At 49.0% G+C, this 286,663-nt stretch overlaps 1 protein-coding gene across 12 annotated transcripts; it reads left to right on the top strand.

Annotated features, from left to right (window-relative positions):
* Positions 1 to 44,847: 44,847 nt before the first annotated feature.
* ATXN7L1 (ataxin 7 like 1) lies at positions 44,848 to 283,614 on the top strand. Of its 12 annotated transcripts, none has more exons than XM_046020549.1 (13): positions 44,848 to 45,039; positions 45,553 to 45,621; positions 127,230 to 127,334; positions 227,343 to 227,565; positions 250,190 to 250,473; positions 253,701 to 253,783; positions 254,697 to 254,953; positions 266,449 to 266,641; positions 270,203 to 270,324; positions 271,732 to 272,037; positions 274,565 to 275,504; positions 278,352 to 278,426; positions 280,007 to 283,614. In XM_046020549.1, the coding sequence occupies exons 1-13, from the start codon at positions 44,859 to 44,861 to the stop codon at positions 280,043 to 280,045; spliced, it is 2,877 nt and encodes a 958-aa protein (XP_045876505.1). In that variant the 5' UTR covers positions 44,848 to 44,858; the 3' UTR covers positions 280,046 to 283,614. The 12 variants fall into 12 exon arrangements, with proteins under 12 accessions (XP_045876505.1, XP_045876504.1, XP_045876510.1 ...); XM_046020548.1 differs by having other exon boundaries at positions 280,004 to 283,614; XM_046020554.1 differs by lacking the exon at positions 271,732 to 272,037.
* The last annotated feature ends 3,049 nt before the right edge of the window (positions 283,615 to 286,663 follow it).

Here is a 286,663-nt window from a genome sequence, read left to right as displayed (position 1 = left end):
GGCAAATGGTCTGCCAGCCATTCCAGTGAGCGTTGGAATCGGTGGGTGGAATTCCTGAGCCCCTCATGGCAACTATCACATCTTCTCTCCACAAAGGTGAAGCGATGCCTTCTGGAAGCCAAGCAGGGGCTACGCCTTAGCAAAATAAGGGCTCATCAGCTGAGCTCCATCTCCCAGAGTCGTAGCCGTGGTCTACCGAGAGAACAGGGACAGCCTAGGAGGCTCAAGGGTGCTCTCATCCGAGCCAAGGCTAAGCATGAATGTCAATTCTGTTAGTTATTTTGTGTGTGAGAACTGAAACGTGTGTAGTCCTCAGCAGCCGGGATCCTGACTTTGCTGCCAGTGACAAAGATGACTATCAGGCTCCCACTGGTGTTACGGGGGTACAGATCCCCCCGCTACCCCCACAAAGAGTTCCTCACAACCAAGTTTTGCCATCTATCTTCTTTGGTCATCTCTGTGAAAAAAAAATAACACCAGGGAGCTAAGGCTATGAAATGGGTAGAAGGTTTCAACACCCCAGTCATGCATGGCTGCTGCCTAATTCACCAGGCCAGGTCTTGGCAGTCGTGTTCTCTACCGGATTACATTCTCAGAGGCCTTATACCCCAGATAAGTGAAGGGCGGAAACAGACTCATAGCCTCTGGGCTCAGCCTAATCACTAAGCAAGCTTTCTGTGCTCACCAAGCGATGATTTTCTTATAATTTGGCTTCATACAGAATTGTTACAAGCTAAGAATGCACTAATTAGTGAACATGAATATTCTATCTTCTTAATGGTTATATTTTTCAAAATAAATTATTTAATAATCTTCCACTGTATACAAAATGAATTCGTTTCCTACTGCCACTATTAATAATTACCACGAATGTAGCAAGCTCGACAACACAAAGTTACCATCTTAGGGTTCTGGAGATCAGAAGTCTAAAATCAAGGTGGGCAGGGCTGTATTTTTGCTAGTGGCTCTGGGAGAGGGTCTATTTCCTTGCCTTTTCCCACTGCCAAAGGCCACCCACCTACATTCCTTCACCCATGTCCCTGCCTCTGTCTTCAACGGCAACAATGCTATAATTCTCCAATTCATCTTGTGTTGGTCTCATTTCTTTACTGACTGCAACTCAGAAAGGTTCTCTGCTTTTGCTCTTCAAGATTCATGTGATGACATAGAGCCCACCTGGATAATCCAGGAAAATCTCGCCATCTCAAAATCCTTAACTTGATCACACCTGCAAAGTCTGCTTTTTCATGGAAAGTAACATATTCCCAGGTTCTGGGGATTAGAACGTGGTTATCTTCGGGGGCCACTGTGCTGCCTACCACAAAAACAAAGAGTAATCTTAATGACATTCATGCTTTCAGTGCCTCTCATAATCCCTGCGTTTGTGAATTAGAGTCCACGAGACTGGTATCCCTTATCTCAATTTTCTAAGGGGAGGACCACCCTTCATTTATTAGACTTACTAACATTACAGAACAAATTATTTGTCAAAGAGTATTTGTTGGAAGCCACAGTATGGGGGAGGCCTATGGGGGAGGGCCAAGTAGTGCGTGATCTTTTAGGGAAAAGATTTCAATATCTATTAATTTCTCACCCCTTATCTAAAAAGCCCTGATATGCCTCTGGATTTACAGGTTAAATACAAAACTATAGAAGCACTTTTTTTTAACTGGTGGAAGTCAAATTTCTGGATCGTATCAATTTCAAGTATGGCGTCCAGATAGAGCAACACCATCCCCTAGACACCTACCCCACTCAGCTCCAAGACAATCTGGGTTTATATTTTGAGGACCTCCCACAAAAAACAGCTACCAAAAATTTATAACTTTGAGGCATTACCCACTGGATCTTTAAAGACCTGAGGAAGTTATTTACCTCTGTTCTGACTCAGCAACCTTTCCTGGGGGAGGGAGAACCTCTTCTCTATCTCCTCTCCTTTCCTGGTCTAAAATTCACCAGCCTGGTGACCTTGCAGGAGCACAACTTCCTACAAATTCTTCTCCTTCAAAGAGATCTAGACCAGTGTTGTCCCACAGAACTTTCTCCAACAATGAAAATGTTCTGTAATCAGCACTGATCAATATAGTAGCCTATAGCTACATGTGGCTACAGATCATTTAAAAGGTAGCTAGTGGGACTGAGCAACTGAATTTTTATTTTATTTTATTTATTTATTTGATAGAGAAATCACAAGTAGGCAGAGATGCAGGCAGAGAGGAGGGGAGAAGCAGGCTCCCCGCTGAGCAGAGAGCCCGATGTGGGGCTCGATCCCAGGACCCCGGGATCATGACCTGAGCCAAAGCATAACCCACTGAGCCACCCAGGTGCCCCGAGCAACTGAATTTTTAATTTTGGAGCCTGCATATTAGCATTTCAATGTTATATCATTGTGGCTACTGGCTTCCATACTGGACAGGGCAGATCTAGACCATCTGGGGAAAAGGAGCACTTGGCCATCAAGGTCATATTTTTGATCCTGTAGATCCCACCTGGAGGGGTAGGAATCAGGAATCCATATCGTGTGTGGACCACGGCAAACCCAAGCATTTCTAGAGTCTAAGATGCTGACAACAAGCATCAAACCCACTGTTTCAACATCAACACACAGAGCACCCTGCGTATCCAGAACCATAGGTTTACTGTTCTGACCCAGAGGACTGACTACCTGGCCAGTTCAAGGAAGCAGGCTCAATGCACAAGAATACCCTGAAATTTGCCACAACTCAGCCTTGCTGTCTTTGCATTTTTCCACTGAGGCAACCATAGGGTACACTTTCTCTCTCTCTTTTTTTTTTATTTTATTTAATGAGTTGAGAGAGAGCGAACATGCGTGCCCATGAGAGGGGGGAGGAGCAGAGGGAGAAGCAGACTCCCCGCTGAGCATAGGCTCTATCGCAGGACCCTGGGATCATGACCTGAGCCGAAGGCAGACACTTAACCGACTGAGCCACCAGGACGCCCCCAAAATACACTTTCCAACACCCAGACACTGTGGCCGCGTCTTCCTTCTCAGTTGGCACCACCATTATATTTTATAAATTGGACCTTCTAGCGGTTCTAGAAGGAGATGCCGACAGAAAATCGACACATTCAAAGAGTGTTCTTGGGTCAACTCTTCATTTAGTTCCTGCCACATTCCTCGTAATTTAACCCAGTAACCAGGTTGTGGGAGTAACTGGTGTTTCCCTAAGCTCCCCAAGGCCAAGCCTTTCACTGCTATTCACCATATTGGTTAATGCATCTGCTAACACAGCTTATTTTCTATCAGGCCTACAAGAAACCCACGGTGGCTACGACTGCCCAGATGCGTATTGCAAACGCGTTTCGTTTTCATGAATCCTCCCAAGTGGGTTGCTTCCATATTGTAGACTCAGTTTATACCCCAATTTTTGCAAGGCAGAAATTAAAGATGGTTTTTTCTCTATGCTCTACTACACCATCACCAAGCTATCACTTCTCCTCACTGTTAAATTTCCCCTCTAATACCCATTTGTTCTGCTACATTTACTCCAGTTTCTGCCAACCCCCAGATCTCTTAAAGCCATCATGATAAAAATAACTACCAGTGCAAATGTCCCATTGACAGGTCAGTTTAAACATAATCTTACACCAGATCAGGTCTGTCTACGAGATTAGGTTGAACAAGCTGTCTCCCTGGAGAAATTCTCCATGTTAGGAACCTAGTACAGATACCCACCCAAATGCCCCAATTCTGCCTTTTCTGCTACGTACGCCAAACTCTAAGATGATGAATGACTTTTCTCTAGTCTTATTTCCCACTGCCTGGGTCATTTACTCTGGGGAACTGGGGCCATAGATCCCCCTTAGCCCTCAAATCCATCCTCTTCATCATCCCCTCCTCTTGGCGACTAAGCCTGATTCTATGTCATGACCATAGCAACTGGATGCCTCCTCTCCTGATAAAGGATATGAAAGGATTCTAAAAACGTTTCAGTTCCTGGTGAGCTAGGAGATGTGACCTGGTATCATACCTCCTACATACATAACCTCTAAAAAACAATCCCCTCTGTCACCAGTAAGTATCAAGACCCAATAGACTGCACTTGGATAGGGGCACATAATGTCTCAAGATAGAGACCATTTAAAGGGGTGGTCTTCAAAGGGGGCTGTTCTTTCATTAGTATTGAATGAAATATTTTTTGTTTACCTCGATGTGCCAAGCTCTGTGCCAAGCACTAGGGATTCCAAGATATTTTCTGGCCTTCAAGAAGTTCACACTCCAGAGGAGAGGCAAGCAAATAAATCAGTTATTACAATACAGGGCAAGTATATCCTGTGAAAGAAATGAGATAAGGGCACTTAGAGAGGGTCACGTTCTTTACAAAGGGGAGAGGGAGGAGGTGGTAGGCAGGGGAGACTCCGGAGTGGACCAGCAATTAGGTGGGTGGGGGTTAGGCTGGGACAGGTATTTTTGGCAGCAGGAACAGTATGTCCAGTAGCATAAAAGGGAGCATCTATGAAATGACCACGCAGAACGCAGTCCCCCAGAGCCTGAGGCAGGCAAAATAAGGTGGGAGGGAGTGGGAAGAGAGGCATCCCTAAGGAGGAGCTGCCATTTCATGCTGAAGGGCTTGATTTTATCCTGGAAGTCATAGGAAAACCACTGAAGGCTTTTGAAACAGGGAGAGGTATGATGAAGTGTGTGTTTCAGAATAAGGGCTGAATCCATGGTGTGGAGACTGGGAAGCCAAATCTGGAGGCAAGAGGACCAAAGAGGCATCTGGGTAGTGATTCAAGAGTGAGATGACAGGGGCGCCTGGTTGGCTCAGTCAGTAGAGCACTTGACTCTTCACCTTGAGGTCAAGAATTCCAGCCCCACGTTTGGCGTAGAGATTACTTAAACAAACAAACAAAAAACAGAGTGAGATGACAGTGGCCAGGGTGAGGACAGAGTGCTGGAGAGAAACAGGCAGTTTGGGGAAATATTAGAGGTAGAAAGAATAGGGCTTGGGGCGCCTGGGTGGCTCAGTGGGTTAAGCCTTTGCCTTCAGCTCAGGTCAGGTGCCTGGATCGAGCCCTGCGTCGGGCTCTCTGCTCAGCAGGGAGCCTGCTTCCCCCCCGCCCCCCGCCTGCTTCTCTGCCTACTTGTGATCTCTGTCGGTCAAATAAATGAATAAAGTCTTAAAAAAAAAAAAAAGAATAGGGTTTGATGATTAAACTGACCAATGGGAAGCTGAGGGAGCAGGGGCACTCTAGGAGAACCCCGAATTTCTGGGTTGGACAGTTGGGTAGTTGGTGTCATTTGCTGAGACAGAGAATGAAGTTGTCCCATTACAAGACCTAAGGAGTCAAGTCATTCCCCCAAGATCCATCCACACTCTTTTTTTTTTAATATTTTTTATTTATTTATTTGACACAGAGAGAGATCACAAGTAGGCAGAGAGAGAGTGCGGGGGCAAGCAGGCTCCCCGCTGAGCAGAGAGCCTGATGCAGGGCTTGATCCCAGGACCCTGGGATCATGACCTGAGCCGAAGGCAGAGGTTTTAACCCACTGAGCCACCCAGGCACCCCCACTACCCTCACTCTTAATTCATGTCAGCCTCACTCCCCTGACTCTTGGGTTCTCTAGGTTTCTTAGTTGCAATTAAACATCAACCTCCGGTCGTCCCCTGCTCCGCTGTTTTGTTTCCTGAAGGAACATCTGCTCTTGTCCCATTCTTGATCTGTCCTGGTCCTTTGATGCATCTGTAGGTGGACCCTTGACTTCACCCCACTGAGTGGTAGTCAAGTCTCCCCTCTAATTAACCAGCCCAACTTATGCATGTAACCAGCCACCCACTTTGTCTCTGAAACTGCCTTCATTCATCACCCTGTTGGCCTTGGCCCTGCCTGCCATTCCAGGCTCCATGGAACCTGGCCCCTTTCAGAGCCACTCAGAGCCCAGCAAAAAAGTGAGTTGATATCAACCCACAGCAAAAACTCTCGGCCAGACTGTAGAAGATATTGTGTAAACCTGAAAGGGGAAAGGTGATGACAACTAGGAACTCACATAGGGTTTGCTAGAACAGAATTAAATACTTCCCTTTTTAGACAGGCTTACTAGGTTAATTAACAGGAAAATGCTGCGGACAGAAAGGCATTCGACCAAATTTCCCTTGTCCTGATAGACAAGACTGAATGGTCAATTAGGGGTCTTCACCTTTGCTTGGATAACTGTAGCCTGGGAATGTGAATTAATTGATTAATTAAATGATTGATTAATTCCCCTGCATGTGCTCAAAGACTCTGCTCTTGGTCTTACCTTCAATAAAGCCTTTATCAGCGATTTGGACACAAAGAAACATTATAGTCATTAAAATATGAGCATGACATTGAGCTCGTTAGTTTAATGGGCTATCACCTTGGGAAGCTGCATGATCTGTATCCGTTGGGACGATAGGTCATCACACCCAAGAAGAAAGATACTGGAGATGGACATGAAGTCTCTCTTTGAAGAAAAAGAACTCTGTTCGCAAGGATCGACAACAGTTTATGAAAACAAACAAAAAACTAAGGGTTTTCTTGCCACCAAGGGCAAAATGAGCAAAGACCTTGTTCCTCCCCATTCCTTCTCGTTTCTCCAAGCCCACAAGGCAGTCAGAGGTCAGAGCAAAGGAGGCCGGTTCCCCCTCTGTTCTGAATGGAATATCCAGCTTTGCCAAGTGTGACAGTGTCTCCCTGCTGGGAGGAGTAGGGTGGGGGGCCGGGGGCTCTGATACACTTCAGTTTAATACTCACTTAGCATCTATTTGCATTTTAAACCAAGGAAAAGAAAAGTTGGGAGCATGACATGTTAGTTAAGAGTGCAGAATCTGGGGGCGCCTGGCCGGCTCAGTTGGTTAAGCATTAAGCGTCTGCCTTCGGCTCAGGTCATGATCTCAGTGTCCTGGGATCGAGCCCTGTGTCAGGCTTCCCACTCAGCAGGGAGTCTGCTCCTCCCTCTCTCTCTGCCCTTCCCCCCAGCCCCCACCCTCACTCGTATTCTCGCTCTCTCTCTCTCTGTCTCTCTCTCTCCCTCTCAGATGGACAAATAAAATCTTTAAAAAAAGAGAGAGAGAGTGCAGGATCTGGAGTCAGACAAATGCTTCGAATTTCAGTTCAGCTACTTATTAGTTTGTAGGAACCAGGCGGGTGGGTCACTTAACCTGACTGGCCCTCAGTCACCTCTTAACCCTGGAAAGATACTTCCTCCATCAAGTGCTCATGAGAGATCATCTGGAAAACCTACCTAAACTCACTTTAGCCATATTCAAGGCAGAACAACCAGGACTAAGAGCCCAGGACTGAGAACAGAGGTCTTGAGAAGGAAGACAGCAGCTGTCTTTGAGTGCTAGGGGGAAAAATAGGAGAAACGTTTTTCTGTGTTGCTCTAAAAGCTACCGTTGAGAACAACGGGTAGAAATACTTGTGGCAGAAATGCCTTTCAATTCGCCGTAAGGAAGAGCTGGTTCAGCACAGACCTTGTGGGAAAAGCCGCGAGGGTGCCAGGGCTGAAGGTCACGCACAACCACCTGCCAGAGAAGATGGTCAGGGGAGGCTGGCCCAAGGCATTAGGCTGGGTCAGTGGTTCTGAACCCAGGCTGATCATCAGAGGCACAAAGAGCTTTCCCACACGCAGCTTTCCTGTCCCCATTCAGTCCCGATGCATCTGGACAAGTCAGGGGGCCACAATATGTATTTTAGTAAAGTTTGCCAAGAGACTGATGAAAAGCCGGGCCTGGATACCTCTAGGTTATGACCTCTCTATTGCCTTGAGTTTAAGAATCTGCGACATGATATACGCTAAGTCGGGCAGCCGGGTCGCTCGGTCGGTTAAACGTCTGTCTTTGACTCAGGGTCATGATTCCAGTGTCCTGGGATCCAGTCCCCCGTCGGGTTCCCCACTCAGCAGGGCATCTGCTTCTCTGCCCCTCCCCTGGCTCGTGCTCTCTTTCCCTCTCTCTGTCTAATAAATAAATGAAACCTTTAAAAAAAGGATATATGCTGACTTGAATTTTGAAGAGGGAAGCTAGTGTAAATGAGGGCCAGAGTGTCTCTGTAGGGATGGAAAATGGGGATAAGGGGGTTACCCCATTCCTGCAACAACCCAAGTGAGGCCAGGATCCCCCGGGGCCCTGTTGCCCTCTGACAAGGGACATGTCAAGTTCCTACAAATCACCAGCAAGCATTTTCTTTGGAAACCATCATCCCAAACCATCCCTCCCTGGCAGAATCATAGGACATATCCCATTCTGAGCAGTGAGCTAGGTCTTAGACAAAACTGAAGGGAAAGGGAGATGTGAAGATGCCGGAGCTAATGACGGGAGCAGAGGACAAGTGCAGCCTTTGGTGCTTTTTAATTGGAAGGAGATGTGATTTCGGGCAACGAGACATTCAAGAAACATCATTAACTGTTTGTTGCTGTCACCGATGAGAAGAAGGTAGACAGGGAATGGACTTTTTAAAATTAGCCATCGTTAAAAAGTAAGGAGGGGGCACCTGGGCGGCTCAGTTGGTTAAGTGTCTGACTCTTGGTTTCCACTCAGGTCATGGTGTCAGGGTCATTGGATCGAGCCCCATAATGTGCTCTGTGCTCTGTGGCGGCGGGGTGGGGGTCTGCTTGGGATTCTCTCTCCCTCTGCCCCGCCCCCTGCCTGCACATGCGCTCACCTCTCTCTCTCTCAAATAAAGAAATATTAAAAAGTAAGGAGGAGCTCCTAGGCCTGGGGGGCAGGGGTGTGTGGCTCATAGTATTAAATACTAGTCAGTTACTGTCATTACAAATCATCTGAACTCAGTAAGCACCTCTCTGTTGCAATACTGAGATACTGGCTTATTGTCAGAGCCGCGTTTTCTGACTTCAGGCAAAGGAGGACACTGAAGAACTCAAGAATGCACATGGACCCAAACATTGTGTGCGTGGCTGCACGCGCTGGTTTCCTGCATATTTTCACTACTATTTTTGAAGTTTACATGGACCCTGTTGCAATCAGTAGAATACATTCATAATCACTTATAAACATTACTGAACTCACAGCAGTTTTCCGTCTCTGAGATCTGTCCTAATCGATGGGACCAAATACAAGTACGTCTGGGTATGCACCAACCTTCTCCTGCTTGCAGGAGTCAAAACTGACTTCCGCAGCTTAGGAGAGGCCTGTATGTGTTCATTTCCTTCCCATATACCCTGCAAAGAGCTTTCCCTGGCTTCGCGTGGAGCTGGCTCTTCGGGTGTTGGGAGGCACAGAGAGGGGTTGGAGGAAGAGCACGGAGGTAGCTGCCTTCCTTTTGTGGTGGGGAGGTCTGCTTCTTACCAATAAAAATCTTCATACAGTTTTCCACCAAACAGCTCTCTGAGGCTACCAAAGTAAGTGAAATAAGTGCAATTTACTTTATTTTTTAAAAGACTGCTGGGGCACCTGGGTGGCTCAGTCATTAAGCATTTGCCTTTGGCTTGAGTCATGATCCCAGGGTCCTGGGCTCAAGACCCGCATCGGCCTCCCTGCTTGGCAAGAAGCGTGCTTCACCCTCTCCCACTCCCCCTGCTTGTGTTCCTGCTCTCGCTATCTCTCTGTGTTAAACAAAGATATAAAATCTTAATAAAAATAAAAATAAAAAAGCCTGCTATTGGGAAACCAAAGAATTATCAGGAAGAGGATTGCCCGAATCCTTCATTGCTTCAAAAAGTAATCATTGATTTTTTATGATGTGCAAGGTTTATAAACTGCCCTCCAGGAGTTTTACAAGAGTGGGGATGGAGAAGACAGGTTTTGGGCATGCATGCCCAAAAGTCAGACCCAGGAACTTAGTAGCTTCTATTAAATCAGATTATAGTTTTTCTAATGATGAAATTTGGTGCCGGCACATTGCTGAAAATGGGGCAACCTCCCCCCAACCCCATGCTGGCAGCCTAAATTGTTAAGAGTCCTTTACCAAAGCAATTTAGTGGTACATTCAAAAGCCTTAAAATGTTCAGGCGCCTTCATCCAAACATTTATGGGAATTTTATTTTGAGTAAAAAAACCAAAGGAAGTGGCAGTTATATGCAGAAATAATTTCATTGCACACAATTTCTCATATCGAAACTTTAGAAGCAATCAAAAGGCTTTAACAATAGAGGAATGTAAAAGTAAATCATAGTAAGTCTACTCAACAAAATACTGTGTGGCCTATAAAATGTCAATATTAAAGAACTATAGAAACATGACAAATGCAGAAGTACTGAGTGAAAAAAAAACACAATGGAAGAGCGTATCAATGCCATAATTATAGTGGAATAAAAATATGTTACCTATATTACCTACGAATAAGGGCTGAAGAGAAATATGAAAAAAATCCAAATGATTTTATTTATTGTTAGGAATTTCTGCGTGAATTTATCTGCTTTTATCCTAGAGTGTGTTTACCTCATGATAAAGCTCAGTACACAAAAGAAAGTACAAACGTGAGCACGGGAAGGATCTCATCCTCCGCTTGCATGTTAGAGATCCTCAAGGCCGTTACCACGAATTCTCAGTCTAAGCATGTCCCTCTCCTCAGGCGGAGGGAGAGATCAAACCCACGGTACAGGACACTGCGGTGCTGGGGTTCTCATAAAAACAAGGCATGGTGGCTCCCTTCCGGTCTAGAAGGAAATACAAAGCAGAGTCTGAGACCTGTTATAACCAGGAAACCGGCTGCACAAAAACCCTCTGGAGTGTGTTCTTTCCAAAGGAGAAAAGAGGGGCTGGCCTGGGTGGCTCAGCTGGTTAAGCATTTATCTTCAGCTCAGGTCATGGGATCGAGCCCCACGTTGGGTTCCCTGCTCAGTGGGGAGCCTTCTCCTCCCTCTCCCTCTGCCTGCTATTCCTTCTGCTTGTGCCCTGTCTCTCTCTGACAAATAAATAAGCAAAATCTTTTAAAAAATAAAATAAAGGAGAAAAGAGACTCCTGCCTTCCATAGGCAAAAATAAATCTCAGAGAGGCGATCTGGTTGGTCCAAGGTCACACAGCAAATTGCCAGTGGGGCTGATTTTCCAAACTGAGTCCAAAGCCGGCTTGCTCTTCTCTCCAGAGCAGGAGAAGACGGGGTGCATCTAGGATGTAGCCCAAGTCAGTGCGCCCATGGGCCGTCAGCCCACTTGGCCCTTGAGATTTTTGGCCAGTGTTCTCAGTCCTGCTTTTGCATTACAATGGTCTGGGGGTGAATTTTAACATTTTTGGTGCCTGGACCTCCCCTGCAGAGATTCTGCTCTAACTGGTCTTACTCGGATCTGAATAAGACAAGGGTGGGCTATCACAAGTCCCCAGCTCATTCTTCACAGCACACAGGCTGAGAACCACTGGTTTAGGCCCTTTGCACTTCCAGACTTTAACCTGGAAGCCTTGCCACTGGCCCCACGATCTGAATCAAAAGAACGCTCTGTTCACTCTTTGTACTTTTTATTGTCATAAAATACAAATGACATAAAAGTGACCATGTGCCTCATTTTAAGTGTTCGGTTGCTTTAGGTGCATTCACAGTGTTGTCCAAACATCACGTCTGCCTAGTTCCAGAACGTTTGCATCATCCCAAATGGAAGCCCAGTAAAAAGTGGCACCCCATTCCCTCCTACCTCCTGGTAACCGCCTATTTGCGTTCCGTCTCTACGAATTTTCTTCTTCTGGGCATCTCCTACCGATGGAACCATGCACAGTGTGTCCCAGCAACTGGCTGCTTCCTCTCCGCCTGTCATCGCGGTTCCTGCATGTCAGCCTGTGTCGGTCCCTCGCTCCTCTTCCTGGCGGAATAGTACTCCGCTGTAGGGATCTACCGCCCTCTGCTTATCCCTTCCCTGGTTGATGGATATCTGGGTGGTGTCCATCTTTGGGCTTCCGTTCACTTTTCTCCCCAGCTCTGAAGTCCCTTAGGGCCCAGGAGACCTGGAGAGGAAGCGCTTTCTGAGTCAAGGCTCTGAAGTAGGCGTGTCGTTTTCCAAGTGTGATCTCCCAACCAGCAGCTCTTAGGAACTGGAAATAGAAATGCAAAATCACTGTCCCTGTCCTAGACCGACTGAATCAGAGTCTCTGGGGGCAGGTGGTTATAAAGCTCAATGTTTTAACACGTCTCGCAGGTGACTCAGACACAGGCTGAGGTTTGAGAGCCAGTTACTGACTCCGGCTGCGGTTCCAACTCGAGGCGTGTGGGCTGCCTTCTCTCAGGTCAGACTGCCCCACGCTGTGCACGAGGCACCTTCAAAGCTGCACGGTCCAGCCCTGGGCAGCCTCCTTGGGCTGCGGTCATAACACCCCATCTGTCGGGATCCCAGTTGCCAGGGGCACCGAGTTCCGCTGGCGCATGGGACAAGGTCGACACGACTCCCTTGTGTTATCACAGCTCTCGGTAATAAACAAACACATGTTGTGAGAAAATCGACGTAATGAGAGAGCTGCGTCCTAGCAGTTTACATTGTTGAGTGTCTCCTACACGGGGAACCGCAGTCAACATGCTAGAACCAGCTTCTCTGGTAGAGAAGCTACCAGAAAGCAGTTGGCAGGGGCTCCACAGTCTTAGGCTCTCTGCTTCTCTTTCCCACCTGGGAGGACCCCTGCTCTTCCCGCCAGCCCGCACTGCTGCTCACCTGTCCCTCCCCCAAGGCCAGGAGCTGTGGCAGCTCCGCACCTTGGATCAGGCTGTTTCTCCCGCCTGTGATGCACTCCCCTTGGCTCCCCACTCCCCGACCCCATCTGTCTCTTGTCATTCAGCCCCACTTTCTCCTTCTCCCCTGAGAGCCAAGGCAGGTCATGCCTGACAGCCATCCATCTTTTCCCCCTGGTTTCCGGTGCTACCATCCCTTACTGAGTCATATCATATGGCCACCTTCTGTTTGGGGTCATTTAAGTGTCTGCCTTCAGCTCAGGTCGTGATCCTTTGGTCCTGGGATCAAGTACCGCATAGGGCTCCCTGCTCAGCGGGGAGCCTGCTTCTCTCTCTGCCTGCCACTCCCCCCTGCTTGTGCTCTCTCACTCCCTCTCTCTCTGACAGATAAATTAAATCTTTTAAAAATGAAAAAGATATTAAAAAATACATACCCTTTTTATTTTTTTTATTATGTTCAGTTAGCCAGCATACAGTACATCATTCGTTTTTGAGGTAGTGTTCAACGATTCATTAGTTGCATGTGCTCATCACACCACGTGCCCTCCTTAATACCCATCACCCAGTTCCCTGGTCCCCCCACCCCCACTCCTTTCTGGAACCCTCAGTTTGTTTCTTGGAGTCCAGCGTCTCTCATGGTTTGTCTCCCTCACTGATTGCTTCCCATCCAGTCTTCCCTCCCTCCCCCTGCGCCCTCTTCTTCATGTTCCACATATGAGTGAAACCGTATGATTATTGTCTTTCCCTGCTTCATTTATTTCACTTAGCACAATCCCATCTCCAGTTCCATCCATGTTGATGCAAATGCTATTCGTTCTTTCTGATGGCTGAGTAATAGTCCATTGTGTATATGAACCACATCTTCTTTATCCATTCGCCCGTTGAAGGGCAGCTCAGCTCCTTCCACAGTTTGGCTATTGTGGACATTGCCTCTATGAACGTTGCGGTGCACGTGCCCCTTCTTTTCACTACATCTGTATCTTTGGGGTAAACACCTAGTACTGCAATTCCTGGGCCATAGGGTAGCTCGATTTTTAACCAGACAACCTTATTAGAGCAGCTTTAAGTTCTTAGCAAACCTGAGAAGACGGTACAGAGATTTCTCCTGCACATGTTGTCCCCCTCACAAACACCCCTGCCTCCGTTATTAGCACCCCCCACCAGAGTGGTACGTTTGTTGGGGACCTCCAGTGACACACAGTATCACACAGGGCACACCCCTCACATTAGAGTTCACTCTTGTTGTACATTTTATGGATTTGGACAAGGGTATGACGCCATGGGTCCACATCACAACATCCCAGAGAAGAGACTCACTGACCCTCAAAATCCCGCGTTCCTCCAGGTCATTTCTGCCTCCCCACGACCCCCGGCAAGCCCAGATCCTTCTACTGCCTCTGCAGTCTTGCCTTTTCCAGAATGTCACAGAGTTGGAATCCTACAGTACCTAGCCTTTTCAGATTGCCTTCTTTCACTTGGGAGTATGCATTGAAGATCAATCCATGTCTTTTCACGGCTTGCAAACTCCTTCCAGATCATTTGTATTATGCTATTGTTTTTTGTCTTTACTTTGTAAGAATTTAATTCCCAGGGCACCTGGGTGGCTCAGTGGGTTAAACCTCTGCCTTCAGCTCAGGTCATGATCCCAGGGTCCTGGGATCAAGTCCCACATCAGGCTCTCTGCTCGTCAGGGAGCCTACATCCTCCTCTGTCTCTCTCTCTCTCTGCCTGTCTCTCTGCCTACTTGTGATCTCTGTCTATCAAGTAAATAAATAATATCTTTAAAAAAAAGAATTTAATTCCCAAAGATTCTGTAAGTTCTGATGTGTCAGATCTAGTAGGGAGAAACGTTATGTAAAACCTTGACTGTGGGGGCGCCTGGGTGGCTTAGTCGGTTACGCATCTGCCTTCTGCTCAGGTCATGATCTCAGGGTCACAGGATTGAGTCCTGCTTCGGGCTCCCTGCTCAGCGGGGAGCCTGCTTCTCCTTCTCATTCTCTCTCTGTGCTCTTCCTCTTTCTATATCTCTCTGTCTCTCAAATAAAAAAAAATTTTTTTAAAAGAAAGCAACATGCTATATGAACTTTGATGAGACTTTATGGGTGAGAAAATCAAGCTCTGGGCATGGCTGGGAATTAAGGGGGAAAGTGCAGAATGAGCTAAACTCTGTTCTGTAAGGACGTAACTGGAATTTGGGGGTTGGAGGAACTAGTCAGCTGGGCAGACAGGACTTCCTGAGGAAGAGCAACCCCGTGAAGATAATGCCAAGCCAGGGCCTTAAGGGAACATGGTCAGTAATCCCGATAAGGGACAGGACATCTGGCTTTCTGCTTTTGCCTCTCTCCTCTGCTGTGCCCCGTTTCCTCTGCTTAGACCAAGCACAAAGCCTGAGGCACAAAGGAAAAGGGAACTGGGGCTTTGTATTGCAGAGGGTGACATGAGCAGGGAGAAAGCAGTCACCCCCTGGGCCTGATGAGCCCCCGTGAGCTGAGCAGGAGACCACGAGTCATCAGAGACAGCCTCTGGAAATCCAAAGGAGAGCCTGGATCGCACAGAAGGCGAGATGGGACTCTGCCAGTTACTCTGGATCACAAGCAGAGGATGAGTCCAGAAGGCTGGGCCGCTGAGAATCGGGCTTTGTTTTACAATTGGGATTATACAACGTCTACCGTGCAGAAGCAGCACAATGCTATCTTTGGCCTTTCTGGATCATTCTGCTGTGATGGTGGTTGAGATGGGGATGCTTTAGGTGTGTTTCCCGCCAGACAGTTTAGGAAGTCAATATCTTAGGCCAAAATCACAATTAAAGGAAGGTGCATTGAGTATCTTATGGGGGCTATATACTCATTTTTTTCAAACAGCCAAAATGAACTTCAGTGCCTTGACAATTTTTCAGACTAAAACTATTGCAGGCATGACACACAGAGAATTTTAGGTCCTTCATCATCCATATGTCCGCGCCTTCAAGTGGACAGAATATCCTTTTTTTTCCTTTTAGATTTATTTATTTTAGAAAGAGAGGGAGAGAACATGTGCATGGGGGGAGGGGAAGAGGGAGAGAAGCAGACTCCCCGCTGAGCGCACCGCCGCCCCCCCAGATCACGACCTGAGCCGAAACCAAGAGACTCTCAACTGACAGAGCGCCTCTGAAAATCACTTTCTAAGGTGAATCTTGGACCTATTCCTCTGTTTGCTCTCCCCTTTCCTGAACCAAGTTCATGAGCACCTTCAGTTCAAGCCCTTGGATAATCTGTTGGTTCTGTCCCATCTTGACTCACAGAGAAACCACACCATACCACCCTAACTGAACCCACAGGATGTCTGCTCCTCAGGAACGTCTCAAGATGCAGACAGTCTCTTGAACGCACTGCAGCCCAGGATCTGTCAAAGCCTCAGCTGACAAGGACCATGACAAGGCTGTTGAGTCCAACCAGTTTTCCAGATCGAGAAAGGCAGTGGCACGGGCCCTGGAGTTTGCCTGCCTTGGTGTGAAGCCTGGCTAGAGATCATGAGCTCTGTGACCCTGGGGAGCGTGCTTAACTTTTTTTCCTGGGCCTCGGTTTACTCATCTGCAAAATAGAACTATCGAAGCACCAATCTCACATGATTGCGGTGAAACCTGAGTGAGGCTCAGCGCCCTCACTGGCCCCTCGTAGTGCTCAGTAGAATTAGTGATTACTGGCCCTGGACAGGCCACTACAGCCCAGGACTCTATCATGTTGGCTCTCGGTGGAATGCTTTCTGTTGGATTATGCTGTGGCTTGTTGCCATTGGTCTCTGTTAAGGGACAGTCAGTAGCACTTGCTACGGCATTTATTCTAAAGAAGTTGTTGAGGAAGATGGGATCCGGAGGGAGACAAACCATAAGAAACTCTTAATTTCACAAAACAAACTGAGGGCTGCTTGGGGGGTGTGGGGGGTTAGGGATAGTGTGGCTGGGTGATGGACATTGGGGAGGGCATGTGTTATGGTGAGTGCTGTGAAATGTGTAAGCCTGATGATTCACAGACGTGTATTCCTGGGGTACATAATACACTATGTGTTAATAAAAAAAAAAGTTGTTGAGGACACTGTTTATAATGTTGCAGTGTCCTCCTTCTAAGGGCTCTAGAGATCTTTCTTTCCACCTTAGTCTGGGATGTTGCCTCTCCTGAGTGCTCTTTTCATGAATGATTTAACAGTCAGGTTTCTGGCCTCATGGGGGCCCTGAGAAAGCAAGTACCGTTTTGCAGTAGGTGTCTTTGCATGGGCCCCATGGCTGGCTTGTTTGTGACCCTGCCCCTTGTCCTCCTTATACAGTGTCTTTCTCGGCCTGGGAACAGTAATTCTTCATCACCATCCACAGTATAACCCGCTGAGCCACGGAGCACCTTCTGTAGGTCAGGCCAGGGCTGGGAGCTGTCCTGGATGTTTGCCCAGATCCACCAGGGAGCCGTGATCGCCAGTCTCAGATAAAGAAACGCCAGGGCAGGAGGACGGTGGGATCCATCCAGGTCCCCGAGGAAGGGAAGGGGAGCGCTGGGATTCTGGCCACACAGCCCAAACTGAGGTTCTTTCCTAGAAGGTGAGGCATTTCCGTGTGCTGTCACAAGCCCTTGAGGGAACGAGTCGTGGGATAAATAAATGAATCACATTTTAAACTATGCCTTCTCTCGCTCGTTCCCTGATTGAACTGGTGGGACAAGGAGTGTGGTGTCTGATGCTCCCAGGTCCCCTGAGGGTCTCAGGACACCCTGACTAACAGCTCTGGTGGAAATGAAGATCAGGAAGCAGCAACGGCACAGGTGAATGTGGCCCCTGGGGCCCGGGACACGGTTTATTGATCACAAGGGGCCTCCGAGGCAGTACCGGGCCGGGTGGGGTTTGCGGCCTCGGCCTGGTCACTGCCCGCTCCAGCCTTGTGACGTCTTCAGCTTATTTCTCCCGTGAAGTGTGGGATCGAGAGACTTTTCCCACATGTCCCTGGAGGCAGCAGCCGTGACATAGCAGATAAGACCCAGGCTCTGGAGTCCCTGGTCTTCTCACGGTGCCTCAGTCTCCTTATCCATAAGATGGTAGGCTAAGGATACGGAAACCTCCCCAAGGGGAGGTAGTGCATTTGATGGGTTAAGAACACAGAGCCCAGCAGTCTTCGAATCCAGGCTCTGGCAGGAGCTGAATGACCCTGAGCGAGTTTTTTTAACCTTTCCGAGCCTGGGTCTTCCTCTATAGAATATGCATGCTGGTAGCTACTCGTTGGAAATAACATAAATTAACATACGATCGAATGATTTCAACTACGCTTGGCACACAGTAAGCACCATAGTAACCATCAGCTCTTCCCATTGCTATTATGACGCCGGTGAAGTGCTTGGAGTGGCCAGCAACAGCCGCTCGCTCTCCCCCATCCCGGATTATGGGGACGGAGCAGCGATTATGGGGACGGAGCAGCGAGCAGCACTCCAGGAAATTTCGGTCTCCTCCAGTGTGGGCAAGGGCAGGAACGCGTGAGCGACTCTGCCTGGGAAACTTGAGTGTGAATCCCTCCTAAGCCCTCTGGCCTTGCCGAAACCAGGAGGGAAGGTTGGAAGGAGAGAAGAGCGTGAGGACGAATCAGTTTAGGTGCACTTGGCTGAGGCTTTCTCAAGGCAGAGAGAGCCTCTACCTTTGAATTTGCAATCTAAATAAACCCACCAGCTTAACTCTTTGGCAAGTCACAAATGAGCTCCAGGCCTGAAGAACGTGTTTCGTATGGAAATCTACACGAACAAATAGAACACATTCTTCTTCCTTTTCCAAATAACCCAGCCTGGGAACAAGAAGTCAACATCTGGCTAAGCAGGGGTGAGGCTTCGACCCAGGTGGGGGCCATTCTAGGCTTCCCACCACCTGCTCCTCATAGCTCCCGGTCTCCTCTCTGTACTCCCAAGTCATTTTCTGTTATTGTCATACCTCCCGGCACAGAAAGCTGCCTGGGCAAATTAGAGATGAGGTCAGAAACAGACACAGGGCTGTTACTGAGAAGAATTCCTAAGGAGAGAAAAGCGTCTACAGAAATAGAAGCTGGAGGAGAGCAAAAAGAGAGTTTTAAGGTTCCAGGTAAAGAAACACAAGCGCGCGAGAGAAAAACATAGAATAGAATCCAAGAATCAGGACGTATTATTATGTTTATTACTGAACCTGTTTTAAATGCTCACTGTGCACCAAGCCTATATGCATTCTCTCATTTGATTTTGAAGATGGATGCTATGACCCTCATCACTTTATAGATGGGGAAACTGAGGTTTAGAGAGGTTTGGAGATTTGCCTGCTCATGACTGTCCTTTGTGAGTCAGGAAAGACTGGAGAAGAGTCACAGAATATTCATAAAAAGGAATCTAAAATTCACGGCTTTTATCAAGAGGCTAGAAATCCTAGTATTTTTTAGCGGAGTAAAAAGGCTGGGGCAGGTTCGGGGGGAGGAAAAATTGTAGGGACGTTCATTGCCCCCTTTCCCTTTTCTTAATTTTTTAAAATTTAATTTAATTTAATTTTTTTTTCTGTGTTGCAAAATTCAGTGTTTATCTTAATGGATTCTTGAGGGTCCCAGGGCCCTGGCTGGGGGAGCTTGCCACACCCCCAGTTCCAGGAGGGGGCGCTAATGTGCTCAAGCCTGTCAGCACTGACCATCTCCCACACTCACTCCCCTTCAGTGAGTGGTGTGGGGGTAGATGTAAGACCCACTCTGAGCCAGTGAGATATGAGGTGTGTTTATTGGGGTCTCCTGAGAAAAATAAATCTTCTCCCTTTTATGGACGCCCCCTCCCCCATGTGACTGTGATCCAGCCAGTGAAATAAAGCAAAAGTGTTGTTTCGTGGTACTTCCAATGAGTCAGTCTCCTTACAAGTGAGGGTGCAAGACTTTCTCATGTTCCCTCCTCTTGCCTAGAATTCAGAGATAATGGTGAGAGTTCCAGCAGTCACTTTGGACCTTGAGGTGACCTTGAGAAAGGGAGGAGGAACTTCAAGTTAGACATCTGGGCCCATGACATGATGGAGCCATACTTCCAACCTTGGATTGCCTGCCTCTGAAGTTCTCTTCCATGGGGGAGAAATATGCATCTATCTTGTTATAACCACTGTAAGAGGGGTTTTTCCATCACACAGAGCAAACTCAATGCTGATAGATGGACCCAGACATCTGCTGACAAACATCTTGTAGCTATAAAGGAAGGCAGACTTGGAATAAAGCTGATAGGATGGCAGCAGAGCAGAAACAAAAGAAACCAGCTCTTTCAATAGATCGTGGAGCTGCTGGATCAAGCATGTCCTGAATCTGACATTTATCATGGGATTTTGCAGTTACGTGAACAAACACAATTGCTTTATTGTTAAAGCTTATTTAAATTGAGGGTTTTGCCGCTTGCAACAAAAAGCATCTTAATAGCTATATACTTACCAATACTCTTAAGGAGGTAATATATTAGTAATTCATTTCCGAAGGAAACTGTACAAACAGAAGTGTACTTAAAGTGCTTTGGGGTGCCTGGGTGGCTCAGTGAGTTAAGCATCCGCCTTCGGCTCAAGTCATGATCTCAGGGTCCTGGAATCAAACCCCACATTGGGCTCTCTGCTCAGTGGGGAGCCTGCTTCTCTCTCTCTCTCTCTCTGCCTGCCTCTCTGCCTACTTGTGATCTCTCTCGTTGTGTCAAATAAATAAATAAAATCTTTAAAAATAAAAATAAAGTGCCTCTGGCCTTTCCTTACGGCGGACTCATTAAACACATGGAATAAGGCCTGGATGATTTTTTAAAATCACCTAACACTCAGTGAACCCCTGCTATGAGCCAGGTATTTGATGTAAATTAGTCTTCATCCCTGCGATGGTACTGAATGGAAGAAATTATTATTCTGGTTTTGCAAATGGTAGAAATCAAGGCCCAAGGTCATGTAACTAATAAGGACACAGCTGAGACTGGGAGCCAGGCCTGCGGAGATCCCACACCCACAAACCTTGCTCCAGCCTGAGCCCTGGCCACAGACCGCACGTCCTCATTAACGTTCTGCAGTTCCTGTGTTTTAATCTTTGCCTTCGGGAACCTCGAAGCTTAGGCAATATTGGAGAGGACTTGTACCAGACCACGAAGAGGGGCCTGCAGCTGGGTGAGCCGGCATATCTTCCTGCTCCAGATACAACCGTCCCCTCTCTTTCTTGCCTTGCCCACTCTCAGTCTCTGGCTTTCTCCGAGGAATGGCACATGTGAATTTGGGACTGGACCAGTGGTGAAGAGCATCTGTCCTGAATATTGGATCCAGCTCGTGGTTCTGCCTTAACAAATGACTCTGTCTCCCTAGCGTTTGTTCCTCTCTCTGCTAAATGATTGAGTCTCCTTTTCGTTTACGATTTAAATTTGAACTTTACGCTCCAAGATGGCGCTGGCACCAGTGAATTAGTGCTGATCCAGTACGTCTAGACTGAGCCCTCCCAACATCAGTCCACACTGGGGTTTCGGGCCCCGTTTTGTTCTGTTGGTTTGTCTGTCTGTGCCTGACTACAGTGAAGAGTTTTGTGTAATATTGATTGAAGTGAGAGTGTGTGTGTTCATTTGCTGACGTTATGTAATTAGTTGAAGCAAACGCCGATTCCACATGGGAAGTCATGCGAGGTGTATTATCTGTGACTCTATACTCTGCAGAAATGATCCCCTTCGGTTAAATATTTTCAAATAATTCAAATTTTATAAAAAGACCAGACAAATAGAATACCATTTCTTCCCCTGGGCCCAATGGCCATGTTTCTTCCTTGGACAAGTCACTGTGCAACATCAGTGAGATAATACCTTCAAAGCAGTACGTGAATATATAAATATCAGTCACTGACATTTCTTAGAATGCTAATAACATTTTGCCTGCCCAGACAAGTCCGAGTCTCAAGCTTTTCTATACATAAGCCACCACAGTATAATTTATCATGGATCTCTCAGCACATTAAATAATATCTAATCAAGTTTCCCAAATATACTTCTTCTCTGGAGTGTTTCTCACGTAAGAGCTTCACTAGTAGCCAATAAAAGAAGCAATGGGGTTCCTTCTGTATCCAGGAAATGGGTACTTCCCAATAAGCAACTTAAAAGCATGAAATTCTATCTTAAATATATCTTTTATGTTCATACAATATTTAGCAGGTCGCTATTAAAATAGTGTACATTGAAGAGCACGAGCAGACAAGCCACGGACTGGGAGAAAATACTTGCGAAAGACACATCTGATAAAAGACTGTTAGCCAACATATACAAAGAACTCCTAAAAGTCAACAATAAGAAATCATACAACACGATTTTTCAAATGGGCCAAAGATAGGGAGAGACCTCTTCCCAAAGAAGTTCTACAGATGGCAAGTTAGCTCATGAAAAGATTTTCAACAGCTGTCATGAGAGGACTGCAAATTAAAACAACAATGAGAAACTACTACATACCTTTTAGAATCACCAAAATCCGGAACATGACATCACCAGATCCTGGCAAGGATGCTGAACAGCAACTCTCATTCATTGCTGATGGGAAAGCAAAATGGTAGAGCCACGCTGGAAAACAGCACGGCACTTTCTTACAAAATGAAATACATTCTCTCCATATAGCCAACAATCATGCTCCTTGTTTCCCCAAACGAATTAAAAACTCATTTCTACAGAAACCTGCATATGGATGACTATAGCAGCTTTATTCACAACTGCCAAAACTTGGAGGCAACCAAAATGTCCTTTAGTAGGTGAATGGATATATAATAAACTGTAGTACAGCCCGACAATGGAGGGTTATTCAGCGCTAAAAAGAAATGAGTTATAAGATACAAAAGGATACGGAGGAACCTGAAATGCATATTACTACGTGAAAGAAGGTCCATCGGAAAAGGCTACGTACCATAGGGTGCCAACTCTGTGCCATCAGGGAAAAGGCAAAAGCACAGAAACGGTAAAAAGATTTGTGGTCGCCAGGGGTTGGGGAGAGGGAGGGATTTAAATAGGAGGAGCGCAGGGGATTTTTAAGCAAATGAAATTATTCTGAATGGTGGATACGTTTCATTATATCTTCATCCAAACCCAGAGAAGGCACAACACCAGGAGTGAGCCATAACATAAACTATGGACTTCGGGTTCATGGATTTTAACAAATGCGCTGCTCTGGTCCGGGATGTTGGCAGTGGGTGGGACAGGCTGTGCATGCGTGGGCGCCGGGGGTGGGGGTGGCTGGGAACTCTGTACTTTCTACGAACCTAAAACCACTTTAGAAAATAAAGCCGGTTTCACCGGTAACGGCAAAGGCTCAACACAAGCCACCTCCTGCTAGAGATGCCACCGTACGTCCCCATTATCCTGGAGGGGGGCAGCGCAGTCTGAAAAGCAGAAAGTCATGTGTTTCCACTGGACACAGTCACAGTCATAGAAATTGGCGGAAAAAGTTTCTGTAACCCTGGAAACAAAGCCGACGTATCATTTCGGTTCTAAAGGGCCAATTCTAAACAGCCCTAATGCTCTCCAACGCCCCTCCTAATGCCACACACGCCCCCTCACACAACACGTGAGGATAGTAGGTGGGGCGGCAGGAGAGCCCAGAGGAAAAGGACCAGCACCTGGGGTCTGGAATTAAAGCAATAAGTGTGGGAGAGTGTTGAATGCAAACTCTTTGGCTTCTAAAGCTAAGAAAGCTACTTCGTTGCCGGTCAAAAAGCCTCTTTACAACTGTTGTCAGCTAAAAGACTAGAAGAAAACAACCCCAGAGGGAAAATCATTTTCCCCGAGCCTCAGCAGTTCTGAGGAAGTTCATGAACACCCACATGAAAGTGTGCTCCAATATCAGGGTATGCACTGAACTTTGGAGGTTCCTCTATTTTACATGAAAATAAGCGTAGAGCGCAGCCCCCTATGGGAAGATCTACCAAGATCCAAACTTAGAATTCCGGCTTCTTTGAAAGGACCTTGAAAGTCATTTAGTCCAACCTGCCATCCAATGCAGGAACCTCTTCTGAAACATATTTGCTGCCTCTGCTTGGAGAGAGAGAATGTGTGGGGCCCTAAAACTCCCCATTTCGCTGTTAGGACATTTTCGGCTTCTGGGTACCGAAACCCGCCCCCCACCCAATGTAACTTCCAAACACTGAGCTATGCCTTCCTTGCAGAACCAGAGAGTAAGAAGGACCCTTCATCCTGGCCCCAGCCCTCAGCGGCTGCATGACCTACAGCAGGGCCCTGAATTGTTGAAATGTTAGCCCGTGTCTGGCATCTGATGAACACCCCATAATTATTAGCTGTTACTATAATTCGCTATTAGACACAATCACCCTTCCCATAACCATGGAATGGGGATTCCATTATTCGGCGTGCAAGGAGCAGAGGCATTCTCAGATTCCTTTAAATCAGGGGCAGTCAACCTTCCTGCGGAATACCAGGTTTGGGGGCCACACACTTGAAGGGTTTAAACGGCACCCACAGTTACCCTGGGGTCACCTGAATCAGTCCTCTTTGGGTGTGACCGATGGACTCTCAGCAGGTCAAGTTCTCGCATGTCCTCGTTTCTTTGGCACCAGCTTGCCGCCAGGGCTGCCTTTGACTCCCGACCTCTGACCAGCCAGGAGGCTGGCCTCTGGGTGTAGGCCACGTCCCATGGTCCTCAGTTCAGCAATCTCACTTTCTGGAATTGCATAGCAACAGAGATACTTTAAAAAAAAAAAAAAAGTTTAACCGCTTGCCAAAATTCGGCAGCACACTTTGGTAGAGTCTGAGGCAGTGCAGTAAACCACCGCACATCCAGTGAGAAGGGCTGAATGAAGCAATGAGATTTATCAGGAGGCCACCCTGGGAACCAGAGGGGTCCAGAATCTCCACCTCAAAGCCAGGCCTCATGGAGACGCGTGCTCAGTCCAGGAGCTGGAAGGTTGCTTAGGATACAGCGCAGCTCTAACAACTGGGTTATAACAGTAAATAAAATTGCCATCTGTTGAGCTCTTAATATGGGCCAGGCACTGTGCCAAGCATTTTACAAGTGTTATCTTTTCTTTTTTTTAAACCTGTTTAAATTGTGAAATAAAATACTCAGATTAAAGTGTTCAAAACAAATGTACAGCATAATGAACAATCACAAAGCAAACACTAGGATAACGACCTCCTCGGTCAAGAAACAAAAGACCTTCAAACACTGCAGGACCCCCCTCCCAAACCCGGCCCCAAGTATCTCTGTCTATCCCAGAACCCTCCGCTTCCCAGAAGCAACCAGCCTTCCAACTTTTGTGATCATCGCTCCCTTGCTTTTCTTGATAGCTTGCTCAATAATATATGCTACACAATATAATCTCCATTATAGAGTTTAGTGTTCCCAATTTATAAATTTTAAAGTAAAATCATATAGTACACATTATTTCTTTGGTTCAACATTGTGTTTGTAAAATTCCTTCATGTTGTTCCCCCTAGCATAGCTCATTCATTTTTTGGTGCTGTATAGTATTCCACCATGTGACTATTTCACAATCTATCTATTCAGTGAATGGTTGATGGATCTTTGTGTTGTTTGTAGCATGAGGTGATGGACAAAGTTATAGACAAACTTGTATATGAGACGTTCTTCCTAGAGGTGCACGTCCAAGAATAGAATTACTGGGTTGCGTAATACGTCAGCCTTCGGGTTCCTAGATAGTGCTGAAGCGTTTTCCAAAATGCTTATACTCATCTACATTCCCACCAGTAGCATTGAGATTTCTGGTTCTCCACATGCTCTTCAACGGCACTTGGTATTAACAGATTTTTCAAATTTCGCCAATCTGATGGACACGTGTAGTATTTCATTATAGTTTTAATGGTAGTTTTCTTTTTAAACTTTAAATGCATTGACTCCTACTTCATGCATTCATCTTGATCTTGTAACTTGTGCTCAACGCTGTGTTTATAGGATTCGTCTGTGCTGTTGCATGTGGAACCTCACTGGATTTCCCTCATTAAGGAGGTTAATTGTATTTCCATGTATTTTTGAGCCATGCTCTATCCCCTTTCAGTAACCGCTTGTTCAAGTCTTTTGCTCGTTTGTCCATGGGGTTGGCTGTTTTTTCCTTATTGATTTGTAGATTTCTCCCTGTTCGATTCTAGATACTGGTTTTCTAGTGGTCTCCTGGGCTGCAAATACCAGCTTTCACTCTCTCATGTGCCTTTTAATCCTCTTGAGCTGAACAAAAAGATATTGTGGCATCTCTCTCATGGTTGAGGGGACAAAACAGAGCCTTTGAGAAGGTCACTGCCTTGTTTGGGGTCCTCCCGTCAATCAGCCTCACAGCTGGGCAAGCAAGACTGTCTGTTCCCCGGCCACAGGCAGGTGGGACTGCCAGTCCTCCCCGTGCTCTGTGATCCTTCTACCCCTCTGCCTCTGCTCCTCTCTTCGTCCCTTCTTCCTTCCTGTTGACTCCCACTTTCTGCCCTCCCCTCGTGTGACCTTTCCCATGTCCCTACTTCCAGGTGTTGCCACTCCCCAAAGGACAGCGTCAGCTCCACCTGGCACCATCCCCGTCACGGGCAGTCTTCGCACCAGATCACATCACAGCCGGGGCTCCAGCACTCTCCCAGCCCCTCTGTGGCCAGCGTGGCAGAATCTCAGGGTCAGCCAGTCGGGTGGAGCCGTGGGCATACGAGAAACTCTGCAGAGAGACGGCTCTGCAAAGCCGCTGTCTCCTCCTGATTTTCACTTTTCCGGCTAATTCTCACCTCCTCCTTTCGCAGCATCCCAGTAACAGCTCCCAGTCAGTCTGTCCAACACTCCTGGGCGTCTTCCAGGATGCCACACTCGCCACCCAAGCCCAGCCAAGCCTCAGTTCCCATCAATTCCTACCAAGCCCTGTTTGGTCTCAGTCCCTCCAAAGTCTAGTCACTCTCTCTAAGGTACATCTGTTGGGCCTCCACCCGAGTCCGGGTTCTACCCTGGGGCAGACTACCACCACCTCCTACCTGGAAGCCAAAAGGTACCTCGTGTTCTCTTAGCTTCCAGGCTCTCCTCTTCCTCATCTGTTCTCCACACAGCAGCCAGAGGAATCTGTTCCAAATGCCAGCCCGATCATGTCAGATTGTTCAAAAACTTTCCACTGGCTTCCGTTTCTCTTGGCATAAAATCTAAAACCCATAAGATGAACCTCAAGGCCCTGCAGAGTTTAGCCTTTGCCTCTTCTTCACTCTCCCCCTTGCTCCCTGCTCTTTGCTGCCCTGAGAACCCTTCCGATGCCACGGATAGGCCAGGCCTGCTCTCACCACAGGGCCTTTGTACTTGCGGTGTGAACTGCCCAGCGTGCTGCGGTCACCTGTCACCACACCCCGCCTGGTTAATTTCAGGCCTCAGCAGTTGTGGCTTCTCTGACATACACAGGTGAGCTGCACATGCCTGCATATCCTTTATCTCAGTTGGAGGCCAAACATGGTTCATGCAAACAATATAGGATTGTCTTCCGCCTGTCAGAGAAAAAAGATTATGATTATTGATAAAATCCTGTGTTGAGGTTGCAAGAAAACATGCACTCCGATGTGCACTGTCATTCAGGTACCACCTGAATGGTAAAGTACGGCCACAACTGTCATTTGAAAGTTTCAGACCCTATGCCCTCATGTTCCCACTTCCAAGGATTCATCTTTTAGGAAGAAATACTCCCACCAGTTCATTAGGAAGGTTTTACAGAACAAGTTTGGGGGTAACATGTTTGTAATAGTGAAAAGTGGAAACAGTACACATACCAATAAGACACTAAACTGTGGTACATTCATGAAATGCAGTATGACTCAGCCATTTAAAAAACAGGGTAGATCTTCTGTATTCATGTGGATCAAGCTAAAAAAAAATTTAAAAGACTGCGGCTCCATTTTTAAATTTTAAAAATTTAAAAATGCATTTTATTTCATTTTTTTTGTAAATAAAAGACAGCTAGATTTTTAAAAGTTGGAGAAAATGCACAAACCTCTTGACGGTGGCTATTTCTGGGGAAGCAAGATGAATTAATCAGGGATTTTCTCTTTTCTGTGTTGCATAGTTCTGTGATGTTTGATTTTGCCCTTTTATTACCACAGCTTATAATCGGAAAAAAAAATTTAATGCAGAAAGAAAGATAGGAATTGATGGGAACTGAGGCTTGGCTGGGCTTGGGTGGGGAGTGTGGCATCCTGGAAGATATCCAGGCGTGTTGGACAGACTGACTGGGAGCTGTTATTGGGATGATGTGGAAGGAGCAGGTGAGGATTAGCCAGAAAAGTGAAGATCGGGAGGAGACAGTGGATTTGCAGTTACATAATTAAATCTAGAGTGTCTCTCTTCTCCCTAGAAGCTCTCTGAGGTCAGCAAATGCTTTATCCTATTCAGTGTTTTTTCCCCCCAGCCCAGCCAGTGCCAGGTACAAAGGTGTCCACCGAACATTTATTCATTGCATGAATGAATGAATGAATGAATGAATGAACTGTTTCTGTGACCCTGTAAAATGTGGTGCCCACTCAGTACTCCAGAAACAGCCCCGTGGCTGCCTCCTCTCTTGAGCTGTCCCCCATGCCATAAAAAGCCGTAAAGGAGTTTCACCATCAGGTTGCTTGCTGATACTGAGTTTCAGGGCCTTCACACAAGTACTGATTTAGGCAAGTAATTTCATATTTTGTCCCTGTCAAATTTTATCTTTAGAGTTTTATTCACACCTGCCATGATATTTTAAAAGCCAGTCCCTGACATCTAACTAAATATAAGTCCTACCAGCTCATGTGACCCACACTTGATTTATATGACTCGTATGTTTACTTCTAATTTAGTCACAAACAAAGAAAACTGCACAGGACAGGGCCTTCAACAGAACCCTGCAGGCCTCTGTGAGACGTGGCTCTCCACGCTGACACGGAGGGATCTGGTCTTTCTGGGCACAATTTAGCTCAAGCACATTAAGCTCATACCTACCTCAGGGCATTTGCACTTACAACTCTCGGCAATTAGAAAGCTTCGTCCAGATGGTAACCCCTTCTTGATATTCAGGGCTCAGCTCTGAGATTCTCTCATCAGAAAGGCCCTCCTACTGCCCAATCTAAAATATTTCCCTCCCCAATTCCACATCACCTTGTTTTGTTTTCTTAAAACATTTACCTCTTTTGTATAAAACATTTCTCATTTACCTCTTTACTACCTGCTCCCTCCCTCCACCCTGGTGTCAGTGGGGACATGGTCAGCCTTATTCTCTCTCTCCTATGCCTGGTACAACTGTACTCACTCGATACATATTTGCCGAGGGAATGAATAAACGGACTTGGTCAGATGCCTGTGACTCCACCTGCCTGAAAACTCTCCTCTAGACCCTTGTCCCCATTTTATATGCGAGGATGTTTTATTAGTTTCTTGGGGCTGTGTAACAAATTATGACACGTTTGGGAGCTTAAAACAACCACAATTTATTCTCTCATAATTCCAGAGGCCAGAAGTCCAAAATCAAGGTGTCAAAGGGCTGCGCTCCCTCCGGAGGCTCGAGGAGACAGTCTTGCCTCTTGTAGCTTTGGGTGGCCGCTGCTGTTCCCTGGCTTGGGGTGGCATCACCCCGATCTTCAAGGCCAGCACCTTCAAATTTTTATCTGTTCCATCTTTGCATCATCTTCTCCCCTTTTTGTGTCCTTGTAAATCTCCCTCTGCCTCCTTCTTAAAAGGATACAGGGGATGGCGTTTCGGGCACAGCTGGATAAGCCGGGATAATCTCTCCAACCCAAGACGCTTCACTCAGTCACATCTGTAAGACTTGACCACATGCTCCCATAGGTGGTACGCGTGTTGGTCTTGGGGATTAGCGCCTCGTATCTTAGGGGGCCACCATTCAGCCCCCCTGCAGGTGTCATTAGTGACTCTGAGAAATGCCTTTGCAAAATGGGGACCCATTATGTATCCAGGATTTCTCTCTCCCACTCCTCTGGTGGTGCCTGCCAGAGGAAGGCTCAGTGTTTCCTCAATGAAAAAACATATGGAGGTTGTTCTGCTCCACCACGCCCCACCCCAGCCCGCAAAAGGAGGGGGAAAAAAAAAAAGAAATGGGCCTATAGTTCCTTTAGTATAGCTGGGTTCCCCAATTCCCAGATTCATGAAGAGCCAGAATGGGTTTGGAAACTGTAGCATCTTTTCATAAGTGAGCTCCCTCTGACATGCTGCCAATACCCATCGGGAGGATATATGATTAGTGAATGGGTAACAAGCCTAAAATTATTTACAAGTGAGCCTTGCCCACTAAAGAGGGTTTGGGCTGAGCTCACATTTGGTTTCTCTCCCTCTCCAGCACTGCGAGGAGGATTATGTTGCGGCCAAATTAGTTCTTTGGCTCTGGAGATATTGAATAAGAGAATATGGAGAGACCAAAGGGCACTGATGAGGCCGAAAGGAAATGGGTGTGTCTTTCCCAAACTGAGGGGACCCCTGATGGACTTCATCTAAAAGCCTCTGGGGAAGGGGCTACTCAGATCCATAATAGGGTCCTTCCATAGTAAAAACTATTTTCAAGGCCCTGGTCTGGCTCCCAGAGTAGCACCACACACCCCATTCCCTGTGGGCAGGAGCAGGTTAGTCTACAGTAATTGCATGTATTATGGTTTTTTAAGAGTTTATTTACTTGACAGAGCATGCACAAGCAGGGGGGCAAAAGGAAGAGGGAGAGGGAGCAGCAGACTCCCGGTTGAGCAGGGAACCCGATGTGGGGCTCTATCCCAGGACCCTAGGATCATGACCCGAGCTGAAGCCAGACACCTAATAACTGAGCACCCAGGTACCCTGCATGTATTATGTTTTAATAACTCCTTAGCAAAACCGGACAGCAAAGACCTGCTGGTGTACGGCCTTGGTCCCCATGCCCACACTCCCGCCATGATAGGGTTCTCTAGAGAAAGTGTCAGTTGGTGGGGTCTGGTATCCTGAGGTTGCCTCTGGGCTGGTCCCTGCAGTCTCCATGGCTAAACAGCAGGGGAAACGCTCTGACAGCTGAGATCAGAGACAGTCACCCTATGTCATTATCACGGTGATGGTGATCATCGATGTCACACTCAGCCCTCAATGGAGCTCAAGTCCTCCCCTCCATAACCCTGCAGGAGGACTCTGGGCGAAGGGGAAGTGGGGTTGAGGACAATCAAAGGGACTTCTCTGGGGTATGTAAGTGGAAGAGGATTCTCTTCTCTCCCAGCTCCCTAGAATAAACCCCGAGAGGGCCAAGCGGGCAAGGGCGAGGGCCATGAGAGAGCAGGATGCACAGGTCTAACTTGAAAAATGAAGAAGGAATTGAGGCTCACATGGGGTTCAGCCCAGCACCCCAGCAGAGAAGCCCAGAGACAAGCTCACCCCAAAAGTCCCAGCTAGAACAAGATGTGCATTTGCTGGAATGCCCTCCCCATCATCGATAAGTAACACTGCCATGAAGCCCAGGGGCATTGTTCCATGGAAAGCTGCTTGCTTTGGGGGAGCTATGGCGGGCCATGGCTTTTCTTTGAATAGTAACTAGAACTTGAGGTTGATGCCACAGCTGTCTTGAGATCACACCAGTGCGATTATAAAGCATATCAATGGGGCAGTGATGATTCACTCCACAAAGAATCTAAACAAACTGGTCCTTTCTAATTCCCATCACAGCTTTTCATGAAGGGAGCCATACATGTTTTGTGGTTGAGGAAAAGAATGCCTATCACCAGTTCCTACTTGCAGTAACTTATCTGTGAGTTTGTGAAGTGACTGAACTCTATCCGGGGGACAGCCTGAACTGGAGAAATGGAAACAGAATTGCAGCTCATCTAATACAACGGCTGTACTGGTAAATTTGAAACAAGGAACTCAGGGGGTTTGAGAGCACCAGATCAGATTATGAAAATTTCACTGGTTAATTCCTGAAAACTTGGTCCTTTAAAAAAGTATGTAACTCCACAAAGGAGAAGACTGATAGGTGTAACTGTATAAAAATCTTCTGAATCCATACACACACACATGCACACACAAACCCGCCAGAAATAAAATGAAGAGACAAATAATACATCAGGAAAAAAATCTTACAATTTGTAACACAAAGGTTTAATTTATTTAATATATAAAGAACTTTCATAATTCAATAAGAGAAAGGTGTACACTCTAATAGAAAAATAAGTGTATTAAAAAATAAATTTAAAAAAATCAATAATCAGAGACACAACTGAAATAAATAAGAGATGAAATTCTTTCCTGTTGGGCTGAAAGATGAAAAAAGAAAGATACACCACAGATGAGGTAGGGAGTGGGAATTTTCACACATGCTGGCCAAGTTTGACATATTCAAAATTTTAAATGCATAGCCCCTTTGACTTACCATCAGTTTCATTTATAAGAAAGCATCCGAAATAACCATGAATGTGAGAAAAGATTTAACTATAGAAAACACTTCTTATAACATTGGTAATAAAATATATAAAAGAAACAACCTAACTGCCCCCAATTGAAGAATTAAATATATTACAGTTTAAGAACAGGCATTCACTAGAATACAACACAGTCCTTAAAAGTGGTTATTTAAAGGGAGCGCCTGGCTGGTGCAATCGGTTAAGCCTCTTGGCTTCCGCTCAGATCATCATCTCACGGTTGTAAAACTGAACCCCACGTTGGGCTCTGTGCTCAGTACAGAGTCTGCTTAAGGTTCTCTCTTCCTCTCCCTCTGCCACTCCCACTCAGCCCTCTCTCTCTCTTAAATAAATCTTTTTTTAAAAGTGATTATTTTAGGGGCACCTGGGTGGCTCAGTGGGTTATAGCCTCTGCCTTTGGCTCAGGTCATGATCCCAGGGTCCTGGGATAGAGCCCCGCATCGGGCTCTCTGCTCTGCGGGGAGCCTGCTTCTTCCTCTCTCTCTGCCTGCCTCTCTGCTTACTTGTGATCTCTGTCTGTCAAATAAATAAATAAAATCTTTTTTTAAAAAAGTGATTATTTTTAAAGGGTGATTTTATCTATGTTGACTACATTATTATAAAGTTCTAAATATACAATTTGATGTGGTATCCATATCTATATATGTATATATGGAATGCTATTCCAAGTAAAGTCATTTAGTTTGGAGATTGGGCTCTAAAAATATATAAATATATGATAGATAAGTATAGATATAGTTAAATAGATAGAGTATTACTTTAATATTCTACCAAATATTAACATTGATTTCTAGGTTTGTGTTAAGTCATTTATGCTGCTTGTTTTTCTTCTGAATGCTTTGTAAAAATTCCTTTATATGCAAGGAGAAAAATACAACCATTTCAAAAAGACAGAATGCACATGGGGGCAAATATCCTTGAGGCGGAGGCATCCCTTCTGGTCACTGAGGATTCTCAGAGCAAGCAAAAGAAGTCTACAATGAATCACTTTGAATTAGGGCAGCCATATAATGTATCACCAAAACCAGGACACTTTTGAGACTGAAATGACAAGCTATTAATAATTTTGCATAATCCGGGACTCCCCAGGCAAACTCAGCCATGTGGTCATCTTATTTCGGATGAAAATCTGTTTAACTTGCCTTTGATAATGACCCAGGGTTGGAGTATTAGAGTAAACCACGAACACAGAGATCCCTTTTATCAGCGCCGTCTGTTGCCATTTCTGAACACGCCGGCCAGATGGCTAAAGAATCTTGAAAAGTTCAAGTTTCTCACCGGATGAGCTCCTGTCCACAGAGCCCTCGTTTTAGATATTCATTCTTTTTTTTTTTTTAAAGATTTTATTTATTTCACAGACAGAGATCACAAGTCAGCCAGAGATCACAGGTAGGCAGAGAGGCAGGCAGAGAGAGGAGGAAGCAGGCTCCCTGCCGAGCAGAGAGCCCGATGTGAGACTTGATCCCAGGACCCTGGTATCATGACCTGAGCCGAAGGTACAGGCTTTAACCCGCTGAGCCACCCAGGCACCCCTAGAGATTCATTCTTGACAAAAAGTATTTCTCCAAGAAGTCTGCCACTTGCCTAAGAACACAGTATTATACTCAAGTTATCTCACTGTAGATTTTAATCTTGGAAACGTTGTGTAACACTTTCAAACCCTTCCTGTTTCCAAATCCCCTTGTGACTTGCCTATTTTCCACTAAGGGCTTTGTTGTAGGGAATTATTGTCTATGTGACCTGAGGCTCTCACTGAAGAAGGCCCCTGTCCCCTACGCATGCCCATCTTTCCCAGCTCAGATTTCCCCTCTGCCCCAAGCCCTCCTGTTCTCCAGTCACTGACTACACACACATCTCCCCCCACCCCTGGTGAAAGCAGCTACTCAGTCTGTGCCATCTGGCATGGGCCCAGGCCAGGCCAGTCTGTCAGCCTCTCTCATTCCAATTATGAAACAAGGGCTGCAATTCCTTTACATACCCCACCTCCACCCAAACTCGACTATTTACTAGGTATTAGAAAACATCTTTTTTTTTTTTTTTGGCTTAGCCAGAGTCTGTGAATGCCTAGGTTTTGCATAGAAAAATTAAAGCCTTCTCAACTGAGGCAACCGGTGAGGCCTTTCCTCCCTAAAAGCACCATGAAATGGCACACACTGAAGATTCAGAACAAAGTCAAGAACAGAGAGTGGAGTCTGTGTGTTACAGAGATGGTTACGTAGCTGCAACGGGCAAAAGCTATTCCCACCTTACAGTATTTTACTTGGCTTTGATGCTCCCTGTAGGGGGCCTACATGGAGCTCGTCAGCTGCTCAATGCTGCAACATTTGCCCCCATCCTCCTAAGGGTCCAGTACCTGCCATCTCTTGGTGTTGATTACACCCTAGGAGCCATTGATTGACGTTGGTAAATCAATCGTGGGTCAATCCATAATTGAAATGACACTCTTTGCACTTCCTGCTGCCAAATTTATAAACTGATATACATGTCAATGTCTCCTCCTTCAAACCAAGCTTAGGATGACTTAAACCATAACAGAACAAGCACATTTAGATAGCAAGATTGTTCTATTTATTCCATCACGCAAAGCACTCTATTTCCCACACAGCTCCCAGCTGAACTGCTAACATACAGAGAGTCATCAATAACCCACTTCTTTGCTGCTAGTCCATCTAGCGCTTTCACAAGCATTAGGGAGAGGTGTACTTTCCTGAAGAAACTTCTGTTAGAAAATTGCTTCGTAGTCCTGATTTTGTTAGAACAAGCCACTTTTGTGCCATCTGCCTAGAATATTGTCACAATAAATCTATGTCTGTCCTGAGAATGGTGCTCCCTTAAAAGTGGCACCATTGTGCAGTGCACAACCTGTGCAATGGCCGAGGCCAGGTGTTTGATAACTTTAGAATATAAGAAACCAGAGGGAGGGCACCGTGCTTTACTTCCACTCTGTGCCTCACTTTTATCATCCTTAAGTTGGGAATAATAAGAGCTATCTGACATGGGTGTCTTAGCACTGATCAACTTTCCCAATAGAGTAGGTAAGCCATGGTCTGTAAGGGATTCAAAAGAGAAAGAGGCGACCACGTTACTTGATTATTGCATAAGAACTATATCCATTTCCTTTGATTCTACCAATCCATCCAATAATATAATTTGGCTTTCATACACTGAAAGGGCAAAGACCTCGGGTTTAACTTGTAGCAACGGACGAAGGATCTCACAGCCCTGCCGCATTCTTACTGGTTTCTGTGTGAGGAAGGAAGCCCATTACGGCAAAGAAGTTGCTGGGGCTTAGGTGTTCATTCTCTGGAAATGAAAAAAAGAGAACACTAGCAATTAGTCGTCCTACATCAGGGTTTCTGGATCTTATCGCTAGGATTTGGGGCTGGATAAATCTTCCCGTTCATCTAATGGCAGGATTTTTACCAGGATCCCCAGCTTGTACCTGCTAGATGCCAGTAGTACACCCCCGCCCATCAGGACAACCGCGGATATCTCCAGCCTTTGCCAGATATCCTTGGAGTGAGGAGGGGTGGTGGCTAAATCATCCCTGGTTGAGAAACACTGGCCTATATGGAAATGTCACTTTTTAGCCCTAGTATCATTCTTGGGTTGTAGTCATCTTTGAGTCGGCAGGCCTCCAGACAGAGACCTGGGCTGTACTCTAAGTTCCGCAGCGACTGTTTGATGAACTTAAGGATACCAGGCTTCTATTTCCTGTCATATAAACATCACCCAAACTCTGGCCTCTCCTTTTCAGGATTTCCTCCTTTTGAGGATATCGGATTGGGGCTAGAAGAAAGGTGTTAGGAACTGCTAGGGGCTGTCCCCTGCTCGCTCTGGGCCTGGCCACCTCCTGCGGTGTGGGGACAGCCATCTTCTCTCGAATAATGGTGTTGCTCCCACACAGGGCTGGCAGGAAGGAAAGCTAGCAACTTGCAACCTTGCATCTATGGTGATCACATAACCTTACATCTATGGCGCTATGATGCAATTTCCCGCAACGCCCCTACCTAAGATCAGGCCATTTAAAACTTTGAGGGAAGCAAAAGAAAAGACAACACAGAAAGCCTTATGACTGGATACTGGGTTCGAATGATTCCCGACTCTTAGCCAGGTCGTCCCAGAAGGGGTCTGCTACTAGACATTACCAGGCCCGGCAACTGGCCCACTGGAGGCTCTTCTTACCTACCTGCTCTCTACACCGGGGAGAGCTCAGCCCTCTTCCCAGGTCTGCACCCTCCCTCTCCTTCAGCCTCTAGGAGGCTGCTCATGGCTCCTTCTTCTCACCCTGAATGACTGACAGATGGGAATATCCCCATAAAGTCTCAGCCACTAACCACAGGGGTTGGCCTTTTCAGATAGTTGGAAGGATAATCTCTCAATAATTCATTTTCCTAAGGCTGAGATATTTGGTAAATCATCTTGGGAGAGGCTTTCCCCAAGAGTCCAAGCTGGCTGTGGCCATTAGGCCCAAACTTTACAGTAACCATGAAATAGGCATGAGGTCAGGTTTCCAAAGACCTTCCTCACATGGCCTAGTCTCTGCTATGACATGTCCCCATGACAGCTGTTGAACAATGACACCTATAACACGTTTCTCAGGAATAAAAAATACTTCCCAAGAAATAGAGTACTGTGGTCTGAATCACTGTGTCCCAACCAAATTCATATGGTTGAAATCCTGCTCCTGAAGGTAATGGTGTCAGGAGGTAGGGCCTTTGGGGTCGGGTGGGGGGGAGTGGGTTGTAAAGGTGGACCCTTTATCAAAGAGACTCTAGAAAGCTAGCTCGCCCCTTCTACACTGTGGGGACATGGTAAAAAAAGTGCTGTCTATGAACCAAGAAACCCTCACTGAACACTGCATTTTCCAATGCCACGGTCCCGGACTTCCAGCCTCCAAAACTGTGAGCAAGACATTTTTGCTGTTTTTAAGCCCTTCAGTCCGTGGTAATTTGTTACAGCAACCCAAACAGACCAAGGCAGAGGATTCTCAGTCCATAGTGGAAAAGAAGCATTTTTTTCCCCAATACACCAGCAAAACATATTCTAAAACAAGAGCAATTAAACTGTGGACTGGTATGGAAAAGACAGGCCACACCATGGAACAGAAAAGAGAGCTCAGAAACAGACCCATGTATTTGGGAAGTGAGTGTATGAAGGATCTCTGTGGAAAGAAAGGCTAAGCTCTTCAGTATACACTTGGGGAAACTGGTAACTGGGAAAAGATAAAAAATTAAGGTTTTACTTCACATCGTTAACCAAAAATATCTAAGAGCTTAATGTAAAAAGAAAAACCTGTAAAGCATAAAGAAAAAATTGTAAGAAAATATTTTGTGACCTTGGGAAGGTCTTCTTAAGCAAGACACAAAAGACAAAAAGCCTCAGGGAAAAAATCTAATACACCCAACTACAAGCAAATGAAAAAAAAAATGTGTATAGAAAATACGTCACACACAAGGTTAAAAGAAGACAAGCATCAAGCTGGAAAGTTACATTATTTTCAGACAAAAGCTGTCAATCTAGAATGTATAGAGAATTCCTAAGAGTCAATAAAAATCTGAAAACGCCAATAAGAAATCATCAAAAGTTACTAACAGCAATTTACAGAGTGAAAATATAATGGACATAAGAACAAATGCTCAAAAATATTCCAGAAATGAGGGAAGCACAAATTAAACAAGATATGTTTTTACCCTAACACTGGCGAAATTAAAATGTTTGAAAACTTTGGGTAGGAATTAGAGCACGAGACAATGGGACCGTCCTATACTGCTAGTGGGAGCATGAATCAATCAGCTATTTCAGAAGACAATTTGGCAGACCTACGAAAATTTAAAATGCACATACCCAGCAGTTCTACTTTTAGGAAGAAATACTCCCTCATGTGCCCAGGAAGCAGATCTAAAAATAAAGATGCTGACCACTCTGTTTTTTGTAAAACCAGAAACCTCAATGTCTATCATGAGGAAAACAGACTCCAGAACATCTTATGGAATAGTATGCAGCAGTTTAAAAGGAGGTATTTCTACCTATAATGACATGCAGTCATTGTGTGTGACAAAAGAAAATTGCTACAGAAAAATATTCACAAAACAGTCTGTTGCACCTGTCGATCTTGTTTTATAAGCTCATGCGAGTCTTCTTTCTCAGCCAGGGACAAACCCCATCTCTACAAAATGATGCCGTTTGTGTTCAAAAGAAAATAGGAGCACACATGTGGCAATACAATCTATGCTGGTAATGATAAATATAGACAACAGTTAGATGTCTAGAGAATGGTTTGGAAAACCACCTTCAGATTTGGGGGATATGGAAGTGATCTGGGAGCAGCGACATGTCCACATTGGAAGGAAATACTCAAAAGGAATTTTCTCCTTATCATTACTGTTTCACTATCTCATGGGAACACAACCATATGTAACCTTTAGAATATAATATTGACAATAAATAGTATTTGGAGGGAGGAAGTAATATGCAGAGACCCCACTCGGCTTTTTATTAGGACAACTATTGACAGGGCCGTGCAAAAGCAGTTTTGCCTCCAGGCGCATGGGATTTGGGCAGAACAGAAAAGTCTTGTAGGGCCTTCCCCAGAACAAAGGGGTATGCACGCAGCCTGAAGTCCATATCAAATGAAGTTTCAGGCAGAAGACTTCTAACAGAAGTCTCCGCCAGTGGAAGTGGGACAGCAGGCCCATACAAAGGAATAGGAGCGTTGGTTTCCTTTCTAAATAGAAGGATGTCAGAAGCAACCACAGGAGCCCTTCCAGCATCAGAGGATCAGCCTGTTTCAGACTGGCCGCTGTTGTCTACACAATGCATTGCAGCTAAAGTAATAATCATAGCAAACATTTACAGTGCTCCACAGTGTGCCAGGCCCTCGGCTGGGGGCTCCATAGCCAGGATCTCACTTCATCCTCACAACCATCTGAAGAGAAGAGCCTTGGTACCTATTTAACAGATTGTAAAACTGAGGTTGGGCGGGATGAAGAAGGGTTCTCAAGCAAATGACTGAAGAGCAATTCTCATTTACCACCTGCCGATCTCAAGCCCGTGCTCACCCTGCTCCGCCTCTCCAGCTATATGAACCGGTGAGTTTGGAGGGGTGGGAGGTCGGGGGGCTGAACTTTGCTCCAATTAATAAGTGCACATGAGTCTTACGTTTATCTCTATTTACATTTAGATGAAGGGCCAAAAGTGATTTCTCTGGGGGTGCCAGGGTGGCTCAGTGGGTTAAGCCTCTGCCTTTGACTCAGGTCATGATCTCAGGGTCCTGGAATCGAGCCCCACATCGGGCTCTCTGCTCAGCGGGGAGCCTGCTTCCCACCTCCCACCCTGCCCCCCGCCTAACTCTCTGTGTACTTGTGATCTCTGTCAAATAAATAAAATCTTTTAAAAAAAAAAATAAAAATTTTTAAAAAAGTGATTTCTATGATGATGCCAAAGAGATGCTTTCTTTTCTCCTGTCTGACTCCTGAGGAAGAGCAAGGGATGCTTGGGAGCAGAGGCCTCCTCAGCCTGCAGCAGCTGAGGGGTTCCAGGAAGCCCTGAGACATCAGAGCCCCAGATGAGTCTGCCAGGGCTGTCCAGGCAGCTGTCCCTCAATGCCACGCATTCCCATTTTGGACCTTTCTGCCAGAGTCAGAATGCAAATTGTATGTTTTTGTAGTTCTGTTTGTCACTAAAGTCCCTGTTATTTAGACCAGACACATGGCTAGGGCATTATATGGAAACCAATAACCCAAAGCCTGGAATTCCTATTTTCTTCCCTACTCCCGTTGCTACTGGGGGTCTTTTCTCCCCATCCCCTTTGATCCGGCGACATGTGAGGGGCAGGGAAGAGGCAGGCAACCTTGTCTAACAAGGCAACAGAGACAGCACACCTGCTCTCCAGCTGTGGTGAGCTCTCATAAAAGGTAACAACGTATGTAACAAATTTCCCCCCCAATTACAATGCTCAGAGAGAGTGGGTTTGGGAAATAAATTTAGAGAGAAGAGTGGCAGATGGGATAGATGGATTCAATTAAGACAAAGAACATCAAACAATTCCAGGGATGCCTCATTCTAATGGAATGTCATTTTCTCCTCATCCCCTCCAGGGAGCTCCCCCCAACAGTCTAGGTAGGAAGTAAGGTGCACGCACAGTGAGCACCTCGACCCCAGCAGGGGCTTAATATCCTCAAATGAGAGAGCTGATATTACCTCTTCTCTTCTTTTCAATAATGAGGTAAAACAGCGCATGAATCAGACTAAGTGAATGCAGGCTGTGTATCAGACGCACCGCTCTCCCGAACCAGGTGGTACTCAAATTACACAGGTATTTTCCAAGGCCATCTCTGTGGAACGGATTTCTTTATTTGGTCTATGTTAGCATCTCCATTTTAATTAAATCAACCACTGTTACTTTTCTAAGAAAGATAACAAAACAATAAAAATATTTATACCCCTTTTATCTTCCCAAACATTAATCACGAAGGGAAAAAGGTGTTCTACCTTTGCTAGATAGTTTTGTCACATAGACATGATACTAATATGCCTTCGATGACTGTTTTGTGGGTCAGTTTGTACCTATTAAGAATGCATAAGATTCTTGTTGCCACTATCGATATTTGTAACTCTTTATTACCAGAAGGAATTCAAGTTTGCCATGAATTTGACATATGTATAGTTGCTATGTAAGTACACATGTGTATATAACACTATATATGCACCGTGTTGACCCAAATACTATTCCTGACTGACCTCAGTTTTCATCCAAAGTCAAGTCTAAAAGTCTAGTGGTCTGATGAGCAATGCTTCCTTCCTTCTCAGGCTCCCAGTGGTATAATTTAATTGACAGCCATGTTCTCCAGTTACTAAGTCATAGGTAGGTTAGAGTTTCACCAAGTTGGTATTATGATCTCTAGAGTCGCTGGAGACACTGGGCAAAGTTGAGAGTGGAAACCGCAAATTATACTCCAGAAGTCTAACTGCGGTAATACACACGCATTCTGATTATCAGTCAAACGGGTAATGTAGCCAACGTCAGTTCTGTAGAGATGTTAAACCCCTTGTAGGTTCCAGCCCCTACTTTACTATGTTACAAACCCAAATGCTCCCAGTCAGAAGGGAATAATATTTAGGCTGTCATGCCAGCTTCAGGGTGCTGTGTAGAAATAATCTCGACTTGAGAGACTTGGCTGGGGGTGTAAACTCATATTAAAATACTGGACCAAAAAAAAAAATTAAAATAAAAGAAAAGTAAAAAAATAAAATAAAATACTAGACCACTACCTTGCTTCTCTGAGACTGAGGTGACCTGACTCCTCCAGATAAGCCACCTTTGGTTTTTTGGGTGGTTCAAAACGGCCCCTGAGAGAAGAGAATTTTCTAGAAACTCCCAGCCACTGCTCAAGTCCCTTTGTCACTTTACTCTCCACACACCTCAAGGATGGCAGGGTTGTAAGGGCACCAATGCAATAGCATCGTGATCAGTAAGGACTTGTTTCCAAGAGTTACATCATGACCTTGTCATTGGTGAATTCTTTCCATAGACTACTGATTGAGTTTAAAAAGCAAAAACCTGGAGTACCCAGAGATAAAGGTAAACTACAAAACTCAGCATGTAGGAGATACTAGAGTAAACCAGTCCCACCAAGCTGGCAAGGATAATAGACAACTCATAGGAAGCTCAAATGAGGACCAAGGAATTTTGCCTTTGTTATCTCATCATTTTATATGCAAAGCATTCTGTATTAGTTATGCATTCTTATGCAACAAGTTATCCCCAAATTTAACAACTTAAAACAGCAAACACTAATTATCTCATATTTAGGGGCGTCAGGAATCCAGGCATGACTTAACTGGGTGTCTCTGCCCCAGGGTCTCTCACATGCATGGGCTAGGGCTGTCGTCTCATCTCAAGGCTTGGCTGGAGAAAAATATGCTTCCAAACTCACTCACGTGACTATTGACAAGATTCAGCATCTCATGGGCTGTTGGACCAAGGGCTCAGTTCCTCACTGATTGTTGGCCAGAGGCCTCCCCCTGTTCCTTGCCCCCTGTGCCTCTCCATAGGGTGGCTCACTAGATGGCAGGGGGCTTCTAGGAAGAGCAAGAGTGAACAAGATAGAAGCCATAGTCTTTTTGTAACCTAACCTCAGATGTGACATCCCATTTGCTTTGCTATATTCTGTTTGTTAGTGGCAAGTCCCTAGGTCCAGCCCACCCTGAAGGGGAGGGGATCACCTAAGTGTGTGAATACCAGGATGTGGGAATCACTGGCATCATCTTAGAGGCTGCCTACCACATCTTCCCTTGTACGCGCAATAAAGAAATAAACACACACACACACAAGTGGAAGGAAAACAAGAAAGCAGTTGGGGAAGGGAAGATGTTCTGGGATTTAAATACCTAGGCATCTGAGCTCTATCTCTCCCCAAATCCAGTCATACCCTTCGATGAGGGGCTCTCTTCACAATCTTTGATACCTGCCTTCTCCTCTACCTGCACAGGACCACCAAAGTTCATTTGGCCTTCATTTCTTCACACCACGAATACTGCAGCACTACTCCTAACCTGCGTCCATATCCAAGAAGTCCTGGGCACCACGACCTTTCTAAATCACACTTTCTACTCACCCTTATGCACCAGAAAGCCCCTTTAGGGGCTCCCCATTGTCAAACAAAACCCAGACTCTTTAGGTGGCCATTCAGTGCCTTCCATAATTTGACCCAGGCGTAACTTTACTTCCAAACCCCCAATAATAAGTCATCATCCCAGGTAAACCACATTCACCCCCCCAAACACACCATGCTTGTGCTCAGTTTAAAACCTCCACTAGTACCATCGATCCCCTTCCCTTGGCAAAACCAGTCTTCACCTTACCATGATAAATCCTCCCCAATCTCTGAGGTGCAGAGCAAATCCTATCTTCTCTGTGACACATTCTTCTGGTCATTCCAAACTAGAATTTGGTTCCTCTTATGAACAGGCGCAGCTCTGTGAGACCATACCGTTCACTGCCCTGGCCAGTCACTGGGCACTTCTCTTGTTTTTCCAAGGAGTTGATAAGTTTTACACTTTCCTTCTTCCACAGAAACCACTAGACTGCATCTATACAAGGGGCTAGGTCTCATTTGTCTTCCTCTGTGGAAGGCACTTGTCCATGACAGGCAATATTTGTTGGATGGATGGATGGATATTTGGAAGGAAATGTCAAGCACAGGGTCTAGCATATCCTAAGAGGTCAAAAAGTAACACATCTTTGTTAATACCCACCAATTCTTAAAATAAGAATTCTCCCTGGCATCTCAGCCACTTCGTGGTTCTTTTGTAGAAACCCTTCCAAAGACAGCAGAGGCAAATCAAACTGATGAAACACAAGCCCATTCCCACAAATACCACAACCAAAGACCAATCCATAGCTCCTCCTTCATTGCCCATCCTAAACCTGGCTTTGAGGTACAGCCTGCCAAGTGCAGGGACATTAGATAGACCGCATAGCCAGGACAGAACTCAGTACGGAAAAACCTCAAATCAGTGTGTTTCAGCCACAGGGCAGAAACAAAAGTGGTAAGAACTAAAAGGGTACAGGAGAAAATGAAAGATCGATAGTAGGGGAGTGTCCATATATTCTAGGTAATTCCTAGTAAACGAAAGGATTCAAGAGAGAGAAAACAATACCAGAAGACCTTTTAAGGCCTTTGTTGCTTACCCCTAGGGAGAGGAGGAGAAATCTCAATTAAAGCATCAAACACCCCAAAATTCAGAGGAAATCTAACGCTTCCTTTCTAACTGGCTAGAGCAGTTACGCCTACAGTGTATGCTCCTAGGAGTCCGGTTCCTGGCCCTACGTCGCAGGCGCTAGTCCCGGCCACCGTCGAATCACGGTAGGGAGCGCTGGAAACTGCTCCAGGGGCTTGGCCCGGTAAGCCGCGTCTTCCGTGCGGCGAGGCGGGCTCTCCCGCTACGGCGATCCCGGAGCAAGGTCTGCGCAGTGGTTCGCGGAGAGCCCGAGACACGCATCGCGCGGAGCATCTGGGGGAACCGCGGCCCTGAGTTTTGGGCTTTGCAATGTCCCGCAGCCTGACTGAGCTGGATAGGCAACCGGCCTTGCCTCAAACTCACCTGCGTTTTAGAACCACTTCCACCTACCCACGGGTCTCAGCTCCCAAAGGCATCCGCGGAATCCTCCACGGTCCCAAGGTCCACCGTGACAGGAAAGAGAAAGGGACAAGGGAGTGGTGGCTGGGAGGAGAGGTCATCACCGGGGTCCCTCCCTGGCTTGGGATGCTCGGAGGGGGAAAACCCTGCCCGGCTTCCCCTCACTGGGCCGCGGCGGTGGGGGTGGGTCTCCGTGGGGGGCGCCTCACCGTGGACGACGGGGAGCCGGCGAGGGAAGGACACGCTGGAAAAAAACTTTCCGTCGTCTGGCGGCCACTCTGCGGGGAAGACCTCCCCGCCTCTGGCCCCGGGTCGTGCCTCTCCCCGGCCAGCCCACCCGCCGCCTCTGCCCCGCAGGCCCCGCAGGCCCCGGCCCTTCGGACGCGGGCTCCGGCAGCCGGGCGCACCAAGCGGCGGAGGCGGCGCTGCAGCAGCACCTCCACGCCCGCGCTAGCCGCAGCCTCCCGGCCCCGGCACGCGGCGCTGGTGGGGCGCGCGGCCCCTCCCAAGGCGCGCCGGCCCCTCCCCCGGCGCGCGGCCCCTCCCCCGGCGCGCAGGCGGGCCGGCGCGCGGCGAGCTGCGGGCGCCTCTCTGCTGCCTCTGGCGGCCGCGCACCGCCCAGCGAGCCCAGCCGGCTCCGGGCGCCGAGCGCCGGCTCCGGCTCCTCCTCCTCTCTCTCCCTCTCCCCTCCTCCGCCGCCTCCCCGCGCCCTCCTCCCGTCCCTCCCTCCCTCCCCCTTTCAGAGCACTCAATGTCGGAACGTTCCGAAGATGACGTCGGAGCGTTCTCGAATCCCGTGTCTCTCGGCTGCTGCTGCCGAAGGAACAGGGAAAAAGCAACAAGAAGGAAGAGCAATGGCGACACTGGATCGCAAAGTGCCCAGTCCGGAGGCGTTTCTGGGCAAACCCTGGTCCTCCTGGATCGACGCCGCCAAATTACACTGCTCCGACAGTAAGAACCCCACCGCCTCCTCCTCCTTTTATTATCCTGTAACCTTTCCATTCACCTAGAGCCACTGGGAAAAAGTGTGTGTGTGAGAGAGAGAGTGGCCCCCGGTGTCCTCCATGCTTCTCCCTCTCTCTCTAAATAAATACACACAGAGACAGATCATCAATGCACAGAGAGAGGCCCTGCTGCCAGGACTGTCTGTCTGTCTGTGCCCGGCTCCCCGTGGCAGCCCGCGGGGTGGGCTTTCACAGCCCCACGGTGTATCTGTTTAAAAGGCTACTCTGTTGCTGCTTGCATAGTTTTTTTGGTACCTATCTGGGCCAGGTAGATGGCAATCCGGACTTGGGAGAAAATGTTGCATTGTCAATTTTTGAAAGATTTTCATGTTCAGTATTTATATCGATCTGTTTGCAAATAAACACTCTCCCTCCCCCCCCCTTGACTTTGGCTTTTCCCCCCCTTTTTGATCTTTTTTTCCCCCTCATTTTCTTTTCTCCTTTTCTTTTTCATCTGCAGATGTAGATTTAGAAGAGGCTGGAAAAGAGGGTGGAAAAAACAGGGAGGTTATGAGGCTTAATAAAGAAGGTAAGTGGAGCTACTGGCATTTTAGTGTTAGCATGTGTGGTAGAATCTTCGCAGGATTTCGACTATAATGTGAATTGTTCTGCTGGGTACAGAGTGACTAAGGCTTGTCAAAAATCGAGCACGCCCAGGTGACTACTGCTTCATGTTAACTTCTTTCAAAGTATAAATACAACTGGGGTGGGGGGAAGGGGGGTGACTGTGGAAGGCAGAAGTTTACAGCACTTAAGCTGCAGTCCCCCGTTTGGACCCTCTGATGCGTATCTGCCATTCACCTTTGGAGCATCATTGCCAAATGGTGGGTGGGGGAGGCGGTGGGGTTCAAAATCTCTGAAATGAGGTGCAGGGCTCTCTTCACCAGCATCCCAGCCTTCCTTGTGGGCGAATACACAACAGCTTAATGAGCCCCACATGGTCGGTCATTCCAGCAGCTACTTCTCCACTCTCCACTGAAAACCATTGTACATGGCAGACCTTCGCAGCAAGTTATGTTCGGCCCACTTTGCGTTTGGTCACAGATGGCTGTGTGGCGGGCAGGGCTAGGGGTTTATGTGTGTGCAGCCCCCAGCCGGTTGCACATCTCTGTTTCCCCAGCCTGGAAATACAGCCCCCGAAAGGGGACACAGTGAGGAGATAGGTCATCCCAGACAGAGGCAGGGGAGGGAAGCCACAGCCTGCTGGAACTGGGCGTCAAACACACATGGTCATCATAAATAAATCATATCCTGGTTGCGTTTGCAGGCCTGCCGTATGTAACTCTGGCCTCTGGGCTTCACGTGGAAGCAACTCCAGAGGCCACTTTCTGTTGAACAAATGGATGGGTTCATTTGAATTGCGATTTACTCACTGGTGTCTTGTAAACATGGCTGGCTGAAATTGGGGTGGGAGGAAGGCATGAGGGGGCAGAAAAGGTTGGTGGGAAGTGTTGAAGGAGTTCAGCCATCACTAGGCCGTGGGAGCATTGCTCATCTAGAACGAATGGAAGAAAGGCCAGTCAGACTCCCAAGAATGGTCTCCCTCCTAAACCAGGATGTCACCCTGGAAGGCAGTTAAAACCTACTTGGAAACGTTTTGTGGATCAGTACCTGAGATGGTCAGGTTTCTGGGCCCAGGGATTTCCTGACCATCCAGCCAGAGGAGAATCTGTGCCTTAGAAAAAAAAGCATGGAGGTTAAAATATTCGAGGACAGTTCTCTAGCATAGTGTTCCTGCTAATTAATCACTTCGGGAACGAAACCTTATTCTAAAGATGTTTGCTTCTAAATATCTTAGTGTGATCCCTGCCATGTGTCTCCAGGATGCATGAGGGAACGATGTCAAGTGGAAATCTTACAAGTGGCAGCTTATTGGCGCTAAACATCCGTGTGTGTTGGCAATGGAACATATCTCTGGAAATTGGTTTTCTTTACAAACTCTTGAGATCTTTAAGAGCTCATGGGACCCCATTGTCAGATCACCGGCCATGAAAAGGTTTCCACAGAGGAAGATGAGGTTGTGAAAACCTTTAAATAAGTTGAGTAAAGGTCATGGTGTGTCACTGATTGGCACCTTTCAGGCCTGGGCAGCAGATTCTGACCATACCCGCCCAAAACTCGTATTCTGCCCCCTCCTCCCTGCATCTGTCTCAAAAGCCTGTTGTTCACAGATTCTCTTCGCCTCTTGGGAAACAGATTCTTTTAAGGAAAAATGAAAAGCTCTCCTTTCCTCAGAAGTCACAAGTGGTACATCCTGCTTATTACAGCCTTTGTCCTGTAAAGGTACAAAGATTTAGCTCCTAATTATATGAGTTTGCATTAAGGACGCCCACTGTTCGGTGTAACGTGCGATTGCTGAACTCACCAAATAGCCACGCATGGGCTGAAATCTCTTTGTTCGTGGGCCTGGTGGAGCAAGCTTGGCTTAGCAGTGCCCGAAGGTCTCCCTGGTGTGTGCATACTGTTGTCTGCAGAGGTGGAGTTTACAGTAGTCAGTATCTCTCACGACCCATCCCCACCCCCACCATCATGGTGAGGAATCAAAGGGTCCCTCTGGGACTCTGTATTGGTATGTTTGGTTGCCGGGATCTCCAGAAACACTGGTTGCATTAGTCTCGCCATGGGCCTTCTTGTTGGAGTCACCACATGGGTGACCTCCAGATGGATATGGGTTTGTGGATGGGTCCCCAGGACGCAAAGTGACCTAGGTGTGATCGTTGTTTACCCATGTGTGGGAAGCGCACGGATTGGCCGTGATGCTGTTGGGAGGGAGCAGGTCTTGAGAAGAAGTGTGGGCTTTGATGGCAGCGAATGGGTGAGGAACGCCAAGTGAGAAATCAAGGGCTGTGATCCATAGTTGAATATACTTTAAATTGTGGTGAAAGAACTATATCATGAAATTTACCATTTTAACCATTTTAAATAGTATCATTCAGTGGTGCTAGGTGCATTTACAGTGTTGTACAGCCATCATCTCTGTACATTTCCTGAACTTTTTCATCATCCCAGCCGGGAACCTTGCAGCCTTTATACAATAACTCCCCATTGCCCCTCCTCTCAGCCCAGGAGACCTCTGTGCTACCTTCTGCCTCTAGGAAGATGCCTATTTTAAATTCTCTCTCTCCCTCCCCCACTCCTCTTTTTCTCTCCTCCCCCTTCTCTTTCTCTCTCTCCCTGAAATGCAGTATTTTTCTCTTTGTGTCTGGCTCATTTCAGTTAGCATGGCATTTTCATCGTTTATCCACACTGTACCAGGTGTCAGAATTTTTTTTCCTTTTTATGGCTAAATAATATTCCATGGTGTATATAGACCCCAGTTTACTTGGGCAGTCATCTGGTGATGGGCATTTGGCTTGTTTCTGCCTTTCAGCTATAATGAATAACGCTGCTGTGACTGTTGTTGTGATATGGGATATTTCATAGACGCAGCTCAGGGAGGAAAGTTAGGCTGGAAATGTGAAAGAAGAAACATTTTGCCTTCTGCCTGTATTTGGCCACAGCGTCATAAGACCCAGGAAAGACTTGCCGGTGTTTGGGATAGCCTGGTTATTGGAATATGCTTCCTTCTTCCTTTCACCTTTTGTGGCTTTGGTTCTCCACCTGTATCAGTAGGAAACATTAACCGGATGCTTCAGAATTTCTGTAGTGAATTCTTCACATTCATGTTGTTATTTCATCCAAAGTTTGCAAAAATCACAGACAAGAGGAATTTGGCAAAACACCCTTAAACCTTGCCAGCTTGTCACCTGGGTTCAGAAGGTGTTGCAAACTGCGTGCTTGGATGTGGTAACCAGGGGTTATACTGAGGGCAGCCTGGAGTGCCCACAGAGCAGGAGAGAGGGCTCTGGGGCAGCTTCCTGAAGTACCCCTGTATGACCTTGGAAACATCGGTTCCCTTCTCCAGGCCTGTCCTCTCACTTGTAAAGTAAGGGAGTGGGATGACACGTCCCCCAGGGTCCCTTTGAGATGGCTGACCCTGACTCTACAGAATGTACTTCTGTTTGAGATCCAGTCATACCATTCCAGGCTGTTTTTAAAGAAACAACAGCCCTCGCCTTAAAAATATCTCAGCTAACTACTACACACTGGGTCTGTTTTCTCATTTTATAATCTCTTGGTGGCAAACATTACCGCATCTCCTACACAAGCAAATAGTTTGTGAAGCGTGTGTGGCCTTTAGGCGTCTGAGAACACTGAGGGTCTGAGTTTCAAAACCCAGGCTCATGTGTCCTCTCGAAGTAGAGAGTAAGCAGACCTCAGTCAGCCTGGACCATTGAGGCACTGACATTCCTTCAGGGGGAGAAGGGTCCCAGAAACCTTGTTAGTCTAATCTAAGATGTGAAATTCATCCATGATAGAAAATTCCAAGGAAGGCCATTCATCTAGCTAACCTTTTAAAACAATTTTCTCCCTCTAGCTTCATAGATTTATCTGAAGACTTTTTTTCCCTCCAGCTAATTGGGAAAAAGCTCTGTGATTTAGAAGGATAGTCTTTGTTTCTCATTGGCTCACCTGAACTTTTTTTTTTTTTTAAGAATTTATTTATTTATTTGACAGAGAGAGAGAGATCACAAGTAGGCAGAGCAGCGGCAGGCAGGCAGAGAGGAGGAAGCAGGCTCCCCGCTGAGCAGAGAGCCCGATGTGGGGCTCGATCCCAGGACCCTGAGATCATGACCCAGGCCGAAGACAGAGGCTTAACCAGCTTTGCCACCCAGGTGCCCCTGAACTTTTTTTAAGGATGTCAGTTCATAAAGTGGGAACAGTGTGTAAATGGCTCATGAGTGCCTAGATCTGTATAAAATGGAGGTGCTGACAGGGTTGTGAGGACTGACTGAGATGTAGAAAAGGACCCAGCAAACAGAAAGCACATAATTTTGGCTCTATTCTTTTTTTTAAACTGTTATTATGATTATCATTTATTAATGAAACCAGTTCTAGAACACTTTATTATTATACTTAACTAGGACTTTCAACTACCCGGTGACGAATGGAAGAGAGATCCTGTATCAGAAATTTCATTTTTAGAGTAAACCGTGTTATTGTAATTTTAAAAAGCTAGCGATTTTTTTAGAAACCGATTTCTATGACATCCATGTGTTTTCTGGAGTGCAGTTAATATGTAGTCATTGATAACTTTTATCAGGAGTTAGAAAATATACTTAGGCAGTTTCGGGCCTATGGCTAAGGAGGGTTTACAGAGATCTTTCGGAGACTGGGGAGATATAAAGAATAATTCAAAAAATTGATCGATAAGTTGTTTTATTTCGTCACTGTGACAAGGAAGCCTGCCAGAGATCCTTGTTTGGGTCTTTTGGAAGTTGATGCTGTTTTCTATGGGCATTTGTCTGGTTTTAATGTTCCCAGATGTTCTGATTTGATGGAGGTAAACTTGTGGAATGCATCTGATTTGGAAACTGCTGGGCCAGTAAGGTCTCGCCGTGACTGTAAGAGTTTGCTGCTCTCCCCTGAGGTGCCGGCGGAGTCGGGCTGGAACGGAGGAGGAAGCCCGGAACGTGGGAACGTGTTCAGCTCCGGATTTAGGAGGCTTGCCGTTGTGGCGGGATGGGAGCAAATTGGAGGCAAAGGTGGCAACCGACTGGGGAAGAGTGAGGTGTTCTTAGAAGCCAAGCCAAGGAAGCCTGCGACTAGTGGTGGGGATTTATGGGAATCCGCAGGCACCTTCCTTTTGTCATTACACAGACAACTCCGTATCTGTGCTAATAGGAGATGGGAAGACACCAAGTCCACAGATTACACAGATAAACCTCATTTTTGCATTAATTTCTCCTTCTTTGCCTATGAACCCTACTTGTCTCCCCTTTGGCTAACAAGCAGCAACATTTGTTCACTTTGACATTTCATGATCGTCTGTCTCGTCTCGCCCAGCGTTTGGGATGAAAGGACAGGAGAGACAGAGTGGTCTCCAGGTGGCAGGGAGGCAGGCTGGAAAGGAGGAGAAAGGCCTGGAGAATGAATAAGCTTTGTAGTTGCCTCCAACTGATGGGGCAGGGAGGGGGATACCAGGACCAAGACTGCAAAGCAGAGAGAGAGAGAGCGTGAGCATGCGTGTTTTCAAAGCCATCTAGTTTGGAAAACATAAAGCTTCTAAAATGAGTGACTCTTTATCCATACAAGCATTTCCATGTGCCCGGGTCTTCATGTGGAGAAAATGTGGCTCTGGCTCCTTCCAAAACAGGAAGCGAGGGTGGGCACAGTTTGAAACGCTGTATGTGAATTTGGCTTCGAAGCACGGTTCGCTGTGCTGGGCTCTCATCATATGTCATTCTACTGAGCCATTTTTTTTTTTTTTAATCTCTAGAAGATGTCCACTTTTATACAGATCCACCCATTCAAATGCTTCTTATTTTCTTTAATAATGGTCACAGGTTACAAAATCCAAGAGGGTGTGCCATGGAAAGGAAGTCTCCCCTACCCCACCCCATCCCCCATTCCCCGTGGCTTCCAGTAGATTCCTACATGGTTTTTCCTTCTTGCACCGCCCCTGGCCGCTCCCCCGGTGTGGATGATGGCATCCCCTGGAGGTATTGCTTGGTCACCCGCCGTAACCACTCATCTTGCAGAGTGGTCCGTGCCCTTCCACAAGGAGCTGCCACTTTCGCCTTTTGGTGCCTGTGTGGTAGGATGATCACTAAAGCCTCTGAGTGTCTTGCTGAGTTTTAAATACCCGCTCCTGCGTTCTTGGCCTTGGCCGTACGTTGGAGACTGAGCGAGCTCTCCCAGCGCGCCAGCCCTGGGCTGGGCCCGGGGAGACAGCCATGAAATAGCACAGCCTCTGCCTCGTGGCGCTGCCACAAAGTTGTGGGGACTGCGGTGTGCGCTCTGAAAGGGAACATTGGGGTGCCGTTGAGTGGCAAGTTGGAGGGACCTCACTTACGTTAGGGGCTCAGCGAAGGCCTCCCTCTGAGAACAGTTTATGTGTGCCAAAATCTGGAGGACAAATGGAAGTCTCCATGTGCAGGGCTGGCCAGGACAGAGTTAAAGGAAGCAACATGTGCAAAGGCCCAACACGTGAGAGAATATAGAATGTTCTAGAAACAAAGAAGTCTGTCTCTAGAGGGATGACAGCAGAGCAGAGAGTTCTAACAAAGTTTCCCAACAGTGGCACTCCTTCTTTGTGGTGGGGGACCATCCTGGGCATTGCAGGCTGCTTAGTGGCATGCCTGGCCTCTACCAATAGAGTCCAGTGGCTCCCGTCCCCAAGACATCTCAGACATTGCCAAAGTTCCACTGGGGCATGGTAAAAATCACCCAGATAGAGAATCACTGGTGTAGGGGATGCTGAAAAAGAAGACAAAGGAAAGTAGACTTAGGATTTTCACAGACATATTCTGCTCCTGCCTGCCTCTGTCTTAGGCCCACATCCCGGGGGAGGAGGGTCAACCCCAGTGAACACCTGGCAGTTGTCTCTGCAGCCGTGACTATCCCTGGGCCCTGAGTTGCATTTAGGAGGAGCTAAAGAGAGCAGACTCGCTCCCTCCAGGAGCTCCCCTCTTAAGGTTTCCAGGATGGCTTCTCCAAACCTTCAGTTCCATTCTGTCATAAACGGTGACAGTGGTGAGATTCAGGGTCTAATTCTGGGTGGCCCAGCCCTCCCTCGCTGTGGGTAGAGGAGACCCCAAGGCGCCGATTCCGATAATGGTGAAGCATTAAGGATCTCGGAGTATGTTTAAAGTCAGGCTGGAAATACAACTGGCTTTCTGTGCAGTTTGATTACCCACGGGATTTGTCTGAAATAGGGATGCACATGACAGAGAGCAAAGCAGCTAGCTTCAGGATTCCCATGTTCAAGATGAAGAGATAGGGTGGGCAGAGGAGGTCTCATTCCTGAGGACTTCTGACCTGGGTGTCAGGTGGTCTGTGGCATTACTTAGAACTGAAAGGCCATGTTCACTGCAGCCCATGGTTCTCAGGGATTGGCCGGCTCTGCTTCCAAAGTGATTTAGAAGAGTGAGGCCAATTCCGTTCCTGCTCGCTCTTCTGTGTATGTTGTGTTTCTGTCCTTTGGACTAACCTGTCCTTTGCAACACTTCATTTCAGTAATGACATCCTTCAGAAGTAGACCTAAGGTGGTAGCAGACACAGTAAGACCCTGCCCTAGTCAAATCCCCTTTTACCCACGGACCCCGTGGGCTGAGGTAGCCCGGTCCTTACACCTGCACACCAGGATCATTTAGTGACCACAGTAGGAATGATGTCCTCACGATGGTGACTTCCTGACCTCACTTTCCTCACAAGAACAGCTAACAACTATTTGTGGATGAGACACCACAGGGAAAATCTGAGAACGTGGCAGGTGGGGGGGGGGCGGGCTGAGGCACCCCCTGCACCACAGAGAGCAAGACAGACAGCATGGGAGGGTAGGAGGAGCACTGCTCACTGCCCACAGTGGCCTTCCCCGGGCTGGCGCAGCACCACACAGAGAGGGCCTTGTGCCCGGGCTCCTTTCAGGACAAGAGGGCCCTGGGTGGGGAAAACATCCTGCTCTTGGGAGTGCCCTCTCTGGTCTCACCTCACAGGGGGAGTCTGTGGGGCTTGACTCCTGGGAGTCCAATTGTGAATGTAATAATCCAATATAGCCGTAATGGAGAGGAAGACGGTTAGCCAGTGGGTTGGCCTTTTTCCATATTGTGCAGACCGAATGTCAAAGACTGACATCGTCTCTCTCTCCTGAAACTCCTGATGCAATGTTGTGTCGATGACATGCTCCAGCCAATGCTGTTTGGCTGGCATCCTCTCATTCTCTCCTGTGGCAGAGCTCAGACTGTCCACTTCAGCCAAATGGACCTGGCTTGAGACCCTGAGGCACTTGAGCTAATGAGGGGAGGCTAGGAAATCCCTTCCTGCAAGTGGGCTGAGCCCGAGGAGCCTTAGCATTCAGGGGCTGGACTTGGCTCACCCAGTTGCCTCTAAGCAAAGCTGGAGTCCCACTATGAGGAACGCTTTTGTTTTTAGGCAGATGTTTTATCCTCGTACCTGTGGTTCATAACACAATCCCACTTGCCGTTTAAAGGATCAGGTACTTAAAGAAAAAAGGAAGCCCCGTAAGTACTCCCGAGAGCAGGGCAAAGTGGTACTAGGTCACCAGAGTGGGGAAGATGAAAGTGACTCCGTGATGGAAGGAGTGGTCGGTGTATCTACTCCGTGGAGCTAGATGGGGTTCTCTGGCGGGAGTGGGGGACTGCACCTGCACACCTGGTGTGGGGACACAGGGCACCCAAACCCATGCCACAAACCAGGGTCTAAAGATGGTTGAGACACATTCCCAGCTTGGTCCTATCAGACTAAAGTAGAATCTGGCTCCTTCTAAGAGTACATTGGGCATGGGGTGTCTGGGGGGCTCAGTCGTTAAGTGTCTGCCTTCAACTCAGGTCATGACCCAGTTGGGATCGAGTCCCCGCTTGGTCTCCCTGCTCAGCGGGAAGCCTGCTTCTCCCTCTCCCTCTGCCCTTCCCCCCGCATACGTGCACGTGTGCTCTCTCTCTCTCAAATAAATAAAATCTTTAAAAAAAAAAAAAAAAGAGTATATTGGGCACAGAGGGACTGAGATTGTATGTTGCACTTACAGAGGCTCCGAAAGTAGTTAAATTCACAGAGACAGAGTGCTGGCTGCCAGGGGCAGGGAGAGGGTGAGGAAAGGGAGACTCAGTGTTTCATGGGCACAGAGTTCCAGTTGGGAGAGATGACTAAGTTCTGGAGAAGGATGATGGCGACAGCTACAAGCCCATTTGAACATACTTCATGCCGCCGAACGACACGCTTAAAAATGGTTCAAGTGGTAGATTTTATGTCCTGTGTATTTTAGCATAGGAGTGCATTGGCGCTGCAGACCCAGAAGTTTTAGGGAGGGTTCTTTAAATCTCACCTGTGCTCCTTCCTAGCTGGGGAGTGGGACACTTCTCTGAGCTTCAATTTTCTCCTTTTCAGAATGGGGATAAGTTCTTGGGGTTGTTGTGAAAACAAATGAGATACTCTGTGGCATACAGCAGGTGCTCAATAATGTAAGCTGTCATCACGATCGTTGCTTTTACCAGGCATGTGGGTCCTCTCCTTGGCCTTGGTGGAACTGCCACTTGCATGGGCCAGGCGGCGTCCTTACTGCTCCAGGGGTGTGCCTAGGGTTTACTGGGGTTTACAGGGGTTTACTGGGGTTCTTTGAGGATGCCAGGAATCAAGTCACAAGGAGTTGGACTGGTGTCCCTGTGCTATTAGTTTCTACGAGTGATTACCAGTTTTGGATTTTTGGAGTGTGGTCGTTCTGGGGACCGTGCATTGAAATCTCTAGGTCCTGAGCAACCCAGCCTGTGGTGTACTGAATCAGGAGCACCAGGAGTGGATTTTAAACAGGCTCTTGGGGGGGCTTTGCTGTTCACCCAACTTTCTGAATCGCTCTTTATGGGCTCTGCCCACCTTGAGAATCCCTTGCGAAGGGATTTTGAAGAACAAAAACACAGGACCACTCCCAGAGATTGTGACTCCACAGGGCTGGTTTAAGGGGTTCTAGGTCACTGCATACATATCTTTAAAAAATAACAGTCCTAGCTGCATTTATTGGGCATTGACCGGGAGCCAGACACAGAGCTAAGTGTGCATTGTTTCACTTAACCCTTATGACCACCTATGAGGCAATTCCTATTATCAGCCCCATTTTAAAAATTGGAAACTGAGGCTCAGAGAGGCTAAGTGACTTACCCAAGGTGATATAGCTGGGAAGTAGTAGAGCTGGGATTTGAACCCAGAGACAAGCTGACTCCAGAGGCTATATCCTTAAGCCCTGGGTCCCAGTATTGCCCCAGGAGCAGATTACGGACAGAGGTGAGGCAGGCGGGACCCCCAGGACCCATATTTGAGGAGGTACATCCTTAACTGTCACTCCCTGGGCGCCTCCCTGGCCTCACCCCAGGACCAGCCCTGTGACAGAGGGTGTGTCCTTAAGCAAAATGGTTGCAGTTTCCTTACCCCCTCATGGGGGGAAGCCTGCAGAGAGGGCCCCACCCCCGCCCTCGCCCCCAATGACCCCCTTTCCCACCTCAGAGCCCTCCCCTGCCATCCTGGGGCCTCTGTGGTCGGAGTCCTGGCCTCAGGGAAATCTCGGGAGCTGACTCAAACTGTTCCTTTTTGGGAGAAGGTGTTAGCAATGCTGGTTGCCAAGCAACTCCAGGGGCATCTATCTACAGTGATGATTTCTCTCTTTTCTCCCCCCTTTTGAACATCTTCTAGGCCGCTTTTCAGGTTCTCTGTTGTTAGCGTTTCCATGAAGGGTGCACTCCTTCCGATGATGAAACGAAGATAGCTTTTCAATACCCGCCACCTTAGAGGTGTCCTTTTGATGGGTGACGCGCCCGCTAAGTGGGTGTGAAAGACCTTTGCTTCCTCAGCCACATTGACACCCTTCTTGTCACAGGCTCCAAGGGGACTGGAGCAGCTGAGAAAGGCACAGAATGCCTCTCCCACAGGAGGCCAGGGCCAGGGCCATGGGGTGACATCTGGTTCTGGGACTTGGGTTTGCCTACTCTCCGTTAACCTGGGCACTTGGGCTTTTGTGCATGGCGACCTGGCTGGTCCCAAAGAAGCTGGCGTTTCTCCCTGCTTCTCTCTGTTTCTGTCTCTCTCACTCACCCTCAGTGGTTTCACAGACAAGAGCTCTTGACATGTGTTCCTCTTCAGTATTGTCCCCACTCCTGCTTGGTCACCTCCTCAGTGTGGGGTTTCAGGTGGCCTTTGACAGACCCCAGACCCCTTAGTCTGCCGGCAGGTGACCTGACCCCTCTGGCAGGGGCCGGGAGCGTGTGGGTTGGAGTACCTTCCACATGCAACAGAATCTGCCCCAGGCTGGCTTGGAAGAAAGACAAACACGGGGAAGTGAAACCAGTCACATGTGGGTAAGGTTGACTCCACTTGGCCCACCCACCTGTGACAGACAGCCCTGGGAGCCCTGTCCCCAAACTCCAGGCTTCTTCTGTTCCTTGCATTGCATCCTTGACCTTGACCATGCTGGCCTTCCTTGCCATCCTCTGAGAAGCAGGGCGAGGTTGGAAGAGAACACGGAACTCACGTGAGCCCTGCTACCTTCAGAGGCTCAGGCCAAACACCGAACTGCAGACGACAGTGGAAAATAGAGATACCTTCAGTGTCATGCAAGCGCAGTAGATAATAATCCAGCCTTCAATGGAATGATTAGAGATTTCATTAAATAGTAGACGTTCTTGGAGCGTTTTAGAAATCATACTTTCTTTTCCAGAGTCTCGGGGACACCCACTTTTATGCGTCTTCTGCCAGCTCCTGTGTCCTGTCCGCTCCTCCCTCCGGAGTTCTGTGTCGGCGAACCCGGCTCCCAGCTCACACCGCAGACATTCCCTGTGTGTGGTGACTCTGGCGTGTGCGCTTCCAGTCCTGGCCCCTTCCCTGCGGAGTGCCCAGCTCATGCCTCCGGTGCGCTGCATTGGACAGCCCCCCACAGGGGTCCCGACCGCACCCCTAGTTGCCACTAGGCAGGTGCAGGGCCTTCTCTGTATCTTCCCTTCTCTGCTATCTTTAGAAAGACCCCCCTCCCCACCTCCCCACCCTCCCTCTCTCCTCTCTAGAGGGAGTCTCCGAGCCTCCCCATTTCTTTCCGCACTCTCCCCACCCCCACCCCCAGGCTAGTCTGCCTGGTAGCCTACCTAGATTTTTTATAATAGCTGCTTAATTGGTCTCCCTGACTCCATCTTCCTGCATATCACTTCAAAATTCATCTCCTGAAAAGTCACATTGTATCAGGTTGTTCCTCAAATGAAAACCTCTCATCACTTGCCCAGCAACCAAAGCTGACGCTGTATTCCAGGTCCTGCCTGCCTCACCCCTCCAAATGCCATAGGTGGTCTGCCCCTCGCCGCCTCAGACAAGCCCTGCTCCTTCCTGGTCCCAGTCTCTGCCTCGGTGGGGTCCTCTGCTTCTAGAACCTTCCCCGCAAGTGAATGCTTCTCGTTCTGCAGGGCCCCAGGCCACATCCTCTCTCTGAGGAAGCCTCCCCCAGCCTCTCAGGCTGCACAGCTCAGACCCCTGCGGGCTGTACCCACCATGTACTTCAGCATTAGAGTCTTCAGCTTCATTGCCTTTCCTCTGTCTACCAAACCATTCCACTATTGACCTATGGAGGAGGAGGGACTGTACTTTCCCTTTTTCCTTCCTCAGGTATTTTCAACCAGCAGAGCGCTTCGTTTCAGCTACGCGTCCAGTTTGTTTTTCAAGTCCCCGTCTTAATGTACCTGTATTTTAACTTTTCTTCCTTCCCTCTTTTTTTTATTTTTTAAACTGTGGTTACATACAAATAACAAAGAATTTAAACATCTTACTTTTGAAGGCATTCAGTAGTGTTAAGTACATTCATGCTGTGCAGCCCATCTCCAGAACTCTCATCATCTTAGAAAACTGAAACTCTACATCCTTTAAACAATTCCACACTTACGTCTTCCTTTTTAAACGCCGTCTGGAGATGACTTATAAGTTTCCTTGATTTATCGCCTGGTATTTTCAAAGTTGTTGAGATTCTAAGCATTGGCAGGACTCCTGAAGTTTCTGTTTTGGTGGATATTTGGAGCAAGAATGCAAAAAGGCCCAACTCAACTCAGGGGTCCCCTGTGGGTCCCTCTGCCAACTGTGAAAGTTCAGTGGAAAAGTGCTGTAATTTGGGCCCCTGCACAGCCTAAAGTTTCCCACTTCAGATCTGATGTAACCCCCACCCGGCATCCTCCTTTCTGTGCCCCTCCATCTTATACTGATACTGAAATTTTCACATGTACGAAAAAGCCAAAACGATAGTACTGTCGTCCTTCATCTAAGCTCCACTTAGAGTGAAAAATTAATGCACATTTCTTCTGTGCTTTCCTATAAAGATAGAAATTTGGTAGCATTTGGAAATAAGTTGTAGACAGATGACACTTCACCTCGAAATATTTATCATCTTGACACATCTTGGTTGCGTAACCTTGGGCCACTATGCACTTAAGTTCTCAGAGCCTCATCTTATTATAAATATGTATGTGTGCTTTTGCTGAACATTTGGAAGTATGTCTCAGACAGCGTGGCACTTCACCTGTAAATACTGCATCCTGCGTCCCCTACATCAAAGGCATTCTACATCATCGTAACACCAGCATCACATTTAGAAAACTAATGTTAATTCCCAGTAGCATCTAATATCCAGTTCATGTTCATCCTTTCCCTGTTATCCTCCCAAAAACCTTTATAGCTACTCCCTTCTCAGCTGCTTTTTTTCTTTTTTAATGTATATAGCCAGATTCTATCAAGGTTCACGCATCACATTCGGCTGTTATGTCTCTTTAATCCGTTTTAATCTAGAATAGTGCCCCCCATATGTGTGTGTATATCTGTATGGATGTTTATGTATATATTTTTGTGTATCATCTATAAAACATTGCCATTTAAAATGCTTCACATTCTGCTCATGGTGTCATGTATCTTGTTTTTCTAGGCCTTGTTTTTCCCTCATAGTTGAAGTTTTAGAGCTAAAGTCCCCAAGTTAGGTTCTGCATTTTGGCAAGAATTCTGAGTGATTCTGAGTGCCTCATTAAGCATCTCGCCATGTCAGGGCACCCCATTATTAGGTATTGGTCACTCGGTAAGCCAGTGCCCACCTCTCTCCATGGCAAGCCGTTTTCCTTCTGCAGTCGGCATGTTGTTCTGTGGGTGCTGCTTTGGCACCAAGTGAATGCCCAGTTCCCCGATAAGAAATTCCATGGAATTGGCTTGGCATCCTTCGATAATCCTTGCTTGGATCACTTACTTCTTGTTGGGGGGGGGGTTGTAGAACGATCATTTTCAAATTCTGTCATTTTATCTACATTTATTGGCTGACATTCATCTGTAAAGAGGACCTGTTTCTCATCAGCAGGGGTGAAATTTTCAATTCCCCCTAAAAAGGCAAAATACAGTCTTTCCCTCTAATTACCAATTTCCTGGGTAAGGAATTGAACCCCCGTGATTTAAGGCAAAGAAGAGCAAGGCCAAGGACTGGGCACACCAGCATTACAGTAGGATGTGTATGTAGTGAGAAAACCCATAATCAATAGGAAATCTAGAGAGGGTGAGCTTTGTAGTGCAAACCTCAGAAGTCAAGTGTGACCCCATCTTGGTTGGTAGAGCATGAGTTTACAAACTTTGAGCAATATAACCCACACACTCAAGTGACCCTCTTCTCCTTTAATTTGGAGCCCAGCATTTAACCTGGGTCTGGCAACCTGCTCCAGTTAAATTGTACACCAGGATGAGGGATGAGCTATGAAGTTAGTGTAGTGCGTCGCAGACCACTGATTCACTAGGAAGTGACCAAATGCCCAGGCACTGGACTGGGCTCTGCACAGGACGTAATGGTGGAAAAGCCCTGGGCCCTGCCTCCCAGAAGCTCAGGAACCTGCCATGCAGGGGGCTGGAAACACTGACCCCCTAAAGGGTGAGTGCAGTGGCCTGAGTGCCCAGGGACTCCAGGAAGGAAAATTCCAGTTTACTGTCTGCACAACCTTTGACCTGCAGGGGCTCTTTGGTTTGTGGTTCTATCTGGACCCTGGTGAAGGCATGCCATAGGAGGCAAGTTAATGTTTGAAGGATGAATGAATGAATGACTGGATGCTTCCTCAGGGATAGGATTTGGACATTGGGCACTGTGTGGGGACAGACCGGCACAAGGAGAGCCCTGGTGAGGGCTGTGAGTTCTCCAGAAAGTCACTTTTAGGAAAAGGAGTCATGGAGAGCCCTGGGCCTGCCCTCGGCACCAAGGAGAGATAGCTCATCATCTACTCCACTTGTATACTTCCTCCATATCCAACACAGTTCAGTTTCTTAGGATGTAGTATTTTCAGGAAGCATGCTCCTTTTTGGTTTGGTCAGGTTTGTGTGTTTTGCTTTTTCCACTCAGTGTGCTGGGGGAGGTTGTTCTCTCTTTCTCTCTCTCTCTCTCTCTCACACACACACACACACTCCCCTTAGTTCTTGCTGCCTGGTTCATCTGTCAGTTCTTCCCATCACAATCCGTGTTCTGCTATTAAATGTTTTACAACTTGCCCTCTGAATAAATGGGCATGGATACATATGTGTAGGATACATTTTACTCATGAGAGGCTGCTTCGCATACAGTTACAAATAATAGTTGATATTCTCTTTTGTAAATTTCATATAGTCCGTTGATTCTAACAGAATGCTTTTGTTGATTTTTGCCAAACTCTGGGATCCGGCCAACCTGAAATCGAACTTGACAAACAAGTATAGCTCCGACATAAGTATGTTGGTTGATATTTTCAAGTAAATCAGCGGGTAAGATGAAAGTGAAAGAACAAAGACGTGTGTTGGAACTTCACTCGATCGTTGGTGACGAGAGTGACTTCCTTGCTGAATTGGAGAATAGTTTTCAAGTACTGAGAGAACATGTCCTCATTTTTTGGTGCTATTCACAATACAGCTATAGACATGGTATACTTTTGAATAATTTTCTCCATCACTTTCTCAAATTTAATCACCAAAATAATAATAATAATAATAATGCCTAATTTGTAGCATTTGGTAATTTCCATGGTGTAAATTCCCATCACCATATTATAAGCTAACATGCTATCACTGAAATCAGAGCTGGGAAGAGATACGCATCCAAACGCTGTGATATGGGATTTCCACCACACAGATACAACAGGTGTAAATAACTTTAAGAGCATCAGTTCAGAACCTATGGCCCATCACTGAAATTGAGCCTGCCACCTGTTTTTGTAAATAAAGTTTTATTGGAATGCAGCCACGCTCATTCATTTACATATTTTTCTGGTCCCGTTTGCCTTTAATGGCAGAGTGGAGTGGCTGAGACAAAACACTGAAAACCTAAAATATCCCTGGCGCCTTCTAAAAAAAAGTCAGCCCGTGCCGAAAAGCATAGATAATAGTAAAAGGCAGCAAAATAAATAGGAACTGGTCAACTTTGAGTATTCTTTTTAAGATATATAACACATTTAACTGTAAGTTCATATAATTTTTAGTAATTTAACAGTGGGCTCTTGCACGCACCATGCCGGACCCAGCTCACCACTGCAGTGCGTTGAGGGCCTCTGTTTTTAGTGCCAAAAAGTGAGACTGTCACTAATAGGAAGAAGCAGCTGACAATGCCAGATTGGAGGGGGAGCCATAGCGAGAGGATCTGAACTACTTGAAATTGTGGTCTAATTGAACCTAGAAATCAGAAGAAAGCATTTTTGAGGTTAGTTTTCATACAATTTTTTTCCTTCCCTGTTAGGGTCTGGGTTTGTTTTGGTTTTTCAAATGAGTTTCCTTCTGAGCTGATTTAAAAACTCAGTGCAGCACGCGTTCCTTACCAAATTTTGTGAGCATCTGTCTCGGGCCCGTGGAGCCCCCTGACAGCCACCCGGCAGCTTCCAGAACCCCCACAGATGTTCTGTGTCCCGAGAAGGGCCGACTTCCTGTTGCCGGCCGGGAGCGCGAGGAGAGGTGGTCCCACCAGTTGCGTGGCGCTGGGGTTTTCCTTGCTGCCATTTCCTGCCAGTTGCCTCTGAATGGATTACAGATGGTCAGAGAAAGACTTCTTGGCACAGCGCGAGCACCAGTCTCCAGTGCTTTGTGGGAAGGATTTATAACAGGATGGCAGTTCAGGCCTACCCAGAACGGGCCTGGCGGCCGAGGCCTTCCTGAAAAAACCAGCTGCCGGTGGGGATGGGGCCTGTGGGTGGAGGGGACCAGCAGGAGGGACGGCGTGTCTCCCTTTATGTCGCACGGGTCGTCCAGCGGGGTCTCAAATGGCTGCGTGTCCAAGGGTGTTAGGCTCCTGTGGAGATGGGAGCACCTGGGAGTCAGGTTCTGAGGTCATGAAAATAGAATAGATCCTCCTATCTTTTCAAAGTGAGGTAAAGGCAGGTGGGCCGTTTCCTTTTTTTTTTTAAGCCACCATAAAAGCAGATTTCATTGTTAAACTTTTTAAAAATATAGATACTATTTACTACTGTAACCGGTTCGGCCGCACCGAGCACAAGCACCGCGCTGTGCGTCTGTCACCACTGGCCATCTCCGGAAGTTTCTCATCAGCCCAAACAGGAACTCGGCACCCGGGAAGCAATAGCTCCTCATCCCTCCCTCCCCTCAGCCCTGGTAACCTCTACTCTGCCTCCATGAATTTTTCTAATCCAGGGACCTCAGACAAATGGAAGCATGCAGCATTCGTCCTTTTGTGACTGGCTTATTTCCTGTAGCGTAATGGGCTTCAAGTTCTTCCTTATTGTGGCGTGTATCAGAATTTCCTTCCTTTTCACGGATGGGTAATATTCCATGGTGTGTGTCTACTGCATTTTGTTTATGCATTTTTCCCACGGATGGACACTTGGGCTGTGTGTCCCTTTCGGTTGTGAATCGTGCTGCTGTGGACCCGGCTATGGGATGGAGTCAGATGGAGGAATCAGTTTGTCCGGGATGACTCGTCAGCCCTTCCAACGTTACTCAGTTCAGGTGCGTGTCTCTGTCAAAGCTGCCAGGAATAGGTGCGCAAGAAGGCCCCTTCCAGGTGCCAGCCCGGGGCCCAAGGTGTGTGTGTCCTCCTGGTTGCATCCACCCAGAGCAGGCACCTTTTCCTAGTCGGCACAGGGACGCTTTGCTACCCAGAGGAGCCCGAGACTGAAAATTGACAGGCCGGAGTTCACGCAGTGCTTTTGTGTCTGGGGCAAGGGGAGGCCTTGCTGCGCTGAGGCTGGGGCAGAGGGCTGGATTACCTGCATGAGGATTCCTGGGTCTCCCGCTGCCAGAAATCCAGGCCACCATGGGCAGTTACAGGGGCAAGGTCTGCTGCACGTCCTCTGTGAGAGAGAGTAGGGCCATACGCTCCCAGTGCACAGAGCCAGCAAAATTCATCAGAAGGAGGAGGGGTACGGGGCCATGTCCGAGTGCACTTGGGTTCTGTCATGAAATACTCCAGACTGGTTGGCTTGTAAACAACAAACTTGTTTCCCACAGTTCTGGAGGCCAGAAGTCCAAGATCAGGGCACCAGCATGGTCGGACTCTGGTGAGAATCCTTCCTGGGTCACAGACTTCTCATCATGTCCCCACATGGCAGAAGGGGTGAGGGAGCTTTGGTGGGGGGGGGGGTCCTCTTTTTTATATGAGAGCCCTAATCCCATCCATTCCTGAGGGCTCGTGGCTCATGACGGGATCAGCTCTCCTAGGCCCCACCTGCTAACACCATCCCACCGGGTGTTAGGATTAAACATGCGTCAGGGAGACGCAGACTTTCAGACCAGAGCGGGCAGGCCTCTGGGAATGGGGTGTGGGTGGCATGAGGCTAGAGACCAGGCTGGAAGGGTCCGGGCCTGGTACAAGATGGTGGTGGAACTTCACAGAGGACGAGGGAAGATGAATGGTACAGAGACCTCAGGAGGGAGAAACAGGGAAAGTACCTCACAGAAAGTGTCATAAAGTGAATGGCTGCATTCTTTCTGACCAAAGATGGTGGCAGGAGGAGGAGAAAAAAGTGGTGGCATTTTTCCTTCATAAAATTATTATTCATTTTATACTTTAAAAAAAAATTTTTTTGAGAGATTTTATTTACTTATTTATTTGAAAGAGAGAAAGTGAGAGACAGAGCATGAGCAGAGGGGGAGGGGCAGAGGAAGAGGGAGAAGCAGGCTCCCTGCTGAGCAGGGAGCCCAATGCTAGACTGGATCCTAGGACCTTGGGATCATGTCATGAGCCGAAGGCAGACGCTCAACTGACCGAGCCACCCAGGCATGCCCTCCTTAATGAAATTATATAGCACCACCCGAACAGAGCCCTCGGCCTGGCATAGGAGGGACACAGAGCAGTGATGCTGCGCTTGTGATGTATAAAACCCTCCAATTGTGTGAAGACTCTTGGAGGGCCTGATTTGTGTGTGCACACTTTTTCTGAGCAGCGGTTTTATGGCTTTCCTGAGATCTTCAAAGGTACGGCCCTCCTTCCCCCTTTCAAAAAAAGAGGTGCTTAAGGAAATTTACAGCTCCTGGGGGAGACACACGTGTGCCCAGGTATAAGCATGGTGCAAGCTGCATAGACGGGGGATCCAAGCCAGCAGGGAGGTGTGGGCCTTGGCTTAAGGATGGATTTTGGAGTTAGGGTTTCATGACACTTTGAAATCTCCTTTGAGGAAGAGTTCTGCCTGGGCTGGGGTAGAGAGCTGGGGAGGAGCTTTGGCAGTGGAGTCACGTTAAAAAGCTAGCTCTGGGGGCGCCTGGATGGCTCAGTGGGTTAAGCTGCTGCCTTCGGCTCAGGTCATGATCTCGGGGTCCTGGGATCGAGTCCCGCGTCGGGCTCTCTGCTCAGCAGGGAGCCTGCTTCCCTCTCTCTCTCTCTCTGCCTGCCTCTCTATCTACTTGTGATCTCTGTCTGTCAAATAAATAAATAAAATCTTTAAAAAAAAAAAAAAAAGCTAGCTCTGCTGACATGGTTGTAGTCAGGCTTTCCCTGAAGATACGGAACTCTAGAGACGGGTAACGCGGTATAAGCCGCCCGAATAGCATGTCTCTGTCTGGTTGCCTGTAGTGGAGCCTGTTGGTGGAGATGGAAGAACACGGGCTTTGCAGTCATCTGACCTTAACCTGATGTCTAGGCCCTGCCGCCTGCAGGCTGTGTGACTCCGGGCACGCGGCCTCACTGCTCTGGGCCTCTGCTTGCTCATTCCAACCACAGTGCCGGTCACAAGAAGGGCATCTCCTCACGAGGAGATGGCAGCCGTTACTGCCCCCCCAGAGGGCATGGGTCTGAGAAGTCCAGGTTAACCGCTGTGTGTGCATAAATTACAGGAGGAGCACAAAACAGGCCAGAATTTGAGAGCAAAGGGCAGGAAGTGTTGTGGGAAGGTGAGTCTGGAAGTTCCAGGGGAAGAATGGGTTTAGAAGGAAGGGGGCCACAGGCCAGAGTAAAATCTGAAGTGAGGTGTTCTGGGGGCGGAGACCGGCCTTCTGCCTCCTTCGGCACCAACTCTCATTCTCTGAGCTCCCACTTGATCTGGGCTCCCAGTGAGGGCATGTCCAGGGCCTGCGGAGCCAGGAGGAGAGGCCAGGGAGCTCGCCCCCCCCTGCAGGCAAACGAGGGTTGCTTTTAAAACAAACCCCAAGGGCCCTGGACCCCTGTTCTGTGAACAGAGAGGGGACTGAGATGTTTGAGAGCTGACGTCTGTGCCGGTTCCGTGCCTGGCTGTCAGGGTCAGAGCTCAGCTTCTTTCCGTCCTGGGAGTCACATCACGCTGCCCAGCTTCATTTTTCCCGTCTGTAAAAGAGCCTCGTCGGGTTGTTGGGAAGAGGAAGTGAAGGGGACCTAACGGCACTTAGCACAAGGCCCAGCCCATCATAGATGCTCGCTAGTTCTTTCCTTTCAATGCTGCGGAGTGTCCCCGGAAGGGGCGCCCAAGGAGCGTCGTTCACAATGAGACACGGTGCCTTGGCCAGGGCGGTGTTCTAGATACTGCTGGACTTAACAGCTCAAAAGGAAACCTCAGCTAGAGATGGCCCATAAATGGGGGGACCCCCAGCAGGGAGCCGGCATCTTCCAGTTCTTTGCCAGCGTTTCTAGGGGAAATGATGATTTTTTTTTTAATCATTGTATTTCATAGGGGGAAAAATCCTGCCAATTAAACTATAGCCACTATTGATTCTAAGAATCCATTTGGATTTCAAAGATGTTACAGTGTGGGGAGAGGGCAGGGGAATACAGCTTAGAATTAAGGAAATACAGTGGGGCAAAAATAGAGTCTCAAGCAAAATTTACATGAATTTTTAAGATTAAAGCATGAAGGTTTAAGAAACACTGAAAGCTCTGTGACATTCGTGTGAGTTAGCCTCCACCTTCAGGGTGACTCTGTTTCAAGGATTGTGCAGGGAGGAGGAGCGCCCAGGTTTGACCTCCCTGTGAGTTTAGTTGGGACGCGGGGGGTGGGGAGGTCAAGGAAGTGACCCCAGAGTGTAGTAGGCTCCGAGTCATCTTAGGGCCTGAACATCCTTAGGCAGATGTCACTTGAGTTAACTTCGCTTAGGAGGAAAATCCACACACGGCACTTTGAGGAGAAGGGTCATAAAACCAAGCAAACGAGCCCACACCTGGGAAAGGGTAGAAACCACAGATCGCTGCCCCCCAGTGAGAAAAGGCTGCTTGCTGGGACCCACAGAGCAGCACACCTCCCAGTGGGCTCCTAGTGCTGGTGTTTTGATATCTCGGTGGACATTTGGGGGGACACCCAGCTTTGCCCTCTTGCCCTTAAAAAACTTATGGCAACTCTCGGGCGGCACAGAGGGGTCTGATTGAGCTTCCTTCTCCCTGCGGGGCCCTTCTGCTCCCACCTGCATATGGCCATGTCTAGGTGTCTAGGGACTCTCGGTGTGGCCCAGGGAGCTTCCGGCACCTTGAAGCAGAAGGACTTCTCCCAGCCCTGTCGAGACTGAACAGATGACTCATAATGATGGTGCCAGCCAACTTCTGTGGAGCATGTGTCCTGGGAGTGCTGGGTCCTAGGGGTGCTGGGTCGGAGTGCTGGGTCCTAGGGGTGGTCGGGGAGGCAGGTGTTACCTTGAAAGGCTTGCAGATGGCGGGAGGGAGGTGCTGAGAGACTTTGTGATTGCTCTGGGGTGATAGTGCGGGGGAGGGGGAGGACCCAGACAGGAGCAGAGAGCAGTGCCCCGGCCCTGGGAGATGGCACTCGGCTGGAGGAAGAAGGGACTTGGAGGTGGGAGAGTGGACATTCAGCGAGTTGACGGAGCATGCCGAGTGGGCCTTCCGGGAGGCTTTGGGCCTCCATTAGTCAAGTTATTTTTAAAAAATACTTTTTCATTAATACATAGGTGATGCATGATCGCTGTGGAAAATACATATCAACAAAAGACAAAAAGAAAAGTTAGCCTCATCCTGTCATGTAGAATTAACCTATGCTGGCTCTGGTTATTTCTAGGTAACAATTTACAAAAATTAGATAGTCTTGTGTTGTTTGGATTGTGGTGAGCATCTTTTCAAGTTATCAGCCAGTCCATTGCGTATGTGTTCCATAATTTATTTAACCAGTTCCCTGTCACTGGCTGTATCAGTTGTTTGCAGTGTTTCATTACTAAAAGTATTACAATTTATAAATGATATCCTAGGGGCACCTGGGTGGCTCAGTCAGTTAAGCGTCCGACTCTTGATTTGGTTCATGTCATGATCTCAGGGTGGTGAGATTGGGCTCCACATTGGGTGCCACACTCAGTGGGAAGTCTACTTGGGATTCTCTCTCTTCTCTCTCTTCCTCTCCCTCTGCTTCTCCCCGCCCCCAACCCATCCCACCCCTGCACAAGCACGCTTAATTCTGTCTCGCTCTCTTTCAAGATAAATAAGTAAGAGAATGAATGAATATCCTTGTAGATAAATTTTTGTACATGTTCATGATTATTCCCATAGGTATATTTTTTGAAGAGGACTGCTGAGTCCAGGAGTACGATATTTTTGAGGCTTTTGATGTCATTGTTAAATTGTCCTTTAGAATTATTGTACCCGTTAATACCCCTGTTAGGAGTATATGAGAATGTTTCCTGAACTTTGGCCAATATCTCACTGAAGATTTTCAAATATTTGGTGATTTAATAAGTTTAAATGTTTCCTTCCTTTAATTAGCCCTCTCCTGATTACTAGTGAGGGTGACCATTTTGTATGTGTTTATTACCCACTTGTGTATATTTTGTGTGAGTTGCTTTTTTTCATAGTTTTTGCTTAGTTTCCTAATCTTTTTCTCACTGATTTGCAAAAGCTCTCTATATATTGAAGCTAATTTACCATTGTATTTATATGGGGATCACGTGATTTTTAGAAAATCTTGTAGTTCAAAAACTCTGACTCTTTGATCTAGCCTGAAGGATGAAAGTAGCTAAGAAAATAGAAATTCCGGATAATTTCCAAGCTGTGTGGTAGGTGTTCCTGAACGCTGGCAAGGACCACATAATATTACTTATGCTGACAAGACAGGACTAAGAGTAAGAGCTACCATTTACTGAACACTTGTTATTTACCAGGCACTTTACATGTATTAGCCTTTTAATCCTATGACCCTGTAAAGAGCTGAGAAAAGTGGGGCAGAGAAGAATGAAGCATCTCACCTGAGCTCGCACAGCTAGTAAGTCGCAGAGTCAGGATTTGAACTTGGATCTGCCCATCTCTACTATCCACGTGCTCTCCACTCTACCAAGCTGACTCTCACTCTCAGCGTTAATCATAGTCTTACAAGTCAGATTTTCATCAGCAATCTCCACAGAGAAAGTAGCAAGTTGGAGAACACGGGATAACTGATCTCCAAAGATGCCCTTGCAGTGAACACGCCTCCCAATATAGTTCCCTCCCTGAGACCCTTGGCCAAACCCATGATTCACATGTGTGGATGTGCATGTTTTATAGTGGCTTTATTGAAATTTAATTCCTATGCCATAAAATCCACTCCTTTAAAGTATATCATTCTATGTTCTTGGCATATTCACAAAATTGTGCAAACAACACAACTATCTAATTCCAGAATGTTTTAATAACCCCCAAAAGAAACTTCATATCCATTAGCAGTCACTCACCGTTCCCTCCTCCCCCAGTCCTTGGCAGCCACTATCTCCCATTCTACCCATTACATATAAACGAAATCATACAATATGTGGCCTCTCGTGTCTGGCCCCCTTCACTTAGCATAATGTTTTTAAGGTTCATTCATGTAGCATGAATCAGGACTTCATTCCTTTTATGGCAGAATAGTATTCCATTGTATGAATGTACCACATTCTGTTTATCCATTCATCAGTTGACATTTGGGTTGTTTCCACCTTTGGGCGGTTGTGATTGCACTGTTATGAATATTTGTGTACAAGTTTTTGAGTGGATGGAATTTTTTCCAGCTCTTTTGTGTATATATCTAGGAGTGGAATTGCTGAATTATAATGGTATCTCTATGCTTAATTTTTTGAGGAACTGCCAAACTATTTTCCAAAGCAGCTGCATCATTGTATCTTCCCACCAGCAGTGTCTGAGGCTTCCAATTTCTCCTCATCGTTGCCAACACTTGTTATTGTCCATCTTTTTGATTATAGCCACCCTAGTGGGTGTGAAACTATCGCATTGTGGTTTTCATTTGCATTTCCCTGATGACTAATAATTTTGAACATCTTTTAATGTGGCACATGTGTTTATTGGCACGTATGACCATCTTTTTTGGAGAAATGTTTTGAAAATTCTTTGCCTGGTTTTTAATTAGGTTTATTTTTTTTTATTATGTTGTGAGAGTTCTTTATATATTCTGGATATAAGACCCTTATCAGAGGTAGGATTTGCAAATATTTTTTCCCATTCCATGAGTTGTCTTTTTGCTTTCTTAATGGTATCCTTTGAAGCACAGTAGCTTTCAGTTTTTATCATGTCCTGTTTATCAGTAATTTCTCTTGTTGCTTGTGCTTTTGGTGTCATATCTAAGGAACCACAGTCTTATCTCAGGTCACAGAGATTTACTTCTGTGTTTTCTTCGAAGAATTTTATAGTTTTAGCTCCTACGTTGTGATCCCTGATCTATTCTGAGGTGTTTTTGTATATGGTGTGAAGTAGGGGCCCAAATTCATTCTTTTTTTTATGTGGTTATCCAGTTGTCCTGGCACAGTTTGTTGAAAAGACTGTTCTTTGTCCCTTTGAACTATCTCGGAACTTCTATTGAAAATCAGTAGACTAGGGGCGCCAGGGTGGCTCAGTCGGTTAAGCACCTGCCTTTGGCTCATCCTGAGATCAAGTCCCATGGCAGGCTCCCTGCTCAGCGGGAAGTCTGCTTCTCCCTCTGACCCTCCCTGCCCCCCCGCTCATGCTTCCTCACTCTCTCTCAAATAAATAAATAAAATCTTTTTTAAAAAAAGAAAGAAAATCAATGGACCATAAATATAAGGGCTTATTTCTGGGCTGTCAGTTCTATCTCGTTGAAATGTATGTCTCTCCTTACGCCACTAGCACACTGTCTTGATTACTGTAGCTTCATAGTATTTTTTTTCTAAGATTTTATTTATGTATTTGAGAGAGAGACAGCAAGAGATAGAGCATGAGCAAGGGAGAGGGAGAAGCAGACTCTCCCCTGAGCAGGGAGCCCAACTCAGGGCTCCACCCTAGGACCCTGGGATCATGACCTGAGCCAAAAGCGGCAGATCCTTAACCGGCTGAGCCACCCAGACGCCTCTGTAGCTTCACAGTATGTTTTGAAACCAAGAAATAGGAATTCTCCAACTGTGCTCTTTTTAAAGATTGTTTCTGCTTGAAACAATATGGGCCCCTTGAATTTCCATATTAACTTTAGGATCAGCTTGTCAATTTCTGCAAAAAAAAAAAAAAAAAAGAAAGAAAAGAAAAGCTAGAATTATTAGAGATTGTGTTGAATCTGTGTGTCAGTTTAGGGAGGATAGCCATCTTTACAATGTTACGTAGTCCTGTACATGAACATGAGATGTCTTTCCACTTATCTAAATAATTTCTGAATCACCATTAACTGTGTTGTTTGTGGTTTTCAGTGTCCAAGTTTTGTCCCTCTTTGGCTAAATTTATTCATATTTTATTTTTTCAGTGCTATTAAAAATGGAATTGTTTTCTTAATTTCATTTTCAGGTTGTATACAGGGCTATTATCCTGCAACTTGCTAAACTTGCTTGTTACATCTAATTGTGTGTGTGTGTGTGTGTGTGTGTGTGTGTGTTCTTTAGGATTTTCTATAGGTAAATGCAAATGGAGGTAGTTTTACTTTTCCCTTCCCAATCTGAATGCCTTTTATTCCTTTCCTTTCCTTTCCGTTTTACCTTTCCTCTCCTCTCCCTTTCCCTTCCCTCCTCTCCCCTCTTCTCTGCTCCTAATTGCCCTGGCCAGAGCCTCTGGTACAATATAGGTTAGAAGTGGCATGGCAAGACGTCATGTCTTGTTCTCATCTTCAGAGGAAGGCATACCATTAAGTATGATACTGGGTTGTGGGCTTTTCATAAATACCTCTTAACAAGTTGAGGAAGTTCCCTTTTATTCCTAGTTTGTTGAGAGTTTCTGTCATGAAAGTGTGTTGCGTCTTGCCAGATACCTTTGCCGCATCCTTTGAGGTGATCATGTGGTTTTATCTTGTATTCTATGGATAGGGTGTATTGCATGGATTAACGTTCATATGTTGAACCACCCATGTATTCCTGGGATAGATTCCTCTTGTTCAAGGTATATAATCCTTTTTATATGTTGCAGAATTGAGTTTGCAGGTATTTTGTGGAGGATTTTTACATGTAATTCGTAAGGGATCCGATCAGTAATTTTCTTATGATACCTTTGTCTGATAGGGTAATAATGGCCTCATAGAGTCAGAAAGGGTTCCCTTTGACTCACTCCTAACCAATAGAATATGACAGATGTCACTGTGTGACATATGAGGCTAGGACATAGGAGCCTTGTGACCTCTGTCTGCATTTGGGGGAACATCCACTGTTGGGTTACTCCCTTTTGGAGCCCAGCTGCCATGCTGTAAGAAGCCCAAGCCCCGGCGGGGTGGAGGGCACCCCAGTGGACTTCCGGCTCCGGCAGCATCAAACACCGGTCACGGGAAAGAGCCGCCTCGGGCACACAGCCCAGCAGATCTTCATGTGACTCTTGCTTCCATTGACATCTCATCCAAAGAGAAAACCGCCCAACTGAGTCTAGTCAATCTGCAGACCCATGAGACACAATAACAAATTGTGGTTTTTAAGCCACAGATTTGGGGGGTAGTTTATGGCATGATGATAGATCAAGAATCCATTACCTCAGCCTGCCTCTCAGCCGTACCTTTCTGTAAGAATTATGGGGGCACACAGTGGTATTTTCCCTCTCCCCAGTTTCTGAGAAGGCTCTGAAAAGTGACAAAACAGCCAGAAGGCAGCAACGAAAAGAAGAGGCAGCATGGGGCCCAGGACACCCATATTTGGGGTAATCATTCTTCGCCGTGGTAGCCAGTGGCCTGTTTTGAGAAAAGGCACTTGTCCGGTCGTACTTGGCCCCTGCTTTTGGCAGAGTAGCTCCAAATTCACAGTGCTCACGCACTGGTCAACCTGGGGCCATTTTGCTGCCCTGATACCAGGAGGGTTTTGCTTCAGTGAGTGCCTAGCCCTGGCATGGCTGGCATTTCAGGCCATCTGCTCCCTTCGCGTTCAAGATGGATCGGTCATGTGGCATTTACCCTTAGCTCCCACCGTTCTTCTCAGGTCTGCAGTTGGTTCACCAAGTGAGCATCTCCAAGCCTCTTGCTGATCCCACCTTCAAGCGCTTGGACAGGGTTGGGCTGCTATCCTAAAGGCAGAGGCAGCCAAGAAGGCCCACAAAAACAGATGTGCCCTAATAACCAGCAAGAGGAATGGGGCAGGGTGGGCCCTGGGTGGATATGAAAGCTTTTGTAGGCCTGCGCAGCTTCTCAAATCCCAGCCTACCGCAACAGGCTGCCATTTGCTTGCTACACACAGGAACTGACCAACTCACCTGTCTGTTGGGTGTTATGTTGGCCACTGCCGTCTGTAAGTGGGTCAGTTCTGTGCACGTATACCAAGCGACACTTCTTCATCTCAGAAAAGGGGCCCAAGACCTCTTTTATCTCCATTTGCATAATATCAAGAACATAAAGATGTATTACACATGAAAAAATGTTCAACATCACTCATCACTAAGGAAATGCAAATCAAAACTGCAATGAGAGATTGCTTCACATCTACTAAGATGGTTATTATATATATATATATATATATATATATATATATGGAAATATATATATAGAGAGAAAGTGGTTTGACAGTGCCTCAGCAGTTAGACGTAAACTTACTGTATGACCCAGCTCTTCCACTCCTAGGTATATACCCAAGTTCTCACAAAAACCTGTACACCAGTATTCATACAAGCACTGCTCTTATAACACAAATGTCCATCAACTGATGAATGGAGAGGCAGAATGTGGTATATCCATCCAGTGGAATACTATTCAACCATAAAAAGGAATGAAGTACTGATACATGTTATAACATGGACGGTTCTTGAAAACATGCACAGAGAAAGAAACCAGACCCAAAGGACCCCCTATTTATGGCTCCATTTATATGAAATATCCAGAACAGCCAGAAAGAAAGTAAATAACGGTTGCCCTGGGCTAAGGAAGGAGGGGAATTGGGAAGTACAGGGTTTTCCTTTGGGGGTGGTGAATATTCTGGAATTAGATAATGGTAATGGTTGCATAATATTGTGAATATACTAAAAACCACCAAACCGTACACTTTAAAGTGGCTAAATATAAATTTGATGTTATATAAATTTTAGCTTAACAAAAATTTTCAGAAAAAGATGTGTTCTACTTTTAATGGTCCTTTCTGGGGAATGAAGATGTACCTTGTTTTCCCTGGAAGGATGGGTGTTTTCCCTGGGAAGACCCTTTCCCAGGAAGGATGAGGAACTTGCCAGGGAATAGGTGCTTCCCAGAGGAGCTTGACACGGCACCAAGAGCGTGGGCCTAGGAGCAAGGAATTCTAGTTCTGCCTCACATGCCAGCCAGACAACCCCAGGCAAGTTCCCCAGCCCATCAGCACTGTGTTGAAGTCATCTCCGAATGGGAGATCTTCCTTTCAGAAACACTTATAAAGTGCTAATTATGTGCTCATCCTTAGTCTTAGTCCCACGTGTCAGCCGGAGAGACTGAGGCATAAGAAAGTAGAGTACTTGTCCAAGGTCAGCCAGGCAGGGAATGGCAGAGCAGGGTTCTAACCCAGGCCTGCTGTCTGCAGATTTCATGCCTCCAAGTTGTCCCCACAAGAGTCCGTACCTCACCTACCTCCCGTGCGGTCGTAGGGATCAAACGCAATTATACACCGCAAAACCCTCTTCCAAACGTGAACATCGTGCCACGCACACAAGGTCTGGGGTTACTCCTGCCTTCCATATTAGCAATTAGATTTACAGGAAGAACACCTGAGGCTCATGTGCCCCAGGGACCCATCCTGGTCCCACCCTGAATGTATTCCTTGTGGACCTCACGAAAGAAATTAGGATTATCATCTTAAATCCATGTTTCTTTTGGTCGCAGAAAAATGTCCCAGAAAGGTTTCTGGGAAAACTCCCAAGATTGCCTTATGCTATGGGGCCAGGACTTGGGGGTGCAGGCAGACCAGATAGATCCTGGAATTCCTCATGCTGGCTGGGGCAGGTAAACCTAGAAGGGTGACCTCACCTCCAATAAGTCATTTGCAGTTTGTATTTGGCAAGGGGCCCAGTCATAAGATCAGGCAGTGTGAATACCCCCATTTCTTATTGGGGCTTCTGGTCTGGAAGCCCACAGGGATGCAGGGGAGGACGTGAAGGCTCCCTGGCCGCCCAGCATTTGATGGTTGGGTGGGCGAGAGGTTTGGAAGCCGTCAGGGGGTGGGGGGAATGCATGATCTGGAGAAGATATAAAAGGTAGCTGTAGAAGCCAGAATGTTGCTTGGATTCTGGCAGGGGTGAATCCAGGGATCGGGAAATTTCAGTAAACGTGACCCAGAGAGCTGGTGCTTTGGCAGGCTGGATCGAGACATGAAATGCACCAGGCTTTTTAACCTAGCAGCGCACAGGCGGGCCCCAGGCAGGCCTCTCTCCCCTCCTGCCTGCAGCCCCAAAGCATTTCTGCTCCGGGTCCTCCTCCTCTCCCCTACAGGGGCAGACTTTGTACCGGGCCCTCATCCTATAGAACCTTCACAGCAGCCTGCTAACTGACCTTTCTCCTGCTTACTGCCTCTCTAATCCGGTCTTACCGTCTCCAGAGGGGTTTTTCCAAAACTCACATCTGATTGTTACTCTGCTTCTTAAATCACGTAAGAGGCCCCCTGGGCTCTAGTGAGTGGCACTGGGCACATGGCCTGTCACACATCCAGCCCTGGCTCCCTTCCCCTGTTACTCCTCTCTTTCTCACTTCTGACTCAGGCCACCTGGCGACTTCCTACGCATCCACGAAGACCCAGTTCAAGGGAAGTTTCCCTGACCCCGTCCCACCCTGGGCCCTGTGCACAGTTAACTGAGTCCTTACCTGGTTCCTGGCATGTCTCAGGTGCCTCTGTTATAGCATCTGTCATATCTTATTATTGTTTCTTACATCACTTTTTTTTTTCCGGTGGGCTCATGGTCCTTTAAGACAGGACCCATGTCTCATACCTACCTCTTTTTTCCCCACGCCCAGCACACCATAGGTGCTTTATAGGTGTATTTTCCTATCAGTGTTCATGGCCTATCCGAGTTTGAGGCAGACTCTAGACTCACCAGCGTTCTCTGTCCTGCATGCAGGGCTGGACCTAAGACTACCGGTCCTCATGGACTACTGAAGCTCTTCCCTGTCTCCTGGGTGCCTTGAGCTGCAGGAAAAGGGAAGGAAGACTCATCTCACTCTGCCCCTCACACAAACTAACGAACAGCTGCTGTCCAGACGGCCCAGATGGACTGTCCAATATAGGCCAAGTGGCCAAAACAGACTCATACGTGCTAATCAGGTACCATCTGGAACCCAGTCCAAATGGGGAAGCTGCCAGCAGTTAACACCCAAGTGTCCGACAGACTGAGAATGAGGTGCAGTAGAGTAGTGCTGGGCTGAGGCGCGGAAATCCCCACCTCGGGTCCGGAGCACTCAGGCCAGGAAGAGATGCCAAACCCTCCGGCAGTCGCCTTCCAGGTTCAAGTTTTGATACTCATTGTAGGTGCACAAAACCCACAAGCTTTTTTTTTCCCTTCCCCTGCATGCAGCAGCAACAGCTTCCTAAAACGTCTCTCAGCTGCACAACTGCCCATAACCGCGTGCCATTTGGCCTTTCTAAAAGGCAACACCTCTGCACTCGAATCTAGAACACCCACAGCCAAGTGTGTCACGTGTTGTTGGCTTATTTGGTTGGTGGCTGGGCATGGGTGCCTCCCTCGAGGGCTGGATTCCCCAGAGTTGAGTGGGCAATTCTGAGAGTTCTTCAGCGACGCAGTCTGAACCGAAGGACACGTATCTGAGCAGCAGTCACCCTCCATGGGGGAATGGATTCCTTTGCTTTTCTGCTGGAGCGAGGGAAGTTCCTGAGAGACTCTCGAGTGCACAGGAAGCAGAGGTGAGCCACAGCCAAACCTCCAGATGAGGCAGGTGGGTGGAGAAGGGCTCGCTCCTAGACCCAGCTGGCTCGGTTCCCAGGTACCCAACACTTGGGGTCATTTCTGCATGGCCTGGGGCTCTCGCCCTGCTGCCGGACTCGGACAGTCAGGAGAAGACAGTGAGCCATTCAGGGGGAAATGAAGGTTGCCCCTCAGAGCCCCTTTCCCTTGTCTCTGCAGGTTGCACAGGGGGCTGACCCAGGAGGGAACAGAGATCACTTTTCTTACCTGGTCTCCCAGCTCCTGCTCCTGGTGGGGATCTCACAGAATCCAACAAATCTCTGCACGGAGGGGGGAGACACCCCTTGTATCAAAAGGCTGAAATCCTGGGGGGTGTGGCCTGCGCCGCAGCTGTTTCCCTCCTGATTTCCAAGGATAATGTCAAGTGCCTCGAGTGTGTGAAATTCTGGCTGAAAGTGAATGATTGAAATGCTTTTTCCATTAAGCCAGCTCCCTTCTGCTATAGGTGTTTTCCTAACAACCCTTATGCAAATAGCTGTGAAAAGTAGGAAGTGGTAAAATATCGAGAGTATCTTCGGCTCCTGGCTCCTGGCCGTGTTCTCAGCCGAATCCTTCTGATTTTCCACCGCAAAAGAAAGAAAGAAAAGCCGACAGACCACTAGCCCTTGGTGTGGCACCGGGCGACACAGCCAGGAGGCCTGTGCCGGTTTCTTGTCTGCAGCTTCTGCAGCTTGGAGGGCAGGATTGTGTTAGAACACTGAGCCATTATGGGTCTCTAGGATCACATATCGTGCGTTATTGTCTACGCAGCCAATGTAAGTTATTGATTTGCAAATGGGCAGCATTCCTTTCCAACTCCCGTGAAGGAGGTTGGAGGGGAGCTATTTTCCAAGAGAGAAGACTTGGTTCATTCTTTGCAAAAACATTTCCTGTGCAGCCCGACTCCTGCTTTTAGGACCTGAGCCATAAAGAGTGAATGCACAGGTTCATTCATGAGGGAGGCGAACACTTTGCAGGCGGCCCCAAAGGCCCAGCGCACCTGTGGAGGCTGCGAGCTTGGCATCAGGCTCGCCATGCAAGCAGAGAAGGGTCGCTCGTGACCTGTGCCGGGTGGCAAAGCCACCTTCTGCAGGGACCTAGTAAAGCAGATCCACGGGGAGCGCCTGCTTGCTTCTGTGGCTCCTTTGTCAACCGTTCACCCCGTTCAGCTTTTCCCTCACCCTGTGGAGATTCTGCACCCCTCTTCGGTTGGTGCCGGTGAGGAGGGGTGAGGCAGTATCATGGCTCCATGCACCCCTCCCAGAACAGCCAGGTAGCATCTGAGGGACCTTGTGTATTTCATGGCTTCCAAGATGCGAGGTGTTGACTCCTCCAGCGTTGAAATGCGTCTTTAAAATCAACACTGTTATCGTGGTTGAACTGGTCTGTCGGTTCTTCTCTTGCTTAGCCATCTGTAAGATGAGGGTAGATTCTTCTAAAATCTGAAGAAATAGGGAGAACCAGAAAACCAGTCCATTGGTCTGACCACGGCTTCAAGAGAACCTCAAATCAGAGAGATTCTTCGAGGATCTGCTCAGAGCCAAGTCCTGTCCGCACGGGCTCCCCATCCCAACAGTTTTGGGGCCCACACGCCACCTGGCCATGGTTGCCGTCTGTCCCTCGTAATTCACTTTTCCTTCACTTCATCTCCGGAAGCCTCACCCGGTGCCGTACACAGACCACCTCATTGTCCTACCCCTTAAATGTCCTACCCTGGCATCCTGTTTCTCCCTCATTGCCCTCTCCTGGGCTTTTAACACGTTCATCTCATTCCTTTTGGTTTTTCTTTGTTCTTTTCTTTCTTTCTTTTTTTTTTTTAGGTACATTGACATACATTATATTAGTTTCAGGTGTGCAACATAATTATACAGTGTTGGTCTATATTGTGAAATGATTGCCACAATAAATCTAGTTTTCAGCCACCACCACACACTTAACAGAATTTACCTTTTTTTTTTTTTAAGATTTTATTTATTTGAGAGTGAGAGCAAGTGTGAGAGGGGAGAAGGTCAGAGGGAGAAGCAGACTCTCCATGGAAGTGGAGCCTGACGCGGGACTCAATCCCCGGACTCCAGGATCATGACCTGAGCCTAAAGCAGTCACCCAACCAACTGAGCCACCCAGGCGCCCAGAATTTCCTTAACTTTTAAAATCTACTCTCTTAGCAACTTTCTTTTTTTTTTTTTTTAAGATTTTATTTATTTATCTGACAGACTAGAGATCACAAGTAGGCAGAGAGGCAGGCAGAGAGAGAGGAGGAAGCAGGCTCCCTGCCAAGCAGAGAGCCCGATGCGGGGCTCGATCCCAGGACCCTGGGATCATGACCCGAGCCGAAGGCAGAGGCTTTAACCCACTGAGCCACCCAGGTGCCCCTCTTAGCAACTTTCAAATATACAATATAGTATTATTAACTTTAGTCACCAATGCTGTACATTATAGTCCTACGATTGATTTATTTTATAACTAGAAGAATATACCTTTTGACTCTCTTCCCCCATTTTGCCCCACCTCCCCTCCCCTCCCCACGCCACCCCCCAATAGCTACCAATTTGTTCTCCGTATCTATGAGCTTTGGTTTTTTGGCTCATGTCCTTGTTTTGTTTTTAGATGCCACATGTAAGTGAGATCACACAGTATTTATCTTTCTCTGTCTGACTTACTTCACTTACATAGTGCCCTCAAGATCCATCCATGTTATTGGACGGGGTGTTTATGGCAGGGTAACACTCGTGTGTGTGAGTGTATGTGTGTGTGTGTGTGTGTGTGTGTACCACATTTTCTTCATCCATTCATCCATCAATGGGCACTTAGTTATTTCCATATTTGGACATTGTAAATAATGATGTAGTAAACATGGGAAGCATACATCTTTTTTTTTTTAAAGATTTTATTTATTTCTTTGACACAGAGAGAGAGATCACAAGCAGGCAGAGATGGGGGGTGGGAAGCAGGCTCCCTGCTGAGCAGAGAGCCCGATGTAGGGCTCGATCCCAGGACCCTGAGATCATGACCAAAGCCGAAGGCAGAGGCTTAACCCACTGAGCCACCCAGGCACCCAGCATACATCTTTTTGAACTAGTGTTTTTGTCTTCTTCAGATAATACCCATAAGTGGAATTACTGAATCATATGGTCATTCTGTTTTGAACTTTGTGAGGAACTGCCATACTGTTTTCCACAGTGGCTGCACCAGTTTGCATCCCCCCCCAGCAGTGCACAAGCGTTCTCTTTTCTCCACATCCTCATCAACACTTACTGCTTGTCTTTTTGGTTTGAGCCATTCTGACAAGAGTGAGGTGGTATCTCTTGGTGGTTTGATTTGCATTTCCCTGAGAGTGTATGATGTTGAGCATCTTTTCATCAGTCTGTTGGCTATCATGTGTCTTCTTTGGAGAAATTCAGATCCTGTAGCCATTTTTAATTGGATTATTTGAAGGGTTTTGCTGTTGAGTTGTAGGATTCTTTATATATTTTGGTTATTAACACCATATTAGATATATGATTTGTAAATATTTTCTGCCATTCAGTGGGTTGCCTTTTTATTTTGTTAATGGTTTCCTTTGCTCTGCAGAAGCTCGTTAGTTTGATGGAGTCCCACTTGCTTATTTTGGCCTTTGCTTTTGGTGTCAAATGCAAAAAGTCATCACCAGGACCAAAGTCAAGGAGCTTGTGCCTGTGTTTTCTTCTAGAAGTTTCACGGTTTCAAGTCTTATATTCAAGCCTCTCATCTATTTTGAATTAATTTTTGCGTATGGTGTCAGATTGTGTCTGCTGTCATACTTTTGCACGTAGCTGTCCTGTTTCCCCAACACCATTTATTGAAAAGACTCTGCTTTCGCCATTGTATGTTTTTGGTTCCTTTGCCATAAATTAATTGACCCTGTATGCATTTATTTCTGGGCTCTCTGTTTTGTTTCCTTGATCTGTGTGTCTGTTTTTATGCCGGTACCATACCGTTTTGATGACTCTAGCTTCATGATATCATTTGATCATCTCATTTCTTAGATCGTTTTTGGTCCTTGGATCACTTTGGTTGTTAGGGCGACCCTGCGGCTTTTGTGCGACTCGGGGCCTTACAGTCTCAAGCTGCGATAAGACGTTCAGCTAAATAGATATGGCCTCTTCCTCCCGATAGAAATGTACGTTATTTACTTGCAGTCATTTGCCCCTGTTACTTGTCACTGTCATCTGCAAACTAATGGTCCAGGGGCTGTGCTGGAGTGATGGGGCCTGCCCAAATCCTGAACCATCGGAAGCTCCTCATCTCCATGGCTGTTCTGAGGCTCAAGAATGGATATCTGTCTGCTACCTCCAAGGTCTGTGCAGTTGAGGCATTTCTCTCAGGTAGGAGAGAGTTCAGGTTTCCAGTGGTTTCCTTTCTGATCCTGCATCACACTCTCCTCCTCCTCGAGCCCCCAGGCCTGGGGCACTGCCCTCCTTTGAATTTCCTCAGGGGATGTAGGAGGACCTGCTCCTTCTTCCTTCAGCCCCTCTCACCAGGGATAAGTCAGATCATTTCGCCTCAGAAGGAGCCTGTTCTCACACATTCACTGAAGACCCCTCACCCCTCACTTTCATCCCTCCACCCGTTACCTCAGCAAAATTCTGACTATTTCTTTCTCTGCTACTCTTCCCTCTTTAAAAAAAAAAAAAAAAAAAGACATGAGAAATAAGGGTGCCACTAGCCAGACTTCCCTAGAAAGATTTTTTTTTTTTTTTAAAAAGTGACAGCCTCTGTCACCAGTCCTGTGGAAGTCCCTTCAGGATCTCCACCGTCTGGGTTTTACGGTGCTCTATGACAGTCAGATCTATTTTGGTTTCAGGAAAGGTCAGAGAAGCTCTTCCCAGCCAAAAGAGAAATTGCTTCCATTTTATAGGGAAATGTATTCCAAGTCCCAAACAAGAACTTACAAATGAACTTTGGGAGCAAAACCAGTTTGTAAGATGAAAACTACTTCTCCAGAGCCTTTTAAAGCTGAAATCCTTGTACAGTAAAGTCTAAACTGAGATACTGAGATCCAAACAGTGGTCTCGGAGAGTCGTCCCCACCAACGCTGTCCCCTCTTCCTCTGGGAACTAACTTTTTTTTTCTCTAACTATAAAACTAAATTGTAAAATTATTTAAAAAAACAACCACCCGTAGTCCAGAGAGGCATGGAGTAAAGAAGGCAAACCCCTTTCACCTGCACAGACCTGAGGTAGCCGCCCTGCCTCCATTCTGCATTTTGCTTTCTGCTTCCCTTGGCGTCCATCCTAATCATCTTCCCACCAGAATTCATATGGCCTGACCTCATTCTGCTTAAAGGCTGCAGGAATGTTCCATTGTTTGAGCGAACCATTTCTTCAGCGAGTCCCAGAGACCACCTTTCTCCCCAGCAAGAGCTAGTTCCCAGTAGCCCAGTGGGTCTTGGGGGGACCTGGGCCCTTGCCGCCCTTGCCCATGACCTATAGGTCATGAAGGGGCACCCTAAAATTTCCCATAAAGAAAAGTGCCTCTCCCTTTTTTCCTCCAAGATACAGCAGGATTGGTTCTGGTCATATGGTCTCTGCACATAATACAAGATACTTTTCTGAGCCCCTGCACCGTGCATGGCCAGAGGCAGAGGAAAACAGTTCCTCTCCTTTAAGAAATCTGCAGACTCACCAGATAATGAGCAAATGCCCAGCAGTGGCCACTTTCAGGAAGGGAATTGGCAGTATGTGGGTATCTGGATTCCCAAACGTGATGACATTTGACCCCAGTGATTGGACTTCTAGGAGTGTAAACTGAGTAAATAAACATCCTTGTGCACACTCTATTGTTGATAAAAGCGAAAAATTGTGGCCTGTGTGTCCAAAGACCAGTTAAATTAGTTGTGGTACATCCATTCAGTGGCATAGTGTGCCGCCATTTGAAACCGCATTTTCAAATATAGTAATGACATGCAAGAATACAACAAAACATTCAATGAACCATGTGGGATACAAAATTATAGGCAGTATGCCCATAAATTATTTTTTCCAATATTTTATTATAAAAATTTTCAAACGTACAGTATACTTGAAGAAATTTTGCAGTGAACTAACTACCAATAGTTCTACAATTAACATCTTACTGTATTTATTTTATATATATATATATATATATATATATATATATATATATGAATGATATGTGTCCATCCACCTGTCTTCCTTCTGTCCCTCCAATAAGCCATCTTGGTTTTTTTTATGCATTTCAAGTTGCAGACATCAGTAAATACTAAAAGAATCCCATAACTATTTCAGCATGTGAATCATTAATTAGTATTGAATGTTTGTACTTTTTTTATTTGAAGGAACATTTATATACAGTGAAATATACAAACCTTATACAATCTCTTAGTTTTAGCAAATCCATTCATATAAAATTCAAATCCCTATCAAGATGTGGAACTTTGCCACCTGCAACTAATGTGTCATTGTGTGTAAACCCTACTCAAATCTATGTGGAGAGAGAGCATTACAAATTATGTTTATTATTTTTCTTATTAGGCATACACTCTTATTTGTATATATGTTTATATCTAGGGTATGTATCTATATGGATATATGATGTTCTTCACTATCTTATATTTTCCAGTGGTATACAATGAATACATCTGTTCATTCTTTTAGTCATCAGGGACTCATTGATCATGTGGTATGTGTCAGGCTATACCCTAAATACAGGGGACTCAGGGGTTTTGGATTTTTGTGAGTTGTTTTTAAGATTTTTAAGTAATCTCTGCACCCAGTATGGGACTCGAACTCATAACCTCAAGATCAAGAGTCTCATGCTCTATCAACTGAACCAGCCAAGTGTCCCTGGAGGATTCCGTGGTTAATAAAACTATAGAATTCCCTGTCTTTATGGAACTTGTAGTCTGCTAGGTGAAAGAGTCAGTAAACCAAAGATAATGCAGCAAGAAAATAGGGAGTAAACAATGGACTGTGAGTGGCACAGGGGGCCTCTCTCAGGAGATGGTATTTGACCAGAGAACCGAATGATGTGAGGAGAAAACCAACTGAGTGTCAGAGAGTCTGGTGTGGAGGGATTGGCAGGTGCAAAGGTCCTGGGGCAGGAAGGGAGGGCAGCTGCCATGGCTGGAGGAAACCGAGTAAGGCAGAATATGATAGCAGGTAAGGTCAGAGTGGGAGGAAGGAGCAAACCACATGGGGCTTTGTAGGTTACACAAAGAGTTAGGATTTCATTCCGGTGTTGAGAGAAGTCATTAGAGTGTTTTAATCAGGGGAGTGACTTGATCTGATTTTTGTTTCTAAAAGCTCTGTCTGTTCTGTGGAGCACTGGCTCTAGTGGAGTAAACCATGAAGGAGGGAAGCCAGGAAGCGGGGCTTGCAGTGAGGGTGGCCGTGAGTGTGACTAGCAGTGGGCACATCCAGGACAGCCTGTGAAGATGGAGCTGACCCTACTTTATGAGAGATTAAAGGTGGGATGGGACTGGGGAGGGGGGCAGGTGTCAAGATGGATTCTTAGATTCTAGGTCCAAGCAACTGGGGTGAACGATCGTGGTCTAACTGAGGCAGGTGAAGAGAAGTGGAGAAGTCAGGAGTTCTGTTTTGGACATGTCGAGCACAAATTGCAAGCTTCATCTTGCAGACCCTTCAGTGGAGAAGTCAAGCAGGCAGGGGCTGGGGGAGCATGCCTTTTTCCCAGCAGTGTTTTTATCAAAATGGGGGGTTGGAGGTGCAGGTCCTGTGTGATGCCCTTGGGGGCAGATGGGTTTCCGGAATTCAGCATTATTCAGGTTTTTGAAAGATAATCAGTTAACATTCCCAGTGAGGTCTGGGCATCACCCCAAAATAAAGCACACAGGTATTTCTTCAGCAAATTGTACCACTTCACACTTCAGGAGATGAATAAAGACTAGATGTAGCCTCACATCACGCAGGACCCAGTGTTATCAGGAAATAAGTTTTGGCACCAAAGTTATATTAAAAACTTGATTTTATGGGGTGCCTGGGTAGCTCAGTGGGTTAAAGCCTCTGCCTTCGGCTCAGGTCATGATCCCAAGGTCCTGGGATCGAGCTCCGCATCGGGCTCTCTGCTCAGCGAGGAGCCTGCTTCCCTTCCTCTCTCTCTGCCTGCCTCTCTGCCTACTTGTGATCGCTATCTGTCAAATAAATAAATAAAATCTTAAAAAAAAAACAAAACTTGATTTTAGAGCTTTTGGATTTCAGAACTGCGGGAAAGGTACAGTGAGCCAGTATTTCAAGTTGTGTATTTGGACGAGACAACCCAAGAGTGGGGTGAACAGAGGGGAGAGAGGTCAGGTTGGAGGCCAGGCAGTGAGGAAAGAGAAGAAGCCAGAGGGTGGGGCCTCGTGGCGTTTCCAGAAGAAATGACCTCCCCTGTCAAACACTCCTACAGAGAGGGGGAGCGTGAGTGAGCAGCGGTGAGGGCATGTGACACGTCCAAGGTCATGAGCGACTTTGACAGGAGAGAGGAGCAGCAGGAGTGAATTTCAACGTGGAGTGGGCAGAGAGGGAGCGTGGTGGCTGCCATGTCCGCGGACGGCCAGAGGGTGCATCTTTGGAAGTCCGTCATTCATTTGCCCGTCCACTCATTCACTCACTCATCAGCAGATATTTGTGGAGTACCGCCAGGCCCAGACACAGCTCTCACATTAGTGAACGCGACAGGCCCCTGCCCTGTGCAGAAGGGAGAAGACAGTAAGTAAGACAACCCAGGTGGTGAGACATAAAGTAACACAGGTTTAAACTGCGCAGGTCAGCTTAGATAGATGTGTTTTCTTCAAAAAATATAGTACAATCCTATAAATGTATTTCCTCTTCCTTAGGATTTTCTCTCTCTCTCTCTCTTTTTTTTCCCAATTTTATTTATTTGAGAGCGAGAATGTGAACACAAGCAGAGGGGAGCAGTAGGCAAAGGCAGAAGGAGAAGCAGGCTCCCTGCTCAGCAGGGAGCCCGATGTGGAGCTCCATCCCAGGACCATGGGATCTCGACCTGAGCTGAAGGCAGATGCTTAACTGACTGAGCCCCTCAGGCGCCCCGCATAAGATTTTCTTAATAATCTTTTCTTTTCTCTGACTCACACGATCTAAGAATGTAGTATCTAATACACGCAGCATATAAAGTAAGTGTCAGTCAGCTGTTTACGTTATCAGTAAGGCTCCCAGCTGGTCAACAGTAGGCTCTTCGTCGTTGGGTTTGGGGGAGGCAGAAGATACATGCGGGTTTTCTACTGCACGGGGTGCCCCCCACGCCTGCACTGCTTGAGAGTCCGCTGTCCAAGAACCAGACAGGGCAGTGCGGCCCAGACCGCCACTCTAGGGAGACCGCTAGGGAGGACTAAAGCTCACCTTTGACCTGAGACCCAAGTGATGAGAAGAGGGAAGGGAAATGCAGAGCAGGCAGTGTGCTGAGTGGAGTGAGCTCCTCATTCGGAAGGCCTTTGTCCAAGACTCGGGCGGGGGGGCTGCCTAGGGCCAGGTGGAGGGGCTCAGGAGGCCCTGGAGGAGGAGCAGGCGGGGCCTGGGCAGAGAACCCCCCGCTTGGGAGGGGTGGATGGGCTGGTAGGCCCAGGCTGTGGGTTTCATCTTCCAGCACATGGGCCTGGAGCGGAGGGCGGTGGGATCAGAGATCTGCTGGAAGATGACTCTGGCATGTGCTGAAAATGCTAGAAAGTTGGTCCTGGAGGCAGGGAGCCAGTTCAGAGATGGTTGCTGGGGGCGGGGGTGGGTGATACCCAATTTGTGTTGTCAGTAAAAACTCTTCTTTGGTTAACAAGTCTGTGCACCAGCATTGCAGACTTTTATTTTTCTCAAAATCATACATGTGCACAATTTTCAAAGATCAAACCATACTGTAAGTCTTGTAAGAAAAATCATCAGTCCCCTCCTTTTCCTCCATTTCCACTCCCAGATGCAGATATTCCAAAACACTTTTCATATTATTTTGTGATAGTTACTTCTATAATTTAAAATAACTGGCTTTGGGGCATCTGGGTGGCTCAGTCGGTTAAGCATCCAACTCTTGGTTTCTGCTCAGGTCATGATCTCAGGGTCCTGGGATCAAGCTCCCCCACCCCGCACTGGGCGCCAAGCTCAGCAGGGAGTCTGCTTGAGTGAGATTCTCTCCTTTTGCCCTCCGTCCTCCCCCTCCTCATCCTGTGCCTGTTCATGTGTGCTCACTCTCTGTCTCCCTCTCTCTCTCAAATAAATAAAATCTTCAGGGACACCTGGGTGACTCAGTCAGTTAAACGTCTGCCTTCAGCTCAGGTTATGATCCCAGGATCCTGGGATCAAGTCCCGCATTGGTCTCCTTGCTTAGCGGGGAGTCTGCTTCTCCCTCTCCCTCTTCCTGCTGCTCCCCTGCTTGTTCTCTCTCTCTCTGACAAATAAAATCTTTCAAAATAAATAAATAAAATCTTTAAAGAAACAAATTAAAACAAAATAAAATAACTGGCTTTTTCTGCCATTTCTCGACTTTTTAGAAGTTTTAATTAGGGGCACCTGAGTGGTTCAGTTGGTTAAGTGACTACCTTTGGTTCGGGTCATGATCCCAGGGTCCTGGGATCGAGCCCCACCTCAGGTTCCCCCTTCTCAATGGGAAGCCTGCTTCTCGCTCTCCCTCTGCCTGCGATTCCCCCTGCTTGTGTGCTCTCTCTCTCTCCCTCTCTGTCAAATGAATGAATAAAATCTAAAAGAAAAAAAAAAGTTTTAAATTATGTAGTAACATCCTGCCCTGAGAAATGAAAGTTCACTTCCTTGATAATCCCTCCACACACACTTCTCTTGCATCCATCCCACCAAGATAGTTGCATGGCAGTTTTTCACTAAGTAGGTACTGGGGGCCCGTAATCCTTATGCCCGTGTAGGTATCACAGCTGAGGCTGCTAGTGTACTATGATGACACGTCCTCGCTTACACAGCTCTGATTTCCGCCACCTTTTGCCGCAGTGATGCAGAGGGTGTGAGGGTATGAGGTTATGGGAACTTTCCGGCGAGCTCCCTGTGGTTAGCTCCCCAACCCCTCAACTCCCGGTCCTCCCATCCTCCGCCTCCCTGGGTCCTTGGGGCTCAAATCAGCCTGGGCCTACCCCCAGCTGGGGTTTGCAAAGCCCTTTGCTGTTTGTCCAACTGCTCCCCAGGAGCATCCAAAATTTTGTGGACCTCCGAGATCTCCCCTCTTCTCCTATCTTATTCCTGTTGTTCATGTAGTTCATGCTTTTCAGACTTGAGATTTGCTGTTGTTGTTGTGGGACTTCAGAAGACAGTCGAGGTAACCGTGGTGACCCATCTGCCCCATTTAGCCACAAGTCTCCCAGAGCATTTTTCATGCTTTCCGGCCCACAGCGTTTTCCTGACGGATGTCGGCACATGTTCCCTACTTAATGATTTTCGCCAGCTGTTGCCCACCTCAGCCCACAGGGTTGGAACTCTGGGAGTTCGGAAGTGCCCGTCACCACAGCTCGTGACTTCTAGGCTTTTCACGTCCCTCCTGGTTTTTCCAGAGCAGTCTGGGAGACCTCCTGAGTGGGCCTGATGTGCCTTCATACTCTGATGCTGCGACTACGGGGCCTTCACATTTATTTGGCGGTTTTGAAGCAGAACCCTTCCTGCAACCAAGGTGGCGAAAGGGGCAGAGTGATGAGCAGGCAGGCTGGAGCATGGCCTCCAACCAACTGTGTGACAGTGCACAACTCTCTCTCCCTCTCGGGGCCTCAGTCGCTTCATCTAGGACGTGAGAAAAGTGGATAGAAAACCTCGTTTCTTACCCAAACCTTGCTTAGAGCCCTCTGTAAAAAAATAAAAAATAAAACACACACACACACAGAACTGTTCTGGTGGAAGGAGGAGTGACAGATGGCCCTGGGGTGATCTTTAATATACTTCTGAGGCACCTCAGGGCTCCTAGGAACCTGGATTGAGAAGCCCTGTACTTGAAGATGTCTCTGAAGTCTCAGTAGGACAGCCCTGTGAATCTTCACAGTGTTCACCACCCTGTAGTCAGTCTGTGATAAAATGCTGTTTGCAAGCAGGGTTGCTCAGGACATGCAGCCCCCCACTGTCTCCAGGGCCCCCGGACTTACGGGGCCCAGCACTCACTGTCCTCATCTCCCTCCCTTGCCCCTTTCAAAGGTGAGAAATGTTGGTTCTTGCTTCTTTTAGAAGGGGTGGATTTGTTGATTTATGGGTTAAGAGCCCTGGGATGGGAATCCTCCCAACACGGGCTCTGTAAGAATACAGGAATTTGTTTTCCCACATTGTTTGCTTTTGATTTACTGTTTTGATGTAGGGCTGCTTTATGACTCAGATGTTATCTTCCGCAGCCAAATCACGTGTTAGGTATGTATAACATTTCCCACACAGCGATGTCTTATCCTCTTCCCCAGTCACCACGGGCTGCACCCCACACCCCCGTGCCAGGGTGAGGGAAAGAAGGTAAAAAAACAAAAAAACCAAAAAAAACCTCTTGTAGTCACAAACCAAGGCATGATGTGGGCATGTGGCTGTGGCTTGCAAAGTCATTGTCTTTGCTACGGATGGCGATGTTTACAGAACAGGACCCTTTCCCCCCATGTTATCTGTCTTGAGACAGATAACATGGAGTCCCAGCTCCGGTTGAGGGGTGGGATGGGGAGGGCTGAAGCCCCCCCCAGCCAATCCCACTGGCCCCAGCCCCCGTTGTGGGGACAGACCCTGGCGTCATTTCTGCTTCCACTGCCTGAACCAAGTGACGTCACCTCGCAGAGCCTCCTGATCTGTGAAGTGGGGTTGCAGCTGCTAGCTTTGAGCGGGCCGTTTGGAGGGGCCTCAGCGACACAGACCCTTCTCCTGGCCTCCTCCTCAGACCCCTGAGCTCCTTTCCGGGGGAGCTTCGCGTGGGAATGTTTTTGAAAATCTTGCTGTACCCCAACCTCGGCAGTTTGTAATAACTCGGTTTTCTTTTTAATCCCGTCTTTCCAGAGAAGGTCCTTGTAAGGCCCTTGTAACATCAGCTGTTAAGTGCTTGTGATTTTGCTCGGAAGGTAAACAGCATTCTGTCTCTGGCCCATTCTGAAAGGAAGTTTTCATGTTTTCCCCTCTAGCGGAAATAGCTTTACTCTGGGAAGTGCATTTTGATCATTTAGCACTAAAGTCTGCAATTTTGGTCAACGCTGAAGGTGGGGAAGCCAGCAGTGGTGTGGACCTTCTCAGGGAATGTGCGTTTGTGGGGGTTTGTTGCTGTTTGCTCAACGCACAACATTATCGTAAAATTGCACGGTCATGTCTCCCCTCTCCTACGTGTTGGCCTCTAGGAGCCTTGTCTCTGTGTGGGCAGTGGCTGTGTTTTCAACTCTGCTGTTGGAGGGCTCAGCCCGTCAAAGGTATTGATGCCTTCTCCAAGCTGGAAATTGGAAGCTATGTATTTGCTCATCTTTCCTTGTGAAAAAGCAAAGAAGTCGCTTATCTAGTATTTAAATTCTCTTTTCATTGACTCTGTCAAAGGCCTTATCCCGTGAAGACATAATCTGGAAAGTATCTTCATAGAAAATAGCTCTCATTGTATAAGCTGTGAATGTCTTTGCCAGGAGAGCTCGTGTGTTCTTCCTGTAGATATCAGTGCTGTTCACAACCTTTCATGGTCCTCGTGAGGGTTATAGCTTCTAAACCCTGTGTTTTCCCTCCCTTTTTTTTTTTTTTTTTAAGATTTATTTATTGGTGGGGGCGGGTGAGGGGAAGGGCAAAGGGAGAGGGAGAGAGAGTCCACACTGAACTCGGAGCCTGATGCAGGGCTTGATCTCTTGATGCAGGCCCTGACATCATGACCAGAGCTGAAATCCAGGGCCAGATGCTGAACCGACTATACCACCCAGGCGCCCCTGTGTTCTCCTCTTACCAAGTCCTTCTTCCGTTTGGGCTCTGCTTTTCATAAATTGTGAACTGTGTGAGCTGGGCCTCAGCGTCCTCCTCTGTGAAATGGGAATAATCATGGTCCCTCCCTCGAAAGGCCATGGACCGGGTAAACGGTGGTAGTGCGCATGAAGTGCCCAGCATGGTATCCGGTGTAGAGCCTATGTCCAATACGCAGCTCTTCTTGCCCCTCACGTTCATAGTCATCGGTCTCACGTGGGACCCAGACTGGTTTACCTGGCTACCCCTGGGACTTTCGGGATCCCTCCTCATCTTAGCCTTCCCGTGGAATTCAGAGCAGGCCCAGCCCTCTGCAAGGTGCTGTGCGCCCTGGGGTCTTTCTGGTTCATGGTCCGCTGTATGTTACTGCAAGCCTTGGCCTTCTAACAAGCCACCCCACCCTTGTTCTCAGGGACAGGAAGCACAGACGTCTCCTGGCTGTCTTACCTGGCAGCAGAGTTCCGCCAGGGTGTGAATGCCGGGTTCCTCACCTGCTCGGATGGTGAAAATGTAATTTGTGCCTCCCCCAGGCCCAATCCCAAATTGTAAGCTGTGCACAAGGAAGCCATGGGGCAGGGGAGTTAAGAAACTAGGTGTGAGGCTGGACTGACCGGGGTCACCTCCTGACCGCACCACGGATAGCTGTGTGATTTTTGGACAAGTTCCATAATTTTTATACCTCAGTTTCCCCATCTGTCAAACAGGGATAAGAGTACTGCTTTAGTATTAGGGTCTGCATCTCTGAAACCCAGATACTCTGAAAGTCCCCCCCACCCCCGAGTTTGCAGTACAGTTGTCTGGCATCAAAATCTGACCAGAGCTGGCATGTGGCTATTTATTATCCTCTTTATTTAGCCAAATTAGTATGATTAGTCCTGTATTTCTCTGCAGAAATATCAATGCTTTTGATTATAGGATGCAGCAGGTACAAGCCATGAGGCAATCATTTATTTTAGGACAAGCAAAAACTTACACATGAGAGGAAGTGTAAATGCCAGTGTCTAAAACTGATCAGCGAGAATGTCGTCAATACACATGTTTTGGGGAAAAAGAGGAGGTCAGTATTCCTTGGCCCTGCTGTAAACATTACAGGTGGTCCCCACTCTCCAGACCCTCACTCTCCATCCACTGGAAGGCAATATATTCGGATACCTCTTGGGAGAGCTCTTCCTCACTATCTGAACTCACGCTGCTTATATCCGGAACCCAGAAACCACATAAGTATGGATCACGAGGTGCCCCTCACTTTCTGAACTTGATATCTGACTCAGGGACTCAATAGATTTAGATACTCGACGCTGACATCAGCTTCCTGTCACCACAGTCCCTTCCCTGGGAGCCACGACATAGCCCTGGAGAGTGGGCTCGGGGTACGAGGGCCAAGCCCTCCTTTCCTGTTCAAAGATGCAGGTGATCTCTGGAGTCGATACATGAAGAAATACTCAATACTCTCGTGAGCACATTTCCTGTAGATACAGAGTAAGACAAGAAGAAACGGTTAGAAGAGTGGAGTGGTTGCTTCCAGCGAGACTGGTTAGAGACAGGGCAAGGCACTGGTATTTGGGGCTTCAACTGTATATGTATTACTTTGAAAAGAAACAAAAAATTCTTAAGAAGCACAAGCAGCTTGGAGGTTCTGGAGAACTTTCAGTTATTAGCGTGGGGAGGCCTTTTCCTGAGGGTATCCTTTTTGTTTTGTTTTGTTTTGTTTTGTTTTGTTTTGTTTAGGAGACTAATCCTCCCCTTTCCTGCCAGGTCTAATTGCAGATGGAGGAGGGGACCAAGAGCAGCGTGTCTTTTAGTGTGGACTCCTTCACTCCATCCCACAGCTTTTAGCAATGCCTGTCACTCTGTCCCTCCACCAGGCCTCCTGTCTCCTAGTCTGGGGATTCTTCCAGTTCATTTCCCTAGAAAATAAACCTTCAGACTTTCAAATAGCACCCCCCATCCGATTGCCCTTGTCATCTGCCGTGTGTCCAGCTCCCAAGCCTGCCCAGGTTGTATCCCAGAACATAGGCTCACCTTGCATCCATATCCCTTTCTGTAGACGTATTGGTCACTGTTTCCTCTCATCTGTCCAATCCGGGATCACCCCTCTTCTGCCTTCCAGAAATATCGTTTCTTTATTGATCTCTCCCATTTCCATTCATTTTGCATTTTACCCCCATTTTCTTGACTGTCATGTTGGGGGTGTCTTTGTTGAGCTAGGAAAAGAGAGTGAAGGATAGTCTATCCACCATTCATCCCGTCGGTCAGGAGACCATGATCGTGTTCCCACTGGGTTGTAGGCATTGCTGGGGGTAGAGAGTGAACAGATCTTTCTTAAAACCCCCCACGTCCTGTGCACGGGACGCTCCATGCCCTTCAGTGCCACAAAATGGCAGCCATGTGACAAACTCTAAGAAGCAGTTTGGGCTTGTTATGGTTCAAGAGCCAATGTGCCCCAGGCCAGTTACCCCTTTGCTGCCTGTAAGTGGGGACATATGATGCTGAAACTGGGGTGCCTCTGCCGTGTGCGCTGGAATCAACCCTGTTTGCGCGTCCCTGGAATCCTCTTACAAGGAAAGACGATTGGCCGCAGCCCTCGACTCTGTAGGAGAAAACACCTTCTATGAGTCTTTATAAAACCAAGGTCCTATGGCTTTGCCAGGCCGAGGTGCAACCTGAAAACGACACATCATTAAAATTTCCAGACCGAAGTCAGCAGAAGCAGTTTGTGGAAGAGAAAGGAGCAGAACAATCTGTTAATGGTCGGTAGTAGGAAGACTCCTCCTTAGAGAAGAGCTCCCCGAGCTCTTTCCACTGTACACCTGTATCGGTTAAAGTATCGGGAGCTGGTCCCCCAGCCCACGTATATTTAGTACACTGTTCTGTAATTGCAGTTACAATTCGTAACATATTGGGAGTATTATGAAACAGATCCAAGATTTAAAATGTTAAAAGGATGAGCTAAAAATAACCAGAATAACTAAAACTGCGCTAAAAAAAAAAAGTATTAACAAAGAAGAAGAAGAAAAAGTAACTAGAATCCAAAGTTTTAATATGTTTCGGCTCTCTGATGGATCGTGTTGGCCATCCAGCCCTCACTAAGAATCAGTCACCGGGAGAAGGGGAATGAGGACTTGGTCATAGATCGCACTGTAACCTGGCGTGGAGGGATGTCAGGCAAGCCACTGGGTTCTGGACCTCAGTTTCCCCATCTCTGAAGTCATAATAGAAATACAGCAGTTTCCTTGCCTTCCTCATAGGATGGTGGTGACAGCGACTGGGCTGACATTTCGGAGGGTATTTTATAGACCGTAGAGGACTCATTACACAGACCCAGTCATGTGACCAGCCAGCCACCGCCTGTCCCCGGCGAGCTGTCCTTTTTCACCATCCAGAAATCTGGCCTGCTGGCCTTAGAGGTCATGGGGTGGAAGTGGGCAAGCGAAGCCATGGAGGGCTCCCACCTTTCCTTAAAGAGACAAGTGCCACAAGCAACACAGGCCACATCCTGCAGCTAATGAGTCACCTGTCCTCTCCATTCACAGAGGGCCTCTTTCTCCCTGCAGCTCCAAGGGTCGTGTGCTCTGCTCATATAGACACTGCAGATATTGAAAAGAAAATCTGTTGTTGAAAAGCAGTGTCCATGAGACTTGGAGAAATTCAGGGTGTCCAGCTGAAGTGTGAGAGGAGGGCTCTGTGGCCTCGGCAAGACCATTAATGAGCCACCTGATGGCAAGTCTCTGGGCCCCGCAGCTGGTATCCGGAAAATGTCCAGGGCTGACACGCTTTCAGCCCAGGCGGCGCTAGAGTGTAGCAAGACTGCATCTCTGGCATCAAGCAAAAGAAAGGATTAATTATGCAAGGGGAAAATAAAATGCCTCAAGTACCAACCAGTTAATGTAAGTAGCAGCAATCCCAGTTGTCCATACCTAGCACGGACTCTGTGTTTGCATGACCTCCTCTGACCCTCATCAGTTTCATTTACATTTTGCAAAGGGGGAAAGTGAAGGTAAAAGAAGCAGGATGGCTTGCTCAAGGTCATGGTGGAGCCCCAGCTCCAACCCAGGTCCCTCTGTCTCCAGAGCCCTCGTGCCTAACTGCGCTACCCTTCTGCCTATACAAAGAGCTATTTTTACCTTTGATGACAATTTACACCCCTCTTGGATATCTGTATAACCGATCATTTATGGAGTTATGAGAGGACCCCAAACTGGAAGAAGCCTGGAGATTTCCCAGTGCAGCCACTTCCCTGAGGCCAAGCTGGGATAGAACCCCAGGCCCCCACTGCCGGCCACAGGATCTTCCAACAGCAGCAGCTGATCTCTTGGCTTCTTATAGGTGCGTCTTCCAAGGACATGGAGGAGAGTTTGCAATTGAAGAAGCAATGCTCTCCTTTTACCCAAAGCTGGAGTACAAGTGGGAAAGCGGGAGTCTTTCACCTTGGCAGCCCAACAGAAGGGCTGCGTATCTGAGCCTTTATAGTGATGAGAACCACAGCTGTCTGTCCATTCGAGCAGGGGCTCCAGCTTCTCCCAGGGGCCAGATGACCCTTGCAGGTCCCACTCCAACACCCGCACCTCCCTCCATACCCATCCTTTCTTCATTCTCTCCAAAAAGCCCTGCTCTCCAGAAAAATACCCAACTACCAGTCATCCATACCGCAATGTGAATTTTAGACCAATACACTATTTCCTGGTAATATGTACACTTTAACTATTTTTCTTGAATATCCGTTGGCAAGGCTTTGCTTCTATTTCTATAACCTCCAGACATCAGTGTTAGAGAGGACATCTGAATGGGACACAACTTTTTTTTTTAAATGAACGTATAATGTATTATTAGCCCCAGGGATACAGGTCTGTGACTCGCCAGGTTTACACACTTCACAGCACTCACCATAGCACCCACCCTCCCCAATGTCCATAACCACACCACCCTCTCCCGACCCCCCTCCCCCCGGCCACCCTCAGTTTATTTTGTGAGATTAAGAGTCTCTTTTTGGGACACAACTATTTAAAAAAAATCCCAAAACAAGTTAATGCTTTCTACCTTTCTCTAATTTTAAACGTTTTTATTGTTAAATATCCGACACAAACGCAGAAAATTTCATAAAACAGATGCACAAATTTACACGAGGCCACACTATTGGGGCCACCTCCCGTGTTGAGAAAAAGGTCCTTAGTAGTCATTTAGATGCAGACAACCTACACCCTGAATTTTTTAAAAGATTTTATTCATTTATTTGAGAGAAAGAGCACATACATACATACGAGGGGGAGGAGGAGTGCAGGGGCAGAGGGAAAGAGAGAAGCAGGCTCCTCGCTGAGCAGGGAGCCTAACATGGGTCTCGATTCCAGGACCCTGGGATCATACTTGAGCCAAAGGCAGACGCTTTAACCAACTGAGCTACCCAGATGCCCCCATCCTGAATTTTTTTTTTTTTTAAGATTTTATTATTTGACAGAGATCACAAGTAGGCAGAGAGGCAGGCAGAGAGAGAGGAGGAAGCAGGCTCCCCGCGGAGCAGAGAGCCAGACATGGGGCTCGATCCCGGACCCTGGGATCATGACCTGAGCTAACGGCAGAGGCTTTAACCGACTGAGCCACCCAGACGCCCCCATCCTGAATTTTTAAAACAAAGTTAAATTCGATGTGAAAATTAGCCACTCATATGTTCAGCGATAAGGGATAACTATGGGCATCGTCTTTTCTAGCTGCAATGTTTTGAGGTCCTACATGGCTCCAGAAACCTGGATTTTTGGTGATGCATTTCCACCGGGGTGCAGTTACAAATTATTGTAATACATGCTGACCTCAGTGCCTGCTGCAGACTTACCCAGTGGCATCCAAACTTTTGGAGACCCTCCCACCGCCTTGTAGAATTATCTTGACATTGGTCAGACGGTGGATGGTCCCTTTGCTTTAAACGGAAGCTGTGTTGTGCAGCTGGTCCTTCAGCCTTGAATTTGGGCCATTATGGCGTCAAACAAAGCCCAGAAGACTAGTGTTCTTCCACCTTAAACATTCGAAGACTGCTTTGCTGCCTTTGCTGCTAAGAATCCCAAAGCTATTCCAAAAGACAAGGATTTTAGCTCAGGCAGCTTGTTAGAGTTAGCGTCTGGTGTCTGGCACTCGGCCAAGATGCTTTTGGAATATTTGCAAAGCCATCGGTCATCTTCTTAACGGTTTCACTTGGGATACTATCCGTCCTGTTTTATATGATTTTCAACTCGTTATCTGGAAATAACTTCAAATTTACAGAGACATTTCAAGAACAAGAATAGTAGCCCCCTCTAGGTCTTACCCAATTTGTTAACATTTGGCCCAATTTGCTTTATCGATACATCTCTTTAGCTGGAGAGACACGTACGTGCACATGGAAAGGACAGAGTTCTATAGACGCGTATCCGTGTGTACTTTTTAACAGCCACACGTAATATTTTTCTGAGCCATTTGAGGGCAAGTTACATTCTTCCTGGCACTTTACCAATGACTTGAGCGTGTGTGTCTCTTACATAACCTCAGTACGGTCCTCAACTTCAGTGCGTGGAGCAGCTGAGCGTTCAGTGCAATCAGAAGAAACCGCCAGCCAGCCGTGGTTTATTTTCTTCTGCACTCGGAGCAATAGGGTTCCATTTTCCTGTGGTTGGCATGCAGCAGTCTTCGAGTCTAATTGTTTCAATCTTACTAAAATTGCCTTCTCCTGGATCCACACTAGGTAGAGGGTGAGTATTGACATTTCTGTTTTCAATCAAATGTTTGTTTACTCTCTGCCCTCATTAGGGTCTCTAAATACATCAGAGACAGAGAGTAAAAATAAATACTCCACCCCACTCCCAGGCCTTGGAAGTGAAAGAGTAAACACCAGTATAATTTAACACTTTCCTAATCCGGTGGGAATACCGTTGCCTTTTTACGTCTCCTGCCCTAAGGAGCAAGCTCTCGGTTCAGTGGAATATCTCTTGCACCCTCTGTGCCCAGCTTCCCCTTGCTGACTGCCTTGCCTCACCAGATCCATCAGCTGGGCTGAACTACTGAGTGACCCGTGCCTGTTCTCCCCTGTTTGTCTTCTAAACTCTGAGGTCATGGTTTGTGACACCTGTCATCAGCTGCGTCTCACCCTGCTCCCTACACTCTGCGGGTTTCCTAGAGTTCTTAGCTTCTCCTGCCTCAAAAGCAAACATTCCAGAATATTCCTGAACATTCCAGCTCACCACTGGAGGCAAGTCTCAGCAGACATATTTCCTAATTGGAGGCCTCCCCTTGGGCCGAGAACAGATGTGGTGGGATTGACAGTGAGTTTGGGGAAACTTCTCGGTGGTCGAACTCCTCCCTGAGGTACACGGAATGTCCCTGGGCTCCAGGTGTGGGGAAAAGGAGCACAGCATTACCGGAGTGCCGTGCTTGGAAGTTTCCAGCAGCGGGAAAATCACATTTGTGGTTTCTGAATTCAAATCATTTCACACTGAGAATTTTGTCCTATTTCCCCTTTGTCCTCCTCCACCTTAATCTCCCCCATTTTGAATTGCTTTGTCACTCCATTTTCCGTATTAAAAGTTTTTTTCTATAAAACTGTCAAGGGACTGCATCATTTTCTGAAATGAAGTTTTATTTTATCAAAGTATCGCAAAAACAAAGATGAAAAGTCAACAGCGGTATCCTTCTCAGCCCCTCTGCAACCCCCCAGCCTCATTCCCCGGAGCAACCTCCTTGAAATCTTTTAGCGATTTCTTCTGGTATTGATCTCCATAAATTAGATGCTTATCCTGCGTTTCCTGATGGACAGGTTTTAAACATTGCCTACTGACTTCCTGTTAGGGAAGTTTGACCCCTCCTACCACCCACGCTCACTTCCCCGCCCCTTCTTCCCAGTAGACTTACATATAAAGTGGGACATAATCTGTGGGCAGTGTTTCCAGTGCTGTGATGAATTCAGTATGATTCCCCAGAGAACCAGCTCTTGGACCGGAATCACACCTCGTTTCTCATATGACTTTTTGTTTTTCTCAGAGTTCATCGTTACCTCCAAAAGATCGCTTAGTTGACTATGTACCTGTTGCATGTTTTTTCCCCAGACACCCTGTAGTCCTATCAGATGCCTCCCAGTGCCATTCGCTAGATGCCTCAGACAATGTGCCGCTTCAGCCCTGCCCTCCGCCTCCTTCTCCAGTCATTCCTCCTCCTTCGCCAGTCTAGACCCGTCACTCTCCAGACATCATCTAGGGACTTCCCTCCACCGGGCCTCTGTGCCTTAGGTCCTTGTTTTTCTTGGACCCCATAGCCTTCTCTTTTTCAGCTTAGTCTTTCATCCGGGGGGAGCACATTCTCCAGCAGCTGAGAAAGAAGACATGGGAAGCGAAGTTTCTGAGGCCACACAGGTCTGGAAAGGCCAGTGTCTCCCCTCAGCCTGAATGGTGGCTTATTGCTTATGGAATTTTTGGCTGAAAATAATTTCCCCTCCAAATTTTGAAAGTAACATTCCACTACCTTCCAGGCTCCTGGAAAAGTCAGGTGACATTCTGGGTTTTTAATGTAACCCGTTTTCTCTGGGAGTTTATGAGATCTCCTCTTTATCCTTCGGAATAACATGCGTTGGGTGGTTATGTTTCCCCCCCTCCCTCCTTCCCTCCCGCCGTGCCTGCCTTTCTTTGTGGTCCACTCCTTAAGTTGGCTCTTCCCTGGGGTTTTCAAGCTGAAGATGCCTGTCTTTGATTCTGGAATATGTTCATATTTCAGATGGTTCCTTTGTTGCCCTGCTCTTCCTTCCTGGAACTCCTTGCTAGTTAGATGTTGGCCAGCCTAGACTGGCCTCTAAGTCCTTTGCTCTTTTCTCCTTGTCCCATATCCTTTGACGAGTCTGTGCTGCTTCCCGGGCTATTTCCTAGACTTTGTTAGTACTCCAGTATGCTCCATTTGATTTTTTTTTAATTTCAGTTGACATATTTTTAATTTCTAGGAGTACTTTCTATTCTGATTCTTTTTCAGAGCACCGTTGCTTCCGACATCCCATGTCTGATCTCACTGATGGTATTAATTACCGGGATTTGGGTTTTGTTTTGTTTTTTATTTCTCTCTCTCGGTTTTCTTATTATTCTCGAATTGCCTGTTTCCTTTGAGCTTCACTTTCCTTAGGATTTCGGGCTCGCGTTTTCACTTTAGGAGGCTTTCCTCAAATGTCTGGTGTGTCTGATCGACAGGGGGTCCACCTCCTGCTGAAGGACATGGAGCCGTTCATGCCAGAGAGGCCTAAACCACAGAGGGCAGTGGCTTATGCTCGGTTCACTGTTCAGGGTGTAGACTTTCACCGCCTTCCCTGTTTCTGCCACCACACTTTTGCCCCACCAGGAGCCTACCTGGAACAGTTCCCCCCTGGAATACTGCTCCTTCCTTGATGGCACTGGGCAGAGAGGGGAGGAACCTAGGGGTTCCCTCTCGTAGAGGAACTGGGGTCCGGCCTGTCTCTGGTCAGCCTTGACCATGGCCCTTCCCTTCCTCTGCGCTACTGAGCACCCCAGCCCTGAGCCTTCCTGGGCTGATGAACCACGGGCTTACAAAGGAAGCCGCAGCCTGCGTGCCTACAGGAAGGCACACCCAAGGGCTCCTTGCCTGTCTCTATCCTCAGTGTTCAACCACTGAAATATCTTTAATATATTCTTCCAGGGATTTATGAGGGAAAGGGAACACAAAAGATAATAACATGTGGTTGAATCGGCCGTGTTTCAAGGAAACTATTAATTATCCCAACGTAGACCATATAGAGGGAAACAGCACCACTTTTAGTAAGGTAGAGAGGCAAGCTGCAATGTGGGTCCCTTTTCCTAGAGCCACCTGCAAAGGGCAGATGTGAGATCTCGATGCTGTCTGACTCTCCGATGTCTTGTACCTGGCACTCCTCCCCCTTGACACCCCAATACCTGTCCCTCCAGACACAAGGGAGCCACCTTCCAGCCATCTCTGTCTGGGACAGAGAGAACGAGCACTCCTACTTAGGTTACTTAGGTTCAAGAATAATTGCTCCTCTTTCCCCTAAAGAGACAAAAGGGAGGTGGGAGCCGAGGGTTGGGAGACCAGCCCCATCCACAACCCTCGCACCCCCTCTCAGCAGCAATCCCGATCCTTCTATGCTCCCAGTGAATGTTCTTTTCTAACAGCCCTGTGAACTGATTGTTCTAGACTGGCAATTTCTGTGAAACAGTAATAAATACAAAGCCCCAGGAAGAAGCCGTTCAGAACATTCTCTTCTTATTTAAGGAAGAATTTATTTTTACATCAAACTTTCTGTATCTTCTCTGAATGTCTAGCCATGAGGAGGTGAGAGACAAAGTAAAATGTTATCTTTTAAACTATGCAAGTATTTTGCAATTCTGTCCGTCCCCCCTTTGGGTCCTTTCTTCTTCTGTCTTTCTTTTTATCCATCCTTACATGTACTGGAAAGAATTTGTGAGCAGTGGAGTCATTGAGTCACTGGAATGAGGGAGGAATTGAGAAGCAGTGAGGGAGAGGAAACTCCACCTGAAGTCCAAGTTATAATAAAATACCTATTAATACCCAAAGCATATGTAGATATAATCTAGTAGCCAGAGGTATATGGGTATCCTAGCTTCTTTCTTAAAGACTTATTTATTTTAGAGGTAGAGAGAGCAGGATCGGGGGGAAGGCAGAGGGTGAGAGGGAATCCCAAGCAGACTGCACACTGAGCACAGAGCCCGATGCGGGTCTCGATCTCATGACCCTGAGATCATGACCTGAGCTTTTCAGCTCCAACCAAGAGTCGGGGCACTTAACTCACTGAGCCACCCGGGTGCCCTTTCCCAGCTTTTCTATTCCTCGGACATGAGACCATGAGCAAACCTAAGTGGGAAACGCTGAATTGAGAGTTTCTTCTCCCACCACCCCCTTCTTCTTCAACATCCTCATCATCAAAACCTCAAGTATGGGGGGCGGGGGGCCATGGTAAGTGTATTACTAGAGTTTTTTAAAAGTTTTCTGGCCTGAGAGCAATGAACTGCCAGGTGAGTTTTAGGTCCACATGGCTATTGCCCTTGCTGTGGATGATGGTGGGATGCTGGATGAGAGAATCAGCACTGGACAGGCAGGGAAGGCCCCTGGCAGAGAGAGCATCCGGAAGGGCAGGGTCCTGCTGCCGGTGGTGTGGAGGGGCTGCAGAGTTGCGGGGGTGGGGGCAAAGTTGGCCTTTATCCGTGAGTGTCTAGAGGACACAGTATTCTCAGGGAAAGATAGTTTTCACCTACGGGAAGATGGGCAAAGAGAAGGTCAAGGCTACAGAAGCCTATTAAGAAGAAAGATTTTCGGGGTGCCAGCCTGGTTCAGTCAGTAGAGCATGAGAGTCTTGATCTCAGGGTCGTGAGTTCAAGCCTCCTGTTGGGCATAGAGATTACTTAAAAATAAAATCTTTAAAAAGAAAGAAGAAGAAAGATTTTTCTAAATGGATAATTTACCAATATCTGCATCATTTTAAACTTCAAATTAGCTCAGTCATTGGATCAAAGTTAATGTCAACTGAGTTAAATTGGGCTTAGGGTGTATTTGTATGATATCTGCAGTACATTTTGCCCATGGCTTGTAAATAGATGTTAACTTTAAAGAACTTGGCAAGATTCTCATAGAAATGCTTTTTTTATGTAAATATGTGCTGCATTAATATAATAATTTGCAATCTTTCCAAAAAAATAAAAAGGAAAGAAGAAGAAAGATTTGCAAACTGCGGGACTCAAAACTAGTAAGAGGAAATAGGAGTTCAGGCTAGATGGAGAGATTATCCAAGAAGACCCAATTAGTCTAAGTTCAGATTGCAGAACCAGTTAGTGATATTCTGGGATAATGGAAAAAAGGAGATGGACTTGCTTTTGGAGAGCTTGGTAGAGTCACAGAGAAAAAGAGAAGTCCCAGAAGACTGAACGTAGTCAATGATTTTGTTTGTTTGTTTGTTTCCCCAAAAGGGAAGGAAACTAATTCCAGAGTTTACAGAACAGAGGCGAGTCTAAACCACGTTGATAAAATGATAGATCGTGAATGCTGGAAAGGGAAGATAGTGAGCAACAGAAGCCACCCCGGGTTTACTAGAAATTACACACACCAGACAAATGTCATTTCCTCTTCTGAAAGGCCGCTGGGCTAAGAGGTCAAGAAATACTTAAGACACAGTGTCCCTGATTTTAACAAGGCATTTGACAAAGGTCTCTCATGAAATGTGTGTGTGTGGATAACAGGAGACTCTGGTTCTGAATATCATCCAAGTAGGTAGATTTGTAGCCAAGTTCCGAAAGGCTGTGCCTGATTATAAGTTGTTGGGGGCAGGGAGCTTTGTTTTGTTAACTGAGCCTAGAAAATTCCAGGCACGCAGTAGGTGCTTAATAAGTATCTGTTAAATGAGAGCACTGTTACCAAGCCAGAGAGAGAATTTGTGGGGAACATAACAGGATTCTTCCCTTGCCCCATCTTGCTGAGTGTTATATTATTGACTCAAGTAAAGATATTGATGATCGCTCATTAAAGGTTGTAGAGAAAAGGAGGCTTGAAAACTAATATTTTTCCAATTTTACTGAAATATAAGCTACAACTTGCTATAGTTTAGCATGTATGATTTGATACATGTATATGTTACAAAATTACCACAGTAAGTTTAGTTAATATTTGTTGCCCCAGTAGTTACAAACCTTTAATCTTGTGATGAGAACTGAGATGATCTACTCTCTTAGCAACTTCTGCTGCCCTGTTTTCCCTTATACATCCTAACCTTGCCCAACCTCAGGACCTTTGCACTAGCTCTCCCCTCTGCCTGCAGCAAGACTCCCTAAATATCCTTCTACCTCACCATTGATGCCCTCACCTTCTTCCACACTGCCCTCAGGTATCATCAGGCACGCCCTCCTTAAAATTCCAACTTGCCTTCCCACCAGTGTGCACGAACCCCTATTTGCTCAAGTGTGTTTTCCAGAATACTTTCCCTTTCTACATACCACACATTATTTGAAGTATTTATTGTTTATTCTTTGTCTTTCTTGCTAGAATGTAATCTCCGTGAGGCAGGGATCTTGTTGATTTTGTTCATTTTTTTTTCCCAAGTGCCTGGAGCCAGGATAGAGCCAGAATCAGCCCTAGGCCTCCCCGGCTCCAAGCTTCCTACTGGGAAGGACCACATCCAACTGTGCAAAGGTGAATCCTTTAGACACCACCTCTCGCTTACTCTCCTTGCCCCCCATCTTTTGCCATCACCCTCAGTGACGTCAGTATTTCTATTAAACAGATTTGCCTAAAATAAAAAGTATAAATTGTTCCAGAATCAACTTTGTGTTTCTTATGTCCACACCAAGTGAGCCTGAGCACATGACTTCACCTCCCCGTGCCTCAAAGAGAGATAGGAATGATCCTGTCCCTCACAGGATGTCCGTGGGGGTTCAGTGAGTTGATGTATGTCAGTACTCAGGTTCAAACAGTGGGTACCATGTGTTACTATAAGTATATAGGATGTTTGACCCTTGAGGGCATCCTGCTGCATGAAATAAACCACAGAAATACCACGTGATCCATTTATATGAGGTATCTGTAAAGTAGTCAGACTCCTAGAAACAGAGTAGTGTGGTGGTGGCCAGGGGCTGGGGGGAGGGGGCAATTAGAGTTGTTCGTTGGGTGTAGAGTTTCACTTGTGTGAGATGAGAAGGTTCTAGAGATCTGTACAGCATTGTGCTTATATTTATCAAGACTGTACTGTGTTTTTTAAAAGTATATTAAGCTAGATCTCATGGGGTTTTTTTTTTGTTTTTGCCACAGTTAAAAAAAAGAAAGAAAAATATTTTTAGTCCCTAACCCCTTGATTTTACTGAATTTTCTCAAGGTTAAGGGACTTGCCCAAACCTCCCAGCTAATAAATGGCATGGGGACAGCAAGAATGGAGCTTCTGACTCTCGGGGCTCTTTGGCCTGCCCCAGGTGGGGCATTGGTCCTGCCGTCTGTGTCCAGATTTTTGAAGGGCCATGTTTGGCCATCCCAGAGGGGCACATGCACACTCCCTCAAGGGAAACGCCTCATGTTTTGGCTCCATAAAATCCTTCAATGCCCCATAGGTTGGGCAATGAGAAATAAATAACCCAGACATTGGTGTTATTGATGGGCGGCTGAGGCTTCGCAAGCAGGGGGAGTAAACAAAAGAACCATCTTCATTTCAAGCTTCATTAGAACCACAAAGACCAAAAGTCATTTTTCAAAATGGCGGGCGGCGTCAGGCATCTGTCCCCACCTGTAAGGGGCCCTTGGTCTATAAAAGCAGCAAAAATAATTGTGTCTTCTGTGTCACTTGGATAGAAGCTCCTGTCCTAATTAATTCTTCTCTCCTCCTCCCTTTATAAATATGCTTGGGGAAAGTGACATCCTAGCATTTTGTTGTTGTCGTCTCTCTTCCTAACAAGGAATTCTCTTTGCTTAAGCATTTTGAGGTGCTGATTTTTCCCATGTCCTAGGGATGCTTCTAATTAGTCGATGCTTCCTTTCCATAATAGTTCACCCCAGAGAGTGGGTTTGGACTGGAGGAGGGAGCAGTTTTGTCACCGTATCAAAGTGCCACTGATCAGGTTAGTCTTCTTGGGTACTCATTCATTTTTATGCCTGTCTGGAAGCAGAAACAGCAAGCTCCTTGCTAAGCGGCGCTGGAGATTGCTGGGTTTTGCACAGCCTCCCGAAAGAGCTCCTCCAGCACCCTTTGATGAAATGCTGCCTTGAAGCCTTTGCAGTAGTGCTCACTAAAGAGATGATCTCCTTCCTTTCTCATCAGTGGAAAAACACTAGGCTGGGGACAATATGGCAGAAGCAGACTCCATGTCACCTTGTCCCCAGATAACCTGGCACCCACCAGGGGCTGTCTGCTGCCTGGGGACAGGCCCACTGTGCATTCCAGAGGGAAGGGACACAGAAGACTGTCCCTTTTCCTGCTCCCTCTAGGAGCACAAGGACACGCCAGGCCATGGATGGCGTCGTACTGTTAGAGTGGTTCTTCCTTTGCCGGAAGAGTCTGTGGACACCAGAGACCCAGGACTTCCCTCCACTTTTCAGAGCTAGAAGGAGAAGCCAGTTTGGGCTTTCTTTCAAAACTTGTATCAATCAGCCTTTGCTGCAAAATGAAGCACCCCCAAATTTGATAGCTTCTTAAGACAGTAAACATCATTTATCGTGATTCTGGGGGGTCATCAGGGTGGTTCTCTGTTGTGGACGGCTCAGCTGGGGTGGGATGGTCGAGGACAGACAGCCACATTCATCTGTCTCATAGTTGGGAGGCTGGTTGATCAGAAGTGACCTTCCCAGGAATGGCTAATCCCACTCCATGGTCGGCCAGCCTGGGCTTCCTCATGTGAGACATCAGCATTCCAAAGAGCAACACGAGAGGGCAAACAAACCCAATGCACAAGGACTCGGTGTGTCTCTGTCTGTGTCATATTTGCTGTTGTCCCGTTGGCCAAAGCAAGTTGCGTGACCAAGCATAGAATCAGTATGGGAGGGGAATGGTCAAGGGCATGGATATGCAGAAGAGTAAACAAATTGGGGTCATTCCTACAACATCTGCCCAGGAGTTGCGTGTCGTAGAATATGTCCTATCCTGTCCCCAGTAGGCAGCGTGTGGGGTCGGTACCGGGTGGCTCTTTCAAGGAAGAAGAGAATGAGAGACGGTCTTCTGTGATGGGAGAGGATAGTGGAGTTTGACGCATCTGGATTCCAATCCCACACCCCATTTACTATCCACGAGACTCTTGGCAGGTGATTTCCTTGTCCAAGCCCCAGTTTCTTCACCTGTAGACCGCACTCTGCAAACCAGCTTCGTGAGATACTTCTGAAGGATTGGATGATACGATGTTTGTGAAGCTGTGTGTGTCTGGCCCTGGCTCACTTGGGGGCAGCTGAGGGGCACTCGTGGGAGCCACTTGGGCAGTGGGGGTAAGAGAGGGGTCTCCCATGTCCAAGAGGCTTGCCTGGGAAAGACCCTGGAAAAGGACAAAGAAGGCTCCCCTGGCTTCTTGGAGACTAAACCCTTGTTCAGATATTTGTTGTTTAAATCAAAACAAATAAATCACCTTTTCTTGGTTGCTCATGTCCTAGAAGTGGCCACTTGGCTTCCATAACTCACCTTGTCCCCAAAATAGCATTTGATCCTTGCTGTCAGAGGCATTGGGCACTCTGTGGCCTGTGTTGTCTTTGGCGCCTACTGATGGCTCCCCTCCCCTCTCTGGATATTTCTTCTCAGCTTCCTGCGCCCATCCCCTTCCTCTTCTTGTCCTTGCCTTGTTGGAGTTCCCTTGCTTCCATCCTTTACCCTTTACCATGTCGTTACCAATGCCATTTCACAGGCTGACACCCCTCCCCCCATATTCCCGACTCAGGGACCATCTACACGCTCATGGTTATCTTCACTTTCCCTGGCCCCAGCTTGCCTCTTGAACTGCAGATCAGTTGTTCAAACTCAGTAGGCTGTAAGCAAATATACCTGCCCCATCGGTGTTCATCCATTTGGGCTGCCCTCCACTGTGCCACGGACTGGGGGGCTTAAACCACAGACATCTGTGCCTCTCCATTCTGGAGGCTGGAGTCCAAGATCAGAGGGTCAGTGTGGTTGCTTCCTGGTGAGGCTGTCTCCCAGTCGCATCACACTGGGAGTTAAGGCTTCAGCATATGACTTCAGGGGGACACAATTCAGTCCATAACACCTCCTGCGCTCCTGCTGTCTTCCCACCCACCTTCCTCTCTTCCCAGCATCCCAAGCCCAGAAGCTCTATGTCATTTCCCACAGTGGGTCTGTGCAGGCTGGGTCTTGGGTCCTTCCTCCTCTCTTTCCTTGTGGCCACGCCCTAGGTCAGACGTTCCCTGCCCTCCCCACAGACCTCTGCAGCACCTTTCCCAGCTCCAAGCGTGTCCCAGCACTCTGACGACTAACACCAGAAGGAGCATGCACCCCTATTCTCCACACTCCCCTCTTGTGCACATGCACACTCAAAAATCCTGCCTCCCGCCTCTCTGGCCCTGTCCCCCACCCTTCTTCCTGCCATCCTTGCTCTGTGCTACCTTCGGCTTCCTGCAGTGCCCTGACCAAGCCATCTCAGTCCTCTGCTGGTCCCTTGCCTGCAGCGCTGCTCCACTCTTGGCTGCAAGAAGACTTCTGCTCATCCGCCAGGATCCGACACCGGGCTCACCATGGCCAAGCCTTCCCTGCCGTCTGCCACAGCACAGGCTCTCCCTCCTTTGTACCCCATGAACACCCTCTTTATCACGTGCTGAAGTGTGCTGTGGGCCTGTTTCCCCCCATGGTCACTGGGTTCCTTGAGGGGAGGAATTACCTCATTCGTTTCTCTGTACCCCACTGTCTATAGTCAGGACAGTGAAGAACTATTGAATGAATGAATGAATGAACTAACGAACTAATGAACATGGTTAAGTGTGTGGGTGAGGGTACTGGGTGAACCCAGCAGTCTCCTCCTTCCCAGATCTTCTCCCCCACCCACATAGTCCACCCTCCTCCAATGGGCCCCTGGCCACCTCAGCAACTGCCTCAGCCCTGGTTCATCACTCCCCGAGGCAGCCCCCTTGGCCTTTTCTGCCTGTTCCGCTCAGTTCTGATCACTGTGTGTTGTCCTACCATCTGACTGCCTGCACTGGTTACCCCGTTACCCGGTCAAGTCCTTCAGCTGTCTGTCTGTCTGTTGTTTGACGCGTGTGTGTTTTCCCAGCTGCGCCCTCGCTGTGGGAGGGGGCTGCACTTCATGCTTCTGTACTTCCCTGGGCCTTGGACATTTGGCAAATGCGACTCTTTATATAACGGACCAGGGCTTCCTGTCAATTCCCCAATGCTTTCCTTTCCTCCGAACTGCCGTCCACTTTGGAAAGGCACAATGGGCCAGCAGTTCAACGTCAGCAGACCAGGGTTCCCATCTTGCCTCCACTGCTCCCAAGCTGGGAGACTGGGAGACTGGGAGCCAGTAGCTTCCCTCTTGGAGCTTCTACTTCCTCACCGGTAAAATGGAGGCACGATCACCCCTGCAGGGCTGTTGTGAGAATTAAACGAAGCAGTTGATGTCAGGCACTTAGCACGATGCCTAGCAAGGGGTAAATAGTCGATAAGTATTGGCTGCTGTGATTGATGTTGTTGGCGGCATTATTTTATCAATAGATCTTCCCTGCAAGGATCCAGTGTAGAGCAGTCCCTGACCAGCAGCCAACATGTGGAATGAGTGTTGGTAGAAATATCAAACTAGCATGCAAAAGATTTCATAGGGCCACCCTGAAACTCTACCCCTTACTCATTAGTTGGCACGAGAGACTGATTTCCTCTGGGAATGGGGAGAATGTGGGGCAGGGAGACCTCCCATCTTCTCCATGAACATGACTGCTCTGAATCTGATCTTTGTACAGGGTGGACTGCGCTGGCTCCTTTCCCATACGTGCACACACCTGGGACGGCCCGACCCACAAGTCCCTCTCTAATCAGGCTTTCTTAGAGGTCATCCACCAGGCCCTTCCCATCCCTTCACATCAGGAGGTGAGGGTTTGCTGACTAAGCTGGTCTCCACATGGCTGTCACTTGTCTCGAAGGGCTTTTCTTAACGCATCAATGAGGGGAAGGCAGCCTGCGGGACCTGATGGGATCCTGGGTGGAAGGGAGACCTGGGCCATACCTATCCAGCACCGGGGTGTGGCTAGGTTGAGGTTGTGGCTGGAGAGGGGAGAGGGAAGCTGAAGCCTTGACACCCAACCCTCACCCATGGTAGCCCCTTGCTGCCTTCTGTGGTTGGCCAGTGGCCACTCAACAGGGCCAGAGAGGGAAACAGTGTTCTGGCCCCATCCTGTTTGCTAGAGAGGCAAGTCATGCATAAGACTCTTAGCCCCGTCCTTTCCCTTCCCTGTCCTGGTTCATAACTGGGTGAAAGAGTACAAAGTAATAGACTGTTTTTAGGAGAAGGTTTTTATGGAAAGTCTTTATGGAGGAGCCTAGCCCAGTGCTGAGTTGAATGGCTACCGCAAAATCACCAGAGAAACTTTGGTCCAAAATACAGATTCCTGGGACTCACTCCCAGAATTCCTAATTCACTCATTCTGGCTAGGAGCCAGGAATCTGTACCTTAGAAACTCCTAAGAGATGCTGCTGCTCAGCTAGGTACGGAACCATCCCATGGCCTCATTTCACTGGCAGGGACCGGGGTGCTCTAAGGACCCAGAGAGGTCTCACGTGTTGACAGGTGAGAGACAGAGGCCCAATGTACCATAGACACTGGTCTAGCCCTATCTTCTCCCAACAGCCAACCAAGTCCAGATGGCCAGGATCCGGTCACGGGGGTGAGTGCCCCAGCAGTGGGGTGCTGACTTGGGGGCCCCTCCTCCCCATTGTCCGTAGTTCTAGGGAAGTGGAGGAAGGAGCCAGGGCAGAGAAAGGAGTCTTCGACCGTTCCTTACAGAGGCCTGTACTCCCACTCTCTGCCCTCCACTGCCCCCTGTGACCGTGTCTTCGGCACCCCTACAACCCACCATCGCTGGTACTGGAGTCCTTTTAGGGGTCCACACGGAAGTTGCTGGACAGCATCCCAGCTGTATAGATATGACACAGAGGCAGAAGTGGAAGTTTACCGATACAGACGACCCCAAGCCCCAAGCCGACACAGGGGGGCTTCTGATCTGAGCATTAAAGCCTTCTAGAAAGATGAGACTGTCCAAAGATACCCAGCCCGGCTCCCAGCATTTCACTCTGGGAAACCTCTGGAATGGCAGGCACAAACCCGACAGAGTCAGGCTAGGCATCTGGACCGAAAGCAACATTAAAACCAGGAAAACAGAAATCCATGCACCCTGGGCAGACCCAGAAGGGGAGCGTGGTTCAGGGTGCACAAGGGAGCCTCCTGCCAGGGGGAACTGAGGGCCCAGAGCTCCACCCCACTGGGAAGGTGTCTTCCTCGAGCCACTACCTGCCCCCCCACCCCCAGGGCTTCAAGAGGAGGCCCACCCTAGACCTACCGGGATGGGGGGAGGGGCTGGGTGGCCTGGCTCTTGCTGGTAGCATTCCAGGAAGGTGGGATCTTTCTTTTTTTTTTTTTTTTCCCCTGGCAAGTGAGAGGCGGTTTGATGGCACTATGAGAAAGCTTCCCCAGGCATGCAGACCTTAAGTAAATAAAAGCACAAAAATAGATTTTTCAAACCGTGTCCTTCCAGAGCATAGGAGGCTTTACTGAGAAATTGGATTGAATTCCCCTGGACTCACCTGATTGCTGAGTGGAAGAATGCAAAGGAGAAGTGTGTGTCCCCCCCAACACCGGCCTATCGGCCAAAACAGTGGCCACAGCAGGGCCTGCAGCTCTTAACAGGTGACCTTTCAAAAGGCGGCTGAAGGCGTCTCAACAGCAGGCAGGGGACTGGGGCTAAAGCTTAAGCTCCCTCCCCTCCCCACACCAGAACCCTCCACTCCCTGGGATTAGAGGGAGATTTATTGGAGAACCTCGGCCCTGCCTGGGCATTCTAGATTGGTTCCCTGCAGGTCTGAAGGCCACTGGGCAGCCCTCGGGAGAATAGCGTTGTTTCTAAAAGGGATTGGTCCCAAAGCAACCACATCCAACTCTCTTCCACTTGGGGAATCAAGACCACACTTTACCTCCTGGCCAGCCCAGGACTGGGGCCCAGGGGGTTTTCTCCTGAGCCCCAGTGTGAGGACTTGAACACTGGAACACTGTTAGCCTCATGAGCACCATCGAGCAGGAAGGCTTTCAGAAGCCGGGCTCTAAATGGTCCCAGACTACCCAAGCACCTAAATACAGTGCCCAGTTCCACATTCCGTAGAATTTGGGTTCCTGCAGAGAACTGATTATGGATAAGAACCAGTGGAGTGCCTAATTTAAGAGGCCTGATTGTACTGGTTGTGATTTTTGAGGTGTAAGTGCTCCCACCGTAGTGACTTTCAGAAAGCCACTGGAAGCCACCAAATGTGGAGTTGGGGAAGAGAGGCGCACGGTTAGCTCAGCGCAACACCGTCTCCAACCCACAGACCCCCGAAGCTTAGAGTAGGGATACCTGGGTGGGAGTGGCATGAATCCCCAGACCGTGGGGACTCACAGTGGCACCCCCATATGCGTGTACAGAACACCCCGTCCCTCAGCTAACAGTCTTTGACCCACTGCGAGATTCCGAGATTCCGTATCAGGAAACTGATGCGGGTGTGTTCCCGCAGCTGTCTCCATATCAGCAGGTTCCATGGTAACGATAGCGTTTGGGCAGCTCTCGGGGAGATCACTTCCCTTGAGGCCCACCCAGGGAGGTAGGCCTTGAACTCCCTTGACCTCCCCAGGCACCACCCCTGGAGAATCTTATTCCACAGATCTGGGGTAGGGTCCAGGCCTCTGCATCTGGCCACCAAATAGCAGGGAGGATTCACACCTTGAGGAAGCCTCTTGTTTCCTCCCCCTGTGGCTTCGATGACTTAGAAGTTCAAGGTCTGGGGGCGCCTGGGTGGCTCAGTGGGTTAAAGCCTCTGCCTTCGGCTCAGGTCATGATCCCAGGGTCCTGGGATCGAGCCCCACATCGGGCTCTCTGCTCCGCGGGGAGCCTGCTTCCTCTCTCTCTGCCTGCCTCTCTGCCTAGTTGTGATTTCTCTGTCAAATAAATAAAATATTAAAAAAAAAAAAGAGTTAAAATTAAAAAAAAAAGAAGTTCAAGGTCTGGAGGCCATGAGCATCATGACGTCGTTCTCCACAGTCCCTGTTTCCCTCCAGTGAAACAGGGCTGTTTTCTTCAAGTCCCACGGTGCAAAAGCAGATCCCAAATCCCAAGGCCAGCTGACATTATTGAGAACCTTGCAAGCACCAGACATCAAAGTGGGTGACTCCCGTCGCAGCCCCACAACTCCCCTGTTATTATCCTTCCCATTTCGTGGATGAGGAAACCGAGACGTGTCCCAAGGGTTCAAGTCCAGACAGTCTGACTCCCGTTCTGAACATGTCCTTGAGCTGCCTCTGCGAAGTGGTGCTCCTCGCCAGGTGTGTGGGTTTCCATGCAGCGACTTCAGGCTCCAGTTCTGCTGGGCTTTGTGGGTATGTAACTGAGCGCTTGCCAGACGTAGGCACTGGTGTGAGCTCTCTCGTTTAATCCGCCCGCAGCCGGACGGGGAGGGTATGACTGCCATCTCCCAGAAGAGGAACAGTAAAGCCAGAGAGCCTCCGCGGCTTGCCCAGTGTTACACAGCCAGCCCAAGGCCGAGCAGGAATTTGCCGCTCAGCCTAACCTCCCCCACAGCTGCCCGGCTACGTCTCCAGGGCACTGCCTTAGTCTTAGGCCGCTGTGATGCACTGGTGTTCTTTTAAGCATTTGAGCGTGTTTCTGGCTGCCTTGATGTTGGACTGTTAGGTGTCTGAGTCCATATGTAAAATATCAGTGTATGAATAGGGAAGATGAGCCTGCCCACCACTGTCTGTATGCACCAGGTACCGGGGGCCGAGTGAGCCGGTAAGTGCAGGAAGTACAGAGGAGGGGCTAGTCATGTGTGTGGCAGGCTCCCTGGAGGAGGTCACATCAGCGCTGGCCAGGACCTCCGCAAGCGTGGAGGGAGGGGCACAGGAAGGGCTATAGGGGAGGAGGACGTGGTGGAAGCTGAACGAGGGACCCAGGGGCAGGGCCGGAGCCCAGGGCCTCACGGACCCTGCCAAGAGTCTGCCTTTGCCCCTCAGGCCGTAACTAGCTTCACACTTGATTTGTGATGGGAGACATTGTGATTTTTCTCCTCCAGCCGATCGATCTCATTTTCCATTCGTACCTTCAAACAGCCTTCCGTAATCCTCTCTGTGGTGGATTTTTTTTCTTCCTTGGTCTCTGCTCCGAAATCTGTCAGCTTGAAGCACCGGCCTAGCACAGTGCCTGCCAGCTGCGTGTGGCTGGTTCGAGGAGCCTGTGTGCGGCGAGATGCTCCTGTCTGTTCTCTTAGAGCACACGTCCCTTTCTGTCCTTCACGAGCAGGGACAGCAGGAGTGGCTCTGACTCCCCCGTAGGCTCCCTTTCCCTGGGGGATGCCTTGGGATATCTGTCATCAGCCTCCTGCAGGCTGGCTGTCCCAGTGGCTTGAATGCTTTGGGCACCGATTCCCGGGGACATTAAACAGTTCTTGCCGCGGCCCTCTGGCTATGCCAAGTGGATGCTTCTCGTGACAGAGCCAAATGACACACCCTCCTCCGAGCTTGGCAGCATCGTTTGGGTGATCACTGTAGTCCTGAAGGGCGCATGTGGGGCTCCAGAGTCTTGACAAATGGCCCTCTGGGGGAAAAAAAAAAAAATTGCTGCCTTCTCTTCGCCAATTACAGCCAGAGCCAGCTCTGCGTGGCACAGGATCTGGTGACAAGTGCCACGGGATCCAGGGGTCTCTTATCCTTAGACACACTGAAGGCAAATGAGCTCCCCACTGCCAAGGGACTCATCAAGACCCCCCCCCCCCCAGGCACCAGGGCCAGCTGTCATTCCTGGCCACTTGTCCCATGGATTCTGCACATAAGCTTTTCTTCGTCCCCAAATCTGTGAACGTCACACTGATGTGTCCCCTCCTAGCTGAGCAGGTGCTGCCATGTTGGAAATGATGGGGGCATTTTCTGGTGTGGGCGTTTTCTTGACCCTGTGGTCCCCATCGCGTGTTCTGGATGGCACTAGGAATGGTCATCTGATGGCTAAATCCTGCCGTATTATGGCCTCGTGAAGGCATCTTCTTGTATCTTTAAGAATGTCGCATTTTCCAGCATTTGTGAGGCACCATTGGAGGGCTTGTTCATAGACGCTGCAGGTTCCAGCAGGTTCCAGCAACATACCGTCCAAGAAACGTCCCAAACTGCTGGGCTGGAACAGTGGAGCACCTGTGTGGTAGATGCCGCCTGGCCGCTTGGGTCCATTTCTAAATTAAAATCTCTACGCGGTGACGGCAGGCCCAGTGAGACGTTCTTCTTACATAATTGTCCTGATCTTAGCAGGGCTGTGAAAGCCCAGTGTGGCTTTGTTGGATTCCCACAGATGGCTGGGTACCCCAGCCCCATCCCATTCCTTTGCCTGGGGCTCTTGGTCTTATTTTCATCAAGATGGAAAGCCTCGGGGTGCCTGGGTGGCTCAGATGGTTAAGCGTCTGCCTTTGGCTCAGGTCATGATCTCAGGGTCCTGGGATCGAGCCCTGCGTCAGGCTCCCAGATCAGAGAGGCGTCTGCTTCCCCCTCTACCTCTGCTGCTCCCCCTGCTTGTTTGCGTGCTCTCTCTCTCTCTCTCTCTGTCTCTCTCAAATGAATAAATAAAATCTTATTAAAAAAAAAAAAGAAGATGAAAAGCCTCTCGGCATGTGAGTCTCAAGAAGCAAGATGGCGGACATCAAGTCCCTCAGTATGCCTTAGAGCAACCTTTTTTTTTTTTTAACTTGACAGAGAGATCACAAGTAGGCAGAGAGAGAGGGGGAAGCAGGCTCCCTGCTGAGCAGAGATCCCGATGCTGGGCTCGATCCTAGGACCCTGAAATCATGACCTGAGTCAAAGGCAGAGAATTTAACCCACTGAGCCACCCAGGCGCCCCTTAGAGCAGCCTTTTTTAAAGCCTAAATTCTGTTCAGGTTTTGGTGAGAAGGCTGAACTCAGTTGCCTTCGTTTCAGATTCACTTCGCTCCTGCTGTATGAACAGAACCGAGCCGGGGTGAGGAAGGTGGCACGTGCGTGGGGCTTGGTCTGTGTTCTCGCGTAGTTTGTGATGCAGCCCATGAAAACCAACTAATACTCTTTCTCTGTTGTCGAAGTTTCTCATTATCTTCTGTTTCCTTCCTTTTTAATTTTTTATTTATTTTTATAAAGCCATCTCACCTCTGTCACCCAAAATTGTAGCATTTGGTGTAGCAATAAAATGGGCTGAAACTAAGTCCACCTCAAAACCCCATTGCTCGAAAACTATAATGCTTCCTTATATATATGTATATATATAGAGAGAGAGAGAGAGAGATGATAGAAGAAAGAGAAGAAAGAAATACAGAAAGAAAGAGAAGAAAAGAAGAAAGGAAAGGAAAGGAATAGAGAGAGAGATGATAGAAGACAAAGAAAGACGATAGACATAGAAGATAGGTAAGAGACGTAGGTAGGTAGGATAAATATGATTGATATAGCAATATAGATGATTGATAGATCAAGATAGATGATTGGTGAGAAAGATACGGGAGATGAGATAAAGGTAGACAACAGATGGATGGCCCTCACTAACTCCTTTTAAGAATAAACCGCTCAGATTTTGTGCTTTATTTACCTTTTCTAGAGATTTCCTTTGTAAAATCAGTGTGGCATCCTCCCTTCCTTCTCAGCCATCCTTCTCCTAATACACTCCCTGTTGGACCTGTCATCATAACTGAAGAGCCAGAAAGGAATTAAGGGACCAGTTAGTCCATCCTCCAGACTGTCAGTTGCCACAAGAAAAGGTAGGCTGTCCTTTGAAAAGGCAACAAAGGAGATGTTTCCATTGATTTCCCCTCGACTCATTTAAGTAGTTCTTCACAGCAGTGCTCTGTTCGGTAGACCGTCCCTGTCTTACTAGGAAAGACATCATCACCTCCTCATCCCCAAACCCGCTGCCCTCTTCCTTGAGATATAGCACCCACCCCTACCTCTCAAAGATCTCTCTTGGGTGGGGGATAGAAGGAGGGAAGGCATCACAGACTTCGCCAGGAGACCCAACCTGGACTCAAGAGATGCTCAGGATAGAGGTGGAAGAAGTCACCCCAGAATGAACTGGAAACAGGCCTCACACATACCAGCTCTTAAATTTACTACCCTTAAGGCGGCTCAGGGTAGGAAAGGCCTATTCCAAACAAAGGAGCAAAGCAAAGCCTCCCGAAGAAGAACTGAGGAACACTGTCCAGGGAGGCCTGCTGATTTTGTGGAAATGATTATCGCAATTGTTGTCCTCAAGTTGAAGGTAATGTGGGCATAAAGATTCAGGTGAACGTTTAAATGACCCAGGTGGGAGGGGCACCTGGGTGGCTCAGTCAGTTAAGCATCCAACTCTTTGTTCCAGCTCAGGTCATGACCTTAAGGTTGTGAGATCGAGCCCTGTGTTGGACTCTGCACTCGGGGGAGTCTCCTCGAGGATTCTCTCTCTCTGCCCCTCCTCCCCTTAATAAATGAATAAATGAATAATGAATTAATGAATGGATGAGTGACCCATTTGGAGAACCTGAGAGGGAACGAGGTCTGGTGATGACTTGCAGCTGTTCCAAACCATTTGTAGGACCTTCTACTTACCTGAAGCTGGAGGACGGGACTAGAATTTCCCCCAGTAGGTTGATGATTCTCTCTCTAGTTGAGTCATAGTGGACTATACAGTTTTTACATAGCAGGCCTTTGGCTGAATATGATACCCACCCTTGTCCTCTCCACAGGGCTTTTCTCCCGCTGGGTCCAGGAAACTGGGGCTGATGTGGCAAAGGGGGTTGGAGGCTGTCCTGCCCATGTAGCTGACCTCTGACCACAAGCAGCCCTTGCTTTAAGCAGAGGACACCTTATCAGGACTCAGCAACCGGCCAAAATGATTCCATGTTCCTTATCTGTCCTGAGGGCCAGAGTAGGGATGTCAGGCCAGAAGCCACCAGCCAGCCTGGCTGGAATGGTGGACAAGGATGTGTGTGACTGGGCAGGGAGGAGCCTGGGTGTCGCTGCGGCTGCTGGAAAGGGAGTCAGGGCTGGGTTTATATCCCAGGCAATATTTTTAGGGACAGATTGTTGGCATTGTTGTCGAGGCCGTGCACAGGCGAAGGGGAGCCCTTTGCAGAATGACTTTCTTAGCTCCCAGGGTCATTGTTGACCTGTAGATTCTCTGCCAGGCTGGCCTCAGATGCTCAGTGTGCCCTGGGCTGAGCCCGGCTGCTGTGTCAGTCCAGTGTCAGACTGGGAAAGGGTACGGCAGGAAGGACTGGGGCAAGTCCCTATCTTCTGGGCCCTAGATCTCTCACTGTCTTGATGTACAAGACCCTTTACAGCCCCAGGATGAGGAAGTGGAAAAAGAGCCCAGGGGACCATCCAGAAAACACCCCTATGCCCACCCCGAATGCTGGCTCGAAGGGGCCCGTACTGGGGGTGGAATGGGGAGCCTCCATTTTTGCCAGACGGGGAAGGACACAACCTTTGTGAATCTGGCACCACGAGGCACAGGAATGAACCTCTTCTTCCCGACGAGGGCCCACCTGGCACGTCTTAAAATTTCAGGCAGCACCTGTCTTCCAGGGAGCTCAGAGAACGAACAAATGGATATAGTTATTGGCTCCATAATCTTAGATAGCAGCGTGGATATGAAGGCAATTTATTATCATTTACAACTTCCCCCTTTGAGGGAAGAGAAAATTAAGGGGCGTAGAAAGTAAATCAGCTTCTTGGGGCCTTCCACCCTCATGAACGAAATGACATTTATTAAGCAGCTACCATGGGCCAGACTGTTTGGCTGGAGAGATAGAAAGGGCGCCGAGTCACAACTCCTGTCCTTGAGAAGATCCCAGTCTGGCGAAGGAGGTGTAGGCCACGTGCTCTGGGATAGCCCGGGAGCTGTGGGCACATGTGGACGGCACCCTGGGAGGGAAGGGGGTCAACTCTGCCTCTCCTCAGGGGGAGGCTGAGAAGGCTTCCCAGAGGAGGGGATGGGTGGATTGGAGAGACAGAAAGAAGGTCGCAGGTAAGAGTATTTTGTTCCCTATATCCTTACTGGGTGCCAGCCCCTTCACACATGTACCCTTTAATTCCAGATGAGGCTGCAATTTAGAGGGGACTGTCATGCCAAACGGCAGAGTCGGGATTTGAACTCAAGGTGGCCTGACTGCGGGGCCCAGCTCTGGGGCCCTCCCTCTTACGAGGCCCGTGTCTCACGGGTTTTGTTCTAAGCCCTGGCGTACGGTCTCCCCCGGGGTCCAGCCACATCCTGTCACCCTTCCTTGTGCGGCAGGATGGAAGTTCTGCTGGGTCTGGGAGGAAGCACGAGGAGACTCTGCCGAGGGAGGCCTGAGGCCCAGGGAGCAGCCCCCTCGCCGCACACAGCATGACAGCATGGGAGTTAAAGGCCCTTCTGAGGGGGCGGGATTAGGCTGTCACACAGGGCAGTGGCTACGGCCATGGATGTGTGGGCCGGCAGGGGTTTGTGGCTTGGTTGGGTTAGGGATGGTTCACACAGCGTCACGGGGAGCGTCCACCTGCTACCGGGCCTAGCTCCCGGCGGCCGCTGTGCAGGGGGGTGCCTTCCGGCCCAGCCGCAGCAAGAGCAGGCTGGGGGCCCGGTAAGTCCTGGTCTGTCGGAGAAGAAAGGCTCTGTGCCTGCCGCCCCGCACTCGCCCGCCCGCCCGCCCGCCCTCAGGGATGCTGAGGAGCTCTCTGCTGCTGCTTGCTTTCTAGTCCTCCCCTGGAGTTTCCGTTTCCAGATTTCATTGTTTTTGAAGCCCTCACAGTCAGGCCCTGGGTTTTCAGAGATCTGAAAGATGGAAAGTGACCGCATTTTTTTTTTTTTTTTTGCATTTTCCTAGAGGGGGAGTTCAACATTCTGCGGGAGAAGTGGGAGGTATTGGGTCTGAGGTCACTGTTTGAAGACCCCACGTTGTTTTGATCTCTAGATTTAAGGAGATTCTGGAGTTGAGGAACAAACAGAATCACGCTGTCAGAGCAAAGAAGAAACGTTTTTTATATCCCCTCAAGCTTTCCGTTTGACACAAGTGATTAAAATGCAGCTGAAAACTCCACCGGCAGAGAGAAAAGACGAATTAATAAAAACTGTGTAATGAGCGTATTAAGATTAATGGGGGACGGGAAGGCGCTCGGGCCCAGCCTCTCCCAGCGTGCCTCCCGAGGTGGCAAGCGTCATTCGTGTAGGTGCCCTTCTGCGTCTGGATCAAAATCCGCTTGGAGACAGTCACGTGGCTCTTTGAACCACGGCAACTGTTCTTCCCAGCGATTTCCCCTGTTTGAGTTTATGGAAGGGGAAGCCCACAGATCAGTGCCTCTGGCAGCCACCAGCTCGCCCTTCTGATGGTTTTGCAAGGAAGCCCGGAGGCACCCCGCTCTCCAGCCCTGGGCGCGCGGGGTCGGCGCTCCCTGAGGTTCTCCCGAGCTCCACGTGCCCAGCTGCGTCCCACGGGCAGAGGCGTGCAAAGTTTCAGGCAGGGCTCGAATTTACCTTCCTGGAAAGGGCGTGGTGGGTTGCAATTACATAAATACAACCTCCATTTTTTTTTTCATTTCATTTTTCACAGTAGTTTTTTGGAGTCTGTGAAAAAGGAAGCATAATTTTTAAATTAAAGGAAATTGTTGTTATAACAGGGTATTAGGGCAATGGCTACCTTGACATTTTTATCATTCCTATAGCAACTAGGGTGGTTTCCCAACCCTGGGCCAGACTTTTGGGGGAAACTGAAGGACATTTTCTGGGGCTTTTTTTTTTAATGGAAACTGAAATTCAGCGTTGTCTGTTCTACTGTCTTCCTTTCCGTGCCGTGGGGTTTTCTCTAGAAGGCAGAGGTATCACCGATGGCTGAGAAGCTGTTCCACTGCCTTCAAAGCAAGTCATCCTCTTGCAGCCTCTCTGTCCAGCCTGCGCTCCCCTCGGCATTCCCACTCGCAGGGGGAAGGCATCAATCCTGACTCACGCCTTCCCAACTTTTTCATCTTCTGAGCTCTCAACCTGTTGTTGCCTCATAATGTCGGAGTCTTGGGCTCTGGAGGGCGTCCGGGGCAAATTCAGAGGCTCACAGCACCTCACTGGATCCCCGGGTCCACACAAACAAATAGTGGGTTGGACGTGTCACCCTGCCTTTTCCGTGATGGCAGCCGTTTTGCGAACGTGAGGACCGTTTGCAGCAGAAGTTCGGACACACACGTGGCTTTGCGTGTCCAAAGGTTCCCCTCAAAAAGCTGTGTATCTGGAGTAAAACGAGGCTCCTATCCCGCCACTTTCTTTTCGGCATTGACTTAAAAGACAGTCAGCCAACGACACCAGGACATGAGAGTCACTGTTTTACTTTCACAGAAACCATTCTGCCTTCTCAAATTGTGCGTCTCCTTGCATCACGGCTGAGTTCTGTCCCCTTCTCCCCCCGTCCTGTGCTGTCTGGGGGTGGAGTGCGTGTAGGGAAGGTGAGGCCGTCCATAAGCAGGCCGAGGGTGCCAGCCGCACGGATAGCGGTTGACAGTCCGCTCTGCCACCAGTGAGCATGTTAGCAGTAGTAAGGAAGGAGTGCCCAGCTTTAAATCTGGGCACTGAGAATGGCCTGCGGTGACCTTATAAGGAGCACTAGGTTAATACCGTGAGTCCATTCTGAGAGTATCCTCCGTGAATAACCCTTAGTAAGGAGGCATTAAGTTGACAGACACTGGAAAGTACTCCAGTAACTTAATTCTCAACCCCTCTCCCGCACTGTGCCAGCCCCTCCCCCTTCTCGCCACCAAACCGTCGTCGGCACATTGTGGCCTCCCTGTGCTCATCGGATACAGGAAGCGATCCACACACCCACCTGGCTCTGTTGTGCGTGGGTTCTTGGGCTCACGATCAGTACCCCAACCATGACTTTATAGTCATGTAGTGATTTCCTCCCAAGTTCACAGAAATCTCTCTGCATCCCACTGTGATAGATGATGAATATACTTTTCTCCGTTTTTGTAATTAGGGAAGTTAGTACAGGGAAGAGTGACCGCAGAATGGCTGCTCGTCAGTGGTTTAAATGTTTACACAGCCTGCTCTCTGAGAGAAGAACCCAGCTCTCTCTGGTTTCGGGTGGACACCGATTCACCCGGTGTGAATACGTACCCCCTGGCTGATTGAAGCTACCAGTGTGCCTCCTCGAATGCTGATATGGGACGATACCATCAGCTCCCGTGAGGGAGTACATGGGCGCCGGCATAAAATTGGCACTAACGATTCAGTTCTGGGCTCCCAACTCCCACGTGACCACTGAGGACCAACTCAGACCTCGGTGAGTCCCCAGTGAACCCTCAGGCGGAGCTCAGCCCCTGACTGCCTGCATTGCCTTGAGAAGTGTTTTTCAGATACTTGGAGTTGTAACCCACTAAGGAGTCCTGAAATTTTGAAATCTCAATGAGTTTTTAAATGAAGTAGAATATAGTAAAACAAAAAGAAATGAGTAAACAGACCTATCGGAGTGTGATGTACATGTTCCAGGGAGAGATGGTGTGGATGGGTGGATAGATGGGTGGGTGGATGGAAGGGTAGATAGGTAGGTAAATAGATAGATGTTTATAGTGGGTTGGGGTTCAGAAACCGAAAAATATTGACCTAGAAGCAAGTGTACCTGTTTTCTGTATCTGCAAAATGGAGCTAATGGAGTTGGCTCCTTCCCTGCTCCCTCAGGCCAGGGACGTGACTGAGGTCACCTCTGTGATTCTGCCCTGGTGGTTCTGGCACCCTCTCTGACCTACAGGTGATCTATTTGCAGGGGCAAAATGAGGCAAAACAGAGGTTTGCCTTTTTCTGTTTGGGAGATGGTTGAACACTGTGTTTGAAACTGGGCAAAGTCTCATCATTTTTGTGCACGTGCTTTTCCTGGAATCCAGCCACAGCCAGAGAGAGAGCCCTCCCAAAGGCTTTTAGCCCTCATCAGTCCATGCACGTGTGCAAATTCTGCAGGTGGCAGGGACCCCCATTCTTCCCAGGAGGTCTCCTGTGAGTGGTCATGAGGGAGACACAAAGGATATGTTGCCTAGAGCAAGGATTGTCCCGATGGAGAAAAAGCTAGTTAGTTCTGGAAAATAGGAGAGATGAGCTCAGTTAAGGATTTCTCTACACTCTCTCCGGGATCCCTGGTGGAAGAAAACACAAGCTTTTATGAGCCATCACAGCAACCCTGTGACCTGTAAGCCCCATTTCAGATGAGGAAACTGACACTCAGAGAGGTTGGGCACCTTCCCTGAGGTTGCAGAGCAATGAGCATTGTACAAAAAATCCCTCCTTCTGACTCCAAGCCTGTGCTCATGCCAGTAACTCCTTCTGAGACTTGGGAAAGCCTCTCAGTCGCCAAGGAGACCCTTCCAAACTGGTTTCTTCATCTGTGAGTTGGGCTTTTGCTCTCTTAAGGAAGGAAGCAGCCCTTGGCTGAGGAGGGGGTATCCCCTTTAGGTAGAGTGTCCTGGCATCTCAGCCCAGTTTACAAATCACCACCCTGGGATCTCAAGCAAACTGCCTTTGTTTCCTTGCCTGGAAAGTGGAGGGGATGGCAACTTTCTAGATGCATTATGAAGGTTAACCAAGGTAATGTTATCACATCACAAAGTTGAGAAGCAGCCATAGTAACCAGTCAACAGTGGCTACCCCTGGGGTGGCCTCCTTGCGGGTGGTTTCACTTTTTCCCTGTTTTCTCATCTTTATTCACTGGTACTCTGCTAAATGCTTGAAAACTGGCTCTCCCAAAGACCAGACCTGATTGGTAGCCTGTGCCCCTTTCCATGGTGTAAATACCCCCACGAAGGCTGATCTCAAGTCCCCACCATGAAACCTCTGAACGAACTGGGGAGAGATGAGCTGGGACAAGCCCACTTCAGCACACCACCGTTGTTCTTCTCAGCCTTGCACCGAATGTGTTGTTTGGGCGGTAAGTTGAGAGAGAGAAAGGAAATTAATGAATAGAATACCTAGCTTCGTGCCGGGCATAGTAGTTTTCAGTTCTGCCCGACCTTCCTACCTCCCCAAGCCAACAGCACAGGGACTGTAATGGCCAGGCTGCCTGAGGCGGTGGTCGTCTGAGAGGCCAAGTGCCCTTATCTCGCCCCCCATCTGCTGGACTCTCAGAACCTGGGCAGCCTGCACAGGAGATTCAGAGATCGGCCAACTGAGGAGTCATCAGGCAGGCAAGCAGGTCCTTTCATTTTCTGTGGGAGACACACTTTTAATCAACATGGGCAAAGTTGAAAGTGCCCAAGAGGAAACCGGGAAAGGTCTCAGTGGAGCGGAGAGCCTGAAGGGGAGCGCACAGTTAAGGGTTTCTCTACACTCTCTCCTGGATCTCACATTCGCGCACACGCACACACCGCTACGGCCAGCCTCTGGCTAGCTGAACTCATGACCAGAGACGAGTGTTTGTACCTTGGAGGTGAGGGGGGAGTTCAGCAGATTTCTGAAGGACTACAGAAGCGGGAGTCCTAAGAGCCCCCCAACAGGTCAGCAGGCATGCACAACAGAGGTGTAGAGGCCACTCGCTCCCCGGAGCCTCCCGGACTCTGCACAGCTTCCCGCACGCATTAGGCACTCAAGACATTTTTGTTCACGCCTGTGTTTTGAATTCATAAATTTCTTCTGTTCCTGCATAGCTTAATCTGTTGCAGAAAGGATGCAAGGCCCCTCGGTAAATGCTTGTCGAACCAGTAAGTCATCAGTCTTAGCCCTCGCCAGCTCCTGGTTTCACATGTTCCCGGACGTAAAATGCAACCACATCTAAATGAGTTGCAAAATGCGAATAAAAGTTACCAGTGATTTTTTTTTTTTAATTTCTTCTGGCTTTTTTGCATTTTTCAAGTGTGTCTTCAAAGAACATGGATCAATTTTGTCATTAAAAAAAAGGACATGTATTATAAAAATAACAGACTATATAATCCAGAGTAGAACCAGCAGTGTCAGCAGTGAAGGAGACAGCCACCCTCCCCACTCTGTGCTGCTTGAACCAGGGGCCCCGGACACGTTGGCTGGGCCCAGCATGGACCTCCTCATGCTTCAGGACACTTGTCACCGCTGGGTTCTCTCCGCCTCTCTTTCCCAGGGCCTCCTGCCCACCAGGCACTGACTCATAACGTTGCCCTGCGGTAACAAGTCTTAGTCAGAAGTGGAAACAGAGGCGAGTCCTCGAGAGGGGAAATAACAGGCCGCGCCCAGGGCCACCGACAAGTGAGAATTTCAGAGGGCCTGCGTCCCCAGCCCCACCCCCACCTCGAGAGGACCTGCTGCAGCCAGAGCCAGCAGCACCTGCACAGGCACACGCCTCCTCCGGGGCAGCGGAGGACTCAGCCCCTTGCCCAGTGACAAACGTGTCTGTTCCACTTCTCTCCGGGCAGTGGGGCTCTTCCGAGGGCGCAGCGCTGAGCGTGCCCCTGGGAAGGCAGCTGCTGGGTGATAAACAAGTTACCCCCGCATCCTGGGCGACCAGGCTTTCCCTGTGATCTAGCCCTGCAGCTGGGGGAACCGTCCTGCGTTTGCGGGGGTTTTGTGAAAGACACAGGTTGAGTCTAGAAGATGAGGCCTTGAGGGGTAAGGAGAGGAAGTTCGGGAGGCTTGCGACGGAAAGCGTGCTCATGCAGACACTGTCTTCTAAGTCCTCCAAGTCCTGTGTCTGCTGCTTTGTGTCCCTGAGCCTTCTGCTCTTTGTGATTCTGGAGCGACTCTAGAGCCAGCGGGCTGAGCGGCATCCCGGCCAGGTGCCTCCAGGGCTCTGTGTGCACCCAGTGGTACTCCAGGGGATGTGACGGTGTCTCCTCAGAACTTTTCTTTCTTTCTTTTTTGACAACTTTTATTCACATACTGTACAAATTCACCCATGAGGGGCGCCCGGGTGGCTTAGTGGGTGAAGTGTCTGCCTTCAGCTCAGGTCATGATCTGAGGGTCCTAGGATTGAGCCCAGTCTGGGGCTCCCTGCTCAGCGAGGAGCGTGCTTCTCCCTCTCTCTCTCTCTCTGTCCCTCCCCCCAGCTTGTGCACGCTCTCTCTCTCTCACTCTCTCTCTGTCAGATAAATAAACTCTTTTAAAAAATAATTCTAATTTTTTGTCTCTAAATTTACCTGCCCTGGACAAATGGAATCCTACAACATGTGGCCTTTTGTGTCTGGCTCTTTTCGCTTCACATAATGTCTTCAAGCGTCATCCAGGATATAACAGGTGTCAGCACTTCCTTTTCATGGCTGAATAGTATTCCTTGATCTGTTTTTATCTGTTCACCGGCTGATGGACATCTGTCTGGGTTGTTCCCACTGTATGGCTGTTGTGAATAATGCTGCTAGGAGCACACATGAACAAGTTTTTGTGTGGACGTATGCATTCATGTCCCTTAGGCAACACCACTGATTTTTTAAGTAAATAGCTGATCGTGTCATTTCTTTGCTCAGAAACCCTCAGTAGCTTCTGTCATTTTTAAAATCAGGTTCCAAATCCTTACCGTCCACAAGCCTTACAGCTTCTGGGCTCTCCCCTTGTTCTGTTCCTCGGAGAACCAAGAGGTTCCTCAGACACACAGCGCTTCCTACCTTGGCAGACCTGGAATCTTCCTCCCCAGCCCTCTGGCCCTTTGTTGAGTCCCCACGCACCTCGAGGTCTCAGCCAAAATACCCCGTGCTCAGGGAAGCCTCTTCAATGCCTCTGACCAGGTTGGGGCCACACACACTCCTGAGACTCTTCCATCCCTCTCCTTAGCATGAACCCCAGGGAGAGCCACATGGTGACTTGTGTGGTGATCTTTGTCTAGTACTTGTCTCTTTTGCCACCGTGCGCTCCAGGAGAGTGGGGCCTTCGTTGGCATTCAGTGGTCCTTCCCGGTACGAGCCCAGTGCCTGGCACTTGGCGCTCGGTAAATATCGGGCAGATGAGTAACTGGTAATGAGGGCAGCAGACAAATCGCTTGTCTGGAGGCGTTGCCATGGGGTCTCCCTCAGGCGGTGGAGAACACAGGCAGCAGCGCTCACTGGCCTCCTGCCCCCCCCAACCTACCTGAGAGACCTCTGCTGAAGTTGGAATGGGCTTGGGGGACCCCCCCACGTCCTCAAATAACTGGAGCCCCGTCAGGTGCCCAGTAGCACGTGGGCTCTCTGTCGGGATGAGGTAACTCCCTACAGCATAGGACCTGGGGCAGCCCCCCACGCTGTCCACACCGAGGGTTACAGCGGTCCACCTCCAGGGGTGACGTGAGGAGGGGGGTCCGTGAGGCTGCAGCTTCTGTGATAGCTGGGAGCCCCGTGAGCATGAGCCGTGTTCCCTTTAGTAAAGATCATTGCCTTTCTATGCGACTCGTTTGAAAAACTATCCTTGAGGAAATTGCAAGAGGAAACTGTAGACCTTCTGAGACTTAATTGCTTTTTTCAAAACACCGTGTTTTCATTTCCCCCACAGATATGCACTTATTTGGCCATTATCCCGCACATGACGACTTCTATCTCGTAGTGTGCAGTGCCTGCAATCAGGCCGTCAAGCCACAGGTTTTCCAGGCGCACTGCGGTAAGTGGACCCCCGCACCCCGCCGCACGTTCGCAGCCGCCGCTCTCCCCGCCACTTTGGCCCCCAGACAGGGTCGGCCCCCTGTGCCTGCCTCAGCCCAAGACATTGAGGAAACTCTTCCTGCGGCTCCGCCTCTACTCCCAGGGGCACTATTTTCTGAGCTGTAGTCCTTCTTCCGAAAGGCTCAGCCCTGTCAGAGCAAAGGAGAGAATACGTGCAACTTGTTTAGGGAAACGGGACCAGATGGCAGCCGTCCGCCCAACCTTCCGGGGGCCTCCCCAAGGTGACCAGAGGAAGGGCAGAGCGGTGGCTTGAGGAATGGCCCCTGCAGCCCGACATCCCTGAACGAGGGGGCCAGACTGAGTCTCCTGGGGTTTCTTCCCCCAGGACGGGCTGGGGCTGAGGGCAGCCGGTGTGGGGGCTCTTGGGGGTGCTGCCCCGAGAAGATGCCTGGTACTTCCCGCCTCGGGTTCAGTTTCTCTGTCTCCAAGAATGCTCTTTGTGTTTGGGAACTTGCTTTCCCTCTGTATCTTTACATCCTTGGTGTCATAGATGCCCTTCGGTAGGTCACCAGCAAACCTAGGCCCCCCTTCAGAGCAGGTGCCACAGACACAGGACAGAGAAAGTCCACGTGACCGCTATGTCAGGAACGCATAAACAGCTGACCTCGGACAGGCAGTCGCTGAACCTCTGGGGATGGAAGTTTCCTTATTGTTGAACGGGGAGTTGGACCAGATGGTTTCCAAAGCTATGAACTCCAGAAGAGGCTTCCCCGATCTTTGTATTTAAGCCCCACTCCCTTTGGGTGAATGTAATGTCTCGCTGCCCCCTTTTTACTGTTGTAGCTCAAAGCACATGAAATATTGTGCCTTAAAAAATCAAAACGATAATAATACTGGGTATGCTTTTGTAAACCACACGTTTCCCTTCTCACACTTGGAATTTCTGGCTCTCTCCCACCCCCTTCAGTTGTCACTGAAATGGGTTTGAAGTCAAGGGAGTTGCCTGTCCCAGCTCTTCAGTTAGTGTGTTTGGGCCTTTAGAATAGTTTTCATGTCTTCTTATATCTATGAATATGTATGTGTATGATAGATTCATATCTAAATATGTATATATACAGTGGGAATATTTCATGTTTTTAATATGTAGACAGAGAATGCAGGATTTAGAGGCACTTTCCAAAACTTCCTTACCTACACAAGGTAGAGAGAGGGCCCAAGGCAAAGGGCCATACAGCGAGCTCTGCGGAGAGGCCCAGTCTCCCGCCATCCCTGCGGCCAGCTCTGTGAGCTTGGTTTCTGCTTGTCCTCCATGAGAGTGATTTCCAGAGGTGCTTCTAGCTCTAACATATTTCCGCTTCTGGTAGGCTGAGCCCGAAAGGAGCAAGTTGTGTACTCGGCATGAGCTCACCTTCTTGCTAAGTGCTCTACAGCGAGGGACCCTCTCTTCCTCCAAGAGGAGAGAAAAGGGCAGGCCTTTCCAAAGGGAAGCTGTCAGAGACCAGAGGTGACACCTACCAGCCAAGGTGACAGGTGGGGGAATGGAAAGCAGAGCAGTGGCGGGAGGATCCCACACAGCTGGTTTGTTCGGTGAATGACCGTGGGATCCGCGTGGCCGATGGCTTCTGTTCGTCTCGGGAAGATGCGGAGGCTAGAGCCCTCCGAATGTGGTGGGCGTTCATTCATTCGCAGGGACTTGCTGCTGTTTTGCACACTGGGGAACGGGAACGGGTGAACGGGACAGATGGGAACAGGACAGATGAAAATCCCATAGGCCATCAAAACCTTCCCTGGGAACTTGATTCACTGGCGGAGTCTGTGATGGAAGGACCTGGGACCCCACCATGCCCTGCAGAATTCTGTCCAAGGCGATGCCTCATCTGGCCAGTGGACGAGGTCTCAAGGGCTTGGCTCCGCTGACGCTCCTGCCTCCCTCTGTTCTAGGCCTTTTGGTTCAAGAGCCAAGTCGAGTTCAGGGGGACAGCCCAGGATTTTGTGGCCATCTTCTCTGAGCGGTGGCAGTAAATGAGTCTGGGGGTTTGGGGTAACTGACCTCGTCACTCAAAGCCCAGACTCCACTGAGCTCCTTGCCAAACGAGCTGACGAGTAGTGGTGGGAACACAACCACAGCTCCGCAGACAGAGGCGGCCAAACCTTGGCTTTCAGGTGTGTGTCCTGCTGATGCACAGCCCGCGCTTATCAGACCGGGAGAATGCAAGGCAGAGCTCGGAGCCACAGCAGTTCTCTGGGCACAGGGAGGAGTTCTCAGTGTCCCTGAGAATTCTTTCAGTGGCGTCATGATACTTCTTTTCTTGATGTTTTATTCCCTCTGACTAGCCTTGCTATTTCCGACAAGTGCACAGGAGGGACATTGTGCTAAGTGCCACGTACTGGGCCGTGCGCTTTCCCGATCTTCGCATGCGTGATCCTCTCAGCAGCCCTGTGCGGCAGATTCCAGTGAGATCCCCGTTTCAAACAGGAGGAGGCTTGGGCTCAGGAGTGCCGTGCCTGCAGTCTCCAAGCGAGGCAGGTGCAGAGCCTGGTTCAGTGCAGGCAGCGTCACTCCAGAGTGAGGGACATGCATCATCGACTTGCTTAGCCCTTGTCCTCACTGCCCCTCGACAGGGGTCCCCTGCCCTCCCCGCCCTGCCCAGACTCCAGGAGCTGCCCGGGTTCACTGGCCGGGTAGCACCTGGGAGTACGGGTCTTTATCCCCTATTTTGTTATCAGAGCTTTGTTTCAAAAGGCATCTCATGGAGAACCCCACCAAAAATATATATGCAAAGGGAAGCCACTGGCGTTGAACTTCCTATAGGGGCTCGAGCCCCGCCTGCCTGGCCTCTCCTGACCCCCAGCCTGCGGAGGTCCATAGGACAGCGTTTGAAATCTGTTGTAATGGGGAGGACATGGGATGGGAGCCAGACAAAGCAATTCATGTTAACTGGGTGACCTTGGGCAGGTCGCCTCTGTCTCTCCACCTGGTCTGCCTCATGGAGTGGTTGGTGCGATATCACTGGCAGGAAGCACCTTCTTGTAGATACCCCCAGAGCACGGGTTCCTCATGGCATCATGTCCCATTGCCCCCAGCTGGACGCTGTTCGTCCCTCCTAGGAGCCACGAGTTCTGTTCTCCTGTGCCACGACCCCTTCTGCCGTGTGCTTTGGTTGTCTGCGGACTGTCTCAGCCCCTCTACCCACCTCTCAGATCTTTTCAGGACCAGGGACGTGTCTTGTCAGCTCTGTATTCCCACGCCCCGAAATGCACCCTTCATCACGGGCGCTGACCCGAGGAAGCTGAGCTGGGGTGCACTGGGAGGGACATTCCTAGAGGCCAGTGCTCCTGGGGCCAAATCCCAGCTCAGCCGTGCCCAGCCCTGAGACCCAGACTTGTCACTTTTTTAAATGACATGGGACTGGATAGGGTGTTCTCTTAGCCCCTTACTCATTCACAGCTTGTGTGACTCAGCTCCTGGATTTTATGGTTACTGGCACGGAGAGCAAGAGATGGGTGTGTAACGATATCCAAGATCTCAATGTCCTGGTTGCTTAAGTTAAAATGAAAAAAGCGCATGATTGTGTGTGTGTGTCTATGTGTGTGTGTGTGCGTGCGCGCACGCGCACCTGTGTGTAAGTATTTAGGCAGTTAGTTCTGGGGACTTTGAAGGTTGATGGTAATGTGAAAAATTGAAAGCCATAGTGGGAAAATCATGAATTTTGGAGTCAGACAGACCTGGGCTAGAATCTGGACTAACATTTAGTGTCTGTGTAATGGTGGGCTAATTGTGTGACCTTTCTGAACCTCCCTGTCCTCTAAAATGAAGGTGATAGTTCTTGCCTCACCCTTACTGTGAGGAAAGGAGATAGAGTAGTTTCCTGGCACATGGTAAGGAAATAAAGAAAGGGTCGCTATTATTGTCAATAAAGTGTGGCTCCTTCTTATTAAGTTGAATGTTTCTTATGAAAAATGGGAAAACCGATTCAGTAAAATGCTTCCTGTCTTCGTTTCTTGCCCTGTCTCGGGGGACGTGAGCACCGAGGTCAGCCTGTAGACATTGGCCTGTGATTCATCTTCAGCCTCGCACACTCTCGGAGGCAAGAATTGTCAGCCTGAAGATGATTACACGGCCAGGAGTCCTGAGGATATGGCCTTATAGATCTGGTTTACGTTCACATAAGGTCCCAGTGTCAGATCCTCTGGAAACGCCATGAAACTCCAGGACCCTCTCTGAGGTCTCTGCCAGGGTCCATCCTGCTTTGGCTGCTTTGCCAATATGGGGTCCCGTGAGTCCCCACTCCCAGGACTCTGCATTCCTGTTTGCTCCTGACTTTGTGCCCCATGCTAATGTCCCAGACATAAAAAGCTGTGCTTTGCGCATGGGGAGGCTCTCTGGGAGCCTGTGTTGGTCCTCTGAGTTCTGTTTCCTGAGTCTGTGCAAGGGTCCTTTCAATGCCTTTTAAACCTCTACCCAGAAGATCTAGAATTTTGAGGGATTGCTCTATTTCTAAAGCCCCTTAGGTGAGTTGATGAGGTGATTTAGGGATAGTCACAGAAAGGGGAAACAGAAGCCTCGCCTTGGAGGCTGTCCAGCCCAAGTTGGAGCTTGATACGCTGCCATGGTGTGATTGGCTTATGGCTGGGAATAGCCTCTCTGGGGTCAGTCTGCTTGGAATCAAGTTCCAGCTCTACCATTTGTTAGCTGTGTGACTTGAGCAGGTTACTTGGCCTCTCTGTGCTTTAGTTTCCTGATGTTTAAAATGGTTAGAGTGGTTTAGCCCATAAGGTGGTTGTAATGATTAAAAGAACTTGGGGCTCCTTGGTGGCTCAGTCAGTGAAGCCTCCGACTCCCATCTCAGCTCAGGTCTTGATCTCAGGATAATGAGTTCAAGCCCCATGTTGGGCATGGAGACTACTTAAAAAAAAAAGAAGAAGAAAAAAAAGAAGAAGTTGCCTTTGGAAAGTAGTTTGTACAATAATTAAACAAATTTTGCTCTAACAAGAAAAAAGTTAAGCTATCGAAAACCAGGCGATAAGCTACAGAGATTTGTAATGAAATCTTGTCCAGGGACTGCCTGGGTGGCTCAGTCAGTTAAGCGTCTGCCATCTGCTCTGGTCATGATCTCAGGGACCTGGGATCGAGCCCCATGATGGGCTCCCTGCTCAGTGGGGAGCCTGCTTCTCCCTCTCCATCTGCTGCTCCCCCTACTTGTACTCGCTGTCTTTCTCTCTCTCTCGAATAAATTAAATCTTTAAAATAAATAAATAAATAAAACAGAGTCGGAGGACGGCATGTGAGACCTTCCTCTTACGTCAGTTGTTGTGGGGCCCTCCCTCCTCCCAGAGACACAGTCGTCACCATCTTTCCCAAAAGAACCCTCTCTCTGTGATACGTGCACACGGGTGCATGTGTGTGCTTGTGCATGTGTGCACGCGTGCACAGGGGTCTTACATGTGTGCACAGGTGTGGATGTAAGCTCAGAACAAGGAGGTGCGAGGTGCCTACCACAGACAAAAAATTTAGTATTACTTTCAGTAGTTGCACACCCTAACAATTTGGAATATTGTAGTCAGCTGAAAAGAAGACTAATAGATTTAAGTAGTATCTTCGTAATGGGGTTGAACAGTAGTTGTAGGATTTGTCCAAATGAAAGGAGTATGATTTTTTGTTTCCTCTCCTTATCTCCAATATATTTGCATAATGAGCTAGTACAGTAAAGCAGAGCTTCTCGCCAGTGACACCGGTCCCGTCGGGGGCTGACTAATTGTCTGTGTTGGGACCCCCTGTGCAGTGTGGGGCACCAAACAGCTTCCCAGACCTCTGTCCACTCGATGCCAGTAGCAGCCACCACCCTCAGTCATGACAGCCAGAACTGTCTCCAGCCACCGCCAGTGTTCCCTAAGGGACAAAAACTGCCCCCGGTTAAAAACGACTCCCATAACATAGAACGCCCCCACGTGTCATCGCATATCCTGTGCTTTTCTATATTTAAATTTTTCTCTGCATGAAAGTGAATGCGTGTGCACATACACACGTAGCCCAGAAATAACTGCCACAGAATATCACACACGGCAGCGTGGAGAAAGTTTACTATTTCGGCTTCCACGGAGCTGGTCACCGGGCTAATTTCCCCGTCACATTTGTATGCCAACCCTAATACAAGCTATCTTCTAGAAGTCCCGAAGCCGCAGTTTCTCCCAGCTCAAACCAAAAAAGGGGAGAAGAGGCCAAAGAAAGAGCACGTCCATAGACACAGATCATTCAGCCACATTTGGTTCCTGCCCTCCACGCAGAGGAGAGCCTCGCAGCCCCACACCCCATGCATCAGACAGAGATAATCCTGGGATGTCACTGCTACTTAAAAAAAAAAAAAAAAAGAATGTATTCGAACCAAAGAACCTAGATGTCATTCAACAGACAAGAGAGGATTAATTTTTCCCCTCTTTCTCAGAGAGGGCTCTTTATTCCCTTCCCTGATTATATTTTTGAATGCCCTTCAAGTAGCTGTTTTGCATGTTGATAGTGAATGCAACAGGATTTAATGAACTGTGAGCTAAAGCAGAGAGGCTGAGCAGGAAAATAAATGAGTGACAGCGACTCACCTCCGTTCCTTGCACGCATGTCCAGATGCCGGTGTGGGTTGGGTCCCAGGAGCGACACAGCCCAGCAGCCCTGCACACGGGAGCCTCATTAAGGAGGTTCCAGGCTTTCCTGCCATTGTTCTTTTCACTTTGGTTGTCTCCGGGTGACCTCTAGTTGAGGAGGAAACACACCATTTGGGCTTCTGAGCCCTAGAGACATTCAGTCCCTCTGAATGTCAGTGCCCCCTGGGCTTCTCAGGAATCATCAGCGACTAATGATCCTAGAGGACTTCCTGTCTGAAGGTGCTTATGTTCACCACACGGAGCACTTGGGTCTGAGTGTCAGTGCAGTTGGATTTGTTTGCTGAGATTACATTTCTGTTGTTGTTACTGTTTGTCATCTTTTATGAGACTGGATTACTTACCCCGGAGAAGTACAAAATAATTAAAGGAAATTGTTCTCATCAAACATAGTCTTTGTCGAGTCTGACAGCATGAATTAATAAGGCTTGGCAAGAGCATGGGAATATGTGCAAACTTTATTTTGTTAGTAGGATTCTCATTTACCTTTAATTTGATGAATGTACCCCAGTCCGGAATGAGATCCTAGACTGGTATGTCTTTGGGGTTCCTTATGATCAGAAGCAGTGTCTGCCATTGTTTCTTCTGATGGCATCTTCCCATCATCCTGGTAAAGTGTGGATCATACACTAGGTCCTCAGGAAATTCCTACAAATCCTACAGAGATCCCTATGGAAAGAAGCAACAGACCGATTAACAAACGGTTATTCTTTAAGTCAAGCATTACATATGCAGGAACCCACAAGTAGGACTGCGTTGTGCTTCAGTTCAAGTGTTTATATTTTGAACTTGCATCTGCCCATGTTATAGTCAATGCTGGGTCTGGAACAGAGCAGGTTGACCTGGTCCCCAACCCAGACTTTTCTTTTTGCTCTGCTAATGGGAAACAAAAATACCAATAACAACTGTGATGATAAAGCTGACGCACGTGGTGAGCCCTCATTATGTGCTAAGCTTTCCGTGTGTTAGCTAATCCTGTCACCAAGTGGTCATATTCTCCCCCTCATACAGCCAAGAAAGGGAAATTCGGAGGGTTTAGGAAATCTGCTCCAGATCCGGCCGATATAAGTGGCAGAACCGGGATTCCAGCCTCTGACTCAAGTCACTTTAACCATGGTCCAGGTGGAACGTTTTGGGCCTGGAGCTCCCTGCAGCACTGTAAGTAGGCTTGGCTACAGAGAGGTCGTCAGGGTCCCCTGTGGGATGTGCACAGGTGCTCTCGGGCAGCTGAGCTCCCTGTCTCTTCCTCACTCACACTGCTGACCTGGTCTGCTGCCTGGCAGAGGTGAGGAACTTGGGCACAGTCTCGGGCACAAGGAAGAAGGGAGGAAGAAATCAGCCCTAGTGAGTGTGTTTCGGAGCCTCAGCCCAGCCTTTGAACAGGCCTTTAAATATCGACAGGTAAAAAGAAGGGAGCTTCTCGTGGTGGTGGAGTGGGTACCATCAGCAGTTCCTGCGTCTATAGGTTCTCCTGTATCTCCAACAAAAGAACCAATCCCTGAGGCCCACAGTCGGCGCTTTCCTCTACACCAACCGAAATTCCCTTTTTGCATGTTTCTGTGAATTAAGTAGAAATCCCAACAAATAAACAGCAGATCTAACAGTTCAGCTCAAATTTAAAGCTAAATCAATAGGATCTTCATAACCTTAGGATTGTTGAATTCATCTTTAATTGAAAAAAAAAAAGTCTACCTTATAATCTCATCAAAGCCTGTTTCTTGAAGGCTGAATCTCGTGGGTCACCTTCAGAGTCGCATGGCTTTGACTCATTCGTTTATTTGAAAAATGTTTACTGAGCACCTGTTAACACGCAGGCATTGTTCTGGTGTCGCGGGTGTCGTGGTGAGCATCACAGACAAGGGCATGGCTTTCTTGAAGCCAACATTCTGGGAGGTTAAATGACATCAACAAAAATACAGTCAAGTCATATAAAGAGCTGGCGGGAGAATGTCCCAGCAGGAGAGGTGGGTGGGGACCAGAAGCGAAGAGCCCTGCAGGCCAGGGCCCAGAGTTTGGGTTTTATTCTGGGTGCGGTGAGTAGACACTGAGGGCATCGAGTGAGGCAAAGACATAATCTGGTTGATATTTTTAGATGATCACTCTGGCGGCTTGGAGCCTGGGAAACCTCCTAGGGACGAATGCAGCGCTGTGCAGATAGAAAAGGATAACTTTGAAGTCCGTTCTGGAAAAGTAACTGACAGAATTTGATGATGGGCCACATTGGAAAAGAGAGGGGTCAACATTTAGGATTAGTTACAGGGCAGAAAAAGCAGCAGAGGATGACAACATGGAAGCCAAGACAGCAGAGCCTTAAGCAGACCCGGTCAAATGCCAAGAGGTTGAGTGAGAGGAGAAAAGAGAAGAAGCCCCTAGATTTGCCACCATAGGCTTTAATTGACCTTGACAATCGCCATCTCAGATGGATCTTGAGGTTTTTTTTTCCCAAGGGCAGGTGACATCATTTTTACATCCCTGATAGACCTCTTTTTAGGCTGACAGAGCCCCAAGTGTTCTATCTGCATTTGTGCTGAGGTCAGCTGCCTCCCAGTCAAATTGTCAGCTCGTTCCTCTGCCCCCAGCATCCCCATGTTCTGTGGGACTGATCACTGTGCAGCAGGGTCACCTGCAAACACCAGCGGATGAGCCATATGCATCCCTGAGTCCCGGTGTGGAGCATATTTCTGGACTTGGTATGCAGTCAGGTAGAAGGAAGGACTCCTCTGATCCCTGTTAGGGTGCCCTTGGCGCCCTCCATTTCACCAGCATTAGCATTCGTCAGGGATATGGGAAGTGCTTGCTGACTTGTCCGTCCCATCTCTTTCTCTCTCTCTCCCTCTCTCCGTCTCTGTCATACACACACACACCAGACCAGGAGTAGTTCCAAGGAGCCAGGACCCCTGTTGTCGCCTGCATTATATTACCTGTATTATATTACCTGCATTAATGATGATGCTGGATACACAGTTGCTGCTCAGGATATGTCTTTGAAAATGAAGGGAGAAGAGAGGGAGGAAGCAAACAACGAGGGAAAATTGGCTTGCTGTTTGTGAAGAAGCCAGATTCCACATGTAAACGAGTACATTCATTTAGAAGACACCACTCCTTGAAGGAGAAGGACCCGCTCTGTTCCAATACGGTTGGAGAGGCAGCATCCGGGGAAACGTCCTTCCTCGCCAGGCAGCTTGGAAGGCTGCTGCTTTGATCCTTGACCACAGCTGATTTCTGGAGGGCTCTCCCCGTAACATGACCCCCGGCTTCTGACTCATCACTGGCTTGTCCTCGCTGTGCGGCTGCCCTGCTCCATTCCTCAGAGCTGTATCAACCAAGGAAAATCAGGGGAACAGTCATCGCTTTATTTAAATCCGAGGAAGGAATGTGGCCAGCACAGATTCAAAAGGTCATTTTGCAATCGTCTGCATCCCGAGCTGTGAGGAGGGCAGCACTTCGCAGGCAGCGGTCCTCCCTGGGGTGGCGAACCCGTACCGTGAAAGCTAGAGCTGCGGCTGGACGCGGATGGGTGCACGCACCCCGGGGGACCTGCGTCTAGATCCCTCCGGAGGTTCGCGGCTGCTCTCCGAGGATTAAAGTGATCTGAGGTCTTGGAGTAAAACACGGGAACATCTCTTTCACTGTGGAGTCTAATCACCGAGTTTATCTTAATCCAGCCGCAAACACGGGGTAACTATCATGGTCATCATCAGGCACTTCTGTTTCCAATAACGTGACCCCAGACACAAACCCACTTCATCTGGTGCCGGAGCAGAGAAACTAAGATTTTTTTTCTTTTTCTCCCCCCCAACCCTGGAGGAGAAACTGGCCGTGGATAGAGTCCACGATCCCCAAACCCTGGGCGCTGTGCCTTCTAACAGAAGGGCATTTGAGGGCGTGGGGATTATACACCATTTTTGCCTCACACCCGGATGCAGGACCCCAGCTGCTGTCAAAGCTCGAAGTCTGCTGAGCACTTGTCCTCTTAGAAGGGCCTCTGGAGTTCTCGTTCAAGGGGCTGGTTCTCAGTGCACGGCAGGGGTCACTGAGAGTCTCCTTACCTCCCAGAGCATCCCATACGAGGAATCCCTGTATAGGTTCACCTCGGGGATGTGAAGGAAGGTTCCAGACCCTCTTGTTTCTAAAGTCAAAGCCCTTCTCCCCTCGTGCATACACTGACTATGGCAGGTTTCTTGTTCCCTCCTCTGGAGGAAGGTGCTGTTAAATTGCAATGGCTTCTTAACAGTTAGTGGCGTCCTGGGATCCAGGGAATCCTGCAGCTCAGGGAGGGCTGCGCCAAGCCAGGCCCCTCGGAAAACTGGGCGCAAGTTAGGCGAAGCAGAAGACTCGAGAGATAAGTGGTCTGCGGGCAGTAACGACTGGAAGCGAGCAAACCGTTCCACGACGATGAATCCTGCTTCATGTGCAATGAATAATAATAACCTTCTTTCCAGAGAAAGTTACCTTTGCTTTACAAAACCGCAGCTGTCGATCTCTGTCCAAGGTGTGGCCTCTGGCAAACCCTGTGATTTGCTTGTCTGTGAGTGTCGTTGATGTGCTTTGCTTTTCTCCCCCAGGAATCACTTCTTCAGGTTCCTGAGCCTCCCGCAGAGGTGCGTGTGGCGGCATCCCTGCTGGGGCCGTGCTGTCCACCCAACTGCACGTAACCCTCTTTGGCAAGTGCCTGCCTCCAGTAGGGGTGCACTGCCTCTGTTCCCATCAGCAAGGTCACCCTGACCCAGGCCCTGACTGACGCCCTTGCTCCGTGACCCACACTACTGTCAGCTCTGGGTGTCCGCTTGATGGTGGCACGACATCCAGAGATATAGTTGATCAGGCTACCACGTGTTTAAGGAAGCAGGGCCTGGATGGCAGGTGCTCTCAGAATCCCAGCCCTGCTTTCCCAGCTGTGCTGTCGGATCCTTACCACGGGTGACATTCACTGTGGGAGCTGGTAGTAGGGCACCTCTGCCCTTGGGACAAACCTGGGCCTCAGCTACTCTTCAGAGAAGGGGGAGCAGTGGTGGTGGTAGTGGGTTTGCCGCTGCTGCGAGGAGCCGGGAGACCCGCGGGGAGGCCTGGAGGTGGAGGGGTTGCCCCGTCAACTGGCCTGCCCGGTGGCCTGTGACATTTGTGCCCCAGGAAACCACCAGGCTGTTTTAACCACAGCCGGTGCACCAGGCACAGTCAGAAGAGCTGCGTCCCCTCTCTCTTATTTTCCATCTTTCTGCCTCCTGCCTCCACTCACCCACAGAATGTACAGACCTGTCAGTAATGCGGTTTGGGCCACGTTGCCCTGCTCCTGCGTACCATCCATTTTCCGTTGTTGGGCAGTTTTCTTTTTAATATTTGTCCCCCCTGGGACGCCTGGGTGGCTCAATCAGTTAAGTGGCTGCCTTTGGCCCAGGTCATGATCCCAGCGTCCTGGGATCGAGTCCCACATCGGGCTTCTTACTCGGTGGGGAGCCTGCTTCTCCCTCTGCCTCTGCCCGCCACTCTGCCTGCCTGTGCTCACTTGCTCTCTCTTTCTCTCTGACAGATAAAAAAATGAAATCATATTAAAAATATATATATATTTGTCCCCTCCGTCAGCTAGCTCTGGAACTGAATTGGGTTGGCAGTGCAGTCCAAGGGACGGAGCATCTGCCTGGTTGGGGTTTTGTCTTGAGGGAGTCCTTGGACGAGACCCTTCCTCCCTGCAGATCATTTTTCAGCAGTGGTTGGCCGTGGAAAAGAACAAACAGGAGGCCCCATACACTCTGTTATCTGCAGTGTTTGCTCGATTCCAGGAGACTGTTCATTGTTAGATGCCACATCAACCGGATAGCACCTTCCCCCAGGTGCCAGTGGCACTTCCAGAACAGTCTCTCCAGCCAGCCCACATCAGTGAGCAGAGGGAGATGGGCGTAGAGTGGGGTGAGCCGGCACAGCCTGGGGAATGAGCCAGGAGCAGCTTCTAGGCTTACATGCTGGGTCATAATTAACCCACGCACATCCCTCTTTTCTTCCAGGACTCCTGTACTTCACCTTCCCCCTGGTGTAGAATTAAGTTCAAAGCACAAAAGAATGAAGTTATCATAGCTCAGGGAGTTTCCTGTTTCTGGTGATAGCCCCTGACAAATGTCATGTAAATTAACGTGGTCCCATAGCAACTTGGCCACACATAGAAGAAGAAAAAAAAAATCACACAACCACCAAGTGGTAATTTAAGAGTGTGGTTTTAGTTTTCAGATGTAAGAATAGTTGGGGGAGGCCTTACTGTGTTTTATTTTTGATTTCTGGTTTAGTTTACGATGGGCAGAGAATATCAGCTCTAAGTTGTCCATTTTAGAACTTACGATATTTCCTTTGTGACTAGTTAGCATGCGATCCTTTTTTTTAATGTGTCATGTGTGATTAGAAAATGTGTTTAACCTCTCTTTTGTATGCAAGTTTCCCTGTATTATTTTGTTCAAATCTTGTATATCCTGAGCATTTTTGTCTGCTTGGTCTGTGATTTCTGAGAACGGGTTTTGGTTGTTGTTTTTTTTTTTTAAGATTTTATTTATTTGTTTGATAGAGAAAGAGAGTGTGTAGGCATGAGCAGTGGGAGGGGCAGATGGAGAGGGAGAAGCAGACTCCATGTGAACAGGGAGCTCAATGGGGGGCTTGATCCCAGGATACCAAGATGATGATTTGAGCAGAAGGCAGACACTTCATCGACTGAGCCACTGAGGCATCCCTCTGAGCTATGGGTCTTAAGTCTCCTACGATGGTTTTAAGTATGTCAGGCTCTCCTGGAACTCGGATAGCTTTTGATTTACAGTTTTGAGACTGTGCTGTTGGGTGCATATAAGTTTATGACACATGTCTTTTTAATGGTGGAGTCTTCATCTCATTAACTTTCCCCTTAGGTCCTATTTTATCTGATTAACTTACTCGATTTTCTTTTGATGAATAAATGTTTGTCTTGTCTCTTTCCAATCTTTTATTTTAAATTCTTTTATTTTTTAAGATTTTATTTATTTATGATAGACAGCAAGAGAATGGAAATGGAGAGGGAGAAGCAGACTTCCCGTAGAGGAGGGAACCCAGTGTGGGGCTCCATCCCAGGACCCTGGATCATGACCTGAGCCAAAGGCAGACGCTTATTGACTGAGCCACCCAGGCATCCCTATTTTCAACTCTTTTGTGTTCTCTTGTCTTAGGCTCCTCTCTTGTAAACAGTTATATAGCTAGCTTTTGTAAAAGTCCAATCTGATAGTGCCTTTTAATAGGCAAGTTTTACCCATTTACATTTATTGTGATTACTTTATATATTTGGACTTATTTCTGTCTTTTAATTTGTGTTTCTGTGTACCTTGCTTTCTGTTTGCTTCTTTGTTCTCCTTTCTATCTTCCATTAGATTAGCAGAGTTTTCTTAACCTTCTTCCCATTTTTTTCTCTGCTAGTTTGGCCAGAATAGATTTTATTTTATATATTAAAAAAATCTATCTATTTATGTGGTGATTGCCATTAAGTTTTTAACATGCATACTGAACAATAATTTTTTTTTCCTAGTAAAGGCTATAATTATCCAGGATTTTGGTGTTCTCAAACAACACAAAGACCTTTGTACACTTTTCTCTTAACTTAAAGTCAACTGGCAATTACAATAAAGAGTTGAAATCCTGGCCCAAAACATTGCCATGCATTCTCAGCCTACTGACTCACAGGCAGATTAGAGGCACCCTGTTTGATTTCTAAAGCATGAACTTTTGGCTAATTCACTCCGTTTTACACCCTGGGGTGCTCTTGGACATCTGTCTAGTTCAAAGTGATACATTCATTCCCAGTCTTTAAAAAAATCTGTCAAGCTCCTGAAAACATTCTGAAGTAGGACTGGACAACAGAGAATTCAGAACCCTTTGCTGTACTGCTAGGCCGTGTTCCCATATGTCCTGTTTGTCATGTGTAATTAATTTTAATGAGAAAATGAAGGGGCCCCCTGCTGACTCCTGCCTTCTTATCCCTTGATTCCCAAACTTTAGTGTGCCTATGAACCCCCCAGGTGTTTGCTCAATGCTAAATTGCTAACATGCAGATTCTGATTGAGTATGTCTGTGTTTCTGATGCCCTTCCAGGTGATGCTGGTGCTTTCAGTCTATAGACCACACTTGAGTAAACAAGTGCTTGGAGAATAGAATTTAACTAGCAAAGTCGGGGTTTCAGTCCTAGGTCAGGGTTCCATGACACCTCACAGACCAGCAGATAGCAGAAGAAATGTGCTTTTCTGAAGTGTTGAGGGGTTTGGGATCATTCAGAGTCTGAAGGTCTCCTTAAAGCCTTCAGGTCTGGCAAAGCCCAGCGTCAGTGCTCATTCTGCACACCGTGAGTCCCCCTCACCCCCGTGGGCTCCGTCTGCCTCCCCTCTGGAGGTCAGCACAGCACATGCTTCAGGTAGACGTAACTCCGTGAGTCAGTGCCCCAAGAAAGAGCCTGCCTGGGGCTGGGGGCAGGTTTCCTGGTAATTTATGTTTAAGACAAGCTTTTAATAGAACTACACTTTTAAATAGTAACCAGAAAAAAAGATTCTCTCTTTTTAACGGGGAGCCATTTATAGGACTCAGCTGTTGAGGCTCAAGGGTAGCATTAGGCTTAAGTTTAATCTTCTGTATACCATAATTTACAGCACTGAGTAAAGCATTGTACGTACAACGATTTCAGTCATTCGCTGTGATAAATAGCTATCGCTCTTGGCGGAACAGAAACACCGTCTCTGCTTTCCACTTATGAATATTGAATGGTCTCAGGCAGGCTTTGGCTATAAGTTTTTAAAGGGGAAATCCCCGCCGATCACAACTTCTCACTAGCCCGAAGTGTAATTTCCCTGCTCCATGCACCCGCCAGCCCTTGATCCGGACGGTGGTTCTGCAACGCGTGTGTCCTGGGGAATATCGCACGGGGCACTTCTGACGGTCCCTAGTGCAAGCCCTGCAGTTTTGCACCACACGTCCCCCTGGTAGTTTGGTAGATTTAACTAGTGGCAGGAAGCCAGTGACAGAGGTCAGGGAAAGAGCTTAAAGGTGATCATCTGATGGAGCAGAAATGCTGTTTGATGCCTCACAGCGAGAGGATGGTGTCAGCTCGGGAAATTGAAACAAATGGGGGCCAAGGGGGACAAGAAAAAGTCAAGATTCTGAATCACTAGGGATCCACTCTTTAGGAGCTCGGAGACACACGTGCGTTCCACCAGACATCCCTTAGTTCAGAGACTTTGTTCCCTGCCGCCAGCCACCTGGGAGGAGGCAAATGGATATTCAAGGATGACACTTGGTAGAGTGACCAGCTTGTCTTGGGAAGTCGCTGGGGCCGTGTCGGCCATTCACCCTAGACTCAGGCTTCCAGAAATTCTCCCCTCAGCCCAGCTCCTTTGCTGTGGGTGAATTTTCTACACTAGGGACTAAAATCCTTACACTGGCACTCATTGATTTGTCTCATGTTTGTGAGCACCCACTGTATGCCACTTGCATTGGGTGGTGAGAGGACTCAAGGGTGAACATGAATAGAGAGGGTGAACAAGTAAAATAGTATCCCTTGGCCTCCTTTTGAATGCCATGACACAGACTGCCTTCCTGTGGCCCATTTGGGAGCGGCCAAATGCCACTTAGCCACAGCATCTCTCTAAGATGATTCCACTGAACACAGAGATTAGAGGCTTCTATTCTCACTACGGCCTTCTGAGGGTGAGCACGTATCTCTGGAAATACCTTCGATTTCTAGAGCATCTTGTCATTTATGAAGCACTCTCCAGTAGTTTCTTCATTCTCACCGTGATAACAACTCACTGAGGGGGACTGGGCGCTGGCTTCCCAGCTCTGGAAGCTCAAAGAAGCTCCGCAACCCTCCGAAGGTCGCTGACTGCTTGCTGCAGAGATGGGGCGAGCACTCAGGACTCCTGAATCTGACCTCAGTGTGTTTTCCGTGGACCGAGACCCCAGGGAAGAAATGCACAGCAGCAGCAAAATATTGGAGGCAAGTGTACCTTTATGAAACTTCCAGCCTCGGCCAGTTTCTAATTCCAGACGGACCGCCAACCGGCGCCTCCCTCTTCTCGCTTTCTCGTCTCCGCTTCACATGGGATCCAAGCTTTCTGTAATAACTACTTGAAAAACAGCCTTACTGTCCTGATTCTGAAGGAATATTATTCAGCCTGCTCATAGGCTAGGATCCATCCTTTCATTTCCTGGCCAGAAGATTCCATCAGAACAAAGTTACGGTCATTTGAGCAGACGCTGAAGGCGTTCGGTTGCGTTCCGCCTGAGAATAAATCCGCTCAGCATTCTGATTAGTTACAACTGGTGATGAGAGAATTGTGTGGGCCAAAAACTCCAAGTATGTGTTTCATGCCTGTAAACCTACTAATGAGAATGGGGTTTGGCAGAAAGCTGGGCTTAGTGTTGCTTGTTAGTATTCTGAGAGCTGGATTATAGACACAGATACAACACAATTTGATCTTGATAGCTTCCCTCATTCCCAGGCCTCAGATAAGTTTGTTAAGCAGGAAGATGAGAGGAAGCAATTGGGAGAGAGAATTAGGTGTGAGTGGCTCAAGAGACCAAACCGTTTAGGACTCCTTGGCAACCGTGCTGTGACCTCCCGCCTCTCTTTGCCCATCTGTGGAATGGGGTTGGTGGTGATGCTCCGAGGTTATTATTAGAAATGAAGACCTTGAAAATGCCTTGGCATGTGACTTGCGCTATAAATACGCTTTGCTGCCATGTGGGAAAGGGAGTTTTTAGCTGCAGTGTACCATGAGGTGAGGCAGGGAACATCAGTCCCTGGCAGTGGGAGCCTTGCCAGAGTCAGGAGAGGTGTGAGGGAGAGGGCCAGGTGCTTGTGTAGGGAAGGAGGACGCAAAGACCGTGCCGCAAACACACACGGCGTGTTCAAAACAAACAAGCACAAAATAAACATTTGAACGCCTGGCCTCAACTTAGAAGCACATAGGGGATTGGAGAGGAGCCTCTGTCCTTTCACATTATGGGCTCTGCGGTCCAGCCCCAGCCACGCACTGAACGCCAGAGGGTTGGGGCTGGGGAAGCAGGAAGACCTAGGCAGACCAGTGGCCGTGTGGAGGTCAGTTGCCGTATTTGGAAGAGGATTGTATTAGGAGAAGCGGCGCAGCTCAGGAAGGAGCCAGTCCCTGAAGCCAAGCTACCTCTGTGTGCTCATGTCTCTCTCTGCTCCTTGCCAGCCAGGGGACCCTCAGCCAGTCCCTCAATCTCTCCACGCCTCTTTCTTCATCCACAAAAGAGGGTGAAATTAGCGCCTGTCTCAGAGGTTGCCAGGAGGATGAAATGAGTCACTGCGAGTGTGGCACTTGCAAGAGCCGCCGGCCTCTGTCCCCGTAAGCATCCTGAGGGCTTCCCCAGCCTTGCGAATTCCGGCGTATGGCAGTGACAGGACACGCACCAGACTGGCTGAGGGGAGTTCACCTCCGGAGGACTGAGGGTGCCGACCATGAATTACGTGCCTGTTGTCAGAGAGGCAGCGTCGGCTGGAAAGAAGAAGGGTCACAGCCAGACGATAACCAGGCTTGGCTGGACCACTGGCTGTATCCACAAAAGCAGATTCCAGTGGCCAGTCTCCTAGAAATTTCTGTCTGTTTATCTCATGCAAGTCTGTCTTTCCCAGAGTCATTCGCTGATACTGTATCTCGGGTCTGGAATCCTACGAAATCATTCCCCTGTTATCTGTGTGCCTCAACAAGGGAAAAATCCCTGTCATCTGGGACTCCTGTCCAATGCCTGCCGCCCTGCCTGCCAGCGGTGTGTGGGCAGCTCTGCTCTCTGCTGCACACGTCTTCAGAATGACGGGATTTCGGGCTTTCAGAGCAAGTGTCTTTAAATCCGCTGGTGAAAGGAGACAGCAGTCATCTGCGGGATGGTGTTTGCCAAAATGTAGCCTCATGACGGGAAGAAGTGACGGCTCCTGGCATGAAACCTGGTTCCCCCTGGGCGTACACCCAGCCTGAACAGCTCCTTTAAAACCAGAAGCAATTTGTCATCTTTTGATTCTCTTCCAGTACTGTCCCTGTCACAGGTAGATAAATGAGGCGGCACATGGGTGTCCCAAGGCAGGAACGTCTAATCCCTGCGGTTTCCCGCGAAGCCGTCACTCCACAGGGATGGAGAGCACAGTGGGGTGGTCCCTGGCCCCAGGATTGTAACCATAAGCAAATTTTTTCATCGCATATCCCATTTCTATGCACGAAATGCTTTCTCAGAACCTCCCAGCCCCCAGCGTGCCAGTGATGGGTGCATTTCTCATTTCAGACTCCTGAAATGAATCATACATTTGTGAGCCCTGCCTCTCATGTCTCTAGTCCCACAGAATGCCACTAATCAAATCAATGTCTCAGCAGAAGCCAGCAAACACCCCTGAATTAGAAAGAGAGAGGGGTGGGGCTTGGTGTTCCAAAAAGCATTGATAATAGAAAGCCAATGGGAAAGGCAGGTGCGTTTCCTTCACCTCAAGTTCCACGCTCCCTGTATGGCCGGAGAGAAACCCCCACGGTCTTCTACACAGCCCGCATGGACCATAGATTTTCTTGGTGGCCTATAACTAAAATCACCAGGTCATTCCCAAGGACGCAATAGGCAGAAGAGGCCTCCGGGGACCTCTTGCTTGCCAAAACACGGGAGACCTGTGACGCCCCTGTAAATAAAGGCTAGTCCTGTGGGCGGATGAACTCCGTGAGCCAGGGCAGGCCTGGTGCCCATGCCAAGGTCTGCATGTGCTGCTCGTCCTGCCAGACAGCTCTGATGTCTTCTGGGGTCATCGGTCACACCCTTCCCCCCTGTGGCTGCCGGAGTCACCGGGCAGCCCCACTCACGAGAGCCCAGGCTTGGCTGGATCAACTCAAGCTCGTCCCTAACCACAGGGAGATCATCTGCCCTGATAGTATTACAGTGAGTCACTGAGCATCCTGGAGGCACCCTGAGAAGAGCAAATGTGGAGCGTTTCCTCAGAGCTGGATCTTCTGAGCGTGGACCAGATTCTCTGCCACCATAAGGACTTCGGAGCCAGCGCCTAATTACCTGCGATACTGAAGGAAAAAGCCAGCGTGACCTTTGTCATTTAGAAATAAGTCCCCCAATTGAGCTTTAGCCAGCGGTTTCCTACTAGAAATCTTTGAGGAGAGGGTGGCATTTCCTTTTATGTTTTCCCCACTAACCAGTAGTTTTAATGAGCGACAAAATGACCCAGTGGGACCGGACTAACAGCCCTGGAGGGTAACTGATGTGAGATTGAGAGCTGGGTCTGGGCCCCTTTCTGCCTCTTCTGGCCTTCGTCCTTCCTCTACCCACCGTGTGTGTTTGCGGCATCTATTTTGTAAGGGCAGGAGAAGATCAAATGTAGAAATGTCGCGAGCTTCACCGTAGGAAGCGCACAGTACATCTTAGCTCTTATTACTTACCTAGCCTTACAGAAACTCTTACTTCATCAAGAGGATGAAATGAGAGAATCGTTTGTTCAGCAAGACTGGTGCGAATTTTAGTACCTCTCTAAGGTAATTCTGTATTTCATTCATGGTGACATCACATCATCTTTTTTTTTTTTTTAAAGCTTAAAAGGCTAAGCCAGCTGACATGATATATTAAACCCACATGTTTACTTACTTTGGAAAAGTTACTATTTTGAGAGTATAATCACTCCCGGAAAAAAAATAAATAAATAAAACCATTTTGGTGTGCCTCTTGCCCGTCTGGAAAGACTTGCACGTGAAGAATGATTTCCACTCCTTGGATGAGTGTCTGCAAATTCCTGCTTTCTTTTTAAGCTTTGTCATAAAGCTAGAGAGGGGAGGACTGCAGACTGCTCTCGGAAGGAGTTCCTCATAATCCCTCTTCCCTGCCCCAGAGTGTCTGGCAAACAGGCACTCAGTCAATGTCTCATGAATGAAAGAATGAATAATTTAGATGTTTAATCCTCTAAGTCAGTGATACTGCACCGTTAGCCATGCATCAGAATTGTTCAGGGGGCTTGTTTAAAACACTGATCGGCCTCAGAGTTTGTGTCTGGGCGGGTCTGGGCTGGGCCTGGGAATGTGCCTTTTCACTAGGCCGCCTGAGGATGCTGATGCCATGGGCCCAGGGGCTAGACTTTGAGAACCACTGCTTTGGGGTCCATTCCGCTGCTTTGTCTTCTGGTACTTCACCTGTTTCAGGACTTCCAAGAGATTGACATCCCTTTAGTTGTCTGACCTTGCCCCATCAACCTAAGATAGACTTTGTAAAAAGTACCAGGATTTAATCAGACAGAAAAGTGACCTGAATTTTTTTTTTCTTAATCGCGAACCACATTTTGTTCCTGGTACATTTAGAGGAGAAGTGAGAATCAGATCACCTCCTTCCTCTTGATGGTGGCCTATGCTGGCGGGGCACAGCCAGGAGGAGTGGAGCAGGGTGGTACAGCTTGCAACACTTGAGCCAGATTGTATCTCCCTCCAGTCTGGGAATCCCTACTTAGTGTTGGATGCACTTAGCAGGAAAGTTGAAATGAGACGTGACCTTTTGCAGAAATTGTAGATGAGAAAAAGGGTACAGGAGATGAGCATATGAGACAAAGGGGAACAGGTTCCCTGCAAAAAGGCTTTTTATGCTGCCTGTCGGCCCGACTGAAGTCATCAGGGCCCTGGGATTCGGAAACACAGAGGGAGCTTCATGGCCTTAGGAAGGCTGCTCTTTGCAAAAAGTCGTTCTAAGTCTAGATGTCACTTTGAATGGCAGGCAAAGAGCTAGAATTCCCAAACCCAGGCCCCGGAGAGTTCCCCTCCACCCCACCGTGCATCCCCCCTCTTCTCAGGGAAAGAGTCCTCGAGACCATGAGGACACTCAGTAGAGGCCAGCAACAGGTCAACAGAAGGTACCAGAGGGACACCAGACTCACTAAACAGAAAGAAGAGATCAAAGCAGAACCTAAGAAGGGAATTGAAGGGATGGAGGGGATCGAGACCTTCCTCTGAAGTAGGGAAAGTTTATAAGTAACCTATTGCCTTGTAACAAGTGACCCCAACATTTGGCAGCTTAAAACCCCAAGTATTTCTTGTCTTGCATGGTTTCCGGGGGACCCAGGCCTGGAGTAGCGTAGCTGGTGCTTCTGGCCCAGGCTCTCTCATGAGTTGTAGTCAGTCAAACAGTCACCTGAAAGCTTGGCTGGGGCCGAAGGACCCTCTTCCAAGATGGCGCACTCACCTGGCTGTAGGCAGGAGGCCTCAGTTTCTCCCAGTCACAGCAGAACAGTTGCCTTCCCCCCCCCCCCCCCCCCGGCGCCTGCAAGCTGAAAGAGAGAGGAAGCCAGATAGCTGAAACAAGTGCCTCAGGCTGGCCCCCACTCCAGGGGAAAGGAAGGAGGGGCATCACCACAGAGTGAGCCCCTCCCATCCTTCCGTTGCCAGGCTCAGAAAAGCACAGGAGTCGGTGATATGGGGCCTTTGGTGAAAGGCCTTTGGAAAATGACTCCAGGGGCAGCTGTGGGAGTTCTGCCAGATGGGGCTGAGGAGGGGTGGTTGCGTAGAGGAAGGGGCATTGGAAACTCTGGGGGCTTGGAGCCCATGATCCTGTAAGGGTCTCTTTGGGCCATGGGCTACCTTACTTACAAGGGACTGAAGCCCCCCGTGAGTCCCAGGGCTCAGGTTGGGTTTCAGAGAAGAGGAAGCAGGGCACCTGCTTAGAGCCATCTCTGTGCTAGAGAAAGAGCAGTCAACAGTTCCGGCATCTCCTAGGTCATCTGGCCTGGCAGGTGCCCAGGAGGCCAAACCAGGGCAATTCCAAGCAGACGTGGTGTCCTGGGATAAAGGGGAACTTCCGGGCTGTGCCTCCCAGGAAGGCTTCCCGGGAAGAATCCTTGGGGGGAGGGGATGTTAGGAAGCAGGAGTGGGGAAGCCTCACTCTTTTTTATTAAAGTGACCCCATCAGGGATGGTGGCTCGGAACTGCCAGGCACGGAGGCCATCAGCCCTTCGTGGCTGTGGTTCCTGAGTCCCCCACCAAGACCCTTCCCCCCCCCCCCCCCCCCCCGGGCACATGTCTGTTTCAGCCACCCTGGCTGCATAAATGGATCCCGGTTAGCAGTCTTCTTCTGAGAATGCAGAATCATTGGTGGTCGTATTGTACTGTGTCTGTTCTTATCTCCCCTATCATCCCTGGGGAATAAGCTAATCAAACTTGCTGATGATTTTACACTAAGAAGGAGATAGCTAATAACTTGGATGACAAGTATTAGAATACAATGTGATGTGGATAAATTGGGTCCATGTATTAAGGGCTATAAAATGAGATTCCATCAAGGCATGAATAATGGTGCCTGTGGAAAGGATTAATCAAATACCCCATTAAAAGTATAGGAATTCTGGTCAGACAGCCCCTGTTTAATTACACTCCTGCCCCCACCCCGCCCTCTCACTCGGTTCCCTCTGGAACTGCTTTCTACTAGGAGAAATGTGGAAACGAGTTTAGAGGAAATTATAGAAAAATTGGGGACATACGTTTTGATAGAACAAGATCATGAAGACAGATTGAAGCAACCAGTGTTTAATTTGGGGGGGGGAAAGATAAGGCAATTGGCGTGAGTAATCATTTACAAATGTAATTTCCAGAGGAGCCCTGTTGATACCATTCAGCAAATGCCAACAAAGCATTTACTTTCCAAAGGGAGGAAGCAAGACAACAAGACAAATGAAGCCATCTCCAGGAATGGACCGGAGAACAGCCAAGCCATAGAGGAGAATCAGGTGTGAGAATGGACAGTGCAGAAGGTAGACAGAGCTTCTGAAAGATCTTGGAGGACTGGCCTTGTCTGGAGAAGGCTTCCTGGAAGAGGAGACTCCAGCGGAGCCGCAGTGTGGACAAGCTTCCATGTGCTGCAAACTCGTGAGCACACTCTTGGTGACAGGGTTTAGGGAGAAAATGGGCTTGCGCAGAGCAGGGGGCCTCTGTGGGATTCTTCTCCTCATTTCCACCACTACCACCTTGGTCCAGGCTGTCATCGCTTCTCACCTGGACAAGTGCTAAAGCCTCCCAGCTGTTTTCCGTGCTTCCACTCTTGCTCCTCTACAGTCCATCCTGCACACCAAAGTCAGAATCAAAGATCAAAGTTAATCATATCATTCTCTTGACTTGTGGCTTCCCATTGCTTTTAAGCTCAAAGGAAATCATTCTCATGGCTGTAAAGTCTTGCATGGTCTGAACCACATCCTGTGCCAGGCCCCCTTTCACTCTCTGTATGCCAGTCAAGCCGACCTTCAGCGTTTCAGCTCATTGGGTCTTTCTGCCACAGGGCCCTTGCACATGCTTTTCCTTCTCTGTGTACAATTTTTTTTTCCTCCTCTCCTCTTTCTGAAGCTAACTCTTTACTCATCCTTCAAAATGCATCTTAGTGATTACTTCCTCCTAGAAGACTTCTCTGATTTCCATAACTAAGTAAGCCCTCTCTTATACCCCCAAAACAAATGTGTATTCTGTGAACACATGATTAATGTTTGTCTCCCCTTACTAGACCACAAACTGTACGAGGGCAGGGACCCAGTCTTTGATCCCACAGAGCCTAGCACCGTCTCATAAATATATATTGACTGGATCATGACATTTAACTAGTAAAGAGATTACAGTCAACCAGTATGCAGGAGAATGCCATTATGAATTCTTTCTGGGATGAAAAGCTGAATGCATGTTCACACTCTGCCACCTGCTGGTTGTGCTGTTGTAAATAAATCACAGGTCCTCTCAGGGTCTGTTTCCTCATCTGTAACGTGGGGGTGCCAACAGCCACTTCACTTGGTTGTAGCGAGAAATTTATGAAATAATATATATAAACATCTTTTAACTGTGAAGCCAGACATGAATATACTTTGTCATTTTTTCCAGTGCTTGTCACTAGCTGTCAGAAGGCTGGGTGGATGGATGATTGATGGGTGGATGGATGGATGGATGGTTGTGTGGATGGATAGATGGATGGATGGGTGGACGGATGAATGGATGGATGGATGGGTGGACAGACAGGTTAACGGGGAGCCAGCATAAGAGCCAGGAATAGTGTGATGGAAGCCAGAAGAGGAGGGAATTTCAAGAAATGAGAGGAGGTGTGTTGATTGACCATAGCATCACATACAGTAAAGCAAGCAAGGAATGAGGGGAAAACAATCTTTCAACTCAGAAGTCGCTGGTGACCTCAGGACAAGTCCTCCTAAGCCTTTTCACATTGTCTGTGCTTTCAGTGACGTACCTTAATTGTAACTTCATTGCTTTACTGCTTTTTATCTTTTCGGAGGGAAATCAAGTTGATTTGCACACACAGCAGAATTGGTGAGATTACTCCAGCTGCCACCAACAGGTGCGGACAAGTGAGGAAGTAAGCGTTTGAGGATAAGAGAATACCCCACACATTTATTGTAATAGGGCCCAGTGAACCTCAGTTATTTCTTACATTGCCATGGATAAGTAGGTTTCAGTTTCTAGGGTCGTTTCATTTTTAACTCCCTGCGTTCCGATAAGAAGAACAGGGCTGGATGTGTAGGCTAGTAGCCATGGTGTGAGATCCGTATGAGGGCAATTTCACTGCTGTGAGCTTTTTTGGGGTCTTGTTTACATTTCACTTTCTACCACAACCGTCCATGCAGGGTAGGTCACTCTAACACACACACACACACCCCAGCTAGGTTCAAAGGTCCAACACGGCAGCTTAGGCCTCACCAAGATGCAGCCCGTCTCTCTGTGTGCGGGCCCTGGAGGCGAGTGGCCCAGGCTGCACCAGAGCCCCTCGCTTACCATCTTGGGACAGACTCCCTTTGAGTAAGAAAGATGTGATGAGTTAATGAACCTCCAGTGGCTAATCTCAACATTCATCTTCACCCCTCCGTGCTCTAAACCCTGGCTGACGAAACTAGATTATCAATAGGAAGAACATTAAGAACAAACTAGAAGAAGGGTGCCTGGGTGGCTCAGTGGGTTAAGCCTCTGCCTTCGGCTCGGGTCATGATCTCAGGGTCCCGGGATGGAGCCCTGCATCGTGCTGTCTGCTCAGCAGGGAGCTTCCTTCCCCCTCTCTCTGCCTGTCTCTCTGCCCACCTGTGATCTCTGTCTGTCAAATAAATAAATAAAGTCTTAAAAAAAAAAAAAAAACTAGAAGAAAAGACCACCAGTTATTTCATTTCCGTGTAGTAGTTGATGGTGTGGAACACGGGTCTGTGAAGTAAGGAGGCAGTCTTCCAAGAAGACTTTAAAATGGTTCCGGGAGGGTTCAAAGACCTTGAGCATGATGGCTGAAGCCCATGTTGCCCATCTAAAGACCGATCCACACATGTCACTGCCTCTTCCCCACAGCTCCCAGGTCTAGGACTTTCCTTGACAGTCGTAGGGCAAAGGCCTTGGACCTGATTCAGAGGCTGACCCTTACAGGGAAGCTGGGTGGTCAGTGTGAGGAGGTAGGGGTGGAACCTCTCCCATGGCTGCCTGGCAGGGGCAGCAGAGCTGAAACCTGGAACCATTGATCTGTCCTCCCTCTGGTCCCCCAAAGGAGCAAACCCCAAAGCTCTTGAATCCTTCGGATGTCCAGAAACACAAGGACACAGTCTCCTGCTTCAGATGGAAGAGCTTGGTGGTTCAGAGTCGGGTTAAGAGTTCCCCTCCGTCCCACCTACTTCCTGCCCTCTGCTGGCTGAAATCTCCCATGTAGAAAACGGGTATGATCATGCTTTCTCGGGGAGGCGGTGTGAGGATTAAACACCATAATGCATATAACGTGCTTTGACTGAGCGCTCCCCAGCAGGAGAAGTGAGCTAACAGAGGCATGGAAGCCATGGTAGACCTTTCCAAGTTCTGGTCTGCCTTAGGACATTCCCCCTGGGCCCTGGCTCAGCCTGCCCTTCCGGAACGTCATTCGCTGGGTGGTTCTTAGAGGCTAAAGTTGGGAATCTTGAGAAGATAGGAGTCCATGATGGGGTTGGGGTGGAGGACAGGTACAAGGAAAGGGGTCAAGAAAGAGCTCTGTGGAATGCCTAGTGAGCCAGAGAGGGGCTGGAGGGCCAGGGGAGCAGCCAGGAAGATAAGCAGCTAGACTCAAGCCCCAGCCTGACAGTGTCACAGAGCCCAGGCAGAAAGGAATTCCAGGGAGTATCCGATCTTTTAGGAAGGTAGCCTAGGACAGGCACTAAGAATAAGACAAAAGCTTCTGAACCATATTTGCCTTTTCAGTGAAAGTGAATTCAAGTTAATTCGGTTGTAGAGCTTTAAACGCACATGTCATCTTTGGAAATACCCTAGAGCATTGTAAAAACTTACCAAATTGCAACTCACTAACCGTCTACACTCTAAGAGCAGGAACCCAATCTTGCAAGCAGATTTGAAAAACTCCTGAGGCCAGGAAAGACATCAGTCTGCCTGTCCACTGTGCCTAAGTTCTTCTCCCAATCATAACCAGAGAAGTTTCCTTAAGTTTCCATCCCTGCTCCTTCCCATCCCGCATTCTCCCCGCTGTTAACAGGGACAAATAATCCTGATCTCCTTCACAAATGAAACCACCTGGGAGAACCAAGGGAAGAAATATGAACAGAGAACCAGGATGTGATCCATTCGGACCTCTGCCTGATTTCTTTTATTCCCCCTGATGTCTTTCAGGGCCTTTCCATGGCTTTTATATGACTTCTGCCCTAATAACGGTCTGCAGGTAGTATCAGGAGCCTATCGCGTTTGAAGAGTGCCTTGGCTTTTGAATTTTTTGCTTTACCCATCAGTTTTGGAGTTTTTTCTTCCTATGCAAACCAAAACGAACCCCACATGTGTTTAATTTTTTTTTTTTTTAAGATTTCATTTATTTGTCAGAGAGAAAGCAGGAGCAGGGGGAAAGGGTAGGAAAGGGAGAAGCAGGCTCCCCACTGAGCAGGGAGCTCGATGTGGAGCTCCATCCCAGGACCCTGGGATCATGACCTGAGTTGAAGGCAGATGCCTAACCTACTGAACCACCCAGGCGTCCCTCACACACGTTTAATTTTAAGAGTTATAAAGCCTTTCATCTCCTAGTACAAGAGTGCTCATTTCTTTTGTCCATTTTGGGGTGTCAGGGCCCTGGAGCATGTAACTTAGGGTCCTGGACTTACTGGAGGGAGGGATCTAGAGGTCACCATTAAGTGCATGCACTCTTTATTAAGTCGATAGTTGATAAAGCCCTTTGCAATAATGCTAATAATTGTGTTTGTGGGACTGTCTGCTGAGATTGGAGAAAAGAAAAACTTTCTAAGTGTAACTTCTTGCTCCAGACCATAAGTGAATGGCCCGTCTCATCTTCCCTTCATCTATCATTTATATTTATTACATTTGGTGAGTCTGGTTAGTGGTCGAGATTCCTTCGGCTTCTGCTACATCCAGGCTGCTATTATGCAATCATCTTTGATAAAACTTAACAATAGACAACCCTGGGCCCTGGGGCATAGCGCGATGTCAAACCCCATTCCAAACTATATTGAAAGGCATGAAAGAGAAGCATTCCCCAGTCACTTCCAATTGTGTAAAAAAAAAAAAAAAAAGTCGTAAATCACTAGTTCCGCAGAGAGCTCCCCGAGATCCCATTCTCCTCCTGTCTCATTACACTTAATGTGAGAGAGTGATCACGGTGAGGGGCACCCTCCTTGTGTACGGGGTTTTTCTCAGACACGTGATTATTTGGGTTAAGAATGAGTGCCTTTGGACACGTTGGCATGCACCAAGACAAAATCCGGACGGTGGGAAAAGGCAGGTTTGGTGGCCTGAGCCTTCCACAGATCATGTGCAAGGAAAAGGCATAGATAGAAGGAGAATTTGTGGCCACTTAGAAGAAGTGTAAAGGACATCTCAAAATACGGGTTGGACTGGGATGCCTGGGGGGGCTCCGTCGGTTAAGCATCTGCCTCTGGCTCAGGTCCTGGTCCCTGCTCAGCCGGGGGCCTGCTTCTCCCTCTTCTGCCCTGCACACGCTCTGCACACGCGCTCTCTCTCTGACAAAGAAAGAAAATCCTCAAAAATAAAATAAAATATGGACGGGACTGGCCTACAGCGTCTCGGGATACATGGGTGATGACACCATGAATAAACACGAGGAACTGAAGTTTGGAGTGCGGTAGCTTCTGGGAGCCGGGGAGGGAGGAGGGCTGCAGTTGGGACGGTGCGTGGAGGGGCCTCGTGGGGGGAGCGGCACAGTCCCCTCCCCTCCCCCCGGCCGGTGCTTCCTGGGGCGCTCGCCTTCTCATCTTGCCCAGTGCAGTCCGTCTGCTTTGTGTGGTTTTGAGTGTCTATGCTTTGTTTTACAATAGAAACTTTTGTTTTAATGAGTCCACTTGGGGTTTATATTACCTACAGTCCTTCCAGAATTGGGCTTGTGGGGAGGGGGGAAGGGTGGTCATCTTAAAATATGTCTTCGTTTTCTCACTGAGAGGTAAATTATAAATCCAGCTGGAAATCCACCAGTGGGGTTTTCTGGCAGCTTGGTCCTAACTGTGAGCCTGGGGCTGGAGCTTTTTCTGGGTTCTGGCTACTGAAAATCCTCTGGTCTTTCTTTTTTCCCTTTTTCTTTTTAATGTAGCTGATTATAGAGTCAGTTGCTTTTGGTACTGGCATAAACACCTGCAAACCCACTCTCCCTAAACAGACTCTGGGAGCCTGACAACATCTTCTCCGGCTCTTCCTCCTCCCTGATCTCTGGAAATCGCTAAAGGCCACAAAGGTTTGCTTTGGGGACCTTCCCCCGGCCATGAGCCCATGCTTTGTCCACCTCGCTGTCCCTGGAAATGCCTGTCTGCAGCGACTACCCTTGTGGTGTGATTTTAGGGTGCCCTTTCACATCTCTCTGTCCAGCAGGGACATCATTCCTTTACCTCAAGGCTTTCGTCCCTGTAAAGTGTCGTTCCACGAGAGCACTGACCACCTTAGCACGAGGAAGTTAGGTGAGAGCTAGTTTCAATAGGAGATACAGTCAAAGAGCAGGACTCATGAAGCCTGAAGTGGGGACACAGTAAGGGAGAACGCAACAGGGTGTTGGTGGGACTCTACCTTTTCTTCCTTTTCTTCTTCATATTACACCTGGCCTCAACTTGTAGATATTTTTCAGCTAACTCTAGGATCGCACTAAAACACGACATTGCCATCCGCCCCTGGGGCTGCATGAAGCTCATTGTCCAGCTTTCTCGGTGCATAAGCCTGAGTCCAAACCTGTTTGGGAAGGTAGGGCAGGGACCTCATCTAGTTTTGCTCACCATTCAGTTCTCAACCTCTAGCACGGTGCTCGGCACACGGCAGGTGCTCAGGAGATACTGGGTGAGGACGATGAATGAATGAATGGAGGACCGGGCCAAAACCAGCTGGTAGCAGGGAAGTGTTCACGGGGATCCCCCAAGAGGGGCAGGGAGAAAGTGACTGCTGTCACTCCGTAGGCTCTCAGGGACACCTTCCCCTTGCCTCCACCTCTAGGCATCTCCTCAGCAGCAGCCTTGGGTCAGCCCTCTGTGCCTCCTTGTCCTAGACAAGGGACTCAGCCAGCACCTAGTTCTTGAGAAGTACCAGCTCCTCCCACAGTTTCTGCCGCTTAGACGACACTCCTGGGTCATGGAAGTATTTCCCCACACGCTGTCTCAAGAGCGCTGCACAAAAGCTGCATGAAGTAGGTACTTCCCACTTTACAGAGGTAGAAACTGAGGCGGGGAGGATTCAAGTCACTTTTGAGGAGCAGAGTATAACAGGAACCTGGAACTTGGGATCTGTGTGTCAGGGATCCTTCCTGCTGCCCTGTCCTAGGCACCGAGATCCCAGTAAAGGGGGATCAAAGATCAGCCTGGCCTTCAAGAAGCTTCAGCTCCACTTTGGGCACAGAAAGCAACCTCACACAGGGAACATAAGCCACTGAACATTCTGGAGCACAGCCCAATCCTTCCCCGGGTGGCTTCACAGAGATGGTCCAAAAGATTCCTGCCGGTGCCTCTCAGAAGGTTTCTCTCTCTAAACTTATTTACAGAGTATGGGTAAATAAGGTGTAATAATAATAAGAGTAAATAAGATTTATGGATAAGGGGCGCCTGGGTGGCTCAGTGGTTTAAGCCACTGCCTTCGGCTCAGGTCATGATCTCAGGGTCCTGGGATCGAGTCCCACATTGGGCTCTCTGCTCGGCGGGGAGCCTTCTTCTTCCTCTCTCTCTGCCTGCTTCTCTGCCTACTTGTGATCTCTGTCTGTCAAATAAATAAATAAAATCTTTAAAAAAAAAAAGATTTATGGATAAGAGTATGGGTAATAAGAGTATTGGGTATGTGTATGGGCTATGGGTTAAAATAAGAGTGTGGGTAAATAAGGTGTAATAATAGTAAGGGTAAATAAGGGTGGCCCAGCAGGCTTCCACTACTGTAATGGGGAGGACCGGGAGGGCATAAATAATACAAACCCAGAGGAAATCCCAAAGACCTTATTTTGATCAGTTGTATCAATCTCACACTTCAGCCGCAGGCCTCATTAGGAACGACCATGTTGGGGCTAGGAGAAAGAAAGCGATGGGTCAAATCCGTAATGGAGATGACCATTCCCTGTGACAGAGTTACTCCCCGGCACGAAGAACCGCCCATGCTTTTGGACCTACTCCCCCGCCCCAAGCTCTCCTGCATCCCTCTCCTCCAGTACCCTCTGTTGGCAAAGTGCTCACTGACCACTTGGCTGCGTTATAAACATTTAATTCATCTATGCCTAGGAGGAAGACGTGCTTTATTTAGAAGCTCACTAGTGAAACCTTCCGAGTCTCTAGTTCCTGATGAGCTTGCTGACATTGGGATGATCCCAGAGTCTGCCCGCTGTGCCCCCGATCTACTGAGCACAAAAGGACAGATAGCCAGGAAGCTTGGTCCACAGAGCAGCCAGCTTGCTGTGGACTGAGGGAGGGTTGTGGCTGGGTTCGTGCAGAGAGGACAGACTGATGCGGGAAGGCAGGAGAATGAGAAAACCTTCAAAAGAATAACCAAATCTTGTTATGCTCCTCCTGGGGCAAAAAGAGAGAAGAATTGATCATCTTGAGGTAGGTTGGGGCTAGTCCCAAGGTTGCCAGGCAGTGGTTCTTAGCCATGACTATACATTAGGATGGCCTGGGAAGCTTTCCCATAATGTGGTGCTAGTCCTGGCGTCTGTGTTTTTAAAACCAGACGTCATTCCAGCAAGTAGCCAGGCTTGAGAACGAGCAATCAGACGGGTGGTGATGGCTTTGTCGTGGGTGGGCGTGGCTAGGCTGAACTACATCTCCCAGAATTCCCGGGCCTGTGGGTTCCTTGTTGGTTGGGCCACAGAGGGATTCTCGGGAGAGCTGGAGGACAGAAGGGAAGCAGTATGTGCATTGTGGTCTACCTGCTGGCTCACCTCATTGCCTGGTAGCAGCGGCTAGGCCTGCCATCCCTCCGCCTTTCCGGGCATCCCGCTTTGGCTTCTCTGACTCCCCAGCCAGCTGCAAGTGCTTAGCTCCATGGCTTCTGGGGGATAGATATCCCTACTGTGAAGGTCAAAGACAGCAGGAGTTTTAATCCATCCTTATGGGATCCTAGATTGTTCTTGGTCTACCAAGGTCTTTCCTTCCTAACTGCCTGCCCTATGGACTTCACGCTCCAGCATCGAACACCAAAACAACAGCCCTATAGGGGCTGTTTAACCAGCAAGTCCTGTTGTGAAAGGTCCAAGGCCCGTCCTTGATGCATATATAAACAGATCCACCTGGACCCATCCTCGTAGGTCTGCTTCCTCGACTGAACCGACTGATACAGCTAGCTTTCAGGACTGTGGAGTGAGGGGCTATTTCCATCCACAGAGAAAAGGATTTCTCTTGAGCTAGATTCTCCGGTTAAGAAAGGGATCCCGGAGGGTCTGACGCTTCCCTGCGTCAACCACTATCCCCCAGGGGGACACATGAGGGGCAGTTTGAAAATCCTTGGTAGATTCCTGCTGAGTCCAGTAGGTGCATGGAGCACCAGACTTCTGTGGGGAAAACCTTAAAGATGTAAATTCCTGGACTTGACTTCACGTCTGGGAATAAGAATCTCAGAGGATTGGATCCAAAGTGAGAATTTTTCAAAAACCTCCTTCACCCCAGCCTTTCTAGGTTGTTGGTAACATTCTGGATCCTGATGTGGGTGCTGGTCACATGAGGCTGTTTTGTACATGAGAGTTAAAAGGGGGTTCACTTGTGATTTTTGCCCATTCCTATATACATGTTCTATCTCAGTTTAAAAAAAAAAAAAATGCACCCCCCCCACCCTCCCACTGCCCATAATCCCATATTCCAGTGACTGACCAAAGTTGACAACCACTGGTCTAGATGATTCCTTGGACCCTTCCTGACAAAATTCAGAGAGGAGCAGCAGAAAGATGTTCAGCCATTGGGAATGGTTAAGTTGCATCCATAATCCTAATGATACAATCCTACGCAGTTACTAGAACACTCAAGGAGAACATGAAACAATGAGGCCGCCGGCTCGCTTGAAGCAGTGGGCCTGGGATGTAAGGAGAAAGAAAAGCTTGGAGGATCATACTGGAGCCAGATCATGGAAGGCTTTGAGTGGCAAACTGAGAAAAAGGAAAAGCCACGTTCAGAGAGTTAAGGCCTTATTTTGAGGAGCAGCGAAGGGGGACAGGGTGGTTGGGGAGGGGAGCTTACAGATTTGGAAAGTGATGGGTACAAGTAACATTTAAAAAAATTTTTTTTAAGATTTTATTTATTCATTTGACAGACAGAGATCACAAGTAGGCAGAGAAGCAGGCAGAGAGAGAGGAGGAAGCAGGCTCACCGCCGAGCAGAGAGCCTGATGTGGGGCTTGATCCCAGGACCCTGGGATCATGACCCAAGGCGAAGACAGAGGCTTTAATCCACTGAGCCACCCCGGCGCCCCTAAAAGTAGCATTTTAAACAGTGCGATTATAAAGGTAACATTGAACTACTCACAAAATGTTTGCAGTGCAGACTGGTGAATGACCGCAGAGAGCAGGCCTTGGCCTGGAGATGGGACATGACCTTCCTTTGGTGTTAAAATAGACTACAGCGTGCGCTTCCTCCTGAGGTGCCTACAGGCTATACACAAAGTTCTGGAATGTTCTTAAACAGAAAAAAATGTGGGGGGGTAAACCCCCAGTTCTCCCATTTGAAGGCCAAGGAGATCGCTATGAGGCACAACTGTAATGGGTTCGTGAAGATTTTGTAGTCAGAACGCAGGGAGAAACTTCACGGGCTGATTCATTTTAGGCCATAAGTGTCCAGAACAGGTCCAGCCATGGTTCTCGGCAGGGCGTGTGGACCTGGGGACGTGGGTATGGGAATAACAATAGACAAGCAGGTTGAGTTGCAATTGTTTCTGGGGCTTTTGAAATAAAGAACAGGCCCGACCCCAGAGGGATTCTGAAGCTCCCCTCAATTTAAATCCACCAGCCCACATGCTGTCTTGTCTCTGCTTTAATATCCAGGGACGGAGTTTCCATGGCCTCTTTTAATGGCCCTTTTCTGAGCGTGACAACTCTGTGCACCTCCCCCCCGCACCGCACCCCCAGGCCCCCAAAAGACATCTCCAAAAACTACAGCTCCTGAGCTTTCACAGTGAGGGCAGAATTGGGCTTAAATACATGGGTTAAGAAAATTGGGTAAGAAAATCAAACCTGGCTGGTTCAGTCAGAGAAGCATGCACCTCTTCATCTCAGGGTCATGAGTTCGATCCCCTGTAGGGTGTAGAGATTACATAAGTAAATAAAACTTTGAAGAAATAGAAAATCAAACCATAGGTATCATCCAACTTCTTTTGAGAGAGAGACTTTCCTTCTCATTCCAATCTGACTTAAAGGATTTTCGTTCACCCTTGAGTACTCCTCCACGCTGTAACCATGCCCTAAACTTGATTTTGAGGACTATCCACTGAGAACCCTGTAATTCCCGAGGGAATTCCCTCTGGAGCCCCACAGACTCCCGAACATCTCTCCACCAGTTCACAGGTGTGTGCGGAGGGAATGCGAACCAGTGCTCGCGTTAGTTGCAGTCTAAAATAGCTAGCAAGGCAACTGCAGTCATGAAAACAGTAGCGTGCAGGCACCCAAAGGGAGAACCAGTTCCCCTGCCCTCCTGCCATTTCCTTCCTTCTCCTCCTGCAGATAATTTGAGAATCGATGTCCACAAGTTTTCTCTCCCACTGTCCCCTCCTCTCCCCGACCTCAGGGCCTTTCATGGTTTTTTTCCTTGCCTGCATATTTCAGGAAAGGGAAGTTTACTTTAATAGTCCGGCCTGCTGGCTCATGAAACCACCTGACCTTCTCCTCGCTCTCCTGGGTGGGCCCAGCCCCGAGGACACAGGCGAAGACCTGTCCATGCCAGGCTCTGGTTGTTCTGCTCAGATCATGTGTAGCAGCTCTCCAGAGCACTTTACTTGGCTAACACAAGTTGGCAGGGGCACAGGGTACAAAAGCCCCGAATTCCTGGGCTCAATGAGGAAGCCTCTGGAAGCTGGAGGGTGAGCCTTAGCATTTTGGCTCAGTCATGCTCGGGCTCAGGTAGCCCAGAGGACGCCCAGCTGGGTCACTTTCAGGCAGGAGGGCTCCAGTGATGTCGGTGTCTTGTGTGCACGGATCTCAAAGGCAGAGCACCTGTCCATTGGTGAGGTCCAACAGGCAGCATCTACTCAAAACAGAACTACGGAGTGTTAGAGCCGGAAAGAGTCCTCTCAGATGACAAGTCCAACCTCCGCAACCCCTCGCTACAGTCGAGGGACCCCAGACCCGCTGAGGACATGCAAGTGATTTGCCCAGAGCCCCTCAGGTGGCCAGAGAGGCGGCCCACGCTCCCGGAGGTCAAGGTCCAGCGCTCCACCACGGCCCCTTGCCCCTTGCCCCTTTTCGCAGATACAGTGTCTTTTCATATTTCTCGTCAGGAGCCTAAGGGCCAGGGCATTACCAGGTACAGCAGAGGGCCCCAAGGCCCCTCAGACCTAGAAAAGTCACAGCCCCCCCCTAGGCTGGGCCTTGGGGTTGGGCATACTTTTTATTTTTATTTTTTTTAGCTACCAGTAATCCTTCCAGCTCATTTGCCTTTGTTTCTTCTGTCTCGGTCTTCCTTTCAGTGACTTTTTAGTTAGATCTCTAGGGGACTGCGTGGGGGCGGGGGGAATGTTTCTGGGAACTCTGACTGTAGGCACGAGATATCATGTCTCTTAGCCTCGATGAGGATAAACTTCACAGTAAAAAAAAAGTGATGTACCTGCACAAACAGAATCTGTATATCACGATTTTACATCCGTCACACGTGTATCCACATTGGTGGAAGTGTGCCTTATAACATTCTAGGTGGGGAAATGTGGATTTCATTACAGGTGGCCTTTTCTTTAATTGAAATGTCATTGACATATAACATTGTATTCGCTTTAGGTGTACAAAATAATGATTTGATATACATATGTATCCTTAATTCATCAAATCAGTAATACATGTCCCTACGAAAAAATTCAAAAGGGAGGTGCCTGGGAGCCCGAGTCAGTTAACCGTCTGCTTTCAGCTCAGGTCATGATCCCGGGGTCCTGGGATCGAGTCCTGCGTCTGGTGCCCTGCTCAGCAGAGAGCCTGCTTCTCCCTCTGCCTGCCTCTCCCCCTACTTGTGCTTGCTCTCTTCTCTCTCTCTTTTTCCGACAAATAAATAAATAAAATCTTTAAAAAAAAAAATTCAAAAGGTACCAAGAGGGTCTACACTGACAAGTCTTCCTTCTCCCTTGCCCCCAACCACCCGTCCACCCTCCCAGAAGCCGTAGCTGTTAACTCCTCCCGCAGTTAGGCAAGCATAGATGTGTTCATTTCTTTTTCTTTTTTAATAAGTGGGTGTGTACTCTAGACACTGTTCCATTCCTTGCTTCTTGAACTTAACAATGCATTCATTCATTACTTTAACAAGCATGCACTGAGCTCCTATTAGGTGCCACTCAGTAGCTAGAATACAAAGGGAACCAAATAGATCCCCGGGCTCTAGGAAATTAGTCGGGGGATAGAGACGAGAAAAATCGGCGTGGGGGAGGACGGGAGTGCTGTTTCTCCTGAGTCAGTCAGGGAAGGCCTGTCTGAAGAAGCTTGAGGCCGTTCCTGCGTGAACTTGGAGACGGGCCTTGTGGATACTTGGCAGAAGGACTCAGGGCAGGGAGAGCAGCCAGGGGAAGACCCTGAAACGGGGGCGTGCCAGGCAGGTCATGCTCCTGCGGCAGCAGAGCTGGGGTGCCTGGAGCTTCTAGGGTGCAGGACAGGGAGAAAGGGGCATGACTCTGCAGGAGACCCGTGGGGTAGACCCTTATGAGGGTTAGTTCAGAGTGAGGCGGAAGTGCTTGGGCAGGTCTTGAGCTCCCTCTGGTCACTGGCGGGGAACACACATGGAAAGGGATCCCATCAGAAGGTGCTTGTGGAAGCCCCGGGGAGAAAGCGCAGTGGCCCGAATCAGGCTGGTGTCAGTGGTGCTGGGGAGAAGCCGTTCTGGGTCTGTGTTGTGGGGGGGCAACAGGACGGTGTGGCTGATGGTGAGGCTGCAGGGGGCCAGTGAACAGGAGGCTGGACTGACACTCAGGGCTTGGCCTGAGCAACCAGGCGAGTGGAGGGGCTGGACCGAGATGAGGAAGAGCAGGGGAGGGGAGAAGGGGAGTTTTGGCTTTGCATGCTGCCTTAGCGGTGCCCCTTCAATGGGCCAGAGTTGGATGTTGGATCCAGGAGTGGGGACTTCAGACAGAGGTTGGGGTTGGGGGACTCATTTGCATATATGTGTCTGGCCCTTTGAGCCCTGGGAGCAGAAGAGATCAGAGCTGAACATTTTTCATACCCCAATCCCTCTGCAGGAAAGGAAGAGGATGCTGACACCGGGGCCTCTGCCCCCTCTCGACAGGTCTCCATCCATTGCCCTCAAGGCCAGAGGGATCCATGTCCTGTCACAGCTGTCACTCCTTTGTGGCCGAATGCACTGTGCAGTCGCATAGTGTGGAGTCGAAGAAAGAGCATTGGGTGGGGGGTCGGGACACAGAATCCAGGCCAGCGAGGGCCCATTCAGTCAGCCAAGGGGTGACAAGCCAGAGGCCCCTCCACCTGGCCACATCACCTGGATGGGTTCGAGTTGGGTGGTCTCTGAGGTCCCTTCCCACAGTAATGGTATTTGCCCATGAGTCCAGTGACCCGAGGAGGACAAAAGAAATCCCTGCACACCCTTTTCCAAGGACATTCACAAAGTGGAACGGAGACAGTGTGGTTGACTGTGCAGTGCTTGTCTAGGCTGAAGGAGGATATTTCAGACTCACAGAAAAGTTGCAAAAATAGTTTGACCCTCTCCCCCATATATACGTGTATAGATAGACATTTTCATATGTTTTATATATTGTGTTTTAAAGGTTTTTTGAGCTGTTTGAGAGTAAGTTGCAAGTATCATATCCTCTTACCCCTTAATATTTCAAAGTGTATTTCCTAAAAACAAAAAACTCTCTTACATAACTGTAGTATAATTATCAAGATCAGGAAACCAATGTCACCTTATTCAAATGTTGCCAGCTTTCCCATATAGCCAGGAAAAAGGTAAAGATCCAGAATTACATGTTGGGTTTCTCTGTCATGTCCCTTTAGTCTCCTTGAATCCAGGAGAGTCCTGTAGCCCGAGGCTCCCAGCGTTGACCCTGGTCAGGATTACAAGATAATAATCTTAGAAAATGTCCCTCAGTTTCCTTTGCGTGATGTTTTCTGAGGGTTAAATTCAAGTTTTGTATTTGGGGCATAAGGCCCTTGCCACGGGCTGAGGTCTGAGTCTGAGACGCTGGGACAAGGACAAAGGGAGGGCAGGGCAGGACCACTCCCTAGAGGAGGGGAGGCCCTTCTGGTGGGGACCCGACAGCTCAGAAACTGGACTGGGACCTAAAAAGAAGGTTCAGCTGGTGTGGATGCCATGGGTGTTAAATACCTTCTGAACTAATGTTTGGCAGGAAAGTAGGTTTATTCTCCCCAATTATTCGGAGCCATTAAAAAATCATTGATTCCAGGGCGCCTGGGTGGCTCAGTCGGTTAAATGTCTGCCTTAGGCTCAGGACAGGATCCCAGCATCCTGGGATAAAGCCCCGAGTTGGGCTCCCTGCTCAGCGGGGAGCCTGCTTCTCCCTCTGCACCTCCCCCGCTCATGCATGCACACTCTCTCTCTCAAATAAATAAATAAAATCTTCAAAAAATCATCACTTCTGTGTAGGGCCTGTGTAGGATACACACTAAACATGCCTCCTCTCACTCAATCCCTCAGTGACCCGAGGGCTGGCAGTGTTTCCCTTGTTTTACAAATGGGGAAACTGAGGCCCAGGGAGCAGACGCAGTTAGGGGAGTATCATCGGGCCTCTGCCCCCACCCGAGCACGTGCTCCTTGCACTCCACGGCGCTGTTCCAAACCTAGGAGAGGAGTTCCTCGGCAATCAGCCCTTGCCTGGCTTTGCTCACAACAAGGCTTGAATAAAGACTCCAGCTCTATTTTCCACTCATGTCAGTGATTGATACTTGATTAATGTTCAGGATTGCTGTCATCTAGAGCGTAATTTTCACAGATGCAAAGACCAATTTTGTTGTTACTGAGGCGGAAAGATCTATTTCCTCCTAAGTTAGCAGACAGAGTTGGAGGGAGCCGGTAAGCACCGGGGCGTCTCGCTGGCTAATTCGGAGTGGAAGCTGTGCTGCATCTGGCCTCCTTAGCCTCTGCAGTGGGCGGGGCGGGAGGCGGGCGGGGGACGGCGGGCCCAGGGCACAGGCGTGGGCACCACCTGGACTACGACTCCGTCCGTATCTGGGTGACTCTCATCCGTCTCTACGGGGGGGAAAAACCTCTCAACTGCCTTCTCACTGTCGCCCTGAGGGGCTACGTGGAATCGTGGCCAAATCTCCTTGTGGACTTTACAGATGCGGTGAGCATCACTTCCCCACCCGACCAAGAATCCTCATGGAGAAGACTCCCGTCCTGTCAGGACTGCTAAGCCAGGCTGCTGCACCCCACCACACCCCCCCAGCTCTCAGGGACACCGGTTGTGATACTGGGTTCAAGTCCAGCTCTGTGCAACAGGCTACCCAGTCTCTTGGGGTTTCTGGCGGTGGGAAGCGTGTGCTGAGTTCCTAGCCCCCGTTCCTGGCACAGATAAGCAATCATCTTCAGTTTTGCCTCTTCTCCCTCCATTATTTTCCGCCCATTCGCCTTCTCCTTCTCGGTGTTGCTCTCCTGCTCCCTCCTTTCCCCTCTCTGACTCCCTTAGTCAAAGCGAGAGTTATTATTTTGTACCAGTATCATGAACAGAGATTGGGAGGCCGAGTCCCCTGCACGCTGACCAGGAAAGTAAAAAGACCCATCAAATCCTTGTTTGGAAAGCAATGACCTTGGCCTTCGGAGGTCTTTGACCTTGACCTTCGGAGGTCTTGCTTTCTCCCAGAGAAGCATTCATTCGCTTCCTCATTCTAGCTGGAGGACCAGGGCTGGAAGTTGGGGTGGGCACCGCGTGTTGAAAGGGGGAAGGGCAAGCAGCTGGCCACTGGAAGATATCCACTAGGGGTAGCTGTGGGATCAGCAGCCAGTGACCGGCTTTGTAGGAGTGACTGGTCGTGTGTGTGTGTGTGTGTGTGTGTGTGTGTGTGTGTGTTATGGAAAATGGGGGGGGGAGCTTTTTTTTTTTTTTAAGATTTTATTTATTTATTTGTCACAGAGAGAGAGAGAGCACAAGCAGGGGTAATGGCAGGCAGAGCAGCCAGAGGGAGAAGCAGGCTCCCTGCTGAACAAGGAGCTCCATGCCAGACTTGATCCCAGGACGATGCTGGGATCATGACCTCAGCCAAAGGCAGAGACTTAACCCACTCAGCTACCCAGACGTCCCAAGGGCAGGGAGGTGGGGGGAGTTCTTAAATTCAACATTGAAATCACTTTCCTGGGGGTGCCTGGGTGGCTCAGTGGGTTAAAGCCTCTTGCCTTCAGCTCAGGTCATGATCCCAGGGTCCTGGGATTGAGCCCCGCATTGGGCTCTCTGCTCAGTAGGGAGCCTGCTTCCCTTCCTCTCTCTCTGCCTGCCTCTCTGCCTACTTGTGATCTCTGTCTGTCAAATAAATAAATAAAATCTTGAAAGAAAGAAATTGCTTTCCTGGAAATGTGAATATGGAAGAATTAAGCAGAACTTAGGTAAGTGGCTGTGAATATAAAATGGGTTAAGAATATAAGTATTTAGAGTAACAGTTGCCCCAGGATAAGCGCTCAAACCAATGGTAGCCATTTTTTGTAGTGGCTAAGGGCCTGGACTCTCCAGCCAGATGGCCTGGGTCCACATTTCAGCTCCAACATTTCTAGGTTCACAGCCTTGGGGAGAAAGAAGTTCCTTTACCTCTCTGTGTCTCAGTTTCTCTATCTGTGAAATGGATATGATCAAAGTACCTGCATGAGAGCATTGTTGTGAAAATTCATCAAAATCAAATGAATTCATATCCAGAAGGCACTTAAAGAGAGCACTGAGCACATATTAAGCAAACCATATTAGAGTTATTACCTGGGGTACCTAGGGAGCTCTGTCGGTTAAGCATCTGACTCTTGATTTTGGCTCAGGTCACGATCTCAAGCTTGTGAGATCAAGCCCCACGTCAGGCTCCTTGCTGAGCATGGAGCCTGCTTAGGATTTTCCTTCTCACTCTGCCAGCCCCCGACCCCTGCCTCCGTGCTCACACGTGCACTCTATCTCTCAAAAAAAAAAAAAAAAAAAAAAGAGAGAGAGAGAGCGAGAAAGAGAGTTATCGCCTGCTGTACTGGTCAATGAGAAAATTACCCCCCGGATTTTGCTCATATCCAGACATATTTGAAACCTCAAACAAAGAGACTGGTAATCTTGAACTTAGAACACAAGCTCTACTTCAAGGCTAGGTCCCTGCACCAAAGAAGGCAGGGCATTTGCATCATAGAGTAAGTCACACAAGAGACAGAACACTCCTATTCCTCTGAAGTTCTCGTCTTTGCCTTGGTGCATGACAGTATGTTCTTTGAGTAAGGATCTGGCGCTCGGGATATCGGTTTCTTAGGGCTGCCGTAACAAGTACCGCAACAGACATTTCTTGTCTTACAATTCTGGAAGCTAGACGTCTGAGGTCAAGCTATCTGCAGTGTCTCTTCCCTCTGAGGGCTGGGGGAGAGAATCTGCTCCATGCCTACCCCTAGCTTCTCGTGCTCCACCAGGCATCTTAGACCTTCCTTGGCTTATGGAAGCATCACCGCAGTCTCAGCCTTCACCTTCACATGCTGTTCTCCCTGTGGCCGTCTATGTCTGTGTTCAGATTTCCCTTTGCTAAGAACACGGTCCTATTAAATCAGGGCCCACCAGCATAACAAATGACATGGAGGACATTGGGAGATGGAGAGGAGAAGGAAGTTGAGGGAAATTGGAAGGGGAGGCGAACCATAAGAGACTATGGACTCTGAAAAACAACCTGAGGGTTTTGAAGGGGCGGGGGTGGGAGGTTGGGGGAACCAGGTGGTGGGTAATAGGGAGGGCATGTATTGCATGGAGCACTGGGTGTTGTGCAAAAACAATGAATACTGTTACGCTGAAAAAATAAATAAATAAATTTAAAATACAAAAAAAAAAAAAATCAGGGCCCACCTTCATGACCTTGTCTTAATTCGATCATCTGCAAAGACCCTATTTACAAGAAAGGTCACATTCCCAAGTACAGGGGAGGTTAGGACCTCCACATCTTTCAGGGGAACCCAGTTCAACCCATGGTACTCACAGTTCCTCAAGCCCTCACTGGGATTGCTGAAACCACCTTCCAGCTGGCTGAGCTCTCAGCCCTCACCTCCCATTCCCGCTCACCTTCCACACGGTGGGGGAAGAATCATTCTCCCACTCCACTGTCCCCATGGAGGCATTTCTTTCACTCCTGATATTGTGATCAGAAAAGAACATTGAGCTCATATGGGTCAGAATCAAACAAGTTGACAGCCAAGGCTGGATAAGGTTATGGGGGGGTGGGTGGCCTGGTTCTTGGGTAAGGAAAACTAAGGCTTTACTTTGTGTGAGGGACTGTCTATTGGCCCAGTGCTCTGGCCGAAGTTCAGTGTGGTCATTTGGGGTCGTTTAAGTTTCCTCTGGGCTCTTTTCCTGTATCCAGAGGAGGCCACACAGTGAGGTAGAATTAGCATTTGGAGTAGAGTGTTATGTCTGTTCCTCTGCTGCCCAGCTATGTGAGCTTGGACCTGCCTTTCTGGGTTTTAGTGTTCTCATCAGTCCACCGAGGAAGCTGGATTCACAATGAAGTGACTTTTGACTGAGGTCAAAGGTATATGTGACTTTATACTAAATCCTCACAACAGGCCGCCAGAATGGGTGTTGTTATCCCCATTCCACAAATAGAAAACTTCAAAGAACTGAAAAGACCTCAGAAATCCACGTTCTTGGCGCTATGTGACCTCCACATCTTTCACTGACCCCGGTGGTTTTCCGTCATACTGCATAGTCTAGTCACTTGGAAGAACTTCGGGTTCGAGGTGTAACATGTCTGGGAGGAGGGCCTTGGTCCTGGTACTTTTCGAGAGCTCTCTAGGAGATTCTGATACGTTTCCAAGCGTGAGAGCCACAGCTTTAAAAGTTCTACAGATCTCCCCGGTCTAGAAGCTATATGAGTGCCCATGGCCCCTGAGTCCTTGCTGAACTCCTCAGGCCCGGTCCTGGGAATTAAAACTCACTTGACCCAAGAATGTGTATTTTCTGATTCTGAGTGTCATGAACCACTGATCGAATCTGCTTTCTTCGTTTGACACTGAGTTCCGTGCCCAAGGCCACACAGCTTGTTAGTGGCAGAGCTGGGATTCTCCCTCCCCTGCCGTTCCCCCATCTTCCTGTTCCACAGGTCTCCAGGGAAGGCATGGGATATGTGTTACAGTGACCTGAAAATGCTTTTTTTAGAACTAGATGTCCTGGCCCCAGCCCGGACCAATTAAGTTACAGCCTCTGGGGGTGGGCCTCAACGTCTAGCCTTATAGTGGCCTTTTACCAGCTTTAGTGTCCATATGATTCCTGTGAAGGTCTGGTCAGAATGCAGATTCTGGGGCGCCTGGATGGCTCAGTCGGTTAAGCATTCAACTCTTGGTTTCAGCCCAGGTAATGCTCTCAGGGTTGTGAGCTAGAGCCCCACATCTGGCTCCCCACTGGGTGTGGAGCCTGCTTAAGGTCCTCTCTCTCCCGCTCCCTCCACGCCTCCCACCACCACACACATGCACATGCGTTTGCTCGCTCTCTCTTAAAAATATATATATATATATGAAGTTCTGTATCATCATTTTAAAAAAAAAAGCAGATTCTGCTTCCATGGTCTGGGGTGGGTTCTAGGAGTCTGCACTTCGGAACAGGCCCCCTGTGGTGGGTCCAGGGACCACACTTTGTGCAGCAAGGCCTTACGACGGTATGGCCGCAGGTCCCTCAGAGTGTGCAGACCTCTCCACACCACTGCTGGCGTCCCCCTTGCCTGCCTCAGGTTGTGCTCCCCGCATCTGCATTTGCTTACTCTCCAGCCTAGATTTTCTACTGCATCACTTGTTCAAGTTGGCCTCCCTACCCACACTTCAAAGTGTCTTGACCCCAGGGACCTTGGTTCCAAATTCCTCACCCTTGCCCTGCTCAACCCATCTGCCGAGTACTGTGGTCTTCTCCGGCTGGGCAGTTACTTACAGCACATCCACTGAGCCATTTCTTTGTTAAGTAATCTCTACGCCCAATGTTGGGGCTTGAACGCACAACCCAAGATCCAGAGTCACATGCTGTGCTGACCGAGCCAGCTAGGCGCCCCATTACTGTAGACGTACACCAGAACCATAGGCACAGCCCTTCCTGGAGGAGCTTGCTGTTCTATAGGGAAGGTAAGACAAGTGTGAAAGTCGCTATAACTCAGCCTGCGGAGAGTCACAGGCACGGTGCATCCGGGTTAGGCGCGTGGGGCCAGACCGCCTGGATTTGAATCCCAGCTCTGCTACTACCCCTGGGGCCTTGAGCCAATGACTGAGCCTCAGTTTTCCCAATTATAAAAGAGGGGCAGGAATAATACATCCTTCACAGGATTGTTCTGAAGGCTGAATGAACTAGCAGAATCAAATGCTGGCGCACACAGTGGGCTGCATGTTTGTGGTAGTGCTGTGTAGTTACAGGAGGAGAGGATTGACACCAATGTCATGACCGGCTAGAGCTTGAGGGATTCGTCGTATTCGGGTATCCAGAGATGGAGAAAGGACATTCGTGGTGGAGGAAAAATCATGGGCAGAGATCCGGAGGCAGACATACAAGGACATACAGAGCCTGTAGTTGAGACTGACAGATACTGCCAGGCTTAGAACGGGCTTAGAATGCCCGTTGGGGCCAGGTGGTGGGAATCCTTCAAGGCCAAACTGAAAAGTCCGGATTTTATCCTTGAAGCAAAGAGAGAGCCAGTTCTGGGAGGGTTTTGTTTTGTTTTGTTTTAAGATTTTATTTTTAAGTAATCTCTACACCCAAGGTGAGGCTCGAACTTATAACCCAGAGATGAATTGAATACTCAAGGCCCTTGAGTTCACGTGACCTCGAACTAGAACATGAAGGAGTCACATAGCATGGAATCCATCTAAGCACTGGCCTTCACAACCCCGAGCCTTGGACCACTCTCTGCTGGCAGAATCTTGTCCCCTCCCAGCCACACAACTCTTAGATTATCACTCTAGTGAAGAGCTTGGAGCAGGAACACTGTTGTTGTTCCTTTCCCCTTCCTCTTAATTCTTTTTTTTTTTTTTTTAATTTTGACAGAGATCACAAGTAGGCAGAGAGGCAGGCAGAGAGAGAGATGGGAAGCAGGCTCCTCTCTCGGCTGAGCAGAGAGCCCGATGTGGGGCTCGATCCCAGGACCCCGAGATCATGACCTGAGCTGAAGGCAGAGGCTTTAACCCACTGAGCCACCCAGGCGCTCCCCTTCCCCCCTTAATTCTTAACCCTAGAATAACAAACTCGAATGGTAGGCGGCGTCTCAGCTCACACACAGGTCAGTAGGCAACATACGGAGCTACTGGCGAGTAACCTAATTTCTCTGCTTGCCTACAGGTGAGGAATTCGTCTGTAACATGAGGCTCTTAAGAGTACCTATCTCACTGAGTGCTCTTGAGGGTTAAAGGAGCTACTGCGAGTAAAGCAGTTAGCACCCTGTGCCTAGCACATGATCAGTGATCAGTAAGCACTGCTATTATTTCAGCAGAGGAGATCTGAGCAGCTCGTGGTCTGCAGCATTAGAATGAGATAGAAATGTAGTTACCCATTGGGAACGGAGTAAAAGAATTGTAAATGCATTGTATGTGAACATCTATGGCAATAAATTTGAAAATCTCGAGGAAATAGAGGATTTCCTAGCAAAATATAATTATCAAAATTGCTCCCAAAGAGGTAGAACACCTTGAATTGACCAATAACCATAGAATACTTTAGAAAGTTTATTAAAGGGGCCCTTTTTGAAAGGCCTTCATGGTCTCACAACTAGACACTAGCTTGTCTTCAAAAACCAGGTATCTTCTTTGTTATTCAGACTATTTCAGGTCATGAAATAAGAGGAAAATTTCCCTCACTTCGTTTTATGAAACCAGCATGACCTCAGTGTTTAAACCTGAAAAGCACATGTCTCTTCTATCTGAAAAGCTTTGAGGAAAAAAATGACCCTACCAAAGAAAGATGGGGAAGAAAGCAAGACTCTGTGTGCACAAAGCACTTGCTCTAAGGCCCCGGGTTCTGGCTTGAAGGTGGGTAAGAATCACTGGGGAATGCCAGGCCCCACTCCCAGAGATCCCGAGTTCACTAGTGTGGGGAAGCACCGGGCCATGGATACGCTTTTCAAGCTCCCCAGAACCACCGCTTTCAGGGAACTGGAGGTTATGTAAGTCCGCAAGCCTGGTTTAGGGAAACCGTCCCAGCACGGCAGAAGCAGTTGGAGGAGAGACTTTTAGACAAACCTTTGGCACGATCAGAACTAGAAGAGGCAGCCGTTGGCCGCAGTCACACCAAGGCTCCCATCAGAGCCTAAAGGGCTCCAAAAGCTCCAAGTGCCGCGTCTTGAGAGACCAAAGACCTAGCCAGCAACAGGGCCACTTGCATGGGCAACTTCTGAGCCAGCAACCTTGCCTGCCACAAAGGAAGACCAGGAGAGCCCACAGAGTTTCAGTCTCTGGACTCCAGTAGGATTTTAATGACAGACCTGCTCACTGTCGTGCCGCAAGGTCATGGAGCACACGTGCTAAGCAGTTAATAAATCATTCATTCGAAGTGTGGGCACACCGTCAATCCACGGTCCGGCTTTTCCTCCTTCATCATTCCCCAGTTCCCGTGCTCGGCACCAGCAGGGACAGCGCTGTGACCACGCAGGCTGAAGCCTCATCAGACAGTCCTGTCGGCTCCCTAGAGGACTGATGCCCTAGATATCCATCCCAGACCAGGGCCCTGGAAACCCTTCCAACCATCCATTGTCCTCAGAACTCAAGGTGACAATAATAGTTTTATATCTGTCTTCAGTCCCAGCATTAGGTGTAAATCTACTCTCCATCCCTTGTTTCATTAAATAATAATAAGGCAATTTTAACAGCTTTCACCATAAGACAACTTTTTTTTTTTAAACTAACAGATTGTTGGCTTAGGTTGGGTTAATTGATAGAGGAGAAATGCAAACTGTATTCCTGTGTGCACCACGCCACCTCCTTCCAAGAAAAAGAAGCAGCAGGAAATCTCACGGGGTTCTCAGAGTCACCGCATCATTAAAGCAAGTGAAAGAACAAACGAAAGAATCCAAGGAGCGGTGGTGAGGTGGCACAGTGTCTGGTGTCCCCTTCGTAATAGTCCCTAAAAGGAGCCGTCGGGGTGGTAATTGAAAACAATAGGAATGGCAAAATATTAACTCCTGCAGCGGGGAGGGGTGAGTACAGGTGCCTGTGATGGTCTTCTCTCCCTTCGTGTATGTTTGAAGTTTTTCCATCAGAAGAAAGAAAAGAAGACTGGGAGAGTCCACATGTGAGTAGGGATGAGCTCCCATGGCCACATGACCGATGGAAGCTTCTGGACCCCGAAATACGTGGGGGAAAGTCCCGGAAGAGGGACAAGGGTCTCAGTGCAGATAAGCTTCTCAGGCCGTGTGAGCTGTTGGCAGATTAATACTTAGCATCTCCCTGGCTCAGAGCCAGGGCCCTGTGAAAGGCAGCCAGCCAACAGCATCATTCCTATTATAGATGTTGTTATTATGCAGTCCGGGACATGGGGATCTTGTACGGAAGAGGCTGAGGAAACAAGAGTTTCTTCTAGTATTTACCTTGAAACCGTCTTCAGCCCTGAGAAGACACAACACACCACAGAGGGACGAGTCTTTGTTCCCATAGAATAAATGTGCCAGCTCTGTCTGCAAGCCTCCCCCTTCTCAGTGAGCGCTGACAATTTCATGCACCCCATCGGGAAATGAGAGCGTAAATACAAAGGCGAGAAAATGCCAGAGCTGATGGAGGAATCCGGCCATGGCTCCAGGAAGGACAGTCTCCTGTGCATTCTCCCTTCGCTCCCTCTGTCGCCCACTCGCCTTGGCTCACGCCTTCTTCTTCCTCTCTCTCCCCTTCCTCCCCCCTCCCCCCATTATTCACTTGATTAGACTTTGGAAGACTTACAATAATATCTTCCCTTTGAAGAAGGCCTAGCCTGGTCAATGATGTTTATATGTCAACACTCAGGAATCACTTTCATTTACTAGCAAGCCCCATCTTGGAGGAAACTCCAGAGCCGGCCAAGTCAAGGTTTTTAAAAAATATAAAAGGAGACTCTGAGGGTTGTGAAGGCTTTAGAACAGAACACAATAGCCGACAGGCCCTCAGCTGCAGGAGAGGCCGGGGTGGGAAGAGCTGGTGTGTGCTCGAATCAAATGGTAACCAAAGATTATTGATGGTCTACTTAATCTGCAAAGGATTACCTTGACAGGAATTGGGCTGCCTCTCCTGATTTGTGTCCAACCGTCGAGTTTTTGAGTGATGGCGGATCGGCCCCCGCCAGAAGCCGCAGCTGCCTCGGGCTCCGAGGCCCACTGAGAAGCCGTCGGAGCAAAAGATGGGAGTTTGGGGTTTTGTTTTGTTCGGTTTTGTTTGTGTGTCTGTCCTTGGTTTGGGTTTTGGTTTTGTTTTTAAGCATTTGCTGCCTGAGAACCCCGCACGTGTGATCAGGGATTCACAGTGTCCAAGGCGCATTTCTTTTGGGGTCTCATCCTTCGATGCTGCCAGCAGCTCCCGGTGTGGCAGATTGGCCGGGGGTCTCAGACCCTCGTTTACGGTTGAGGAAACTCGTGCTCGGAGTTTAACGATTTGGGAGTCCGAAACTTATCAGCAGAGCCACAACTAAATTCTTCAGTTCTCTGCCATGAGAAAGACAGGGGTGTGTACAGTGCTACTTAAACATGCAGAATCTGGGGCACCTGGGTGGCTCAGTGGGTTAAAGCCTCTGCCTTCGGCTCAGGTCATGATCCCAGGGTCCTGGGATCGAGCCCCGCATCGGGCTCTCTGCTCCGCGGGGAGCCTGCTTCCTCCTCTCTCTCTGCCTGCCTCTCTGCCTAGTTGTGATTTCTCTCTGTCGAATAAATAAAAATATTAAAAAAAAAAAAACATGCAGAATCTGGGGCTGCCTGGGGTGGGGGGCTCAGTTGGTTAAGCGGCTGCCTTTGGCTTAGGTCGTGATCCAGGGTCCTGGGATTGAGCCCCACGTCAGGCTTCCTGCTCACTGGGGAGCCTGCTTCTCCCTCTCCCTCTGCCCCTCCTCTGCTCATTCTCTCTCTCTCTCTCTCTCTCTCTGTCTCTCAGATAAATAAAATCTTTTAAAATAAAAAACATGCAGTGTCTGGCACTTACCAGATCCCAAAAGGATGGGATGGATGGATGAGTGGGAAAGTGGGTTTTATTCACCTCTGTACCCTTGGTGCCCACCACGGTACTTTGACATGCACTGCCCACTTCCCAAATATTTGCTGAATGAATAATCCACTTATGTATGCACATACTTTAGTACAAAGACAAACGAGAGTTTGCAGAGAAGGTAGCTTTTTGAGCTGTAAAGAATCAAAGGGACTGAGAAATACGTTGTGAGTGTAACTTATTATTTATCAACACGTATCATTCACCGGACTGCGGTGTAAATAAATCTCCCATGCATTCACGTATTCATTCCAAAGATATCGCTGAGTGCGGGATAAGTACTAAGTTCTAGGCTTGATGTCCGTAATAAGCAGTGGACAAGAAAAATGTGGTCTCAGCTCTTACAGGAATCGCCTTCTACTTGGAGATAACAGATAAAAGCCACTAAATAGATAGCATGTTAGTACACAGAAAGAAAAAATTCAGCCAGCCCGGGGAACGTAGTGATGATGCAGGGGTTGCTATTTTAGCCATAAAGGCCTTTCCAGTGCTGTGACATTTGAGCAGAGACCCTAAAGAAGTGGTGACAACAAGTCGTGAGCTCTCCCAAAGGTGGAGCATTCCCGGCAGAGGAACAGCAGGTGCAAAGGCCCTGAGGCTGGAGTGTGCTTGTTGGATTTGAGGAACAGCTAGGAGCCCAGTGTGATGGGACGGGGGTAAACAAAGCAGATGGTTACGGGAGATTATAGAATTTTGAACAGAAAAGTGATGGACTGTCCCAGCCTCTGGCTCTCACCGGCTACTGCTCACATCTAAACCAGCAGCCGGTGGGAGGAGTCCAGGGGCCGACAGGGTACCTCATGAGTTACACACAAGGTAGACAATGACCCTGCCCCACCCAATTTAGACTCCAGTTGCCTTGGTGCTGAGTACAAATGCCCATCTGGGCAAGTGCAGCCTTGACTTGCCGAGGCCTCAGCAGCCATCACTGCTGTGACGAGACTAGAAATTCATCCCAGCTGTAGTCTAGAGTACTCGGCCTCCTCGTCCTGAAATCTCTCCCAAGGGAAAAAGTCCATGATTTATCCTTGCAAATCTAAAATCTATACTTAGGTTTCAGGGTGTTTGGGGTTTTTTAAGAAGGAATAGGAAATAATGTATAAGTTAAAAGGACACTTCTTTTAATAGATTTTATTTTTTAGGGCCACCTGTGTGGCTCAGGTCGGTTAAGCATCCAACTCTTGGTTTTAGCTCAGGTCATGATCTCAGTGCAGGCTCTCCAGCAAACTTACTCCCCCTGCCCTTTCCCATCCCATAGTCTTTGCAAGGAGGTCACTATGCACAGCCCACACTTATGAAATGAGGAGTTGTGCTCTCCCTCCTTAAGGATGGAATATCTACGTATATTATTTGGAATTCTTTTGAAAGGGAAATCTGTCTTCTTCTCCATTTATTTATTATTTGATCACTTATTTATATCTATATGGACTCACAGATCTTTGGGGTTCCAATCCAATACTATTTTATTTTTTGCTCAAGTTTTACCAGTTTTGGCCATTGGGAGCTCTCTCCACTGACTCCTGTGTTCTTGGTTTTTTTGTTTGTTTGTTTGTTTTTGGTTTTTTTTTAAGATTTTATTTATTTATTTGACTGAGAGAGATCACAAGTAGGCAGAGAGGCAGGCAGAGAGAGAGGAGGAAGCAGGCTCCCTGCTGGGCAGAGAGCCCAACGTGGGGCTCGATCCCAGGACCCTAGGATCATGACCTGAGCTGAAGGCAGAGGCTTTAACCCACTGAGCCACCCAGGTGCCCCGACTCCTGTGTTCTCTTGACAAACAGAGGTTGGAGGGGTTTTGCAGGGGAGGAGGTAGGTTGAGCTAGCCCTTACCTTTTGGCACCAGCAGACCCTCCAGGCTCACCTTGTATATCTTGCCCCTGTTGAAAATCAACCATTTCCCCAAGGAGTCCTGGTTCCTGTTGCTGAAGAATGGTATTAGAAACCAGGATCTGGGGCACCTGGGTGTCTCAGTAGGTTAAGCATCTGACTACTGATTGTGGCTCAGATCAGGATCTCAAGATCACGAGATTGAGCTCTGTGTTGGGCTCAGTGGGGAGTCTGCTTGAGATTCTCTCTCTCCCTCTGCCTCCCACCCCCTGTGCACTCTCTCTCTCTCTCTCTCTCAAATAAATAAATCTTAAAAAAAAAAAAAAAAAAAAAGCCAGGATCTGGGCACAGGGTGTGCTCACTGCTACTGGAATGTTGTTGCTTCCAGGCCCTCTCAGCTGACAGAGCAAGAAATACGTGTGTATACTAACCTAGCTCATGTATATATACATATCTATAAATATTTCTGTACATAACCATCTGTAGCTTTAGGAAGGTAAGCAGGAGTTCTTGCTGATGTCTCCAGCTCTTACCTGTTACCACACTGATCATTCTAGCTTATGTGTAAAGTTAAACCTGCCTTCCCCCATATGCTCTCCATTCCATTGTTCAGTTCCAGTCGGCATCGACAGCAGTATTGGAATTGTTAACCAGTGTCCCCATGAGAACAACTTTATCCGCTAGCATACAGCGCTTATGTGTGCTTGCGTTTGCCTTTAGTATTGGAGACTCCGCTCATTTTGAAGGTTACTTAGGTCAGCACTTTTCCCCAGCCCTCTTCAGTGGGGTGGTTTCATAATTTGTAATACAAGTAGAGTCTCTTGTCACGGTCTGTATTCCTTCCTGAGATCTAAGGGGATAATTTTTTTTTTTTAAGTAAGCTCTATCCCGCTGTGTGGCTTGAGCGCACAACCCCGAGTTCAAGAGTCACATGCTGTACCAACTGAGCCAGCCAGGGGCCCCTAAGGGGACAAGTTTGTTTGTTTGTTTTTTTAAAGCTTTTATTTTTTAAGTAATCTCTCCACCCAACATGGGGCTTGAACTTACAACCCCAAGATCAAGAGTTGCAACCCCGGGGGCACCTGGATGGCTCAGTGGGTTAAAGCCTCTGCCATCAGCTCAGGTCACGATCCCAGAGTCCTGGGATCGAGCCCCGCACCGGGCTCTCTGGCTCAGCAGGGAGCCTGCTTCCTTCTCTCTCTCTCTGCCTGCCTCTGCCTACTTGTGATCTCTGTCAAATAAATAAATAAATAAATAAATCTTTAAAAAAAAGAAAAAAAGAGTTGCAACCCCTATATGTGAATATCGTGAATTTGAGACCTGTGGTGGAGGTAGAGATTAAATATATATTTTAAAAAAAGGAAAAGAGAGAGAGAGACTCACATGCTCTACCGACTGAGCCAGCCAGGTGCCCCACAGAACACGTTTTTAACTCTTTTAATGTTTTATCTCTAGCTAGGATAATAAATCCACAGAGAAAAACTGCCGTAAGAAACAAAGTGGTACAGTCATACTCTTTTTTCATTTCCTTCGTTTTTTTAAAAAAGTAATTCTCACATTACACAATAAATTTACTATATGTTAAACTACTTAATACTACTTTTTTTTTAAGATTTTATTTATTTATTTATTTATTTATTTGAGAGAGAGAGAGAGAAAGAACAAGTAGAGCGGATGGGAGAGGCAGAGATAGAGGGAGAAGCAGACTCCCTGCTGAGCAGAGCCCCAGTGCTGGGCTGGATCCCAGGACCCTGGGATCATGACCCGAGTCGAAGGCAGACATTTAACCGACGGAGCCACCCAGGCACCCCAGTGTAATACTACTTTACTACTGCTCCAACCCCAGTTCCCCTCCTAATGATAAACGTTGCTGTTCATCTGAGCTATGTCTGTGCTCACTTTTTTCTTGCAATTATATCCTCATATATATGTACCCATAGAAAATGTGTGGTAACGCTAGGACACCTGCATAGCTCAGTCAGCTAAGCACCCGACTCTTGATTTCCGCTTAGGTCTTATCTCCAGGTCCTGAGTTCAAGCCCTACATTGAAAATATGTTTAAAAAAAAAAAAAAGTGTAGAAATGTTCTCGTTTTGACACAAATAGTTTCACTCATAACTGCTGCATCTCGATTTTCTCCAAACCACTCAGCTTGGCTATCTTTCGAGTCCGTGTGTGGCTGTGTGCCCCATGAGCAACATTGCACAGAATAGACATGTGGGTCCCGATTGTGGGGTCCTGATCTACCATCATCAGCCACGCTACAGGGACAGTCTTGTACGAGCACTTCTCCAGGAATTGCTGGGTCACCGAAATACACGTTTTCTGTAACAGCTACTGTCAAAATGCCCGTCGGTATAGTCAAGCCAGGAAAAAACCTTGTTCCGTATTACATAGCTGAGTGGGACTGAGAAGGGAATCAGACTGCCAGTTTCTAATTTGTCTTAATGTTTCTCTCCGGAGAATAGTAACTAGGGGGTAAGACTCACTGTGTGTTATTTAAAAGAACCTCACGCTGTGATGATTTCCAGGACTTTTAAAATGGTAATAGTTAAATGATTAGAAGAGGAACAGTGTGGCATAGAGGGCTACCCGCTCTGGGTCACGATTCTAAGCAGATGTACAGCAATTGTCTGACTCCCCAGGAACTCCTTATCAGCTTGACGGGGGCCAGAACGCCAGAGACACAGAAGGACCAAGATGGGAGACGCCAGGGGAGATTTTTCATGGCCTCTCATGTGCTGCCACGGAGTAGGGAAGCTCCTGAGTTCATTCGGCAATCACGCTTGATCATGCACGGAGGGCTGGCCACGGGGTTGGCCTTGTGGCATCCAGTTACTCAGACGGGCTGAAAATTTCCAGAATCTCCGTGACAGGGGCGGCCACTGCATTTCTGCACCTTCATTTCCCCTTTGGCTGAGCATATGTTGGGTTCCAGGCAGGAAGCCTGGCACTGGGGAGACACACGTGGGAGGGTGACACGCTGCGGTCCTGGGTTTGCTCACACGTGGCTCCGCCGGCCGTCGCCTCGGACTCTCGGCTCTGTCCTGATTTGGTCATGCTAAGGGGCCGATGAGGCATTTTCTGTGCGAGCTGAGGGACAGGAGATGTGTTAAGCATCCTTAAATAATGTGAATGGCGGATTCAATCCTCCCAGATGTGCAGCATTTCCAGCTTCACTCTCACAGGCCGCTTTATGCTCCCGGAATTATTTCTGAGGTGATTGGGCGTTTGGATGGATGTGTGAAAGCTAGTAACTTGCTGTGCTGCTATTTAATCAGATGTGGAAAAATTAAATTAAAGTTGCTCACAATGTCCCTGTTCCGATTAATCAGAATCAGGTATACACTTCACATTGAAAGAGCAGATTCCCCACGAAGCAGGCTCTACGCACACAACCTGCCAACCGTGGGAAGTCGTAGATGGTGCATCTGAGGAGGAGGTGGGGAAGGAGTCAGACAGATTTTTTTAAAGGTTTGCGGAGGAGCTTTCATCAGGACGCTAATTGTCGGGGGTTTATTCTCCCCGTGGTCCTATAATTTACCACAACCAACTGCAGAGTGGGAAGTGCAGGATGGAGGGAGACTGGTTGTTTCCACTTACTAGTGGTTTATAGCTTTTCTCAGAGCAGAGGTGATTTCTCTCATTCTCTCGTTGGTCAAACAGTAAATTCTCTCCTCTCCTCAACTCCCGTATTCTGGACCCTGTCCATCCTGCATAAGGGGTTGAACTGTAAAAAGATATGCTCGAATCCACCACCCCTACCTGGGAATGTGACTTTATTTGGAAATAGGGCCTGCAGACACAATCTGGGTAAAACGAGGTTGTATTGGATTAGGGTGGGCGCTAGATCCAATTGGCGCCCATCTTAATCCTAGAGGCTGGTATCTTTATGAGGGAAAGGACAGAAGGATTTGGACACAGCAGAAGCTAGGGGAGAAACCTTGGGCAAATTCTTCCTCAGGGTCTTCAGAAGGGACCCACCCTGCCAACACCTTGATTTCAGAATTCTGGCCTCCTGAACTGCGTGAAAGAATACATTTCTGTTGCTTTAAGCAACCCAGTTGGTGGTACTTTGTTCCAGCAGCCCTGGAAACTAATACACCCTGTCTTTTGGTTCTCTTGAAAAAGGAGCCTTTGAACCCAAATATCCTGTTTCCATCAAAGAAAGATTCAGTCCCACATCTAGCAATGACTTTCAGTTCCAAAATCTAGCCTTCTCCTGTTCTCCCTGCTTTGCGCAAAATCAAGTGCCAATGGAGGATCCTAGCGGCTGCGTGGACACTGGAAATCTGTTTGCTCTGACCCCAGTGGCCCAGCTCAACAGCCCAGCATCTCAGAGGGGCCGTTTGGGGGCGAGCTGCAGCCGGGGGGCGGAGCTAGAATCCACGAACCCGCCAAAGAGAAAGGGTTGCGGCCTTGGTGCTGTATAGCATTCAGAGGGAACAGAGTAGAGGACCAAAGGCCGCCCTGGTTTGTACCAACCGGAGACATGCGGGCTTTACACAAAATGCACATACAGGGGCCAGGAGTAGGGTGGGCAACCTAGTCTTAGGTTCTCCATGGCTGATGTTTTCCTTCAAAGGATCCGCTCAGAATTCATTGAATCTTCCATAATATCATAAAATTTCAAAGCTGCAGAAGACCTGGGTTATGATTCAGTCCAACTCTCTACCCCATTTTATTTATAATAATGCCATCTGCTTTTGTTGAATAACAATATAAATAATACCACATACTTATTGAATATATATTGTTTGCCAGGAAATTTTTTTTTAAGATTTTATTTATTTATTTGAGAGAGGGAGAGAGCAGGAGCAGAGGGAGGGGTGGAGAAGGAGGGATAAGCAGACTCCCCGCTGAGCACAGAGCCAGCCGTGGGGCTTGATCCCAGGATCCTGAGATCATGACCAGAGCCTAAATCAAGAGTCAGACACTTAACCGACCGAGCCACCCAGGTGCCCCTGTGCCAGGAAATTTTCTAAGCGGTCTCTGTATTTTAACTTATTTAATCATCGCAGTAACACCTTGTCACCAGGGCTCTCGTTATCCCCAGTCTATAGATAAGGAAGCTGAAGTACAGAGAGAACAGGAACCTGCTCAGAGAGCAACAGGTCACAAATGCCAGAATCGTGTTTGCTCTACCCTGATCCCTCTGCTCTGCAGAGATGCAACAGGATAGTATATGCCTATCCTCTCCTAGAGCCAGAGGCAGAGAGCAAGAGCGTCAAGATCAGGAGCCACAGAACCTGAAAACTGGAAGTGGGACTATGTTTTCTTAATATAGAGCCAGAGGCACGTACGAGCGTGTGCGCAGGCATGCGTGTGTCCATGCACGTGTGTGCGCACACACACACACACCCTTCTTAAAAAGAGGGACCACCAGGCACTTCCAGGAGAACATAAGCTTAGAAGAAGGGATTTAAGAGAAAGACCCCAGGTTAGGGGAAGGAATTTAGGAGAAAGACCCCATTGTGTTATCAGTTAGGCTACCCAGTTCCCATTAATGTAAAAAATTTCTCCAAAACAAGTTTCGGCTGAGCGTTTCCCTCCCAAAAATGCAGTAGTCAGACTTGGATCTGCGAGGAGGAGTAACAGGATGAGCGCAACCAGCCATATGGTCTCAAGATGAGGACCGTGGGTCCCGCTGGGCAGAGCAGTAGCCTGACGCTGCCCCACTAGCCCCTGGGAACTCTTCCCAGATTCCTCTGGGCTGGTCTGTCCCCACTGGCCTGGGGCCTTCGCCCTGTTTTGCACCATGAGGTCCCAGAGGAATGACAGACACCCCCATCGGTGCAAGCGCCTACTCCATCCTCACTGTTCCCCACCCCACCCCGGGACAAGACCCCTACCCCACGTGGCCGGGCCTCCAGGAGCGGCTCTGATAGATGCGCCGTGTGCGGGAGAACAGGACACACGCAGGATAGCGTTGCTGCCCTCCAGCTGGCCTGGTGTCTTCCAGAGACGGGTATTAATGACGAGCCGCTTGAAGGCCAGCTGTGCCGGAGAATCCAGGAATCGGTCCAGCAGCTAGGTGCGGCGCATCGTGGCCCCCTGCCCATCACCGGGCTTCTCCCTAAGTTAGCCTTCGGTTCCACTCCTTCTTCTGCTTCGGGGGGGTGGGGGAGCGGGGCACGGGGAGCGGCGCTGGAGGCCGTGGGGACATCAGCTGAGTCAGAGATGTGGGGGGACTTCCATGCCCTGTCACACCATGACTCTGCGTGGGTGTCCTCTGCCCCCGTTCCAACCGACAGCCCGCAGGCTGGAGGGAGCAAGGTAGGGCAGGAAGGCCCCGACTGCCTGAAGCCACCATCCTGGCCCCACCGTTCCCCACCCCAGCGGCAGCCTCAGGGGTCAGGTGGTTGTGGTCACGGCCGCCCAGCCTGTTGTGTGGATGAAGGCTCATCTTGCTGGAATTTCTGGGGGGTCAGACCACAGACAGAGAAGCCATGTGTGTGGACCCGGAGCAGAGTTCCTGTTACCCTCGGGGCCGAAGAGACTAGAAGGGCCACGGGGAGGGAAGTAAAACAAGTGCTCGTGGAGGGAGGCACGGCTGTCCTGGGGAGCCTGCTCGGCGCTTAGCAAGGTTTTGCTCTGCCTCGGCCAGATGTGTGGAGAGCACCCTGGGGTCCTCCGGTAGAAGCCTGAAGGACGCCATGTCCTTTGAGTTAAAGGGAAGCACCTGGATGACTACTAAGCCAGAGTTAGCTCTGCCCACTCCTGTCTACGCTCTGCAGGTGTTAATGAATGAACCACCTGCACCGGGGATCACAGTCCAGAGAAGCCACTGTGGGCCAAGGACGGCACCAAGATCAAGATCCCAGTCTTCCGAAGACCTATCCAGACTATTTAAAGAAACAGGAAGCAGAGTCTAGGTCCCACATTCCAGCCCAGGCCCCTAGGCTCTCTAGGGCTTAAGATATAATTCGGCTTCGACAGTTATAAGGTCAGAAGACCTTGAAGGGATTAGACAGTCACCCCGGGTTTCAGAAGAATCCCAAGTTTGGGGCATGGCTGAGGGGAGGCTCCTTTCCCTGGCTCTCCGGCAGCGCCATCTTGGAGTGCGTTCTTGGCCAGGCCTTTCACCACGGCTCTTTCTCTCCCCTGCTGTTCGCTGAGCAGCAGAAATCAACTTCGAAAGCAGGGCTCACTCCCTGTGCTGTTGCTTTTTTCTGTAACTGGTGGGTTTCGGTCTGTCCTCAGTCTCTTGAGCTGCCAAACTCTAACTTCCTGTCTCCACTGTGGGCTTCAGGTATGCCCCCAATTTAAAAAGGTGTCGGGGGGCGCCTGGGTGGCTCAGTGGGTTAAGCCTCTGCCTTCGGCTCAGGTCATGATCCCAGGGTCCTGGGATCGAGGCCCACATCGGGCTCTCTGCTCCGCAGGGAGCCTGCTTCCTCCTCTCTCTCTGCCTGCCTCTCTGCCTAGTTGTGATTTCTCTGTCAAATAAATAAAATATTTTAAAAAATAAAATAAAATAAACAAAAAGGTGTCGGATTCACCCCAAATGTAATGTAATTCCTCTTTCCAAGGAGGCTCCAATTCCTGACCTGCATCCTTTGTACTCCCTCCTGCTCCCGCTTCAGAGGGAGCTCTGGGATAGCTCCTGGGATCTGGTCAGTGCCGCGAGGGCCCTGGGAATCCTAACGCAGTGAACTAAGACACACAGTCGTGCATGAATTTAGGAAACCAGAAAGACCCAGAGCCCAGGTGGCGATTGTATCTGCGGAAGCTCTTTAACCTGGAAAGACTTGCACAAATCCCTGGGATACTGGTTTTGTCCGCTAGCCATGTTCCCTAGAGAGGGTCTCCTAAGCCTCCAAGAGGTGAGAGGTGGGACAGAGCCTACCCCATGAGGGCCTCCTAGACTTGGGTGTGGGAGAAGGGTGTTCCCCAGAGGAAAATTAAAGCCCGTAATTGGAAGAAGAAACAAAAGGGGGAAGTACCAAAAGTTCTCCTTACCTGTCCCCTGCCTTGTCTCTTTCTTTCCCTACCCTTCCCGTATCTGCCCTTCAACTACTGATTGCAAAAGGAGAGGAAGCTCTCTTGGGCAAATGTGTGAGCCTGGCGAGCACCATGGATGGTCTGTGACCTGGTCTTGTTCATTTGGGATCTGGATGTAATATGGACAGGCCTCAGGCAACGCGCTACCTGACTTCCCACCCTGGAGCCCCTGCGTCCTTGCTCAACTCTGAGCCCTTCCCCACAAGCTAAATCCTCTCTCCCGGAATGTGCTTCACCCGCACTCGGGTGCTGCAGCCTCCTCTCCGCTTTTGTTTTGTTCTGGACTTCCTGTCCTATTTGTGCACAGTTGTAGCCCGGACACATGCCTCAGCAGACATAGAGCGTGTGTGAATGGCTAGCGTCCAACCTGAACACCTGCCCTACCGTGAGCAACCTGGGTCTGCCCCAAGTGCAAGGTGGCTGCCTGCCTCCTGTCCGCCTTCGCCCTCTACCCTCCCGACCTGGCTGGCCACATTCCCTCCTCCTCCTCCGGTCAACAGCTCCTCGAGAACTGAGAGCTTGTATCCACCTGTGCCCCACCTCTCGGGAGCCCTCAGGACTCCACACCCAGAAGGCGGATGTGGCCCTGTCCCTTGGGAACAGTGGGTCAGTCACACCTTGTGGTAGCTTTCTTAAACCTTCTTCCAGGGCGCCTGGGTGGCTCAGTTGGTTGAGCGGCTGCCTTTGGCTCAGATCGTGATCCTGGACTTCCAGGATATCGAGTCCTGCATCAGGCTCCCAGCTCCTTGGGGAGTCTGCTTCTCCCTCTGACCTTCTCCTCTCTCATGCTCTTTCTCTCTCAAATAAATAAAATCTTTTTTAAAAAATTAAAAAATCAAAAAAACAAAAAAACCTTCTTCCATCCCATCCACCCCAAGGGAGGAGGTGGATCCCATTTACATGGGTTCTTCTGATCGCTCAGCTTAGGCAAAGTGGTACACGGGAACTCAAGAATTCGAACCCACTGGCTTGCTGGCTCTCATCCAAACAAGAACTTCTGCAAAATGCCCTACCCTTCCTGTGGCCACTGGGGCTGGACCCACGTGGGTCAGTGCCCATGTGACCACTCTTCTCCCCCCCCACACCCCCCACCCCGGGCATCCTGCCACAGATGAACTAGGCTACCTAGCGCAGGCTCGGGACTCAACCTAAGGGGTCACCCTGTTGTTATTTTTATGTCTGGGGTTTTGGTATTTTTGCTGGTATTTTAAAAGGGGAGCAGTTTTATTTATTTATTAAGGATTTTATTTATTTGAGAGCAAGAGGGAGAAGTAGATTCCCCACAGAGTGCAGAGCCGGATGTGGGGCCCAGTCCCAGGACCCCGGGATCATGACCTGAGCCGAAGGCAGAGAATTAACCGACTGAACTGCCCAGGCACCCGCAAGGGAAGCAGTTTTAAAACAAGAATTCCAGGATCAAGTTTGGTGACAAAGATTTTTTTTAATCAGATTTAAACTTCACCTGCCCCTATTTCTTCCCCCTCCACCCCATCACAAAAAAAAACTAAACAAACAAACAAAAACCACAAAAACTAAAAACCATCTTTTAATGCTGGATAGTAACTATTTCCCAGTTGTCTTATTAAGAAGCAATTATAGGGGCGCCTGAGTGGCTCAGTGGGTTAAAGCCTCTGCCTTTGGCTCAGGTCATGATCCCAGGGTCCTGGGATCGAGCCCCATGTTGGGCTCTCTGCTCCGCGGGGAGCCTGCTTCCTCCTCTCTCTCTCTGCCTGCCTCTCTGCCTAGTTGTGATTTCTCTCTGTCAAATAAATAAAATAAAATAAAAAAATAAATTTTAAAAAAAGCAATTATAATTTTGAACTTACGATATTAAAATATTACTATTCATACTATTATAAAAAATTCTCACAGATTAGTGACAAAAAGCAAATATACTAATGCCAGAATGGATATAAACAGGCAATTCATAAGAGAAGAAACTCAAGTAGTGAATGAACATGAAAAATATTCAGCCTCAATGGTAAACAAAAAATAAGTAAAACAAAAACTTATTAAAATGGCCAATGTTTAGAAGTCGACAATACCGGGCGCCTGGGTGGCTCAGTGGGTTGAGCCTCTGCCTTGGGCTCAGGTCATGATCTCAGGGTCCTGGGATCGAGTCCCACGTTGGGCTCTCTGCTTGGCAGGGAGCCTGCTTCCTCCTCTCTCTCTCTGCCTGCCTCTCGGCCTATTTGTGATCTCGCTCTGTCAAATAAAATCTTTATAAAAAAAAAAAAGAAATCGACAATACCAAGTGTTAGTGAGGAAGAAAGAAAACAGACTCATTCCCAAGCTGATGGGCATGTAAATGGGGCCTCCCTTTCCGCCAGGCATTTGACTCATGAATCAAGGGCCTGGAACCACAAATTCTGCTTCGAGGAGTTTACATAAGAAAGTAAATAGAAATGTGTAAAAAATTTACCTAAAGGATGTTCACTACATAATTATCTAGAATAGCAAAAAATTGGAACCAATATGAATGCCCTGAGAGTAGGGCTATGAGAATTCTAAGTAGACCTCTCAAAATAGTTTCAGAAATTTTTTCATGGGGCACTTGGGTAGCACAATGGGTTAAGAGCCCCATCTTGGTTTCCGTTCGGGTCCTGATCTCAGGGTTTCGAGATCAAGCCCTGCATTGGGCTCTGCGCTCAGCACTGAGTCTGCTTCGGATTCTCTCTCTCTCTCTCTACCTCTGCACCCGCCCCCAGGTGTGCGTGCTCTCTCTCTCTCTCAAACAAATAAATAAGTCTTTAAAAAGAGTTTTTTTCATAATGTGAAGAAATGTTCATGATGCAAAAACTAAATAACATTAAATCCACTTAATACACAGCCCTTAGTACAGTCTCATTTTTTTTAAATATGCACATACGTGAATGTTTAAACAAAAAGGTGTAGTGATCACGGGTAATTCCAGTTTTCTTCCTCATTCATTGTCTGAATTTTCTACATCTTTTATTACACACACGTATATTGCTTATACGATTCAATTGGTTTTTAAGGTTTTTATTTTTAAGACATCTCCACACCCAACGTGGGGCTCAAACTCACAACCCCAAGATCAAGAGTCACACATTCCACCAACTGAGACAGCCTGCACCCCGTATGATTCGATTTTTTATTTAACAAACAAGTAACATGATAACAGTGACCAAGTTAAGGTGCATGAGAACCCACATTGGTCTTGGCATTTGTTAGGTGTTTTGTTTGTTTCTAGATCAGAATCTAAATGGACCAGGGGGGAAAAAAAAAAAAACTGGGCCCCCGCATACAAAATATCTAATATTTTTGTGGCGATTTTCAAATCCTGGAGGGAATAATGAAAAGATGAGGTCTGCTCAGGTTTTCATTTTACCACCTACACCCTGTCATTGAAATTTTTCCTTACAGATATGAAGAGTAACTACTGACATGTCCCAGTGGGGTTTTAATTTATATAATAGAGCTAGGATTACACTTTTTTTCTTATCTTTTTAAAAAAATCCTTTGAATTCTACTTGTACCCCCTGCGCTTGAGTGAAAAGCTGATTTGATAGCAGCTTACTAAGGTAGGGATGACAGAAATGCCCCCTGAGGCTCCCGTCCTCCTCTACCACATCCTTTCTCTTTGCCCTCCCCCGTTTTGGGGAGGGTCCGTTTTCTTTGCTTATACCCGAGGCCTGCTGGTGTCTCATTGGGATGCCCCAGCCCTCCCTAATCAGCGTGACAGCTGCTTCCTCAGAGGTGTCTGTCTGTTGGACTGGAAGTGGGAGGATGGGTTTGGTTCCGAAAGGACTGGAATCGTCATTGTAGTATGGGGTACGTGCTTGGGGCTGATTTTTCACACCATAATCCCTCCTGCACTTCTGGGGTATGGGATTGGGTACTTTTTTTTTATAAATATGCCACCGGTACCAACTTCACTGGGTGTCGGAGGGAAGTAGTCAAGAGCAAAGTGATTGCTTTAAATGTGAATGTCCGCCATTCACAAGGGAGCACTCCTCCCGGACCGTGGGGCTGGCAGCTTTTTTGATAGTATTAGAGACACTCACCGCATCTCGGCGATAACAGTAATGCCTTTGGGCATTAGTTAGATAGCTCACCACTCCAGTTACTCAAGATTATGACTTCCTTATTCTTTCTGAAAGCTTTTCTCAGTTTGGCACCAAAGGAATTCAGGATTCAGACTGCTGTAAAGCACGATACGAAAGAACATGAATTTTAGAAAATTGGGCAGCTCTGAGAAATTCCTGGGGCCGCTATTGCTGGGCACCTAGTGAGTGCGCTTTATACAGTTCTCTCTCTTAATGCTCTCCAGAACTCCAGGGGGGTGGATATTGCATCCCCCTTCTCCAGATTGGGGGGGTGGGGTGGGGGAAAGCTCAGATAAGTTCACATTCTCTGCCCAAAGTTTCTGAGCTGGTAAGCTGCTGCTGGAACTGGGTTTCGCACCCTTGCCTAATTCTTGCTGGCATACCAGGCCGTCTTCCAGAACATTCCTCTAAGCAGTGAAATCCGTGCTTCAAGTTAAACTTGTGCTGTGGCTATGGGTCTGGCCTGGGAAATGAGTTTCTACCAGTTTTGCTTTGGATATAAGATTCTCCAGCTGCAGCGTGCAGCGGACCGTGCTGGGCTAACGCTCAGATCCCAGGTCAGCAGGTCTGGGCTGGCGCCTGCTGATGCCAACGCTGCAGACGGAGGCCTTCTTCTGGAATAACAGGACCCTAGGTACGGAAGCAGCACTCGGCCGGCTGGCGAAGGCCCCGTTACGCAGAACGTGGATATAAATTCTGATCCTGTCAATGAGTGGGTGGCTTGGGCAAGCTATTTAACCTCTCTGCACTTGCTTACTCATCTTGAAAATAAGGATTTAAATAGCAGCTACTTCTCCGAGGTCTGAGGATTAGATGAGATAAGCCATGTGAAGTACTAACAATTGATAGTTCTAAATCGGGATTTGCTTTGATTAGTAACACGCGGAGCCACACCGCCCTGGGGCGGAGGAAAGTGCTCTGGCAGGAGTGGGAAGGTTTGAGATCCCGCCTAGACCACCTGAGTCTCACTGGGGGTGGGAGGCGCACAGAGCCCTCCTGTGGCTCGGGTACCTGCATAGCCTCTTGCTCTGGGGACCCGTAAGGAGCCCGGATCCCAGGAGTCCTCTGGAGCCTCCTGACTGGGGCTTCCCACAGATGCCTACGTGGCTTCCAGGGCCCACATCAGATGGGGCTCAGGCAGGGGGCACACGGCAAGCGCCCTGTGCCCGCTGTCACCCCAGAGCCCTAACCCTTCCCCCCGCCCCCAGGGCCTGGGATCACCCTTATTGCAACTATGCCTGATAGAGTTTAAGGGCCTCGGGCCCTGCTTCCTTTTCATTGTATTTTGTTTCATTTCTGTGTCGCCAAGGCTCTGTGGACCCACATGTCAGTCGTGTCTGTGGGGCGGGCACTGCCCTCAGAGCCCAGCCTTGAACCCCCACTCTGCGGCCAAGTTGTGGTTCCCAGAACAGCAGCATCCGCACCCTCATGCCCGGCCCCTGGAAGATGGAGGTTTTACTGTTACTCAGGGCTGGTGAGGCAGACAGATCAGGAGATCGCCGCCTGTGACAAGGTACTTTGTTATAGTTCCAAAGAGGAGGAGGTGTGCTGTGTCACTCAGGACCACACGGGAAAGCGCCTGGGTCAGTCAGGCGGCGGAGGAAGTGGGGAAAGCAAAGGCAGGAGTCTTTGCTGTGGTTTGCACGGGAAGGAGCAGGTGAGGCAGAGTAAGCAGGCATGGCAGTGGCTAGTTGGAGTAATCAAAGCAGGCTCCGGGGTGTAGGGGCAGTCTCTGGTTATCTGTACCCCACCCTGGGGTGACCCGGACAAGGGAGCAGTGGCCTAGACTGTCAAAGAGATGGTTGTGGGTATGGGCTTTAGATTGGTTGATTTGCATATGAAAGATACATTGTGGGTGAGTCCTTTGCTACCTCTAGGAGTTGGACCGCCCATGGTCAACAAGACTCTTAGATGTTAAAGGATCAGAAATACAGAAAAATAAAAAGGCATGATTAGATGCTGACATATGGAATCTGCATTTTAACCAGATCTCCAGGTAGTTAATGAGCAGTCTAAATTCTGAGAAGTACCTGTAGGGCACTCTTCTCTGGCAGTCGGAATGGGGTCTGCTAAAAGCAGCAGAGCAACAGAGGCCCTAAGGGTTGGTAGGTCCCCTGGGGGGCTCAGTCAGTTAAGCATCCAGCTCTTGATTTCAGCCCAGGTCATGATCTCATGATCTTAGGGTTGTGTGATCGAGCCCCGCATCCCGGCAGGCCTAGAGCCTGTTTAAGATTCTCTCTCTCTCTCCCTCTCCCTCTGCCCTGGCCCCCGCATGCACACATGGGTGCTCTCGCTCACTCTCTCAAAAAAAAAACAAAGGTAGGAATGGTGACTACGGGTCTGGGAGACAAGCCACACTAAAATCTTAAATGGATAGCTAAGAGAAGAATGTCCCAGAACATTAACAACACCTTCCATTTCCTGGGCAAATGCTACTAATATCCTTTTGATCATTAATAATGATCCGTGTAGCAGTCATAGAAACTGGGAAAACAAATGTGGTATTCATTTCTATAACAGAACTTAAAAAGTAGGGAACTTAAAAGTAGGGAACTTACCACCTCATCAGCGAATGGAGAGAAAAACCAGTGTTTTTAATCCCCTTTTACAGTGGGAACATTGGTCAATAAATTATCCCATAAAACTCAGGTTTCCTCTCATCTCAAATGAGTAGTGCTTCAGTTTCTCGTAATGGGACATTCATCTCTCTGGTCGGACCAGTTATCTCTTCAGCCGACCGGTGCTATTTCCATTTGTCAGCACGGACAGAAAGTCCTCTAGAAGGAGCCCCGACTGGCCCACTCCACTTAGAGAAGAGGCAGTATATTGAGAAAGAGTCGAGAGCATGAGGAACCAGAGCCAAGTGTGGGTGTGGCTTAGAATCCCAGTGCTGGGACATAAAGGGACCTTTGAATCCATCCAGTGAAATCTCTCGTTTTAAGGATGAGGACCCTGAGGCCCAAGATGTTAGTAGCTTGCACAAGGTGCTGGGACTCCTGGCTGGGGACAGGGCAGGACGCAGGCGCCAGGCCCAGGGCCAGCCTTCGCTGTTCTCCATGGTACCGGAGTCGCGCCAGTCTCCCCCACCCCCGTCTCGGCCGAGCGCCTCCTTCTCTGAGACGCGAGCCAGGCTCCTCATGCCCAGCAGCCGTGTATTTCATTTCTTTGCTTTATTTATTTATACCCAGCCTTGTTACAAAAGGATTTAAGGCCACTTGTACAATTGCAAACAACAGAGCCAAATAAATTTTAAATAAGTGAGAAAGATGAGACAAGGGAATAAGTGGCTTCCTAGTAGCTTTGCCCAGTGCCATCCCGCTCCGGCTCTCGAGAGTCCAGCCCCGAAATCCGAGTGATGGCTGTGGGGTCTCTGTGCCCGAGGCCCCTCCAACTCAGCAGCACTTCGGCCGGTTTTTCTCCCTGGCTACTGTTAGAGCCTCTCCCGCTTTGGGGTCAGGATGCCCTTTGGAAGGTCACGTTGAGAGACTTGGAAATTCTCGGCAGTGGGTGACGTGGACAGGGCTGGCCACGGCAGTGATGGTGGCAGGGATGGGGCTGTCATGTTGTCAGTGCTCCGCAGAACCTTGGGACCGTTAGCGCTGTCCCGTGTCCGTGTCCTCCTTGGCCCCTGCAGGCTGGAAGGAGGAGGCCCGGCGTCACCAGAGTTCACGGCCATTGTTTTCCGCTAGCCCTTTTGCACCGTGTTGGCCTCTGCTTCAGCTCTGATCTCAGGTTTTGGAAGGCCAGCTCGCTGAATGCTTTGACTTCTTCACTCAAGGGACCCCGGCATCCTCCCTGCTCTCTGGACCTCTACTGTCTGCCACAGGCAGGCCTCATTCTCAGGCAAGGTCCCAGTCAGGTGCGCTCTCTCTCTGACTTCCTGGGACTTGTTCCAACCCCCCACTGGTGCAGGTGGCTTGTTTGATCCCTTCCAAGCCCCTGTGGCCACCAAAGGAATCAAAGCTAACCACACCAGCAGTCCCAGGACTCGCAACAGCTCTCACCCCTGGACACATCTGGAAATGTGCGTTTTTGTGGCCGTCCTAGTATCCGGAGGTGCTAAGCGCTCTGCCATGCCTGGGACAGCTCCGCCCAGGGAAAAACCATCTGACTAAAACTGCCAGGTGCATCCCTGGGGATAAACACTGATAAGAACTGAGGAACGCCTAAATATTTACACGTGTACAGTTAGCATCCCAACAGCCAAGCTGCAGACTTCTTGGTTGGTGCCCAAGAGTTTAGTGGGAGGAAATCACTAAATTATTTTTATCTACACAGTGTGGTTAGAAAGAATTACATTCTGAAGGGTCAGCCTCTGCTGGGAATTGTTTATTTCATTAGGCCAGAGTCCCACGGTCAGATCAAGCTGCGGCTCTCCTCGGGTTGTGCATTTGGGACCCAGGAACTTCTCAGCTCAGCGGGGCTCCCCGGAGTTGGTGAGCGCCCCGTGAACTGCCAGGGCCACCTGACCTATGGGTGCTGTCAGGTCACCCCCAGCCCCCAAGGGGATGCCGGGAGCCCACAAAACACTAGCGACCTTGTAACTGGTTGCATCGGGGAAATTTCTCCAGAGCTTTTTTTCTTTTCTTTTTTTCCCCAGTAACAAGCAAGGGAGAACTCTCAAAATTAAATAGACTGTTGCCTCTCATAAAAACCCACCCTCGTGTGCTCTTAGGCTTCAAAAAATAACTTTTGAACCCCCTGGCTAAGACAAGTAATTAAGATTAGCTAGCCCTCTGCCCACTCAAAACTTCTGGCCTAGCTGATCCCTGCATTCTCTCTTGCTTTACCGCGGACTGGCGAATTATTTCCCGATTCGTCCCCGCAGTGTTCTCTGACACACTTTGAGTGCCTGCTCTGTGCCGGCGCCGAGATGAGATCTTTGACTGCGTCTCTTTTGGGAATCGTGGGAGAGGAAGGCCATCCCACGGGTCAGTCCAGAGCCGTGGACCACGCGCTAAGTGGAGGTGTGCCCAGCGTGTCCTGGGAACCCCAAGAAGGGGACAGGAGGGCGACCTGGGAAAGGTGCAGGGTGATGGGGTCCCCCGCATAGCCCGAATGTGGTTCCGTGTGAACTGGGTCTTGACAGAAGACGAAGAGTTAAGCAAGGTGCGGAAGGCCAGGGTGGATTCCAGGGAAGAACACTGTGCACCGAGTCACAGGGGCGTGAAACAAAATGCTGTCCAGAGTCCAGGGTGGCAGGAGGGAAGGATGCCGGGGGGCGGGGGGGGGGGATCAGAGTGAGCCAGAGCGCCCCGGGGCCCTGGAGACAAGTGCTGTGACAGATTCCTAGGGACTGATTCTTCTGCGGCTCAAAGACACAAGAGGCCATTAGACATTGAGAGCAATGCCACATGTCAATCAAAATAATTAAAAGCAAAAGAACCGGAAAGCTGGCTCCTATATTCCAACATCCATCTAGCTTTCCTCCCCCACCCAGAAAAAGCTTTTGATAAAATACAACGAAGTGCCAAAAGCTGTGTGTGTTCAAGAGCAGGACATGAAGTGAGTAGCGTACAAGTAATAAAAATAAAACAAAAATTTTAAAAACTCAATTCCTGCCACACTGAGGAATTGCTAACTCCCGACAGCAGAGCCCACTTGGGTTCAGAGTCCGACAGAGTTCAAGTCCTAAACTCAGGTTCTGCCTTGATTCACTTGAGTGTGAGCTGCTCTGGGCTTTGAATTCCTCATCCAGACGAGAGGGTGATGATACCAATCTCAGTGTGCTGTTGTGAAGATTAAACCGTGTCGTCCCCGTGGCTTTTACTACCAGCTTGTTGTGTTTCGTGTTTTAAGTAATCTCTCCTCCCAACACGGGGCTCAAACTCACAACCCTGAGATTCGGAGTTGCACACGGCACCGAGTGAGCCAGCCAGGGCCCTCCACCCGCGTGTTATTTGTTACCTTTTAAGGTACTGACTTAATCCAAAGCAAGCAGCAGAATATGGTAAATGAAGACCAGTGATCGTTTAGCAGAGTAAAGAACAATCACAGATTAGTTATAAAATACGCTAGAAATAAAAGAATTCCTATTCATTTCTGTTATTCATTGGATGAGTGTCTGTCGCTTAATTTTTGTGGTTGGGCACTGCATGAGGCTTAGGGACTAGAAGGGTGAACACGACAGACCCAGTGTCTGCCTTCATGAGGCTCATAATCTGGTATGAAAAGGAATATGTTGGGGGATTTTGTTTGTTTGTTTTGGGGGGGGTTGTTTTTTTTTTAAATATTTTATTGATTTATTTGACACAGAGAGAGAGATCACTTGTAGACAGAGAGACAGACAGAGAGGGGGTGGGGAAACAGGCTCCCTGCTGAGCAGAGAACCCAATGCAGGGCTCCATCCCAGGACCCTGAGATCATGACCTGAGCGGAAGGCAGAGACTTTAACCCATTGAGCCACCCAGGCAGCCCTGGGGGTTTTTTTAAGGTTTTTTATTATTATTATTATTTATTTTTGAGAGGGAGAGAGCAGGGGGAGGGACAGAAGGAGAAGGAGACTCCCCCCTGAGCAGGGAGACCAACACAGGGCTCAATCCCAGGGCCCGGGGATCATGACCTGAGCCAAAGGCAGACACCCAACTGACTGAGCCACCCAGACGCCCGAAAAGGAATGTGTTTCAAGGGATCCCTTCCTGAAATCTACCCACTAGAGACTCACCTAGAGGCATGCTCACTGTGGACTGACCTCAGCTGCTGTGGCGGTACAGGACTCCTCGGGGTTGCCGTGGTAGAAGGTTGTAGAAGGTTGAGGTGGTGAGGGCTGCTGCTCCCCCATACCCTCGCTACCAGGTTATAGGGGGTCTTCCTGTCAGACTGAAGGCTGTGGTAGGTATGACATTGATCAAACAAATGTGTGTCAACCAGTGGGAAGAAGACAATGGACTTAACCTCCTCGGTAAACATGATGAAGTCTCCTCCTCTCCTCGGAGCTATCTCAGCCATCCCTATGCAGAAGGTTCACTCAAGGCAGTGACGAGAATATTCCAAACACAGGACTCTGTTTCCCCAAATCAGCATCATGCTGTCTTCAACCCTCCAAACTCACTGGCTGCCCAAGGCCACCTCCGGTGCCGTCCCTAAGGCCGAAGGGACGGGCCTCGCTGGATTCGAACCCTCTGTTCATTCAAGGGTGGGATGTCTCTAAGGCCTGTGCCCCGGCCACCTATCTTGAATACCTCTAATTTCACCAAAAAGAATCGTTTTCTAGCTTTCCTTATACTAAGTCAAGGTTTCACCGAACAGAAGCCCATTTTTTATGTTTAGAGTGTTGATCAAAAACCAGATAGCGAAAGGATTTAAAGTAGCCGGCCACTTTCGGAGTTTTTGGTGGGTTTTTTTTCCTTAATTTGTATTTTTTAATTTCAGTTCCAGTATAGTTTAAGAAAACAGTTGCATATTAGTTTCTCACGATTCAGCAATTCTGTACATTACTGAGTGCTCATCAGTGTCCAATCCCCATCACTTATTTTGCCCATCCCCCCACCACCTCCCCTTAAAGCAGCCACTTTTGGAGTGTGACCTCTGAGATTAATACCATTTACCCAAGCTGGACTTTGTATTCTTTTTCTTTTTTCTTTTTTTTAAATTTTATTTACTTATTTGAGAGAGAGAGAGTGAGAGAATGAGTTGGGGGGAGGGGCAGAGGGAGAAGCAGACTCCCTGAGGAGCAGGGAGTCTGACATGGGGCTCAACCCCAGGACTCCGGGATCGAGACCCGAGCCAAAGGCAGACGCTTAACTGACGGAGCCACCCAGGCGCACCTGGATTTTGTGTTCTTGATAACTTGCGAACTGATCACCCATAGACGGAGAGCCCAGACTCAACAGTACACCACCAGTCAGACTCAAGTACTTTTTTTCTATTTGTTTGTAATAAAGTATTTTAAAGTAAATTATAGACATTGTAACTTGAGTTCCATTTCTCCATCCCGTTCGAAAGGTATGATTCTCGGTGGCGGGCCGGGGGCCCAGATTATATCCAAAGTGACCATAAAATCCTGGATTGTTCGGGAAAGTTGCCTTGGGGCCGGCCCATCCATTTCACACCCCCTTTTATTTTCAGAGGTGTCCAGTTAGGATAAAAAAGTATATGGTTACTCTATTTATAGACAGCGCTGTAGCACAGAATGAAAAGAACACACCAGGAGAACTGGGTTGGAGTCCCGTCTCTACCAGCTCCCAGTGGGCAGGCCTTGGGCACGTTGCCTAACCGTGATAAGTCTTCCCTTCCTCATTTGTAAACTGAGAGTGATACACTTGCTTGCCCTCTCTGCCTAGTCATTTCTTACGGGAGGTACCAGCCACCCCATGGACATGAATACACTTTGTGGGGAGAAGAGCACTGACCAGAGCTGGGGGTTATTCTTGTCCTTAAACCCAACATTGCTTCATGCTTTGACTTGACTCTGGCTTGGGGGAAAACTAGCTTTAGAACATAGATGACAGGGGTGCCTGGGAGGCTCAGTGGGTTAAGCAGCTGACTTCCGGCTCAGGTCATGATCCCAGGGTCCTGGGATGAAGTCCCACATGGGGCTCCTTGCTCAGCAGGGAGCCTGCTTCTCCCTTTCTCTCTGCCTGCTGCTCTCCCTGCTTGTACTCACTCTCTCCCCCTCTCAAATAAGTAAATAAATTCTTCAAAAAAAGAAAAAAAAGACTCTCTCGGCCCCTCCCTCGATCTGCTTATGCACGCAGGTGCTCTCACTCTCAAATAAATAAACATTTAGAATATAGATCATGTCAACTCTTTCACTTGTCTTCCTATAGAATGGAGAAACCCCATGAGTGACCCTGCTTTTGCAGGGAAGTAAAAGCCATCCCCGTCCTGCTTGGAGATTTACTTTTCCCCTTAATTCCATCAGAGAAGAGAGCATGAGCCTTACAAGTACAACCTGTAAGCCTTTCCTTTGCCTTAAAGGCATTAATGTAAAAAATTTCTAGTAAGGATTCAACTTACCCTTCTTTGTATAAGTAGAACTTTTTTGAAAATTTGAGGAAACCAGCTAGTGAGAGCCCAGGGGGAAAGGCCCATGGGAGTTTGAGTATCCCGCCTCGTTGATGCCTAATCCGAGCAAATGTTCCCATGGCAACAGTCACACCTGAGGTGAGGGTGAGGTGGGGAGGTGGGCAGCAGTGTACTGTTTTGCATAATAAAGCAGGGTTGTTGTTTTTTTTTCCCCCAAAGTGAAAATTGCTTTTCTTTCTTATTATGAAAGTAATACATTGTAAAAACTGCCTAAATTTCAAGAAGTAAGAAAGTAGGGGCACCTGGGTGGCTCAGTTGTTAAGTGTCTGCCTTTGGCTGAGGTCAAGATCCCAGGGTCCTGGATGGAGTCTTTGCTCAGCAGGAAACCTGCTTCTCCCTCTCCGTCTACTGCTCCCCCAGCTTGCACTTGCTCCCTCTCTCTCTCTCTCAAATAAATAAAATCTTAAAAAATAATAATAATAAATATTTTGGTATTTTGGTGTAAAATATAACAGTCGTTTTTCTGTGTTTCTGTGTTTGTCCCTATGTTGTGTGCGTGTATCTATATGCATATATCTTATATTTTACAAAATAAAAGTGGAAATCTGCCTTTTGAAATCTGACCCTTTTTTCCCATTTAAAATTGTTGAGGACGTATACTTCAGTGAATATAGATCTACGTCATCACTTTTATAGCTTCCCAGCATTGCATGGAGTAGCGGGCTCAGTAATTTACCTTCCCAGGGCCCGATTGCTTGTTATTTAGGTTTGGTTGGGGGCACAGTATCTACCCCTTTTGCTGTAATTTTTAAAAATCAACGTAAGATACCTATTCTCAAAAAAAAAGCTCTCCACTCTTAAGGTAGCCATGCACACACACACGCGCACACTTTTCAAAACCCCTGCAGGGGGAGGTTCATTTATTGATTAATTAGTCTTCTTTGCATCTGGGTGGAAAGTGCACCGACATTTGATGTGTTGACCAGGAAGAGCTAGTCAACAACAGGGCAAAGGGCAGCTCGGCTGGGAGCAGAAAGCCAGGCTACAGCATTGCAAACTGCCTAGAGTAGGGTCAGTGGCTTGCCCAGTAACCTCGTACACGGGGGCCCGGGTCTGGTCATTCACGACGCAGCCCTGCTGCTGCCTAGTGCGGTATCCATGTATCTTTGTGGTGTACATTACGAGGAATTTCAATCATTCATTCAAAATGCGTATTAAAAACTCACAGCAAGGCTTCTGTGCTTGGCGAGGTGTCAGCCTTCAAAATAAACGAGACTCGGAACTGTTTCCGAGGAACTTAACAGCCCGGTGGTCCGAGTCCAGTCAACCCACATTAAAAGCCACTTTGCAAATTGTGGTGCCATAGGGCTCAGGCTGGCAGAAATTGTTACTATCCCAAAAGCCTATTGTATGTAGCCTCCGTGTGGATACCTCTGGCCCCGTGGCTTTGATCCTGAGTCCACATCACCAAGGATTAAGCCAAATGCCAGTCCCAGGTAAGATCTGGAAGGCTGGCTCAGCCCCGTGAATCCAGGCAGAAGGGAAGAGCATGGAGCTGGGCCACAGGTCCTGACCTGAAAGTGTGCAGGGAGCATCAGGGACAAGAACCCAAGGGACGAGAAGCCAAATCCGTGGCCACAGCTGCTGATGCGCTTACCTTGGCTTTCTGTCCCCTGACACCTCAGGCCTCTGTCCTTTTTTTTGGCTCCGTCCTTTTCCTGGTCAGCTTTCCACACGTCCGGGCTATGTTTTGAAGACCTTGCTGGTCCAGCTTCCTCCTGTGTGGATGAACTCAGAGGCAGCTGCCTTCACCAGGGGGAGTGTCGACGCGCAGAGAGTGGGTCCAGGGCCTCAGCTCCATCTCCCCCTCTGCCATCGTCCTCCGGGGCCTGGATGTATTGTGCTCACCTGCCTTCCCCAAACCACTGTATCCATCGACAGAGTACTGTTTGTTCTGTGGTAGAACTCGCTTTGTGGAGCACACGGATACTAACTACAAGTTTCTGCTAATATTCCACAGCCTGCTCCTAGCCCACTTTTACTAATTTGATCATACAGATCGGGTGGTCATGCCTCAAGGATTTTCAGAAGTTGCTGATTTTAAATAGCCTACCCTGTCTTCCCTAAATATACCAGTGCCTGCTGAACCATGTGTTCCATTTGGGGATTTTAAAAAAGTGGTCTCTCTGCTCACAAGAGCCACAAGTTATGTGGAAATACTCTACTGGCTTTTTATCTTGTAAGCAAATGAGTTTTCCTACCGAGACTGTTCTCATTTACCCAGGCCCTACATTCTTATCAGGCAGCATGGATGCAAATGTCCTGTGGTCACCAAACCAAAACAACCTCAAATAAACCAGTGAGAGGTGCCACCTGTGCATTCCTCTGACCACAGAGCCTCTGCAGCGAACAGAAGCTTCTGCATTTGATCAGTCCTCACCAGCTAGGCTGCGTAGGCACTTTGAACATAAAGTCTGCCTTGACCCCCAGCTCCTCTGGCCTTTGCTTCTGTGTTTTCTTGTTGGGTTTTGGCGGAGAAAAGAGGGGGAGAGGTAGATTCATAAGGCAGTGGCCAAACACTCTAGAACTCTGCAATCTTCGCCTCCAGACTGTCTTCCCTCTGCCTTCCACGTTTGGCATCACTGGTCATGGCCCTGAGCTCTTGGGTTCCTGACAGATATCCCCGTTCTCCCCCACAAACCCTGTGGCCATTTGCAGGAACTCACTACCATGTTCCCTCAGAGGAAGTGCCCCAAATCTGCAATAAACTCGCTCATGGTGTATCACACAATAGCAATACCATTTTCTATCAGGCTGTGAACGTGTCCACTCAGCACAGACCAGGAACACGACAGCGGGACCCTCCACTTGATCCAGTATTTTCAGTGGCCTCTGCTGCTATAGAACTCTGCAGAAGCATAGCCCGGAAACACACTGGTGAAGAAGACATCCACCAAACCGTGGCTGAGCCCAATCCCTCCTACATTCGAGACAGCACACCTTGGAAATGCAGACTCCCTAATGTTCAGCTTGGCAGGCCTGCTGGGACGCTCTGCTGGGGCTTCTCCTTAGACCAGGATTAGGGGAAGAGCCAGGGGTTAGCACGTGGGTGAAGTAAGCAGACGAAGAAGGACAGGGTTCTCACGGGGCAGAGATGGTGGCTTCCCATTGACCTACGTGGAGAGGCACCTCCTGCGCTGGGGAATGGCAGTGTGAACGGCTGCCGAAGAGCTGTGCAGACAGTTCTGAGAAGAATCTAGAGATGATGTGCTCTTAAAATACAGCTACATTGGTGGCCTTTTTGAGTCAATCATTAAGTGTTCTGGGAACGTGGTAGAGGTAAGCAAGAAAGGCTGGATGAGCAATTAGGAGACCCAGTGCTGCATATTATTTGCAGTGTGGCCTTGGACATGACCTGTGGCCTCCCCAGAATCTCGGTGTACAGTGTACGTGTCTGGACATGGGAAGGATAAACCCTGCCCCTCTTTAAGTGCTCTGCGAAGAGAAAGTGCCAGGCCAGCACAGCGCACAAGTCATCTCACTGGTGGGGCTAAGACAGAGGCCTCCCTGAGCCTCAACTTGCTTCCTTCGTTGCTCGGGACCTGCCCATGCAGGATGTCTCTGAGGGGCAAATAACATCATGAGCATGAAGGGGACCCGTAAACCATGGCGCTTTACGAGGAGGGCACGCCTCGTGAAAGTTCTGGAGTCACTCTCCAGAGTCTGTTGCCAACCCAGAGGCCAGAGGTGGTTGGAGACTCCCTGGGCCCCGACAGGATCCTTCTCTCCCATTCTCCCGCCTTTCCCCCATTCTCCCCTCCCCCACCCCCAGCCGTCTTCCTTCTCAGCTCCTTCCTTTGTCTTGGACGCCTTTGCTCTTCTCTCTTGATCTGTCTGGCAGCTGCTGTGTGTCGCTCCAGGGGTGGGGGCGGGGAGGGCTCCTTTTCAGATCACAGCGAAACCATTTCTATATCTAGTTTGTAATAAAGTGTGGGCTCATAGCCACCAGGTGGGCTCGTGTCCACCATCGCACTGCTGATCCCCCGAACCAGAGGAACAACATTTACTCTCCAGAATAAACACGAATCTGGCCTAAGTCACAGTGGTTATCCCAACAACCTGTGACTACTTACTCATTGCTTTTTCCTAACCCTCTGGAGTGGGAAAGTGGCAACGTTGGATTCTTCGGATCGAAGGTAGATGATAGATGATAGATAAATAGTGTGGACCAAGAAAGAAGTCATGAAAATTTAAGCCAACAGGCATTCACTTGTGCCGCTAGAGTTGCAATTGAGAAGACACAGATTCAGGTAGAAACCCGGACCGTGTCCTAAGGAAGACAAAGAAGGGGCAGGGCTAGGTGTGCAGTCCTCATTCAGGTCCTCTGTGCAAAGGAGGCATTGAAACGAGGCTAGCTGGGATTGGCCAGGTCAATATACAAATAAGGGATTAAACCATGTTAATTGCATGGGCTCTTTCTGAGATGAAGAGTGAGGGTGATTCAGATGTCTTTTTTTTTATTTATTTTTTTAATTTAATTTTTTTAAATTTATTATTTATTTGACAGAGTTCACAAGTAGGCAGAGAGGCAGGCAGAGAGAGAGGAAGGGAAGCGCGCTCCCCGCTGAGCAGACAGCCCATGTGGGGCTCAATCCCAGGACCCCGGGATCATGACCTGAGCCGAAGGCGGAGGCTTTAACCCACTGAGCCACCCAGGCGCCCCTGATTCAGGTGTCTTGATGAGGAGGACTTTAAGTCCCGGCTGAGAGCTTGCTGCTGGCTAAAAGGTCTTTTTTTTTTTTTTTAAAGATTTTATTTATTTATTTGACAGAGAGAGATCACAAGTAGGCAGAGAGGCAAGCAGAGAGAGTGAGAGGGAAGCAGGCTCCCTGCCGAGCAGAGAGCCCGATGCGGGACTCGATCCCAGGACCCTGAGATCATGACCTGAGCCGAAGGCAGTGGCCTAAACCACTGAGCCACCCAGGTGCCCTGAAAGGTCTTTTTAAAAGTTCTTGGCTCCCGGGACGCGTGGGTGGCTCAGTTGGTTAAGCGGCTGCCTTCCGCTCAGGTCATGAGATCCCAGCGTCCTAGGATTCCTAGGATCGAGTCCCACATTGGGCTCCTTGCTTGGCAGGGAGCCTGCTTCTCCCTCTGCCTCTGCCTGCCACTCTGTCTGCCTGTGCTTGCTCTCTCTCTAACAAATAAATAAAATCTTAAAAAAAAATTTTTTTTTAAAAAGTTCTTGGCTCCTACAATAAAGACGTGCAAATATTCCTCTTCCCTTATGGCCTCCCGAGCCCATTTTAAAAAGAGACTGTCTTAGCTGGGCTTGCTTGCTGCATTTTGAAATCTCCTTAGCTAGAGAGAGAGATAGATGGTAGATGATAGATAGATAGATAGATAGATAGATAAGGGGAGGGCTTGAGTCCACTCAGCAATTTAAAATTCCTCACCCTTACATCGACACCCCAGTTCTCTTGGAATTCACTTTTTCAAATCCTCATACAATCCGGTTAATTCTCTTGTCTTGTTCCTCACCGGAGATGGTGCTGAACGCATTCTGGAGAAGAAATGGAAACCCTGGTTAAACAGGCGACGTAAACATTCCTTTTTATTTTATTTTGCCAGATGAAATACTTTATTCACTGTCACCTAAAGAACACAGAGTGCAGTCCTGGATGAAGGCGAAAGCTTGACCCCAGCAACCCTAAACCCGTAGAGGGCAGGGAAACCTTTCTCAGGACCAGGACAGAAACAACCCAGGGACGCGGGCCCCTGCGTCTGCTTCCTGAGTGGTTCGGTGATCTCACATCACAGAGCAGGACGCTTGGAAGTCCCTTTCCTGTGTCTTGAAATCTCTGTTCAGCACGCCCCTTTCTCCTCCTATGGGCTTTGCCAACTTCGAAATACCAGGGCCTCTGCAGTCACCCCCAGATGTGCACTGAGGCCTCAGCATTTGCGACATCTCTTAAGTCGATCTCAAAGTAAAAGATGCTTCGAGGAAGCACCCGGTTCCTCCTAATAACGGCAGTTCGTCATGTGACACCTGCCCCTCCCCCCCACACTGATTCTCTCTGAAAACCCCCCACCCACCCCACCGATAAACTAGGTTGACGGCTGTCCTTTATCTGTCAACATCTCCATTTCCTTCAAGGTGGTAATCTTTTGCTTTTGTTCTTTAAGTTCTGCTTTATTCATAATTGTTCCCCAATCGGTTTGGGGCTTGCATAAACAGTTAACAAAAACACGGCACACGAGGCAGCCGTTTCGCTTTCTGTGCTTGTTGTTCTTGGCACCGGGTCAGTTCTGTGAACTTCTGGTGTCCAACTGGTAGGACCTGAAACTCTGTGTTTAACAAGTGCCCGTAGTCAAAACAGTTGGCGTGTGCAAGCCGGGCTCGCTGCTGCTGCTGCAGCTGGTGACCGCGGGTCCGGACCGTGCAGGGCGCCGGACCGTGCCGCTCGGTTTCAGGGGTGGGCTTTTGTTGTTTAGCTGTTGTTTTGTTTTGTTTTTTCTTTTCTTTTTTTTTCTTTTTTTTTTTTTTTTTTTTTTTGCCATGGCATCCGTGCTAATGTGGATCTCTTCAGGTTCCAAAAGTACAACATGTTTACAGTCGTCGTAGAATCAGATTAAGTTGGCAGCCTGAGTCTCTCTGTAAGTGGTTTTAGTTTACATTTCTTCTCCTAGCAGGGTGTTTTGCATAATTTTGCTGATCCTCGGTTATTTATAGACTTTTCTGAAGAAACGGGGATGCAGGAGTGTGTTCTGTTCTGCCTGGGGAAAGTGAAATCCGCGTCTGCAGGGAGGGAAACTGGCCGTGCCTGGGCAGCAGGCGGTTATTTTAGCTCCTGAAAATTAATTTCTCCTTGAGGTCACTTGATAACATTCCGGAGCGTCCGCCCAGCCCCTGACATCGGATACCCCGAGGATTGTCTTAGGACGAGTTGTTTTCCTTGGGTCGGTCAGAAACGGAGCAAAATGAAAGTCATGATGCCATTTCCTCCGGGGCGCTCTGGGAGGGTGGATGCAGTGATTGGGTGTTGTTTCACACGGGCCGAGTGGGCTTGTGGTGGCTGTCTGTCCCACCCACGGGAGCCGGGTCCGCTGGCTACCGCAAACCGCCCAGAAGCCGCCCAGCGGGACCCACCGAGAGCAGGGGGCCAGGGCCAGGGGGCGGGGGGCGGTGTAGGAGGGGAGGCCGGCTGCTGGGAAGTTTGTCCTCCTCTGTGCGTCCGTGATCCTCGGGTGTTCGTGACGTAAAAAAAGAGTCATAATCGACGGCGAGGTGGCATCCCAGTGAATGCATTATCCATTGGATCTTCTGGCCCTGGCAGGGGGTGGGTAGCACCTTCCGGTGGCACCTTTGGGGGGTGGGTGTGTGCAGGAATGAGGAGGGAATCTGGGCACGCTTGACATCACTAAGCCGGAATGAACTCTCTGAAAGGGCTTCCATAATATTTACTAGCACAGTTGGCTGGAAATCCCTCTGCTTTGCCCACTGAATGGCTGTTAATTAAATCACCCCTTGATAGCGTACCTTGAGCACCTCCCCTCTCTGGGTCGAAGGCTCCTGGAATTTGCTTGGGGAGTAGCACCTTCTCCAGCATAATGAGTGCGGAGTCCCAGCCTAATGGTCCAGGAGAACGCTTGTAAATGAGACAATTCATTGTGCCTCGGGCTACATAATTTAAACGAACAAATCGGGAGGGAGGGAGAAAGCAGTAAACATCGTGTGGGCCGTGCGAAAGGCCTTCGGAGTGGGAAGTCGGCCGTGGTGCAGGTCCGTGGGTCCCTCGCAGACAGGCCCACACCTACTGTCAGCGACTCGCACATGCAAATGAGAATGGATGGTTGAGGCGGAAATTTCCAAGGTAGTAAACGCGGGCGTCGTTGTAACTGCTGAGCACGGCCAGGAGCCGATTTCTTTTTCTCCTCCATGTTTCTCTCATCTGTAGCAGAGTGCCGTTTTCTTGGTGGTGGTTTGGTTTGGTTTGGTTTGGTTTGGTTTGGTTTGGTTTGGTTTGGTTTGGTTTGGTTTGGTTTGGTTTGATTTGGTTTGGTTTGGTTGGCCTCCTCTCACCTTGCAGACAATGATGATGAGGCTGTCTGGCTTCCACTCTCTTAATTGAGAGTGTGCCCTCTGCTTCCTCACAGTAGCCCCGCCAAGCTGGTGAGGAGGACAAGCGAAGCCCTTGGGTCCCAGCAGAAAGAGGCCGAAGGAGGAGCCAGGCTTGCCCCTTGTCGGACCTCCCCTTCCCCGTTGCCCATCCCACCCCAGGAACCGCACTGCAGAAGAGAGGAGCCCCTTTGTTCCCGCGTGATTCTAACCCACCCCCAAGGATGCGGTCCCTACAACACTTCCCTCTTCCTCCTCCTGTACTGAGGTTGCGGGAGGACTTGAGGCTCGCCTTTTGAAGGGGCCCGAAGTGTGTGTTGGTTTGTGTGCTCTCAGATGCGGTGATTATGGGGGCTCCCGCTCCTCCGGGTAAATAACCTCACGGCCGGAGTGAATGAAGGGACCCCGAGAGAACCTATACGCCTTTCGGATGGAGCTGGAGAAAGGAAAGATTTCCCAGCCTTCCTGCCCTGAGGCTTTTGCATTTGAATTAGCCAGTCCCGCCCACCCTGGGATCCTTGAGAGAGTGAAGGCACAGCCCTTTGCGCGCTGCCCAGAGCATGCCGCCCCTCCCAGGCCCTCCAGACCTCCGCCTGCCAATACCTTTCAAATACCCTCCTTCCATGCTTTGATCCTCGCCCCTAGCCTGGAGAGGGCTGTGGTTGGATTGATAATTGATTGGAGTGTCTGGGCCCTTTAGCAGCGGTAAGCATTTGTGAGTCCCTCTGGGAGTCCACTCCTGGCCCCCAGGGAGTGGTTCGGCTGGACCCCACACTCAGTGGGAAGCCCAGGGTCTGGCAGGGTCCTGGAGGCTGCTGGAGGGCCAAGGCATCCAGGCAAACTTGGAGATTGGGTGGATTCCCAATTCCCACTGCCAAAGGCAGCAGTTGGGCCAGATTTGAGTTGGTTTGTCAAACCTATGAGAGTTTGCAGGTGGCCACCTCACTTGCTAGCCCACTCATCCCCAAGGTCTTATCCTTTTCTGGAACAGCAGTAATGACATATAGATGAGGCAGAGTTGGTTACTCCTCGGCGGTGGCTTAGTCATCTTCTTTTCATCCCAGACGCTTGTGGCCCTATGGGTTCCCTCCGCCTCGGGCCTCTGGGGAAGGCAGGATTTGGCAGTCCTCAGTGACTAGTAGACTGTCCCCACTTGGACCTTGCTACAGTTTGCCATCCAAGTGGCACGTCTCAGACTAAGGAAGAAGCTCCATTTGCTCCACAGCATGTCCGAGCTTAGGAGTCCCTTGTCCTCTGTCCTCTCCTCTTTCTCTCCAATCTGGCGATCAGCGAGGGTTTTTAGGTAAACCAGTTGCATGAATTTGCTAGGGCTGTCATAACAACGTGCCATAGACTGGGTGGCTTAAATCACAGAAATTTATTTTTTCACAGTTGTGGAGCCTGGAAGTCCCAAGATCAAGGTGCTGGCAGGCTCGGTTTCTCCGGAGGCCTCCCTCCTTGGCTTGCGGATGGCTGTCTTCTTGCCTTCTCCTCATCAGGTTGTCCCTCTTGTATCAAAGGGCTCCAGTCCTCCACCCCCACTGGCCTCATTTTTAACTTAATCACCTCTGTGAAGGCCTTATCTGCCCATTCATCCAGTCACATTCCGAGATACTGGGGATTGGGGACGTGGGGGCAACGTAATTCAGCCCACAACGCCAGTGCACTGAGCCTCGTCCCACCGTAGATCCGTTCCTTTGCTGCCTCAGAGCACTGTCGCACCAGCAAGATGTCGAGGTTCATCTGTGCCTTGTTCCTGCACATGTGAGTGGAGAACCAGGCACCGCCTCTCTGTGTGGGTGCACAGTCAAAGGGAACACAATGAGAAAAAGACAAAATATGCTCAAAGGCACAAGAAGTCACCAGTGGCGGTGAAGGTCTGAGTAAGCTCTCATGTGTCCTCTGATGATTCTTCGATGATTTCAGCAGCCCACCTGCCTTGAGGAAGGCTGTTGTAGGGGTGGGCTGAGCAGGGGTAGCTGGTAGACCATTGGGCCCCAGAAGTCATCTGACAAAGTGTTGCCTTCCCTTCTGGGCCTCTTCCTCCCGGTGCCTTTCTGGGCAGACTCCCTGATCTGTGAATAGAGTCGTTGGCGTGATCCTCTCAGTGTCTTGCCAACAATTATGTATATATATTTAAATCTGCCCTCAGTGTTCATTCCCTCTGGAAGTTGGGAACCCAGCCTCACATGGGCTAGGAGAGGAAAATTTAGCCAGTTATGTCTCCCATTTCAACAGCTGCTCTTTTCCCAGGGGCCTGTGGGTGGCTGTCCATCTCCTTCCCTCTTCCCTTGCTGTGGGACATCTTTGACCCAGAGATGCCAGGAGCCTGCAGGTGGCCCTCTGATAGCCCTTTGCACAAAATTTCCCCCAAGGTCTTTTTCCTCGGTAAAGAACATTTGTTCCCTCAGAAGGTACCCACCCTCAACCAAGGCAAGCGCGGGGTTCCCGGGGGGCCCACCTGGAGAATGGCAGAGACGAAAGCCTGGTGTTCTTGGAAACTGCCGCCCCACTCAGAAACCCACGGATGAGTTGTGGTCATGCTTGCTCAAGCGACGGGGGAGCTAGGAGAGGAGAGCTAGGAGCTAGGAGCAGCCCTCCCAGCCCTTCATTGCCTACTGGGTTCCTGTTGCAGATGACTCGGGTTCGGGTCTCGACAGCAGGACGGTGGAGAGATGATGCGTTCCTGTGGACTGGTGGGAGGATCCATTACCCTTTGTGAGCCAGCCTGGATTTTGATCGGAGATGAGGAAGAAGGGGATTGTTGCCCCGAGAGGCGGTCAGGCGTCTGCTCCCTTGCAGCAGTCCAGCTGCTCTGTGCCGAATGGCCAGCTTCTGGCAGCCTGAACGCTGCTACTGGTTCCTCCTAGGTTTAATAGGCGGGTTTCTGCCAGTGGAGGGGGGGAATCTGGGTTATTTATAACGGTAATAATCATAAAACTCTTCTTTTATGTTTGCATAGCCTGACTCGACTTTTAAACCTTTTTTAACGTGCCTGATCTCATGGACTCCTCCTTATAGCCCTGGGAGGGCAAGTATTGTTAACCCCAGAGCATGGAAATTCTGGAAGGAGAGCCGGGGTTGGCACTCCAGCTCCTGGACTCCAATGCTCCTTCTCTTGATTTCAGCTGCCTACTGTCTATATTTGGTTGCCAATAAAGTGGTAGTTTGGGGGGCACCTGGGTGGCTCAGTCAGTTAAGGGTCTGCCTTCGGCTCAGGTCATGACCCCAGGGTCCTGGAATTGAACCCTGCATGGGGCTCCCTGCTCGGCAGGAAGCCTGCTTCTCCCTCTCCCACTTCCCCTGCTTGTGTCCCCTCTCTCCCCCTGCTTGTGTTCCCTCTCTCTGTGCGTCTCTCTGTCAAATAAATAAATAAAATCTTTAAAAAAAAAAAAAAGGGCGGTAGTTTGAGAATTGGAAAACCAGGTGGTTGGGTTTTTGGTTTTTTTTTAATTGTGTTTCCTGTCAGTTATAAAAGCAACATTTGAGGGCGCCTGGGTGGCTCAGTGGGTTAAGCCGCTGCCTTCGGCTCAGGTCATGATCTCAGGGTCCTGGGATCGAGTCCTGCATCGGGCTCTCTGCTCAGCGGGGAGCCTGCTTCCCTCTCTCTCTCTCTGCCTGCCTCTCTGCCTACTTGTGATCTCTCTCTGTCAAATAAATAAATAAAATCTTTAAAAAAAAAAAAAAAGCAACATTTGATTGCTCACTCTGTGCAATGCCCTGCTCTAAGACCTTTACACTTAATCCTCACCACCACTGGTAAGAAGACAGGGGGGTCGTTAGCCCCATCTGTCAGCTGCCCACGAGATCCTTCCGAGGGAAGGTGAAGAAATGTAGGCTAAGTGACACACCTGCGCTGAGTGGCCAAGAGCACTGTTCACGGGTCACGGTCACTCCAGGGGATGTGTGTCTGCAGCCACACACTTGGCCGCGTCCTCCTCCGCGTTGTGGGGTTTGGAAGAAGAATGGTATTGGCGGCAGGCTTCTCCAGTTTGCAGGTGGCAGCTTTGGGAGGGAGAACGGATGCATGAACGGATCAGGGTCCAAAACGATTTCAGCAGGCCGGACTAAACCAACTAGATGACATTTTTAAAGGATACCTGTGGCTTCGTGGCTTGGCAGGAACATGTGTGAAATAAGACTTAGGGGTGATACAGTTATCAAAAATTTTAAAAATCGAGGTTGGCTCTCTGGCTGTGTGGGTAGGAGGATCATGTCCAGGACGGACAGCTAGGAGCTGCTCCAACCCCATCAAACCCCAGTTCTCCCTTCTGAGTTCCACAGTTGATGAAGGACCAACAGTAGAGCCGGAGACAGCCCAGAGATGGGAATAGTGAAAGTGATGTTTTGTGAGGTACGGTTTAAAAAGACGTCTGGGGTGTTTAGCCGGGAGAACGATTTCGAGGAGCAAGTATTTGACAAGGTGTTAGTGAAAGGGAAGTAAGACTGGGTCGAGGTGACTCCCACGGAACAGAAATGGGATTAACACGCCCCATTGCAGAGCTGCTCGAGGAGGGGAGGAGGCTCCAACAGCCAGTGGAAAGGCCGTGCTGTCCCACCTGGTGCACGCTTGGAAGACGCCACGCACGTCAGGCCTCCAAGGGGAGAAGCCAGGCTGGGCAGCCCCACGGCCAGAGTGGACGTGACAGCAGTCTCCAGAGGGGGCCGGTAGGAATTAGCAGAGAGTGATTATCTGTGGGACTGCTTCTTGCCTCTTGGGAGTCTGTTACTCTGTCCCAACTTCAAGGTCTAAGATGCTGTCATTGGTGGCAATGATGATTCCGTCACAGGAATGACAGCCCCTCTGATGGAAATGATGGTTGTAGCAGAGATGAGGGGCTGGCAGAGGGGAACTGTGCCTCAGTGCCTGGTGTGTGTGTGTGTGTGTATGTGTGTGTACGCGAGTGTGCAAGTGCATGTGTGGTATTGTTTGAAGTAAATTCACACTTCTTCATGGGCCCGAATTGGCCTTGTTTGAGAACTATCCTGGAGTGCCTGTGAGCTGTCTCCTACTGGCCACCTTAATTCCCTTAACTTTAAAAATTACCTCATTTAGGGATGAACCTGGATGGCTCAGTTAGGTAAGCAACCAACTCTTGACTTGGGCTCAGGTCATGATCTCCTCGCTCAGCGCAGTCTGCTTCTCCCGCTCCCTCTGCCCCTCCCCTACTCTTTCTGTCCCTATCTCTAAAATAAATAACTTACTTAATAACTTACTTAATCCGTTTAGTGATTCCAAGAATGGTTTTGAAGGTAACTCTGAGTTATCCTTTGTATTTTATATATTTTTAAAGATTTTATTTATTTATTTGACAGAGAGAGAGTAAGCAGGGGGAGCAACAGGCAGATGGAGGAGGGAGAAGCGGGCTTCCCACGGAGCAGGAAGCCAGAGGTGGGATTCGATCCTAGGACCCAGGGATCATGACCCGCGCTGAAGGCAGATGCCCAACCAACTGAGCCACCCACACGCCCCAGCCCTGAGTTATCCTGAAGCAGTCTGTTCCTAGTATTACTATGAACATTTGTATACAAGGATTTCTTTGGGCACGTGTTTTCAGTTCTTTCGGGCATATACCTAAGGGCAGAATTGTTGGATTCTATGATAATTCTGTGTTTAATTTTTTGAGGAACTACCAAACTGTTTCCTTTCTTTTTTGTTGTTTTTGAGAGACGGAGCATGAGTGCAAGCAGGAGGAGGGGCAGAGGCAGAGGGAGAGAGAGCATCTTAAGCAGGCTCCATGCCCAGCACGGAGCCCGACACAGGGCTGGATCTCATGACCTGAGCCGACATCAAGAGTGTAACCCTTACCTGACTGCACCACGCAGGTGCTCCCTCAAACTGTTTTCCATAGAGGCTGCACCATTTTAGTCCCACTGATAGCGCCTAAGGGTTCCAATTTTTCCACATCCTTGCCAACACTTGTCATTTTACATTTTGGTTGTTTTGGGTTATTTTTTATATACAGCCACCCTAGTAGGTGTGAGGCAGGAGCTCATTGTGGTTTTGATTTGCTTCCTACTGACTAATGATGTTGAGCATCTTTTCATGTGCTTGTTGGCCGTGTGCATATCTCCTTTGGAGAAATGTCTGTGTTCAAGACCTTTGTCCATTTTTTAACTGGGTCGAACCTGCCTGTTTTTTTATTTAGAATTAAGGTTCTAACGTTAGAGAAGTAGAGGTAAATACTGCATCTTTTTATCATAAACCACCTGTTCGCTGAGAATGTAGGCCACCAACTCATTCCCTGGGTGCCGGAGGTAATAGGAGAGCACAGGGTGAAAGAGGCAGGGGAAGGTGCTCCAGAGGATCAAGGGCTCTGGGAGAGTTGACCCGAGGAAGCTGTTCACAGCTCTTGCCCCATGGCCTATCCTGGAACTCAGCAGAGACAAGGAAAGCTGTTCACATTTTTCTCTGGAAAGGTTAGGGCTCCCAGGCCACAGAGCCTGCCTTTTCATCTGTGAAACATGGCAACATCCTGCAGATCTCCTCTTGACAGTCCCCAAAGCATAGGAAGTGTACTCATGGGCCCTTGACCTACTGGCCTAGGGTTCAGCAGAGAAGGCTCACAGCCTGACCCACACAAGCAGCCTGTCTCTAGGCAAAGCTGCAAGTGACCAGGAAAGGAGGACCAGACGCTCCCTCCAGTGAGCCTGGGTCAGGTGGTTGGTCGGCTCACACCCCCTCATTCCCGCTGGCTCCATCCCAAAGAAATGGAATTGTGGAGACCAGATCTGCTTGGCCAACCAGCACTATGCCCTCCCTGTCTGAAACTGACGAGTTCTCCTTCATTCTGGGAAGAAACTCTCCAAGAGGGCAAAGGGAGGCCCGAAGTCATGTCCTCTTGAATTATTCTCCGCGGGAGACTCCCTCTGGCCGGCTTCGGGCTTCGGTTATGCTGGTAAGCCACTGAAGGAGTGGTCCCAATGTGGGACAGTCTTGCAAAGGCAGGAAGGCCCTGCTTCGTGTATGTGGCCTGGTTTGAGAGGATACTGTCTTCCCCTGGGCTGAAAATTCTCCACAGAGCTGTACTTCTATGGCTTGAAAACCCTTTGTCTCTTAGAAGTCTGTTTTTATTTCTCCTTATTAGAGGACATATGTTCCTCAGCCAGGATTGACTTTAGATTTATCAGGTAGTAACCAGGTTTACAAAAAAATGTTGGAACACAGCAGAGATCTCAGTAGAAGATAAAATTGCCCAAAACGTACTTTGCCACTGGATTTCTTTTTTTAAATTGAGGTGAACTTCGCCTAACAATTTTTTTTTAAAGATTTATTTATTTATTTGAGGGAGAGAGAGCAGGGGGGAGGGGAAGGGGGAGGGGGAGAGAGACTCAAGCGGACTCCACACTGAGCGCGGTACCTGACCCGGGGCTCGATCTCATGATTCTGAGATCACAGCCTGAACTGAAACGAAGAGCCATGGGAGTTCAATCGACTGAGCCACCCAGGTGGCCCCTCACCTAACACTTTTAAAGCATACGGTTCCGTGGCAGTGAGTTTGTTCCCAGTGCTGGGTAACCATCGCCTCTACCTAGTTCTAAAACATTTTCATCACCCCAAAAGAGCCCTTGTACCCATTAAGTAGTCACTCCCCGCTGCCTTCTTCCCCAGCCCCCCGAAATCACTGATCTGCTTTCTGTCTCTATGGATTTGCCTGTTCTGGATATTTCTTATCAGTGGAATTCTACAACACGTGGCCTTTTGTGGACTGTTGGGGTTTTTTCGGACTGTCGTCTTCCCCCCCAGTCTCCATGCCAAGCTCAAGGAATGAACTCCCTGAATAGCCAGAATGAATGAAAACTCTCCTCTGGAATTAGTGGTTAAAATGTCCCACAAAAGTATCTTTCAGTCTTTATAATGATGTCTCTACTCTCCAAAGCACGGGGCCAGGCATTGCCGTGGACTCTGCCCTGCGTGCTGGAAGGGCCCTGGGGGAAGGAGGAGCGGAAAGGCCTGAGCTCCCGCAGGCGGCCCGGACCAGGCCCAAGCGGACAGCGGCTCCGGGAACCGGGAGCCGGGCCCATGCAGTTTGCACGTGGCCATCAAGCCAGGGAATGAGGGTGGGTGGGGGTGGGGGTTGCAGCAGGGCCCCCCCACCCAGCCCTTGCCAAACACCGACTGCTCAGATCAGCCCCCAGGGGAGCCCGCTGCCTCTGACCACACCTTGTGAGTGCAGTTCAGGAAAACCCAAGTTCATCTGCCAAATTCGGGATACAGCCCTAACTGTTCCGGGCTTTTCTTTCTGCCTTTCCCTAATCGCATCTGGGCGTGCTCTCTTAAAGGGGAAGTGGTGCGTTCTGACTGGCCAGGGCCCTCAGCCAGGAGCCAGGAAGCGGCTCCCACGAGTCGAGTCGCGTCGCCCAGCGTGTCACTGGCTCAGCCTCCTTATCCAAACGGCAAGGCTGCCTCCCCGGGATGTGTAAGTGTGAGCGCAGGGCCCGTCTGCCACACAGGATGGTGTGGGGCTGGGCCCAGGTCACGGAAGAGAGAGCCTAGCAGGCGGAGCGTGCTGTCAGCCCACGATCCATTTAGCAAGTCCGAGGTGTAGCACAGACCGCGCTCTGGGGCTGCGGGCTGGCGCCGGAGCCCAGACAGGGCTGAGGCGTGCAGGGGGGGAAGGAGCTGCCTCAGAAAGAGGTCAGGAGTAGGAGGCTGGGTTGGGGACCAGTTATTTTGGACAGCCCTTCTGGAGGCGCTAGCCTCGGGGCCTGGGAAGGAGTGGAGTGGAAAATTTTATGGCACACCTCCCCCAGCCGCGGGAACCTCACCCACCCGTCACCCCCACTCCTCTGCACCTCTGCGCAGCTCACTTAATGCATAGACCTCCCCGGTCATCAGTTTGGTCATTTTTATATGTAATTTGCATGAAGAAATAGTTCGGGTCTCTTGGCCTCAAACTTTGAAAATCACTTGACACTCGGGACTTGTGTTTTCTCCCATTTCCTACTTGGGGAGGTCGGTCCTCGGTCCCGGGTGTGCCCACAGCGGGCCCTGGGCGGACGCTGCTGCCCCCCGCCACCCCCCCGGGGCAGGCTGGCCGGCTCCTGGGATGACGGTGTACCTGCCCTGGTTTCTCGCTCAGGTTTTGTTTCCTGTGTGCCCACGGTGACGTAGAGGGGAAAGCTCATACCGGCTCACACACAGTCACTTACTCGGTTGCCACAAGCGAGTGACTGAGTCGGAAGACAGACCCTCCGTCTATGTTAGATGGCCTTCTGCCCCGGGTTTCTGTGTGCATGGTGGTAGTCAGTGCGTGATCTGCAATCAGGTAAAAAGTCTTTGTTCTCCCCAAAATAATTCAGACCTTCCGCTCCTGAAGAAGGAGGGCAGGGGCAAACAGAAGGGGGCCGGGGAGAGACAAAACAAGTGTGTGTCTCTTGTTTGCACATATTGACAGGGTCCAACCACACCCTATTTCAAGACAACTTCCTGTTTGCCACTGCCAACTGCCACTCCAAGGAGAACAGAAGTGGTTCCGTTATTAGTGGTTGCTGCAGGACCCCGGCAGCCTGTGGGGTGAGTGGTTCTGGGTGCCGCCATGGGCTTCGCAGGGAGCTGAGACCTCGCAGCTTCTCTTGGAAGAGGCTGTGGCCCTGCTCTCTGGAGTCTGGAGGTCGGGACAGAGACAAATCGAGCCCCGGTGGCCTCTCCTTCCTCAGCCTGTGTTTTTTCAACAACCGTGTGCTCCCAGAGGATTCTTGTACATGGAATCGTGTTCATTCAGGGGCAGGGAGAAGGAGCTACCCGCTTAGTAAGGCTACGCCTTGTAGTTAAAGAAAAAAAAAAATCGACGTTTTCATGCGGATGGGGGACTTAAAATAAGTGAGTTGGCACTTATCACAGTAAGTGAGTCGGTCGCCACCTCCTCTGGGTCTCGATCCTCCCAACACTCATTTGTTCGACGCTGAACGCAGCGTCTATTAGGTCAAGATGCAGGGCTGACTGCCAGGGATAAGAGGGAACGAGGCACCTGCCCTCGAGGTGCGTCCAATGACAGGACGCCCAGGCCAGTCAGCCAGGGATGACAGCATGAGATGTGTGGCGAGATGGGGTGCCTCAGTGCCCTGGGGGGGCACCTGCTGCCCGCTTGCAACCCTATGATGTGGACAGTGTTGTCCCCATTTTATAGGTAAGAAAACTAGGGCTCGGGGGGTGGGTTACATTATCGGCATAGTCACAGAGCTAATGGGTGACAGAACTGGGATTTGAGCCCAGATCCTTCTGATTCCAAAGACAGCAGTGTCTGGTCCACATTTCCAGTGACTCCCAAAGCTGGCACAGAGCATGAGAATCACCTCAGTACCTTTTTCTTCTTTTTTTTTTTTAATAAGATTTTATTTATTTATTTGACAGAGAGAGAGCAGAAACAGTGGGGAGGGGCAGAGGGAGGGCAGAGGCTTCTCACTGAGCAGGGAGCCGGATGTGGGACTCGATCCCAGGACCCTGAGATCATGACCTGGGCCAAAGGCAGGGGCTTAACCAACTGAGCCCCAGTGCGTCCCACCTTGGGACTTTAAAAAAATACAGATTTGGGGCACCTGGGTGGCTCAGTGGGTTAAAGCCTCTGCTTTCAGCTCAGGTCTTGATGCCAGGGTCCTGGGATGGAGCCCCACATCGGGCTCTCTGCCCCGCAGGGAGCCTGCTTCCTCCTCTCTCTCTGCCTGCCTCTCTGCCTACTTGTGATCTCTGTCTGTCAAGTAAATAAATAAAATCTTAAAAAAAAATACAGATTTGGGGGCCTTGGCCTTGCTGCACCGAGTGGTCCCAGAGATAGGGGTATGGCCTGTCTCCTTTCTCTACCTCTTGCTGCAGGATCCTCCCCACCTCCTGTGGGGTGTGGACAGGACATGCCTGTGACAGAGACTCTTTAAGCACTTGCCTCTGGGGAAACGCTACTGATGGGAAGATTCAGTCCAGCTGTTCGGGTGTTTTAGACATTGGGAATCCCTAGTCCCATATCTTCTCCCCAGAGACACAGCAGTCCATGCCTCCTGCTTCACCCAGCTTCCAGCTGCCTGGCACACCTGTCCCTGTGGCACCCCTGGGGCGGGGAGGAGGTTAGCTGTGCCAGCCTAAGGTAAAATCCAACAGCTTATCCTAAAGCCGGAAGCCACCAGTTTTCACCTAAGCTTTGGAGGCTCCTGTGTTTGGACTCGTGCGGCTTGTGCAGTGGGTCTGTTGGGTGGTTGCTGGAGGCAGTCGTTCTGATGGAAGACTTAATACCATGCAGAGGAACTTCACTACCGTGTTGGCTCTGGGCACACGAGGACAGCCGGGACAACAAAAGGCCCTGGTATTATTAAGAGAATCCGGGCTCTGGCTGCAGGCGGAGTCCCACAAGGTGGGAGGGCTAGTCCTCGGGTCCTGCCGGCAGCAGCCTTCCTCCACCACTCAGGGTGACCAAGTGGTGGCCAGCCCGGGATCTGGAGTGTCCCCCATCCTGAGGGAACCCTCTGGCAATGACAGTGTCTCGTCGCCACCATCCTATCCCAGTGCGTGGTACACCGTGTCGTGCCTCGGAAATGCTTTACATGTGAGTGAACAAATGAACGAGGGTGACTTAAACACGTTTGACTCCTTCCTACCTTTGTATTTGCACGTGTTCGCCCTCCTTAACCTCTTAACCTCTTTAACCTCCTTAACCTCTCAGGTTAAGGCTGTGTTAGTAGTTGTTTTTGTTTGATTTTTTTGTCTTACATGGACTTAAACAGCTGTAACAAAACTAACCCTATCAAGCAATCCATCCTATATCCTTCTCTTTTTCCCCATCCGTCTACATTATGTATTCATATAGATGTGAGTGTGTGTTACATTTTTTTTTGTTTTTGTAAAGTAATGATTCATGGTTACACATGATTTGTGATATTTGTAATTTCCTTGTGGGCTTGGGCCCATGATCTCACATACACCTTTCCTTAGGTTGGGATAATAATGACCCTTGTTCCTGTCATTTTCAGTTGTTTTATTATAGATCATTCAGGTCAGTTGTGATATTTTTTACTATTGTAAACAGTGCCACACTGAGACTATCTTTGAACTTTTTTTGCAGTGGGCAGGGAGGGGGCGAATGATTTCCTTGAGGTCTACTTTCCAGACTATAGTTACCAGATTACCAGATCAAGGGCTGTGGATTCCTGTTTGGTTCTTGCTATCATCACTGGTTGGTCTCCAGAGAAATGTCATCCCTTGAAAGTACCCCAGCAGTGTCTGCGTGAGTTAGTTTCCCCAGAGGTCTATATTTGCTGCGGTTTTTTCTTAGAGCTAGGTTTGGTGCCTGTTGAGGACTGGAGTTCACCCCTGAGGGCTGATGGAAGTATTTTAGGGCCCTGGAAAGTCCCTGGGACTCCCCAAATCATGCCCAGCAGGAGATGATGCCAGAAATTTGCACCTTAGTATAAATAACCAAGAAAAGGAGAGGGGAGAGCTCAAGGGGGAGATAAAGAGGATCTCAAGTTCTCTAGCTTCAGAGTTGTGTCTCAGGCCAGCTCTGAAAATAGGAAATGCTTTGTGAAAAATCATGGGAGAAACGCGTTGCTGAAGTGTAGAGGGGAAGAGAACGTCCAAGCAGGGTGGCATGGTGTGGGGAGAGCGTTGGCTTGGGCTAGGTGGACGTGGGCTCTCCTCTCAAAGGGCGAGGGCTGCATGACCTTGGTCTTCTTTCATAATCTCGCTAAGCTTTCACTTTCCTGTCTATAACAAGGAGGCTAACAGCATCCACGTTGTCAGGCTGTTGGGTAGATTGCATGAGCTGGAAGGTGGGAAAGTGGCTTGCATGGCGCCTGGATGGATTGATCAGATGACCAAGAAACCCAGCTAGAGCCTGGAGGGATTTGAGAACCGAGCTGGCACGACCCACCAGCCCACAGTGGCATTTGTCTAAGTGCTGCAGACGGTGCCCGCTGCCTGGCAGTGGGTAGTTGGTGAAGAGGGTAAAGAAGACCCAGTATACGCCGATCGGTGGCAGGCGCCCGTGCCTTCGGGAGCACTTCCGCTCAGGCCCCGGGATCTTTTAAAGAGGTCCTCTGGCCTGAGGAGGGAGGAAGCATTCCAGAAGGGCTCACAGCACTCTGGCAGAAGACACGGCTCTGCCTGCCACAGTCCCTTGACTTTGCTGTGTCTTCATTTCATCCCCTGCTGAGAATATCCCACCAGGTCAGTACGCTTCCCCTAACCACCATGGCACTATATTTAGTGTCTCACGACCATCGTGGCAAATGAGACGGCTGGCTCTGATTCTAGCGCCGACTCTGCCACTTAATTGCCTTGTGACTCCAGACAAGTTTCTCTAACTCGGGCTGCCTTCGTGTCCATGGCTGTAAACTGGAGACTACCTGCCCTGGGGCAGGGACACGGGGGAGGTGACAGGTTCCCTGTGCCGGGATCCGTGCTGCGCCCCTCACCCTCCAGCTCCGGTCTTCGTTGGGAAGACGGTCACTTGGAATTCGGGGTTGTCCTTTATGGACGGCATCCCGACTGCGGCTCCTACTGCACCATCCGCCAAGCACTTGCTGTCAGAGCTGGGGGCTGAAAGAGAGTCCGCGCTGTCGAATGAGAAAGCCAAAGGCTAGCCTAAGCCTGAGTGAGCCAACACAGCCATGCGGGCCACAGGTGACGGCGGTGCTCGAAGTCTCCTGGGAGGGGATGGGTCCCCTAAAAGCCGTATTGGAAAATTCAGGACAGTTTCTTTCTAAAGCCGGTACAGGGAACCACACTGGGTGTTGGTAGCTGGCTCAGCCATTCAATGAGGCATCTGCACTGAGGCTTTCAATGCAGGATATCGATGCTGTGAGTATAAAGTATCTCAGTGAATAAGCATGGGGTGGGAGAGGTCCACAGTTTTACTGAAATGGAATTGCTCAAGGACCAGGTGACCCCATCCAGTGGAGAGCAAGGGAGAGGACTGTGGAGACACCAGGCTCCCCACACTTACCAGATATTTCCAGAACGCTGGGAGGGGGTGTCTGCAAGCCCACTACTCAGCTGGTCTCCAGCTGGGCGCCCTGAAGTCACACCTGGATGGTTAAGGCCTGTATGGTGGTCATACAGGTCACCTAGCAGGTGGTCAGCCTAGCTGCTGAGGCCACGGTCTGGCCTTCTTGTGGCAGAAATGCAAAACAAGTAAAAGGATCTGGTCTTCGGTCCTCGGGTCCCCAGCTCCTCAAGGCTGCGGCCTCAGGCTGTGGGCGTGGGACTGCTGACCGGGACCTAAAAGGCATCTCTTTCCTCTTCCGAAGGGAGCAGGGATGGCATGCTGGAAAGCCCATACAGGTGGGCGGGGCAGGGGGCGGGGTCCTCAGGGCTCTTCCAGGCTGCCCCTGTCCACTGCAGCATCTTCCAGGATTGTCTAGTGGAAGAGCTGAGACCACGGGCTGTTAGGTTTTCTAGCTTTGTAACCTCGGGCATGTCATGTCTCTGAACTTCATTCCCTTCATCTGTGGCAGAGAGCTAGTAATAATACCTCTCTTAGGTTATTGAAAGAATTAAATGCTCCAAGGGAAATCAAGTGTTTCGTAGAGTGCCTGATACAGGGGACTTTCTTAATAAATTATTAGTAGTGTTGGCCAGAGGACAGAGGGGTGAGACCAGAGGTTGCTAAGCCAAGATCAGTCACAGACGTTGTTCTTGACACTTCCTTCCGTATGGGTGTTCTCACAGTGACTTTGTTTCCACTTTAGTAGTAAGTGGAATATTTATTTATTTATTTATTTTTATTTGTTATTCATATTTAGCTTTAGCACAGTAGATGGGTTTGGTCTCTCTGTCCAGAAAGAAACGCGTCGTAAGAGCGATGAACTGTTGCAGTCTTTCACTTTGGAAACAATCCCTCAATGAAATAATCCTAAAACATTTTTTAAATAAATTAGTATTTTTTTAAAGCCAAAAAAGAAAACCAAAAAACCAGACAGTAAGCACATGGCTTAAAAAGTGACTCAATAATATAGAGCATGATTGACTGTTACCTAACCATTTTAAGTGACCGGTATATGAGAATCAGTAGCGTATAAATAGAATAATGGTAGTTGAAAAAGAATAATCCAAAACAGCAATTGATTGCCGTTTTGCTAACACATCTATTTACATTAACAAAGAAAGAGGGACGCCTGGGTGGCTCAGTAGGTTAAGCCTCTGCCTTCGGCTCAGGTCATGATCCCAGGGTCCTGGGATCGAGCCCCACATCGGGCTCTCTGCTCAGTGGGGAACCTGCTTCCTCCTCTCTCTCTGCCTGCCTCTCTGCCTGCTTGTGATCTCTCTGTCAAATACATAAATAAAATCTTAAAAAAAAAAAAAAGAAAAAGAAAAATTGGAGAAAAAGTTTTTCTCTAAAAAAATTGTAAAAGTCTATAGTGAATAAAAAATTCAATGTTCTATACACTCTTCCTGGGCAGGGCAGGTGGAATAAGTATAATTATAAGGATCTACCTTAGACTGTCCCTTGGGACCAAAACAGAATAAAATAAGCCCAGGGTGGGTGAGGACTCGCGTCAGAATGATTGTCGCAGAAATCTGGAATGCTGTACCCAAGGACATTGACCCTGCACAGAGTACCTTTTTACGAGAAACGGGGACCCCGTGTGCCTCTCTCAGCAGCCCACCCACCTCTCCCCCAAAAGACAAAAAACCATGTGAGTTCTGCACGGGTGGGTCATCCCAGACTAGAGAAACACCGATTGAATAGGAATTGGATCTTGCTGAAAAATCTCCTCACTCCGCGCTACCCAGGACATCAGTTCTCCCCATTTTCAAAAGCTTCGCCGAGTGAAGTGTGCGGCTCGCCTCCTAAGGGAGGCTCTGATCACTGTGACCCGGGCTCCCCACTTTAAATCCGTACACAGACTTTCTCGCTCGTACCCGTGGCGGCCAAGCTTGTTCTTGAAGCTCAGGGGACAGAAGTACGGGTCTCTTTGTGGGGTACCTTGAAAGAGTGTTACATTTACTCCCGTCTGAACTCAGTAGGAAACACTGCTTTAATCTGTTTATTACAATTCAAAATCACACATTTAAAAAAAAATTAAGGGTAAAGGGCTATCTTCAGGTTTTGATGAGTAATTCTCTCCTTTACAACTTTTCTTCTAATTGGTCATTTAAGGAGAATTAATGGAACTAAAAACCAAGAAATAAGCGTATCTGTTGATTTCCTTTTTTTCTGTGAATCTAGGAGTGGAACGTGTTGGCTGGGTCACTAAACAGAGTTCCCTGAGAAGGTGATTTTAGAATCATTGGTGTAGCTCATTCGTTTTGTCCTTAATCACACCCTTCCTTGTGATTTATCTTTGTTTACGATTATTATTATTATTATTTAAAAGCTATAATTCTAGTGGAGTTAACATACGGTGTTGTATTAGTTTCAGGTGCGCAATATAGTGATTCACCCATTCTGTACGTTACCCCCTGCTTATCAGGACAAGTACACTCTTTTTGTTTTTTTAATAGGGCACTCGAGTTAGGTGGGGAGCAGAGTAGGAGGGAGAGAAAGAATCTTAGGCGGGCTCCACGCCCAGCACAGAGCCCGACACCGGGCTCCATCTCAGCGTCCTGAGCTAAAGTCAAGCAAAGGACACTTCACCGACTGAGCCCCCTGGGCACCCCATGACAAGTATACTCTTAATCGTAATCCCCATCACCTTTTTCCCCCATCCCCCCGCCCACCTCCCCTCTGGCAACAACCAGTTTGTTTTCCCTAGTTAAGAGTCTGTTTTTGGGTTTTTTACTTTGTTTGTTTCGTTTCTTAAATTCCACATATGAGTGAGATCATATGGTATTTGTCTCTCTCCATTTACTTGTATTATTTTTAACTCTTAGTTTTGCAAAACAAAATTTCTCTTCGTTATCAAAGCCCACCTCTCCCCAGAGCTGAGAACTATTTCTGCACATCCTTCCCCCACAACCCACTGTGTCAGCTTGAGCAAGTGATCAGCAAGTGAGTAAATGAAGAAAATGTCAAAACAGTGGTGGTAAATATCAGGGACATATTTTTATTCTGGAAACCTCTGGAAGGGCAGCAAGAACTATGGATTCGAAGTGAGAAGACTTGGTTCTGGTCTCTGCGTGGCCCCCAACTGGCTTCGCCCTGCAGGCTGGTAACCGATAGCCCCTCTAGCCTCGTCCATCAGCACGGAGAACTGGCTGACTTGCAATCCAGTTCTGATCTTCTGTGATTCTGAGTCCTGAACTTCCTAATTTCCTGACTCCAGATCTTGGTCACAGTACACCCCATTTCCTGTCTTCCTGAGAAGCCACTCGGCCTCCTGCACACGGCACAGGGCCCGTTCCTCGCGTAGCCATTGGCCCTGACCTTGGCGAGTCACCTCTCCGCTCTGGGTCTTCTTTGGCTAGTCAGCCATGAGGAGGGTGGAGACGCCTGACTGCTTCCTGCCTGTCTCGCAGGGGTTGTAAAGGCCAGTCCAATTTCACAAAGGATGAATTCCTCCAAGGAAGACCCTGCCTGGGTAAAATATTTCAATACTTCAGCTGTAATTATTGCCACAATATTCGGGAATCATGAGGGATGAGGAGAGAAGCAACGGGTGTTAAGTATCCTTGTATCTATGGTAATGGAGAGGCAAGAGACCTTAGAAGCCACCTAGGGACCCTCTTCATTTACAGATAAAGACACAGAGACTGAGACTGCGCAAGTGGTGGACCCCAGGCCAGAGGCCCAGGACTGCGGGGCGGCTGGAGTTGGAGCCTCAGTCCCTGGCTTGCAATCCAGGGTTCTCCCACTACTTCAGAACGGATGCCCTGGGACCAGCTCTTGGTTTGTAAAACCTACATCAGGATGGTTCTGGGACCGGAGCGTGGATGCAGGGTCTGCTCTGACTCAATGAAGAAAAACTATCCGGGAAAGTTCCTGAGTATAGGCAACCTACAAGCACTGGTCAGGCAGAAGTACCCTCAACAATCAGATGGTGCTCGAAAACCCGCTTTTCCCCCAGGCTCCACTTCATCAGAGGACAAGAGTCAGTCTGCTTAAGACAGTCCGGCAGCCCATCAGTGTGAGGGAACCTAGAGAAACTCCCAAGAGCCCATTCCCGATCACCAAGTGAACTTGGCTTTCTTCTCCTAGGTCAGGTACCCGGAATAACTAACTGCCAGAAATGTCTCACTCATGAGAAAAGCCTGATACCCAGCTTGGAGATGGAGGGACAACGTGGACTGTCATTTTCAGCTCCCACCTTGTTCATTGTCACGTTCAACCCAGATTTCCAGATCTGTGATGTTTAGTTCTTCCCATCAGGACATCATTTTTTTTTTGGAAGATTTTATTTTTTAAGTAATGTTGACCCTCAGTGTGGGTGGGGCTCAAACTTACAACGCCAAGGTCAAGAGTCATATGCCCCACCGACTGAGCCGGGCAGGTGCCCCACATCGGGACGTCTGACGTAATTTTCTTTATTTATTCAGCACTTGAACGAACACCCCCCGCCCCACTGTATGGGGGCCCCAGAGAGCCAGAAGGAACTTAGGATTTCAGAGCCTTTGTTTTTGGGGGTCCAGGATTCCTTCCTATAATTGTGTATGAAGTTTTTGTGCGTGTGTAAGTGCATGTTTTTCTTGAGAGGGGGTTCCCTAGCGTGGATCAGACGTGTTACCCTGTAACAGTTAAGGACTTGATGTCGTGCACCTGTCGTCCTGGTCAACATCCCCATCCTGCCCATTGAGTCACGACCACACGGGCTGATAGCGGGAGAACAAGTGAGGCATATCTGCCGAGAACTCTAGTATTTTCTGTAGAACCTCAGGAAGCTGTGCCCGTCCGCTTAGACCCAGCCCCACATCTGTGACTTCTCCCTCAAGCACGGATGTCCTGTGAGTCCGAGCCCAGCAGCTGGGGCCTGGCCCTCAGTGAGCCCTGGAGAGGCCGCAGGGGCACGTGGCCAGAAGCCGGGCCACTTCCTGGCATTCAAAGACCCTTTCATTCAGCCCTCCTGGTCCTTCTGACCTTCATGCTCCTCCTAGGGGTTGGTGGGGAGGGGGTCAGGTTCAAGAATTTCCTATTTGTTCTCTTGAGAGCCCTGCTCTACCCGCTGCTGAGGGACCTTGTGGCCTCCGAGGAGCTGTCTGGGGATCACTTGGGCTATATGGTTGCCCCACCGTGTTCTGGGAACACCTGGTTTCCTCTGCTAGTCCTGTGGGGCTGGTTTTGCAGAAAGCAAGCCCAGTGGACTCCTCCTTGAGAAGCCGGGTATTAGTTGAGCGTGCCATTTGATAGAAAAATTCAGAACGTCGTCACTCCTCATTGGTGGGATAGGAGCAGATGTCCAGACAAAATCGTAGTCAGAACTGGGACTTCGGGCTCCCGACCCTGCAAGATAGACGCTTTTCTCTTTGCCTCTTGTGTATTTAAGTGTGCGTGAGCGTGTGGGGCTCGCTTGCTCCCCTTGATGTGCTGAGTTCTCTTCTTTCTTCCTCTGCAGAGAGAAGACACGGGTCAATGTGTAGGCCTTCTCCCTCTCCAGCATCTCCACCCTCCAATTCCAGGACATCGTTAGCACAGGTGAAAACTAAAGCCTGTCTCAGCGGCCAGAACTCTGCCAGCAGCACCTCAAAGCCATTCAAAACGCCCAAAGACAATCTCCTTACCTCCAGCAGCAAACAGCACACGGTCTTTTCTGCAAAAGGATCAAGGGACAAACCATGGTGAGTGTCGGGCGCTGGCAGCCGGCAGCTGTCTGTCCTGCGTCACCGCAGGAAACGGTGTTTACCCTCTGGCTTTGTTCCTGGTTGACGTGTCCAGGAATTTGGGGAATGAGGAGGGAAGGGGCAGAAAACCAGAATGACGGGCCTGGGGACGAGAAACCTAAACCCCGAGGGGGCACACGGGGCCTTAAGGCACCACGTGCCTGACAGGGGAAACCTTTACGTCCCTGAGAGCTGAGCCAAGCCGTGTCTAAGAACAGGGTGCCAGGGAAGTATTCCTCAGTGAGGCGGTCGTCTCAATTTTCTGCCCCAGTGAAGAGAAGCACTGATGAATAATCAAAAGCAGGGACAGTTTGCCCAGCGGGGAGTGAGGCCCTGTGAGGCAGGCACCCCACCGAGCCTCCCTGCTCTGAGCAGACTGGCCTCCTCTCCCTCCCGAATAGCAGCCCACAGAGGCAGGAAATGGGGAGCTGACCACTGAAAGGAAAAGAGGAAATCCAAAGAGAATGTCACCCCTTTGAGGGGTGGAAGAGGGCTGGTTGCAAGTGACTGTAGAGAATCAGAGGCTCTGGGTTCCTTTTTTTTTTTTTTTTTTTTTTTTTTTTTTAAAGATTTTATTTATTTATTTGACAGAGAGAGATCATAAGTAGGCAGAGAGGCAGACAGAGAGAGTGAGAGGGAAGCAGGCTCACCGCTGAGCAGAGAGCCCGATGTGGGACTCGATCCCAGGACCCCGAGATCATGACCTGAGCCGAAGGCAGCAGCCTAAACCACTGAGCCACCCAGGCGCCCCGGGTTCCTTTTGTTTTGTTTTTATCTCAGTGTTTACCCAAACGTCAGGGAAAGGTTACCTGTGGAGTGGACATATAGGAAACGAGACATGGAAAGGAGGACAGGAGGCAGGAGGCACACATCTTCAAATACGGACAGCCCCAACGTGAAACACTTAAGCCTCTAGCCTTCTCATTCAGGCGTCGTGGAGGCGGACGAGGGATAAGTGTGGAGCCTGCCTCATTTGTATATTTAAAGAGAAAACGTGTTCTCTTAATTAATGATAGTTAATTACACTTAAGTTCATACCTAGGAAAGCTGTGGACTAAAATCATCCATCAATTAGTTTGTCACCGCTCACTGGAAATTATGATGACTTTGTAAAGAGCGAATTATGCCAGATCAATTAGAGAGCCTCTTGTGATAGAGTGGAAAGGTTTAGACACAGCTGTCAAGGGGGGGAGTTACCTGTCATCCAGGTGGGCCTCGTGGGCAGGCTTTGTTCTCTCTGCTTGTTAGGATCCCGGGGCCATCCTGTAGGAGGATGGAGCAGGTTAGGGAAGGCCCAGCCTGAGAGTGACGGTGGGTGGCCCCTGGACCCAATTGCTCCGGAGTGAGAGGCTCCCTTGTATCCATGACCTCAGCAGCCTCAGGTGTCTCGATGTAAGCACATGCACGCTCTGGCCATCACTGCCCCCGTACAGATCTCAGCTGGGTGACCCTGGGCAAGTTGCTCGATCCAGTATGCCTCAGTTTTCCTCATCTGTAAAATGGGGCTACTGAGAGCTCTACCCCGTGGAATTGCTGTGAGGGTCTAGTGAGCTAATTTTTATGAAGGCAGCAAGTGCAGTGTCTGGAGAGGAACACACATTTGATATAACGGTGAGGATAATGTTACCATCCTCATTGTCATCTGCGCCAAAGGACAGAGCTCCTCTAACTGGTGACAAAGGTTGGGAAGTCAAATCTCTCTGCAAAACTAGAGAAATGAAGTTGAAAATGGAAAAGGATAAAGTCCTTTCTTCAGAGTCTAGAGTACTGAGAAACCACCAGAGAGAGCTGGACCAGGGGCCTGGGAGGAAGGAGCCAGAAGGAGAATCGGGGGTCACGGAAGATCATAATATGAACACAACGGACCACAGATGATAGACATCCCAGCGGCATGAGATATGCTCCAAGACGTCTCCTCAAGGAGACCCCTGGGTTAGATCAGGCCCCACGCTCCATTCAGACCAACGCCACATGCCCTCATGAAGACCGCTGTGGGCCAGGCCCATCAGCCCAAGCAGGGTGGTTCTGGAAGTCTCCGAGAACATTGGCCAGGGCCCACAGAAGAGCAGCCAGAAGGATTGCAAGGAGGGAAATCCTTCTTGGGGAATAAGAGGCTCCAGACACTAGAGCACTCGTCTTGTGTGAAGAACGGAGACCTGGCTGGTGATTGCCCACCTTCAAGGAGGCAAACCTGAAGACTGACGAGGGGCGGGCAATGCAGGAGGCTTTCTCCCTGGCCTCTACCAGCTATCGGCCCCTAACCCTCCATTGCCAGGAGTATGTCGGGAAGGCTGGGAAAACTTTTCTTGGAGACTCAGAGGACTCTGCCTTGGTTCTGGCAGGCTTCCCTGGAGAGCAGTGTGAAAGAGCCAGCATGGAGTTGGAGGCGAGAGAAGCCAGTTCAAGTCTGGGCTCAGCCAGGAATGTTCTGTGTGACCTTGAACAAGTCACTTCACTTCTCTGAGTCTCCTCTTCAAGCCTGAGTAGTATGCAAGTCTAAGTCACAGTCATCTCAAAATTTTCAAAGCTTCCTCATTGCCTTCTGGACTAAGGGTTAGACCCTCTACAAACTGGTCCCAAGCTTCCCCACCGTGTCTTTCTTTGGTACCTGTCTAGCATATCCATCTGTCTTTACTCAATTTAACATTTAATAAGTACTAGGGGCGCCTGGGTGGCTCAGTGGATTAAGCCGCTGCCTTCGGCTCAGGTCATGATCTCAGGGTCCTGGGATCGAGCCCCGCATCGGGCTCTCTGCTCCACAGGGAGCCTGCTTCCTCCTCTCTCTCTGCCTGCCTCTCTGCCTACTTGTGATCTCTCTCTGTCAAATAAATAAATAAAATCTTTAAAAAAAAAAAAAAAACATTTAATAAGTACCTACTATAATACTATGTGCCAGTTCTGTAACAAGGCCTATATACAAGGTATATATGGGGGCCCCTTATGTCCTCTTTGGCATCTTTGTGCAAATAGAAAAAGCTTGGATACAGCCCTGTCCCAGAGTGCACTGTTGGCTAACGGTCTTCGTCCCCTACTCACTTCCTCAAGCAGAAATCCTGGTGCAGTGCATAACCTGTACAACTGTACACTGTAGCCTTAGGGATGCAAAATTAAATAAGACAAAGACTCTCAGACTGCCTGGGTAGCTCAGTCATTAAGTATCTGCCTTCAGCTTAGGTCATGATCTCAGGGTCCTGGGATTGAGCCCCGTGTCAGGCTCCGAGTTCAATGGGGAGTCTGCTTCTCCCTCTTCCTCTGCCACTCCCCCCACCCCAGCTTATGTGCTCTTGTGCATGCTCCCTCTCTCTCAAATAAATAAAATCTTAAAAAAAAAAAGACACAGACTCTCTTAAGGAGTCTGTAATAAAAAGAGACAGATGCTAACACAGAGTACAATGTGTTAAGAACCAAGATATTGGTAGAACAAAAGATGGGCACCTACCCCAGTCTGAGGACTCAGGAAGGGTTTTTCAGAAGGGGTCACCCTAGAGCTGAATTTGAAGGATAAATAGGAATCATCTAGAAAAAGAAAACTAGATTCAGATGGTGAATGTTTTATCTATTTTACCAACATGCTTTGGGTATTTTGGAATTTTTTTAAGAAAATGGAAAGAGGGTCCCAGGCAAAGGGAATGGACTGCACAGGGGTATCTGCATGTGGGGAGAGGGGGCAGGTGAACCTGGGTAGGTGGGCAGGGCCATATTATGAAGTTCCACTCTGTGTGCTAAGTTCAGGGATTTAGACTTCTGTTAGGCTGCACGGAGCTCCTAAAAAAAGGATCAGCTTCCCGGGGCGCCTGGGCGGCTCAGGCGGTTAAGCCTCCGACTCCTGATTTTGGCTCAGGTCACGATCTCAGGGTAGTAAGGTCGAGCCTGCGTGGGGCTCTGTGTTGAGCATGGAGCCTGTTTGGGATTCTCCCTCCCTCTGCCCCTCCCGCGCCCCCCACTACAGCAGCTTTCCGTGGTGGTCGAGCCCCCTGCCTGCCGTGTGAAGGATGGCTTGAGGGGCCACTTGGAAAGCCCAAGAACAGTGCGGTTGCTTTGAATATCCCCGGTGAGGTGCGGGGACATTCTGCACACAGGCAGCGGTCGCGGGCATGTGCAGAAGGGGTCAGGTAGGGGAAACACTGGGCAGAAAACCGCCACAGGACCTCAGCACTCGTTGCAAGCAGGGCTTGGAGTACATGAAAAGAGCAGGATGCCGCTGTCCTCCCAGGCCTGGATAGCGGGCTGACTGGTCCTGCTGCTGTCTCGTGAGGAAGATAGGAAGGGCCAGGGTTTAGGGTGGGAAGGAAAGGCGGGATTAAACTGGGAAGTCCATGCGTGTGCAGTCCAGACACCTCAGAGATGTGCCGGTTCCTGTCCAGACCACCGCGATAAAGTGCATAGCGCGGTAAAGCAAGTCCTATGAATTTTGGGTTTCCTGGTGTATATACAAGTTACGTATACACTACACTGTAGTCTGTTAAGTGTGCAACAGCATTGTCTTTAAGAAACAGTGTATCCACCTTATGTATGTATATACGTATTTTTAAAGATTTTATTTATTTATTTATTTGACAGAGAAGAATACAGCAAGAGAGAGAACACAAGCAGGGAGAGTGGGAGAGGGGGAAGCAGGCTTCCCGTCAAGCAGGGAGCCCGATGTGGGGCTCGATCCCAGGACCCTGGGATCATGACCTGAGCCGAAGGCAGAGGCTTAACTGACTGAGCTGCCCAGGAGCCCCTTTATTTTATTTATTTATTTAAAGTTTTTAATAAAATACTTTATTGTGGTGTGCCTGGGTGGTTCAGTCGGTTAACCATCTTTCTTGGGCTCAGGTCATGATCCCAGGGTCCTGGGATCAAGCCCCGCATCCAGCTCCCTGCTCAGTGGGGAGCCTGCTTCTCCCTCCCCTCCCTGCTCGCTATTTGTCTCTCTCTCTCAAGTAAATAAATACATAAGTCCATAAAACTACTTCATTGCTATGAAAAGTGCTCACCGTCATCTGGGCGTTCGGGGAGTCGTAACGGTTTTGCTGGTAGAAGGTCTTGCTCGTGTGGACGGCTGCTGACTGATGGGGGTGGCGGTTGCTGGAGCTGGGGGTGGCTGTGACAAGTTTTTAAAGTAAGACAACAAGACATTTGCAACATTGGTTGACTTTTCCTTTCAAGAGGGATTTCTCTGTAGCGCACAGTGCTGCTCAAGAGCATTTTACCCCCAGTCGCCAGAACTCCTTTCAACACCGAGACCATCCTCTCAAACACTGCTTTACCCACCGGGTTTCTGTCGTATCTCAATCCTTTGCTATCGTCATTTCCACGGTCTTCACAGCATCTTCTCCAGGAGTAGATTCCATCTCCGGAAACCACTTTCCTGGCTCCTCCGTTCAAGTTCTAGCACGAGATCGTTAACATTCAGCCACATCTTCAGACTGCACTTCTGACCCTAATTCTCTGGCTGTTTCCACCCTCCCGTAGCTACTTTTTCCACCGGAGCCTCGAGCCCCTCTTCATGGCATCTAGAATGGTGAATCCTTCCCAGAAGATTTTTAGTTCATTTGGTCCAGACCCCTCAGAGGAATCACAATAGGGGGCAGTTACAGCCTTAAGTGAAAGGTATTTCTCCAGTAGTAAGACTTGAAACTCATGGTGCTTCCCTGGTCCACGGGCTGCAGAACCAGACGCCGTGTTTGCAGGCATGAGAACAACACAAATCACGGTGTCCATCTCCATTGGAGTTCTTGAGTGACCAAGTTCATTGTCCATGAGCAGTTGTATTTCTTTTTTAACTTTATATTTTTTTAAGATTTTATTCATTTATTTGACAGACAGAGATCACAAGTTGGCAGAAAGGCAGGCAGAGAGAGAGAGAGAGAGAGAGAGGAAGAAGCAAGCTCCCTGCTGAGCAAAGAGCCCGATGTGGGGCTCCATCCCAGGACCCTGGGATCATGACCCAAACGCAAGGCAGAGGCTTTAACCCACTGAGCCACCCAGGCGCCCCTAGCAGTTGTATTTTAAAAGGAATCTTTTTTTTTTCTTTCTTTTCTTTTCTGAGAGGTTTGGTCTCCACAATGGGCTGAAAAGATTCAATAAACCATGTTGTACACAGATGCGGTGTCAGGCGGGCTTTGGTGTTTCATTTAGAGAGCTCCAGACAGAGTTGATTTAGTGTCATTCTTAAGGGCCCCAGGATTTTTGGCCTCGTAAATGAGCATTAGGTAGAACCTAAAGTCCCCAGCTGCCTATCAAGAGAGCTGGCCTGTCCTTTGAAGCTTTAAAGCTAGGCATTGACCTGTCTGTAGTCATGAAAGGCCCAGAAGATGGCATCTTCTTCCAGTAGGAGGCTGTTTCCCCTACATTGAAAACCTCTTGTTCAGTGCAGCCGCGTTCATTCATGATCTCAGCTGGATCTTCTGGAAAAACTTGCTGTAGCTTCTCCATCAGCACCTTCTGCTTCACCTTGCTCTCTTACATTCTAGAGACGCCTTCTTTCCTTAAACCTCATGAACCAACCTCTGCTCGCTTCAGACTTTTCTTCTCTCACTTCGTCTCCTCTCTCAGCCTTCAGGGAATTGAAGAGTTAGGGCCTTGCTCTGGATTAGGCTTTGGCTTAAGGGAGAGTTGTGGCTGGTTTGATCTTCTGTCCATATCACTGGCCATATCCATGACCCCTAAAACGTTCTCCATTTATCAGCAGTAAGGCTATTTGGCTTTCTTATCATTCATGTGTTCTCTGGAGTAGCACTTTTAATTTCCTTCAGGAATTTTTCCTTTGCATTCCCAGCTTGGCTGTCCGGTGCAAGCTTTTGGCCTGTCTCGGCTTTCAACATGCCTTCCTTGCTACGCTAAAAATTTCTAGCTTTTGGTTTAAAGTGAGAGACGAGTGCCTCTTTTTTCCCCTTGAACACTTACAGGCTGTTGTGGGGTTATTCACTGGGCTGATCTCAAGACTGTTGTGTCTCGGGGAATCGGGGAGGCCCGAGGAGAGGGAGAGAGCCCGAGAACGGCTGAGAACGGCTGGTCAGGGGAGCCGTCAGAATACGCTTGTTGCTCAGCTGCATCTGTGGTCTTATGCGATGTGGTCTTATATGGATGCGGTTCGCGGCGCCCCGAAGCAATGATTACAATAGTCACAGCAAAGATCACCCGTAACAAGCATCATAATAATGAAAAGTTTGAACTACTGCAAGAATTACCAAAATGTGACACAGAGAAGCAAAGTAAGCAGGTGGCTGTTGGGAAAATGGCACCGAAAGACTTGTGCACGAATGGCGACCAAGCGAAATGCACTAAGACATCCACATAGAGATGTCCGGTTGGTGGCGTTGGATGTGGGGACCCAGAGGTCAGGAGAGTGGCATGGGCTGGGAATGGAGCCCATTCAGTGTAGTCATCAGTGTAGTGTAGTGTAGTGTAGATGGAGTCATCAGTGTAGACACAGGCATGGAGACTGGAGGTACAGATGGGTCCTCCATCTTGTGTGTGGCTTGAAGCTTGTGTGGCTTGAGAGGAGCAGGGGTCAAGGGCCAGGGACGGTGAGGGGGTGGAGGGTGTGCGAGGGAAGAGGGTCTGAGGAGGGAAGGACTACTAAGCTGAGATTCTTCCCATGGCACCCTGGCCCTTCTTTCCTCGTCCAGATCCTCAGTGCCCTCACAGCCTGTCTGCCAGGCCACCTTCTCCGTGAACCCCGTGCCTCACCCCCTTCCTCCCCGCGGGCCCCCGATGCACTGACATCTTTTAATTCCCCTGGCACTTCATGTCTTCCTTTCCTGTGACTCTGTCCGGGGTCTGCCCCAGGTTAGACCTCCCGCCACTCCTTCTGCTCCATAGTAATTGCCAGGCCTCACACTCGGCCAGCGTGGTCCCCTTGTCGGTAAATATTTGTTGAATTGAATGAAATTGATCTGACCATTGAAAGGGTTTGTAAGATTTCTGTTCTTGGAGACAGTTAAGCTTTTACCTACAACTGTTTGGACTGGCATTCTCCAGTGGAAGTATAATGTGCGACACTCGTGTAGTAGTAAACGTTCTAGTAGCCACGCTGGAGAAAGTGAAAAGATCACAATTTTTTTTTTAAAGATTTTATTTTTTTGAGACAGAGAGGAGGAAGCAGGCTCCCTGCTGAGTCGAGAGCCCGATGTGGGACTCGATCCCAGGACCCTGAGATCATGACCTGAGCCGAAGGCAGAGGCTTAACCCACTGAGCCACCCAGGCACCCCAAAAGATCACAATTTTTAACAATGTATTTTATTTATCCTAATGTATCCACAATCTTCTAATTTTAACATATCAGTGGGATCATTTTCATTCTTTTTTTTTCCCCTACCAAGTCTTTGAGAGCCTGTATTTTACACTTAACGCACATGTCAATTTGGACAGTGCGTTTTCCTCATAAATACTTAACCCTATATTTAGATTTCGTAAACAACTAGAGATTATAAAATATGAATTCTCATACCCAGGTTGTTCCAAACACACTGAAGCATTTTCTAATAACTGAATCAAGTTCCTCAGATTGAATAAAATTTAAAATTCAGTTCCTCAGCCCTTTTTTTTTTTTAAGATTTTATTTATTTATTTATTTGACAGATAGAGATCACAAGTAGGGAGAGAGGCAGGCAGAGAGAGAGAGAGAGGAGGAAGCAGGCTCCCTGCCAAGCAGAGAGCCCGATGCGGGACTCGATCCCAGGACCCTGAGATCATGACCTGAGCTGAAGGCAGCAGCTTAAACCACTGAGCCACCCAGGCGCCCCAGTTCCTCAGCCCTTTTTAAAGTGCTCTATAATGGGATGCCTGGGTGGCTCAGTGGGTTACTTATCTGCCTTCCGCTTAGCTCATGATCCCAGGGTCCTGGGATCGATCCCCACGTCGGGCTCCTTGCTCAGCAGGGAGCCTGCTTCCTCCTCTGCCTCTGCCGTTCCCCCTGCTTGTGCTCTCTTTCTCTCTCTCACAAATAAATAAAATCTTTTTTTTTTTTTTAAGTGCTCACTAGCCACAAACGGCTAGTGGTTGCTGCATCGCACAGATCTGGGCACCTAGGCCAGGCGACCCTGGGTGGGGCCCTCTGGTTCCTTGATTCACAGGTGCGTGAAAGTGGCTTCTGGCATCTCTGTGACATCATGCTCCCCGCAGGAGCTGACAGATTTCAGAGTGAAGGCACGTTTGTCCTGCCTAGGTTAGCCAGCTGCCGCTAGGTGTGAGGTGAGAATGGGCCTGGCGGACGCAGGCAGGCCGTGCCAAGGATCCCCTGCCCCGAAGGAGTTCTGCCGCAGCCCCTAAAGGTCAGGAAAGCAGAAGTCTTGCGTGCAGGTGCTGGAGCATGGCCTTTAGATTAGACTTAACAGGAGTTGAGGGGCGCCCTTTTGCAAATAGCTCAAATCCCCATGTACGGCAATAAAAAACACCACTCCTGAGTTCAGGCTGACCTCCTGGCATCTCACTCAAGGTTAAAGGGCCTGCGGGTGTGTTGTTTTCTCCCTCCCATGGCTGGGAGGTTAAAAAATAACTCTGCATTAGAAGAAAGGGAGAAAAAGGGCGTCCCTACGCCACCACTCACAGCCATCAGAGCCCCCCCGTTCAGCATCACCCAGAGCCCCCCTCCACCAATGCCCTGCCCTCAGGGGGCCAGCTGTGGGGGAATACTGTGTCATCTCACCCTCTCGGTGTCCACAGAGCCCAGAAAGGCCGAGGGATGGTGGCAAAATGATTCTGTCCCTAGGTGGAAGTCAGGGGGGAATTATGGCTCTTTGGCTCTTTTGAGCTAAAATGAACATTGCAGCCTTTACTTCTTTTTTTTTTTTAATTTAAGATTTTATTTATTTATTTGACAGACAGAGATCACAAGTAGGCAGGGAGAGAGAGGAGGAAGCAGGCTCTCCGCGGAACAGAGAGCCCGATGCGGGGCTCGATCCCAGGACCCTGAGATCATGACCTGAGCTGAAAGCAGAGGCCTAACCCACTGAGCCACCCCGGCGCTCCCCCCCCTTTTCTTAAAGATTTTATTATTTTATTTATTTGACAAACATTGCAGCCTTTACTTCTGAGCCCCCTGTCAGCCAGGGGACTCGCCCTGCCTAGGGGGCCACCCTGCCTAGGGGGCCAGGTCGGCCCATCTGACTTTCCCTTCTGCTATCCCTCTGGCCACCCGGGTCAGGAAGGGAGCCGCAGGGACATTTACACCTGTGGGCGGGAGCAGGGTGAGGCTTCCCTCCTCCTGTGGCTTGTTGCCTCCTTTGGGGCCTGATCAATCTTCGTGTATGTGATGAATGCTGAAGATGCCCAGCTATTAAAAATGCAAGAGATGAGCCTGCCACCCCAGAAAGAGAATGAGCCAGAGCAAGAGAAAAATCGGCAGGCTCCCCGGCCTCCTGTGCGTGCCTGACAGTGAGGTGGGGGTGCTGGGGTCACTGCCCTCCCTTAGGCAGGTCTACTTTGGACGCCTAGAACGCCTAGAATGGGAGGCAGGTCCTCCCAGAGTGGTGGGGATTTGGGGGTTTGGGGAGTACACGTGCTCTTGAAGCCCTTCCCAGTGTCCTATGGAGACGGGGGGATAGCTGAGAGGCCGGGCCCCACCCCGGGAGAAATGACGCTGGCTTGTCTGGTCTTGCCTGGTGTTGGCATGAAGTGGGGGCAAGACCACGGCTTGTTACTCATGGCTCCCAGAGGACATAGGGACTCATCTCGGGGCTCCCACTCAGGCTGGGAGATACCAGACATCCGCATGAATGAATGATGCATGAATGAATGAAGTAGTCCGTGACACAGAGCGGCTCCTTCTACCTCAAGGAGATTTTTCTGATGTGAAAGGAAATGACGGGTATAAATAGCCTACCTTTCGGGTCCTTGATGAGAAGGCAGAGTGCCAGTTCCCATCATGGAATCGTTGTCCCTGTCCCAGTTACAAGAGCTAGGGAGGGAGAACTGTGGTTCTGGGATGATAAAAAGGAGAAACCCTTTGCACTCTGGCAAGAAGGGGAAGGTTCGGTGCTTCCCGTACCGCTGGCCCGTCTGTGTCTGTGCCTGTGTCCTGGCGCGCACTTGACGGAGTCAGGAGGGAGCTGAGACGTCGTCAGTAAGGCCTTGCACAGAAGTCCCTCCCTAGATCCCACGTCCACATCCAGCCCCTCACACAAGAGATGGTGGGGGGAACGTTCGGAGGCCAGTTTTACCCCCAGTGGTGCGGGTTTGGGTGGCAAGGGAGGAGGAGTGCGACAGAGGGTCAGAGAGGAGAACGGCAGGATGGAGAAAAGTAAGACGGTGGAGGTTACTGGAAGGAAGGAGTGAGTGGAAAGGATAGCTGGTGAGAGATTGGGAAGGAGGGGCCAGAATATTCGAGCATGGTGGGGGGGGGGGGGATAGGGAGGGGATGGTGTCCTTTCCAGGACAGGCAGGCATAGGAACCGAAACATCTCAAGGGCTGCATGGTTTCCAGATGATCGAGATAAGGACAATGGACAGCTCCTTGTGTATTAGACTCAGCTGACCTTGTCAAGTCACAGAAGGGCTCAGAAATAGGGACCAGAGTCCAGGGGAGGAAACCAGAGGTCTGGAGAGCTGGAGAAGGGAGAGAACAGTGTGACGGAGTGTTGTGCCGCACCTTGTAGCCCCACCCCTTTGAGCCTCTCGCCTGCTCAGTGATGAGAGGAGGAAGCAGGCGCACCCTGATGAAGAGACTGGCCAGAGCCAGAACCCCACCCCCAGACTTCTCACCGCCAGTGCCAAGATCAAGGGCGCCGTCCTTAGAGCTGCCCGAAGTCAAGCCCCATGGCTGCCCTTCTCTTTGCTGAATGAGGGCCCTGGGACAACCTTTTTAAGCCCCAGGCCCCTTAAGTACCCAGCGGGCCTGAGGGTGAGGCACGATATTCCGTGTGAAGGCATAGCCTCCTGGCCGGCATGTGGCAGTGTCAAGGGACAGTGAGAGGAGTAAGAGACCAGGGGGAGGATTGACAAGCCCCCCCACCCACCCAACCGTCATCGTCTCTCTGGCACCGGGGAGAGAGAGCTGTGGGCTGGTCCTTACCTAAAGCATTTATTTGTTCTGGTGGAGCTCTGGTTTGGTTTTTATCGTGACTTCACCTTTACTGAGAACAATCATTCATTCATCGACCATGTCTTGCGCCCTTCCGAAGCGCCCAATAATGCATCTGTCCCTGGGGTCACTCCAGAGCAATGCGTACACTCGGTCAAGGTCCTTGTCCTCAGGCAGCAGCTCATTTTCTGGTCAGGCCACAAACACAGAACTGAGACCTTGACATTTGACATGATGAATGTGGCCCAAACACCCCGGAAGGACCACCCCGGAAAGACCAACCTGCGAGAGAAGAAAACACTCCCCCCAGATCCGGGGAGATGGAGGAGTGTCCCCCAGAGAAGGGAGGAGGGCACACCCGAAGAAGGCACCACCCAGCCCACGTAAAGGCCCAGAGCCAGGCCATGCTCGTCGCAGCGTGTCCAGGGAGCAGTGGTTCTGCAGAGGGTTCCCCAGGGCAGGAGCTGTGGTGGACTGGGCTGGGTCGTGGGGAGCCGGCCACACCTGGAACAGCAGAGTCAGACGTGGCTACCAGTGTGCCTGGTAGCCAAGTAGAGGCAGGGGAGAGCCAGGGGGCAGAGCAGCAATGCTGGTGGTGGGATTTTCCTCCAGGCTCCGGGGAGGGAGGAGGACAGACGAGGCAGGGGCAGGTAGATCCCGTGAGTGACTGAATGTCGTGCAAGACCCAAGGTCTCTAACTTGTTGGTGATGTTGTTCACATTCGGGTTTTTTAGAAAGACAAAGCCTATTAAATTTGGGATGAAGAGTTTCCCACGTGTGCTGTAGGTCCTGTGAAGACTGTAACGCTCAAGGGTTTCAACGAAGTGTGTTCAGTGTTCTGGGTAGAAACAGTTGGGTGGGGGGCTCAGGGTGGAGAAGGAAAGAGCAGGGTGAATGACAACCTCCTGTGAGGGAAGATGCCCCCTGGGGCTCTTGGTCTCTGAAGGAAGCTGGGGAGCAGAGGCTGGGACCCCCACAGGTGGCCAGGGATGCTATGCCATTTCCTCGTCCCCTCTTCCGCTCAGGACAAGCTCCCTGAAAGCAGAGGCTGAGACCTGAGGTCAGGGCTCTGCCCCCGGCCTCTGCTGGCAGGGGGACAGAGACTGTTCTGTGGGACTCCTCTTCCCTCCCCCTGGCCAGCCCAGCCAGTGATGGCTCCTGGGCTTGAAAGAGACTATAAATGTCTGGGCTGCTTTGGCTCGGGGAGGGTAGGAGCAGCTCCAGGAGCGGGAGTCTCTGACCTCTGGTGGCTGCAGAGGGGAGTGCACCTGCTTGCTGCTCCGAAGCTGAGCCTGTCCCTGGGCTGCCCCGGGGGTCTGTCTGTTCCACTCTGCACCCGTTGCTCCCTCTAGAATCCACTTGCTTCCTGGCGTCTGACATCACACATCCTGCCCTCCAAGGCTCTGACACCCTTTATGCATTGATGTGAATTTCACTGAGTGTTCATTTTAGGGGCCATTGGTTTGGCCCAGGTTTGTGCCAAACCCCTCCTGGCAGCGCTGCCCAAGGCCGTGCCATTGCTGGCAAGCTGGTCCCAAGTGCACCCCAGAGACACCCTGTCCAGCATGCGTACCCTACTGTGCCAGGACTGTTTTTTTCCTTCTCTGTCCTCCTTTCCTCTGGCTTGTCGATTTTTCCCACAGTTTTAGGGTATCGTGATACCCCAGAGTGTCGTTGAGTGCCTGTTGATCTCCCAGTAGGTTTGGAGACCACCCTCTAGCTCCTTGCCCTGGGAAGCCCTAATTAACAGAAGTGCTGGAGAGACTAGCGGAGGCTGGTACTGGGGCCTCCCATTTCCAGGAAATCTGGAGCAGCTTAGAAAGGGGCCCATGCAGTTATTCCTCCAGAAAACACACTGTAGAGCCAGAAGGACCCCCCCCCCATTGCCTAACATAATTTGGGGTCACAGCACAGCGTGTTTGCATTAAGGAGGAGGAGGCTGGAGTTTCTGCTCTCTCTTCCACCAGAATGTGTTCTCCAGACGGGAGCCGGGCTGTTAGTCCGGGCTTGGACCGTGCATGCAAGACCAGGGATGGAGAAGCAGTGGGGAAGACGTCTTCCCTGGCTTTGGTTTTCCTCTTCACTGCAGTGAAGTGGTCCTCCACTCTGGGTGAATATGGAAGGTCCACCAGCTCCCAGCCTCTGCTGCCCCTGCCTCTCCCTACCTTGTATACCCCCCTCCCTCTGTGGTGGGACCAGAAGGGCAAAGGGGGTACATTTCTGATGAGTTGCACCCCTGATGTATACCCCAGAAGAGAAGGAGGGTCAGTCAGGAGAGGGGACAGCAAGATCCTCTCTCCCCTTTTTGTTTTCTCTCCAATTTATTGAAAGCCAACCATGCGCCCACCATTCTACTGTGTACTTCATATGAAAATCTCATGTAATCCCTTCAAATCTCCATCATCATCTTCATCTCACTGATAGGGAAACTGGTACTGATAGGGAAACTGAGGCCTAGAGTGGTGAAGTCCTGAGATAAGGTAGGCAGGGCAGCCTCCTATGCCTGAGTGGGTTTGCCCCTCAAGAGGCTGTCCCTTCTTCTAATTCTCTCAAAAGTCCTCAGGGGGTCACGGAGATCCCAGAATCGGGAGGTGGGATGGCCTACCCTTATGAAACCAGCAGTAGAAAAAGCAGGATCCAGATCTGGGTTCATCTGACTTGAAGCCTGCATTCCTAACCATCATCCTCCACTATCTGGAGACACCCTCTAGCAGCGACAAGGCACAGCCCTTGGAGTCGGCCCTACTTGTGCTCGCTGATTTTATTTCATTTGCCTCCGGCCACTTTTCCAATTCATCAACGCCAGCTTGTTCATCTCTCCCCCATTCCTAACGGGCTTAAGGGAGCGTCCCACATCATTCTTCACAGTGGTTGATCGTCTCTTCCCCCCGGTTGACGGACGAGGTGTCGGCCCATCATCCAAGTAACGGATGAAAATGCTTTCACCTTCCTGACGGGCGAGGGGCCCCTGTGAGCTCTGCTCGGGGTGCTGCCCGGGGCTGGCACAAGTGGCCGCTAGCTGGTCTTTGCTCTGTCGCCAGGGCCGCTCACCCCCAGTGGCTGTGTGGTCTGACCACATTTTCCCAGTTTACTGAGGGTGGGTTCTGTGGGAGCAAATCCAAAGTCGTGCAAAAGGCCAGGAAAGGTTAGACACCGTGCCTTCTCTCTGACCGCCAGACCTGACACTCAGCCACCAAATAATATTAGATTAATCTGGCTGGTTTTTTATTGACTGTGCCCTGTGGCTGATTACCCTGTTTTCTGTTTGCTTAAGGTGTTTACAGATTGGCTTTCTGAAAGTTTCCCCAATCTTTTCCCAGATTTAGAATGAAAAACAAAAACAAAAAAACCATTTATTCGTTCATCGGGATTTCTGCCGTACCTCCTCTATGCGCTATACCTGGGAGGACTTTGTAGCTCTCTTACTTAGGCAGATCCGTAGCGATTGCCTGACTCTCGGCCTTCAGGAACATCCCAGGGATTTTCTCTACTTAAAGAATTTAAATGTGGGGTCCCCTGGGTGGCTGAGTCAATGAAGCATCTGCCTTCGGCTCAGGTCATGATCCCAGGGTTCTGGGATTGAGCCCCGAGTTGGGCTCCCTGCTCAGCGGGGAGCCTGCTTCTCGTTCTCCTTCTGCCTGCCGCTCTGCCTACTTGTGCTCATCCTCTGTGTCAAATAAATAAATAAAATTTTTTTTAAAAAAAAGAATTTATTTTTTTTAAGATTTTATTTATTTATTTGACAGACAGAGATCAGAAGTAGGCAGAGAGGCAGGCAGAGAGAGAGAGAGAGAGAATGAAGCAGGCTCCCTGCCGAGCAGAGAGCCTGATGCGGGGCTCTATCCCAGGACCCTGGGATCACTACCTGAGCCGAAGGCAGAGGCTTAACCCACTGAGCCACCCGGGAGCCCCTTAAAAAAGAATTTAAATGTGATGTAAAAAATGTCTTGATAGCAGCCCCCCAAAATCACCCAAGAGAACCAAATAGAATTCCTTCTCTGAGCGTCTTTTAAAATAGAGCAGATCGGGACACCTCGGTGGCTCAGTTGGTTCAGCGTCTGCCTTCAGCTCAGGCCATGATCCCAGGGTGCTGGGATCGAGTCCCACATCGGGCTCCCTGCTCAGCAGGAAGCCTACTTCTCCTTCTGCCTGCTCTGCCTGCTGCTCCCCCTGCTTGTGCCCTCTCTCTGACAAATAAAGGAATAAAATCTTTTAAAATTTAAAAAATAAAATAAAATAAAATAGAGCAGATCCCCTCTCACCTGGGATGACTTCAGTGCCGTCACCTTACAAGGCAGGAGACTGGGTGGGGTGCAGTAAATCGAAGATCCTTGAAATTCTGCTAGGCCAGGAGGACAGGCACAGGGGCCTTTGTCAAAAGAATGGGTGGGAAGAAATCAGACCACTGAGAACTCTCCACCAGACATGTAACCCACAGCACAAATACCGTATGTCTGCAGGCTCCTGCCTGTCAAATCCATCTTTGCCCCGCGCTGATAAATGGAGCTGGGCTGGCACCAATTTCTGCAGGCCCAAAGGTTTTCTGAACCGTTCTTTTAAGACTTATCCGTTGATGATGAAAGAATAAATCATGGGCCGCCTGGGTGACTCAGTGGGGTAAGCCTCTGCCTTGGGCTCAGGTCACAATCCCCGGGGTCCTGGGATTGAGCCCCACCTCGGGCTTTCTGCTCAGCAGGGAGCCTGCTTCCCTTCCTCTCTCTCTGCCTGCCTCTCTGCCTCCTTCTGATCTCTGTCTGTCAAATAAATAAATAAAATCTTTAAAAAAAAAAAAAAAAAAGAAGAAATCATGATCCCCAAGCATGGGGAGCGGCCGGAGAGCTCTGGGCCCGAGAGACAGGGGCAGCCCTTGGAACAGCGCTGTAAGACACTCCACTTCTGCTCATTTGCAAACGTCACTGGGCAGCGAGAGGAGCCCACTCGGTGCCACAAGAAGCATTTTTTTTAGAGCCAGAGCACCCTCCTTGGTCCAAAATGATCAATTCAGACAGGCACCGGGAAGAGGACGTGGCAGCCAAACAGCCCAAATGCAGCAAGGTAGACCAGTCCCCACAGAGCAAGGAGGACAAGGGAAGACTGTTCTCAGCTTTGGGATCCCTTCCCAGGACCAGAGACAGAGGGACCGCGGTCACTGGGAGCAGACGACTCCCAGGGTATTCGACACAGCAGGGAAACAAGCTGCCACCCTGGACTCCCGGAAAGAGTTCATCCCAGGGAATAAAACAGGATTATGAAAGCAACCGGGGCCGAGCGTGGACTCCTCTCTCCCTTTCAGACACGGCTTCGCTGAGAAAGGCCAACAGCAAGGTGACCTGTGTGCCGAATTGGGAGACTCCGGGGGGCGCGTGCGTGCACCTCTCCAGACCGCAAGGACGGGACCTCAGGGGTCACTGCCAGGCTTGTGGATCACCTAAGCACGCAGAGTAACGAATCTGCTTAGTCATCCGGGTGTTGCCAGCTCCCCACTCCTCCCAGCGCCAACAGCACACGGAGGTGTTTGAGTTACCCGGATTCCACGCAGGGGAGATGCCCGCACCATGAAAGCAGGGGTCAGCATCTTCTGGCTTCTTACCAGTGGAAAGAAATTAAATCTGTTTTTCGGGGTCCACTGCCCGGGGCTGGGACGCTCTCCTGGCCAGGGGTGATGGGAGGGGAAGGGGGAGCAGGGAGAGAGGGGACGGTGGGAGAAAGCAGGAAGCAGTTGCCACAGAAGGCTTCCAGACAGCCACACTCCCATGCCCTGGAGTGTAGACACCAGTGGGGATCGGCATGCCCCGGAAGCAGCGGCGGGGGCTCTCCACACCTGCCTGAGCTCATAGCTGGAAAAAGATAGAGTCTCTGGGATTGGTTTTTCCAAATCAGGTGGCACCATCTTGCCATCATTTCCTCCTTTGTTCATCAGCTTCGGATCTGAGGGCTGTTGTCAACTGTGGTGAAGAAAAGAGACTAAATATTTCACTGGACGGACGGCTAACATTTATCCTGGGGAATGAGGTTGGCAAGGGCAAATGGGAAGGCTTTTCACCTCTCTCTGCCTGTCTCTGATTCTCATTTCTTTTGGGGATGGGTTTGATCCTTCCCACCATCACCGAGATGCCTGCTTCCCTGTCTTCTTTTACCTCCCAGCAGAAGTACCGTCTCAGCTCAGACCAGAGGCAGGTTACCTTAGCAGGTAAGCCCAAAAGCGGGGCAGAAGGGACACCAAAGATAAAAGTATCCAGGTCAGGGCTGCCTGGTGGGCTCAGTCAGAAGCCCATGTAACTCTTGATCTTGGGGTTGTGAGTTCAAGCCCCACATTGGGTACAGAGATTACTTAAAAAATAAAATCTTAAAAAAAAAAAAAAGTATCCAGGTCAGGTTCCAGGTTTTCCTCCTTCATTTTTTTAAAAGATTTTATTTATTGAAGTGCCTGGGTGGCTCAGTTGTTAAGCATCTGCCTTCGGCTCAGGTCATGATTCCAGGGTCCTGGGATTGAGCACCGCATCGGGTTCCCTGCTCTGCAGGAAGCCTGTTTCTCCCTCTCCCACTCCCCTGCTTGTGTTCCCTCTCTCGCTGTGTCTCTCTCTGTCCAATAAATAAAGTAAAATATCTTTAAAAATTTTTTTAAATTTATTTGTGGGGGTGGCACAAGCAGGGGGAGTGGCAGGCGGAGGGAGAAGCAGACTCCCCACTGAACAAGGAGCCCATTGCGGGACCCAGTCTCAGGACGCCGGGATCATGACTTGAGCCGAAGGCAGACACTTAACCAACTGAGCCCCCCAAGAGTCCCTTTCCACCTTCATTCTATATACAGCCGTTCTCCATTAGTTACTGGACACCCTCGAAATTCTCACCCAAAACAACTAGAGTCTCCTATCCTCTTCCCGCTGCCAAGATGGAGCCCCCCCCCCCCCCAGCCCGGCTGGTAACAGAGGCACTTACTCAGCAGCTGAGTCCCTCCTACTCACCCGGTCTGTGGAACCCACTGAAACACTCTTGATCAGACTTTTTTCCCCTAACACCTTCCAATCCAACGCAAGAAAATTCAATCCAGAGAACTTCACATTAGGCTTCTCGTCTAGTATGTGATGGGCTCCAGTTCCATATCCTGCCCATGGACGCTGGGATTGCAGTCCAGCTGGAGTTCTGGAAGCGTTGGCAGTACCGGGTAGGAATGAAGCACACTTGTTATATAGCGGAGACAGTTGCAAATCAGGAGAACATGGGCCCCGGCCATTTTTCACAGAGACTGGAGGCCTTCGCTTTTCTCCTACCAGCTCATGGGACAGGAGCTGGCCTTAAAACCCAAGGGTCCTAGTTTCTTGTCCTGAATTTACTGGGCTTCACAACAAGGTACCTCCGAGAAGGCCGCTCAGGCGCAGGAGAATCTCCCTACCTGGAATTCCATCAACATTTGAAGTTGAACTTCCTTCCTTAAAAAAAAAACAAAACAAAAAAACAAACAACAGATCAGAACCAAGGTGACTAAATCAACAAGAGCTTTTTAAGCAGCTCTTGTAATGAGTATTTTTAAAGTCAGGATATTGATGTATAATTTAAATTGCATGGATTTGGGGACTAGGGAGTTAGATTGTATTTCTAATTGTGGCAAAATACACACATAAGAAAATTTACCATCCGGGCGCCTGGGTGACTCAGTCAGTTAAGCGTCCGACTCTTGATTTTGGCTCCCGGTCACGATCTCAGGGTCGCGAGATTGAGCCCTGCGTCAGGCTCTGCACTCGGCGGGAGTCTGCTTGAGACTGTCTCTCTCCCTCTCCCTCTGCTCCTCCGCCATACCCTCCACCCCACTGTGCACTCACACATGCACACACACACTCTAAAAAAGGAGGGGGTGCTGCCTGGTGGCTCAGTGGGTTGAATGTCCATCTTGGGTCATGCTCTCACAGGTTGTGGGATCGAGTCCTGTGTCTGGCTCCACACTCAGTGGGGAGTCTGCTTGAGATTCCCTCCCTCTGCCCCTCCCCCCCACACTCCTGCGTGCTCTCTCTCTCTCTAAAATAAATAGATCTTTTGGGGCACCTGGGTGGCTCAGTTGGTTGAGCCACTGCCCTTGGCTCAGGTCATGATCCTAGAGTCCTGGGATAGAGTCCCACGTCCGGCCTGCTTCTCCCTCTCCCTCTGCCTCTCCCCCTGCTTCTCCCCCTGCTTGTGCTCTCTCTCTGTCAAATAAATAAAATCTTTAAATAAATAAATAAATAAATAAATAAAATAGATCTTTAATAAATTAATTGAATTGAATTTTTTCAAAAAAGAAAGAAAAAAACCTGACCATCCTAACCATTCTTAATACATAGTGCAGCAGTGTTAAATACATTCACGGTATCCTACAACCAATCTCCAGAACTCTTTTCATCTTACAAAACTGCAGCTTCACACACGCAGACCAAAAGCTCCCTGTTTTCCCCTCCCCCAGCCCTTGCAACCACCTTTCTACTTCCTGTCTCAGAATTTGACCCCTCGAAGCACCTCATGTAAGTGGAATTCTATAGTATTTGTCTTTTTCTGACTGGCTTATTTCACTTAGCGTAATGTTCTCAATGTTCATCTGTGTGCCAGAATTTCCTTCCTTTATAAGGCTAATATTCCGTTGTATGGCTAGCCCACATTTTGTTTATCCAATCATCCGCCAGTGGATAGTATTTGAATTGTGCTGCTGTGAACAAGTGTGGGAACGGCTCTTCAAGACCCTGATTAGTGTTAGTGTCTCTTAAAATTGAGTGAAGGGGGGCACCTGGGTGGCTCAGTGGGTTAAAGCCTCTGTCTTCGGCTCAGGTCATGATCCCAGGGTCCTGGGATCGAGCCCGGCATGGGTCTCTCTGCTCAGCAGGGAGCCTGCTTCCTCCTCTCTGCCTGCTTCTCTGCCTACTTGTGATCTCCGTCTCTCAAATAAATAAATAAAATCTTTAAAAAAAAAATTGAGTGAAGGAAGCCTAGAAGAATTCCATATCCCGTGGTTTTATTATTATTATTATTATTTTACCATTCGGAAAAACTCAGGAATGCAACACTAATTTCACCAGGTAGTATCTTTACAGCTTCTCAGTGTGCTGACTTCAAGGGCTACCTGTGCCGTTCTTCAGCCCTATGTGAGTGTTCTGAGAATCGCCATTAAATAGAAAGTTGCAGCAGTCCAACTGTACCTCCGTGACTGAGACACTGATCAAAGGCGGAACTTGGTGTATTACTAAAACCCGCCGTTCCAGTTTCCCCTCACACGGGGCTTGAAGTCCCACACCGGCCTTCCCCGGGCCAAGAAAGCACGTGGTCCCAGGGCAAAGTCGGGGACGTCCAGCTACAATCCGCTTCACCACCAGGTGCCCCTTCTCCCTGGCAAAGACCTATGAATAACATCTGTGATCGGGTTTCAGAGTAAGCAAAGCGGCAAGGGCTGAGGGGTTGCTGAAATGAGTTCATGAACAAATTGACCAAAAAAATGATCTGTGAATAAATCATAGAGAAGGAAGAGCTCACCAGCCATGTGGACAGATAAGACTCCTCCCCCACAAAAACCAGCCTCTCTTCCATGCCCTACATTGTCTGCAGGCGTATATAAGCTATATTCTAGATCATTCGGCATTCAGATAGCTAAGTCGGCTCCACTCAGCTCAGAGATGATCGGGGGGCTGAAGTGTTAGCGTTCTGCCCTCCTGCGAGGAGGAAAGGGAATCTAGTTCAGGAACCAAAGGAGAGCATATTCATCCCATCTCATCTTTTAAGACCCTGAGACAGACTCCTCCATGGCCCCCCCAGATACAGGGTTCTCCAGCATTAAATGCACAGAAACCAAATGCGTATCCATTACAGGAGAAATCGTAGGAAAGTGGAGCTGAGGTGACAGATTTTGAAGAGCAAACATGCACCTTTGTGCTCTGTCTTCTTAAAATTCATCCTCTCACCTGCCAGCCTTGAGAATTGCCTATTTACATAACTAGCTGCCTAAAATGGAATATTCAATAATGTTACACGGTGCCTCACTCCGTCTGAGCCCATCCCCAGGAGAGGAGTGCTCCAGGAGTCCTCCAGCAGCATGTGGCATGGCGCGCTGGCCTGCCGCCATGCCTCCGTGTGGTGTGAGCCTGTCAGCGCTCCCGAGCCAAGCAGATGTCAGGCCTGATCGCCGAGGTGGGAGGCCAGCGAGCAGCAGGGGGAAGGGACGTGATTCAGCAAGTGGCATGGTAGCACGCCGTCTTCAGGGGACAAACAGCGTCTCTCCCTGAGCTTCCCAGCAGGCACCTTGTTCTGCCCAAGGTGCTGTCTCAGAGACCGCCGGCAGAGAGGGGGGAGCTGCAGGATCTACGGGGACAACCCGGTGCCGGAGGGACTCAGTCAGCTCTGAGCCGGCCCTGGCACTGTGCCAGCCTTGAACCCCCTGTCGGTCCTTTCCAAGGCACAGATCTCCCTCCCGTCCACACGGGAATCCTGCTGCTCGCTTCTGAGAGCAGTATAAATAAGTGATAAGGAAGTGTTCTGATGATGAGAAGCGCGTGTCGCTTCTCAGCGGACCGCGTGTATCAAAGAAGGCAATTGTGTGTGTTTGTTCATTTATTTTTCAGCGTTCCGGTTCCTGTAGTCAGTTTAGAGAAAATCCCTAACCTAGTGAAGGCAGATGGTGCCAATGTCAAAATGAACTCTGCAACCACTACCGCGGTCACCTCCTGCTCCGTGTCATCCTCTGCTGTCTCCACCCCACCTTTAATTAAGCCAGTCTTGATGTCCAAGTCAGTGCCACCTTCCCCAGAGAAGATCCTAAATGGCAAAGGAATTCTGTCTGCCACAATAGACAAGAAGCACCAAAATGGCACCAAAAACAACAACAAGCCTTACAGGAGACTTTCAGGTACGTGTCTGTGTCCTTCGAGCCTGGCTCATGATTAGATCTGGGTCACATTCTATGACCGAGCAGTGCTGTGTTCTTATCATTAAGCAGGTCCGTTTCGTTGTAAGGGGAACACGGGCTTTACCTGCCAGCAGGACCTGCCCCCCCCCGCAACTTAAAAATGCCAGGGAAAACGGGTTCTCTTATTTCCGGGCCAGACGAGAGCTCTCTCTCTCTCAGCTCAGTGCTCAGCAGGAGGGGTCCTCCTGGCCCAAAGAAGACAGGATGCCTTATTCCAAACACGACAGCCCATTCGTTCTCAAGGGTCTTATCAGGCTGACGGGCTGAACCAGCCCTGGGTTCCACAGAAGCTTCTCCGTAGGGAAGTCGGACAACCACAGGGATGAAAACCTCGCAGTAGGTCAAGGCCGATGTGGGGCAGGACCATGAGTGCTGTCTGCCCCGTTCCGTGCTTGGGTCTTAGTTGGTCGCCTGGTTGATTCCATGATCAGGGGCTACGACCACCTTTCCTACAAATTCAGGTTGGAATTCCCGCTTGGGAACCCTCAGACGAGCACAGCTGGTACGAGGTTGAGGGGTTTCTCTCGGATCTTCTTCTCGGTTGTCTGTGTAGACACTTGGGATGGCCAGAAAGGTGCACAGGACCAGTCTTGGAGGCAGTGGTTGCCCTCAGGGGCCCCCATGTGGATGATATTTGCTTTGGATTTGCTGTGGAACTAAATCTGGCGGTTCTGCTTTCTCCAAAAGACCAAGAAAAGCTATAAACTTTATTACTTCTTCACACACCGGGGGCATTTATCAAATGTTGACTGGAAATAAAGAAAAGAAAGAAAATACAGTGAAAGCCACCTGGTGAGAGAGAGAAACTGTGCCCTCCAGTAAGAGCGTAATTCTGAATAAGCCTAAGAACTGTGGGTCAATTTTATTTTTTACTTCGTGTTAATCTGTATTTCAGGTGTTCTATTTTAACATCTGTAATTGTTCAAAAAAATCGTTTCTTAAAAGTTCTTTGGACCCAAAGCATGCAAAAGATGTTTACCCTAAACATCTCCCTCGGTACTGTTCACCCACTTTCAAGAAAGAAAGGTAGAGCCTGGCGCACTCTTTATGCATTGCGGGGTGTGGGAGGGGGTGCGCTGTGTGGACAGGAGCCCCCAGCTCCTGGCTCTCTCCTGAACGGAAAGTTCAAGTTCACTCTGCAGGGGTGGGTGGCTACATCCCTGGAAAAACCAGTAGGCCCAGCTGGGCGGCGTCCAGAGGCAGAAGCATGACCATGGCTTCCAGCCTGCTAGAAGTCATAGAGGGGTGGTTGGGGTTCTTTTTTGGTGTTTGTTGGTTTTGCATTTTGTTGGTTGTTTTGTCTCATTGGATCTTTTGCTTGTTTCTATCTCGCTTTCACATTTGGCAGCCAGCTCCTACCCACCCCGCCAAACAACCTGCCCGGTTGCAGGCCAGCGTGAGCGCTGGTGTGGATCTGGGCCCGGGTGTGACTCTGACAGGCCCCAGGGAAAGAACTTGGTGGCAGGCAGCCTGGGGCCTGGCTCCCGGGGTGTCCTCAGCAGCTAGAGAGGGCTTGGAGGAAACGGGCCTCTCCAGGCCTCACAGTTTTCTTGTCTTAAAAAAGAAGCTCACAACAACAACAAAAAGTTGCAGGTGGTGTCGGGGAGCGCCTGACTGGCTTGGTCAGAAGAGCTGAGACGCTTGATCTCCGGTCGTGAGTTCAAGCCCCATGTTGGGTGTAGAGATTACTAAAAATAAAATCTTTAAAAAGGAAAAAGAAAATGATGATGATGATGACAATAACAAAAGCAAAAAAAAAAAAAAAAAAAAAAAAAAGAGGGGGAGGTATTTTGATGACCAGCCAGGAAACCTGTCTTGGATCTTAGAATGGTTTTCGTCGCAGCCATCATCGTTGCCCCTGTTGCAACCACCCCACAGGCCCCAGATCTTCTTTTAAAAACAGAACACGTTCATTTATTATGCTCAGAGTTTCCTCCACCAATCTCAGACGGCGTCTCAGGTAAAGCCCTGTTTGGTTTGCAGCCATTCAAACCTCTTAAGGAGACTTCCCTGCAAACTGATATACGAGCCCCCACCCACACCCACACACCCACCCACCCAGCGATACTGTTGCCAGCCTCCCCAAATGGCCAGAGGAGCCGTGTTTTCCCTGTGCCCAAGGACCCAGGAGGTTGCTGGGTGCCTTCCAGAAACAGCACGGCCTATCTGAGACGTGGACCTTTGAAGCGGAAAGTGTCCATTGGGGCTTGTCTCACGTCCTCTCATTTTCCAGGGGAGGGGAGCGTGTTGGTCATCCAGAAGGGGCAAGGGACCCAAAGTGGGCATAGACAGAGCAGGCTTCTTAGAAGGAACGTCACCAAGAGCCATCCACAGCCCAGTAAGAGGGCAGGAACTAGAGGAAGCCTGGCCTCCCTGCAGGCGTCCTCCGTGCCCAGTAGGTGGGCTATCTGAGGTATCCGAGGAGGCTCGTTCCCACGGAGGAGCGACAGCAAGAGCAGCAGGCCCCGCCCTCTGTGCCCGTTCCCCTCCACGTGCACAGACAGCACACACCCAGCCTTTCCCCCTGCCCCTGCCTGTGACGCTGCCAAACATTCCTGAATCAGGTAAACCACGTTTCTGGTCAGCAGGGCTGCGTGGAAAGCCCAGTGCTGAGGACTTGGCAAAGCACAAGAGAGGCAGGTCACACTGACATGGCAAGGAACACTCTCCCACTTACTTGGTGAGAACTAGCGGGAAGGTAAGGGGCTGGGGGCGGGGGGAAGGTGACGTATTCTTGGAGCTGCCCTGGGAGAAAAGGTGGCCCTCCCCGGTCTGCAGCCAGCTGCGCCCGCCCGAAGTGCCAAGTGCTTGGGGAACCGATTAAGTGAGATAAAGTGTGTGAGCATCAGGGCTCCCTGCCCTCTGTGCCTGCCCGCCCCTCCCTTCCTTAGTCATTGCGCCTGGGGCTGTGTCCCACGTCCCAACCGAAGCTGGACTTGGAACTCTGGGGTCAGAGGGGAGTTATTTTCCCCTGAGCGGTTCCTGAAGCATTTTAGCAGCCGGTTGGGGAAAAAAGAGAAAGAAAGAAAAGAAAAACAAAAAACCAGATTGCCTGACAATGTCTCACTTGTTGGTGCAAATGTGCATTTTTTTTTAAATGTAGTCTTAATGCCAAATCCTATTTAGTCTCCTTTTTTCTTATATTTTTTGTTTGTTTCTTAAACCAGAGAGAGAATTTGACCCAAATAAACACTGTGGAGTGTTGGATCCCGAGACAAAGAAACCTTGCACAAGATCCCTCACCTGCAAGGTATTTCTCTTTCCATAAAAAATACTTCCTGCTCTCGCTGGGGCCTTTGTCGAAATGTTTGCATGCCACTCTCTGCACACGGCAGGGTGTGGAACCTCGACATGACCCCCAGCTGTTCTTTGTAAGGGAAATGCTTTCTTCTCTTCCATGGTAGCAGAGTGCCTGCCTCGAGCTGGCTGGCTTTTTAAGAAGGAAAAAAAAAAAAAATAGGCTTCCCCTGTTACTTGTGAGGCCAGACAGTAAATTGTATTTATAGGCACTCACAGGCGGTTCTAAACCCTGCTACGTTTTAATGTATGCAGGAGCGGCGGCAGCGGCGGCGGCGGCGGCCTGAAAGGCAGCCGCGGAGGGGAGGACCAGCGGCCGCGCCCCTGATCTGGCCACACCGGGTGGCCAGGGGGACAGCTGAACCCAAGGCAGCCGCCATCGGGCAGCCCCCAGCCCTGTATTTCATACTGAACTGCTATTGCTTCTTGGGATCGAGGCCGTGGCCCCCTCCGCCTGGTGGCTCCGTGGGTCTGGGCCACGGCGAGCCTCCCACCTGCACCCGGATTAACTCTAGCCCGTCCTCCCCATCGCCTGGCCTCAGAGAGGTTTCCGTGGGCTCTGCACTGAGGCTCATCGTCCTGCACCAGTTGTTGTTGGGTTTTGGTTTTTGTGGGGTTTTTTGGTTGGTTTTTGGTTTTTTTTTTTGGAGGAAGCTTTGGCTTCTTAACAGCAGGAGTGTAGGGCATGGTTGCGTTTGCGTGGTGTCTGCCTCTTCCCAGCCACAGCACGGGAGCTGTTGCCTTGAAGTTGACTTTTCAAGCACCTCTAAATTCCCATGAATTGCTGTATCTGAGATGGAGGGCCTGGGGAAGCAGGTTTATGTGCTGATCAAAGAGGCTGTGCTTTTCATCTCTCTTCTCCTTAGACACATTCGCTAAGCCATCGGAGGGCAGTCCCGGGCCGGAAAAAGCAATTTGACCTCCTTCTGGCGGAACACAAAGCCAAGTCCCGGGAAAAAGAAGTTAAAGATAAAGAGCATCTCCTGACTTCGGCGAGGGAAGTGTTTCCAAACCAACCCGGGCCGGTGCAGGACACTCTGCCAGGACCTTCAGGGAGCTCTGGGCCAGAACCGAAAGTCGCCTCCCCTGCAAAATCCAGGCCACCTAACTCTGTGCTTCCTAGGTAAGTCCCGCTTTGCCGGTAGAAGCCCCAGGTCCTAGGTCAAGTGACTAGGTCAAGTGACTGGCCGGGTCACCTGCGGTCTGATCACATGGCAGGCAGAAGTTCTCATAGTCCTTCCTCGTGAGGCGGTTGTGAAGTTTAAGCGAGATCATGGGCATGAGGGGCTCAGCCAGTGGCCGCCACGTAGCTTTTGGTGGATTTTACTGCTGTCATCATCTTCATCTTCATCTTCATAGCAGACCTTTAGCAGACGGAGCAAAACTAATCCAGGAATTAATACATGGAAGGATGACCGATCAGCCCCTGGGCAACTTTCCAGTTGCCTGAGTTTTTAGATGAGTTGGATACTCCTGGCGCTGAGAGTGGGGCAGTCATCACACCTTAGGAGCCCAGGTGCCACGTAATTTTGTGGATTTTTTTTTCCCACAACTCTCTTATGATCAGGGCGAAAGGAAAATTGGCATCACTGAGGCCGTTTGTCCTTCCATCTCCCTCCACACCAAGAAAACTGAGCCATCTGTTTGGGGTTTTATTTGGTTGACCTGGACAGAGAGGAAAGAACAGAAAACAGAATTAAAATCCGTCTGGATTAAGAGTGATTTAAAACCCATGCATGTCTGTTTTGATGGGCAGTGGAATCCTGAGCGGCCAACTAGTTTCCAGATAATAAGACAGGGAGCCCTTCATCCAAAAATATTTATCTAGTGCTGGCTCCATGAGCAAGGGACCAGCGTACCTCCTCCTTATTGTGCTTCGCAGATATTGCTGCCCTTTTTTTTTTTTTTCAACAAATTGAAGGTTTGTGGCAACCCTGCGTCGAGCAAGTCCGCCGGCGCCATTTTCCCAACAGGGTTTGCTCATTTCGTGTCTCCGTGTCAATAAAGTATTTTTTAATGAAAGCGTGCACATTAGGTATAATGCTACTGCACACTTGATAGATGGCAATATAGTGTAAACATAACTTTTTTATAGGCACTGGGAAACCCAAAAAATGTATTTGATTCTCTTGATTGCGATACTGTCTTTATGGCAACGGTCTAGAACCAACCCCGAGCTATCTCCCAAGTACGCCTGAACTATGTCAGTTACTTTCAAGCAACAGTGCAGAGAGTAATGCAATTAGATCCCACTTTTTGAGAATTCAGAGTTGTTGTTTTTTTTAAGATTTTATTTATTTATTTGACAGAGAGAGATCACAAGTAGGCAGAGAGGCAGGCAGAGAGAGAGAGAGGGGGAAGCAGGCTTGCCGCTGAGCAGAGAGCCCAATACGGGACTCGATCCCAGGACCCTGAGATCATGACCTGAGCCGAAGGCAGCGGCTTAACCCACTGAGCCACCCAGACGCCCCTTGAGAATTCAGAGTTTAGAAGAGACGAGACTCAGATACTCATAACTTCATGGAAGAGAAACGTTAATAATAAAATAATGAGACGTGCAGGTAGTGGTATTATCTGATCGCTTTTAAGGCGTACAGCGTGAATCTCAAAGGGTAGTTGTGCCGTCAGCAAGCAAGCATTAAGAGAACACAGGTACAAAACAAGGGGAAGGGGTTGATTTTTAAAGCAAAAAAAAATATTTGATGACAGTTGGCACGGAACTGCCGGGTTCTCACCCTCCTGCCTTCCACTTTGGTGTAAGCCTGATCCAGATGGATAGCCGGAGTCCCTCTGTCGGAACCGCCAAGAGTGGCTCAGGTTCAGGAGGACACGGTCAGGTGGAAGGGCCAGCTGCACACATTTCCTGCGTCAGAAACATTGCCCTGGTGTTGCCACCAACTTAAACGTCACGTCGTTTTGCAGGATCATTTTATAACGACTTTTCACGGTCATGCCAGAATTTGCCAAAGGATATTTATTACCTTTCCTGAGCTTTAGAGTTAAGCAGGCAGTTCTGTTCCAGATTTCTGGGAGGGGATTCAAGTCTCTGTACAGTGGCTCTCAAACTCTTCTGTGGCTGTAGAACTTTCTCACTTCCCATAAAACGTTATGCATACCCAGTGTAAAAACAGAGACCTGCTCCACCTAACGCCAGCTCCACTCTGCTCCATTCACACATGCACCCAGAGCCTGCTGTCCCCTAGCCCATCCAAGGGATCACCTTGGAGTCCTCCAGGGCTCCAAGGAACCCAGTTTGAAAAACATCTTTTATTATAGGTTCACCGTAGATTTTGACTGATGGGGGTGCTTCTCACCGCTGCCCCCCACCCCCAGAGTACCTGGGTTAACGGGGAGCCAGGGCTCAGCCATTAAAAAAATAAAACAGGTAGTGGAGGCTTACATGTGATTTCTTTTTCTTTTTTTCCGTACTATTTCATGTATTTATTTGAGAGAGAGAACACGAGCGGTAGGGAGGGGCAGAGGGAGAGGGAGAAGCAGACTCCCCACTGAGTAAGGAGCCTGATGTGGGGCTCGATCCCAGGACCCCAAGATCATGACCTGAGCTGAGGATCATGACTAAGACGCCCAACTGACTGAGCCACCCAGGCGCCCTGACAGCAGATTCTTAATGTTCTTTTTCACATAATTTTCGGGGAATGTTTGTTAATAGAGAAATGCCAGGTGTTTATATTCTCTTAAGGAAGATGAAGAAAGGGGTGTCTGGGTGGCTTAAGCATCTGCCTTCATCTCAGGTCATGATCCCAGGGTCCTGGGATGGAGCCTCCAGGAAGATTCCCTGCTCAGCAGGGAGTCTGCTTCTCCCTCTCCTCTCCAGCTCTTATCTCTCAAAAAAATAAATAAAATCTTTGGGGGGGAAAAAAAAAGGAAGCAGAGGAAAGGCAGAGAGTAAGGTTCATCAGCAAAAAGAATGTCTCTGAAAGGAAGGGGGCAACCAGGGGTCGCATTACGAATGTTGGCTTACAGAGCAATCATTAAGGATGTTTTCAAAGTTGATATAAGCACCAGAAAACTCAGGGATGAACTCAGTTCCAAATTTTGTAGGAAATAATGTCCTTTTTCACTTGATTTTAGTTAGGATGAAATCCCATACAATTAGTGATTGAAAAGACATGGTCAGAATTTAATATCCTCCTTGGGCACCTTGGCTGGCTGGCTCAGTCCGTAGAAAGAGCGTGTGACTCTTGATCTCAGTGTTACGAGTTCAAGCCCAACGTTGGGTGTAGAGATCATTTTAAAAATAAAATCTCAAAAAAAAAAAAATAAATAAAATCTCAAAAAAAAAAGGGGGAGTTTAATGTCCTCCCATCAAACTTGAAACAACACTTATTTTCCTCATATTAGTGCTATACAATATATATTATAGCTATTTCAATCACAGTAATCGACTATGATTGGCAAAAAAAAAAAAATTATCACACGTGAGTGGAAATACTATAATCCCTCCCCAATCGTGAATTTCTTTTGTCTGAAATGCTTACACATGTGAATTTGTTTTTTACGTATCATTTGGTAACCTTGAAAATATTTCAGTTCTCATATTCTTGAATTACAACCTACTCTTGTCAAGGGTTCCTGAAAAAGGACTTAGGTCTACAGCTGGAAAAGTGAGTCAGTAGCCAGGGCCGGAACAAGGTTGGAAGAGTGCAAATGGCAGCTGCGTGCTCACGAAGGAGATGAACGCCGCCATGTTTCTGCGCCTCTGTGGCTTCAGACTACCGGTCTGTAAAGGAGAGCTAAGAAGAATTGGGCGAGAAGTACCAAGTTCCTAATACGTGCTCAATTATTAATCGTAGCTTCCAGTAGGTGGTAGTTCTGTCCCATAGAAAGCAGTGTGAGGAAATAAAGGCCTTGGGGCCCCCAGATTTCCATTTGCCTGTCCTCCTGGGCACTGTTCACCAACCTTCAAATAGGGGCTCTATGCTCTGTTTCTTGGCCCCAGCTCCAAGGGAACATATTATGTACCCCCAGAGAGTCGAAGGCTATGGATGATCAGCCCAACCAAACCCATCAGGACTTTTGTGGAAAGAGGGTTGAGGGTTGAGCTAAGTGCTTACAAGCCAGTCTCTGGCCCCCAGGAGGGTGGGAGGAAAGGTAAGCCATGGAAACCAGTGCTGACAAAACCTGGGCACATTCCCCTCTGTCTTGTGGACGCTCACATATCTAATCTTAAAGTATAAAAACAGTGGGGGCCTGGGTGGCTCAGTCAGTTGGGCATCCGACTCTTGGTTTCAGCTCAGGTCATGATCTCAGGGTCCTGAGATGGAGCCCCGCATCGTGCTTGGCGTCCAGCACAGTCTGCTTGAGTTCTTGGGCCTCTCCCTGGCCCTCTGCCTGTTCCCCTGCTCATGTGCTTGTGCTCTCTAAAATAAATAAATTTTTTAAAGTATAAAAATGGCAAAATCCAAGGAATTTTAGACTGGCACAGGTAGTAGAGAGAGGCAGAAGGTTCTAGATACCTGAAAAAGGGCAGCGATGGTTCTGGAATGAAAGCAACTCTAGTTCATGCCTCATTAGGATAAGTGTTACTGCTACACTGTAACCCTTGACTTCATGCATGTCCCTCTGTTTTTTGGGTTTTGGGGTTTTTTTTTTAAGATTTTGTTTATTTATTTGAGAGAGAGAGATCACAAGTAGGGCAGAGAGGCAGGCAGACAGAGAGGGGGAAGCAGGCTCCCCACTGAGCAGAGAGCCCGATGTGGGGCTCGAGCCCAGAATCCTGGGATCATGACCTGAGCTGAAAGCAGAGGTTTTAACCCAGTGGGCCACCCAGGCACCCTGATCCTCTGTTTTTTTCTACATCCATTTCTCAATCTGAGGGACTTTGAAGTCAGGCAGATAGTATCAAGTCTCATTTCTGCTTCTCATTAGCTTTGCCACCCATTCCCTCATCTGAGAAATGTGGATGAGTTACACCCAACTAAAGCAGAGGGTAAATTGAGTGAGAAAATGTACGTTGCATGCCTGGCACATAGTAGGGACTCCGTTAAGGTCGATTATCTTGTGCTGTCTTCCCCAAAGCACTCGGACAGCCTGATGCTCACGCTTCCTCAAAGGGGTGGAGGAGGAACTTTCTTTAAGTTTCCCTGAGTGTTACTGGAAGCACAGGGATCACTGACTGTCTCATGGTCTTTAGACCAGACTGGTAAATGGAGAATGGTGGATGATGCCATGCTGACCTCAGAAGGGGGGTGGCAGGGGCGCCTGGGTGGCTCAGTGGGTTAAGCCGCTGCCTTCGGCTCAGGTCATGATCTCAGTCCTGGGATCGAGTCCCGCATCGGGCTCTCTGCTTGGCGGGGAGCCTGCTTCCCTGTCTCTCTCTCTCTCTCTGCCTGCCTTTCTATCTACCTGTGATCTCTCTCTGTCAAATAAATAAATAAAATCTTTAAAAGAAAAAAAAAAAAAGAAGGGGGGGTGGCAGCTTAACTCAAGGGACTTTTTCGACACATTCTCATGACTGGTTGCCCCATTCCCCATCATTCCTCACCAAGCCTTATTTTTCTGAGACGCAGCTTGGTTCCATCAAACTCCTTCCCTCCGGGTTCTGCCCTGGGGTATAGTGATCAGAGCTGGAAGGTCTTGAAAGCATCCCCCAACCCATTATCGCCAGGAGGGTGCCTACATCTTGAGTGAATCAAGCCTACAAAGGAACAAATTCAGAGCTGCTTCTCCGTGTGCACGGGCACACTGTCATCATTCATGATTCTGTCTCTGCTCTCAGAGCCCATTCTGCTCTAGACACAAATTTCCATGCTCGGCTTCCCTCCGTAGGATTCTCCTCCCTTCATCTCTCTTTTATTCAGCCAGCAATTAGAATTTATTATTGTTTCAACCATTTTTTTATTTTTTCCTTAATTAAACTTTTTTTTTAAATCAAAGCAAAATGGGCACATAGTTCAGAAGTCAAATAGAACCGAAAGGCTTAGAACAAAAAACAGTAGTTCCTGCCATCCTGGGGGGGTCTCTATCCAGTCTGCGTTAGAGTACGTGTATCCTAGATCCCGTTTCCTCCCTGTCTATTGGTTTGCTCCTTTATTCTGATGGAGTAGCTCTTCCGTCAGCTTCCTGTGAAAAAGTGCAAAGGGGGTCAGTTTTTAGAAACTTTACACACCTGAAAATGTTTTTATTCTCCCCTTACACTTAATTGATAATCTCTCTGAGTATATAACTGAATTGAAAATCGTTTCCTCATAGAATTGTGAAGACATTTTTTATTGGCTTTTAGCACCAAAGGTTTTTATTGGGGAGGCTGTTGTCCTTCTCTTTGCATATGACCTGTTTTTAATCTCTGAGACCTGGAGCTCTGAAGTTTCACAGGGATCATTCAATATGGGTCTCTTCTCATTCATAGTACTGGGTACTTAGTAGATCCTTGCAGTCTATGAACACCTGTCTCAGGGATAATTTCCTATGTTACATCTTGGCTAATTTTCTCCCCACTATTGTCTTTATTCTCTTCATTGACCTCCTATTAGTTGGATGTTGGACCTTTTGCTCTGATCTTTCCTTCTCTTATCTCTTTTCTCCTGTTATTTCTTAATCTCCTGTTATTCTTTCTAAAAAAAATTCTTTTATTTTACCTTCAAAACTGTATATGAAATAACCAATTTATGATTTACTTTTTTTAAATCTTTGGGATCTGGTTCTTATATAAAAAGAACGTCTTACAGTTGCTTCTTTTTTTTTAAAGATTTATTTATGAGAGAGAGAGAGAGAATTTACAAGTGAGGAGAGGGGCAGAGGGAGAAGGTCAAGTAGATTCCCCACTGAGCCAGGAACCCCATGTGGGGCTTGATCTCAAGACCCTGAGATCCTGACCTGAGCCATAATCAAGAGTTCGATGCTTAACCAAGCCACCTGGGCACCCCTATCCTATGACTGCTTCTTATAATATCCTACAGGATACTATCATTTTGCAGTTAATACCATTCTAATATCGTTAAGGTAGGTTTTTAAATTTTTTCCTCTTTGCTTCATTATCTTCATTTCTTTCATGTGTGTGTTCATGTGTTTGATATTTGGCTGGTCGGTCTCATTATGGAGATGTTCCAGGAGTGTTTAGTGATCCCTAACCATTCACATTTAGAAGAGAAGTGCTAACAGGCTGGTTGGAAGTCTTTGTGTGGGACTGTCAACAAAAAAGTCATCAGTTCACCAATCAGCCTTTCTTTAGAGGATTCCCAAAGGCAAGATCTGGAATCCTTTCCTCCAGAGCCATTCAGTTTCTCAGGGTAAAAGACTCCTCCCTGCTGATGTGCCAGTGATGGGCATTCTGGGGAGTGCCCACTAAGGATTTGACTAGAGAAAGCTGATGGTCACCTTGTTTCCAGCCCCGTGCCTCTCTCCTGATCTCTGCTGAGCCTGGCAGCCCCTTATCTAGGGTCTCTCCAGTTCATTTTCTCTGAAGAGTAAATTTCTGTTCTGTTGTTGGAGAGTTGATTGGAAGGGGTGGGACCTGGCAGGGGCAATGGTGAGTCATCTGGCCGTGTAAGGTCCTAGTGTTGACCTTTGGGTCCAGCTACCACATGGGAAGACTTTCAACTTTCCCACTAAGTTTAGCCTTCACCTCACTCATGACCTTTGCAGCTTGAGGTAGCTCCAGGTGCCCTGCTTCTCAGAGGCTTTGTGGTAGGTCAGCTCCTTGCCCTGCATTTAACACTTCTGCAGACACATTCTGTATTCTGCAAATATGTTCAAGTCTCACGTTCTCACTGTATCAGTTGGGATGCTACACGTGCAAGTGGCAGAAAACCTGGTCTTCCTAAATGTTTAAATAATTAAAAATTTTCTCATCACACATGACAAGAAGTCCAGAGATGAAAGGGCACCGGTCCCCCAAGATGAGGAACCAGCTCTCGTTCTCTGCCCTTCTTTTACTCCCTCCTCTTCTGTCTTCCAATTTCACCTTCAAAATTTGTAGCAGGATGGCAACTGCACTTTCAGGGACATCCAGAAGAAGGTGGAGACCACTTTTTCCTTGTGTCTCATTTTAAAAGTGAGAAAAATCTTTGCAACCACCCCCCAGAAAAAAATGTTTATGGATTTCTCACGCCCTTTTCCAAACCAATCATTAGCCAGATGAATGAGATTTCCATTATTGGTTTAGGGGTTAAATGGAGGCTGGGGAGTAACTACCATAAGGATCGCTGTATTTCTGCTGATCTCTTTGTTCTTTGGCGCCATGCCTTTTTGATCCCTTTACTGTGATTTTAGTAGTGTTTTGGGAGGATGAGGAGATAACTGTGTTCAATCCATGTGGCCCATATAACAGGAAGTTCCTCAACTACTTCCATAAACGTATCTGTACTGGTAGCTCGCTTTCTGTTTTTTTTTTCTGTTGTTGTTGTTGTTTACTTTTTGTTATGAAATTTTACCCATGTACAAAAAGTAGAAGGAATAATAAAATGAACCCCTGCATACCTAGTTTTAACAGCTGTAATATTAACATCTTGCTATTGTATTTACTTTATCTACATTTTCTGGTGACACATTTTGATGTAAATTGTAGATAACATGGCATTTCACCTCTAAAGATTTCCAAATGCGTCTTCAAAAAGTAAAGATATTTTCCTATATAACCAAAATGCTATTAATCACACTTAACAAAATCCAGCTCACTTTTATCTCCTGCAGGACAAGGAGGCCCTATCACCATGGAGAAGGCCTCAAAAAGAGCCTGCTAGAAATTTTGGAAAAAATGTCAATGTCCCTTAATAGACTAGTTAAGTAAATTATGATATATCCTTACTATGGAATATTGGGGAATATTAAAAATGATGATATAGGGGCGCCTGGATGGCTCAGTGGGTTAAAGCCTCTGCCTTCGGCTCAGGTCATGATCTCAGGGTCCTGGGATCGAGCCCCGCATCGGGCTCTCTGCGCATCAGGGAGCCTGCTTCCCCTCTTCTCTGCCTGCCTCTCTGCCTACTCATGATCTCTGTCTGTCAAATAAATAAAAATCTTTAAAAAAAATGATGATATAGTTCTACACATTGAAAGATCTCTACAACATCACTAGGCTGGGTGGGGGGAGCACATCTCAAAATAGTATGTATGGTGCGATCCAGTTCTTGCTTAAAAACACGTGTGCCGTGTATGCACAGTAGAGAAATCTCGAAGGATATAAATCAAAATGGTAATAACACTTGATCTTGAGTGGCAGGATTATGGGTGCCATTTTCTCTCTTTGTATGTTTCAGCGTTATCAAAATTGTTTCAGTGTTTGGGTCTCCAGCTGTAAACAGGCAATAATGTTGTTGCCCCTTCTGATACAGGAGAGTAGGCATCTAGGAGTGCACCTGATGTGATGTATTCTCTGGACGATATATGTGGAACATGCAGAATGAATGGCATCTTTGCTTTCTTAAATACAGGAAGGTGAGGGTCAATAAATTGTCACACCAACGGAGTTCTTATAGTGACACTGCAAAACTACCTGTGGCCTTGTTTTTGGTTTCTTGTGGATTTTGTGTGTGTGTGTGACAATATACGTAAAATATAGTTTACCATTTTAGCCATTTCTAAGTGTACAGGTTCGTGGCTTAAGGACATGCAACATCGTGGCTTGACCGTCACCACTATCCGTCTCCAGAACTTTCTGTCATCTCGTACTGAGACTCTGCACCCCTCCCCAATAGCTGGTAACCACTGTTCGACTTCCTGTGTCTGTGAACGTGACTTCCGTGGGTATCTTACGTAAGTGGAATCACACAATCTTCATCCTTCGTGATTGGCTTATTTCACTCAGCGTCAGGTCCTCAACCGTGTGTCCGGATTTCCTTCCTTTTTAGGACTTAACTGATAGTCCATTGTATGGCTATACCATAAATATATTTTATCCATTCATCTATTTATTGATGGACGTTCAGATTGTTTCCACCTTTGTGGCTTTGCTTTTAAAGGACTGTTTCGAGGATCAGTTTGAACTTAGCTGTTTGACCCTTGGACAGCATTGAGAGTGAAAATGAGGGAGAAGGGAGAGCAGAATGCAGAAAGCCCATTTTTTTTTAAAGATCTGGATTTTGGGGTGCCCGGGTGGCTCAGTCGGTTAAGCGTCTGACTTTGGCTCAGATCCCGATCCCGGGGTCCTGGGATCCAGTCCCGCATCAGGCTCCCTGCTCAACAGGATCCTGTTTCTCCCTCTGCCTTTGCCTGCTGCTCCGCTGCTTAAGCTCGCACTCTCTCTCTCTCTCTTTTGCTCTGTTAAATGAATAAAATCTTTTTTTAAATAAAGGATCTGGATTTTTTTTTTCCTCCCAAACTTCTTTTTCTCCCTGTATTTCTCCCCAGTCAATCACCTTCTGAAAGTGGAGAAGCAGGAAAAACAACTGATAGCTAACTCTGACTATTCCTCCTTTGAGTCTTTCACTGATAGCGAAGTGTTTGGTTTGTTTTTGCTTTCTCCTTGTTTTGGAGAAAAGTACCCGCGGTACTTCCTCCGGTGACATTGCTTTTCAAGCTTAGCCGTCATCCAGATGAGATCTACTGGGTTGTTCATACACAGGGAACGCATTCATTCCTTCAGCGAGAAACACCGTTCTGCAGCACCTGCTGTAGACCAGCCATGCCAGCCTGTGGTTCTAGTGGTTTGTCAAAAGCTAAATGGAAACATTCATCCTCAGAAGATATGATTAAACAACATGTGGCTTGATACTAAGAAACCCATCTTGAGCTCTTAGATGGCTCGGTTGGTTAAGCATCTGCCTTTGGCTCGGGTCATGATTCCAGAGTCCTGGGATGGAGCCCTGTGTTGTGCTCCCTGCTCAGCAAGGAGTCTGCTTCTCTCTCTGCCCCTCCCCCCAGCTAGAGCTTTTTTTTTTTCTCTCTCTCTCTTTCTCTCGAAAAATCTTTAAATAAAATCTTTAAAAAGGAAACGAAAAGAAAAAAGAAACACATCTGGGGATACCTGGCTGGCTCTCTTGGTGGGTCCTTGGGGAGCATGCATTTCTTGTTCTCAAGGACATGAGTTCAAGCCCCACATTGGGTGTAGAGCTTACTTAAAAAAAGAAAAAAAATGGCGGGGGGAGAAACAGATCTAACTGTGGGGTAAGAGACTTGTGCCCCATCAATGGGACAAAGGCTTTTTTCATACCAGTGTGTTAATTTCATAAAGCTGGAGTTTAGTAGCCAAAACCAAGTGTGGGGCCATCTTCCCTCATGACTGATATTTTGGTAATTGGTTTGAAGTTGTTTACGTGGTTGATCTTCCTGTCAGGTTCCACTTTCAGGAAGAAGCAGCTACATAACGAGTACAAATTACTTACATGCAAACAGATGAGTTATTATAACAATTCATTAGAAGACCGGTTTTAAGTTAATTCTCTCTTACTGTATTTTATGTTCCACTTACATCGTTGGAGTTTTCCCTGGTGCCTGGACTTAAGCAGGGCAGAGCCTAAGCACCCCAGGATCACTGTAGAAAGCCCGTTGATCCCTACCTGCTCTCAGCCTAAGTTTTCCCTTGTGTAAATTTACCATTGGCCCGCCTTCCTTGATGTATCGAGAGAGAGAGATGATCAGTCTGCCTCCGGAGCTCCCTTCAACCCAGTGGGTCTTCCTCCCTCCACCAAGTTCATTCTGTCCGTTCTCTCTTGCCCTCAGACCGTCTTCTGCAAATAGCATCAGCAGCAGCACATCTTCAAACCACAGCGGCTACGGCCCGGAGCCCCCCTTGCCCCCTGCCGGAGGGGACCTCACCAGCCGGCTGTCGAGTGATGAAGGGGAGATGGATGGAGCTGACGAACCCGAGAAGTTAGACTGTCATTTCTCTACCCACCACCCCAGACCTCTTGCGGTAGGCCACCGTGTTTCCACCCATGCGTTCCCCCCCCCACCCCCCCACCCCCGCGCCGTGTCCTGCAGGCATTTAGGTCGCCCTGCCGGCCAGTGCGCATTCCTGGGGAGAGGCTGCCGGAAGAGCGGTTGATGGAAAGGTTTATCCTGAGGTTGAATGACTGCCTTCAGTTTACCCTTAAACGTCACAGAAGGAAAGGGCAGGGCTCCCACCTGGTTATAATCCTTTAAACGTCTGAGTAGCCGTGGTCCACATTGAAGCGAGAAGGCCTGAGAAATGGCGTTGATGTAACTGTGCTGGGCAGCTGACCTTGCAGCGGTACCTGGCTCAGAATGGAGCCTCTGGTTTCCAGAGTCCGTCTAGCTCACCTGCTTTGGAAACCATCTGTCTTAGCAGTACGCCAGGTGCCAGCCCTAGCTGCCTTTCTCCCCTGTTGATTCTGAATTTTATTGTTATTAGTAAGTATGACCATATGGCACCAGAACTGAGAGAAAGAATGTGTGTGTGTGTGTGTGTGTGTGTGTGTGTGCACGCGCACATGCAGACAGAGGAGGAAGCATTGCACATCAGCATGATCACTGGTTAAAAAGTCCAATTCCTTGAAAGAGTCTTCTTTCGACAGTTCAAAAGGTCATTGAAATTGAGGTGGGAAGTGTCAGGAGGCATGAGCTGAAGGCTTTTTTCCATTTGCCCTACAAGCACTTAGGAAGGGACTTTCTGGCTACCATCACGGAGCCAAATTCAGGGGGGCCTGGAACGTGGAACCCCATAGCCCATTTGCTCTGGTCCCAGCTGGAGCCCTGCAAGGTTTCCTTTGACTATCCCTGGATGTCATGGGCTGTGTAGGGACGATCAGTCCTGTACTGGGGCACCTGGCTGGCTCAGTGAGCAGAGCACGTGACTCTTGATCTTGGGTTGGGAGTTCGAGCCCCACACTGAGCTTAGAGATTACTTAAATAAATAAAATCTTAAAAAAAAAAAAAAAAAGTCCTGCAACAAGATAGAGTGAGTGCCTCCTCCCTTCTATCTGTGTGATGAATAAAGGCCAAATTCACTTCCCGTTTCTGAGGATGGTGGTGACCTGTGGTTCACCAACACCCTGAGACTTTGCTGCTTAGACAGTGCAGAAATAGGGACAGGGAGGAATGCCTCTGACTGCCAGGAACAGAACGTCGAACTCGTGTATAGTGTATACACACAGTCATTGGTTCATCTTACGGAACAAGAGGTCCAGAGGTAGGTGGTTGCCTCCTTGGTTCAGCACCTCTGTAATATGGTGCTACTCAGCGAGAATCTCTCAAGCCTCTTTGCCTGTCACCCATGGTCCCCTGTGCCTGTGACAGCTCCCATGTCACACCCTCACCCACTGGCATTCTCCAAAGGCCGGAAGGGGACAAACAGAAAGGGAGTCGTCTTCTAAGGTGCTGTCTTACATCATTTCTTAAGGAAGGAAAGCTTCTAGTGAGCTCCCCCAGCAGGCATCCGCTTCCGTCCAGCAGAAAAGGGTGACGAGCCCACCCCTGCACCAACTGGGGGCTCAGGACGAGGGGATTGCAGTGACACAGGACGAAAGGAGCCATGGTTCTGGGAAGGGACCCCCCCCACACCCCCACCCCATTCCCTACTCCCTGTTCTGCGTCAGATACCAGAACAAAAGGGCAGCTCCATTAGGCAGGAAAAGGTGGGGGGAGAAGTACGGGTGGGCTGGCAGCAGAGCCAGTCACGGTGGCTGGGCAGTGAGGACCCGCAGCGCCATCTAAGGCACGATGGGCGGCAGAGAACAGGAGCCTCTTGGGTCGGTATCGAATTAGAGACACGGGTAGCAAAGACAATAGGGAGCCTTCAGCTTCCAAGTCTGAAAGGGAGCCTGGGCCCTACCAGAAGGCCAGACTCCAGAGCACGGGATATTTGTCCAAATGACAGGCTGCCAGGCTCCAGTGGCTTAGCTCAACTCTGGGCATGGCGGATTTGTGTGCCCTTCATGTTTTGCTGATTTAAATGGAAAGCCCATGGACTGTTTCCTTGCTTTGTCCTTTTCCTCACGGTCAATTGATACATTAAATCATTTTTTGTCATGAACGGTCACTCAGGGTGTCTTTAGCAACTGGGACGAAGGAAGAAAAGATGTCTAGACCTGGAACAGCTCCCACGTGCTGCTGGGGACCGGCTTCCACGTTGGAGAATCCCTTTTGTTTATTTTCTGGCTCCATCCGTAAGCACTTGATAGGAAAGTGCAGGAAAGAGTTTTTCATCAGATTACCAGATTTGACGGGTGACAAAATTTTCATGCAAAGCCCCCAAAACATAAGCAGAAACAAAACAAAAAGCAAGGTCTCGCATTTCCTCCTAAGAACCGTTCCAAAGGCTGGTTCCAGGAAGGGTTTGTGGAATGAGTGCCAAAGCCAGCACTGTCTGGGATGGAGGCCAGGGAGCTGCCGGGAGGTCTGGGGGAAGGGGGAGAAGCTGTATTTGAGTTAGAGAGTCTTCTGCAGACTCGCCTGAGCTCTAGACCATCCAAATGTCAGCTTCTCAGAGGTCGCTTCTTGAATTTCTGTCTGCAGGTCTCCTGGTTGCCCTAACGTCGTCATCCAGTGACGTTCGTTAAACATCTTACGGCACATACTTCAGCCACATGTTTTAAATGTGACAATTTGCTTTAAAAAACATTTTTTCAGACCTTGTCTCAGCAGTCCATTCTTTATCCCAGATCTCCTCCCTACCATCCTCACACTGAGGAGGAAGAAGAGAACGAGGCTTCCAGCCTTTATACACTTAAAATCCAAGGTGACATGTAATAGGTATGTGGTAGGAGCTAGAGGCATGAGGCTGGTCACATAAGAGCCACTGGAAATGAGAGTCTTGATTAGGCGACTGAGGGAGGGGAGAATTGGGACTTCAAGAGAAGAGGGAAGGAGACAGGGAACAGAGGGAACAACATGAACGAGCCAAGGGAACAGCATGAACAGAAGCGTGGTGACGGTGACATGTCACAGGGCAGCCTAAAGTGCGGAGAGGTGGACATGAGGTCGGGACTGGGGAAGGAAAGAGTTTATAGCCTCCCTGGAAGTGAAATGGCCCTGTTGGCGACAGATGGGAAAGCTCTGACCAGTTGGCGGACTGTGTCAAGACAAGCAGTGTCCATTACTGCAGGGAGGAGCAGGGAACCACCGAGTCCCTGGAGAAGACGGATGATATACCATAAGCAGACAGTGCTGAAAAACCCTCCCCACTGCCGGTTTGGTTTGGTTTGGTTTGGTTTGGCTTATGTGTTTGCTTTTAACCTATAATACTGGCTCAATCCCGGGTGTAGAGAAGGGAGCCCTCAGGACCACAGAAAATTGAATGTCAACTACTGTCGAGTCCTAATGTGAGGTTCTGCAGAAAATCTAGAGCACAGACGAGAGCACCACAGAAATATTTTTGGCTTCAGTACTATTTGCTTCTTTATTTTGAGTAAAATTGTACCCCTGTGTGTTTTTGTGCAAATGTTATTCTTCTCTGCATGGTTTATATTAGCTTATTAACCTGTAATCAAAATTAAAATGTCTTTTCCCCTCACAGTTTTGCTCATTCGGGAGTCGCCTCATGGGACGAGGGTACTATGTGTTTGATAGAAGATGGGATCGTTTTCGATTCGCACTAAACTCCATGGTAGAAAAACACTTGAATTCACAGATGTGGAAGTAAGTGAGCCGTTTTTGTGCAATATACGCTCAGAGCTGCCCCGACACTGTCTGAACCCTAGCTTTTTGGATGAATGTGGTAGTTGGTTTTTCATGGAACAAAATGATTCTGAAATCGGGATCCCAGCTTAATTCATAAATACCAGGTCTTCTTAATGGCTTTCCGACAGTTTCTCAGAGACGCGTACGATGTGTGGTATGCCTTGTCCTCTTTGGAGATCATTTTTGCGTTGGTAATCTTCTAAACTAAGTGAAAAAGGCATTAGATAAGATCTCGTCTACTTAAGACTGTTAAAGGGCCTTTTTGCTATGACTAAGAACATCTAAAGATACTAAGAATATGCCTCTGTCTGTAATGCTAATACTACAGTGTCGAGACTAAAATTTTCACCATGGTTATGGACCAATTTCTAATTGTTTAATGTCCTGTGAGAAAAATACATATGGCGGCCAACAGGGCGGGTCCTGAGTGATGTTGGAAGTTGGTTAAGCTTGTCTTTGGCCCTTCCCGCCTGGCTAGAGCTCTCTCCTCACCTCTCCCTGTACTTCTCTGCCCCCCTGCCCCAGCTTATGTTCCATTTCCCTGAGCCCCCTTTCTTCTCCAGCATCTCCCAATGTGTTTACATCTTAACAGGAGACTCATAAAAAAGGGGAGGAAACTTCCTGCCTTAGCCAAATGCCCTTGTGAAAGAATGACAAGCTAGACCGGCTCGTAAGGGGCTATTGTGCCAGCCCCTCGAGAATGCACGGCCAGCCCGCACCCCCACTCCCACACAAGTGAGCCCCTAGGACATCATAATCCACTAGAGTCATGGACCCTGCAGGGCTGGGCCCAGGGGGGTCAGGAAAGCCACGGGTGGATCCCGAACCCCACCCAGGGAAGCCGGGGAAAGGCGGGAAGGCGTTCCTGAGAATGGGAGGGTGCGGTTGGGGGACACGGGAACAGAATTCAGCGCTCGGCCCCTTTCCACTGCGATGCCCAGAGAGCCTCCAGACCCGACTTTCTAGCAGAGCCAGCCCCGCAGGGTGTGCGGGCCGCTGTCCCAGTGGACTCCGTGGTGACACTTATTACCAAATAGGCAAGGGCCACAAGAGAAGCTTATCGCTTCTTCTCACTGAAGTGACAGCTCAGTGTGTCTGAAGGGCGCCCTCGGTGTCTGCCTGTGACCGCCCTAAACAGCCGCCCCCGGGCGCTGCATGTGAGGTTCCCGGGTTCCCGGCGTTTGGGTGGTTGACCCTGGTGCGCTTGCTCCCCCGAGATGGCAGCCCGCCCCGGGGGTTCCCTCAGCTCTTTGCGCTCCTGTGTGGTGGAAGTGTAAATCCCGGACACGTGGAAGGAATGTGTTGATCTGTATTTCGCTACCTGGTGTCCTGTCAGCTCAAGCTCCATATTCCTTTCCTCCTCAGGCACAGAAACCCGAGCCCCAGGGCGTCAGGTCCCTCCCCCCTTTTCAGGACTTGCCTAACCAATCTGCTGTCACTGAGCAACATTGGGGCTGCCTGGGTGTCAACTCTGGAGAGCGTAGCACCCCGCTGCCCTCTCAGCCTCGCTGCCCCAACCCCAGGCCCCGACGGGCCCGAACCTGGAGGCATGGCAGCCGATGGGGGCGTGGAAGACATTAGGAAGAAAAGGAACGGCCAAGACTCTTTTTTCTTTAACAAGCATTTAACTCTGCATCAGGAGACGCCAACACAGTATTCTCTTTCAGCCAGGTCAGCATCTGGAGCTCCGTGCCAGCTGGCAGGGGAGGAGGGGCGCTGTCCGTAATTTATTCGCATCTGTGGGCTTTTGGACGGGACTTCCTAGGCCAGCGTGCAAAGCTGAAACCAGGGCAGAGCCCGCAGAGCTGAAGTCCACAGCCATCCACCTAGAAAAACACATAAACTGTCGAGCTGGGGAGGCAGGGGCTTCCCGGGACAGTGAGCCTAACCACATGCCCCTCGCCCTGCTTCACCCCTGCCCTCTCTCTCCTCTGCCTCTGCCCTCCTCTTAGGGTTACTGGGGAAAAGAAGACAAGGGACAGAAAGTAGATGAGGAAAATAGCATCCACCACCCCCATCCCCATCCCGAGTGTCCCGGGTAAGACGGACGACTCCAGCCCTGCTTGTCCACGCAAGTCAAAACACACTCACGTGACTCAGCGGGGAAGTTACAAGTCGGGGCATTCGGAGTCGATCCCGGTTAAGGCCATTGCTCGGGGTCCTCTCTAAGGGAGCCATCTGGTATCTGTAAATAACATTTGTTAACAAGTCACTGCCAAACCTCTGCCTGCATGTATTTCTGTCCCTACTGTAGCTGGTGAGAAACTGGAGTCAGGGAAAGACGGAGCGGGCTGGCGACAGACGGCAGGGAGAGGGAGAGCGTGCTAAGCCCGCACGGCCCGAGAAGTCTTCCCGAAAGCGTCACGGCGGCTTGTGCCTGCCAGACAGTTTGAAGGGCGTGTCCAGGCCTCTGGGTCTGCTCTCCTGGGAGTCCCTTCCCCGCATGCGTAGCAACGTTGCTGCTGAGAACTCACCCGCTCACCTGTCCGCCCTCCCATCCATCCATCCATCCATTCACTCATCGGTTCATTGCAACAAGTACTGAGGAGCCCTGGCTGGGTGCCGACAGGACCTTTAATGTCCTTTGGGCTTAAGAAAAGGTAGATTTTCGAACGCCATCACGGCCACAGTGGATTTGGCAACATTTTTTCTCTTATATTTGATCCGTTTGGTCTGATGTTTTCAAGAACCCTGTGCTGCTTTTGTATTCAAGGATTCCTCTGGATTCTACCCTAAAGATGGAAGCCGTAAGCTCCACCAGATTGCAGACAGAAAACCGAGTCCTCAGGGCAGTGCTAGGAGAGAAATGTCCTCCTCAGTGGGGCCTCTTTGGGGAGTCCAGGGGCACCCCATCCTGCTGCTCCAGCTGAAGGGGTGGCCAAGGAGCCAAGGAATTTCAAGAGGCCGAGAGGCCCCATCTCACACCTGCTAAAAGCTTGGGGGTGTAGGTCCCAAGTCTCCCCACCTGCCAGTGCTGCTTTCAAAGAGCGCTATTCCTGACTGCTGGAGGGTTGGGGGGACTCGGCTACCCCGAAATGATTTCCAGGGAAGCGGGGAGGGGAGAGCGAGGGGAACGATAGGAAAGCGCCCGTTTGAAAATAATTGACCTGGCTCCTGAGGTCAGTATCCTTTCTTGCCCAAAAAAAAAATCAGGAACAAAGGGTGACCCCAAGGCCCCTGTGCCCCTCCCAGTTCCCAGAGTAGCGGCGACACCGAGCCAAGCATGGTTTGGAGGTGAGAGTCAACAGATGGAGTTGACAGGAAGGCCCCAAGAGTGACCCGCCTCCTGGTGCTGGCCTGGGCTTCCCAACCTCCTGGAAGACACCCCCCTCCCCCGCCCCGTGTGTTTTCCTGTGCCCATACCCTGCATCTGTCTTCAGAACAAACTGGAAATTCCTGACCCCCTGGTCGGAATCCATGGGGGTCGCTGTCCTCTCACCCCATCCTAACCCAGGGCCGGGAAGACCGGTGCAAGGGCCGCCGCACCCCCATCCCAGCTCCCCAGAGTGAGCGCTGAGGTTGGGTGCGGTGAGTAAGAATAAATCGGAGCCGGCAGCCTCAGTCCCGAGCTCACGTGTTCATGCCTCTCTGCAGAATAAAGCGGAGGCAGCAGACAGCAAAGGCAAGAGGATGCTGGCCTGCCAGCGGAGGGGGAAGGCAGGAGAGGGGTGGGCAGAGGACAGGACGTGCTGGGAAGCCCCGAGAGGCAGTGTGCAGGGCTGTCCCCCCAGGTACAGGTGGCTAAGCCCTGTCCTCACACTTCTTACGTCAAGCCAGGACCTACCTGTGAAATGACTGCTTCTCATTAAAAATCACCGTCATCACTGCCAAAAAAAAAAAAGAAAGAAAGAAAAAGAAAAAGAGGGAGAGAGAGGGAACACTGTCGGGGAAATTTTTATTCTAAATAACATTCGCCTTTATTCATGAACCCAAATCGGCCATTATCCGGTAGCCAAGCATGGAGAAAAGGATCTGAGAACCTGAAAGTGACTCAGACTAGGTTGCTGGCTGTTGCAATGGGGGGAACCGCAGGGAAGGGCCATAATTCAGAGTCCGCCATCCGCCAAGGCTTCATCTTCCATAGTGTGGTTCGACCCGGGGTTTCCGTGGAGCCCTGCCGCTCACATGTGCTCGAGCCTCTGGAGCGCTGCCAAGCCTGTTTCTCACGGTTTCTCTTTCACTCTTCTCTCATGTTTAGGAAGATCCCTCCTGCGGCAGATAGCCCCATGCCCTCGCCAGCAGCCCACATCACCACCCCCGCTCCAGCATCCGTTTCCCAGCCTTTCAACAACCCCAGTGCTGTGTATCTTCCTTCAGCTCCCATCAGCTCGAGACTCACCTCTTCCTACATAATGACATCAGCCATGCTCTCAAACGCACCTTTTGTGGCGTCGCCGGACCCGAGTGCCCTCATGTCACACACCACAGCTTTCCCCCATGTGGCTGCAACCCTCAGCATCATGGACTCAACCTTCAAGGCCCCACCCGCCGTGTCCCCGATACCAGCCGTCATCCCTTCCCCATCCCACAAGCCATCCAAAACCAAAACCAGCAAATCCTCAAAAGTCAAAGACCTGTCCGCCCGTAGCGACGAGCCTCCAAGTAACAAAAAGAGGAAGCCGCAGCCTTCGACTTCCTCCTCCTCCTCCTCATTAACCCTGCCGACATCCCTCTCGTCTCCATTGTCAGGGCCCCACAGAAAGAACTGTGTCTTGAATGCCAGTTCAGCCTTGAACTCCTATCAGGCGGCCCCTCCCTATAACAGTCTGTCTGTGCACAACTCAAACAATGGGGTGAGCCCACTCAGTGCCAAACTGGAGCCCTCAGGACGGACCTCGCTGCCCGGCGGCCCCGCGGACATAGTGAGACACGTGGGCTCGGTGGGCGGCAGCAGTGACTCCTGTCCCCTCTCTGTGCCCTCCCTTGCAGGGGACCTCTCTCTGGCCTCACACAATGCCGTGTCTTCGCTGCCCCTCTCTTTTGACAAATCAGAAGGAAAAAAGCGTAAGAACTCGAGTTCTAGTAGCAAAGCCTGTAAAATCACTAAAATGCCTGGTATGAATAGCGTTCACAAAAAGAACCCTCCCAGCCTTCTCGCACCGGTGCCCGATCCCGTTAACAGCACCTCCTCTCGGCAGGTAAGGGACCCGTGCTTCCGGGGGCCTCCTGGCGCTGCCTTTGTGGGCTCTGGGGGACGGAGCGGGCTGGGCAGCGCCCCTGCTGAGCCAGGCGGCTCAGGCCGGGACCAGAGCGGCCTCTGTTCTGAGGATGGTTTAGTGAACACGTACTTTAGGCGGCTGTCGCTGTGTGCTGGGCCGTTCGAAGCACTGTGCAAATATCACTTCGTTTAAACCCCGCCACCCAGAGCGGTTGGTGCGTTTGTTATCACTGCGTTACCAATGAGGAAAGTGAGGCACGGGGGGATGCTGAGTTCCCCCGCCACATCTGTCTCTTCTGTATCTTGAACTCTGAGGACGATTGCATTAAATCTGATCTCTGGGAAGCCCCCGAGGAAGAGCCCGAAGCCCAGGCAGGTTCAGTGATAGGCGGGGGGGGCAGGGGTTTGGGGGCCCTACCTGGGATGTGGTGGCTGGTGCTGCTACCCCCGGGTGCCTGAGCCTTCCCGCTTCTCACCCCAGCTGGCACAGACGTGTCCAATGATGCCACTGTGCAAGTAGGAGAGTGTACAGTGAGGAAGCCCGGGAAGATGGGGCGAGAAGAGTCCAGGCTCAGGCACCCTCAAGCCTGGTCTTTTCCGGTGCGGGGGCTATTTGGAGAGGCCCCACCCCCTCCTGGTGCTGCTGCTTGGGCGTCCAGGAGGGGGTGGAGGTGGCAGAGGGCCACACTCACAGGCCTGCCTCAGAGCCTGAGCCCCACGGCCCAGACAGTGGGCTGCGGCTGCCCAGGTTTAGGATTAAGTGGGCCGGACCCTTGGCCCATCCCTGTGTGGGGATGAGGACTTCGGAGAGATGAGAGTTCGTTGTTAAACAGATGTTTTAATGTTTTATGTCATGGTTATATGAGGCTTGTTAAAACTCCACGAAGAGAGCATCTTGAGGGGGATTCATAAATCACAAGTAGGCACATGAGAGACAGCCTGTTTGGGTCCCAAGGGCCAGACAAGCTGCACACTGAGGCCAAGGTGAGACCAGGGGAGGTGTAGGTCTTCTCGCTGGAGCCCGGGACACTCACACCCGTCTGCAGCTGCGGCAGGTGTCCCACTGTTCTGATCCCCTCACCCCCAGGCGTGTAGGGGAGGCGGGCTAGCACCCACAGGGCCCTCTCCCGAGACTACACTGCTAGTCTGGGCCACCTTCAGGCCTCAGGATGATGAGGAGCAGAACCAGCACTTTCTGAACTTGAATGTGTAACAGGAATCCCCTAGGGTTGTGTATTCGAGAGCGGAGTGGAGGGTCTTATTAAGATGCAGACTGAGTCAGCAGGGCAGAGGTGTCACTGCATTGGTTTCCAGGCCACCCTGACAACAGGGGGCTTGAACTCACAACGCTGAGATCCCTCCTGGAAGATTTTGATTGCCAAGTCAGGTTATTTACCGACTGAGCCATCCAGGCGCCCCCTAGTGGCACCCGTTTTAGATAAAGTTACAGCCGCCAACACTTAGGGGATGAGCTCTGCTCCAAGCACTTCAGATATATTCATTCACTTAATTATTACTTACCCCCCATTTTACAAATGAGTAAACCGAGGCACAGGAAGGTTAAACAACGTGCCCAAAGTCGCACATTAAGGAAATAGTGGGGCGGAGATCCAAACCCAGGCAGTCTGGCTCTGGAGTCTGGGCCCTTAACCTCCATGCCTCTGTGTTCAGGGAATGTCTCTGTACTGAGTCAGCGTTGTCCTCTTTGCCCTTGGGTCAGCAGGACCGTAAGAAATGGTTAGCTAACACAATGAATTAGTCAAAGCGAGGGGTGAAAGGCACAGACAGGTCTCTACCAGAGTATCTATCAAGAGGGAAATAAAAAAAACTGATGCTTTGAACAGCTGCTTCGGGTCTATCCTGCAGTGGCTCTCGGCTGCGAGGGATACCTGGGTGCTTGTCACCGGGCCATTTAGAAAAGCCTTTGTCTAGGGTCACCCCCCCACCCCACCCCCGGGTGATGTCCAAGTGCTGGGGAAGGGCCTTTGCAATCTGTGTGGATTCTTTTAGGAGACTGGGAGAAGCATGACCTAGGTTGAGAAAGGCAGGGAAACGTGCTTTGGGAACCAAGTGGGGATCTAATTGTATCTGGTAGGTGTAAGACCAGAATTTCTCACAGAGGTGTTAAATTGAACAAAAAAACCAGACTGCGAGTATAAGGCAAACGTCTGTCTGCAAAGGTGAGTTAACAGAGAGGATAAGCTCTTTATAGGCCCAAGGAGCTGCCGGTTGGCAGGGTCCTCACCTGAGGAACCCGCCCACCACGTGCGCACCCAGGACGCAGAGGAAGGGCAGGAGCCGGACGGCCACACCCACAGCCGCCCCGCCCCCTCACTTGGCTAGTTTCTGAAGAATAGCAAGGTGTTCGCTGTGGCCGGTGGCCAGGAAAACGCACCCAACATAAGAGGCAAGCTTCTGTCCTGAGCTAGTCCCAGGGAATCTGGGCTGGGAGCAAGACAGGTCTGGGACCGGTCTGGGAGGTCAGAGGTGGAGAAGCAGGTGACTCTGCGGGGGTAAATGCCACCCCCCACCCCCAGGAGGGACGAGGCCTCTCGCCAGACGCCTTCATCCTCACCCCTGAAACCCACCAGCTACATCTGGAAAGCAAAATTAGGCGTTATCTTCTATTCCGCTTTCCCTCTGGAATGGGAAGGGCGTCCTCAGGTTGTCCCCAGAGCCAGTGGCGTCTTCTCCGCCATCTAAGATGGAAACGCGAGCGGCTCACCACTGGAGGGCGCTGTTGTACCCCGGGCGGCGCCGGATACCGGGAGGCTCTCGCCGCAGGCCGGATGTTGGGTCTGAGGGGGACTTCGCTGGTGTCTTTCAGGTCGGGAAAAATAGCAGCCTAGCTTTGTCACAATCCAGTCCTTCAAGCATATCCAGCCCAGGACACAGCCGACCGGTAAGTTACTGGGAAGAGGCGGTGGTGGGGGGAATACACGGGGCTACCAGCAGAGGGAGCGAGGGCGTTGGGGCAGACCCTGACTCGCCTCAGCTCCAGTTAAGAGCGTAGCTTCCTGGCTTCTAGAGCTTGGCCTTGTTAGTAGCTGTGCGTCGTTGGCTAAGTTACTTAACTTCTCTGTGCTTCAGTTTCCTCACCCACAAAAGAGATCATAATGGCCCCTACCCCATATGGCTTTTGTGTGGACTAAATTAATTTATCCGCATAAGCCCTCTAGAAAATGCCTGACACAGACCAAACACTACAAGTCTTAGCCCCGATTATTAATCACATATGTGTGATATTAAGCAGGTTCCTTCTCTGAGTCTCAGTGTTTTCACCTGTTCAGTGGCAGAGGTGACGCCTACCTCCTAAGGTTATCGTGAAAATGAATGGTATTGACCAGAAGGCCTTAGCTGGGGGCACTGATCCATCAATCCTTTCTCAAGGCCTCTGGTGCGCTGTGGCTGCTCTTCAAGATGTGGTTTCATGGTAGGAGTATTCAAGGTGGATCTAGAAGTTTCTACAAACTCAAAGTGCAAGAGTAGTCAGCGAACAGATGATTTTCTCCAGCGGAGTGTGTGTGCGCCTCTGAGGGAGGCCAGGGAGACTAGGCGGTGGGGTGGGATGTGTTCTACGTGACTGGAAAAAATACACGCAGGGCTGTGTTACATCATTTTCAATGTTGCAGAGGTTTTGTAGATACCAGATTGCAATATGCCTGCGTTTTGGCCTTTTGGGGTTTCTCCACCAGTGTTGGGTAGTGTTTGAGTGAAGATTATGGGGAAATAGTTTTTGTATCCTTAGATCAAGGAGCATCTCCACTAATTTAAGTCACTTTTTGTGCCTGAGGACCCGCAGCCTATCCTCTGTGCTAGGGCGGGGGCAGGGGCCAGAGTCATCTATGCTCTGGTAACCTGCCCCTGTTTGTGATCAGCCTCCTCCACAGGTTGCACAGTGCACCTGTTGGCTACACGGTCACCCTTAACAGATGTAATAGTAATAAAATAGCAATTTTTGAGGCTTTTCTCTGTGGGTGCTGTGCTGAGCCCTTTACATACATTTCATACATATAACCCTTGTAGCAACTGTGTGAGGGACAAATGATGATCCTCATGTTACAGGCTGAAGATGCCCGGAGGGAGAGGATAAGAAACTTGAACCCAAAGCCTCTGTGCTTAACCCGGTATTAGACGTCTTCCTTAGAGAATTCTCCCTGTATTCTACAGGTTAGGTAGGAAAAGGTGAATTAAGAGAGGAAAAAAACAGACGGGCCCATTATTCCAGATCTCTCTGTAGGAGGGGACCCCCACCATGCATGTCCAGATGTGTCCCTGTGTCTTCCCCCTCAGAGAGGATCCGCATGGCCGCAGGTGCTCACAGCCCTCCACACCGGTGCCTCACGTGCCTTTCACCGTGACCTTGGGCCCAAGGTAGCTCTGTATCACAGCCGTGAAAACTGAGCCTCTCTGTTCTTGAATTCTTGCGGGTCATCCCAAGTGTACGGTTTTGAAACAAGCTTTTCTTTTCTTTCCTAGAAGACCACAAATCGAACGGGCAGGATAAGGACTCTTCCATAACAAGACTGTGAAGCCACTTGGAAACCAATGCCTGGCCGCCTGGCCAAGGTGGGAGGAGGAGGGAGGGGAGCGCGCAGCCGGGGAGAGTCTGTTTCCTGCGCCATGACTGTGGCTCGGGCCATTCTTCTTCCTTTTTTAATTGACCATTTTTTAGTTTTGAAGAAAGAGCAAAAGGCAAAAGAACGTGAATTTAAGATTTACAGAAAACAATACCAGTGTTCTGTTTGGGTTCTTTCATTTGCCTTGTGTATACGTTCTTCCAAGTTCGGGGTCGCCCCTCTAGCTTCCCATGCTGCTACTGCACCATCATTTCGCTCCAGCCACGAGCGCAGACATGGCCCAATGTCCGCTCCCGGTTGGCGTTGTCTGAAACTCTTGAACTTGAGCACGCGGTGCTCCTTTCCTCGACCTCTCCCACCTGTCCCTTGCGTCCCCTCCCACCTGCCACTCACCGGGTCCTCACTGGCCATGCAGAAGGAGCCGGCTCCCCCTTGGACAGTGTGCTGGGGGTGGGGCTCTCCTGGGGAAGAGCCTGTGTTTTGGGGCGCTGAGAGCAGGGAGCCCCGTGAGGGCTGAGCGCACTCATCAGGGTTCTGCACCGCACCAGCACTGCGGGAGCCAGATGCTATGAGCAAAACCGAGAAGAGTGGCCGTTGAACTACGTCCTTTAGCCGATACCACTGTCCAGCTGTGCAGCTCAGAGAGGAGCTACTGGGTCAGGGACAGGGGCTGGAATGGGCCTGGAAGGTGACAAGAAGCAGAGCTTCTGCGTAGGAGAAGATACCTGTCAAAAGACAGAGGAAAGCCGGTGACTGATAATACGAGCTCATTAGGCATCTGTGCGGCAGAATCCCTTCCAGGGTGCGGGTCTACAAGAACGCCAAAGCCAGGTGAACCAGAGGCGGAGAAATCCCAGGAAGAAGGGCACGAGACCCCAGGAGGTCCCTCAGGGCTTGAGACACAGCTTCCATGGTGCAAGTTCTTAAGCTGCCTTCCGGGGCAAGAGGAATAAAAGCAGGGCTGGGGGTGCAGGAAGGGTGTGAGGACAAACTTCCGTGAAGGGTTAAGCAATAGACACCTGGGAGAATAAGTAACTTCTAGCCCTGCCCTCCCACCTCGGAGCCCCCGGCCCCAGGGTCCCGGGCAGTCAGCACACCCATCAGTCAGCTTGTGCTAGGCTATCCCAAGCCCCAGGCCAGACACAGCCACCCCAGGGAGGTGTGGTCAGCCCAGCTACCTACGCCTTAGTGCAGGCTGTCTGGAAGCGTGGGAAGAGAAAAGCTAGAGCCCCACAGCCCTGAAACTGTTCACACTGGAGTTTTAAAAGAAATAGCAATAACCACAAGCTGTACTACGGAATGGTAATCAGGAAAGGAATTCACAATATGAAATAGGCATCCTGTGCTATTAATCATGAAATTTTGTATACGATATACTAGCAAGAGAGACCAGGAAGTTTTGCTTCATCCCTAAATCAGAAATGAATGCCAGTTTCGCAGCTGGACCCAAACCTTCATCCCAACCCCGAAGTTTCCCTATTCCTTCCCATCCCCACAACCCAAAGATCAGACTACTGTTACGTTTCACCACATTGGATTTCGTGAAGACGGGAGGCAAATGGAGTGATTTGTATCAATGGAATTGCACTGACCGTGTTTCTTATAGGATTCCTAAATTTTTTAATATAAAATGAAGATTTTTTTAAAAATCAGGAGTTGATATTAGGTACCAGGACATTAGTTCAGATGATTTCATTTTTATTTCTACAGTGTTAAAAGTGCACTTATATGCCGGTTTATTTACGTCTTGAGAAAAAGAGACTACAAATTGAAGGGAAGATGGTTACTTTTTCTTTTTTAAAAAAAAATTAAGGCAGATTTTAAGACTTATAAAATGTTTAAGAAATTATAAACAGGTTAGACCCTTTGGAAAAAAAAGTTTAGAAGATATTCTTAAAGTAAATTTTTATAGTGTTAATTTTGTAATAATTTATGTTTTACTATATTACAGAGCTAACTGACCAGAATAGTTTCAGAAACAATATGAAACGTAGGAAAGTTTAAGCAATGTTTATATTTTTAAAATGTTCTTTGAATTATGTTTTTATTGTACATTTCTTCAGACTGAAAAGTATGTACATATCTTTGTTATTTTTGCACAATTTTTGTCTCGTTCGGTTTTAGAAGTCTGTTGTTTTTTTATAATTTATTTTAAGTTGTAAAACTTGCAGGAGTAAAAAACAAAAAAAAATAACAAAAAAATCTCAGCAACAAAATAACCCTCTGATTTATAAACTCTTACACTCAAAAGAGGGAAAACAATGGTTGAGAGATTAAGTGGCTGCTTCTGAGAAATAATGTCTCGACAGGGACGAAAGGAGCAATTCAGTAGGCTTAAACATTTTAGCTGTCTGCGTCTTGAATTGCAAGCTGGAATAAAGAGGCTCCCCACCGAATGCTGCTTACTTGGTGAAAGACTGGCTCTGACCAAGGTGAGGACATTTCTGGAAAACTGAGCAAAAAGGGAAAACCCACGGTGTTTCTTCCTTCACAGTCAACCACAGGTTTACTTTATAATGATGTATTAAAAACTTACAGCTTGAAAAATGGATTGCAAATAAAAGGTTTTCTTTGGGTTTGTTTTAACGGAGTTCGACTGGACCAGCCTATGAAGCATTACTAGGGTGAGACCCTTTGGGTACTTCTGCGCATCCCGCCCCAGCCCCTTGACTGCACACACACACACACACACACACACACACACACACACACACCATCCCCCCCCTTCATTTGCCTGAAGATCTCATGACTTGTCGTCAGCCATAGAGGCTCGAAAGCTCTGGTTGTTAAGCATAACACAATGCATAGACCTGTCAGCCATAAAAAAAAAAAAAAAAAAAAAAAAAAAGCGACTTGGATAACTTGTATGCCTTCTTTTGTATCAATGTACCAATTGTAAATAACGCTGATCAACCTTTGTAGAGAATAGTTTCTACAGCATATTCTATTATTGCTGATTCTCAGTGAACTCTTGTTTTAAAAAAGAAAAAAAGAAATTTTCTATTTACACCTTCTATTTTGTTATGCTGTCGGCCCATGGCACTTTAACAAAACTCTGTGGGTTTTACGTAGCTGGTCAGTCATGGGGTATATTCAATAACTGTTGTTGCACAGACGAGAATTTGCACCTGCTCATTTGTCCTTTCCTACTACCGATTTTAGAACCTTTTCGAGAAGAATTTTGGAGAAAGCATGTCCCAACATTCTAAACAAACGCCACACTTGTGGAGTGGGTTTCTTTTCTACGATCCATATTTTGTAACACTAAGTATTTTCCTTCTTCATCCCCGCACCTTTACGTATTAGCACTATCGGATAGAAGTCATTCCATGCCTGTGATGTTGTAAGCAGAATAAATGTCTAAAGTAGGTGTAAATAGTAAATTCTACGGCTTACAGTTTTAAAAGGAAAGAACAAACATGTATCCATTGATACTGCCATGGTTCAGCACCAGGCCTGGAGACATTCTCCAGTGAGCGATTGTACTTTTTTTTTTTTTTGCCTTTTTTTTTTTTTGTAACATGGCTTTGTAAATAAAATAATTTATATGTTTGTAAAACAAAGTCTTCGGGTTTTCATAAAATTTAGATTTTTTTTTTTGCTATTTCTTTTGTCTTCCGGGTCAAAGTATTCCTGCTAGAATGCACATTTGCCAGAAGAGTGTGAATTCATTCACCAAATATTTATGGAGCATCGTGGGGTGGCTGCCCCTCAGCGAGGCTCTCTGTGCTCAATGAGGAGAAACAGACATGGTCCCAGCTGCTTTCTGGAAGCTACCCAGTGGGGAAGACAGTAAATAAACACATGATCAAATGTGTAATTACGGTTTGTGGCAAAGGCTGTTGTGGAAAGAATCGAATTTTGTGAGAGAAAAGAACAGGAGAAGCTGTCATACAGTGGGCGATAGGGCGCCATCAGGGAGTCCCCTCCGAGGAAGTGAGCTGAAGGCACACGGGGGAGAGAATCCCCGGCAGAGATGGTCCAAGGTAGGAAACACTTGTAAGTACTTAGAGCCTGAGGAAGATCCACTGTGGGGAGAGCAGAGGGAGAGAGATAGACAGAAGGCAAGGCAAAATCACAGAAGGCCTCACAGAATTTGGATTTCATGCTCAGTTCAGTGGGAATCTTTTGAAGGGCTTGAAGTAGGGACATGGCATGATCCCCTATATATGAGCTGTTGCGTGGAGAATCACTCAGAAGCTAGTTCAAGAGACCAGGTGAGACGCCATGTTCGAGTGGTCCCAGGATGATGTCTGTGGAGACAGGAAGTGAATGGAGTCGAGATACAGCTTACATATTAAATTGAGAAGACTTGCTTGGGAATTGGATCTGAGAGTAGAGAGAAATGACTCCCAGGCTGGGTTACATGGAGATGCCTGCCATTTCTCGAGATGTGGGAACCAGAGGAGGAATGAGTTTTTCAGGGGACAGGCAGGAGGAGAGATTGGTGAAGCTCAGAAGTCCTGTTCTGGACGCGTGTGTTGGCTCATCAGTGGGATCCCTGGATCTCCGAAGCTGCTGTGCCAAGTAGGTGTGACAGACGCGTGACTGAAAGGATCAGCAGCTCTAAGTTGTAAACACCAGTCTGGGGACCTTTAGTATATGGATGATATTTAGAGCCGCAAGCGTGAGTGGGATTGCTTCAGAGAACATAGAGTGGGAAGAGCAGACGCTTAGAGGTGAGGCAGAAGCAGAAAACTAGCAAAGAACCCAAAGCTGAAGGATTCCCAAAGAGAAGAGAGAACCCATCAGAAAGTGGTTCCTTCAAAGACAGGACTGTAAACTGTTTCAAGGAAGGAAGAGTCAACTGAGTCAGATACTATGCATGATGTTAGATCCAGATGGTATTGTGTTTGGACTTATGCAGCATGGAGGTCATGGGTGACTATTAGTTTCTTAAGGCGGCCGTAACAAATTACCACGATGTGGTGGCTTACCGCAGAAAAAGTTTCTCTCTCAGAGTTCTGGAGACCGGAAATCCCAAAATCGAGCAGGCATGCCTTCCCTTTGACAGCCCTAGAGGAGGATCCTTCCAGTTTAGTGGACTGCTAGCAGTGCATGGCATTCCTTGGCTTAATAGACACATCCTTCCCATCGCTGCCTCTGTCTTCACATGGCTCCTATATGGCCCCTATGTCTCTCCCACATCGAAGATTTCCCCTGCCTTTCTCTTGTGAGGACATCCGCAGGGGACTTACCTCCCACCCTACATCCTGCATGATCTCATCTCCAGACCTTAACTTAATGACATCTTTTTCCAAATAAGTTCATACTCACAGGTCCGAGGGGCCTGTCGTTTGGGGGGTTACTATTCAACCCACTACAGTGACCCTGGCAAAGCAGGTATGATGGCGTGGTAGGGCCCACACACAGACTGGGGTGATTTGAAGGAAATTCATGAATGTCGGCAGATCTTAAGGAGATAAGAAGGCTCAAGAGAGTGTTTGGATTTTGTTTCTTTTTATTTATTGTTTTTCAGGGGAGAAAAGACAAGATTATGATTCGTATGCTGGTAAGAATGGGACGGTAGGGGAGGGGAAGAGCAGAAGAAGCAGGGGGTGATTTAGAAAAAAGGGAGACTCCCCTGGGTGGTTCGGTGGGTCAAGTGATTAAGTGTCTGACTCTTGTTTTTTTGTTTTTTTGTTTTATCCATTTGACAGAGAAATCACAACTAGGCAGAGAGGCAGGCAGAGAGAGAGGAGGAAGCAGTCTCCCTGCGGAGCAGAGAGCCCGACGTGGGGCTCCATCCCAGGACCCCGGGATCACGACCTGAGCCGAAGGCAGAAGCCCCAACCCACTGAGCCACCCAGGCACCCCTGACTCTTGGTTTTGACTTAGGTCATGATCTCAGGGTTATGAGATGGAGCCCCATGTCAGGTGCGGCGCTGACCCGCTTAAGATTCATTCTCTCTCTCTCTGCCCCCTCCCCACTTGTGCTCACTCTCTCTTGCTCACATTCTCTTTTGGGGAGAGCCCCCACCCCCCAAAAAAAGAAGAAGGGAAGGCTTTGAGAAGGCAAGAGGGAGGTGAGCACAAATGCATGTGTTTGTAGGGTTTTATAGGGTTTGTAGATAAACTGAGGCATATTTTTAAAACTCTAAGAGTTTATGTAAGCCAAAAAGAATTTGAATCGGCAGCACCAAACAGGAAGTGGTTGGGGGCACGCCACCAACAGGGAAGAGACTTTTACAGAGAAGGTGGAAGCAAAAAAGTTCTTGGATGGACTGTAGCTTAAAGCCTGGTTGACTTTGGTGATTGATTGACCTTGTTAGTGTTCTGTGCTCGTGACCTTGAGGCATTGATGAGCAGAGATTTGGGGTGGTTTACAAAGGCCACTGGGCATTAGTGTCTCCTCAGTCTCAGGGCCTCCTTGTTTAATGGAAGGACCAGTAGGAAGAGGGGCCTTTCCTCCAGGGCACTGGGGAAGAAGTCAGCTTGCAGACTGGCTGTTGGGAAGACGGGAAATTCACACCTGGTGGCCGCCGTTTTCTCCGTGACCGCGGGTAACCTGAATGTGTGTGGGAGCATGGGAGAAGTGTTAAGAAAGAATTAAGTAATT

The sequence above is a fragment of the Meles meles genome, chromosome 10 (genome assembly GCF_922984935.1).
Source record: "Meles meles chromosome 10, mMelMel3.1 paternal haplotype, whole genome shotgun sequence".
NCBI classification, from domain to species: Eukaryota; Metazoa; Chordata; class Mammalia; order Carnivora; family Mustelidae; genus Meles; species Meles meles.
Note: the sequence above shows the minus strand (reverse complement) of the source record. Positions and strands in the feature narration are given on the sequence as shown.

What these genes read in the sequence shown, in the direction of transcription:
- ATXN7L1 (XM_046020548.1), top strand. Translation starts at nt 44,859, where the DNA reads ATGACGTCGGAGCGTTCTCGAATCCCGTGTCTCTCGGCTGCTGCTGCC. An exon ending in TATGAGGCTTAATAAAGAAG is followed by an intron (nt 45,622 to 127,229) that starts GTAAGTGGAGCT and finishes TTTCCCCCACAG; the next exon opens with ATATGCACTTATTTGGCCAT. An exon ending in CAAGATCCCTCACCTGCAAG is followed by an intron (nt 253,784 to 254,696) that starts GTATTTCTCTTT and finishes TCTTCTCCTTAG; the next exon opens with ACACATTCGCTAAGCCATCG.